We start from the raw sequence: 288,358 nt of genomic DNA, 5'->3' as shown, positions 1-288,358 counted from the left end.
GAAAGGAACAAGAAGGGCTGGCAAAACAGCATCAGGCACAACCTCAGCCTCAATGAATGTTTTGTCAAAGTTCCCAGAGAAGGTGGAGGAGAGAGGAAGGGAAACTACTGGACGTTGGACCCAGCTTTCGAAGATATGTTCGATAAAGGGAATTACAGGAGGAGAAGGAGAGTTAAGCGGCCGTACAGACCATCATCATCTCCATTCCTACCAGGCAAGCCGTGTGTGAATTACTCGGACCCGTTTTACTATCAAACCCCCAAGTACCTGCAGGCGCCCTTTGCCAGCAACTCCTGGTCGGTGGGGCAAGGACAACCCACGGCCTCGATGACCTACCACCAGTCCTGCCAGGCCGCCAGTGGCAACGTCAGCCCCGTCCCCATGAATGGACTCCCCTCGTCTTACGCCCCTTACTCCCGAATGCAGAGCTTGCCTCTTGTCCCGGGAGCCGCTAGCCCCTACGCCGGCATGAGTCAACAGATGAGTCCGGGGACACACGCAGCGAGCAGCGGGTACCAGCTGTCCTGCGCCCGGCAACCCGAGGTGCCAGTGATGCACTGCTCGTACTGGGAGTATGGACCTTTAGCCAGCAGAATGGATATGTAACTTTCCAGGACTTTTAAAGTGCATATCTTCACTGATGGTGGTAAGACGTTTTATTCGCAAGTGCCAAAAAACAAAAAAAGCTTGAATTGTTTTTTTTCTCTGGTTTGCAAAACTTTTAAGTGCGATTACTGGGAAAATGAAATGGACACATCGTATCAAACAAGACAAGAGTTTAGGAAAAGCTGACGTTGAGCCTGGTTTGTGAAAAATGTTGGTACCAGATATGGTCCGGAAACTTGTTACTTTAAGGGGAAAAAATGAACTATTAAAAAGACAAAAAAAACGAGAATTTGTTGTTTGAAATTGTTAATAGGGTTTATTTACTTAAATAATGCTTACGTTGTTTGACCATACGTTGTACTTTCTGAGTTTTGATCTGTTCGTCCTGAAATGTTCTGCAAAAAAAAGTTTTTTTTAAAAAAAGGATCCCGTGTTAAAAACTTTATCGACGTTCTAAGAGATGAAGGTTTTGGACCAATGACCAATGTCAATGCATAGCACTTTTTTGTGTATATTTTTTGTCCAAAATAAATGTTTTTTCAAGAGTCTTAGTGTAATTAACTTTAATGCTACCCGCTATTGGATAAGATACTTCCAACCAAGTGTTGTCACAGGCAATTTACAATCCCGAGTCCAGTTCATTTTCTTGTGTTAAAACAATGTTTCCAGGTAAAAAAAAATCGACAATTTGTTTCGCGGTATCGTGAGTTAACTCATAAACCATATTGTTCACTAACATTAGTTCAGAACACATTTTGTGAATATTTCGTTCACAAGACCCTAGAGTGAAAAAAGTAAACGCGAAAGCGCAGATTTCTGCCATCGGATAATCTGGGGCTAAAAGTAAATTATGATGTTGGAATCTGAAACCAAAAGAGTGAAAATGCTGGAAAATCTCAGCAGGTTTGAGCAGCATCTGTAAGGAGAGGAAAGAGCTGACGTTTCGAGTCCAGGTGACCCTTTGTCAAAGTGATAATCTGGAGCTATATATTTACCCAGAAGGGTATTTCTATCACTATTCGCTCATATTTACAAGTCTTTGTCAATAAATCAGAGACAACATAGTAACTCGGAGAAATCGCAGCGTTAACTTGTTGAAGCTGCAAAAAGACTTGAACAAATGGAATTATTATTTGGTTTTCAATGTTAAGGAAAAGACATGATTAATTCTAACTGACACTAAAACTCAGTAGAGTCGAGGTAACAGTATCTGTACAGGAAGTTCAAGTTGCAAAGAGGGACAGTAAAATGCGATTCTTGTTCGCGGTTATTCCATTGGGGCCAGGCACATTGTGGTTAATGTATTTTGGTAAAGAACGATCCCCTTTTATGACTTACGTTATGAGAAGGTGTTGTTAACGCATAACTGCTTTGTGTTTTTCTGTACTCTTACTTGTTTTATTGGTTTTACAGCAGAATGAAATAACACTTAGTTTTTTATTAGTCACTTAGTATTTAAGATGAGCCTGACCAAGCTGTCAGATATTTGGAAAAAGTGCCTAGTGTACAGTGCCCATAAAATGTTTAAAAACTTAAACGAGTTTTTAAAAATAAAAGGTTTTTGTTTTCAGATAGATAAACATGGGATGGGATACTGGTAAATATAAATTGTGTATCTATTCCTTAGTAATAAATACATGTGTCGGGAAAGCTGGTTGAATGTTAAACTGTTGTTTATGGCGCTAAACACGGGCTAAAAAGCTTTCAACTTAGAGCATCTAAGGGGAGATTTTAAACAGTGATGAGAAATGGAAATATGCTTAAAAAAATACAGAACAGCCGAATCTTTTTTTTGTTAAACCGGAGGTTGTAAATGTGGTACCGACACCACATTCAAAAATCTCAGCCACTTCTCAATGCCAAATTGGGGTGGGTAATAAATATCCCAAACTGTTAAGAGGATACATTACAACTTCAGAAACTCACTTGTCAGTCACCACAATTCAGAATCTAATTCCTCAATTGACAATAACTCACTCTTCTCCCTGTTTATTTTCACCTTGTCACATTCTAAGCAATTTGAAAATGTCTGGACCTGTCGCCCCTCTAAGTTTTTATTCAGAACCTTTTATCCCAGACGGTGTTAACAATCGCTGCACCGAGGATTGTACGTTCTTGCCTTACTAATCAGCCTGGCTGCCTTTCTGATCAATTTTCAATACAGATACAGGTCAGCCGTGATCTAAAAGGTGAAAAAATGTAGAGAGGCAGAGATGCTTAATCCTGTCCCTGGTTCTGTTTGGTCTTTCAGGATCTGTTATGTCTGAAAGCTGCGTACCGGTCTGAAGGGAAAGGGATGTAAGGATCTCGTGTATTCTCCCTCTCTCTCACTCTAGGCATGTTCACATGCATGGAAACATGCGGTCTGCATATCCCACCAACTCAACTCTGTTTTGTTTTGACTGTTTGACCCTTCCGCACCTGTGGCTGGTTATGACTACCAGACAAAACAGACGCTGTCAGACCAGGTGGCTGTACATTGTAACGAAATGCCTAATCCCATTCCAGGCCCAACAGATTGTGAATGTTTATCGCCTAGGTACCCTGCCACTGTACAGTTCAGGTGCGGATTGTAAAACTTAAACCATGATTTATAAATAGTGTACATTTGCAGGGTTTAGCGGTGACAATTCGATTTACAAACTTAACAGTCAAAACTATAAGATATTGTTTCACGCCCCAGCCTTGTTTATAGATACTTTATCGTTTGTTAAAAAGTTTAATTTGTAAATTTGAGTATGTGTTGTACATCACTAGGATTGGTCATTAGAAAACGCTGACCAGAGTACATTGTGGCTATAGCAATTTGTACTTTAAGACACTATTTGACATAGAACACCTTACTCATTAGATACAGGTATTTCGTATTGACTTAAACAGGCGGTAAATCACTAATGCTCTTTCTCGCCCGCTTTGTTTTTCGTCCTCATATTTTTACATACAAAGTCACATAAAGTTTCAAATACACGTGCGGAACGGGAAGAATTAGAGTTGTATATATAATTCATATTTATTTACTATCTGTCTTGTAATCATTCGCATCTGGATTCCGAGTTAGGCACAACTGGCCAAACTATTGGTAAATTCTTCACAGTCCCAGATGACCATAGGGTCCCCTTTGAAGGGAGGTGGGGTGGGGCAAAGGATCTGAGAATCGCCACACCTCAGGTAAAGGGCATGAATGCACTCAGCTTGTACAGGAATCGAACCCGCGATGTTCATCACTGATCCGCGGTCCAGCCGACTGAGCTAGATCTGCCTTCTTGCTGCCCACTTTTCTAACCTGTCTGTAGGCCATAGCGCTCCACTGTGTGTACACTGAGCGCTGGAGAGGATGGGTGAGCGTCCCGATTATAAACATGTTATTAAACCAAAACACCTTGTGTGTCTCAGACTAATTGGTGGATATTGTTCGCCATGATTAGTCAACGACTCCATTATCGTTAACTACCAGAGGGCAAGATCCTGTGGATCTCTGGCTTTTAAAGTATATAAATACTGGCGTGACAGTTTCAGCGGCTTTCCAACTGGTCCACTTGGATCGGGTAATATCTTAGTAAACTGGGAAGGTAACATTCCTGCCACTTATTCCCCGGGGATCTTCACCGAAAGTGAACAACAAATGCAGTTACATTAATTTTTTAAACATTTAAATATTTATTTAAATGAATCTTGAGTGGACATGGAGATTATGGTTTGTGGAAGATTGTCCCATTAATTGTTCTTGGGAAAAGTAATTCCTGTTGGGATAAAATATGCGACTCGAGAACAGCTTCTTCCTTGCTGCATCAGAATTTTGAATGGACCTACTACAGATTAAATTGATCTTTCTCTACACCCTAGCTGTGACTGTAGCACTACATTCTGCACCCTCTCTTTTCCTTCTCTATGAACGGTATGCTTTGTCTGTATTGAGCGCAAGAAACAATTCTTTTCACTGTATATTAATACATGTGACAATAATAAATCAAATCGAAACCTACCTCATATTAAATTGATCTTTCTCTACACCTTCGCTGTGACTGCAACACTACATTCTGCACCCTCTCCTTTCCTTCTCTACGAATGGTATGCTTTATCTGTATAGCGCGCAAGAAACAATTCTTTTCGTTGTACATTAATACATGTGACAATAATAAATCAAATCAAAACCTACCTCATATTAAATTGATCTTTCTCTACACCCTAGCTGTGACTGCAACACTATATTCTGCACCCTCTCCTTTCCTTCTCTACGAATGGTATGCTTTATCTGTGGAGCGCGCAAGAAACAATTCGTTTCGCTGTATATTAATACATGTGACAATAATAAATCAAATCAAATATTCCCAACATCAGAGATAACACTGGAAAAACATTATTCCTTTTCTTGTCTACTGCTTTGGTTTGATTCCAAGTCAGTTTACATTTAAAAAATATAATTCCGTCAAAATTCACTTCCTCTATGTATTAAATGACACAATTTGTAACGTTAAGTTTAAAACCACAAGCAAGATTTTACCCATTTATCAACCTGCCCGTAAATTATGCTTGTTTCCCAATCGGAGAAGTTTTTTAAAATCGTTTTCAATAACGAATATTTTAGGCAAAAGTCCTACCAAAAATAGCGGCTTTTTATTCTTGTGCAGTTAGCATTTAACTTGTGTTTTTTTTTAAATCTTTAACGGGACGGGAGAACCACAAGCATTCACTGCCCTGCCCGCCTCTACTTGCCCTTGAGAAGGAGATGATGAACCGGTGGTTACATCCACAGTGCTTAACGTTAGGGAAGGAACATGTTTCTAATGTTTTGCTAAGCGTTTCTATTTAATAAACGGAATGCGTTTATTAAAGAGATAATTGATAGCGTTTTCCACTAACCGCACAGGTACAAGGCGCGTACCTGCATGGACCTCCCAAACAGATTACTGCCCACTTTTAGTTTAGTTACCTGCTATTTACCTGGGGAATTTACACAATTTGAGGCGAATTCTGCCAAATCTGGCGGGTTCATCGTTCATATTACATTATTAAAATGTAGCATCGTTACATCATTAAAATATAACGTAAGTAATATCGTTGAAATGAAAGGTAGATTTTTTTTCCGCGCAAGTTTAAAGTCTCGATATTAATGAATTATTAACGGCACTAATTTCAAATTGATCAAATTTATGTCCCTGGGAAGACAAAGAAACTCATCTTAGAACAAGAAGATTTCTGCTATCTTTCTTAACTGTGAAAATAGCATCTCGTAAATGTACACCGATAAAAGAGAGTTTAATGAACAGATACAAAGAAGGGCGCATTAGAACCAGGTGTTAGATGAATATAATGTTTGTGTTGACACCGCTATTAATAGACCGAACTCCGTTTCCTTGTCGAACCTGCACTATTTATGTTCGTTTCCTGTTCAGGATCTGTCTCTCTGATTACTGATTTATCTAGCATGTATGTAAATTGCAGCAGTACACGGAGGGTGTGTGGACACGCTTGGGTTGTGGCCGCGAGTTTTGTGTCCAGAATGTAAATTTCACACAAACGGAGAGAAACTCAAATGGCTCATTCAGACAAACCCGGTATTGTCAGACTTCTTATTCATTTTCAGCAGCCTTCAAGATGCACCGACACATGTTGAAATGAATTTACAATAAAACCTGTCGGGAACACTTCCATCCCCACCTCCGACAGAATCATTGGATTACCTCGCATTAAGTTGATTTTTCTCTACACCCCAGCTATGACTGTAACACTACATTCTGCACTCTCTCCTTTCCTTCTCTATGAACGGTATGTTTTGTCTGTATAGCGCGCAAGAAGCAATACTTTTCACGGCATGTTAATACATGTGACAATAATAAATGAAATCAAATCAAAAAGATTTTATAATACAGAAAGAGACCACTCAACCCATCCCTGGGAATGAAATTTGCTTTTATTTTTACATCTTCTTGAACTAAGTTTTAAGTTTAAGTTTTTTTTTAAAGTCTTTTTATTAGTGTCACAAGTAGGCTTCCATTAACAGCGCAACGAAGTTACAGTGAAAAATACCCGCCTTCGTTTTCTTTTGATGTGGAATGGAATTCTAGAATTATTTCTGGCCAATTATCCCACATATAGAGAATTTCTCCCTCCTTACTGATCCAAGCCCTGACCCTTAATATTAATGACATCTCACTGGGCAGGGAAAATAATTTCACCCGTTTACTTAGAACCCTTAGATTCTTAACATACTGTTCTGACTCAGAATCGCCAATGCTGGTTTTTAATCTGTCCCTTCTCCCACCCCGGGACCCACTGTTTTCAATTTTTTTCTGATCTTATTTCAGATTTTCAGCATTGATAACTCTTTTATTTACCCAGGAAAGTTAAGAAAATTATGAGTGAACATGCTAGCCTCAATACATTTGTAGATATCTGGCACTGTGGGTGTACCTACACCACAGGGACAGCTGTGGTTTAAGAAGGCAGCTCATCACCTCCTCCTCAAAGGGATGGGCAATAAATGCTGATCTCGCCAATGATGCCCACAGCCCACAAATGATTTTTTTTTAAAAAGCCAATTACTGCAGATGCTGGAATCTGAAATCAAAAGAGAAAATGCTGGAAAATCTCAGCAGGTTTGGGCAGTATCTGTAAGGAGAGAAAAGAGCTGACGTTTCAAGTCCAGATGACCCTTTGTCAAAGCTAAAAGGCACAGAAAATGGGAGATATCTCTACTGCCGGGGGAGGGAATGAAAGACGAATCATTTGCATTGTTAATCAAGGATAGTTTAACGGCTGCAGAAAGGCATTTCAAGGGGGATCTGCCTACTGAGGTAATATGGGCTGAAGTTAGAAATAGGAAAGTATCGGTCATGTTGTTAGGAGTTTTCCATATGCCCCCAAATAGTAATAGAGATGTGGGGGAGGAAATGGCAAAGCAGATTATGGATAGGTGTGGAGGTCACAGGATAGTTATCATGGGTGACTTTAACTTTCCAAATATTGATTGGAACCTTTATAGGTCGAATAGTTCGGATGGGACACTTTTTGTACAGTGTGTGCAGCAGGGTTTCCTGACACAATATGTAGATAAGCCGACAAGAGGTAGGACTATATTGGACTTGGTACTGGGTAATGAACCGGGCCAAGTGTTAGATTTGTTTGTGGGAGAGCACTTTGAAGATAGTGACCACAATTCGGTGTCCTTCATTATTGCAATGGAGAGGGATAGGGTCACACGATAGAACATAAGAACATAAGAAATAGGAGCAGGAGTAGGCCATCTGGCCCTTCGAGCCTGCCCCGCCATTCAATAAGATCATGGCTGATCTGTCGTGGCTCAGTTCCACTTTCCCGCCCTCTCCCCATAACCCTTAATCCCCTCTCTTATCAAGAACCCATCAACCCGCTTCTTAAAAATATTTAGCGAGGCAGCCTCCACCACTTCAACGGGCAGAGAATTCCAGAGATTCACCACCCTTTGAGTGAAGAAGTTCCTCCTCAACTCTGTTCTAAACCGCCTCCCCTTTATCTTGAGGCTGTGCCCCCTAGTCCTACTGTCTTTTTTGAGCGGGAAGAGTCTCTCCACCTCTATCCTATCCATCCCATTCATCATCTTATACGTCTCAATGAGATCTCCCCTCATTCTTCTAAACTCTAACGAGTACAAGCCTAGTTTATTCAGCCTCTCCTCATAGCTCAATCCCCTCAACTCCGGTATCAGCCTAGTAAACCTCCTCTGCACTCCCTCCAGGGCCAAAATATCCTTGCGCAGGTGCGGCGCCCAAAACTGCACACAGTACTCCAGCTGCGGCCTCACCAATGCCCTATACAGCTGCAGCAAGACCTCCCTACTTTTATATTCAATCCCCCTCGCTATGAAGGCCAGCATCCCATTCGCCTTCCTGACCACCTGCTGCACCTGCAAGCTGGGTTTTTGCGACTCATGCACAAGGACCCCGAGGTCCCTCTGCACCGTCGCCTGCTGCAGTTTTTCGCCACGTAATTAATAGTCCTTCCTACCATTCTTCCTACCAAAGTGGACCACCTCACACTTGCCAACATTAAATTCCATTTGCCATTTCCTGGCCCATTCACCCAGCCTATCTAGATCCTTCTGCAGACTCTCCACACCCTCCGCGCAATTTGCCTTTCCCCCAATCTTGGTGTCATCAGCAAATTTCGACACCCTGCACTCGGTTCCCTCCTCCAGATCATCTATATAAATGGTAAATAGCTGAGGCCCCAGCACCGACCCCTGGGGCACCCCACTAGTCACCAACCGCCAATCCGAATAGCACCCATTGACCCCCACTCTCTGCCTCCTATTTGACAACCAATCCTCTATCCACGCTAACACCCTACCCCCAACTCCATGTCCCCTGACCTTCTGCAATAACCTCTTGTGAGGTACCTGATAGGGCAAGGTTTATAATTGGGGCAGGGGAAATTATGATGCAATTAGGCAAGAAGTAGGGAACATAAGATGGGAACAGAAACTGTCAGGTATAGGCAGATGGAGCTTTTTTAAGGAACAAATACTGCGTGTCATTGATAGGTATGTCCCTGGCAGGTAGGGAGGAAATGGCCGAGTGAGGGAACCATGGTTCACAAAGGAGGTTGAATGTCTTATTAAGAGGAAAAAGGAAGTGTATGTAAGGATGAAAAAACAGGGTTCAGTTGGGTTGCTTGAGGGTTACAAGGTAGCTAGGAATGAGTTAAAGAAAGGGCTTAGGAGAGCTAGGAGGGGGCATGAGAAGTCCTCGGTGGGTCGGATAAAAGAAAACCCCAAGGCTTTTTACTCTTATGTGAGAAATAAAAGAATGACCAGGGTGAGGTTAGGGCCAATCAAGGATAGTAGTGGGAACTTGTGCATGGAGTCCGAAGAGATCGGTGAGGCATTGAATGAATACTTTTCCTCAGTGTTACTAAGGAGAGGGGCCATGTTTTTGAGGATGAGTGTGTGATACAGGCTGATAGGATGGAGGGGGTAGATGTTCTGAGGGAAGATGTATTAGCAATTTTGGAAAACCTGAGGGCCGATAAGTCCCTTGGGCCAGATGGGATACATCCTAGGATACTTTGGGAGGCAAGGGATGAGAGTGTGGAGCTTTGGTCTTTGGGTCCTCACTGTCCACAGGGATAGTACCAGAGGACTAGAGAGTGGCAAATGTTATTCCTCTCTTCTGAAAGGAAATAGGAATGACCCTGGTAATTATAGGCCAGTTAGTCTTATTTCAGTGGTTGGTAAGTTAATGGAAATGGTCCTGAGAGATAGGATTTATGACCATTTGGAAAGGTGCAGCTTAATCCGGGATAGTCAGCACGGTTTCGTGAGGGGTAAGTCCTGCCTCGCAAATTTGATTGAATTCTTTGAGGAGGTAACTAAGTGTGTAGACAAAGGTTGAGCAGTTGATGTCATGTACATGGATTTTAGTAAGGTGTTTGATAAGGTTCCCCATGGTAGGCTCACGAAGAAGGTAAGGAGGTGTGGGATAGAAGGAAATTTGGCCAATTGGATAAGTAACTGGCTGCCTCATAGAAGACAGAGGGTGGTGGTGGAAGGAAAATTTTCAGACTGGAGGCCGGTTACCAGCTGTGTACCACAGGGGTCAGTGCTGGGTCCTCTGCTATTTGTGATTTTTATCAATGACTTGGAAGAGGGGGCTGAAGGGTGGGTTAGTAAATTTGCAGATGACACCAAGATTGGTGGAGTCGTGGATGAGGTGGAGGGCTCTTGCAAGCTGCAAAGAGACATCGATAGGATGCAGAGCTGGGCCGAAAAGTGGCAGATGGAGTTTAACCCTGATAAGTGCGAGGTGATTCATTTTGGTAGGACAAGCTTGAATGCAGATTACAGGGTCAATGGCAGGGTTCTGAGGAATGTGAAGAAACAGAGAGATCTTGGGGGTCATATCCACAGATCTCTGAAGGTTGCCATTCAAATGGACAGAGCCGTGAAGGAGGCTTATGGTGTGTTAGTGTTTATTAACAGGGGGGTTTGAGTTTAAGAGCAGTGGGGTTATGCTGCAACAATATCGGATGTCGGTGAGACCACATTTGGAATATTGTGTTCAGTTCTGGTTCCTCACTATAAGAAGGATGTAGAAGTATTGGAGAGAGTGCAGAGGAGATTTACCAGGATGCTGCCTGGTTTGGAGGGTAGGTCTTATGAAGAAAGGTTGAGGGAGCTGGGGCTTTTCTCTTTAGAGCGGAGGAGGTGACATAATAGAGGTTTATAAGATGATGAGGGTGCTAGATTGAGTGGATGTGCAGAGACTGTTTCCTCAGGTGGATGTAGCTGTTACAAGGGGGCATAACTATAAGGTTCATGGTGGGAGATACAGGAGGGATGTCTGAAGTAGATTCTTCACTGAGAGAGTGGTTGGGGTGTGGAATGCACTGCCTGCTGTGACAGTGGAGTCAGACACTTTAGGAACTTTCAAGCGGTTATTGGATAGGCACATGGAGCTCACCAGAATGATAGGGAGTGGGATAGCTTGATCTTGAGTTTGGATATAGCTCAACACGACATTGAGGGCCGAAGGGCCTGTACTGTGCTGTACTGTTCTATGTTTCTATAGCCACAGAAACAGGGGAAAGGCTGCTAATGGCAGCCCATAGAGAGAATGTGAACGGCCAAATGGCAGAAAAACTGAAATCAGAGGGTAAACTGTGACAGATGAAGGTGTGGGGGGGTGGGGAGATGGGTGGGAGAGAGGTAAAATTGAGAAAAGGTGGGAAGGGGAAGAAAAGGGAAGGGAGATGAAATAGGGAGAAGTAGAGAAATATAGAAAGAAAAATAAAGACAATATAAATAAATGCTTACATTTGCATATTACACCCATGTATCTTGCCAGCATTTTGGGAAACTGAGTGGCTACTTTGGTGAATCATAGAATCCCTGTAGTGCAGAGGAGGCCATTCGGTCTGTTGAATCCATACTGGCTCTCTGACAGAGCATCTTCCCCGCCTTATCCCCACATATTTGCCATGGCCAATCCATCTAACATACACATCTTGGGGTACTAAGGGGCAATTTAGCGTGGCTAATCCACCTAACCTTTGGAATCAAGAAGTAATCAGCTGGGTCATCTAAATTCATGAAATAAATTTGGAATAAAAAACCTAATATCCGTAATCCTGACCAGGAATCTACTGCTGATGGTTTAAAAAACCCATCTGGTTCACTAACGCCCCTTTGGGGAAGGAAATCTGCTGTCCTTACCTGATCTGGCCTACGTATGACTCCAGAGCCACAGCAATGTGATTGATTCTGAACTGCCCTCCAGGGATGGGCAATGAATGCTGATCTTATGGATGACACCCCAAATCCTCTGAATTAATTTAAAAAAAACTTACTTGTGGTCAACAGTGGTTAGCACTGCTGCCCCACAGCACCAGGGATCCAGGTTTGATTCCCAGCTTGGGTCACTCTCCGTGCGGAGTTTGTACCTTTTCTCCCTGTATCTGTGTGGGTCACCTCTGGGTGCTCCAGTTTCCTCCCACAGTCTGAAAGATGTGCGGGTTAGATGGATTGACCATGCTAAATTGCCCCTTAGTTTCAGGGGGGCTAACGAGGGTAAATGCACGGGGTAGTGAGGATAGTGCCTGGGTGGTTGGTGCAGACTCAATAGCCTCCTTCTGCACTGTAGGATTCTATGATTATCTTGCAAAGATAACCAAAGATTTGTTTACTAGCTTCCAGCAAATGTGGCATTTTAGAAGTTGGGTAAAAGCTACGGGGATAGAGAATTTGGCTAGAATCATGTAAAAGTTAAAGAAATTTGTTGGCTTCTGGAATATTTTTCACCAATGAGCAATGGGTTCATTCTGCAGCCCATACAGAATGGATCAATCTTTCTCAGGTGCCCTCACAAGCGAGGTAAAACAGCAAACACACATACTCGCCTGTATAGTTGAGTAAATATGATCCCTAAACATTGACGATATCTGGAGTCTTTCCTGTAAGAGTAAAACCACAAATTAGTGACAGAAGATTATCATTTATGAGCTCAACATATTAATAATTCTATGTGTTAACAACATATAATTTCTATGTCACGGAGTGTGCACACATTATTGTGAGTTTCCACAATCTTTCTTCTACAGCAGAAAACAAGTATTGATGAAACTTAAGGGACTAAAATCTCCAGGATTTGATGGTGAAAATGGGTTCAAAAAGAGGTGGTGTCGGAGACAGCGGGATGCCCGCGTTATGATTTTGAAAAATTCCCTAAATTCCAGAACTGTCCCTACAGATTGGGCAAATACGACATCGCTATTCTCAAATGGAGAGAGAGAGAGAAAACAGGGAACTACAGGCCAGTTAGCCTGACATCAGTCACCAGAACAACGGTACAATCTATTACTCAGGAAGTCTTAACAATGTTTTGGTGTGACCAGACACAGTCAATGTGGATTTACAAAAAGGAATTTGTGTTTGAGAAATTTATTAAACTGTTTTGAGAATCAAGTTAGATAAAGGCAAGTTAGTAGATGTAGCATACCTGGACTTTGTAGCTTGGGACTGATACCAATGGATCGCAACTCTTTAACAATATAAGGAGTGTGTGGGAAGTTACATTTTGAAAAGCTTTGAGTTGCTTATTAATGTGTCATCACCATACTAACCACCTTCAAAGTTTGCTTAACACACGGGTAAAATGCAAAATATTTTATCTATGTTGTGTTCATATGTTCTCAGTTTTGAATTCATTTTCTCCCCCAGGTGACCTTTTGGTGTTCATCTTAAGGAAAATTTGTTACAACTCTGGGAACCATCTCTTACATTTCTACGGTCACAGAGTTAGAGATTTACAGCATGGAAACAGGCCCTTCAGCCCAACTTGCCCATGCTGCCCAGTTTTTAACCACTCACTGGTCCCAATTACTCGCATTTGGTCCATATCCCTCTATACCCGTCCTACCCATGAAACTGTCTAAATGTCTTTTAAAAGACAAAATTGTACCCACGTCTACTATTGCCGCTCATTGTCATTGAATTTTCTCATACCTTTTACATAACAGATGCCTTTTTAAAATAATTTCTATTGAAATGAACTCCCTACATCGTTGGGATAATTCCATTTTGTGTTATTACTGGAATCCCACGGTGAATCCCACAGGGGTGGCACAGTGGTTAGCACTGCTGCCTCACAGTGCCAGGGACCTGGGTTCGATTCCTGGCTTGGGTCACTGTCTGTGTGGAGTCTGCGCTTTCTCCCTGTGTCTGCGTGGGTTTCCTCTCTGTTCTCCGGTTTCCTCCCACAGCCTGAAAGGTGTGCTGGTTAGGGTGCATTGCCTGTGCCAACTTCTCCCTCAATGTACCCAAACGGGCACCGGAGTGTGGCGACTAGGGGATTTTCGGAGTAACTTCATTACAGTGTTAATGTACAATAAACCTGATGAAGGGGCAGTGCTCCGAAAGCTTGTGCTCCTAAGTAAACTTGGTGTTGTGAGACCACTTACTGTGCCTACCCCAGTCAAACGCTGGCAACTCCAAATCAGTGTTAATGTAAGCCTATTTGTGACACTGATAAATAAACTTTGAACTTTTGAATGAAATGTAATTGAAAGAAAATGCTCCCAGCCACTTTGTGAAGATTTTCTCTGCATTTCCTTTTTGATGCGTTTTACAGCTTCACCAAACATAGTGAACACGGTGAATTAGTGACTTGAAAAACTGCTGCAACACATCTCCTGTATTTTAATGCAAACTGTTGCTAGTGCTGTACTGACTGCTATACAACCTGTAGCAAAGTCAGTGACAAATATTATCGTGGCAAAACAAGTGTGTGAAATATAGCCTGTCTAATTACTGTCTGATTCACTCAGGGTCACTCTGACTTAACGAACCTTTGGCAATAAATACAGAAAATGCCGGAAAAAGTCACCAGGTCCGGCAGCATTTATGGAGAGAGAAACTGAGATGACCCTCCTCCGGGAGAAGAATAAATAATGTGATTTTCTTAAAGAAGATTAGATGGTATCCAATTGTATATAAATCAGGCAATGTATAAATTGTATCCTTAAAACAAAATGGGACAGTTGTTTTTCTCCCAAGGTAAAAGCAATATACTGCAGATGCTGGAATCTGTCATAAAAACAGAAAATGCTGAAAGTCTCAGCAGCTCTGACAGCATCCATGGGGAGAGAATCGAGTCAATGTTTCAAGTCCAGATTACCCTTACTCAGAGCGTTACTTTTTCCTTGGTTGGCAAAGCTAAATACGCAAAGTTCTCAATCCACTCTTAAATGCTCCAAGAACAGAAAATGCTGGAAAATCTCAGCAGGTCTGACACCAGCTGTGGAGAGAGAAGAGAGCCAATGTTGACTGAGATTTTCCAGCATCTTCTATTTTGGTTTCATGGTGGCACAGTAGTGAGCACTGCTGCCTCACGGTGCGCCAGGGTCCCTGGTTCGATTCCCTGTCTGTGCAGAGTTTGCACATTCTCCCCGTGTCCGCGTGGGTTTCCTCCGGGTGCTCCGTTTTCCTCCCACACCTCAAGGATGTGACGGTTAGGTGGGTTGGCCATGCTAAATTGTCCCTAGTGTCAGGGGGTTAGTAGGGTAAATGCACGGGGTTACGGGAATAGGCCTGGATGAGATTGTGGCCAGTACAGACTCAATGAGCTGAATTGCCTCCTTCTGTACTGTAGGGATTCTATTTCAGCGTCCATAACATTTTACCTCAATCTTAAACGCAACTGATCTTTACCCAAGAAAGTACATGATGAGGTCACCAGTAAACTGATGGAGGAGGGAGTGGGAATATTCACAATCTGCATCGAATTCCAGTGGGAGGGACATGGGTATCCCTTTCAGCAAACAGGGTTGTAACTAAATTAGGGGCAAGACTGGATTGAGAATCTTGGAGACACTTTGGATTAGGTGATGGACTCCTTACTGAACTTCTTCCTTCTCCACCCCACACCCGTCCATCCAAAATCCACCCTCTAGCACACCTTCACATAAACCCGCAGACTGGACAGCAATTCCCTCCAGCAGAATTTGGGACCCTGGGTCTTAACTTAATCTGTAATAGTATCATTACTGGCGATTGATGTCCCTGTGTTTGGATGATGCTGGTGGAGGGTGTGGGGAGGGAGGGGGGTTCAGAGAATGTCCCCCCTTCCAGGATGAGGAACAGCAGCAAGAAACTGACCACAACCTGAGCAAACTTTCGATGCAAAGTTTGTTTATTTATTAGTCACGAGTAAGCTTATATTAACACTGCAATGAAGTTACTGTGAAAATCCCCTAGTCGCCACACTCCGCCAGCTGTTCAAGTACACTGAGGGAGAATGTAGCACGGCCGATGCACCTTAACCAGCACGTCTTTCAGGCTGTGGGAGGAAACCAGAGCGCTTGGAGGAAACCCACACAGCCACAGGGAGAAATGTGCAAAGTCTGCATAGACAGTGACCCTAGCTGGGAATCGAACCCAGATCCCTGCCTCTGTGAGGCTAACCACTGTGCCACAAGTGAACCCAGAGACTAGAATAATTGATGAAAATAAAAAATACGAATGTACATATTTTGTCCCAACATGGGTCCGATTATGTGTCGTATTCTAATCGAAGGGCTCATTTATTCTCATCTAAGGTAACAAACATCTGTACAGAGTTAGACCTATGTGTCTCTGTCCTTTAAAGTAAGACCTGTTAGTTTCTGCACAACGTCAGCAAGTGATTGGAAAATTCTGGTTAAAAAGCGAGGCAGCAATGCCAGTTCCAAAGTATGGCAATATGGATATCGTGATCATTTCACTGGATTAATTTATTTTGGCTCACGGATTGTTTAAATATTTACACATTGGGGTAGAAGTTGTGTGGTTTAGACTTAGATCTGCTTCGGTAAGTTCCCCAGAAGAGTGAAATAAAGTTGTACCACAACAAAGGCACATGTGTTTACAGTACAAACCGGAAATGGAAAGAAGCATGTGGTTAATTGTAACAACTCCAATGCTGCCCAGGTATCAGCGGTAAACTGTTGTGAAAATACTGTCACTCTAAAGGCTAGAATATTGAAACTAAATACACTGGAGGGTGGTGGAAGCGGATTCACTTGAAACATTCAGAATGGGATTAAACAGTTCAGTAAAAGAGAGTAGGGAGACTGTGTAGGGTCACAGGGGAAAAGGTAGTGGGGGACTGTTTCCACTGCTCATTAGCAGAGCTAATAATTCTGCAATAATCATTTTAATGCTATTTACACTTAGACCAATTGCGTTTGTTTGAAGAAATATTAACTTAAATATTCTTTTCTTTGTAATTGCAATGATCTGGGCAGCACGGTGGCACAGTGGTTAGAACTGTTGCCTCACAATGCTAGGGACCTGGGTTCAATTCCAGCCTTGGGTGACTGTCCGTGTACAGTTTGTACGTTCTACCCCCGTGTCTGCGTGGATTTCCTCCAGGTGCTCCGGTTTCCTCCCACAGTCCCAAGATGTGCAGGTCAGGTGGATTGGCCAGGCTAAATTGCCCCTTAGTGTCCCAAGATGTGCAGGTTAAGTGGATTGGCCAGGCTAAATTGCCCCTTAATGTCCAAAGATGTCCAGGTTAGATGGACTGGCCATGGTAAATTCCTCCTTAGTGTCCAAAGATGTCCAGGTTAGATGGACTGGCCATGGTAAATTCCTCCTTAGTGTCCAAAGATGTGTGGGTGGATTAGTGGGATAAATGTGTGGAGTTGTGGGCATAAGGAGGAGGTGGACCTGGTAAACATGCTCTGTTAGAGAGTCAGTGCAGACTTGTTGGGCTGAATGGCCTCCTTCTGCACTATGATGTGATGCTCCCGGCATGTGTCACAGCTGCTGGGCTTTATCACAGAAGGAAAAACAACATTAATAAAATGAAACAAAAAGGAGAGGCGTCCTCTCTTTGCAGCAAATAAAACCATAACAGACAGCCACTTGAGAGATAGTTCCCTCCATCTCCACTTCACTCAGCAATCTGGGAGATTGTTCATTGCAGTTAGGGTTTGAGTTGGCACGGATGTTAACTCCCCAATCTACCAATAAATCACAAAGTCACAGAATTGTTACAGCACAGCGGGAGGCCATTTGGCCCATTGGGTCTGTACTCGCTCTCCCAAATGAGCATTTCACCTGGAGTCACTCTCTCCCCGAACTGTCTTCCCTTTCAAATCATTTCTGGAATGCTGCGATTGAACCTGCCCCCACCACACTCTGAGGCTGTGCATTTCAGACCCTAACCATCCACTTGGCGATAAACGTCTTTTTGATTTAATTTGATTCGAGAATCAAACTTTTGAATGGACCTACCTTGCATTAAGTTGGTCTTTCTCTACACCCGAGCTATGACTGTTACACTGCATTCTGCACTCTCTCCTTTCCTTCTCTATGAATGACATGTTTTGTCTGTATAGCGTGCAAGAAGCAATACTTTTCACTGTATGTTAGTACATGTGACAATAATAAATCAAATCAAATCAAATTATTAGTACACACCAGAAACAGTCCCAGCAGAGATAGCTGGAGAATTTCACTACAAACCTTCCGCCTGTTTGGAAAACATCCATTAATCATTGCTGTTTCCTGTCACTCGGCCAGTTTTAGCTTCCATGTTGCTACTGACCCCGTTTATTCTTTGAGCTATAACTTTTCTCAGAAGTCTGTTGTGTGGCACTGTATCAAATGCCTTTCGGATGCCCATGCACACCACACCAACCTGAGCTACATCGATCATATTCGGTGAAGGAATTTGATGAAGTTTGCAGCTGTTTTAAGGAAATAAACTTTCACTAAGAGTCACAGTTAATGATAGAAAACATATTTAATAGAACCAACTCCTAGTTATTGTTCAGTGTTCATATGAAGCATTTGGCACAGTATTTATAGTGTGACTGATATGACTCTTTTTTAGAACTTAGAACTGGTTGGACCTGAAACATTTTATTCCTCTTTCTCTCTCCACAGATGCTGCCACGCCTGCTGATTTTCTCCAGCATTTTCTGTTTTAATTTCAGATTTCCTGCAGTATTGATCTTAAATTGTGATGCTTTCTGTCTCAGCTCATCCTCACCTCCAAGACAAACCGGAAAGGACTCCGAATGTTATTGATCTGTGACGGTGCATCTTGTAACAGGAGTTTAGTGTCTTAATAGGAGGTTTCCCTCGATAATAACACTAATGCAAGTAAAGGGGATCTGGATAAACACAGCCAAGAGTTTGGATAGAAGGTTATTGGAATGTCTGAACCATGTCAGGGGATGTGGGTTTTAACAAAAAAAAAGAACATGGTTTGCACAGGTAGACTGGAATTTTACCTCCTCGTCTGCCCCGGGCCGGTGAAGCTCACATGACGGAATTTTCCGTTGCCGCGGATAGGAATTTTATGAGCCTCGTCCAAGTGAGATCATAAAATCCTGCCCCCGGATTCTAACTAACAACAACAGATTTATTCCTGCAGCTCTTGACTGCGCAGAGGACAAACTGAAAGTAAAACATCAGTCTGTGGCAACACCCTAATGACATTGCAATCTAATCATGTGATCAGCTCTTAAAGCAATCTGCAACCCTTTCAAATATATAACAGTTACGCTGAAGGAGTTAGATGGAGAGGGGTAAGACACGGTTCATAAGTGAAGCATAAACACTAGAATTGAACAGTCAGGCCCTTTGGCCTGTTTCTGGGCTGTATATTCTGTGTAATGTATACTGGACTGGGTGTGAATGCTCAGGCTGATTGACTGACTCCAATATAAAAAGGGAGAGTTGTTATTCTGAAAGTTGTTTATGAAGGATAGTTTGTGACCTGTTATTGTTCCCTCCTTTGAGGGAATAGGATTTCTAATGTAACTGGACAGTTGTTACAGTTTGGCCTATTCACTTGCTTCACACTTTAAAATTAGGACAAGGTTTGTGGTGAAGCTTTGCCACTTATCGAAGACTGGGAACCAATTTTGTGCAGGTGACGGGATATTCCAGTTGTGTTCTTGTGCCTTTATCTGGGCGGGATAGCTGATTAAATCTACAAACGTGATCTCAGGTACAAGAGTCTTACAGACTCCTAGGTGTGGGTTTTATCCAGTTGGTAGCATTGCCAAACTGAACTTGCCAGGCCCACTCTGTGCCAATTTTCATTCCAGTGTTGGCCGTGACTCAGTGGCTGGGTCTCTCCCTCTCTGAGTCAGAATGTTGCGGGTTCAATCCCTATTCCAGGGAAGTGGTTACAAACTATTCAATGCAGCATTGTGTGAGCACCGTCCTGTCGAGATGCCATCTCCTGGGTGGGGAGTGTAATTGAATTCCTGTTTGCATCCGCCCCCGCCCCCCCTCCAAAGCTGAAAAATTCCCTGGCAGTATTTAAAAAAAGGAAAGGAGAACTTCCCAGTGTCCCAGACAATATTTATCCCTTAACCAACATCGCAAACACAGATGGTCACATGCTGTCTGTGGCAGCTAGCTGTACGAACATTTCCTGCATTATAACGGGCACACTGCAAAATGTACTTCATCGATGCTTTAGGAATGGCTGAGACTGTGAAAGGTGCTATATAAATGCAAGTCATACTCTTGTGGCTGCTAGTCCTTTGCGAGTCCAACAATGTTACTATGGTGACCCACAGGCTGGGAGTTAACTGCACAAAGGTGGTGTTTGACTAACTATTAATGCATCTTTTGCCAAATAAACGTCACCGCACTCTTAGTCTCATAATCCCTCAAATCCATGCTGATGAAAACGTAATAATTAATTAACATTTAAAAGCCAATCATAAAATACAAAATGAAAATTAACAAAAGAAAACTGGAATCGGGAAGTGTGATTCAGGGAGGAGTGAATGAAGCGGGACACCTCACATCCTTTCCTGGCACACCAGAACATTCAAGGCTTTGGGCCAAGTGCTGGCAAGTGAGATTAGGTGGGCAGGTCACACTTCTTATGCATTGGGACAGACACGATGGGCAGAAGGGCCTCTTCTGTAGTATTCTGTGAGTGAATGCCCTTCTAAGGAGCGTGGCAACGGGCAGAGAATGCCCCTTTGAGGGGTTTGGCCAGGGGAGTGAATGTTCTTTTAAAAATTGTAAGCACAAAACAAAACTGTTGTGAAAAGCCAAATGTTTTGGTTCCTCGAATTCTTTGAGTGCGGTTGCAATTGACAAATTACAGCTTTCTGTATGAAAGGTCCACAATTGTGTTGTTTGGGTTCACCCATTACACTTCGTTCACAGCAGCTTTGTTAATTCTTTTGTTTCAAAACATTATTCACTCGGAAGGTACAAAACAACACAAACCCCAGAGACATTACAGGGCATGAGAGGTGGATTAGGAGGTGTTTCTCACAGACAGAATTTGATGTCTGATGTACCACTCACACTGTCATTAGTCTGGCCAGGCTGAGACAAGCTTCAGTTCCTGGAGTGAACCGTTTACAGAACTTTGAGCAATTCTTCACCTCATCTTCACCAATCAGAACTAGTACGTTAATATAATTCCATTAATGTACCCAACACCAACACCTTCCCGGTGGCACAGTGGTTAGCACTGCTGCCTCACAGTGCCAGGGACATGTGTGTGTTTGTGTGTGCATCTGTACCCTGCTAATAGCACTAACATTTTAGGTCACTAAAGGGTGATTTAGCGTGGCTGATCCGCCTAACCTACACATCTTTGGGCTGGGGGAGGAAACCGGAGGTAACCCACACAGACACGGGGAGAACGTGCAGAATCTGCGCAGACAGTGACCCGAGTCCGGGAGGTTAAGAGTTGATCGGATTCAGGTTTTCGAGATATCAAAGGGAAACTGAAACTGGCTGGGGGAATCTGGGACTCGGGGACAGAATCGGAAAATTAGAGGCAGAAATTTCAGGAGTGAGATTCGGAAATACTGCTTACGAACGGTGGTAACTGATGATGTGTCGATTGTTAATTTAAACCTGGAATTGATAGATTTTTGTTAGCCGCAATTATTCATGGAACAGAGGGAAAGGTGCACTGTAGAGATGAACTCACTGAATGGTGGGATAGGTTAAAGGGGCCAAATGGCCTCCTCCTGTACTCATATTTCTAAACAATTGACACAAGTAAAGGTCAGAGTGCTGTGTGCAGGTAATTAGGGTGCAGAGAGATCTAATGGGTAAAACTGATCCCTAAAAAGTCAATGGGTGCACCTAATGTCCAAAATGATATATTTGCTCATTTACAATTCACTTCTAATAGTTAGAGACTATTTAAATTGTTAAAAATGATTTGAGTTTCCACAATTTTGAGATAAGCAATGCCAGTAGTGTAGAAGAGTAAGAATTCTATTTAAAAAATTGAATGATGGGACAGTTTTGACAGCATGGTTTATGGTACAGGGGTCATTCAGGGTTACGTTTCCTCAGTGCCCTCATTATTTGTAGTGGTCTTGAAGCAGTGTTTGAAGTTATTCACACCTGAAATTCAAACAGCTCCACAAAGACGCTGAGAGTGTTCGATTCAGAGACCTCGGAACGTTATATTCTCTCCCAGAAAACAGGTCCCGATTCCTCAATTATTTCCATATTTCATGGAAAGGAACTTGCTCTGTAAGGGGCAGCACGGTGGCACAGTGGTTAGCACTGCTGCCTCACAGTGCCGGGGACATGTGTGTGTTTGTGTGTGCATCCGTACCCTGCTAATAGCACTAACATTTTAGGTCACTAAAGGGTGATTTAGCATGGCTGATCCGCCTAACCTACACATCTTTGGGCTGGGGGAGGAAACCGGAGGTAACCCACACAGACACAGGGAGAACAGCCCCAGGGACCCGGGTTTGATTTCGTCACTGTCTGCGTGGAGTTTGCACATTCTCCCCATGTCTGCGTGGGTTTCCTCCGGGTGCTCTGGTTTCCTCCCACAGGATGTGCTGGTTAGCTACTTGTGATTATTAAATTCATAAATTTTCTTTTATTGACACATTTTATTGATTATAACTGCCGAACTCCTAACTAAGTTAAAGTTTACTTACTGGTTTAAAGTTAAAGTTTTTGAAAAAGTTAATTTGTTATTGTCACAAGTAGGCTTACATTAACACTGCGATGAAGTTACTGTGAAAATCCCCTAGTCGCCACACTCCAGCGCCTGTTCAGGTACACTGAGGGAGAATTTAGCACGGCCAATGCACCCTAACCAGCACGTCTTTCGGACTGTGGGAGGAAACTGGAGCACTCGGAGGAAACCCATGCAGACACGGGGAGAATGTGCAATCTCCACAGAGATGGTGACTGAACCCAGATCCCTGGTGCTGTGAGACAGCAGTGCTAACCACTGTGCCATCATGCTGCCACCATTGCAATAATGTTTAAATAAAGGTCCACAGCTTGATATATTTTTAAGGGAGCCATCCCTGCCACCTACAGCCCTGTGTATCTGGAGCTGCCTTTCCTTCCATGGAGATAATCCATCACCATTTAGTGTTCACTTAGCGCTAACTAGTGGATACAAGCTGCACTGCAGCCATCTCCATCTCTATGTCACAGTGAGGGGAATTTGTGTAACGGGGCAGCTGATTGGCTACTCCTCTTGGGCCAAAGCCAAAATTGAGTTTCGGCCCATTCCCAATTATTAAAACCATCAGATCTCAAGGTGCAGGAGCACAAGTAGAAATAGCAGAAAGGCGGCATGGTGGTACAGTGGTTAGCACTGCTGCCTCACAGTGCCAGGGAGCTAGGTTTGATTCCTGGCTTGGGTCACTGTCTGTGCAGAGTCTGCACATTCTCCCTGTGTCTGTGTGGGTTTCCTCTGGGTGCTCCGGTTTCCTCCCACACTCCAAAGGTGTGCGGGTTAGGCGGATTGGCCGTGTTAAATTGCCCTTAGTGTCAGGGGGATTAGCAGTGTAAGTATGTGGGGTTACGGGAATAGGGTCTGGGTGGAATTATGGTCAGTGCAGACTCAATGGGCCAAATGGCCTCCTTCCACACTGTAGGGATGCTATCAAACAGGCCATTCAGCCACCGAGTCACATTCAGCCACCCAGTTACAGACAGTAGAGGGAAGTTGTGTGTGGAACCGGAGGAGATTGGAGAGGCGTTGAACCAATATTTCTCTTCGGTGTTCACGCAAGGGGACATGAATGTAGCTGAGGAGGACACTGGGGTGCAGGGGTGTAAAATAGATAGTATTGCAATTGATACGGGGGATGTGCTGGATATTCTAGAGGGTTTGAAAATAGATAAGTCCCCTGGTCCGGATGGGATTTACCCTAGGATTCTCTGGGAGGCAAGAGAGGTGATTGCGGAGCCTCTGGCTCTGATCTTCAGGTCGTCGTTGGTCTCTGGTATAGTACCGGAAGATTGGAGGACAGCAAATGTTGTCCCATTGTTTAAGAAGGGGAGCAGAGACTTCCCTGGGAATTATAGACCGGTGAGTCTTACTTCTGTGGTGGGTAAGGTTTTGGAAAGGATTATTAGAGACAGGATTTATAGTTATTTGGAGAGTAATGAATTGATTAGAGACAGTCAGCATGGTTTTGTAGCGGGTAGGTCGTGCCTTACTAACCTTATCGAGTTCTTTGAGAAAGTGACCAAAGAGGTGGATAGGGGTAAGGCAGTTGACGTGGTGTATATGGATTTTAGTAAGGCGTTTGATAAGGTTCACCATGGTAGGCTTCTGCAGAAAATGCAGATGTATGGGATTGGGGGTGATCTAGGTAATTGGATCAGGAATTGGCTAGCAGATAGGAGACGGAGGGTGGTGGTTGATGGTAAATATTCGTCATGGAGTTCGGTTACGAGTGGTGTGCCTCAGGGATCTGTTTTGGGGCCACTGCTGTTTGTAATTTTTATTAATGATCTGGATGAGGGTATAGTTGGGTGGATTAGTAAGTTTGCTGATGACACCGAAGTCGGAGGTGTGGTAGATTGTGAGGAAGGGTGTCATAGTTTGCAGGGTGACTTAGAAAGGTTGCAGAGCTGGGCTGAGAGGTGGCGGATGGAGTTTAATGTGGAGAAGTGTGAGGTAATTCATTTCGGTAGGAATAACAGATGTGTTGAGTATAGGGCTAACGGGAGGACTTTGAATAGTGTGGAGGAGCAGAGGGATCTAGGTGTATGTGTACATAGATCCCTGAAAGTTGGGAATCAAGTAGATAAGGTTGTTAAGAAGGCATACGATGTCTTGGCGTTTATTGGTAGGGGGATTGAATTTAGGAGTCGCAGCGTCATGATGCAACTGTACACAACTCTGGTGCGGCCGCACTTGGAGTATTGTGTGCAGTTCTGGTCCCCACATTACAGGAAGGATGTAGAGGCTTTGGAGAGGGTGCAGAGGAGGTTTACCAGGATGTTGCCTGGTATGGAGGGGAGATCCTATGAGGAGAGACTGAGAGATTTGGGGTTGTTTTCGCTGGAAAGAAGGCGGCTAAGAGGGGACCTTATTGAAACATATAAGATGATTAGAGGTTTAGACAGGGTGGATAGTGATAGCCTTTTTCCTAGGATGGAGAAAGCTAGCACGAGGGGGCACGGCTTTAAATTAAGGGGGGGTAGTTATAGGACTGATGTCAGGGGTAGGTTCTTTACCCAGAGGGTGGTGAGGGACTGGAATGCCCTGCCAGCTGCAGTTGTAAATGCACCTAGTTTGGGGGCGTTTAAGAGATCTGTGGATAGGTTTATGGACGAAATGGGTTTGGTTTAGATTAGTGGGTTAGTGTTGTTTTTTTTTAAAAGCTGGTCGGCGCAACATCGTGGGCCGAAGGGCCTGTTCTGCGCTGTAATGTTCTATGTTCTATGTTCTATGAGTCTGCTGTGCCATTCAATGAGGCTGATCTGATGGGATAATCCTCAACTCCACTTTCCCGCCTTATCCCTGTAACCCTCGCTTTCCTCACTGATTATAAATCTGTCTATCTCAGCCTCGAACATACTCAGTGACGCAGCTCTCTGCGGGTAAGGAACTCCACAGACTCACTCCCCTCTGAGAGAAGAAGTTCCTCCTTCTTTCTAACAGAAATGGGCGATCGTTTAGTCTGAGGCCCTGCCCTCTGCTCCTAGATTCCCACATGGGGAAACAACTTATAAGTTGTTGTGGGTTTGGAAGCTGCTTCCGGAGGAGCCTTGGTGAATTGCTGCGGCGTGTCTGGTAGAAGGTACACACGGCTGCCACCATTCACCGGCGGAGGGAGTGAATGTTTGTGGATGGATGAGTTGCTTTGTCCTGGACGGTGCCAAGCAGGTTCTCCCCACAAGTTTATTGATTTGATTTATTTACAGTATCTACCCTGTCAAACCCCCAAGAATCCGATATGTTCAATCTTGCTGATGGATTTGATCTTTGCTTAAAGCATGAACGGACACAGCAGGGATGGTATGGAGAGGGTGGTGGGGGGTGGGGGGGGTTGCAAGGGCAGGTGTGGCGGGGTGGGGGGGTGTTGTGCATGACAGGGTGTCACCATGAAGGCAGCCTTTCCATTTCACTGCACTAGCTACCTAATCTCAGCAAGAGTGTTGCTGCCCCTCTGTCGCCACTATTTTCTCAGAAGACTAAGGAAATCTGGCATGTCAGCTACAACTCTCACCAACTTTTACCGATACACCATAGAAAACATTCTTTCTGGTTGTATCGCAGCTTGGTATGGGCTCCTGCTCTGCCCAAGACCACAAGGAACTACAAAAGATTGTGAATGTCGCCCAGTCCATCACACAAACCCATCTCCCATCCATTGACTCTGTCTACACTTCCCGCTGCCTTGAAAAAGCAGCCAGCATAATTAAGGACCCCACACATCCCGGACATTCTCTCTTCCACCTTCTTCCGTTGGGAAAAAGATACAAAAGTCTGAGGTCACGTATCAATGAACTCAAGAACAACTTCTTCCCTGCTGCTGTCAGACTTTTGAATGGACCTACTGCACATTAAGTTGATCTTTCTCTACACCCTAGCTATGACTGTAACACTACATTCTGCACTCTCTCCCTTCCTTCTCAATGAATAGTATGCTTTGTCTGCATAGCATGCAAGAAACAATACTTTTCAGTGTGTGTTAATACATGTGACAATAATAAATCAAATCAAATCAATGAACTTGCGGGGAGAACCTGCTTGGCACCATTCAGGGAAAAGCAACTCATTTGATTGGTGCTCCATTCACAAACGTTCATTCCCTCCACTACGGGTGAACGATGGCAGCCCTGTGTACCTTCCACTAGACGCACTGCAGCAAATCACCAAGGGTCCCCCGGAAGCACTTTCCAAATCTACAACCATGACCATTGGGAAGGACAAGAGCAGCAAGTACATGGGAATGCCACCACCTAGAGGTTCCCCTCCAAGCCACTCACCATCCTGACTTGGAAACATATCGCTGTTCCTTCACTGGGCCAAAATCCTGGGGAGGCAGTGGTGTAGTGATATTGTCACCAGACTAGCAATGCAGAGACCAATGGGTAATGCTCTGGGGACCCGGTTTCTGAATCCCACCATGGCGGATGGTGAAATTTGAATTCAATAAAAATCTGGAATTAAAAATGACTATGAAAATATTGTCATAAAAAAACCCATCTGGTTCACTAATCTCCTTTAGGGAAGGAAATCTGCCGTCCTTATCTGGCCTGGCCTACATGTGACTCCAGGGCCACAGCAATGTGGTTAATTCTGAAATGGCCTCAAGGGCAATAAATACTGGCCTATCTACCATGCCCACAACCCAGAAATGAATTAAAAATAAATTCCCTCCCTGACAGCACTGTGGGTGCACCTACATGTCATGGGCAGTAGTGGTTCAAGGAGGCAGTTCACCAGTTCAAGGGCTATTGGGGATGCCAGCGATTCCCACATCCCATGACTTGAATTTTAAAAATTATCTCTCAAATAAATCAACAACACAAAAAAAAATTTGGTTGGGCAGCACAGTGGCGCAATGGTTAGCACTGCTGCCTCACAGTGCCAGGGCCCTAGGTTCAATTCCTGTCTTGGGTCACTATCTGTGCAGAGTCCATATGTTCTCCCTGTGTATGCGTGAGTTTCCTCTGGATGCTCCTGTCTCCTGCCAGGTTAGGTGCATTGGCCATGCTAAATTGCCTCTTAGTGTTCCAGGATGCGTAGGTTAGAGATGTAACAGGGTAAATATGTGTGGTTACAGGGATAGGGCCTGGTGGGATTGTGGTTGGTGCAGACTCTATGGGCCAAATGGCCTCCTTCTGCACTGTAGGGATTCTATGATTATCACTTAGCAGTTTGTGGGAGCTTGCTATGCACTGATTGATCATTGCGTTTCCTCCATTATAACAATAACTACATCTTCAATCTGGATCATTCATTTCATTATCTGAAAATTTATATTAAAAATCAAAGATTTTAAGTTCCTTTAACTTCCTGATTTGCTGTGGGTGAGAATACTTCAATGTGATTGGCTGCTTACCAGATTGCTGCTTAAGCTGCTGGAAAAGGGAATATCACGCCACAGAGATTGTTATAAATTCAGAAGCAATTTTCCTTGGGGTCAGTGGTGAGCATCCTTGCTTCATTTGATTGCAAACTCTGGGCTGTTGTGTGTAAGTGTCGATATGTTTGATTACCATGTCATCAATCATAGAACCCCCACTACAGTGCAGAAGGAGGCCATTCAGCCCATCATGTCTGCACCAACTCTCTGCCAGAGCATCTTCCTCAGGCCCATCCCCCTGCCCTATCCTCGTAAACCTATGTATTTATCATGGCTAATTCCTCCTAACCCACATCCTGGGACACTAAGGGGCAATTTAGCTTGGCCAATCCACTTAACTTTTGGAGTGTAGGAGGAAACCGGAGCACCCGGAGCAATCCCATGTAGACGCGGGGAGAACGTGCAGACTCCATACTGTTATCCAAGGTGGGAATTGAACCCAAGTCCCTGGCACTGTGAGGCAGCAGCACTAATCACTGCACTACCGTGCTACCCCTCTGTGTTGCCTTTTCCACCACATCTTGGCAAAAAGACAAATGACTAACTTAATAAGACGGATTGGCCATATCAGAGAGTGAAATTCCAGAAAGGATTCCGTTTTCCAGAAAAAATGTTTCATAATTATCCCACTCATATATCCAAAAATTAACACAATCCATCAGCATTCAACATATCTGAAAATACAATCTGATAGAAACATAGAAACTGGAAGCAGAAGGAGGCCATTTGGCCCTTTGAGCCTGCTTCCCCATTCATTTCGATCATGGCTGGCCATTGAATTCAATATCTTGATTCCCCCTTTCCCCTCCATATCCTTTGATCCCTTTAGCCCCAAGAGCTGTATCTAATTTCTTCTTGAAATCAGACAATGTTTTGGCCTCAACAACTTTCTGTGGGAGTGAATTCCACACATTCTCTTTGGGTGAAGAAATTTCTCCTCACCTCTGCTCTAAAATGTTTACCCCTTATCCTCAAACTACGACCCCTGGTTCTGGACTCCCCCACCATTGGGAACATTCTTTCTGAATCTACCCTGTCCAACTTTGTTAGAATTTTAAAAGTTTCAATGAGATCCCCTCTCAGTCTTCTAAACTCCAGCGAATGTAATCTTAACCGACTTAATCTCTCCTCATATGACAGACCTGCCATCCCAGGAATCAGCCTGGTAAACCTTCACTGTACTCCCTCTATAGCAAGGTCATTCTTTCTCAGATAAGGGCACCACAACTGCACACAATACTTAAGGATGCTGGAATCTGAGACCAAGAGAGAAGATGCTGGAAAATCTCAGCAGGTCTGGCAGGATCTGTAAGGAGAGAAAAGAGCTGACATTTCGAGTCCCGATGATCCTTTGTCAAAGCAGCACAATTCCTAAGGTGTGGCCTCACCCATGCCCTATACAATTGCATCCCTATCCCCAAACTCAAATCCTTTCACTACAAAGGCAAACATACCATTTGCCCTCTTAACTACCTGCTGTACCTGTGCGCTTACTTTCAGTGACTGATGCACGAGGACACCAAGATCTCACAGAGTGTCCACCTCTCACAATTTACACCCATTCAAGTAATAATCTGCCTCCCTATAATTGCCACCAAAGTGGATAATCTCACATTTATCCACATTATACTGCACCTACCATGCAGATGCCGAGCCTGTCCATATCACACTGCACCAAAGTGCCACATTGCTACATTATTTACATTGCTTAATTTAATTTATTGGATTTAATTTGTATTTTTTCAGTGCATTCCTTCATTACAAGACCATGCTAAGGCTATTGGTCTTATTGCTAGACTATTAATCCAGAAAGTCAGCTAATGTTCTGGGGACCCGGGTTCGAATCCCAACAGCAGATGGTGGAATTTGAATTCAATAAAAAAAGTTTCTTTTAAGAATCTACTGATGACAGTGGAACCGTCGTCAATTGTCGGAAAAACCCACCTGATTCACTAATGTCCCTTTAGGGAAGGAAATCTGCCATCCTTACCCAGCCTGACCAACTTGTGACTCCAGAACCACAGCTATGTGGTTGACTCTCAACTGCCCTCTGAACAAGGGCAACTAGGGATGGGCAATAAATGCTGGCCAGCCAGTGACGCCCATGTCCCACGAATGAAAAAAAAGGATTTCATTCATTCACTGTAAAGTGCTTTGAGATGCCCAATAGTTTTGAAAGATACACATGAAAGCAAGTCTCTTTTTAAGATCTTTTTAATTATCAGGACCAGAATGTACCATCATGTTGTAATAATTCTGCTGTTTTGTGGGGAATCAAGAATAAAATCCCCTTTAGTTTATGCCAGAATTTAAACTAAAATAGTCACTGGCATTTTTCAGAAATGGGTGCTGAACTGAGTACAGTGCAGTTGTTGAAATGACGTCTCAGATGCTGCACTCACGTGTACTGCTGCTCAAACACACCAGAGGGCAGTAAAGCTCCAGGAAGGACAGATTTTGAGCTTCACTGGGGAGAGCTCAGACAGTCATAGAGGTTTACAGCATGGAAACAGGCCCTTCGGCCCAACCTGTCCATGCCAACCTTTTGTTTAAACCTCTAAGCTAATCCCAGTTGCCTGCATTTGGCCCACATCCCTCTATACACATCGTACCCATGTAACTATCTAAATGCTTTTTAAAAGACAAAATTGTACCTGCCTCCACTACTGCCTCTACCAGCTCGTTCCAGACACTCACCACCTTCTGTGTGAAAAAATTGCCCCTCTGGACCCTTTTGTATCTCTCCCCTCTCACCTTAAACCTGTGCCCTCTAGTTTTAGACTCCCCTACCTTTGGGAAAAGATATTGACTATCTGGCTGATCTATGCCCCTCATTATTTTATGGACCTCTAAAGTCACCCCTCAGCACCCGAGGCTCCTGAGAAAAAGTCCCAGTCCCAGTAACATCCAAGAAAATCTGGTCCTGGCATTGTGGGAATAAACACAATAAGAAGTCTCACAACACCCAGTTAAAGTTCAACAGGTTTATCTGGTAGCAAATAAACAGTTGTCACATTGTCTGTACCTTTAAGACTTGATTACCTGTAAAGACTCGCATTCCAACCATTATTCTGTAAATTGAGTTTGTGTCTTTATATGCTCTCTATGTGAACAGAACTTCCACTTACTTGACGAAGGGGCAGGGCTCCGAAAGCTTGTGGCTTGTGCTACCAAATAAACCTGTTGGACTTTAACCTGGTGTTGTAAGGCTTCTTACTGTGTTTACCCCAGTCCAACGCCGGCATCTCCACACATTGGGGAATAGACACTGCATAGACGATCTGCTAGCGGCTGGGATGGGAAATCCCACACCTTGTTTCTGTGAGCTAAATGAGTTGGAATAAAAGAAATCTTCCAGGACAGCATTTAATTAACTATAGAATCATAGAATCATACAGCGCAGAAGAGGCCCCTCAGCCCATCGAGTCCACCCCGACCCACTAGAAACACCTGAGCTCCCACCTAATCCCATCTGCCAGCACTTGGCCCATAGCCCTGAATGGACAGCCGAGCTTGGGTCTAGTGTAAGGAGGGTAACACATCTAAATTTAATGCTGCAAAGATTAGTGGACCCTGGAGGAGATTGGGAACAGTTTACAAAACCACAAAGGGTGACTCAAAAAGAGAGGGAAAACTGGAGTTTGAGTAAAATCTAGCGAGAGATGTTAAGCCAGATGAAAAAATCTTCTAAATGCATATAAACAGAAAGTGAGTTATTAAATTGAGTGTAGATCCCTCAGAGGGTGTGAGTGGGGAGTTCATAATGGCAAACAACAGAATGGCAGAGACTGTGAACTAATATTTTGTATCTGACCTCAGAGTAGAAGAGACAAAAAGCATCCCGAGAAAAAGTAACGGGCGAAAGGGAGGGAGAATGTAAAACAAGTAAGAATTCAAGAGTAAACAAACTGGGGAAACAAATGAGACAAAAGGCCGAGAGGTTCTCCCCAGGCCTGATGGTCAGCATTCTACAGCCTTCTGGAAAGTGGCTGCAGAGCTGGTGAGGACATTATTTATCCATTTCCAAAATTCTCCAGATTTCGGCAAACTGCAAATGTAAGACCTCCGTTCAAGAAAGCAGGGCGATGGAAAGCTGGGGATTACAGGCCAATCTGGGCGACACGGTGGCACAGTGGGTTAGCACTGCTGCCTCACAGCGCCAGGGACCCGAGTTCGATTCCTGGCTTGGGTCACTGTCTGTGTGGAGTCTGCACGTTCTCCCCGTGTCTGCGTGGGTTTCCTCTGGATGCTCCGGTTTCCTCCCACAGTCCAAAAATCATACAATCCCCACAGTGCAGAAGGAGGCCATTTGGCCCATCGAGTCTGCACTGACCATAATCCCACCCATGCCCTATCCCCATAACCCCACGTATTTATTCCTCTAATCCCCATGACACTAGGGTTAACGTAGCATGGCCAATCTACCTAACCTGCACATACATCTTTGGACTGTGGGAGGAAACCAGAGCATCCGGAGGAAACCCATGCAGACATGAGGAGAACATGCAAATTCCACATAGACAGCGAGACTGGAATTGAACCTAGGTCCCTGGTGCTGTGAGGCAGCAGTGTGAATCACTGTGCCACCATGTAGAGTGAAGGGTTAACTTGAATCATAGCTACTGAGCATGTGCATAGGAAGCTATGTATGTCACTGGCCAATAGCAGATGAGTGAGAGACACCTCAGGAGTTGTAGCTTCACCCACTGTTCTACAATCTTGTAAGTAGTTAGTGATGTATATGGAAGTAATTTGAAGGAAAGGCCATTGCCACCAGCAAAATCTCTTCCAGAAACCGGAAGACTAACGCAATATACTTAACTATAGTTAAGAAAATCCACCAACGCCTCTACTTTCTTAGAAGACTAAGGAAATTTGGCATGTCAGCTACAATTCTCACCAACATTGACAGATGTACCATAGAAAGCATTCTTTCTGGTTGTATCGCAACTTGGTATGATTCCTGTTCTGCCCAAGACTGCAAGAAACTACAAAAGGTTGTGAATGAAGCCCAATCCATCAAACAAACCAGCCTCCCATCCATTGACTCTGTCTACACTTCCCGCTGCCTTGAAAAAGCAGGCAGCATAACCACCCCGGACATTCTCTCTTCCACCTTCTTCCGTCAGGAAAAAGATACAAAAACTGAGATCACGTACCAAACGACTCAAAAATAGCTTCTTCCCTGCTGCTGTCAGACTTTTGAATGGACCTACCTTGCATTAAATTGATCTTTCCCCGCATCCTAACTCTGATTACAACACTACACTCTGCACTCTCTTGTTTCCTTTTCTATGAACGGTATGCTTTGTCTGTATAACGCACACGGAACAATGTTTTTCACTTTTCACAATAATAAATCAAATCAAATCAAGAACAGAAAATGACTAATTCTAAATCAGCAAAATATAATTCATGAATTGCTCTGGCATTGGTGTTGGATCTCCAACTATTTACAATCCATTTCAACAATTTGGATGAAGGGATTGACTGTATTGTAGTCAAATTTGCTGAAGATAGGTTGGAAAAAGCAAGTTGTGAAGAGGTAAGTTACTCTGTCAGAGACTCAGTGCAAACTCGATGGGCCAAATGGTCTTCTTCTGCACTATTAGGATTCTGTTCTACAATCTTTTTCTGTAATGTTGCTTGACGGACCAATATTAATCAGGGATATCACCCTGTGGCTTCAAAATGTCGCCAGGGGATCTTTAATGTTTAAAATTTTTCTTGTCTTTATTCTTTCCTGGGATGTGGGCATCGTTGGCATTTGTTGCCCACCCCTCATTGCCCTTGAACTCAATGGTGTGCTTGGCCATTTCAGAGAGGCAATTAAGTGGCACTGATGTGGCTCTGGAGTCACTCATAGGCCAGCCTGGGTAAGAACAGCAGATTTCCTTCCCCAAAGGATATTAGTGAACTAGAAAATAGTTCCATTATCATCATTTAATGGATTTTAGATGCCTTGGTGGTAATCAAACCCTGGTCCACAGATCATTAACCCATGGATTACTAGTCCAGTGACAATACCAGTACACCCTGCTTCCACGTGAGAAAACAGCACCAGTTAATGTTTATTTATTAGTGTCACATGACATTGACACAGCAATGAAGTTACTGTGAAAATCCAGACAGCGACCCAAGCTGGAAATTGAACCCAGGTCCCTGACACCAGCGCTAACCATCGTGCCACCCTACATCAAACGTCCAGCACTCCCTCCGTCCTGAACCGGAGAGTCAAAACTTTGTTTTGTCCTCTAGTCCTTCGGCTGGGGTTTTGAGGCTGCAACCTTGTGAATCTGGAGAGTGGAGGGGGTGGGGGGGGAATGAGACGGATAATTCACCAATCAAATTAAATGGACAGGGCTGGAAAGTTAATTTTCATTATCAGAAATTACGAGGCACTTACATAAGAACATAACTTTGCTGCATCTCAGATGTTCCTCCTTCCCCTGATTCTTACCCGTGGTTTAAGTGCCCAGCGTTGGTTAATTAGAGCTAGCTGATTAGATCTACATTCTACAGTATGTGGTAAATGATTCATGGTGACTTACAGAACCCAAACATTGCCAGTGAGCTGCTCAGTTTTTAACGATTAAATACACAAAGCAGCACATTCATGACCCATTTCCACATCTACCCGATTATTCCAGCTTTTTCCTAAAGCTGCAAACTGCGACATTTTCAAGTCTGCACCTAAATAGATTGCCTGTGAAAATTACAGCTGAAATTTACCAAGAGTCTGCTGTAGTGAGGATGTTGACTGCTGCTAGCTGATATTAGAACCATGCTACAATATTAGCAGAACATTTTTGTTGAAGGATGCTTCTCCGAGTGAATTTATACTCACCCCAGCTGTGTTATGCAGCTAAATAAAGCTTAAAGTTTATTTATTAGTGCCGCAAGTAGGCTTACGTTAACACTGCAATGAAGTTACTGTAAAAATTCCCTAGTCGCCACACTCTGGCGCCTGTTCAGGTACACTGAGGGGGAATTTAGCACGGCCAATCCACCTAACCAGCACGTCTTTCGGACTGAGGGAGGAAACCAGAGCACCAGAAATACCCACGCAGAGACGGGGAGAATGTGCAAACTCTGCACAGACACTGACCCGAGCCAGGTCCCTGGCACTGCGAGGCACTCCTGATCTGCAGTTAGTATTTTGGCATCCTCTCTTTGAGATTAAAGAGTTAACTTCTCTCTCCCGAACAAGGATGGACTTAACTAGTATCGACCATCAGCATTGGGATACGGTGACAACAACACTGTGCCACTGCCTCCCAGGTGAGAAAGCAAATGGCAGCATCAGCAAACAGTCCAGCACCCCCCCTCTGTCCTGCACAAGAGCCTCAGTCTGAATGGGTATGGCAATCTGTCAGTTGACAGACCTCACTTTACACTGCCTTCCCAGCCAGTATCAATCGTTCCCCCCCCACAATCATCCATTCACATGCTGTTTGATGTTTGGTGGTGTAACGTAAGGGTCTGGCACAAATAGGGTTAAGATGGTACTGAGTACAGTACCGCCCACACAATGATGTAAGAGAGCACATGACCTGTACCGAGAGATTAGTCTAGTGTTGGACAGAGCTGTGCGTACAGGCAAGCATGGAGACAGCTCCGAGCTTGAAACCTTCACTACATTTTTGTACATAGTTCTTGTAATTAGTAAAAACAGAGATTCCACTTAAGTAAGACTAGAAAAGCCAGAATTTTACCAGAATGCTCACCCGAGGCTCGTAAAATCGTGCCCAAAGCCAACAGGGAATGCCGTTCTACAAACCTCACATGCCCCAGTTTCAGGGTGATTGTGCCAGTAAAATGAGGTCCAAAAACTTCATTAAGACTGACCTTATGATATCCACCAAGCAACAACATAGTGGCACAAAAAAATCACGCAAAAATGAAGAGGAAAAATAAAATACAGCAAGATTAAAGAGAAAATTGAAGAAGTATTCTGACCTGAAGAGGAGATTGAGAAACAGGAGTGCAGAGGAAACTTGTTGGGGACAAACTCCAAAGAAAGGCTTGGAAGCTGAAGGCAAAAATTTAACATTCTCCACTGCAGCAAAAGCCTCTTGGAAGTCTAGCTTCAATTCCCAGAATGCTGAGTCAGCAGATTAAGCAAGGGTGAACTAAAACTTTTACATTCCAGGATAAAGCAAGCCCCAAGAATATAGGAGGCATAGTTAGTAAGTTTGTAAATGACATTAAGATGGTGGCGTAGTGGACAGTGAAGAAAGTTATCCCCAATTGCAATGGGATCTTGATCAATTGGGCCAGTGGGCTGATGAATGGCAGATGGAATTTAATTTAGACAATGCAAAGTGATGCATTTTGGTAGATTGAACCAGGGCAGGACTTACTCAGTTAATGGTAGGGCGCTGGGGAGAGTTACAGAACAAAGAGATCTAGGGGTACATGTTCATAGCTCCTTGAAAGTAGAGTCACAGGTGGACAGAGTGGCGAAGAAGGCATTTGGCATACTTGGTTTCATTGGTCAGAACACTGAATACAGGAATTGGAACATCTTGTTGAAGTTATACAAGATATTGGTAAGGCCACACTTGGAATACTGTGTGCAATTCTGGTCACCCTACTATAGAAAGGATATTACTAAACTAGAAATAGTACAGAAAAGATATACTAGGAAGGTACCGAGACTTAATGGATTGAGTTATAAGGAGAGGCTGGATAGACTGGGATTTTTTTCTCTGGAGAGTAGGCAGCCGAGGGGTGATCTTATAGAGGTCTATAAAATAATGAGGGGCACAGATCAGCGAGATAGTCAATATCTTTTCCCAAAGATAGGGGAATCTAAAACTAGAGGGCATAGGTTAAGGTGAAAGGGGAGAGATACAAAAGGGTCCGGGGGGCATTTTTTCACACACATTGTGGTGAGTGTCTGGAACAAACTGCCAGAGGTAGTAGTAGAGGTAGTTACAATTCTGTCTTTTTAAAAGCATTTAGACAGTTACATGGGTAAGATGGGTGGAGAAGGATACAGGCCAAATGCGGGCAATTGGGATTAGCTTAGGGGTTTAAAAAGAAGGCGCATGAACAAGTTGGGCCAAAGGGCCTGTTTCCATGCTGTAACCCTCTATGACTCTATAAGAAACTTTTAAATAGGTCAGTGGTCAGAAATTGTCATTCAAAAACTTTTTTGGATAAGCCAGAACCCTGAGTTGGCGTTTGGACACATGGGGTGTCCAAAGACCCCAAGACCCGGAAAATCCCGCCCGAGGTCCATGGACTTTTCCGTGGTCTGTGTCGAGCCCGCTATAATTCCCAAGAAAATTCCACCCGAGGTGTCTGAGCTCACTCTGAAATAAAAAGCTTAATTCTGAAGAATTGTAACTATAGAATCAGCTTTGAAGACCATGAGAACATAAGAACATAAGAAATAGGAGCAGGAGTAGGCCATCTGGCCCTTCGAGCCTGCCCCGCCATTCAATAAGATCATGGCTGATCTGTCGTGGCTCAGTTCCACATTCCCGCCCTCTCCCCATAACCCTTAATCCCCTCTCTTATCAAAAACCCATCAACCCGCATCTTAAAAATATTTAGCGAGGCAGCCTCCACCACTTCAACGGGCAGAGAATTCCAGAGATTCACCACCCTTTGAGTGAAGAAGTTCCTCCTCAACTCCGTTCTAAACCGCCCCCCCTTTATCTTGAGGCTGTGCCCCCTAGTCCTACTGTCCTTTCTGAGCGGGAAGAGTCTCTCCACCTCTATCCTATCCATCCCATTCATCATCTTATACGTCTCAATGAGATCTCCCCTCATTCTTCTAAACTCTAACGAGTACAAGCCTAGTTTATTCAGCCTCTCCTCATAGCTCAACCCCCTCAACTCCAGTATCAGCCTAGTAAACCTCCTCTGCACTCCCTCCAAGGCCAAAATATCCTTGCGTAAGTACAGCGCCCAAAACTGCACACAGTACTCCAGCTGCGGCCTCACCAATGCCCTATACAGCTGCAGCAAGACCTCCCTACTTTTATATTCAATCCCCCTCGCTATGAAGGCCAGCATCCCATTTGCCTTCCTGACCACCTGCTGCACCTGCAGGCTGGGTTTTTGCGACTCATGCACAAGGACCCCGAGGTCCCTCTGCACTGTCACCTGCTGCAGTTTTTCTCCACGTAAGTAATAGTCCTTCCTACCATTATTCCGACCAAAGTGGACCACCTCTCACTTGCCAACATTAAATTCCATTTGCCAGTTCCTGGCCCATTCGCCCAGCCTATCTAGATCCTTCTGCAGACTCTCCACACCCTCCGCACAATTTGCCTTTCCCCCAATCTTGGTGTCATCAGCAAATTTCGACACCATACACTCGGTTCCCTCCTCCAGATCATCTATATAAATGGTAAATAGCTGAGGCCCCAGCACCGACCCCTGGGGCACCCCACTAGTCACCAACCGCCAATCCGAATAGCACCCATTAACCCCCACTCTCTGCCTCCTATTTGACAACCAATTCTCTATCCACGCTAACACCCTACCCCCAACTCCATGTCCCCTGACCTTCTGCAATAACCTCTTGTGAGGCACCTTGTCAAACGCCTTCTGAAAATCAAGAAAGACCACATCCACCGGCTCTCCTCTATCCACCGCCCTAGACACATCCTCACAGAACTCCAGTAAATTCGTCAGACACGACTTCCCCTTAACGAAACCATGCTGTGTCCGCTCTATCAAGCAATTCCCCTCAAGATGCCTCGCTATTTCCTCCTTGATGATGGATTCTAACATTTTACCCACAACAGACGTTAAATTAGCCGGCCTATAATTCCCCGCCTTCTGCCTGGCACCCTTCTTAAACAACGGCGTAACATTAGCCATTTTCCAATCTTCCGGCACTTCCCCGGAATCCAGCGACGTCTGGAAAATAACCACCAAGGCATCCACTATCACCTCTGCCATTTCTTTCAGAACCCTCGGATGCATTCCATCCGGTCCTGGGGATTTGTCCACAATCAGTCCCTCCAGTCTGTTGAGCACCGCCTCTCTAGTAACAACAATGTCATTGAGACCCTCCAGTCCTACCACCTTTCCATCGCTAACACCCGGCAAATTATTCACGTCCTCCTCCGTGAAGACCGAAACAAAAAAGTTATTCAAGACCTCAGCCATATCCCCATCCCCTATCACTAAGTCCCCCCTCTCATCCTCTAAGGGTCCAATGTTCACCCTAGCCAGCCTCTTCCTTTTTATATATTTATAAAAACTCTTGCTATCCTTTTTTATATTAAGCGCTAGCCCAGCTTCATAGTTTCTCCTTCCCTTCTTTATCAACTTCTTTGTCAATCTTTGTTGACATTTAAACCTCTCCCAATCCTCTTCTCGCCCACTACTCTTAGCTACTCTGAACGCCTCCGCTTTTAGTTTAACACTTTCCTTCACCTCCTTCGTTATCCACGGCTTATTACCTCTCCTCCTACGGTCCTTTTTGACCATCGGAATAAATTTCTGCTGAGCATCAAGAAAGATCTCCTTAAAGATCCTCCACTGCTCCTCAGCAGACCTACCTTCCAACGCACTCCCCCAGTCAACATTCGCCAATTCTTCTCTCATCCTACCGTACTCCCCTCTATTCAAACAAAGGACGCGTGTCCGGGAACCCACTTTCTCCTCCTCCATCTGCACCAGAAACTCTACCATACAATGATCACTCTCCCCAAGAGGATCCTTTACCAAAAGGTCACTAATTCTACCCGCCTCATTACATAACACCAGATCCAAGATAGCTCGCTCCCTCGTCGGCTCCAACACACACTGTTCAAGGAAACTATCCCGGCAGCATTCCAAGAACTCCTCCTCGAGCCCACCGCGTCCAACATGGGTCGACCAATCAATATGCAGATTCAAATCCCCCATAACTACGGCCGTCCCATTCCTGCACGCCGCACTTATTTGCGCGTTAACAGCCCGCCCCACCTCCAGATCATTATTCGGGGGCCTATAGACGACACCCACCAGCGTCTTCCTCCCTTTGCTGTTCCTAATCTCCACCCACAACGATTCCACCCTCTGCTCCTTGGCTCCAATATCATCCCTTGCTACCACCCTGATGCTATCCTTAATCAGCAGAGCTACGCCCCCCCCTTTTCCCTCCTGCCTATCCTTCCTAAACACTTGATACCCCTGGACATTCAGCTCCCAGTCCCTGTCACCCTGCAGCCACGTCTCTGTAATGGCCACCAGATCGTACCCATTTGTGCCGATCTGCGCCACCAGCTCATCCACTTTATTCCGAATGCTTCGTGCATTCAGATAAAGTGCCTTCATCCCAGCCTTCACCTGGACCCTATTTGCCAGAACGCCACCAACCACACTCACACCCCCTACTCCCTTTATTATTGGGACATCCTCGGCCTCTTCCCTTACCTATACCCTCTCCTTAACTTTAGACCCCGTAATGTCACCTACCCTCGCACCCTCCCCCCCCCTAATTAGTTTAAAGCCCTGTCTACAGTCCTCTTTACACGATTCGCCAGGACTCTGGTCCCAGCACGGTTCAGACCAACCCCATCCCACCTGAACAGGTCCCACCTGCCCCAATACTGATGCCAATGCCCCATAAATTCAAACCCATCCCTCCCACACCAATCCCTGAGCCACCCATTCACTTCCTTAATCCTATCAACCCTACGCCCATCTGCTCTCGGTTCAGGCAGTAGCCCAGAGATAACCACCTTGTCGGTTCTACTTTTTAATTCCATTCCCAGCTTTTCATACTCCCTCCCCAGATCCTCAGTTTGCATTTTGCCTATGTCGTTGGCACCCACATGTACCACAACGACCGGATTCTCACCCTCCCACTCCAGGTTCCTCTGCAGCCCAGATGTGACACCCTGGACCCGAGCACCAGGCAGACAACACACCCTTCTGTGCACTTTGTCATTGTGACAGAGGACAGTGTCAATACCCTTAACCCCACTATCCCCAATTACTACTACGTTCCTTTTCACCTTCTCTTTGCCTATGCCCTGCTACATCACTGTACCGTGTGCAGTTTGCTCACCAGCCTCACCTCCCTCGTCCTCATCCACACTGGAAGCAAGAGCCTCAAACCTGTTATGCAGATTGAGAGGCTGAGGCCTCCTCTCCCCGCCCCCCTTCCTCCGCTCCCCACCCTCCTTCCTCCTCTCAGCAACCCCCTCTTGTTCCTGACCCTTAGAGTTAGCCAGTCTAGGGGGGGTGGATGTCACTTGCACCCCATTGACAATGTCACCCTCTCTCCCCCTGATGAGCCTCAGTGTCTGTAGCTCGGAGGCCAGCTCATCTACCTTGAGCTGGAGCTCCTCTAGCAACCTGCACTTACTGCAGACATGGTCACCGGGAAGGACCCTGGGGTCCACCAGCTCCCACATCATACAGAAACAACACATCACATGCGCCTCCATTGTACACAAGTAGTATTGAAAATTTCCACACAAACTTACCTGGCCCTTTTTCTCCTAAGCCCTTTTTGATATTAAGCCCTAGTAGCTCACTCTGCTTCCCTCTCACTCCGCTGCCCGCTCCTACACTGCCCGCTGTCTACACCAGGCCTCCTTTTAAACCTGGCGCTGTTTTAAAGCCTGCTCCCCCACCACTCTGCTCTCCACACCCTTAGAATTCTTAAAGCGGTAAATACAAAAAGCCCACAAAAATGCTTTTAAATGATTTAAACAGTTCTAGAAGGTAAGTTCTTAGTACAAAGTGCTTTAAACTTATTTAAACAGGTTTTTAAACAGGTAATTTCTTATCTGTCCCCCTGCTCCTTCACTCGTCTGCTCCAGCAAACAATCGTCTAAAACATTTTCCAGGCTGAATACTAAATGCCATCGCACCCTCCAAAACTGGCAAAACTGGGCAAACCCTTTATCTTCAACAGAACGGGGGCGCCATCTTAAATCTCAGCAACTGCTTAAAGCTGAACCTTCTCTTAAAATTTTGTAACCATGTATCAAAAATCCAACCTACCAAAGCACTTCAGACTCACCCAAGGGCCAACCTTACGGAAAATTGGGTGTCCTGGAAAATAATTTTTGTATTACTGGGGTAGCGCAGTGGCACAGTGGTTAACACTGCTGCCTTACAGCTCCAAGGACTCCAGGTTCAATTCTAGCCTTGGGCAACTGACTGTCTGTGTGGAGTTTGCATGTTCTCCCCATGACTGCATAGGTTTCCTTCGAATGTCCCAGTTTCCTCCCACAGTCCAAAGATGTGCAGGTTAGGTGGATTGGTCATGATAAATTGCCCCTCAGTGTCCCAAAATGTGTAGGTTAGATGGATTAGCCATAGGAAATGGGAAATGCTCTGTCAGAGAGTTGGTGCAGATCTGATGGGCCAAATGGCCTTTTCTGGACTGTAGGATTCTATGGGTGGGATTTTATGCCTCATTCAAATGAGGCCAGAAATTCCCACCCAAGTTCAATGGACATTTCCGATGACCGCCCCTCACCCACTTTGATTCTCTAGTGGGGGGCCAGTAGAATTCTAATGTATGAGTAGATCAGGTCAAAGTAGAAAGTCAGAAAGAGTCCAGACTAAAACCTTTTTATACTGACTTGATGAACTTACTGATGATACAATCCTTAAGATGAATCCTTAACCAATTTCAATGAAATATTAAGAGCCTCTTACGAATATTTTGATCTTCAAGTTGTGGGATGCATCAAACTTAAAAAGAGGAACTGAAAACCATCAGTAAAGCACTGAAAGAATGAAAGACAATACTCAGGTAAACCACACATGGGTGCCAGAGAGGCTGGGAACTTTCCAGAAATCCCAAACTTATAAGTTTTTGGAAATCCCGTCACATTATTATGTTATTATCTGAACTGCAACAGCAGGTGACAGTGCAGAGTGAGCAGCTGGCTGTGAATGAAGGAAAGCTATCTGATGAAAGCTAAAATAAATAAGTCCTGCCAAAAGAAAAAGATAAATAACTTGAGAAAAAGTTTGTATCAGAACTGAATTGGAAGATTTAGAACTCAAGATTCCAGCTGAGTATATACCTTTGGAAACACATGAGACACTAAAGTCATCAATGAACCAAAATGCACTAGACCTGAAACAAATAAACTTTTCAGGTGTCACAGAGGAACATGAAAGAAGACTACAAAGCCATTGAAAATGGTTGGAAACTCAGAAGAAAACTAAGAAAAACATTACAAAAACAGAAAATGCTGGAAAATTTCAACATGTCTGACAACATCTGTGGAGAGAGAATAGAGCCAACATTTCAAGTTAAGATGACAATGTTATGTTGTAAAACGTTCTGAGAATCTTCACAGGAGTGTGGTCAAACAAAATTTGAGAATGAGCCAAAAAAGGAGATATTAGGACAGGTGCTGGAGGAAAGAAACAGATTTAAAACAGTGTCTTAAAGGGGGAGATCAGAGAAATCCTATCCCTTAATCAGTGGTATAGCAAGGTTTGATTAGTCGCAGATTTCACCAGTCTGAGGTTTGACCGAGGTTTGACCACTCCGAGATTTGACCAGTCCAAGGTCTGACCGGTCCAAGGTTTGACCAATCCGAGGTCTGACCAGTCTGAGGTTTGACTGAGGTCCAAGGATGAAACTTGAGATTTGGCCAACTTGGCAGGAAGGTGTCCAATATGGCAACTTTGAGATGCCAACATACAAAAAGCCAAATTAGGTGTGTAAGGTTAGGCTATTAGTTCTTTCGACGTCATTCCTCTGTTCACAGCTGATCTGATGTGGTCTCAACTCCACATTCCCACATACCCCCAACAATCTTTGACTCCCTTGTTAGCCAAGAATCTATCTACCTCTGCCTTAAAGACATTCACTGACCCTTCCTTCACCACTTTCCGGAGAAGAGAGTGCCGAAGATTCATGACCCTCTCAGAGAAAAGAACTCTTATTCCAACTGAAATCCTACTTTGAAGAACGATTTGGGAGAGCTACACTATTAGCCCCAAGGCGGACACATTGAGGAACAAGGTGGAAGCTAATCCTCTACGCAACATGTTTAGGCAGGTCATGACACTCACATTGGCTCTACTACACTGTCCTTACTGATCAGACCATCCAATCAGAATGGCGAGAAATGGCTGAAGAACACTTAGCAAGGAAGGTGCCAATTTTGGGAGCGCAGACTGTACTGGGAGGCAGACCCGTCAGAAAAGGCAAAATTCTTGGCAATTTTCCACAGCCAAGAAAAACAAATTTTAAGGAAGCGATTTCTTACCCAATGTATTCAAAACGGGAAGTTCAAATGAGGATGTACATCCCAAAGAGGATCTTAAGATAAAAATGTTTTTTAAGGTTCAATTGGTTCCCTAAAAACCTGCCTTGCAGGAAATGGGGAAATAACTTGGCATAACTAAAGCTCTCATAAGCTTTACTGAGGAGGATTAATTGCAACATTAGGTTCTTGGTTAAATTACAGTAAAACAGCTGAAATGAAGGTGCTTCTTTTACGATAAGTAAAACCGCAAGAAAAAGAACAGAACAGTAATCACGGAGGAATGAAATGTTAGTGAACTTCCAACAGTAGCAGACTTCCTCCGTGCAACTGAACTAAAGCAAGCCCTCAAGACAGCAGAATGGGTCTGGGTCACACATGGGAGCCCCAATCTCGTTCCATCCCAACCGCCTCAACCCCATTAAGTTTATTTATTAGTGTCACAAGTCGGCTTACATTAACACTGCAATGAAGTTACCGTGAAAATCCCCTAGTCGCCACACTCCGGCACCTGTTCAGACACACTGAGGGATAATTTAGCACGGCCAAAGCACCTAACCAGCACATCTTTTGGATGGTGGGAGGAAATGGAGCACCCAGAGGAAACACACGCAGACATGGGGAGAATGTGCAAACTCCGCACAGACAGTGACCCAAGCCAAGAATCGAACCTGGGTTCCTGGAGCTGTGTGGTAACCACTGTGCCACCAGGCCACCCTGAAGCTGAATGGTCTACTCTAGCTCCCATCCTGTTTAATGTTCTTTTGCTCAGACATCCCTGGTTTGAAGTATTGTCTGGCAAAGCAATGAATCCCAATGACTTTGGTAAGAGGGGAGAACTGGCATTAAATCAGGTGTATCAGTGTAAACTGCGGGTGTAAAGACTTCTGATTCCCAGGCATCTCCGCAGGCAGCCAGAACCGATACTCACTGATACACGGCAAGTTTGCAAGCAAGCTTAATAGACCATAATATGAGGCAGACTGAAAATCGTACATCACAGAGAACAAAATTGCAAACTTGTCCTCATATCACCTGCACCAATTTACTGAACAAAATAGTGATCTACTTCAACTAAATGTCAGCAACCTGACAACATTAACTCTCTTTCACCCTCCGTCGGTGTTGCCAAGACAGCTGAGTATTTTCCAATATTTTCTGTTTTTTTATTTCTCATTCTTTTCTGAAGCAGCAAAGGAGAAAATGTTTTCTTTCAAGGAGATAAAACCAAATCGCGAGCAAATCTTTGCCGAATTTAGGATGAGCGTTCTCCCACTACACAAACTATGACCGATAGATAATTGCAGTCTGCAACAAAACCTATCATCCTTCTGCACTTCCATTCCTGGTCACTGCCCCTCATACACCCCCACTGGGGGATTCCCACCTATGATTACACTGGGCAGCATTAGCCTGATGCCCACCTTCACTGGGACATCTAAAGCATTGTGTTAAGAGCCCACATGTTTGCTGAGTTCCGGCCTCAGGTCATTGTCTGTGTGGAGTCTGCACGTTCTCCCCATGTCTGTGTGGGTTTCCTTCGGTTTCCTCCCACACTCCAAAGACGTGCTGGTTAGGTGGATTGGCCATGCTAAATTGATCCTTAATGTTCCAAGATATATATAGATTAGGGGGATTGGTGGGATAAATATATGGGGTTATTGGGTCAATGGGTAAGGGTCGGTTCAGACTTGATGGGCCAAATGGCCTCCTTCTGCACTGTAGGGATCCCATGATTATTTGACAGACATGGCTCACAAATAGACTCCTTTCTGGTGATATAGGAGTTGTGTAGAGGTGCCACCAGTCATGGTTCCATTGTTTGACCTATATCTCCCAGCAGACAGTGATCTATCTGGCTTCTCCTTCAATGAGCTCTGTCACATTAGATTGTCTCAGAGTGAAAGCACAGTGAGTACTATCTGAGATGCACACATCGATGTACATGATTTTCTGACAGGAGGTGCAAATCACTTGCACAGAAATGGGACAAGAACTCACATTTATGCATAGCCTTTCTTGACTCCAGGACATTATAAAGTGTCTAGACAATGAATTACTTTGGCAGTGTTGTCCTTGTCGTCATGCGGAGAATCCCTTGTTGCACAGCAGGTTGAGTTGCTAAAGGCTTCAATGGCTATTTGTGCTCAGTTGGTGAGAGCCAATGCCTTTAGGAAGTTAGCAATGTGATCCAATCAGCTGCCTATGTTGCTGATGGTAGCTTCCACTGAGTCCATGGTTTCAATTATCTCTTCAGTAAGCAGTGGACTCCATGTGGCGTCTACTCAAATACCCTACTGGGGGGTCGATAAATTCCAGCCCCAAGTCATGGTGAATTGTATAGCTTGGTAGAGAATCATAGAGATGTACAGCATGGAAACAGGCCCTTCAGCCCAATCCATCCATGCCGACCAGGTTTCCAGAGCTACAGTATCCCTACAGTACAGGAGGAGGCCATTTGGCCCATCGAGTCTGTACCAACCACAATCCCACCCAGGTCCTATTCCCACAACCGCACCCATTGACCCTGCTAATCCCCCTAACACTAGGGTCAATTTAGCATGGCCAATCAACCTAACCCATACATCTTTGGACAGTGGGAGGAAAGTGGAACACCTTGAGACAACCTGGCACAGTGAACCTGGGACCCTGGCACAGTGAGGCAGCAATGCTAACTACTGTGCCACCGTGATACCCCTAAACTGAACTAGTTTCCTAAACCAAACTAGTCCCACTTGCCTGCGTGTGGCCCATATCCCTCTAAATCTTTCCCATCCATGTACCTGTCCAAATGTCTTTACAATGTTGTCATTGTACCCACCTCTACCATCTCCTCTGACAGCTCATCCCATATACACACCATTCTCTGTGTGAAACAGTAGCCTCTCGGGTCTCTTTTAAATCTTTCCCCACTCACCTTAAACCCGTGCCCTCTAGTTTTGGACTCCCCTACACTGGGGAGAAGACTTTGGCTGTTCACCTTAGCTACGCCCCTCATGATTTTATATAACTCTGTAAGGTCATCCTCCCAGCCTCTCCTCATAATTAAAACCTTCCAGTCCAAATATAATTCAGCAAAGGTCAATGGTTGCCAGGGGAGAATCTACCATAAGATTCCGGGATGTGATGTACCTGAAGTGACCATGTTCCACGGACATGTGACTCTCACAGAATTTGGAGATCAAATCCATTTCCTCAGGGGCTATACTTTGAGTTGGATTACCAAATGATCTTCAAGAAATGACTGCTTTTATTCCAAAGTTTACAATACCTTTCTTCTACAGTGCATCATTTATTAAGCATATTTTCTATATTTCTACAATTATTTTTCTTGCTGACCTGCGGATCTCCTGTAACATTGTGATTTCTGTCTTGCAATGCTGATGTTTCTCTATCTTCTCCTTTGGTTCCCTCTGTCTTAAGCTACTGTTCCCCCTCCATGGAAATTGGAGTAGGCGAGGGGTGGACAATGGAAATATCCCTTGATCTCAGATGGGATTTTCCAGTCTCGGGTCGAGCGAGGCTGTAAAATCCTGCCTAATCCAATTTCTGACAGCTTCTCTATATTTTTTCCCAGCTTGTGCCTCTCAATGTTTCCAGTTTGGTTCTGTCGATTCCAGGTCCCTGGAGGTTCTGGTTCAAGCCCCCGTGTATCTGAAATGCAGCAATCCCCCCTGCCCCCACCAACAAGCAGTGTGATCGAGACCAGAAAGCCATGATGTGGGGTTGCCGGCGTTGGACTGGGATGGACACAGTAAGAAATCTCACAACACCAGGTTAAAGCCCAACAGGTTTATTTGGAATCACGAGCTTTCGGAACACCGCTCCTTCATCAGGTGAGTCAGCCAGTTCTCTGTAAAGAAGGATTTGGGGTATATATCCGGCAAACATCTGATGAAGGAACAACACCCTGAAAGCTTGTGATTCCAAATAAACCTGTTGGATTTTAACCTGGTGTTGTGAGACTTCTTACTGAGACCACATAAACAGTCCCTTATCAAATATTTCAATTGTTCTTTGCGAGACATTGAGAAAAGTTAAATTGAATAATTCTGAGCAATATTAGTGAAATAGATTTGGAAGCTGTGAGTGCCATCAGTGGTGGTCTCCTAAGAATATTGTTTGTTCTATGATGTTAAACTGTGTTAAGCGTCACTGGGCTTGGTTTGAGCAGCTCCACTCTGGTATTATAGTCTCTGTCACAGTTGCTGCAGGATTCACTGCCCTCTGATATCTCTCTTCTTGATCAGCTAAACTTTTCGTTTCTGCTCATTGCTTCCAATACCCCTCCCGGCAGTCAGTTTCCAGAGCTCACAGCCATTATAGAATCCCTACAGTGCAGAAAAAGGCCATTCAGCCCATTGGCTCTGCACTGACCTCAATCCTGCCCCTATTCCCATAACCCCACATCTTTACCCTGATAATCCCTCTGACATTCAGGTCAATTTACCATGGCCAATCAACCTAACCTGTAGATCTTTGGACTGTGGGGGAAATCGGAGCACCTGGAGGAAACCCACGCAGACATGGGGAGAATGTGCAAATTCCACAACGAAGCCGGAATTGAACCTAAGTCCCTGGCATTATGCTAACCACTGTGCCGCAGTGCTGCCACCAATGACTGCCTTCAAGCTGTTGTTATCAAGATTGCACCATCAACATGATGGTACAATAATTAGTAGTGCTGCCTCACAGCGCCAGGGACCCAAGTCCATTTCCAGCCTCAGATGACTGTCTGTGTGGAGTTTGCACATTCTCCCCATGTTTGCGTGGGTTTCTTCCGGGTGCTCTGGTTTCCTCCCACACTCCAAAGACGTGCAGGTTAGGAGGATTGAGCGTGCTAAATTGCCCCTTAGTGTCCCAAGGTATGTAGGTTAGTGAGGTTAGTGGGGAAAATATATGGGGTTACAGGGATATGGCGGGGGGTGGGCCCACGCAAGATGCTCTGTCGCAGAGTTGGTGCAGACCCAATGGGCCAAATGGCCTCCTTCTGGATTACAGGGGATTCTATGATTCATATTTTACTTGTGGGTATCTCTAAAGCAGAGATATGAATACCCAGGAGCTCATAGCCCAGTGGCCAATTCCCTGTAAAGAAGGTTTTGAGGTATATACACGTGAACCATCTGATGAACATAGCCCAGCCACACAGATGTTGCTGGCTTTGCAATGAGAGTCTGCTCCAGGACATCTGAGTTGTGACCTTGTCCCACCAAGAGAAGCTATGGATATTCCAGACACAGTGAAGTTGGAGGTTGTTTGGCCTTTTTCCTGCCAGCATATGTTGACCAGGCCTCACCACTTCACCAACACTCTGAATAAAATCCCATAATTTCAACAAAAATAAATGTTGCCATGTGAAAAATATTGGAGAGCGCTTGACAAATGACGAGTTGAAATTAGTGAAATATTATCCATTCTTGTGGATATAGGGTGGCACGGTGGCACAGTGATTAATAACTAAACTTTAAAAATATTGAGCAAAGAGTTAAAGTAACAAGGAAAATATTGACATAATGTTGTTACATGATGTAAACTGTTAGTTAAAAAATCAAATTTGAGTATGTATGTTAATAAATATTGAATATATTAGGGATGATTTTGTAACTCAGAATGACAGCTGTTATTGCTTTGGGGACATTCCAGATCGTATTAAGCTATTTAAATTATGATTGAATAAGTTTATTTATTAGTGTCACAAGTAGGCTTTCGTTAACACTGCAATGAAGTTCTGTGAAAAACCGCGAGTGGCCACACTCCCGTGCCTGTCCGGGTACAGTGAGGGTGAATTTAGCACTGCCAATGCACCCAACCAGCACATCTTTCAGGCTGTGGGAGGAAACCGGAGCACCCGGAGAAAACCCACGCAGACACGGGGAGAATGTGCAGACTCCACCCAGACAGTGACCCAAGCCAGGAATCAAACCCAGGTCCCTGGTGCTGTGAGGCAGCAGCGCTAACCACACCATGAAGTTTTGGTTATTGTCAATCATTTTCCTTCTCTTGCTGACAATAATGTGATGGACACCACCTCAGGCAGAAGGTGGCAGCAAGTAGGTCAGATTTCTTCAGCACAATTGGCGCTGGGATTGATCTGACCATCTGTAACAGGGAAATTTCATTGCAACAAGTGACTTATTGGGAAATTGCACCACGGGACTGTATGAGTGACCCACATTTCATATTTAAAAATGCTTGTATTTATATAGCGCCTTCCACATCCTCAGATGCTAACATATCCTCAAGCGCTTAACACACTTCACATATTTTTGAAGTGTCGTCACTTTGTAATGTAGGACATGGGGCAGTCAATTTGTGCACAGCAAGCTCCCACAAACACCAATATACTAAAGATCAGGTCATCTATTGTTATAATGTTGATTAAATGACAAATGTTGACCAAGGCATGAGGCAAAACTGCTTCACTCGTCTTTGAGATTGTGCCGTTATAAATATGTCATTTCATGATGCATAAAACCATAGAAACAGTGCAGAAGGCGGCCATTTGGCCCATCGAATCTGCACTGACAACAATCCCAGCCAGGCACTATCCCCGTAACCCCGTGTATTTACCCTGCTATCCCCCTTAACACTACAGGGCAATTTAGCATGGTCATTCCAGCTAACCCATACATCTTTTGACTGTGGGAGGAAACCGGAGCACACGGGAAACCCATGTAGACACGAGGAGAACATGCAAACTCCAGACAAACTGTCACCCAAGTCTGGAATTGAACCCGGGTCCCCGGTGCTGTGAGGCAGCAGTGTTAACCACTGTGTCACTGTGACACTCAATGGGTGAAGGCAATTGAAGGTTTTTCCTTTCCTTCAAAGAATTCCTACAGTGAAGAAGGAGGCCATTCAGCCCATTGAGCTTGCACCAACAACAGTCCCACCCAGACACGCTCCCCCATAACCCCATGTACTTACTGTGCTAATCAATTTAGCATGTCCAATCAGCCTAACCTTCATATATTTTAACTGTGGAAACCCACATAGACATGGGGAGAACATGCATCCACACAGACAGTGAACCAAGGCCGGAATTGAACCCAAATGCCTGGGAGCTGTGCCACTGTGCCATCTTATTCATATATTTTAAAAATACAACTTTTTGATTTGGGAACTTAATTTTTCAATGCAAGGTAAGTGGGTAAAACCTGGGTTTGAGAAACTGGTAAACAAAGCCTAGAGGAATTGCAATTTGAGGGATACTCCATATTTACTTAAAAAAGTGTAGAAACAGTAAATAATGGGGAAATCCTTTCTGACTCTTGGTAGAAACAAGATGCCTACAGTTGTAGTCGTAAGAGATTTAAATTATTCATGTGGGTCCAAAAAGTTTGAAAGAAAAAGAAGAATAAGGGGAGATAGTAACGTATCCATATACTTCTCAGATCAAAGGGCCAATTTAAAATTGAAATTAAATCTGAAATAAAAACAGAAAATGCTGGATAAACCTGGTGGGTCTGGCAGCACCTTTAGAAAGAGAAACTCAGTTAACATTTTGAGTCTGTAAAACCTTCCATCTGTTGAAATTTCTATCAGGGACATTCTGTGGACAGAATTTTTTCATCCTGCTCACCACAGGAATTGTAACAGGTGGGACAGGACCATGCAGAGGTCCATTGACCTCAGGTGAGATTTTCCAGTCTTCGGGTGAGCACGGCTGGAAAATCATGCCCCATGAGTGCCATGTTGCCATGGAAACAGATTGCAAATAGGAAGCCTTCTGTGTTGACTTATCTGTATGCTTTCTCATGAAAACAGGAATAGAGAGTGATTGCTAAACAAGTGAAAGCTTGGAAGGCAGCCAGAATAAGGAGCAGAAAGGGGATTTGGAACCAAGGGTGTTCCTAAATTGAAGTCACCAAGCAGAAATTGTGAGTGGAACCCACGCTTAGAATGAAAAATTTAAATTCATGAGGAATTAAAACTGTCAGATCTGCCTGGTAAAGTTAGTGGAAGGAATTGACTGTGGAATCCTCAGAGTTCCTGAAGTTTAAGTGCCAGACCAGTAAAGTGAGAGAGTCAAAGTGAATTGCTGAGAGCTGTGGCATACCTTGATTCGGTCCCAGGGAAGTGAAAAGAAGCCTCGAGATCCTGGAAAATATAGGAAACTTATGTGGAAATAAAAATAGAATGGGAAGTAAAGATTTATGGGCTTTAAGAATAAGGATTTGTGAAATATAGTGTTAAGTTGCATTGTTTAATCTGTGCTCAGTACGAGTTTTTGTATAAGATGTGGCATAACTTTTTCAAATAATAACCTGGAGTCTAAATTTATTTTTGTTAAAGTTAAAGCTCTCTCTTGTCCTGAGATTTTAACAGTGCCAAGAATTATTTATGTCTCTCTGTTCTGGCAGACAGGGCATCAGTTTAACATCGTACCCCTAAGGCAGCATCCATTCAGTACTAGAATATTGTGCTCAAGTCTCTGGTGGAAATTAAACGGCCAAATTTCTGACTCAGGTGAGAGTGTTACCGCCAGAACTGACAGAATGCTTGACTAGCATTGGTATAGGTGGGATGTATGATGTTGAGTCAAAAAGCATTGGATTAAAAGGGAGCACATGAATAGAATTCATTACATAAATTGCCCATTTGACTCCAACTAATTATTGCATTGCTCTCATACCCCTTATTATCTGGTCAGAAAATTGTGTTGTTTGCATGCAAGCTGAATAACAGCATCAGATTGTTAACTGTTTCCTCGCACGTACTCAAAATATCACCCGGAATGGAACAAAAGAGGAAACGCTTTGTTACCTGGTGTTTATTTGTTGCATTTTGGCAGATGTCAACTTTACCATTTGGGAAAATCTATTGGGTGTAGTTGTATGACAAAGGTAGAGGCAGCACGTGGTGGTACAGTGACATAGTGGGTTTCCTCTGGATGCTCTAGTTTCCTCCTATGCTCCAAAGTTGTGCAGGCTAGGTGGATTGACCATGCTACATTGCCACTTAGTGTCCCAAGGTGCTTAGGTTAGGGGGATTATCAGGGTAAATGGGTGAGGTTACGGGGATAGGGTGGGGTGATCGGCTTGGGTAAGATACGCTCTGGAGTTGGTGCGGACCTGATGGGCTGAATGGCCTCCTTCAGCACTGTAAGGATATGTGATTTCGATGTGGCCGACTCTTGTATGCCCTCTGAAATGACCTAGCCAGTGCTACACACATTCTGCGAATAAATTTTTAAAAACATCTCACTGGGTCATATTTTAACTTTGGACTAAGTGGTAAATCAATAGAAATCAAAACCAAGAGTGACATTTAGCAGACGGCTGATCAGATATTGACTTCACACCACCACAGAAAGGCAAAATGAAATTATACTGAGTGCAGTGTTTATTCCTGTGCTGCAATGTGTTTAGTTTATGCGTCTATTACAACAAAAGAGCTGACAGCGTGTGTGAATGTGAGTAAAGTGTCTGATGGTAAGGTGAAGGTAGGAGATTGTGCTTGATAAAGACCGTAAGCCGGAGATTGAAGGAGGTGTGGTGAATGGAGCAGTGTGTGAGGCTAATGGTGCAGTTGGTAGGTCACGGCATCTGAGGATTCATTCACTGACCTTTTTCCCCTGTGTGAAGTTGTTGAACTTCTTTCTGCACCCGGGTTCAGATCCACAGGACTAGACTGCTGCATTGGCACTTTGGCTACCACCACCAACACCTCACCACCAACGCCCCCCGCACCCAACAACCCCCCCCCCCCCCCCCCCCCCCAACATCCCCCATCCCCACTGCCTCCTGGGTATGTGCCTGGAGGGCTTCCTGCTTCCTGGTGGGAAGAGGACCTCTCTCCTTCTGCACAATCCTGCATCAAGGATTCCAGTGTGAGAAACTCAGGGCCTGCTCTCTGGCCTGTTGTACCATTTCTGTACATTCCTCCCAGAACTTTCCCCTGCTTTGAGCCGTGCTGTGTGGTACAGTCACTCTAGTTGTTGTTTGCTTTCTGCGTCATTTTGATTGAGCCTTTGATGATTGCTCATTAACATCCACTATCTAGACTTTCAGGCTTATCCAATTCAATCCTGCCAGTAAACCATTAGGAGTAGAGCTTCAATGAGTTGATTCTGACTGTGGGTGACTGTGTGGAGGGAGACTGTCCGTCTGGAGTCTGTCCGTTCTTCCTGTGTCTGCGTGGGTTTCCTCCACGTGCTCCGGTTTCCTCCCACAATCCAAAGATGTATCAGTTAGGTGGTTTGTTGTTTTTTTTTTATTGTCACATGTATTAGTATACAGTATTGTTTCTTGCGCGCTATATAGATAAAGCATACCATTCACAGAGAAGGAAAGGAGAGAGTGCAGAATGTAGTGTTACAGTCATAGCTAGGGTGTAGAGAAAGATCAACTTATTGTAAGATAAGTCCATTCAAAAGTCTGACAGCAGCAGGGAAGAAGTTTTTCTTGAGTCGGTTTCTCCGTGATCTCAGACTTTTGTATCTTTTCCCGAAGGAAGAAGGTGGAAGAGAGAATGTCCGGGATGTGTGGGGTCCTTAATTATGCTGCCTGCTTTGCCAAGGCAGTGGGAAGTGTAAACAGAGTCAATGGATGGGAAGCTAGTTTACATGATGGATTGGGCTACATTCACAACATTTTGTAGTTCCTTGCAGTCTTGGGCAGGGCAGGAGCCCATACCAAGCTGTGATACAACCAGAAATGGTGCATCTGTAAAAGCTGGTGAGAGTCATGGCTGACATGCCAAATTTCTTTAGTCTGCTGAGAAAGTAGAGGCATTGATGGGCTTTCTTAACTATAGTGTTGGCATGGGGAGGACCAGGACAGGTTGTTGATGATCTGGACATCTAAAATCTTGAAGTTCTCGACCCTTTCTACTTCATCCCCACTGATTTAGACAGGGATATGTTCTCCTTTACGCTTCCTGAAGCTGATAACTATCTCCTTCATTTTGTTGACATTGAGGGAAAGATTATTGTTGCTGCACCAGTTCACCAGATCTCTATCTCATTCCTCTACTCTGTTTCATCATTGTTTGAAATCCGACCCACTATGGTGTCAGCAAACTTGAAAATCAAATTGGAGGGGAATTTGGCCACATAGTTGTAGGTGCATAAGGAATATAGTAAGGGGCTGAGAACACAGCCCTGTGGGACAGCAGTGCTAAGGATGATCGTGGATTAGCCATGCCAAATTGCTCCTTAATGTCAAAAAATGTGTAGGTTAGTTGGATTAGCCTTGGTAAATGAGTGGGGTTTCAAGGATAGGAAGAGGGGTGGGTGTGAGTAAAATACTCCTTTGGAAAGCAGACTCAAAGGGCCAAATGGTCTCTTTCTGCAGTGTAGGAATTCTATGATTCTTTGAATGTTCCATCAAATAGTTACTTAATTCGGCTGCTCAGTAAGTTCACACTCAATGGATTTTGCATCTATAACAAAATGACATTTACTCTGAAATTTTATTCAAGATTTTTTATTAATTTTTGTAAGATATGCCACAGTCACAGTCGCTGAGCACGTTCCTGGCTGTATCCATTCTGACTGTATCCAACAAAACAGGGCAAATATAAATAAAAACTGCTAAATTAGCTCGACACAAATCAGAAAATGCTCTCTCAAGCTGTTAGCATTAGAAAATGAGACATTGCTTTGTGGGGTGAAATTAGTCTTTTTTTAATTCACTTGTGGGGCATGGGCATCGCTGACTGGGCCAGCATTTATTGCCCATCCCTAGTTGCCCTTGTTCAGAGGGCAGTTGAGAGTCAACTACATTGCTGTGGCTCTGGAGTCACATGTAGGCCAGACCAGGTAAGCTTGGCAGATTTCCTTCCCTAAAGGTCATAAGTGAACCCAATGGATTTTTCCGACAATTGGCAATGGTTTCATGGTCATCAGTAGATTCTTAATTCCAGGTATTTTTTATTGAATTCAAATTCCACCATCTGCCGTGGCGGGATTCGAACCCGGGTCTTAAGAGCATTAGTTGAGTTTCTGGATTAATAGTCTAGCGATAATACCACAAGGCCATCGCCTCCCCTCTATATGTATATAAAATATACATAAAATACCATCAAACTGAAACATTAACATGGCTTCTTTCTCCAAAGATACTGCCTGATCTGTAGAGTGTTAACTGCATTTTCTGTGTTTGCTACTCAAGAATTACTCCATGAATAGAATCTAAAGTGGACGCAATGTAAATGGATTTGAGCCAGGTTGATTGGTCTCATGGCATGGATAAATTTCACCCCCAAAATGTAGCATTGCAAGTTGAGTATTATATGTGCAGGTTATCATATTCCCTACTGGTATATAAACCATATCAAGTAATCTGATGGCTTTTTGAAGGGCATGAATAAAGGACAAATCTTTGCATTTTACATTCCATGGATAAAGATAAGTATGATTTAGGTCTGGATAAAGTTGACATGGAGCAGATGCTTCCTCTTCTGGGGCATTCTAGGACGAGACGTCATAGCCTTAGGATAAGGGGTAGCAAATTTAAAACAGAGTTGAAGGGAAACTATTTCTCCCAAAGGGTTGTGAATTTGTGAAATTTGCTACCCCAAAGTGCTGTGGATGCTGGACAGTGGATAAATTTAAGGAGGAGTTAGACAGATTTTTAACTGATAATGGGTTAAAGGATTATGGGGAGAAGGCAGGAAAATTGGGATGAGGAGCATATCAGCCATGATCGAGGCGGAGCGGACCCGATGGGCCGAATGGCCTAATTCATCTCCTATATCTTACAAACTTACAAACTAGGAAATGGTTAGCTATGTGAACTGGTTGCTGCTGCTGAATGTGTGTTCTTTCATTTTCCTTTAAGTTGGGTTGGAGAATGAAAAGTCCACGATTATGAAATTAATTGATGAGCTCTTGAGCTACCAGAAAGTCTCAAACTACTTCCTGTTGAAACGACTGATCCCAGAGTTTGGCAGCCGCAGGTTACCGTCCATTACTGATGAGTGCTGGGGTCACTGGTTGTTCCCAACTTTCTGCTGGGTTTACCAAGTCCCAGTTTCTGTTCACCACTTAGCTCATCTCAGCTCTGACAAAGGGTCATGCAGACACGAAACCTTGGCTCTATTCTCTCTCCGCAGGTGCTGTTTGACCTGCTGAGATTTTCCAGCATTTTTTGCTTTTGTTTCAGTTTCCAGCATTTGCAGTATTTTGCCTTTAAAATCCCAGTCTTTCTGGGATATGTTCACATTAACTGATGCTGCAAGGTGCAATAGGCATCAGTGGAATGATGTTGAGTCTCCCAGTCACTGGGGAGTAATATTGAGTTTCCCAGTCACTGGGGGAGTGATATTGAATGTCACAGTCACTGGGGGAGTGATATTGAGTTATCCCAGTCACTGGGGGAGTGATATTGAGTTATCCCAGTCACTGGGGGGAGCGATATTGAGTTATCCCAAACACTGGGGGAGTGATATTGAGTTATCCCAGTCACTGGGGGAGTGATATTGAGTTTCCCAGTCACTGGTGGAGTGATATTGAGAGTCCCAGTCACTGGGGGAGTGATATTGAGTTATCCCAGTCACTGGGGGAGTGATATTGAGTTATCCCAGTCACTGGGGGAGTGATATTGAGTTATCCCAGTCACTGGGGGAGTGATATTGAGTTTCCCAGTCACTGGTGGAGTGATATTGAGTTATCCCAGTCACTGGGGGAGTGATATTGAGAGTCCCAGTCACTGGTGGAGTGATATTGAGTTTCCCAGTCACTGGTGGAGTGATATTGAGAGTCCCAGTCACTGGGGGAGTGATATTGAGTTATCCCAGTCACTGGGGGAGTGATATTGAGTTATCCCAGTCACTGGGGGAGTGATATTGAGTTATCCCAGTCACTGGGGGAGTGATATTGAGTTTCCCAGTCACTGGGGGAGTGATATTGAGTTATCCCAGTCACTGGGGGAGTGATATTGAGTTATCACAGTCACTGGGGGAGTGATATTGAGTTTCCCAGTCACTGGGGGAGTGATATTGAGTTATCCCAGTCACTGGGGGAGTGATATTGAGTTATCCCAGTCACTGGGGGAGTGATATTGAGTGTCCCAGTCACTGGGGGAGTGATATTGAGTTATCCCAGTCACTGGGGGAGTGATATCGAGAATCTGAGTTACTGGGGGAGTGATATTGAGTTATCCCAGTCACTGGGGGAGTGATATTAAGTCTCCCAGTCACTGGTGGAGTGATATTGAGTTTCCCAGTCACTGGGGGAGTGATATTGAGTTATCCCAGTCACTGGGGGAGTGATATTGAGAATCCCAGTCACTGGGGGAGTGATATTGAGTTATCCCAGTCACTGGGGGAGTGATATTAAGAATCCCAGATACTGGGGGAGTGATATTGAGTTATCCCAGTCACTGGGGGAGTGATATTGAGAATCCCAGTCACTGGGGGAGTGATATTGAGTTATCCCAGTCACTGGGGGAGTGATATCGAGAATCTGAGTTACTGGGGGAGTGATATTAAGTCTCCCAGTCACTGGTGGAGTGATATTGAGTTTCCCAGTCACTGGGGGAGTGATATTGAGAATCCCAGTCACTGGGGGAGTGATATTGAGTGTCCCAGTCACTGGGGGAGTGATATTGAGTTATCCCAGTCACTGGGGGAGTGATATTGAGTCTCCCAGTCACTGGGGGAGTGATATTGAGTTATCCCAGTCACTGGGGGAGTGATATCGAGTATCCCACTCACTGGGGGAGTGATATTGAGTTATCCCAATCACTGGGGGAGTGATATTGAGAATCCCAGTTACTGGGGGAGTGATATCGAGAATCCCAGTTACTGGGGGAGTGATATCGAGAATCCCAGTCACTGGGGGAGTGATATTGAGTTATCCCAATCATTGGGGGAGTGATATTGAGTTATCCCAGTCACTGGGGGAGTGATATTGAGTTATCCCAGTCACTGGGGGAGTGATATCGAGAATCCCAGTCACTGGGGGAGTGATATTGAGTTATCCCAATCACTGGGGGAGTGATATTGAGTTATCCCAGTCACTGGGGGAGTGATATCGAGTTATCCCAGTCACTGGGGGAGTGATATTGAGAATCCCAGTTACTGGGGGAGTGATATCGAGAATCCCAGTCACTGGGGGAGTGATATCGAGAATCCCAGTCACTGGGGGAGTGATATTGAGTTATCCCAATCACTGGGGGAGTGATATTGAGTTATCCCAGTCACTGGGGGAGTGATATTGAGTTATCCCAGTCACTGGGGGAGTGATATCGAGAATCCCAGTCACTGGGGGAGTGATATTGAGTTATCCCAATCACTGGGGGAGTGATATTGAGTTATCCCAATCACTGGGGGAGTGATATTGAGTTATCCCAGTCACTGGGGGAGTGATATCGAGAATCCCAGTCACTGGGGGAGTGATATTGAGTTATCCCAGTCACCGGGGGAGTGATATTGAGTTATCCCAGTCACCGGGGGAGTGAGATTGAGTTATCCCAGTCACCGGGGGAGTGAGATTGAGTTATCCCAGTCACTGGGGGAGTGATATTGAGTTATCCCAGTCACTGGGGGGAGTGATATCGAGTTATCCCAGTCACTGGGGGAGTGATATCGAGTTATCCCAGTCACTGGGGGGAGTGATATTGAGTTATCCCAGTCACTGGGGGGAGTGATATTGAGTTATCCCAGTCACTGGGGGGAGTGATATTGAGTTATCCCAGGCTATTAGAAGACAGCCCAGTGCTGACTCACTCTACAATGCGCTGTGGGCGCTGTCGAGCCTCTCTGATCAATGCACATTTCAGCACTTCCGCCTCTCAAGCCTCGGACCTCCATCTTTTCGCACTTTTTGTTTAGATGTTAATAGAAAAAGCGGCAGCAACGTTGAGGGTGATGGGTTGGTCTGGTTTGCAGTGAGAAGGCGGCGGTAGGGAACGGCTCCCGGAGCGGAGTGGGGACTCAGTGTATCATTGTGAGTGGGAGCTCTCTGTCTGTACAACCACCCGGTACTGTCTGTCTGTCTGTCTGTGTGTGTGTATGGGGGGGCGGGGGATGTATATATTGTGCAAGCTATTGGGGACAAACATGTTTTCTCTCTTTAGCCAAGTGTCAATAATTTATACATTAATTTAAAACAAAACGATCAGTTTATTTCAACCCTCCCTGGCAGAGTTAAACGTTATTTTTTTTTGTTCTGCCTCAAACCCTTTCAATGATTCACTGTCTCTTTCTAAGGCTGACTCAGGAACTGGATGGAGTGAGATGGATTTGGCTGGATTTCGGGAATGACTGAATCATTAGTAAGTAATATTGACCCAGTGAGGATTGTTGTGGTGGCAGACTTTTTTAGTCCCTGGTGTGTCTGTCTGTGCGTTTCAATAAAGGAATTTAAGATTCTGCCTTCAAATTATGCTTCCAAAATGTAACATCAATTTTTAAAAAATCCCATTGCCTTTGAAGTCATTAGTTCACGCGAGAATTTAAATGTTTACAATGTGCTTTGTGCAGTTGACATGTTTGGAAAGAACTCATGGGGAATACTTGCTGAAAACACTTTTATTAAAATACCAGGCGCAATATTTAAAAATGTTACGTTGATTATTTTGCACAGGAATAAATTAATGGGGGGGGGAAGGTGGGGGAACATTTGTTTACCTTTTATAATTGATGGGAAGTGTCACAACTTCATAGAACTGCTACAGTGCAGAGGGAGGCCATTTGGCCCATCGAGCCTGCACCGACAACCATCCCACTCAGGCCCCCTCCCCGTAACTCCATGTATTTATCCTGCTGGCACTAAGGGGCAATTTACCATGGCCAATCTACCTAACCATCACATCTTTGGAGTGTGGAAGGAAACTGGAGCACCTGGAGGAAACCCATGCAGACACGGGGAGAATGTGCAAACTCCACACAGACAGTCACCCAAGCCAGCAGTGAGATGGCAGTGCGAACCTCTGAGAGCAAATAACTGAATGAGATAAAAGTGCAGAGTAATACTCCTTTGTGTTCCCATTATACTGCAGGGAACTGTTGCCAGACAGATATTGTTTATAATCTGGTGTCTGTTATGTTATTCTCTGAAGGATGTCAGGCAGCACATTGGTACACTGGTTAGGACCGAGGCCTTACGGTGCCAGGGACCTGGGTTTGATTCCCGGTTGGGTCACTGCCTATGTGGAGTTTGCACATTCTCCTCGTGTCTGCGTGGGTTTCCTCCAGATGCTCTGGTTTCCTCCCACAATTCAAAGATGTGCAGGTTAGGTTGATTGGCCATACTAAATTGCCCCTTGTTCAGGGGGACTAGCTAAGATGGGGGAAATAGCATGGGGTTATGGAGATAGGGCCTGGGTGAGGTTGTGTTTGGTGCAGACTTGATGGGCCAAATGGCCTCCTTCAGCACTGTAGGATTCTATGTGTAAGGTGGCCACTGTAAAGGGTTACTGCTTTGAAACAAGGGACGGTTGATTTGCTAAGTTAACATTTATACATTTCTGGGATAGATAAAAATGGAAATAGAGCATATATCATCATGTTTACAGTGCTCCGGCTCATGAACGTTAGTGTATGAGTAATCTAGTGTGAGGGAGGAAGTGAAGAGAGGAAATCTGGGGAATGTATCTCAATACTTAGAATATTAAACCTCAAGATTCGACTGCCTTTGGGCTTTGTCACGGCCTCTGGCTGCTCTCTGGCTTTCTCTTTGTAGATGTTACATTTAAGTGAAAGTGCAGGAGTGTCTATTTCTGCGTTAATACTTTATTAAAGAAGTAACTGGGAGCATTTCATTAGGCAGCCCCATGGGGTTACACCATTCTATTTTGCAGTATTCTCACATAATATAAAGCCTATAAATAGTTCAAAATGTCCTGGTTTCCTTTTAATAATGTTAGGATCTCATTGCTGGAGCTGTTTTTCAGAGATGAACTCAGAGATATGATTAATTGTTCTCCTCAAGGTAACAGTGCTTTTCTATTTCCAGGAGGTTGATTACTGAAGAGTTTATTGAGAGAGGAAAAGCAGTTCACATTTCTTTTTTATTCTGTGACACTTTGGGATTTGCACCACTATTATTTCCATTGGTTTAATTTGGCTGAATAAGTTTAACTTCCATTTTTGCTTTTCAGTCATAATAAGATTTTTCTGGGATCTTTCCCTGTGGTTTAAGGTTCTTATCCCGTGAACCTTTCCATGTCAGCCACTATGTCATACTCTTGGAACCTATTATATTTCATATTTTCCTTTCACTAACACCCGGTATTATGTTGATGGCAAAATCATCCTTTTAACCTTCCAATGTCTGGTTGATGTATTTAATGAAATTTTGTCTCCATCCAGCTTTTGTCTGAATGTGGGGAAAATCACATTTAACTCCTTCAGATGAAAACTAATCTTTATTAAATCTGGTGCTATGCAGGATAATATTGTATAGCTCGATTTAAATGGATTAATGAGATAGGAGCCAATTTATTGGACCAATCGTAGAATCTCAACTGTGCAGAGATGGCCATTCAGCCATTAAATCTGTGCTGACTCTCTGACAAAGTGTCTTACCCAGGCCCAATCCCTGCCTTATTCCTGTAACCCTACGTATTTATCCCACTAATCCCCCTAATCTACGCATCTTTGGATACTAAGGATCAATTTAGCATGACCAGTCCACCTAACCTGCACATTTTTCAGACTGAGAGGAAACCCACGCAGACACAGGGAGAACATGCAAACTCCATACAGACAGTGACCCTAACCGGGAATTGAACCCAGGAGCCTGGTGCTGGGAGGCAGCAGTCTAACCACTGTGCCACCATGCCGTGGGAAGTTGCAGGGGATTTAAACCTGTTCAAGTTCAGCCTAGAAATATATAATTTATAATCATTTTTAACTTCCGTGGTGAAATTTTCAGGTAGTTATCACAGCTAATATCACCACTCTGTTTCTTAGGGATTCCTTAGGTAAGAATTTTGACTTGACTGTTAATCTGTTGAGTGATTATTTCCAGAGAGTTAACTGATCACTTTTGGATTGTTTTACTAAGTCTTGGTCCATCCGTAGAGGTTCCAGGAAAATTTGTTGCAGTAAATTACATTTTCCAAAAGTAAACATGATGGGGGTCAGGTTGCAAAAATAATGCAACAATATTCTAAATCTCATATTACTGAACACAAGGGCCTCAAAAGTCTTACATTTTTCAAGCTGCTTCTATAACTTTGGTTATGTGTGTTTCTTGCAGAAATTATGTGAAATATACAGCAGATGGGTTTATATATCTGTGTCGTAGCGTGCAAAGGTCAGTTTACACTTAAGAGGATTACAATGGCACAGCAGTGCAGTGGTTAGCACTGCTGCTTCACAGCGCCAAGGACCTGAGTTCAATTCTGGCCTTGGATGACTGACTGTGTGGAGTTTGCACATTCTCCCCGTTTCTGTGTGGGTTTCCTCCGGGTGCTCCGGCTTCCTCCCACACTCCAAATATGTATAGATTGCTGGGGATCACTGACACTCGTAAAAGGTCCTTCCTCCCTCCACCCACTAGCCTCATCATGCGGGACAGGACTTGCATTTATCTAGCACTTTTCACATCTTCAGCGCATCCCAGAGCACAAACTGCTTTTGAAACACTGTTACAACACCGGCTTTTGCAACAGCTAATTTGTACACAGCAAGCTCCCACAAACAGCAATCACAGAATCCCTACAGTGGAGATGGAGGCCATTCAGCCCGTTGAGTCAGCACTGACTACAATCCTACCCCACCTGTATTCCTGTAACTCCACATACTTACCCTGCTAATCCCCCTGACATTAGGGTCAATTTGTATGGCCAATCAGCCTGTCATGGTGGATTGGCCATGCTAAATTGCCCCTCAGTATTCAAAGGTGTGGAGGTGAGATAAATTGGCCTCATGGGAGATGTGTGAGGTTATAGGGGTAGGGTGGGGGACAGGGCCTGGGTAAGACTCTCTGTTAGAGAGTCGGTGCAGACTTGATGGCATGAATGGCCTCTTCTGCACTGTAGGAATTCTGTGAAATCTGGACCAATAACTCTGTTGATGACCAGGATTCTGTTAAGTGGATGGGGGCCTCACACAGTGGTTGGTGAACTGACGGGCTTCCTGTTAGTTCCTTGGGGAAGACTTTACAGAATCAAGTGTCTTTCAGGCCCTTCAATGGCTACAATCAGGTGTTCCCCGGGGCAGAGGCCCCCTGGTGCGGGGGTCTGCCTGCAGTGTTGCCACAGCGTCAGGAGCAGTGGCAGCTGGCAGCAATGCATCCACCTCAGGCCCAGAATCATCTTGAGATTCTAGACCAAAGGTGAGTGACGACGGGATGAGTATCGAGAGGTGGGAGTCTGAGTCGTAGTTGTAGAATCTTAGAATCCTTCCAGTGCAGAAGGAGGCCAGTTGGTCTAGGGGGTCTGCACTGACTCTCCAACAGACACTCCCAGACCCTATCCCACATATTTACCCACTAATCCTCCTAACGTACACACCTAAGGGGCAATTTGGTATAGCCAGTCCATCTAACCAGCACGTCTTTCAGGCTGTGGGAGGAAACTGGAGCACCCGGAGGAAACCCACGCAGACACGGGGAGAATGTGCAGACTCCTCACAGACAGTGACCCAAGTCGGGAATCGAACCTGGGTCCCTGGTGCTGTGAGGCAGCAGTGCGAACCACTGTGCCAGATCCCAACTTGCAAATGAGATGTAACGATAATTTAACTGTAGAAGGATATGTAACTGGTTAGCTTTTGTTCTCCCCTGGACTGCTAAATGTATTCCTGGAAAGGTTAAGAAAAAGGATACTATTTATAAAGATGTGACAAAGTTCAAAACATTTCAACTTTATTCCGAGTATTTACCCTTCGGATGTTTACAGATGTGTAAGCAGATAAGTTAATAAGCCTTTTCCCATTCCCGCAGCTTCATCATTCTCTTTTATCTTTTCAAGGTATTGATGTCTTTGATTCCTTGGTAATTTAATGTTCCAAAAGCACTGCTAATCTGTCAGTAACTTCACTGAGGTGTTCATGACATAAGAACATAAGAACATAAGAAATAGGAGCAGGAGTAGGCCATCTGGCCCTTCGAGCCTGCCCCGCCATTCAATAAGATCATGGCTGATCTGTCGTGGCTCAGTTCCACATTCCCGCCCTCTCCCCATAACCCTTAATCCCCTCTCTTATCAAAAACCCATCAACCCACGTCTTAAAAATATTTAGCGAGGCAGCCTCCACCACTTCCAACAGGCAGAGAATTCCAGAGATTCACCACCCTTTGAGTGAAGAAGTTCTTCCTCAACTCCGTTCTAAACCGCCCCCCCTTTATCTTGAGGCTGTGCCCCCTAGTCCTACTGTCCTTTCTGAGCGGGAAGAGTCTTTCCACCTCTATCCTATCCATCCCATTCATCATCTTATACATCTCAATGAGATCTCCCCTCATTCTTCTAAACTCTAACGAGTACAAGCCTAGTTTATTCAGCCTCTCCTCATAGCTCAACCCCCTCAACTCTGGCATCAGCCTAGTAAACCTCCTCTGCACTCCCTCCAAGGCCAAAATATCCTTGCGTAAGTATGGCACCCAAAACTGCACACAGTACTCCAGCTGCGGCCTCACCAATGCCCTATATAGCCGCAGCAAGACCTCCGTACTTTTATATTCAATCCCCCTCGCGATGAAGGCCAGCATCCCATTCGCCTTCCTGACCACCTGCTGCACCTGCATGCTGGGTTTTTGCGACTCATGCACAAGGACCCCGAGGTCCCTCTGCACCGTCGCCCGCTGCAGTTTTTCTCCACGTAAGTAATAGTCCTTCCTACCATTATTCCTACCAAAGTGGACCACCTCACACTTGCCAACATTAAATTCCATTTGCCATTTCCTGGCCCATTCGCCCAGCCTATCTAGATCCTTCTGCGGACTCTCCACACCCTCCGCACAATTTGCCGTTCCTCCAATCTTGGTGTCATCAGCAAATTTCGACACCCTACACTCGGTTCCCTCACCACAATACCTGACAGCAAGGAGGCCATTGATCGAACCTAACCTCCCCCCAGGCTGAGATAATGTCACTTGAGATGATTTGGCGTGGCACACTGGCGGTGCTAAATTCTCCCTCAGTGTACCTGAACAGGCACTGGAGTGGGGGATTTTCACAGTAACTTCATTGCAGTGTTAATGTAAGCCTACTTGTGACACATAAATAAACTTGGTAAAATCTGTTACTATAATTGATTATTAAAATGATTTGATTTACCAAGTTGCCAATACATTTCTGACAAAGGGATAGCATCAGATTAAATGAAAGTTGAGGTGGCTTTTTTCCCTTATCAGTAAGCATATAATTTATTTTCTTTTAACTAATGTAAATATTAAACTATCTGCATTTTGGTATCATAGAATCCCTACAGTGCAGAAAGAGGCCATTGAGCCTGCACCTACCCATGCCCTATCTCCATAACCCCACATATTTACCCTGCTAATCCCCTTAACTAAGGGGCAATTTAGCACAGCCAATCCACCTAACCCCTGCTTCTTTTGGACTGTGGGAGGAAAGCGAAGCATGCAGAGGAAACCCATGCAGACACAGGGGGAATGTACAAACTCCACTCAGACAGTTGCCCAAGGTTGGAATTGAACCCGGGTTTGTGGCACTGTGAGGCAGCAGTGCTAACCACTGTGCCACCATGCCTGGTTTAGGTTATATTCTGTACAACACTGATATTCTGATGACAAATCATATTAATATCTATTCAGATCCCGAGATTAGAAAATTTTAAATGCCTGCAATGTATTTATTCCCTACGGGCCAGTCACAGCCTAGAGAGCTAGTGAATAATGGACAGTGCTCTAAAAGATTTAATCCATAAATATGCAATCCTAACATCAGTAGCTGCTGCCAAGTATTCTGACATATGGAGGATACATACAGGAAACAATGACTCAACTTTTGCAGGTAATCAGGTTATGAATGAGTTATAGCAATTTCCTTACAAAGGCAATAAACTGGGTTCTCTGCTTCCTATTATGTTCTGTTTATTGCCAAAAAATTGGAAATTTAAAAATTTTAAGCTTTATTATGAAATGCAGGATGCTTTTAATGCTCCGCATTGTCTCGGTGGAGATAATTTTGGTATCTTTTGCAGTTCTGGTTGTCCCCAGCTGTTTAAAAAATTGTAAATCTGAATTTATATCATACATCATAGAATATCTGCAGTGCAAAGGGAGGCCATTCAGCCCATCGAGTCTGCACTGACTCTCAAACAGTATCGCACCCCGGCCCCATCCCTGAAACCCCATGTATTTTACCCCAATAATCCCCTCAACCTACATATCTTTGGACACTAAGGGGCAACTCTAGCCTGTCCGATCCACCCAATCTGCACACCTTTGGACACTAAGGGGCAATCTAGCATGGCCAATTCACATAACGGTGTGGAGGATTTTGGCTGCATAGTGAAACAGTGGTTAGCACTGCTGCCTCGCAGCACCAAGGACCCAGGTTCGATTCCCAGCTTGGGTCATTGTCTATGTGGAGTTTGCACATTCTCCCCATGTCTGCGTGGGTTCCCTCCAGGTGCTAAGATTTCCTCCCATAATCCAAAGATCTGCAGGTTTGGTGGATTGGCCATGCTAAATTGCCCCTTAGTGTTAGAGGGACGAGCTAAGGTAAATGCATGTGGTTGTGCGCATAGGGCCTGGATGGGATTGTGGCCCTTGATGACATGATGGGCCTAATGGCCTCCTTCTGCACTGTAGGATTCTACGTCTAACCTGTGCATCTTTGGAGTGTGGGAGGGAACCGGAGCACCCGGAGGAAACCAACACAGACATGGGGAGAACGTGCAAACTCCACATAGTCATCCAAGGCTGGAATTGAACCCAGGTTCCTGGTGCTATGAAACAGCAGTGCTAACCACTGCGCTGCCTACCTTCCATTGCCGCTCATGCTGTCGCTTTCGATGGTGTGTTTGGTGATTCAGTTTGGTATCGTGACTCAGGTTTTATTAAAATACGTTCCATGTTGAACTTGGTCACTAATGTGTTGCAATGGGAGTAAGGACAAATGGAAAGTTGAGGTTAGCGTTCTTGGAGACTTTGTAAAACAGTGATGTAATACGATTGGTCATTATTACAGTCCAATATCCTTACCAGCGCAGGGTGGCATGGTGGCACAGTAGTTAGCACTGCTGCTTCACAGCGCTAAGAACCCAGGTTCAATTCCCGGCTTGGGTCACTATCTGTGTGGAGTCTGCACTTTCTCCCTGTGTCCGCATGGGTTTCCTCCGGGTGCTCCGGTTACCTCCCACAGCCCGAAAGATGGGCGGCATGGTAGCACAGTGGTTAGCGCTGCTGCTTCACAGCTCCAGGGTCCTGGGTTCGATTCCCAACTCGGGTCACTGTCTGCGTGGAGTTTGCACATTCTCCTCGTGCCTGCATGGGTTTCCTCTGGGTACTCCGGTTTCCTCCCACAATCCAAAGATGTGCGGGTTAGGTTGATTGACCATGCTAAGAAATTGCCCCTTAGTGTCTAGGGATGCGTAGGTTAGAGGGATTGGTGGGTAAAATGTGTAGGGATATGGGGGTAGGGCCTGGGTGGGATTGTGTTCGGTGCAGACGCAATGGGCCGAAGGGCCTCTTTCTGCATTGCAGGGTTCTATGATTTCTATGATATGATGTGCTGGTTAGGATGCATTGGCCGTGCTAAATTCTCCCTCAGTGTACCCAAACAGGCGCCGGAGTGTGGCAACTAGAGGATTTTCACAGTAACTTAATTGCAGTGTTAGTGTCAGCCTACTTGTGACACTAATAAATAAACTTAAACTTTTTTTTTATTTTGATAAATTCTTAATTGTGGCAAAACGGTTCCTGATCTTGAGCTGTTTTCCCTAATTCCAGCTGCGATGCTCAGTTCAAAAAAAATCATCAACAGGGTGAATGAAATCAAGTAAAAAATAGTAGCTTGTTCAACTTGGACAAAATTCGGAAGGAACTCTGCCTTAAATCACTCAAATGTATCTGCTGCTGGGTTGAGTGAAGAGCAGTGATTGTGATGCCTGCTGTTAGAATGCAGCATTCTCAGAGGGAATGTTACGTGGGTAAGACGGTTACGTGGGTAAGATGGGTAGAGAGGGATATGGGCCAAATGAGGGCAATTGGGACTAACTTTGGGGTTTTACAAAAAAAGGGCAGCATGGACAAGTTGGGCCGAAGGGCCTGTTTCCATGCTGTAAACCTCTATGACTCTAGGTTAAACCAACAGTCCATCTGCCCCTCGGGTGAACAGGAAACTTACGAGGCACTGTTAGCAATAGATCTCAGGAAGTTCTCCTGGTGACCTGGCCAACGTTTACCCCCTCAATCCAATATTACTAAAAGCAGATCCTGGTGTCCTAGCCAATACTCACTGCTCAACTAAATATTAATATAAGCAGCTAGTCTGGTCATTTATCTTTTTGGGGTGGCACGGTGGCACAGTGGTTAGCACTGCTGCCTCACAGCGCCAGAGACTCAGGTTCAATTCCAACCTTGGGTCACTGTCTGCGGGGAGTTTCCACATCCTCTGTGTGGGTTTCCTCCGGGTGCTGTCGTTTCCTCACACAGTCTAAAGATGTGCGGGTTAGGTTGATTGGCCATGCTAAATTGACCCTAATATCAGGGGATTAGCAGGTAAATATGTGGGGTTATGGGAATAGGGCCTGGGTGGGATTGTGGTCAGTACAGACTGGATGGGTTCAATGACCTCCTCCTGCACTGTAGAATTCTATGATTGCTGTTTGTGGGAACTTGCTGTGTGAAAATTGGCTGTTGCAAAAGCTGGTATTACAACATTGTTTCAGAAGTCATTTGTGCTCTGGGATGTTCTGAAGGTGTGAAAGGTGCTAGACAAATGCAAATGCTGTCTTGAATCACGAGGCTTTGTGGATGGAGGGAGGGATGACCTTATGAGCATCAGTGAACCCCAGCAAGCACTCAGTAACTTCTGTTTTTATTTGAGGAAAGCTAAGCATGCAGTTCTACAGCCAGCTGCAAAGGCTGGATCTTCCAGACCCGCCAGAGGTGACACCCCCCCCCCCCCCACATGCTGGGTTTCCAGGCGGTGCGTCCGGAGAGCCACTGACCTCAGTGGGACTGGAAGATCCCACTGGCAGCCAATGGTGAGCTTCCTCTGCTGCTGGAAAACCCACTGCGGCGGGCATGGAAAATCCTGGCTTAACTGTTGATCAAACCGAGAGTAATCGCTACGTTTTTGAGAATTTTCGTGCCTGAGTTTTATTTGGAAGAAGCAATGTGTCCTCTTTTGGACCTTCGCCTGCTGTGGGTACGATCGTTTTGAACTGCGTTTTAGGACGAAAGAATTGAAATACGTTTCACAAACCTTTTAGTGGATTCCAGGAACCTGTGTTTGTCCTCGATGGACGCTGTTTCATTTGTAACTCTTAAAACCAGTTTGCTCTACACTGACAGTTGTATTTATTCAAACCGTCAGCTGAAATTCTCAATTCTATCAGTAATATTTGGAATGAAATATTGCGCCCAGCACAGAATTCTTTTCACTTTTTAAAACAAAACTTGGCTCACTTTCATGTGGAGATGCTGCAGAAATGTTCCAGTCTGTGTTTACTTCCTTTGTGTGATCTTTTGACTGTCCAGAGTGATTTAACACACCTGTATCAGCATCTTTTGCCGAGGGATTTCTTGCTGTGAACTTGCTTTTCTCATTTTACTTCATTTCCTTAGTAAGCAGCTGCAATTAAATTGCAAGTCAAGTTTGTCATCGTTTAGGCTGACTAATGATGTTTCATTCAGACTGGCGCTAAGAGTGTTCTTTCAGTGCTGCCAGTGTCAAAGTGATGTACAATAATGTGCAGGGTTGCAATTAATATTATTGTTGTCACAGATCCCATAATGCAACATATTTTACACTTCCCTATTAACAAAGGCTTTCATTTGTATTGAACATACCGTATAGGAGCAGAATTAGACCATTCGGCCCACTGCGTCTGCTCTGCCACTCGATCATGGCTGATAAGTTTCTCAACTCCATTCTCCCACCCTTTCCCCATAACCTTTGATCCCCTCACCAATCAGGAACCTATCTAGCTCTGTCTTAAAGACACTCAATGACCTGGCCTCCACAACCTTCTGTGGCAACAAATTCCACAGATTCACCACCCTCTGGCTGAAGAAATTCCTCCTCATCTCAACTCGAAAGGGTTATGCCCTTTAGAGTTTAGATGAGGCTATGCCCTCTCCTATTGGAAACAGCTAAGCCAGGACTTTCCGTATTCTGTAAGTATAACACCTTATCATGTTTCACAGTGAAATACTTTTGAATGTGGTGGTTTTGTAACCGTGATGCCACATTAGATCCTGAGATGAGTTTCTAAGCTAATATCCATGCCATCACCAAGACTGCCTATTTTCACATCCGTAACATCACTGCTGTCTCTGTCAAAACCCTTGTATCACACTTCTGGCTGTCTCGCACGTTGTAAACTTGTCATCATCCAGCTGCCTGTGTTTTAACTCACAACAAGTTCTTGTGACCCTGTCACCCCTGTGCTCGGTGACCTACTTTAGGTCCTGGTGAAAGAACTGCTTAATTTTAAAATTCTCATCCTTATTTTCAATTCCCTCCATGGCCTCACTCCTCAATATCTCTGCAGTCCTCTCCAACCCCACAATTCTCCCGAGATAATTACGCTCCTCTAATATTGGCCTCTTTGACATTCCTATTTACAATTGCCTTGGCATTGGTAACCATAATGTTCGACCCTACACCTCTCTGCCTCTCTACTTCACTTTCCTCCTTGAAGAGACTCTTTGACATAGAATCCTACAGAGCGGAATGAGGCCATTTGGCCCATTGAGGCTGCACCTCAACCCCACCCAGGCCCTATCCCCATAACCCCATGTATTTACCCTAGCTAGTCCCCTCACACTAAGGGGCAATTTAGCATGGCCAATCCACCTAACCCGCACATCTTTGGAGTGTGGGAGGAAAACGGAGCACCTCTTTGACTAAAATTTTAGTCGTAGAATCCCTACAGTGTAGAAGGAGGCCATTTGGCCCGTCAACAATCCCACTGAGGCCGTTTCCCTGTAACCCCATGTATTTACCCCACTAATCACCCTGACATTAAGGGACAATTCAGCATGGCCAATCCACTTAACCAGCACATCTTTGGAGTGTGGGAGGAAACTGGAGCACCCGGAGGAAACCCATGCAGACGCTGGAGAACTCCACACAGACAGTCACCCAAGGCAGGAATTGAACCCGGGTCCCTGGCGCTGTGACGCAGCAGTGCTAACCACTGTGCCACCCCAATCTGACCTAATATCACCTTCTGTATCTCAGGGTTTTACCTTGTTTTATAATGCTGCTGTGAGACACCTTGGGATGTTTCATTACAGTAAAGGTGCTATATGAAGATAAGTTGTTGTTGGTGATTGCTATGTAACCACTGCAAGACGATGCCAAGAAGTGTTTGTTTCCCCAGGCCAAGTCGTGATGTTTGACGTGCAAAATGTTACAGGATGTGTTTGTCGTATTTCAGTTAAATCTGGTTTCCTTTAAAAACATACATCTTAAACCTTTTTTGCTCCCGTTGCTTTGATTTAATTTATGATTGACACATGTTTTAGTATAGTGAAAAGTATTGTTTCTTGCGCGCTATACAGGAAAAGCATACTGTTCATAGAGAAGGAAAGGAGAGAGTGCAGAATGTAATGTTACAATCATAACTAGGGTGTAGAGAAAGATCGACTTAGAGCGAGGTAGGTCCATTCAGAAGTCTGCTGGTAGCAGGGAAGAAGCTGCTCTTGAGTCGGTTGGCATGTGACCTCAGGCTTTTGTATCTTTTTCCCAGCGGACGAAGGTGGAAGAGAGAATGTCTGGCGTGAGTGGGGTCCTTAATAATGTTGGCTGCTTTTTTCCGAGGCAGCGGGAAGTGTAGACAGAGTCAATGGATGGCAGGCTGATTTGAGTGAAGGATTGGGTTACACTCACAACTGTTTGTAGTTTCTTGTAGAGCAGGAGCCATACCAAGCTGTGATACAACCAGAAAGAATGCTTTCTAGGGTGCATCTGTATTGCGAGGCCCTTTCCGGTTTTGAATATATTTTGTGATTCTCCTAACTTTTGGAATTATGAGATGAGCATAGAGAAAAACCCACTTGTTATATTCCTCAGAAGAAGACACTAAGGATTGCTGGCACCATCAACTCCTTTGAAACACTGCCAAGCTTGCTCTTAGCAAGGAGCTGGTTTCTATTATTTATGATCTCTTGGCTGAAATGATACATGAACAATTTCCAGCACCGTTATGTCCTAGGTTAACAATTTAGCTTAATCTCAAATATTATCATGGCAGGAATTAGATCATATAAATGCAGTGTAATTATAACATCCTAAGTCTGTACTCTAATGAAAAATAATGTCTGGAGTTTGACTTCTGTGTGTACTAGATTTTTTGGGGAGTTGCTTGCAATAAGCTGGACAATAACAATGTGGATGTTGTGGCAGACACAGTGAGTAGTCAGAACCCCTAATCTCTAGTTCCTGAATAAATTTGCTCATGTTTATTACAAATGGGATTATAGAGGCAGCATTTTGTGTAATCCAGATTGGGACTCTGCCCATTTTTTTTTGGTGCAATTTAAGTGTGTTTTATTTTGCCTGTCTGCTCAAAGAATATGTTTTTACCGTTTGAAAAATCCAGCATTTACAGCAAGGGTCAAAGTGGCCTCAGTTATGGGGACACGATGGAGGTCATGGGGGTCATCAGCAGTGATTGGCGGGAGCGTAGACCGAGCGATGGTGGCCCTCGGACCAGGATGGGTGTTCAGAGATTTAAAACAACTCTTGGATCTTCGAAGGATTCACAGCGTTGGGGGCAGAATTCTGGAAACCAACAGTATTCCCGCAGGATTGTACCTGTAGCATAGATTTTATCATGGGAATTGGAGATTCCGGATCTTGGCAGAGCCAAATGTAAGGAGTGGGGGGGGGGGGAGTCCTAGGGATCCTAGCTAGCTGTGGGGAAGAGGGGGGTGGAAATCTGTAATGTAATTATATTCTTACTATCTTATTGAGCTTTGGTGTCTTAATGTATTCACTAGAAGTGACGTCATAAGTCCCTAGGCAGGGAAATAGGCAGAGAAGCAACAGCCATGTAAGAAAGCACTCAATAAATCTTTAAAGTTTTTAACCTGTGCTACCTGGCATCAACCTCCAACACACAACAGGAAAATTCTGAGTTGGTAGCCATCGGAGATGGTTTTACACAGAGGATGTCTAGAGAAGTGATGCAAAGTAGGTAGACCTAGACAGCATTGAGTAAAGGTTCTGCATTTACTTACTGATGAGGGTTAGGTGGTCCAGAGGGGACATGTTCATGGGCATTGATCTATCTGGGTATCGCTTATCAGTAGGTGGTGCCAACATGCTGGGAACAGGAGCAGGGATGTGTTGTGTTGTAGTTTGTGGAGAAACCTGGAAAACTGGGTTTCTCTGCACCTTGTGGAATGTTAACTCACCAGTGTTTGACCTTCTAGCAAGCCCCACTCCCCTGCCTTATCCCTGTAACCTTGCACATTCTTTCTTTTCAGATTACATTCCAATTTGCTTTTGAATATCTCGATCGAGCCTGCCTCTACTACCCTCTCAGGAAGTTCCTTCCGGAGGCCAACCACCCTCTGGGCGAAAAAAATTTCCTCCCATCACTTCTAATCCTTCAGTTCATTAGTGCCCTCAAGTACGTGGTGCTCCCTTGGGTGAGAACAATTTCTCACTACTCACCCTGTCCATAGCTCTCAGGATCTTGAATAGAATCATAAAATCACTACAGTGCAGATGGAGGCCATCCAGCCCATCTGCATCGAGAATGGGGAGATCGGGGATGGGGTGGTTATGGGGATAGGGCCTGGGTGGGATTGTTGTTGGTGCAGGCCTGATGGGCTGAATGGTTTCCTTCTGCACCGTAGGGATTGTGTGATTCTATACCAAAGTAGATGCTTTACCACTATTTAGTAAGTAGCAATAGGCCTGGGAAGACTATGCAGCCACAATTGAATCTACAAAGTGGGTTAAATCTGATTCTTACAGCCTCTTTAACGTGTATCAAATGCCAACACCTTAGTCCATTCACCCATGTTGAGCAAGCGATGCAAGTTGTGTTGCAAAGATGCATGGGATTTTAAGACAAGCCAACACACAGCAGGCCCCTTTAGCTAATGACAAAGTTGGCTTCCACACATACTCACTTTTATATTCAGCGTATAAGTCAATCCTCACTTATGGAGGGATTTTCTGAGACCCCCACTCCGCCACCTACACTGAAGACATCGAACCAGACTGAGCTTCACAGTAAGAATATCTACTATCCTCTAAATTCAGTTATGTGGGAACTTTTATCATAGAATCCCTGCCGTGCAGAAGGAGGCCATTCAGGCCATCTGGTTTGCACCAATACAATCCCACCCAGGCCCTATCCCATGACTCCACATACTTACCCTACTAATCTTGCTAACTACACGTTTTGGGACACTAAGGGTCAATTTAGCATGGCCCGTCTACTTAACCTGCACATCTTTGGACTGTGGGAGGACACTGGAGCACCTGGTGGAAAGGTTCGTAAACAAAGCCCAACCCATGACACCAACCAGCTTTCTATCCACTGACTCTGTCTACACTTCCCTCAAAAGCAACTAGCATAATTAAGGACCCCACTCACCCTGGACATTCTCTCTTCCTTCAAGTACCAACCGACTCAATAACAGCTTTTTCCCCGCTGCCATCAGACTTTTGAATGGACTTACCTCACTGTAACACTGCATTCTGCACTCCTTTCTTTCTTTCTGCCTTATGTACTCTATGAATGGTATGCTTTGTCTGTCTAGCACGCAAGAAACCTTTCGTTGTATCCCAATGCATGCGACATACATCAAATAAAAACCCACCGCAGATAACGTGCCAACTCCACATACAATCACCCAAGCCAGGAATCGAACCCGGGTCCCTGGTGCTGTGAGGCAACAATGCTAACCACCGTGTCACCGTGCCGCTAACGGTCACAATTAGTAAATATGCGCTCTACAAGCCTCACCCTCTAGCCAGAGGAGGAATCATAGCAAAGGTATTTACATCGCGGATCAGAACAAAACCATCTGTACTTTTGAATTCTTTTAGAGTCATAGAGGCTTACAGCATGGAAACAGGCCCTTCGGCTCAATTTGTCCATGTTGCCCTTTATTTTTTAAACCCTCAAGCTAATCCCAATTGCCCGCATTTGGCCCATATCCCTCTATACCCATCTTACCCATGTAACTGTCCAAATGCTTTTTAAAAGACAAAATTGTACCCGTCTCTACTACTGCCTCTGGCAACTTGTTCCAGACACTCACCACCCTCTGTGTGAAAAAATTGTCCCTCTGAACCCTTTTGTATCTCTCCCCTCTCACCTGAGACCTATGCCCTCTAGTTTTAGACTCCCCTACCTTTGGAAAAAGATATTGACCATCTTACTGAGCTATGCCCCTCGTTATTTTATAGACCTCTATGCGGTCGCCCCTCGTCCTCCTACACTCCAGAGGAAAAAGTCTGAGGAAGAGTTCAAGCCTTTAAAAATAAACTGCAGTTAAATGGTGACTCACCCAGCCTCGTGTGAGTGACCATTGGAAAACAATGGAGGATTAGAACCTCGTGCCCACGTACCAAAGTAACACAAGCAACGCTTCATGTGATTTCATCTATTGTATTTTAATCTGAGAGCGTGCTTGATTTGTGTAATCCCTGACTTGTGTGGGTGTAACTTAATTATGAAGCGTGCAGCCATACTTTAGTGTCACCACCTTACGTGACTTTGTTTACTCTGCCAGTATCGTTTTGGTCTAATTGTAATCACACTGGGTAATCTGATAAATACCCTGATGCATTTTTAAAGCATTTGCAAGAAGTGGCAAAAGTTCTCCAGATTTCTTTGTTATTGTTGAGTGTAGTTTATTTGATTGCAGGCTCTGTGAGTGAAAGCTTGCTTGTAATCCTAAATCAGGCTTTTAAAAACAAATCTCCGCATCAGACTGCACTGTTGGTGTATAGGAATGTCTTTTTGTCAACAAGTGCTACAGGATACAACGGTACCATGGCACAGCGGTTAGCACTGCGGCCTCGCAGCTCCAGGGACCTGGGTTCAGTTTTGATCTTGGGTGACTGTCTGTCTGCGTGGAGTCCTGCACGTTCTCCGCGTGTCGTCCTGCACGTTGTCTGCGTGGTTATTCCAGTTTCCTTCCACAGTCCAAAAGATGTGCTGGTTAGGTGCATTGCCCATGCTAAATTGCCCCTTAGTGTCCCAAGAAGAGTAAATTACGTGGGTTAGCCATGTTAAATGTATGGGGTTATAGGGATAGGGCAAGGTAGTGGGCCTGGGTAAGATATTCTTGTCAGAGTTGATGGGCTGAATGGTTTCCTTCTGCACTGTCAGGATTCTATGATATAGTTGTCTGGAAATTCACCATTGAATGGGTCTCTGTTTCTATAGCTGTGTTGTACTGTCACTTCTGTTTCTGCCCACCACGAGAGTCATTGCGGGTGGGACACGGATTATGCAAATGTCCAGGTGGGATTTTCTGGTGTTGGGATGGGTGTGGCTGGAAATCCTGCCCATTAATACCAAATGCAGCATAATTGAGTTAGTGACCTGGTGCTTATGTGTTTTTGAGATTATTTCTGTGGGCCATGCCTTAAATTGCATACGGATACATGATGACAGAATCCTACAATACAGAAGAGGCCCTTTGGCCCATCGAGTCTGCACCAGCACATGAAAGACCCTGACCTGCCCACCTAATCCCACTTGGCCCATAGCCTTGAATGTGATGGCGGCCAAGTACTCACCCAGGTACTTTTTAAAGGATATGAGGCAACCACCCTCTCGGGCACCCTCCAGACCATCACCACCCTCTGGGTACAAATGTTTTTCCTCAAATCCCCTTCCCAAAACCTCCCACTCCTCATTTCTAACTTGTGTCCCCTTGTAACTGACCCTTCAACTATCCACTCTGTCCACGCCCCTCATAATCTTGAACACCTCCGTCAGATCGCCCCTCAGTCTTCTCTGCTCCAGAGAAAACAACCCAAGCCTAGCTAGCCTCTCTTTGTAACTTAAATGTTCCATCCCAGGCAAGGTCCTGGTGGATCTCCTCTGCACCCCCTCCTGTGCAATCACAATCTTCCTCTAATGTGGTGACCAGAACTGCATAAAGTACTCCAGCTGTGGCCTTACAGCTACAACATGACCTCTCTGCTTTTATACCCTGGTTGATAAAGGCCAGTGTGCCATATGCCTTTTTCACCACCCTATTGACCTGCCTTTCGGTCTTTGGACAAATACGCCAAGGTCCCTTTGTTCTTAGGAACTTCCCAGTGTCAGAACTTCCATAGTGTGTGTAATTTCAGTGCCTGCTCTGAACTTTCAAACGATTGTTTTATTCAATCCTCATGAAGTTAGCAAGAAGTGAGCACTCCCACCCATGTCTAAAATGGAAGTTGGAAGGTTAAATAATGTAGAAACTGAAAGTGCTGCAAATACAGAGGAAGGTCAGTCATCACATTCTAGAGGGAGAAGATGGGTTCATGTTTGAGAGGCGATGCTCTCTTGTTTTCTAAAGAGACATCTGAAGCATAAGCTTGCCCCCCGATCTGTGTGTTCCCATCATAGAAGCCAAACAGTACAGAAAGAGGCCATTCGGCCCATCGAATCTGTACCCAACACAATCCCACCCAGGTCCTATCCCCATAACAACGTGCATTTACCTTACTAATACCACTGACACCAGGGGAAATTTAGCATGGTCAACTAACCTAACCCGCACATCTTTGGTCTGTGGGAGGAAACCGGAGCACCCGGAGCGAACCCACACAGATACAGGGAGAAAGTGCAAACTCCACACAGACAGTGACCCGAGGTCGGAATTGAACCTGGGACCCTGGCGCTGTGAGGCAGCAGTGCTAACCACTGTGCCACCATGCTGCCCTACATGATATTTTCACACGATAATAACTCCAGGAGTCAGCTGTAAAGGAATGGTGCTTTCTTGCACAAAGCAAAATAAAGCACAGATCACAAGCCTGTGGTGAACGTGAACAAGCCCCAATCAAGACAATGCAATAATGGACCCACTCGGGGGCTTGCTTTATACAGGGCTCGATATGCGAGCTCTACCTGGTGAGTTGATTACCAACCCCCAGGGAGCTCATATTCAACTGGTCCTACAGGGAGATAAATTAGTGATTCTCCTTGCAAGTCATGGGTGTTATCACATATAGTTTTCTCCATAATAGCTTAAATACTAGCAACCTGGGGAACTAAACACACATAGCAAATAGAAGCGGGAGTAGGCCATTCAGCCCCTCCATTTTGCTTTGCCATTCAATAAAGTCATGGCTGATCTCCTACCCCAACTGTAGATGCCTGGCCCCTCTCTCAATTCCCTTAGTATCCAGTAATCACCGGGTCTTAGCCTTGTGTGTACTCAGTGGTATTCTATCCGGACATGAGTGGAGCTCCAGTATTGCTGAGCCCAGTGCGGCCTGTGTTAGGGTTAGGTTGCATATTTTGAGTACCCCTTGAAGGTAGAACATTCTACAGTTATCACCAGAGACCAGGTTTGTGCAATAGCTACACCACAGAGGGAGGGAAAGTTTCAAGGCAAGAATATCCCCACCCACAACTTCTGCATTTACCAGGAAATGAGTTGGTTGTTTTCTCAATCAGGTGTGATGCAGGAGGGACATTTCTTTTAGCGTGGAAGAAAATGTCAATAAGTGTTTTGCAGAAAGAAGGATGTGAATCCAATCGAGATTTATGAGGACTAGCTGCCTCTGTACGGCTATTGGTTCCTGGTTAAATTACATCAGGACAGACCTAACTCAAGTAAAATTAGTATCACAAGTAGGCATCCATTAACACTGCAATGACGTCACTGCGAAAACCCTCTCATTGTCACACTCTGGTGCCAGTTCGGGTACACTGGGGGAGAATTTAGCACGGCCAATGCACCTAACCAGCGTGTCTTTTCGGACTGTGGGGAGCGGGGGGGGATACCCACGCAGATTACGGGCAGACTCCGCACAGACAGTGAGCGAAGCTGGGAATCGAGCTCGGGTCCCTGATGCTGTGAGGCAGCAGTGCTAACCACTGTGCCACCATGCCGCCCGCGCCCCCCCCCCCAAGCTGAGAACTGTACCAGCCTCGGCTCCTTTCGGACCATTTTGTCTTTTGTTTCATTTTGATTGGTTAGCCAGCGCTGTCTATTGGTATGAGTCCAGTACAGCTATTAGTCACCTTTCTCATAAATGACTCAATGACTAACAATATTGGTTAAATGTGTCAATACCACATCTGAACATAGTAAGGTGAAAACAGGCCTGCAGACAAGTATGTGGCATTTGGTTTAGGCTGCAGTTACACTTCTATTTACATGGAGAGGAACACTGTGGTTCTGCTTTACAGCTTCGATTGGTATTTTTATCTTGCAGCAGGAATTGTTCAGAGTATTTTACTTTAGAAAAAGCATCACCCACTAATAGCAATGATCCATGCGCTTTTTACCTACTCTATAGTTCGTAGAATCTTAAAATCTCTACTGTGCAAAACAAGGCCATTCAGCCCATCGAGTCTGCACTGACCACAATCCCACCAAGGCGCTATCCCCAAAACCCCACACGTTTACCCTAGCTTAGTATCCCTTGATTTGATTTGTAGTCACGTGTATGAGTATACTGTGAAAAGTATTGTTTGTTGCGAGCTACACAAAGCATACCATTCATAGAAAAGGAAACGAGGGTGCAGAATGTAGTGTTACAGTCACAGCGAGGGTGTAGAGAAAGATCAACTTAATGCAAGGTAGGTCCATTCAGAAGTCTGACAGCAGCAGGGAAGAAGCTGTTCTTGAATGGTTGATACGTGACCTCAGACTTTTGTGTCTTTATTCCGACAGAAGAAGGTGGAAGAGAGAATGTCCAGAGTGCGTGGGGTCCTTAATTATGCTGGCTACTTTGCCAAGGCAGTTGGAAGCGTAGACCGAGTCAATGGATGGGAGACTGGTTTGCTTGATGGATTGGGCTACATTCATGACCTTTTGTAGTTTCTTGCAGTCTTGGGCAGAGCAGGAGCCATACCAAGCTGTGATACAACCAGAAAGAATGCTTGCTATTGTGTATCTGTAAAAGCTGACACTAAGGGGCAATTTAGCACAGCCAATTAACTTAACCTGGCACATCTTTGGACTATGGGAGGAACCGGACCACCTGGGGGAGACCCATGCAGACATGGGGAGGACGCGCAAACTCTGCACAGTGACCCGAGGCCCAAATTGAACCCGGGTCCCTGATGAGGCAGCAGTGCTAACCACAGTGCCACTGTTGAGGAAGGGCCTAATAACTAGTGGGATGTGATCTCTTTGAGGACACACCCTGTTAACATAGATGCAAAGATCCAGTTGTGACCCTTCTGTATCTGATCTGAGATTCATCCCGTTTTGGAATAGTGAAGTATTATTCATGGAGATAGGAGCAAAATTAACACTTTGTTGTCCGTGATTGCAAGAAGCACATGTTCAGGGTGCTTTCACTGAAAATAATCACAGGAAGGGCATAAACTACAACTAGTTAAGAGCAGCTGAGTCAGTCCTGAACAGTATCTTCAGTAGCAACTGCTTGGAAATGGGTTTGAAGATTTTGTTTGAATAAATCACTGGTGGCTGATGAAAGTTTCACATTCTGATTCCATTGCAAAGATCTGTTCCTTTGTCCTACACCCATACTGAGAGTCCAGGGTGGATCCTAGCCCTCGTTAAAATCAGAAATTGTTTCCCCTTCCCCTTTAAGTCATTGCAGAGAATGAATAGGCATTTACCTCACCCGATGAATATGAAACTCAGACGGACGCTCCAGTGTAGCACTGAGGGGGTGCTGCACTGTCCGAGGTGCCATCTGTTGGATGAGGTGAGAAACACAGGCCCTGTCCATCTGCTTGAGTAGATGGGTAGGCCACATCTAGAGTACTGTTACTGTTTTGGTCTCCTTCAGTAGAGGGAGTGCAGAGGACGGGCAATGGAGGGGGTGCAGAGGAGGAACGCTGGAGTGGGTGCAGAGGAGATTCACTAGGTTGATTCCGGAGTTGAGAGGGTTGGTTTATGCGGAGAGACTGAGTAGACTGGGACAATACTCATTGGAATTCAGAAGAATGAGGGGAGATCTTATAGAAACATATAAGATTATGAAGGGAATAGATAAGATAGAAGCAGGGAAGTTGTTTCCACTGGCAGATAAAATAGATCTAGGGGGCATAGCCTCAAAATAAGGGGGAGCAAATTTAGGACTGAGTTGAGGAGGAACTTTTTCACCTAAAAAAGGGTTGTGAATCTGTGGAATTCCCTGCCCAGTGAAGTTGAGGCTACCTCATTGAATGTTTTTAAGGCAAGGATAGATAGATTTTTGAACAGTAAAGGAATTAAGGGTTATGGTGAGCGGGCGGGTAAGTGGAGCTGAGTTGACAAAAAGATCAGCCATGGTCTTATTGAATGGAGGAGCAGGTTTGAGGGGCCAGATGGCCGACTCCTGCTCCTAGTTCTTATGTTCTTACGTTAAAAATCCTAGATGTCGTTATCTTGAGGGAGAGCAGAGGACTTCTCCCTAGTGTCTAAGCCAATGTTAACCCCTCAATCAGCATCACAGGAAAATAGATTATCTGGGCCATTATCACATTTCTCCTTGTGGGAGCTTGCTGTGCATGAATTGGCTGGCTCACTTCCTGTGTTAGAACAGTGACTCCACTTCAGAAATGCTTCATTGACTGTGAAGTACTTTGAACCATCCAGTGAGAAAGTTGAGAAAGGCATTATATCAATGCAAGTCTTCTTTTGTGTATATCTGCTGGGGCTGGTTTTTGAAAGGATACAGAATTGATCCGCTGATCACTGAGCATATCCTCCTTTGGGTGGTGTTTGCACAGAAGCAGGAATGTGACTCGGAATGCTTTCCTCACTGTAGAACACCGAAACCACATCTAAAACAGTGCAAGCCCCGATTTCATATGTTGTTAAGTCAGTTCTAAGTTGGTTGTAATGGAAATGTGAGTTGGTAATGGCACGCAAGGTGGTCAGCCAGTCCATCCGTAACAGCAATAACACCTTCTAATTATATCGTGACTTGAATGACTCAAGGCATTGCACATGTAAAATTATCGAGGGAGGCCTAGTAGTATTATCGCTAGACTGTTGATCCAGAAACTCAGCAAAGGTTCTGGGGACTTGGGTTCGAATCCCAACATGGCAGCTGGTGGAATTTGAATTCAGTAAAAAATATCTGGATTTAAGAATCTATCGACGACCGTGAAACCATTGTCGATTGTCAGAAAAACCCATCTGGTTCACTAATGTCCTTTTAGGGAAGGAAATCTGCCGTCCTTACCCGGTCTGGCCTACATGTAAATCCAGAGTCACAGCAATGTGGTTGACTCTCAACTGCCCTCCCGGGGCAATAGGGACGGGCAATAGTACTGTGTGCAGTTTTGGGCGCCGCACCTGCGCAAAGATATTTTGGCCTTGGAGGGAGTGCAGAGGAGGTTTATTAGGCTGATACCGGAGTTGAGGGGGTTGAGCTATGAGGAGAGGCTGAATAAACTAGGCTTGTACTTGTTAGAGTTTAGAAGAATGAGGGGAGATCTCATTGAGACGTATAAGATGATGAATGGGATGGATAGGATAGAGGTGGAGAGACTCTTCCCGCTCAAAAAAGACAGTAGGACTAGGGGGCACAGCCTCAAGATAAACCTTGGGGGCGGTTTAGAACGGAGTTGAGGAGGAACTTCTTCACTCAAAGGGTGGTGAATCTCTGGAATTCTCTGCCCGTTGAAGTGGTGGAGGCTGCCTCGCTAAATATTTTTAAGATGCGGGTTGATGGGTTTTTGATAAGAGAGGGGATTAAGGGTTATGGGGAGAAAGCGGGAAAGTGGAACTGAGCAGCGACAGATCAGCCATGATCTTATTGAATGGCGGGGCAGGCTCGAAGGGCTAGATGGCCTACTCCTGCTCCTATTTCTTATGTTCTTATGTTCTAAATGCTGGCCAGCCAGTGTCCCACAAATGAATTAAGAAAACAAAGATTATTCAACACCAAGTTACTTGATTTGGTTTATTATTGTCACATGTATTGAGATACAGTGAAAAGTACAGTTTCTTGCACACTATACAGACAGAACACACTGCTGATAGAGTACATGGGGAAGAAGGAAAAGAGAGGTGAAAAATGTAGTGTTACAGTCATAGCTAGGGTGTAGAGAAAGCTACACACAGGAGATGCAATAAGGAGATGTTAGCACAGGAGACCAAAGGTTAAGTTTTAAGGAGTAAGTTAATAGGAGAATGAGGTGAGGAGGTTTGGAGAGATTCCAGAGCTTAGGACCTTGGTAGCTGATGGCATGGCCACCAATGATGGAGCGATTAAAATCAAGAATGAAAAAAACCTCTTTGACGGTTTGTTACAATGCAGTTGTTTTTGCAGCTGCTTGTTTCAACTTCTGGGCGGGTGCGGTTAATTATTTAAAATTTTGATTTCAGTTTCATTTCATGAATTTCTTAGGAAAGGACAGAGCAGAGAAACCCTAACAACTTGGGGAGTTTCACTGGCTGGTGAACTTTGGATCCGGGTTATGTTTTTTTTTGATGTGGAGATGCTGGCGTTGGACTGGGGTAAATACAGTAAGAAGTCTCACAACACCAGGTTAAAGTCCAACCAGTTTATTTGGTAGCAAAAGCCACTAGCTTTCGGAGCGCTGCTCCTTCATCAGGTGAGTGGGATTTCAGTTCACAAACAGAGTACATAAAGACACAAACGCAATTTACAAAATAACGGTTGGAATGTGAGTCTTTACAGGTAATCAAATCTTAAAGGTACAGACAATGTGAGTGGAGAGAGGGTAAAGCATTTGGCTGAAAACAATATTGGAGACGAGGCATATTGGCTGGAGATAATACATATCTCTAACCGATCTGATTTTTTTATTGTCTCGTGTATTGGTACACAAAGAAAAATAATGCTCCTTCCATGAAGGAGCAGTGCTCTGAAAGCTCGTGCTACCAAATAAACCTGTTGGACTTTAACCTGGTGTTGTGAGACTTCTTACAGCTCATGCAATGGGTGAGGATCAGGGAGGAGCGGAGAATCCCACTGGTCAACCCACTGAGAAATAGTACAATCAACATCCACTTTACACTGAAATTGGTTGTATCAACTACTGCTTGCAGTCTGTTTGTCGGTGCAGACGCGATGGGCTGAAGGGTCTCTTCTGCACTGTAGTGTTCTGTGATTCAATGATTCTATATAATGAAAAGTTATATGGAGAGGAACTGGAGAGAATGCAGAGATCTACAAGGATGATACCAGAAATGTCTAGGAATACAATCAGAAAAGGATTGATTGGTGTCTGTTCTCTTGAAAGACCAAGAGTATTCTAGAGATTTTTAAAGTTCTGAAAGGTTTTAATAGGCTGCTTACAGAGAGAATGTCTCCTCTCATGAGCACATCATGGTACTGTGGCACAGTGGTTAGCACTGCTGCCTCACAACGCTAGGGACCTGGGTTTGATTCCAGCCTTGGGTCACTGTGTGGAGTTGGCACGTTCTCCCCGTGTCTGCGTGGGTTTCCTCCAGGTGCTCCGGTTCCTTTCTCACTCCAGAGATGTGCGGATTAGGTTGATTGGCCATGATAAATTGCCCCTTAGTGTCAGGGGGATCAACAGGGTAAATATGAATGGGGTTAGGCACTGGGTGGAATTGTTGTTGGTGCAGACATCAGTATTCACAAAGGAGAGGGACACACTGAGTGTCTTGGAGAGGTGTGTAAACCTTTGAGAACAAGTCATCATTACAAGGGAAGGAAGTCTTTTTGGTGAGCGTGTGGAATTTGCCCCAACAGGGAGTGGTGCAGCAGATTGGGTCACGCGTAGGGGAAGCTAGTCAAATGATTGAAGGGTTACGATGGTAGGTTTCGATGAGGAAAGATATGGGAGGAGGTTCGAGTAGAGCAGAAACAGCAGGGTGGAGTAGTTTGGCAGGTTGATCTATTTCTATGCTATAGATTCTACATAATCCCGTGTAACATCCTCACATCTCCACGTTGAAATTTGGTAACTCTTGTCTTAGGGAAAGATTTGCATTCTCATTGGCTGACAACAGAACAAAGTAGAAGTTGGTTTCTGTGTTTTGTGGTCACACAGAATGGACGATGACTCCTGGAACTCCCTGCGATCTGGCACTGTGTGTGGGGGGACGAGCCGTAGAGAGTGAACTATACTCTTTGGCAATGACAAATCACTGCTTTATGGATATGGCTTGATTGGGGCTGGATTAAATTTCCCACAAGGCTTTTGCTGCAGCCGACAGAATTCTGGCAGCTGAATGGTTGTGCGGGAAATGGAACGGTGATTTTTTTTTGTCAAGGGACACTGTCTGTGCTGAATGCATACAGTTCTTTTCCCTATTGACTTAAGTCAACCTAATCTCATGTCATGTTAATGATGCAGTTAAACCTACAGACTGTGTTTTTGACAAGAGGTATAGAATCCCTACAATGCAGAAGGAGACCATTCGGCCCATCGGGTCTGCACCAACTACAATCCCACCAGGGCCCCATCCCTGTAACCTCTCATATTTACCTTGCTAGTCGCACTAACCTCCGCATCCCGGGACACTAAGGGCAATTTAGAATGGCCAGTCTACCTAACCCATACATCTTTGGACTGTGGAGGAAACAGGAGCACCCGGAGGAAACCCATGCAGACATGGGGAGAATGTGCAAACTCGAACCCAGGTCCCTGACACTGTGAGGCAGCAGTGTTACCCACTGTGTCACCCCAATATGGGGAGGCGATAGCTTAGTGGTATTATTGCTAGACTATTAATCCAGAAACTTAGCTAATGTCCTGGGGATCCAGGTCCAAATGCTGCCATGGGGGTGGAATTTGAATTCAATAAAAAATATCTGGAATTAAGAATCTACTGATGACCATAAAGCCATTGTCAATTGTCGGAAAAAACCATCTGTCCTTTAGGGAAGGAAATCTGCCATCCTTACTTGGTCTGGCCTACATGTGACTCCAAAGCCAACTCTCAACTGTTCTATGAACAAGGGCAACTAGGGATGGGCAATAAATGCTGGCCAGCCAGCGACACACATGTCTCACAAATGAATTTTTAAAAATGTGACTTGCTAGCTTTCCATGCTTTTAGGGGCTCCAGGATCTTTGGGTTTGAGGGCCCTGTGAGAGGCTTTGGAGGCATCAGAGGTAATCAGATGTGGCAGCATTAAGATGATCTGGATATTGGTGATGGGAGGTGCCGGGAGCTTGCAATGGCAGAATCTGGCAGATGCGGTCTGGGAGCATTGTGTCGTGGATCTGATAATATTAGACTCTTCAGTTCTCCAGCCGCGTGCCTGAGCAGTTACTGGAGCAGAAAAAACATCCGCTTTTACACAGAGCAGCATTCCATTTCCTACGCTGCATGTCCTCATGACCTCTTTTTGAATCAGAGAGCCAAAAGTTACTGAACTCTGTGCAGTTTCAGGCTGTGATTTGGCAGTGACTGGAGAATGGGTTGAGGCCCTTCAGTGTCCTCACTTACAGTTAACAGAGATTTCCAACTCATTCAAAATGTAACAATAATGAAGCAAGAAATCTGCTGCACAGAGGGGTGCATATTATCATCAGAGACGTGGGGATGGTGAGGATGTGCAGTGAGATTTTCACCAGCAGTCCTGGTGACAGAGTTCCCAATCGCCGCTGAATTTTCGTGGGGAGATTGCAAAGTAGAGGCCCAACATTTTCCAACAAGAACCCCTAAGCGGATCCCAATTGCCCACATTTGGCCCATATCCCTGTATACCCATCTTACCCATGTAACTGTCTACATGCTTTTTAAAAGACAAAATTGTACACAATTCTACTACTACCTCTGGCAGCTTGTTCCAGACTACCCTATGTGTGAAAAAATTGCCCCTCTGGACCCTTCTGTATCTCTCCCTCTCACCTTAAACCTATGCCCTCTAGTTTTAGACTCCTGTACCTTTGGGAAAAGATATTGACTATCTACTTGATCTATGTTCCTCATTATTTTATAGACCTCTGTAAGAACACCCCTCAACTTTCTACACTTCAGAGAAAAACGTCCCAGTCTATCCAGCTTCTCCTTATAACTCAAACCGTCAAGTCCCAGTAGCATCCTAGTAAATCTCTTCTGCGCTCTTTCTAGTTTAATAATATCCTTTCTATAATAGGGTGACCAGAACTGTACACAGTATTCCAAGTGTGGTCTTACCAATGTCTTGTACAACTTCAACAAGACATCCCAACTCCTGTATTCGGTGTTCTGACCAATGAAACCAAGCATGCTGAATGCCTTCTTCACCACTATGTCCACCTGTGACTCCACTTTCAACGAGGTATGAGCTTGTACCTCGAGATCTCTTTGTTTTGTAACTCGCTTGTGTCTCTGAAGGAGATTTTTTTTAATCGTTCTCCTTTCTTTGGGGAGGCACAGTGGTTGGCACTGCTGCCTCACAGCGCCAGGGACCCAGGTTCAATTCCAGCATTGAGTCACTGTCTGTGTGGAGTTTGTACGTTCTCCCTGTGTCTGTGTGGATTTCCTCCAGGTGCTCTGGTTTCCTCCAAACGTTAGGTGGATTGGCCATGCTAAACTGCCCCATAGTGTCCCAAGCTGTGTAGGTTAGATGGATTAGCCATAGTAAATGTGTGGTGAGGTTATGAGAATGGAGTGGGGGAAAGGATCTAGGCAAGACAGTCAGAGATTCCTGTGTGGATTTGATGGGCCGAATGGCCTCCTGTAGTGATTCTATGATTCTTTCGTAGGGTGTGGGTGTTGTTGGCAAGACCACCATTTGTTAACCATCCTTAAATTCCCTTGCACTAAGTGGCTTGCTTGGCCAATTCAGAGGGCTGTTAAGAGCCACATTGCTGTGGGTCTAGCTTTGCGAGTAGGCCAGACTGAGTAAGGATGGCAGATTTCCTTCCCAAAAGGACATTTGTGAATCAGCTGGGTCTTTACGACCGTCGATGATAGTTTCATGGCTGCCATTACTGAAATGAGATTTTTGCTCCTGATTTATTAAGTGAATTCAAATTCCATCAGCTGCCAAGGTGAGATTTGAACCCGGGTCCTCAGGGCATTTGCCTGAGCCTCTGGATCACTAGTCCAGTTATGTTACCACTACGACACCAGCTCCCTATTATCAGGAGGGGGCGAAGCCTTGAAGGAATTTCAAAACAAGGATGAGAATTTTAAGATTTCCAGTCTTTATCTGGCCCTTTGCACTTCCAGTTGACAGCTGGTCGGAGTGGTTTTGGCGGAGGTTCGAGGAGTAGGTCAACTCCAAACCTTTCCTGAAAGAATGCAGTTTGAACAGGAAATCGGAGCAATGGGGGGGAGAAATAGAAATATTCAGGGCCTCTCCGAGCTTGCTGCCTCGACAACAACCTCAGAACGAATGGGTTAAGATATGTTCAGTTGAACTGCCAGAAAGTATAGCTGACTTTGCTCCTTGTAACTTCTTCTTTAGTTAAAACCTAAACAGTTCTCAACTTGTAAAAAAACAAAATAAAGTTGCTGATGGTTTAGAAAGACAAATTTGAACACATCCTTCCTGATTTTCGGCAGAATTTATGCAGCGTCTTAATCTGACGATAGAATCTCCTTGAGTAGTGGTTTTGCTGTTCAGACCACTTTGATAAAAGCCATAGCAGAGTACGCGATGGCTAGGTGGAGAGGCGAGAGCATGCACAGCAATGCAGGAGGAATATGCTAGCGTATGGGGCTGTCATGTTGATGGGTCTGGGATCCATGTTCCCAATCTGAGCTAAGTTAGAAGTCACAGAATCCCTACATTGCAGAAGGAGGCCATTCAGCCCATTGAGTCTGCACTGACCACAATCACGTGCAGACTCTATCCCCATAACCCTATTTGTTTATCTAATTATTTCAATTAAAAAAATATGGAATAAGAAGCTAGTCCCAGTTATGGTGACCATGAAACTGATTATTTGATTTTGATTTATTGTTGTCACATGTATTAGCATAAAATGAAAAGTATTGTTACTTGCGCGCTATACAGACAAAACATACCATTCATAGAGAAGGAAAGGAGAGAGTGCAGAATGCAGTGTTGCAGTCATAGGTAAGGTGTAGAGAAAGATCAACTTAATGTGAGATAGGTCCATTCAAAAAGGCTGATGGCAGCAGGGAAGAAGCTGTTCTTGAGTCTGTTGGTACGTGACCTCAGATTTTTGTATCTTTCTCGCAACGGAAGAAGGTGGAAGAGAGAATGTCCAGGGTGCGTGGGGTCCTTAATTATGCTGGCTGCTTTGGCGAGGCAGCAGGAAGTGTAGCCAGTGTCAATGGATAGGAGGCTGGTCTGAGTGATGGACTACAGGATTGTTGTAAAGATCCGTCTGGTTCACTCCTGTCCCTGAGGGAAGGGAATCTGCTGTCCTGACCCGATCTGACCTACATGTGACTCCAGACCCAAAACAATGGTGTCAACCCCCTGCTGTGGCCAAGCAAACCACTTGTTTATATTCAAGAAAGTGGTTCATTAGCACCTTCTCGAGAGCAATAAGGGATGGGCAACTTGAGAATGAATATATAAAAATAAGCAAGTTAGTTGTGGCCTAGCACTTTGATGAAGTGGCAGAATTCTTAGACAATTGAATACTTCTGAGTAAAGAATCCAGCAGATGTCTGATGTGAAGTTGGTGAAACATCTCAGTTGCGCAAACATATCACAAGCATTGACTAACAGCTGGTTTGCTTTGTCTTTTTAAGATGTTTTTGTGAGCCGTTGATGGACTTTATTCGGAGAGTAAACAAGCTGCGCACTCAAAAATAAACTTTGCAGAGTTTTGGTTGCCAGTTACCTGCCTTGGGCCAACAATGAGCTGGAGAAATTCAAGGGTTAGGAAAGGACAGAGGAGAAGCTATAGCGCAAGTATTCGAGGCAGTGGGAGTTAAGGGAATTAGTCTTTTATCCAAAGGTTTTTTAATTCTCTCCTCTCTCCCTCCTGACCTCTCGCAGCTGCAGATTTGGGCTCATAACTTCTGCCAATAGTTCTGTACAACCGTGAGAGAGAGAGAGGACTGGAGTGGTTGACAATTTCCTCTCCGACCCCTCCCGCCCCCACATCTCAGACATTCCTGGGTCATAACCGGCCCTTTACTCAATGCCTTCCCGTAACACTGCAGCTTACATAGACCAGAAATGCACCGCAGGGAAGGATCTTGTATCTTGTCCTGGGGAGATTCTTCCAGTTTCACGTCAGCCTGGATTCAGCCACGGAAAATGTGGACTAATTTTGCAATGAGCCCCGGAGGGAGAGGGTCATCGAAACTGATGCCCCTGATTTATTTCTCGCAGACTTGCCTGTCCAGCTTACTTGAATTGTCCTCCAGAATAAAATGCACCTCCAATCCATTCTTGAGGCGTTGACTGTGTGAAGAAATGAGATTCTAGAAATTGTATTTCTCCTCAATTCCAGTTTGAAAATCATTTAGAAATTCTTTATTTTGTCATTTGAGGGAAATGCGTGCATCTAACGCTCGGTATCCGAAACCATCTTGTGAAGTTGTGACTACTCAGACTCTGGAGCAGCCTTATGTAATGGATGCCCTGTAGTTTAAATATTTAGTTAATTCCAAACCTTCCTTGTGACTAATTAACGAAGGAACTGGAAAAGATAACCTTACACGACTCTTTGTATCCCTCTGTCTAAGTGATTTTGATACTGTCTTTTCATGTGACAGAAATACCCACAAACATTTATCAGATCTAAAGAGATGTAAATGCTTCTGTGTTGCTTTGATGGCATCTTATTCATAACATGACCCAAGCTTCTGAAACCAGTCTGTAAAGATTTGAGTCCTGCAGATCAGAGTGAGTTTTTGCATGTTTGAGTCTTTGATCTTTGTTTTTGTCTAGTTTTTTTTCTCGTCAGTAATCTTTTGATGAGTCTTTGCAACAGCAAAGTGACCCACATTGCTCCTAAGCCTCTACCCCTGCTGCCTGGACCCTCGTTGTTAGGGGTCTAAATGTGAATGATGTGAGTTGGCCTGTCTACTAGTGCTTCCCTTGTGGAGAATTGTGTTGTGGCTGGTTTTAAAATGAACAAGGAAAATGCTGAGAATCTTTTAATTTGATTTTATTATTGTCACGTATTAACATACAGTGAAAAGTATTGTTTCTCGTGCACTATACAGACAAAGCATACCATTCATAGAGAAGGAAAGGAGAGAGTGCAGAATGTAGTGTTAACAGTCGTAGCTAGGGTGTAGAGAAAGATCAATGCAGGGTAGGTCCATTCAAAAGTCTGATAGCAGCAGGGAAGAAGCTGTTCTTGTGTAGGTTGGTACGTAACCTCAGGCTTTTGTATCTTTTTCCCAATGCAAGAAGATGGAAGAGAGAATATCTGGGGTGTGTGGGGATCCTTGATTATATTCTGGCTGCTTTCCCGAGGCAGCGGGAAGTGTAGACAGAGTCAATGGATGGGAGGCGTGTTTGCCTGATGGTTTGGGCTGCATTCACGACCTTTTGTAGTTCCTTGCAGCCTTGGGCAGAGCAGGAGCCCAGACCAAGCTGTGATACAACCAGAAAGAATGTTTTCTATGGTGCATCTGTAAAAGTTGGTGAGAGTTGTATAGCTGACATGCAACATGAATCTTGTTCTTTGGTATTTGTGGATATAACTAATCAAACACAGTCAAACTTAGAAAAATGCTGGAAAATCTCAGCAGGTCTGACTAACCCATTCCACCATCACTCCCGACCCTAGTAGTATAAATCTTTGCTGATTCTCTGCTTTCCTCTCAGCTCTGATGGAGGGTCATCCAGACTTGAAACGTGGCTCTATTCTCTCCCTACAGATGCTGTCAGACCTGCTGAGATTTTCCAGCATTTTTCTGGTCTTGTTTCAGATTCCCGCATCCGCAGTTTTGTGCTTTAATATTAATCAAACAGGGTGTTCCGTCATATTTTGGAAAGTAAAGTTGTTGGGGATCACTCGGCTGGGGACACTGGGGCAGGACTCAGTCTTAGGGGAGAATCTGGGACTGAAGAAATGGTCTCAGAACAAAGAGGTGCCCACATTAGACTGAGCTGAGGAAGAATTTCTTCTCTGAGGGTTGCGAGTGTTTGGACTCCAGAGTTGTGGGAGCAGAGTCATTCAGCATATTTAAGGCTGAGATATATTTCTGAGGGAATCCAGGGTTACGGGGAAAGGGCGGGAAAGTGAACGTGAGGATGTTGGATCAGGCGCGATCCTATTGAATGGCAGAACAAGCTCGAGGGGCTGAGTGGTCTATTCCAATTCCTATTTCTCATGATCTTATTAAACCCATGCAGTTGCATCGTGGCTGATCTGTGGAGAAAATAGAAACAGAAGCAGGAGTAGGCCATTCAGCCCATCAAGTCTGCTGCACCATTCATTTTGATCATTTGCTGATCATCAAATTCAATATTCTGATCCTATCCACCAACTCCCCCCCCCGGCCCCATTTATTCCTCGATCTCTTTAGCCCCAAGAGCCACATCTAATTTCTCCTTGAATGTTTTGGCCTCTACTATTTCCTGTGGTAAGGAACTCCCCACGTTCACCGCTAACTCAACTCCATCTACCCAAGTTTATTCCATATCCATTACTGCCCTTTACATCACAGCTATTCACAAAATGCTTGCTTTGACTCTTCACAAAGCTCACTCCTTGTACAAGATTTGAGATGTTTGAAAGGTTTAAAGTAAAAAGTTTATTTATTAGCGTCACAAGTAGGCTTACATTAACACGGCAATGAATTTTACTGTGAATATCCCCTAGCCGCCGCCTGTTCGGGTACACTGAGGGAGAATTTAGCGCGGCCAATGCGTCCTAACCAGCACGTCTTTCAGACCGTGGGAGGAAGCCTGAGCACCCGGAGGAAACCCACGCAGACACGGGGAGAATGTGCAAACTCCGCACAGAAAGTGACCCAATCTGGAAATCGAACCCGGGTCCCTGGTGCTGTGAGGCAGCAGCGCAAACCACTGTACCACCCCAAGGTTTGTTCACCGATTCAAGTTCAGCGGCCATATCCCTTTCAGTTGGAATAATAATTCTACTGAATTAATTGCTTTTTAAACGCTGATCAAGGGCAGTCCCAGTTTACGGTATATCCACGTACAAATTAGAGTCCTTTCTCGGAATTCCTGCTCTATTCCAAGGCAATGCTGCCAGGGAAGGAAATGTTATCTCTCCCAGATATAATTCTGTAGCAAACATCTGTGGAACGAGCAGTGTGATTTAGTAAACAGTCATTTCAGTGGAAGAATGCTAGATATGAAGAATCTGAATGACACAGATTGTGGACAAAAATCTAAACATTTATCTCTCAACCAGTGTCACTAAAGCAAATGGTCACATGACTGCTCGTTGGAGCTGGCTGTGCACAAAATGGCTGCCACATTTCCTCCATTACAACAACGACTACACTTGTAAAACGGTTCATTAGTACTTGCGGATGGCCTTTTGGTTTGATTTATTATTGTCACGTATTACCGTACAGTGAAAAGTATGTTTCTTGTGCGCTATCCAAAGCATACCGTTCATAGAGAAAGAAAGGAGAGGGTGCAGAATGTAGTGTTACTGCCATAGCTAGGGTGTAGAGAAAGATCAACTTAGTGCGAGGTAGGCCCATTCAAAAGTCTGACAGCAGCAGGGAAGAAGCTGTTCTTGAGTCGGTTGGTACGTGACCTCAGGCTTTTGTATCTCTCTCTCGACGGGAGAAGGTGGAAGAGAGAATGTCCGGGGTGAGGTCCTTAATTGTTGCTGCCTGCTTTGCCGAGGCAGTGGGAAGTGTAGACAGAGTTGTTGGATGGCCTGAGGCTGTGAAAAGTATTGCGTCTGTGTCAATCTTTTCTAAACTTTTGAAAATATAATCACTTTGCTTGATTAGTCTACAAATACCAAAGATCGGTGCAGTGCAATAACAGGCCCTTTGGCCCACCAAGCCTGTGCTGACACATGATGCCTTTCTAAAGATCTTTTGTCTCTTTGTGGTCTGTGTCTCTCTATTCGCTGCCTAATCATGTATCTGTCAAGATGCCTCTTAAATGTTGCCATTGTATCTGCTTCTACCACCTCCTCTTGCAGCGCGTTCCAGGCACTTATCATCCTCTGTGTTTAAAAAAAAAACTGGCCCCTCACATCTCCTTTAAATTTTCCCCCTTCCACCTTAAACCCATGTCCCCCAATAATTGACATTTCCACCCCAGGAAAAAGATTCCGACTTTCCAGCCTACCCCGTGTCTTTGTAAACTTCTATCGGGTCGTTCCCTTGGTCTCCGACGTTCAAGAGAAAAACAAGCCACGTTCGTCCGATCGCTCCTCGTTGCTAACACCCCCCAAACCAAGCAGAATGTGAAAAATAAATACAATTCTCAACAAGGGAGGGAGAATGAGCAGATGGAGCGACTTGTATCGTTCACGTGTGGGGCAGGAATTCACAGCCTCGCTCGCGCGAGATCGTAAAATCCCCCCCAAGGCCAGCAGAGATTTCCGTTGGGCCAACCTGGCCTGCCTGGGGATAGAGCTTTAGCCGTAAACCCCAACGACAGTTCCTGGTGGAGCATTTGGGGGTGGGTCTTCGGTCTGGAGATCTCAGCGAAAGATTACCGAGGATTGGAAAAGGATTGGAGAGTTGCTCAGACTTGAGCGGATTAATGTGTCGAGCTGTTGGGAGCGCCTCTTGTTCGCTGGCCTCAGCGACAAGAGTGACGTACGCTTCCAGCGTCGCTATTGTTTGAACTTGCTGATGTCTTTAACTGGGTGGCTTTAAGAGCGAGGAAGAAATTCTCCCAGGTGCGATTAACACCAATAAATCACAAGAACGTTTTGTGCAAAGTTAAATTCGGGGGTCAGAAATGATCAAATGGAGAATGTCAGCTACAGGTGGCACTTTGTAAAGAACTGAAGTGATGCCAGATGCATGTCAATGCTCAGGAATTAAGAGAGTTGGAGCTGATCTTGCCTATTTATCGAAAACCACTAATCCTGCTGACTTTTTTTTTCTCTGTTTGGGCAGTGCACTGATTCTTGAGATGCTTTGTGCTTTTGGAGCCACTTCCCTGTTCCAACAAGTTATTAATTATAATTCATTTCAAAATAATTTCCTGGCAATCCTGAGCTCACCCACACAAACTTTTTCATTATTGCATTGCCGCTGTGTTTTTAAGCCCCAATAGATTTCCTGGTTTTCCTTGTGCTGCTTTATTTATTCCACCCCCACCCACCCCAGCACCTTTATAAACCTGACCCCTACTTGTACTTTGCTCCCCCCTGTTGATGTTGGATGTAGGTAGATGGGCGCAGTAAGAAGTCTCTCAACACCAGGGTAAGGTCCAACAGGTTTATTTTGGTATCACGAGCTTTCGGAGCACTGCTCCTTCATGGGGGTGAGTGGCTCACATCAGCCGATGGAGGAGCAGCACTGCGAAAGCTCGTGATACCAAATAAACCTGCTGCCTCACAGCTCCAGGGACCCAGGTTCGATTCCCGGCTTGGGTCACCGTCTGTGTGGGCTTTGCACGTTCTCCCCGTGCCTGCGGGGGTTTCCTCCGGGTGCTCCGGTTTCCTCCCATAGTCCGAAAGACATGCTGGTTAGGTGCTAACGTCTCCCTTGGTGTACCCGGACAGGCACCGGACTGGGGATTTTCACAGTAACTTCATTACGGTGCAAAGGGTGACACAAATAAATACGGTGAATCTATTACGATCATCAGCACTCGAGTGTCATTTAAAACAGCGAGGAACTTCCCAGTCAAATCAAGATACCCACTGCGTCAACAAATGACTGCCTTCAGAATACACCGTCAGTTTTGTCTAGGAAATATCTCGAAGTAACTTCATTGCAGTGTTAATGTAAACCTGCTTGTGACTAATAAATAAATAAACTTTTTAATTAACATTCCTGCACCCTGGAATTCCCTACATTATTTCTTTCTCCTCCTTTCTTTGTTCGAAAGCTGCTTCACGTGTGAGCGAGCCCCCCGCCCCCCCCCCCCCCCCCCCCCCCCCACCATCCACTTTCCCGTTTGCCACCTGCCTTTGGCACCCAGCGTCTTTGTCAGTACAAAGTCCGATGAGGCACTTCTGGAGTAAAGAGCACTGCGGTCCCGCAGACTATTTTTGGGTGAATTAATTTCGCCCTCGCATGCGTTCTCGGAAGAGAGAAAGCAGTCCAGCAGCCAATGTCCAAGAACCTTTGAACAAGAGTCACAGTGCCGGTGGGGAATCTTGTGCTTGAACCCACATCCTGCCACACTGCAACATAACAAATACCATTTTATGTCTGTTCTCATGGTCAACTTTCTGCGATCTTTTTCTCCCCCGATGGTTATTTCCCCCTATTTTACATTCACGGGTCTGCTTTTTCTCCCCCTGTCAAATTAAGTGGAATATTTTTCCACGTACGGTGTAAAGCCAGGTTCGATGCTGGCCACAGATCAGTGGTATGTAAATATGTTTTACATGTAACCCTCAATGCTCTGGTTGACCCCACTGTGGAGAGACGCTTCTTATTTTTTTTATCTCGGGGACTTGGATACGAATTCAATCAAGATTTATGAGGCTTAACTGTCTCTGGCTATAGGTTCCCGACCAAATTACATCTGCACAGACCTAACTCAAGTAAAATGAGAAGTTTCGCAATTCCAGATCAAAGTCTGACAGGTTTATTTGATGTCTCGAGCTTTCGGTGTGCTGCTCCTTCACTCGCCTGATGAAGGAGCAGTGCTCCAAAAGCTCGTGATACTAAATAAACCTTTTGGACTTTAACTGGTGCTGTGAGACTTCTTACTGTGCCCACCCCAGTCCAATGCCAGCATCTCCACATCAAGTAAAATAAGTGTCACAAACCAGATAGCATAAACACCACAATGGAGTTACTGTGAAAATCCCCTAATCGCCACACTTTGGCCCCTGTTCAGGTACACAGAGGGGCAATTTAGCATGACCAATGCACCTAACCAGCACAGCTTTTGGACTGGGGGGAGGAACCCAGAGCACCTGGACGAAACCCACACAAACACGGGGAGAACATGCAGACTCCGCACAGACAGTGAAGCTGCAAATCAGATCCAGGTCCTTGGCGTTGTGAGACGTTAATGCTAACCACTGTGCCACCATTCCACCCCTGTAGATATTGACTTGTTGCATAAAACTTTGGTAGCAAAATCTCACTCGGGGTGAGGGAATGTTGAGGTATTTGGGTGTCATTTGTGAAGATTGAGGCAAAGGGGATTTACTCTGGGTTGTAGCTGTAATCTGCGTGCTTGTGCCACTCACACTGGTGTTAGTGATATTTCCATTGTCAGGTTGTTGATGAATTCCTGAGAAAGTAGAACATTTCCTTCTCGAGCTCTGGGCAGGTTGACTCAGGGAGGAGACAATATTTAGGAGTAAACTTTTCTGATACTATCTCAAACATTACAACGGTGATTATGGGTGGATGGTGGGGTTGTGATAATGGTATCGTAATCCAGAGGCCCAGACTCTGGAGAAGCGGATTCAAATCCCACCATAATAGTTGGTGGAATTTAAATTCAATTTCAAATCCAAAAATGTGCGGGTTAGGTGGATTGGCCATGCTAAATTTCCCCTTCGTATCCCAGTCTAGATTAGGGGGATTAGTGGGTAAATATGTGGGGTTAGGGTCTGGGTGGGATGTACTATTGGAGAGTAGGTTCAAACTTGATGGGCTGAATGTTTTTGCACTACAGCAACTCTACGATGCTAATGTGCTGACCCAAATATTCAGCGACAGTGTCCTGACACTGAACAAAAATAAAATTAGCAAAAAGATCTAGGCGCCTGAGTAAATGGAGGAAAATAGCAAGTTAAGAAATGACAAAGATACTTTTCTGAGAAAGTCTCAGTTCCCTTTATGTCAATAACTGGAAAAGAAAGGAACTTCTTGTCCCTGTCGTACAAACGAAAGAATGGGAGGTAATTTCTAGAAGGGCCTGGAATTTGCAGTGATGCACATTTGAAATGAGCACTCTTTTATTTTACTTTTAAGCTTTGAATAAATGTAACTTTTTTAATGGTTCTGAGTTATTGGCGAGACTGAAATCTCATGGGAAATTAAAGAGAAGTACGATTATACGTGAGTAGGTTTAAAAAAAAATGTGAATAAACCAGAATTTAATTTCACTTCTGTTTGGCTAAATCCTCTCAACAAAGTTTCCCCATGCATGTAAACAGCTCCGAGAGTGACAAATGTCTGCAATGTTTCCATTCATCGAGTGCTTGTTAATACAGGGCAAAGTCCTGCAAACACTTTGCAAAGATTAAACTCTGCGCAAAAACAAAGAGCTGGAATTCATAAATCCTTTATCACATTTCAGAAATATCCCATGGTACTTCCTATTTGGTGAATGTGCAATTTTTAAACATGTATCCATGGGATATGAGTGTCCCCGGTTGGCCAGCATTTATTGCCCATCCCTAGTTGCCCTTGTTCAGAGGGCAGTTGAGAGTCAACCACATTGCTGTGGCTCTAGAGTCACCTGTAGGCCGGACCGGGTAAGGATGGCAGATTTCCTTCCCATTAGTGAACCAGATGGGTTTTTTTCCAATAATCAGCAATGGTTTTATGGTTATCAGTAGATTCTTAATTCCAACTATGTTTTATTGAATTCAAATTCCACCATTCTGCCATGGTGGGATTTGAACCCAAGTCCCCAGAACCTTAGCTAAATTTCTGGATTAATAGTCCAGCGATGCTAGCACCTGGACATCGCCTCCCCACGTTGATACAGTATGGGTGAATATTTGCAACAAAGACACAGTGACCGACTGTTTAAAGTTTATTTATTAGTCACAAATAGGCTGACATTAACGCTGCAATGAAATTATTGTGAAAATCGCTATTCGCCACGTTGCAGCGATTGTACACTGAGGGAGAATTTAGCATGGCCGATGCACCTAACCAGTAAGTCTTTCTGACTGTGGGAGGAAACCGGAGCACCTGGAGGAACCCCACACAGACAGTGACCCAAGCCAGGAATTGAACCCAGGTCTCTGGCGCTGTGAGGCAGCAGTGCTGATCACCGTGCTGCCCTATTTAACTTGTTTTTGATGCTGTTGGTTGAGGGAGGAATGTTGGTCAGGTCATGGGAGCACATTGATTTGCTCCCCTGCCAATTGTGTCATTAACAGCAAGACTGAACCCCATGAGCTGAGATATGCCAGTTATATCCATGTTTCACATCAGTGGTAATGAACAGACGCACCAAAGGACCAGGCTTTGTCTTGGAGCTGATGGTAGGCTGTTCAAAGTTTCGGCTACCTCGCTGGTTCTCTTAGGGACTGTTTCTTGAGAGGCTGCACGAGTTCCCCTTGCCGATCTGAACACCTTGTCCCTGGGAGCTTTCAGTGCGCAACTCATTAAAACATCCTTCTTCATAAAATAGCTTTACGGGCACCGCTGTTTCACGCTCGAGTCCGATCGCTCGCCCTGATAGCAGCATCACTCTCTTGGTCAGCTCTCGTGAATGTTGACTGAACTCCTATCTCCCCGAAGCTTTCCTGTGCGCTTACCAATATTTCGCACCATCTTTTGCTTCATTGAGTCTTTGAATGTTGTGTTCTTTTGTCAGCTCCCTGGTGTTTAGAAATCAAGCAGGAGGGCTTTCTGCTCAAATCTACAGAGAAATGCACAGTTCTCCATTTCTTTACCCTCCTGCTGTACTTTTTCTCTTCCTGGATCAGGACATCGTGGCCACTTGTGATTGGATGCACCATAGAACGTATCCTCTCTGGATGATTCACAGCTTGGTCCGACTCCTTCTTTGTCCAAGACTGCAAAAAACTACAAAGGGTGGTGAACAAAACGCAGTCCGTCTACTGAAACCAGCCTCCCATCCATTGACACTGTCTACACTTCCTGACAACATTTAGGGCATTTAAATGGTCATTGGATAAACATATGGATGATATTGGAATAATGTAGGTTAGATGGGCCTTAGATTGGTTTCACAGATCAACACAACATCGAGGGCCGAAGGGCCTGTACTGCGCTGTAATGTTCTATGCTGCATCGGCAAAGCAGCCAGTAAAATCAAGGACCCCACACACCCTGGACGTTCTCTCTCCCATCAGGGAAAAAGATACAAAAGTTTGAGGTCGCGTACCAACTGACTCAAGAATGACTCCTTCCCTGCTGCCTTCAGATCTACCACTGTGGCACCGCGGTTTGTACTGCTGCCCCACAGCTCCAGGGTCTCAGGTTCAATTCCCGGATTGGGTGACTGTGCAGACTCCGCACATTCTCCCCGTGTCTGCGTGAATTTCCTCCGGGTGCTCCAGTTTCCTCCCACAGTCCAAAGATCTGCGGGTTAGATGTACTGGTCATGCTGAATTGCCCCTTAGTGTCTGGGGATGTGTGGGCTAGAGGGATTAGCGGAGTAAATATGTAGGATTATGGGGATAAGGCCTAGGTGGGATTGTTGTCAATGCAGACTTGATGGGCCGAATGGCCTCTTTCTGCACTGTAGGGATTCTGTAATTTAGTTGATCTTTTTCTACACCCTAGCTATGACGGTGACACTACATTCTGCACTCTCTCCTTTCCTTCTCCCCTAAGTACTCAATGAACAGTATGTTTTGTCTGTATAGCGCGTAAGGAACAATACTTTTCACTGTATACTGATACATGTGGCAATGATAAATCAAATTGTGGTCAGGGATGAATGACATGAGGTGGTGAATGAATGAAGAAATGAAGATTCTTGGGGAAACAGTCCTGTCTCCCGAAACAGTTCCACGTGTTTTGTTTCTCCACAGAGCGTTAACGTTGCACATTTATGCATCATTGTACCTGGAACTGGTTTCACTGTTGGGTCAATCCCAAATCTGCAAAAGAAAGTGACTCTGTTCAGCGATTGGGTTTAAGCAGCCCAGGTAGCTGGAGTCCAATGTGTGCAGGTGTTGGTCCCTCAGTGAAATGTGTTCTATCGGCTTCCCAAGTGCCTGTGTAAACTAGGTGTTGGATCCCTTTAGATATGGGCTTTATGCATTTGATGAATGGGGTCAGTGTTAGATCTGTCCAGCTCAAGGTTCTTCAGTTGCCCTCTCATTACTTCCCAGAGATCTGGTGGAGCAGGAACGCTCCTCTGACTCTGTAGGATTTGCAATCCCCTTCCCCGTCCCATACTCTCTAATTCCCTGCTCCAACCTCCCCCACCACCTCTCCTGGGACAGTAGTTTCTAAGTGAAGGAAGCTCCTACTCACCCTATACTGGATTTCAGAGGAGCGGTGTAGCACGTCAATGGAGAGGGGTGACAGCAGTAATCGTTATTGAACAGCATTGCCATCACTGAACCTGTCCCTCTATCAGTATCATTGAACCAGAATTGGTCTAGTCATGTAAATACTGTGGCTACAACAGCAGGTCAGAGACTGGGAATACTGCAGTGAGTAACTCGCCAAAGCCTCTCGAAGGCACAAGTTAGGAGTGTGATGGAATAGTCTCCACTTGCCTGGATGGGTGCAACTCCAACAACACTCAAGAAGCTCAACACCGTCCAGGACAAAACAGTGGACTTGGTTGGCACCCTATCCGCAAACATTCACTCCCTCCAGAACGATAGCATCAATCAGAAATTCGGTGCAGAGCCCTTGGGCTGAATGGCCTCTTTCTGCACTGTAGATATTCTATTATGAACCAAAATTTGGTACAGGGCCACATGAGGAGATATTAGGACAGTTGATTAAAAGGTTTGGTCAGAGGTGGATGTTAAGAAGTGTCTTTAACAAAAAAAGAAGAAAGACTTGTATTTAAATAATGTTGTCCAAGACCAAGGGTGCCCAATTTATTTCACAGCCAGTGACAGACATTTTGAAGCGTGGCCACCGTTGAATTGTGGGAAATGCAGCAGCCAATTTATACACAGCAAGACCCAAATAATCCGTTTCAATGATGTTGATTGGGGAATGGACATCAGTCAGGAGGCCAGAGAAGGGGAGGGGTTCAGAGATTTGGTTAACGAAGGGTAGGGTTATCGCTCTGCTGGGACAATTGAATGTCCAAGAGGCCAGAATCGGAGGAGTGCAGATACCTCGGGGTTGTTGTAGGGTTGGAGGAGATGACGGGGGTGGAGGGGGCTAGGCCCGGGGTGGATTTGAATGCGAGAATGAGAATGTTAAAATGGAAGGTTTGTTGGAGTTGGATTTGGAACCAATGTGGAGCAGGGGGCAAGCAGAGGGGGTGATGGGTGAAGAGGATTGGTGAATGTTGGTTCGGGGCAACAGAGTTTGGAGGAGCTAATAGCATTAATCATTGTGGACAATCATATATTCATGGCAGGGAAACAACTGAAGGTGAATACTACAGTGTATGAGGTGGGATAGATAGTCTGGAAATATAGAAGAGGAGGCCATTTGGCCCTTCGAGCCTGCTCCACCATTCATCACGATCATGGCTGATTGTCCAACTCAATACCTAATCCTGCTTTCTCTCCATAACCTTTGCTCCCATTCACTCCAAGTGCTATATCCAACCGCCTCTTGAATACATTCAGTTCTTTAGAGTTTCACTTCCCTTCCTCTGTGTGGTTTCTATGTTTTATTTGAGTCTGTAAAGCTAAGAAATACTATTATTGACTCTGTTGGAAACTGGGAACAGTCATTCACCACCTGCGCGCTGACCTTGCAGCTGTAATTGGAGGAGAACTCTCTTCCTAACAGCAGCGTGGATGTCTCTACTCCAAGTGGACCATAGCGGTTCACAAAGGCAGTTCGCCACCAAGGGCCATGATTTTACAGCTCCTTCCATCCGGTGGGCCATTACAGTCACAGCGATTTTAAATGCTCCCCCACGTCCACTGGGGGTGACTCGCTGTGACGGGGCAGTTAGGAATGAGAAACGAATGCTAAACCTTGCCGGTGACGGCCATAGTCTGGATAAGATGCTCTATCGGAGAGTTGGTGCAGACTCAATGGGCTGAATGGCCTCCTGCACTGTCGGAATTCTGTGTGATGGATCATTGTGGGTCCTACTTTACACAGCCATTCTTTCACTGATTCTGCCCGTTAGTTGCAGAGTCCTCCTGTTATTTCTCACGGCGAGACGGGATTCGGACTGAAGGACAGTAAATTTACAGCCTGAAATGATGGTGGGGAGCAGAATCAACGATAATTGTCAGGGGGCTGAATACTCAGGGGAAAGATAGCTGGACTGTGTGAAAAGGGAAGAGGACTGAGACTGATTGGAAAGCTTTTTCAAGGAGTCGGCGCAGGCACGATGGGCTGAATGGCCTCGTTCTGTGCTGTGCCATTCTTCGAGGCTATTCTATAAGCCTGTCCTATCTGGTTTGGACACATGTTCTTCCTCGTTGCTGGGTTAAAATCGAGGAAACTCTTACCTGTCGCCCTGGTGGGAGTACCTTCACCATGTGGACCAAGGAGTGCTTTGTGCCCCCTTCTCAAGGAGAAATTAGACATTGGTGGTAAATACTAGCCTTGCTACAGACGCCTACACCCAAAGAACATAGTTTAAAAAAAGACACAAGAGATAATACAATTTGCATAATATTGATACAGTGATGTGACTTCACTCCCACAGTTTGAGCTTTGTATGTCTCAGGACACTTTACTAAGTGTGAATTTCTCTCCATGAATTACAACAAGAACCTCTCTGGGTCATTAATTGCCCACTTTCTAAGTTGCACAGTTTTGGTGTGGGTCGCTTTGGCAGTGAGAACCCCACGGTGTTAATTTGTAGCTAGATTTTCCCCAGCTGTACTACGAACACAACACGTTACGGAGGCCATTCAGCCCATCGTACCTCCTGAAGGAGCTAGCCAGAGAGTCCCATTCTCCTGCCCTTTTCCCATTACCCTGTCGCAAAAGTGCGACAGATTGCCCTGACAGGTTTAATTTAGCTGTCTGCGGAATCCAGATCTCAGATTCTCGCACCCCATTCGTGCTAAATATATCCTCGAGCCTCCCACACGTGCAGCTTTGCTTTTTTTAATCGTTAGTGGGTGGGAAGGAAGTGGAAATTGACCACTGCTGCTGGGAACCACACTTGCAGATGGTACTCTGTGCCAGCTGTTTAATATTGATGTCACGTTATGGAACACAGGCGCCAAACTCTGCCGTTAACCATCCCAGCTGGTGGCGGCCATCCCCAAACAGTTCCTCTTTCGTAACCTCCCTAGTGCGTTCCTCTTTTTCATAACCACCCTGGGCAGCAAGGTGGCACAGCGGTTAGCATTGTTGCCGCACAGTGCCAGGGACCCAGGTTCGATTCCCGGCCTCGGGTCACTGCCTGCGTGGAGTTTGCACGTTCTCCCCGTGTCTGTGTGAGTTTCCTCCAGGTGCTCCGGTTTCCTCCCACAGTCCAAAAATATGTGAATTAGGTTGATTGGCCATGCCAATTTGACCCTGGTGTCGTGGGGATTGCAGGGTAAATGTGTGGGGTTGGGGGAATAGGGCCTGGGTGGGATTGTGGTCAGTACAGACTCGATGGGCCGAATGATGGGTGGGCTTTGAGGAGTTAGAAGGTGAGTTACTCATTGCAGTATCCCTAGCCTCTGATCTGCTCTTGTAGCCACTGGGGTTATGTAGCCAGTCCAGCTGAGCTTCAGGTCAGCGGTGACCTCTAGGATGTTGACAGTGGAGAATTCAGTGACGGTAACACCATTGCATGTCAAGGACCGGTGGTTAGAGTGTCTGTTATTGGTGAAGGTCATTGCCTGGCATTTGTGTGGCACCAATGATACTTGTCCCCAACTCAGCAACATGGAGACTCCCATCTCCTTGCATTCTTCTCAGAGGTCTAGCACTGCCAAGTGCAGGATTGTGAACTGCTCCCCTGTGCTCTCTCCCAGTGGATGGTGTTGGAGTAGGCTGGATTCATCAACTCTCCTCCCTCTCTCTCTGATTTCCACTGGGGCAATGGAAGAAGGAATCAAAATCCTGCCAAAAGCCCAGTGATGGACAGATTAATTTAATCCAGATTTCAGTTTGTTTTTTGGGGCACTGGGAGTGGGGGGGGGATAGGGCAGCGGTGTTGTGGTAGATAAGTTCAAGTTCATTTGGACCCAGTGTCACATCCACTGATATTTTCTTTGAGTTTGAGATCAATTTGTTGAGAGTTTCCTCCACGTGCTGTAACAGCAGAAGCCAACAGTTGAGTTTACATAAGTGTGTTCCTTGTTCCTTCTTTATAAATATCTGGCTCGGTAGTATGGAAGTTGAGATTCGCTGAAAAAAGACATGTTGTCGAAGCTTTTCACCTCTGACTCATCAGGACACCTTGCAGGAATACCAAATGTAAAGAGAACAAGAATTTGTACTTGATGATGAGAGAGTGCTGATTGGTTGGCAAGTAGACTCTGATTGCTATAGGTGTTGCTATTGAGAAAGCACTGATTAACTGATGGCTGACAGTTAACTGCCAAGCTTTATTTAAATTCAAACCAGGCAGGTTTACTCTGGTCAAGTCGTTGCCCAAGGGAATGAACCAGGGATGGGTGATAGCCTAGAAAAAGGTTAGCAGTTGACAATTGATGCTCCCTTTACATTTGGTATTCTTGTGGGTTATCCTGATGGGTGCAAGACAAAAGGTTTCCGCAACATATCTTCTTTTTTCAGCAATGCTCGTGTTCATTTTATGTTGCATTTTTAACAGAGAGACATCAGAGCCCAAAAACCAGGAAAGTCTGATCCCATTAACTAAAGGAGAACTCAGTGGAAATACACTGTAGATTAATGGACGGAATCTTGTTTCATCACTAACAGAAACTGATTTATTTCGGGTCAGTGGAGGATCCAACTTCACACTTTTAACTAAGTGACAAATACCCTTTCAGCACTGTGTCTGGAGAATAAGAGGTTTTGCATCCACATAGAATCCCTACAGTGCAGGAGGAGGCCATTTGGCCCCTCAAGTCTGCACCATCTCTCTGACAGAGTATCTTATCCAGGCCTCCACCTCCCCCCATCCCCGTAACCCCACACATTCCCCCTGGCTAATCCGTCTAACCTACGCATCTTGGGACGCTGAAGGGGCAGTTTATCATGGGACAGTCCACCCATCTTTGGGAGGGAACTGGAGCACCTCACAGACACGGGGGAGAAACTCCACACGGATAGTGACCCAAGCTGGGAATCGAAACCAAAAGAGAAAATGCTGGAAAATCTCAGCAGGTCTGGCAGCATGTGTAAGGAGAGAGAAGAGGTGACACTTTGTCAAATCGAACCCGGGACCCTGGCACTGTGGGGCAGCAGTGCTAACCTCGGTGCCACTGTTCCTCACAAATGGTGAGAACCAAGACTGTGGGTATTGCGATTATGGGTAACGTACTTTGGTGGGAGCTTCAGTTATTTTTACCTGCGGGGAATTTAAAAGGGAGTTGTGGCTGCTTGCAGTCGGAGCAGTATGTCTCTCTGAGCACTGTGAAGGTTTAGCTTGAAAGCTGGTGGGTAAAAGCCGTGTGAAGACGAATTTGGTTTTTGCAACGAAGCAGCTCCGAAACCCCCTGGTAAACGATAAGGATGTGATGTATTCTGCTGCTTCTTTTTTTAGACCCTGGCACTTTGAGGACACTTTCCCCAAATGGCTGGTTCGGCAGAGTGGACTTAACTACGGAATAGATGTTGAGAGAAGCCGCAAAGCACGGTAGATGGGTTTGTCCATCTGCTGTGGGTTTGAGTATCGTGTCTCCCCCACCCCTACATTTCCCAGAAACGCTGTCAGAACGGACACCTTGTAGTGAAGGTGTTGTTAAAATAGGCAGCTTCCCCTACAAGGCTGTAATCGAGAATGGGGCTATTGTGAGAAAGTGTTAGTTAGAAGTGGGGGGAGGTAAGGGTGGGTGTGGGGAGAGTGCGGGTTTGGAGTGGGGGGGGGGTGGCAGGGTTGCTGGTGGTTTTTTTCTGAATTGCCGTGCATGTAGTTTCTGTTCTGCAGTTGGACTTCCTGTTATTGTGTTTGTGTGCGTGTGCGTGGACTAATTAAACATATCTCGCTATTGGTTTCTAATCATCCGCTCCATTCTGAGCTGACCACATGGTTAACAGGTTCCACTTGTGTTCACACTGTAATGACAGCTTGCTTTTATCTGGCTCCTTGAACGTAGCAAAATGCCACAAGAGCACAATCGATTAAAAATGCGACTATCTGCATTATTGGATTCCAAGCCAGATGCTGAAGTGTGAAACTAGATGCAAAACCCTTTTCTTTATTTGCAGAATGCAGCATTACATGCATCTGTCTCCCATCTACCATTTCCAACAGTCTCAGCGGTCTCCCTTTATATGTGCCCAAGATACTTAATTAAACAATGCCTTTCGCTTGTGTATCTCAACAATATGATAATCAGACCATTAAGAGACACAGGACATGTAACCAAAAAGGTAGATTTTTAAGGAGAATCTTAAAGAAGATGGATTTAAAAATCTTAAAGAAAGGCAGCACGGTGGTTTGCACTGCTGCCTCTCAGTGCCAGGGACCCAGGTTCAATTCTCGGCTTGGGTCACTGTTTGTGTGGAGTTTGCACATTCTCCCTGTGTCTGCGTGGGTTTCCTGCAGGTGCTCCGGTTTCCTTCCACAGTCCAAAGATGTGCAGGTTAGGTGGATTGGCCAAGCTAAATTGCCCCTTCGTCTCAGGGGGCTAGCTAGGGGAAATGCATGGGGTGATGGGGATAGGGCCTGGGTCGGATTGTGATTGGCGCTGACTCGATGGGCTGAATGGCCTCCTCCTGCACTGTAGGGATTCTGTGATCCTGAGAGAGAGGTTTATGAAGAGAGCTCGGGGCCCAGGCAGCTATAGGCACAGCTGTCAGTGGTGGAGCGGTTAAATCAGGAACGCTCTTAATTATTGTAGATTTTTTTTCTCTTGAGGGATATGGGCAAGGCCGCCATTTGTTACCCATCCCTGATTGCCCTCTGAAATGGCCAAATAAACCAATCAGTTCAAGGGCAGTTAAGAGTCAACCACATTGCTATGGATCTGGAGTCACATGTAGGCCAGACTGGTTAAGGATGGCAGATTTCCTTCCCTAAGGGGGCATTAGCAGGTGATAGGTTTTTACCACAAACAGCGAGACTTTTCCAGTCGCTGTTTCTCTCAATTCCAGATTTTATTCATTGAATTTAAATTCCACCAGCTCCTGTGGTGGGATTTGAACGCACATCCCCAGAGCATAAGCCTGGGCCTCTGGATTACTAGTCCAGTGACATTACCATGACACCACCGTCTCTCCATTCCTAATGCCAGAATCGTAGGTGGAAGATGTCACAAAGGCTGTAAAAGAGTGACAGGGATCGGGAGGGATGGGACCACGGAAGGGTTTGAAGATGAGGAGTTGGGACATTGTCAGACTGAGGCCAGGGTTGCTGAACAGCTCCAGGGCAGAGTTACGGGAGGCAGTAGTGTGGTGGTATTATTACTGGACTAGTAAACCAGAGATCCACAGTAATTCTCCAGCGACCTGGATTCGAATCCCACCAAGGCAGATGGTGAAATTTGAATTCAATAAAAATCTGGAATTAAAAGTCAAACGATGACCATGAAACCGTTGTTGATTGTCATAAAAACCCATCTGGTTCACAAATGCCCTTTAGGGAAGGAAATCTGCTGTCCTTCCTTGGTCTGGCCTACGTGTGACTCCAGACCCAGACGATGGGTAATAAATGTTGACCCAGCCAGCGATGCCCATTTCCTCGGAATGAATAAAAAGAATTGTCTGTCTCTGCTTCTCTCTGTTGCCATGGAGACGGTTGGAAATTATGGTCTGGGAATAAGTTTGTGGATGGGTTTTGTTGTCCCAGTATTTGATTGGAGGAACTTTCCTCTCAGTGTGAGGAATCACAGGCAGTGAGAGTATAACAGAGGTGGAGGTGAGCTGGAGCTGGGATCTTGTTGGTGTGGATATCGAACCTGAAGCTATAGGTTTGGATGCATTCATAAAAACAGAAAATCTCTAAACGTGGCAGGAATATTGATTCAAATGGTTTTACTCTGCATCAATGCTGGAGTTAGGGCCCAGTCTGACCCTGGAGTGAACAACCCCTGGAAGGTCGGTCTCTCTTTCCCATTTCTCTCTCTTCCCCTACTCCACTTACTCATCTCTCTCTCTCTCTCCCCCCTACATCATGCTCTCTTCCCCCCCCCACCAGACCTGCACTCGCGCTCTCCCTCTCTCTCTCCAGTCCCTCTTGCGCTCTCTCTCTCTCTCTGTATGTCTCTCTCCTCTCTTTTTCCAGTCCCACACTCACTCTCTCTCCCCAGTCCAGCTGTCTCTCTCTTCCCAGCTGTGCTCTCTTTGTGTGTGTGTGTGTGTGTGTGTGTGTGTGTGTGTGTGTGTGTGTGTGTGTGTGTGTCTTTTTCTCTCTCTCCAAAAGAGGAAAGACTGGAAAATCTCAGCGGGTCTGGCAGCACTTGCAAGGGGAGAAAAGAGCTGGTGCCTCGAGTCCAGATGACCCCTGGTCAGAGCTGATCTGGAGTCATCTGGACTCACAACGTCAGCTCTTTTCAGATGCTGTCAGACTTGCTAAGATTTTCCAGCGTTTTTTCTTTTGGTTTCAGATTCCCGTATCCGCAGTAATTTGCTTTTATCCACTCTCTTTCTCTTTCTCTTTCCCCAGTCCCACTCTCTCTCTCTCTCTCTCTCTCTCTTTCTCTCCCCAGTCCCACTCTCTCTCTCTCTCTCTCTCTCTCTCCCTGTTCTCTACCCCTTTGGTGTTGCTGCAGAGCCCTATTGGGTGACTATGTGGCGTTGATGCACTGGACTCTGCTGCTCAGAGGGAGCTGAAATAGACTATTTCTGAAGCTTCACGGAATCGTGATGCATGTTTGTGATGGTCACAGCCCTTGGCTGCTTTGTATCTAAATATTCTGCAAATCGTTCTCCTCCTCTTGTTGGGTTTAGCGCTTTGCAGAACATGTTAGTGTTTTGCACACTGTGTGTATTGACAAGGAAGGAAGCTGATTGTAACAGTTATCATGCACATGGTTCAATGAGAGAGCATAAAATAATGTTCTTTAGTCTGGACTTTCTTCAGGACCTAGAGGGACTGTTGTAGACAGGACCTAAAGCTGTTTCTGCACTAGCAGTGGGACTAAAGTATCCAGGGCTTGCTCTGGATTTATCTACATCATCGAATGTGTAGTTTGACTTCTGATATTTCTTTCTTAGAGAACAAAACTTGCGTCTTTGACCAAGCTTTTGTTCCAAAGAGCAGTGCTTAGCACTGCTGCTTCACAGCCCCAGGGACCTGGGTTCGATTCCTGGCTTGGGTCACCGTCTGTGCGGAATCTGCATGTTCTCCCCATGTGTGCGTGGGTTTTCTCCGGGTGCTCCAGTTTCCTCCCACAGTCCAAAAGGCTGGTTAGGTGCATTGGTCTTCCTAAGTTCTCCCTCTGTGTACCCGAACAGACGCCGGAGTGTGGCGCCCAGGAAACTTTCACGGTAACTTCATTGCAGTGTTAATGGAAGCCTACTTGTTAAACTAATAAATAAACTTCAAATCTGTTTCCTTGCACTTTCAACACAGAGTCAATGTGCGCAGAGAAAGGGACCATTAGCTTGAGTAAGTCTGTTCTACACATAGAGTCTAAATGTGTATCTGCAATAATAATGTCTGGAAAATTCATTTCAATCAATGTGTAAAAAATAAACTTTAACAAACAATAAGTATACTTTTGAACAGTAAGATGCTAAAAGGGCTTTGGGAGGCTAATGGTATTATCACTAGTCTATTAATCCAGAAACTCACCTAATGTTCTGGGGACCTGGGTTCGAATCCTGCCACAGCAGGCGGTGGAATTTGAATTCAATAAATGAATCTGGAATTAAGAATCTACTGATGACAATGAAATCATTGCTGATTGTCGGAAAAACCCATCTGGTTCACTAATGTCCTTTAGGGAAGGAAATCTGCCACCCTTACCTGGTCTGGCCTACATGTGACTCCAGAACCACAGCAAACGGGGTTGACTTTCAACTGCCCTCGGGCAACTAGGGATGGGCAATAAATGTTGGCCAGCCAGTGATACCCATGACCCACGAATGAATAAAAAAAATTAACCTTTTGATTTGTTTAAAAAGATCCACCATTTATGTAATGATTACGTTTTCAATTAAGTTCCCGGTTGGTGGCACAACTGCTGCCAGGGTTCGATTCCCGGCTTGGGTCACTGTCTGTGTGGAGACTGCACATTCTCCCCGTGTCTGCGTGGGTTTCCTCCCACAGTCCAAAGATGTGCGGGTTAGGTGGATTGGCCGTGCTAAATTCTCCCTCGGTGTACCCGAACAGGTGCAGGAGTGTGGCGACTAGGGGATTTTTCACAGTAACTTCATTGCAGTGTTACTTGTGACTAATAAATAAACTTTTGGATTTTTGTATTCTATAACTATCTGTAAACAAGGCAGACGATTGCGCAGCCCTTGTTCTGAGGGACAGCCCCATTCGCTTTTCCTAGAATTGAAGTTCTGATTCTGTTAAAAGTTTTGGAAGAGTAACTAGAATACTGTTGCGAAAAAGATACTAACAAATGTTTTGCAGTCTCTCCTAATTCTAGTTTATTTATTATTGAGGCCCGAGCCCCTGGCTCAGCTGTCGCTTGTAGCAAAGCACTTGATATTCCAATAATCTTCCTTATGAAAATATCTTCTCTGACTCCCAACTGAACTTGTAAGTGACTTGCATCCAGGTTTTTCCAAGTACTTCCCAACTAGTAAACTTGGCTCTCAGTAAGTGCCCCAGGATTTACAGGAAAGGCTGGGTCATTTAAACATCACTCCACCCTCACAGCAGATTGTGTTGTGTTTTACAAGTTATAACACATTTATCTTTGTGAAATATTGTGTATTCTCAAGGATGATCCAATGATTTTTGCTCTGTTATGAAAAAAAGCTCTACTTTTCACCGACTTTGTGTAAAAGCTGCCTCTGGCTTATCAGAGGGTCAAAATCCAAACTGTTAAAATCAAAATACAATCCAAGAGGTTTGATTCCATTTTAAATGCTTAAATAATGCTAAAAATGAATACTGGTTTAAAAAAAAGTGCTTAAAACATTTCTATGTTTTAAGTCTTGTTTTTAATATTCAAAGTATTAAACTGATAACCATAGGAACCTTACAGTGCAGAAGGAGGCCATTCAGCCCATCAGATCTGCACTGACTCTCTGAAAGAGCATCTTCCCTTGGCCCATCACCTCTTTCCCCCCCACCCCCCAACACCCCATAACCCCACACATTTACCACAGTTAATCCATCTGACATAGACATCTAGGGACACTAAGGAGGCAATTTAGCATGATCGATCCACCTAACTTTGGACTGAGAGGAAACCCACGCAGGCACAGACAAACTCCACACAGGCAGTGACCCAAGCCAGGAATCGAACCCCAGTCCTCGGCACTGTTAGGCAGCAGTGCTAACCGCTGTGTCGCCAAGGTGGGTTGCAACAGATCGTTGCCATGGCAAATGGTTGAAGCCATCAGTCATGTTGTTATCTCTGTGCAATTGCCATGGTGAGGGCAGCAGAGTTTACTTGACAGGGTGGGGTTTGAGTGTGGAACTCCCTGCCCTCTGTGCACTAAGGTGACCCAGGGATATATTTCTTGTGCAATAAAGGATAGGGAGCGTGGAGATACACTGACAGTACTTTTACATCAAGTCTCGTTTGACTGTCGGAGCTTCACATTAATGTCATTGTTCATTTTTGGGCTTGTCTGTGTGGATACATGCGTAAGCTTATTCCCGGTACAATGTTGAAATCTCCCAGCCTTTTAGCGATTGATATTACAGCTAAGCTGTTAATTCACCATCCAGTTAGTGCCGTCAGACTTGACTTTTCAAGTTCTGTTCCAGGACTTGAACCTTTATCCCGGGCTGACATTTCAGCTTGATTCTCGAGGTGCAGTTCATGTACAAACGGCAGGCAGTTTGCCTGATATCTGCCTTCCTCCTTGGAGCAAAGACACCAGGGAGCAGGCTCAGTTTGTCCCGGGCTCTGCTGTGGATAAACGGGCTGCCACATCTGCCGAAGGAATCAGTCGTCGGTCGAGCGTCTGGAACGTGTCGTGAGGTGTTACTGGCACAAGCCGGTGCTTGGGAAAGGGAATGGGGCTTCCCAGACCAGCTGGGATCCACACCTGCCCTTCCTGCTAAACAAGCCACCCAGCTGGCTGGAGATTGGCTCTCTCTATAAACAGCAACAGGAAATTCTGGAGGGATTTTGAAGAAATTCGACACCATCCAGGACAAAGCTTGATTGCTATCCCTTCCACAAACATTCAATCCCTCTACCACTGACAAACCATTGTCTGTTGACTTGAGAAGCTGAGTTACAGAGAGAGACTGAATAGGTTAGGACTTTATTCCCTGGAGGGTAGAAGAATGAGATTTAATAGAGGTGTGTACGATTTTGATGGGTATAGATAGAGTGAATGCAAGCAGGCTTTTTCCACTAAGGCTAGGGGAGGGAAAAAAACCAGAGGGCATGTGTTAAGGGGAAAAGTTTAAAGGGAATATTAAGGGGGGGGCTTCTTCACGCAGAGAGTGTGGGAGTGTGGAATGAGCTGCCAGAGAAAGTGGTAAATGCGGGGGTCACTTTTAACATTTAAGAAAAACTTGGACGGGTTCATGGATGAGAGGGGTGTGGAAGGATATGGTCCAAGTGCAGGTCAAAGGAATAGACAGAAAAATGGTTCAGCACAGACAAGAAGGGCCAAAAGGCCTGTTTCTGAGCTGTAATTTTCTGTGGTTCTATTAAACGTTGGCATTAGTGTGTACCATCTTCAAGATGCACGGCAGGATCTCACCAAGGCTCCTTAGGCAGCACCTTCTACCATCTAAAAGGACAAGGGCAGCAGATACCTGGGAACACCACCACCTACAAGTTCCCCTCCAAGCCCCACACCATATAACACCGATCCTTCACAGTCGCTGGATCAAAATCCTGGAATTCCCTCCCTAACAGCATTGTGGGTGTACCTACACCATAGGATGGTAGCATTTCAAGAAGGCAGCTCACCACCACCTCTCCAAGGGCAATTAGGGATGGGCAATAAATGTTGGTTTACCCAGCGACGCCCAAAGGCTACAAACAAATTTTTAGAAAAAGGTACACAGCCTCTGAAAAGATTGGTTCATATTTCTGGAATTTGCCCGTGGCAGAATATTCTGTTCGCATCTGAAATGTGGCACAGTGGTTGCCTCACAGTGCCAGGGACACGGGTTCAATTCCAGTCTTGGGTCACTGCCTGTGCGGAGTCCGCACATTCTCCCCGTGTCTGCATGGGTTTCCTTCGGGTGTTCCAGTTTCCTCCCACACTCCAAAGCTGTGCGGGTTAAGTGGATTGGCCATGCTAAATTGCCCCTTAATCTCCCAGGATGTGTAGGTTGGAGGGATTTATGGGGTAAATACATGGTGTCACAGGGATAGGGCTATCAGAGTGCAGACTCAATGGGCCAAATGGCCTCCGTCTGCACTGTCGAGACTCTATGATTTTAAATCATTTTTCCCAACACCCGCAGACTGACTGGGTTTATGATACTTTGCTTTTGATATTTAACTTTTTATAATTTTCTTCCCCCTTTTATTTCTGTCTTTCTGAATTGGAATTTTAATTATGAAGCGAGCAAATTCTAAAGTTCTTTTATGAACAAGTTGGTTAAGTTACAATATTTATATTTACAATCTCCCGGCACAAGGTCCAAGTGAACGGTTGTGAATTAGACCAATGATGTTGCCTGGTTTATCTCGGAGTGGGGCCTGTCTCCTCTCGGTAATACTTCAGGTTTTGCATATCACCACGTTGACCATGTTTTATTTATTTTTTTTAATCCTCAGAAGCGAGTTGGAAAATGCCGGCGCGAGTGTGAAGCTGTTTCAGTGGAAAGTCGGACGGATGGTGATGGAACCGGGAGTTCTGTAACTCGTGTTTACTTCTGATGCAATAAGGTTGGTGCTTGTTTCTGTTACTCGAGCAGTCCTGCTTCACTTGTTCAGTCTCCGTCTGGAGTAGGAACCGGAAGATCCCGCTGGGGGGAGGGTCAGAAAATCCTGATATATAGAAACCAAAAGCAGGAGCAGGCCATTCAGCCCTTCAAGCCTGCTCCACTATTCATTATGATCATGGCTGCTCATCCAACTCAATAGCCTGATTCCCCCCTTCCCTCCCGTATCCCTTGACCTCTTTAGCCCCAAGAGCTAGATCTAATTTCTTCTTCAAATCATTCTGTGGGAGTGAATTCCACACATTCACCACCCTCTGGCTGAAGAAATTTCTCCTCACCTTAGTTCTAAAAGGTTTACCCCATATCCTCAACTATGACCCCTCGTTCTGGACTTCCCCCACCATTGGGAACATTCTTTCTGAATCTACTGTGTCTAACCCTGTTAGAATTTTGTAAGGTTCTATGAGATCCCATCTCATTCTTCTAAACTCCAGTGAATATAATCCTCACTGACTTAGCCTGTCCTTATGTGACAGACCTGCTATCCCAGGGATCAGCCTGGTAAAATTTGTTGTACTCCCTCTATAGCGAGGATATCCTTCCTCAGATAAGGACACCAAAGTGCACACAATACTCCAGGTGTGGCCTAACCAGTGTCCTGTACAATTGCAGCAAATATCCCTATGCTCAAATGATCTCACTATGAAGGTTAACATGCCACTTGCCTTCTTTACTGCCTGCTGTACCTGCCTGCTTACTTTCAGCGACTGATGAAAGGTCTTGTTGAGTGTCCACCTCTTTCAATTTGAACCCATTCAAGTAGTCTTCCTATTATTGCTACCAAAGTGGATAACCTCACATTTATCCACATTATACTGCATATAGGTGTCTCTCTAAAATATTGGCGGCACTGTCGCATAGTGCTTACCAGTGCTGCCTCGCAGCGCCAGGGATCTGGGTTCAATTCTAGCTTTGGGTGACTGTCTGAGTGGACTTTGCATGTTCTCCCCATATCTGCGTGGGTTTCCTCCGGGTGCTCCCGTTTCCTCCCACAGTCCAAAGATGTGCTGGTCAGGTGGATTGGCCGTGCTAAAGTGCCCTTTGGTATCAGGGGCACTAGCAGGGTTATGGGGATAGGCTTGGATGGGATTGTTGCTGGTGCAGGTTTGATGGGCTGAATGGCCTCCTCCTGCACAGTTGGGATTCTATAATTCAATTAAAAAATAACTTGTCATACAATTGGATTTTCTGAGTAACAGTTTCTATTTAATTAATATTCCAATACTTAAACCTGTTGCTTTATGAGTTCTGCTTTTCATTTTTTAATACAGGTATTGAATTGTGTATCTGTTGTAGAATCTGTGGGTGGTTGGTATTGTTCCTCATTACTTCAACTGTGAGAATCTTGTTCTCTCAGAGCTCTGTCTCAGTGTTCCAAGAAGGAAAATGTGTGGGGTTACAGGGATAGGACCTGGATAAGATAATCTCTCTATCAGAGAGTCAGTGCAGGCTTGATGGGCCAAATGGCCTCTCCTGCACTGTAGGAATTGTATGATTCAAGTTTCAGACTCCCTTACCTTTGGGAAAAGATATTGACTATCTAGCTGGTCCATGCCTCTCATTATTTTATAGACCTCAATAAGATCATCCCTCAGTCTCCCGTACTCCAGACAAAAATATCCCAGTCTATCCAGCCTCTCCTTGTAAACCAAACCATCAAATCCCAGTAACATCCTAGCCGTGATCGTATTGAAAGGTGGGAAGAGGCTGAATGGGCTCCTATTTTCTGTTTTTTATGCTTGTATACGAGTGCCGTGAATAGAGTGGGATTGGTCAGTGTCCTTCCTCGTAGCCTGGAGTGACTGAACTCTGATCCCTTTCCTCTGAGAAGCTCTGGTGGTCGAGCAGCAAATTATACTCCGGTGACAGCCACGATGTGATTGGCTGCTGGTGTCAGGAGCTGCTGCAGTCAGTAGCGAGAGGTTTGTGTGAAAAGTGAATGTGACAGTTTAAGCGTGTTGTTATTGACTGAGGGCTGCAGCTGCACAAAACCTGCTGGTTTCCTTTCTTTCATCTGTTGGTTCGTTTTTCCGGCAGGAGCCCAATTCATCCGCAGTTTAAAAAAACACTGCAAAGAGAAAGAACTTGTGCAACAGAAATGGTTGTGAGTCAGCTGTGAGATAGACCAGAATGAATGACCATTCACGTTTACTATTCTCTCTATGGGCTGTCATTAGCAGCCTCCCCCCTTGTTTCTGTGGCTATGACTCATCTTTCATTCTCTCCCCCTGCAGTATAAATATCTCCCGCTTTCTGTGCCTTTTAGCTTTGACAAAGGGTCATCTGGACTCGAAACGTCAGCTCTTTTCTCTCCTTACAGATGCTGCCCAGACCCGCTGAGATTTTCCAGCGTTTTCTCTTTTTGGTTTATTTAGAACAGAATGAATTCCATGTTTCGCTATTGTAAAGCAATCTTGGTTGAATTAGAATTTTGGGTACAGAGGGAGGCAGTGGTATTGTCACTGGGCTACTAATCCCAGGGTGGCACAGTGGTTAGCACTGCTGTCTCACAGTGCCAGGGACCAGGGTTTGATTCCTGGCTTGGGTCACTCTCCTCATGTCTGCGTGGATTTCCTCCGGGTGCTCTGGTTTCCTCCCACAGTCTGAAAGACGTGCTGGTTAGGTGCATTGGCCAGAATAGGCGCCGGACAGTGGCGACTAGGGGAATTTCACAGTAATTTCATTGCAGTGTTAATGTAAGCCTTACTTGTGACTAATTAATTAACTTTAACTTTAATCCTGAGATCTGGGGCACTGCTTCCTTACAACGCCAGGGACCTGGGTTCAACTCCAGCCTCGGGTTACTGTCTGTGCGGAGTATGCACATTCTCCCTGTGTCTGCATGGGTTTCCTCCGGGTGCCCCGGTTTCCTCCCACAAAGATGTACAGGTTAGGTGGCTTGGCCATGCTAAATTAGGCTGTGTGGTAAGGGGGTAAACATATGGGATTATGGGGATAGGGCCTGGGTAGCATGATCTGTTGAAACCACTCATCTTAAGGACAGTTAGGATGGGCAATAAATGCTGGCCCAGCCAGCAACACCCACATCCCCGGAATGAATAATTTTAATATGTGTGTTGTGAGACCAGTATTAGTCCTTTACGCTTGTTCCATTTATCGTTGGCTGACAGGATGACCTCCCTGATCCATTTGTTTCATTCAATCCCTCACTTTTTTGAGTTTGGCTCTATCAACAAAGTTGTGCGTGTCCACTATGGCTCAGGGTAGCACTTGCCGGCTCGGAGTCAGAGAGGCTGTGGGCTCAAAATCCCTCTGAGATCTCCAAAGCCTGTGCCGGTCCTCCAGTGCTGCACTGTCAGAGGTACCAGTTTTTGGGCGAGATGTTGGTCCCAGGTCCTGTCTGGGACTAACGTGGATGCGAAAGATCCCACAGCACTAATTTGAACAAGACCATGAGAGAGATCCCTGGTGCTCTGAGACCAATCCTTCCCCCTTAATCAACAGATTACCTGATCGCTATCACGCTGCGGTTTTTGGGATCTTGCTGTGCACAAATTAGCTGAAGTTTTTTCTACATTGGAACAGTGACTTCAAGAGTACTTCATTAGCCATAAATCTTCAGGTGCTCCGGTTTCCTCCTTCACTCCAAAGATGTGCAGGTTAGGTCGATTGGCCATGCTAAATTGCCCCTTGATGTCGGGGGATTAGCAGAGGAAGGACAGCAAGGAACTGGAGCAGGGTGAGTGGAGGAATGGTCTGGAGGCAACGCAGAGAGCTCTGCACATGGAGAAGAATGTGAACCAGAATCTGCACAAACTCTTCTCTAAGAAGACAGAGCCTCATCTTTGTGACTTCCTGGAGTCTATTCAAATGAAGAAATGAAGATGAGCAAGAGACCTGGAGGTTGCATCACCAACCTGCAGAGACTGGGAGCCCCTGGACAGTTAGCTGTTATACCGTTAAAGGTTCAAAATAGGAGCTTCTCCAAGCTTACTTGCGTCTACAGTTCTGTCCAACTCTAGACTGACCCCTAGATAGAGGTCATGTGTTGTCTTACATCACTGTCCCACATTAACCCTTTATGTGCCAGATCCTAATACTACTCTACGTCAGCCCCACGAGCCTACTCTCTCCTGACTGTGACTTCAGTTCCACTTTCCTGTCTTCCCTCCATAACTCCTCACTCTCTTCAGTCAGAAACCTGCCTTGAGAGAATTCCACAGATCAATGACCCTCATCTCGGTCTCAAATGGGAAACCTCCAATTTCTAAACTGTTTCCTTGAGTGTGGGCTCCCCCACGAGGAGCAACATCTTCTCAGTGTCTGCCTTGTCAGGTTCTCTCAGGATCCCAAGCTTCACTAAGATTATCTCTCATTCTTCTAAATCCCAACACCGCAAGAAACTACAAAGTGTTGTGAATGAAGCCCAACCCATCACACAAACCAGCCTCCCATCCATTGACTCTGTCTACACTTCCCGCTGCCTCAGAAAAGCAGCCAGCATAATTAAGGACTCCGTGCACCCCGGGCATTCTCTCTTCCACCTTCTTTCGTCGGGAAAAGGATTCAAAAGTCTGAGGTGATACGCCAACTGACTCAAGAACAGCTTCTTCCCTGCTGTCATCAGACTTTTGAATGGACTTACCTTGTAGTAAGTTGATCTTTCTCAACACTCTAACTGTGACCTGTAGCATTACATTCTGCACCCTCTCCTTTCCTTCCCTATGAGCAGTATGCTTTGTCTGTATGGTGCCCAAGAAACAATACTTTTTCGCTGTATCAACGTATGTGACAATCGTAAATCTAATCAGTGGGAGTAGGCTCTCGTTGGGCCGAAGGGCCTGTGTCCCGTGCTGGGTTGTTCTCTGAACTGGTTCTAATGCAGTTGTATCCTCTCGTAAGCAAGGAGACCAAAACCATACCATAGGGTGTGGTCTCACTAAGGCCCTGTACCTATGTAGCAACACTTTGTTACTTTTATACTCCCCTTGCCCCTACAATAAACACCAACATTCCTTCCTTCCTAATCACGTGGATCGTACAACCAGTGTCAGGTAATCAGAGGATATGATTTAAGTTTGTATCTTGTTTTTTTTAACCTGCATTTATTGCCCATTCCTGGTTGCCCTTTATCAGAAATCAGTTGAGAGTCAGCCACATTGTTGTGGGTCTGATGTCACACGTAGGCCAGACTGGGTAAGGATGGCTGATTTCCTTTCCTTAATTGCCCTTAGTGAGCCAGATGGTTTTTTTTTTCTGGTTTCATGGTCATCCTTAGACTTTTAACTCCAGATTTTTATTGAATTCGAATGCCACCACCTGCCATGGTGGGATTCGAACCTGTTGGTTAAAAGCAGCTGTCCATTCTGAAACAGCTGTGCATCAGAAGTAAGTAAATTATGATTAATGTACTATTATTAGAGAGTTTACTGACTTGTACAAACTTTTCTCGGGAGCGTAGATGTTTGAGAATGAACACAAAACAGCAACATCTGGTGTAGTAAAGTGGTAATGATATTACTGGACATCTAACCTAATAAAGTCACAGTTTATATCCTCCCCCGAACTTTTCCAATAGCTACAGCGAATAGACAGTGGGGTGGAACTGGTGAGAGGCTGCTGCAGTGAATCAGCACACACACACACACACACACACACACACACAATGCTCCCAGTACTCTCCGTCTGAGCTGTAACCATTCTTTAACTCTGCTTTCTCTGTTCAGTTTAAATAGAATGAAATAATCTAGATATTAAATCATAAACAACAGCAGTAATACTTGACCATGAAGCAATCAGCTTCTCGTGGAAAAAAAAACATTGATTCATTCATGGCTTTTAATCGCCATCACAAAACAGGTTATTTAGTGACTCACTGTTCATCACTTATTATTTACGCGGTTTGTGGGAGCTTGCTGTGCCCGAATCAGATGCCACATTTCCTACATTGCACCATTTCAGAGATTGCTTCATTGGCTGCAAAGAGCTTCAGAAGGTGCTAAAGTTGTGAAAGATTTGATACAGATGATGCTTTTTTTTTTGGACTGGACTCTGACTGTATGGCTGGTCTGTAACTCCCAGTCCTGCAGCAACATGCTCCAGTCCGCACTGCCCTGAGCAAAGCAGTCAGTTGTATCATAATTTCCCCTGGACAGCACGGAGTGGACAATAACTACTGACCCTACCAGTGACACCCACATGCGAGCGAGGGGCATGCCAGCACAGAATATGCACACACTCCAGCACGGAACAAAAGTAGCCCATGGAGCCTGCTCCAAGAATTCAATTTTTTTAAAAAAAGGTGAAACAGGCAAGTTCATGCAAAAGGCTCATACAGTGGTTAGCACTGCTGCTTCACAGCTCCAGGGACCTGGGTTCGATTCCCGGCTCGGGTCACTGTCTGTGTGGAGTTTGCACATTCTCCTCATGTCTGCATGGGTTTCCTCCCACAGTCCAAAGATGTGCGGGTTAGGTTGATTGGCCTTGGTAATAAAATTGCCCCTTTAGTGTCCTGAGATGCGTAGGTTTTGAGGGATTAGTGGGTAAAATACATAGGGATATGGGGGTAGGGCCTGGGTGGGATTGTGGTCGGTGCTGACTCGATGGGCTGAATGGCCTCTTTCTGTACTGTAGGGTTTTTGTGATTTCTATGATTTAAAATACAAAGAAATTCCTTAATCCTCAAAAGTAGCTCAGGGAAAGGTTTTTGAACAGAATTTATTTTAACCGAATTAAGGAGTGATATTCCTATTTTGTCCTCTAGCCCTGAACAGTAAATCACGCTGTTGTGTTTGTTTGCAAGAAGTGGTAATAAAGGATGAAGAGTTGTTACACTGTAATAAGTAACAGACTTTCCTGAAATAAAGTGTTGGTTAGTTGCTTATTTTAAGAAAATGGTACATTTCAATCAGCGAGGGTTCAAAATGCAGTTCCAGAAAGCATTCCGAGTGATTTAATTTGCTTCAAGCTGGTGGTGTCTTGTTGATTTTAGGGTCTTACCATCATGTTTACAGAATTTACTTGGGGACTTTCCATTCTAAATGTTGACATACAGAATGTGACAGCAGATATTTATGGCTTGGAGACAGGAAGTGTGTAGACACAAGATAGTTTGCAGATAGATAAATAGGCATTCAGTGAGCAGCCTAGGTAATCGAAAGGAAGGAGAAAGATTGGCAGGGGATTTACCTTGTCTCATTTTAACAATCCCTGGCGGTGAAACAGCAGAGGTTGGATACAGTTATGACTGTGACATCAAAGTTAACCTAGTTTGAAACACTGGCAACCTAACGTGTGTCTCTAATTGGTTCTTTTTGGGGCGGGGGAGGCGATCAAAGAATCATAAAGCGGTTCCCACTCTGAAGAAGGTCGTTCAGCCCACCAAACCTGTGCTGGCTCTCCGCAGAAGTTAATTTAGTTCATCCCTCTCTGTTACCCTTTCCCTGTCACCCTGCAAATTTCATTTTGTTCTCTGTACGTGTCCAGTTCCCTTTAGAGAGTCACAACTGAATCCGCGTCCACTATGTTTGCTTTAAAAAAAAAACTCCCCAAGTCGCCTCGTGTCAATCATTTGAAAATCTGAGTCCTCTGGTTCTCAACCCTTTTGAAATGGAAACATTGGTGTATGTTCCGTGCTGGCGTGTGTATGTTCCGTGCTGGCGTGTGTGTATGTTCCTTGCTTGCATGTGGGTGTCACTGGTAGGGTCAGCAGTTATTGTCCACTCCGCGCTGTCCAGGGGAAATTATGATACAAGTGACTGCTTTTCTCAGGCAGCGCGGGCTGGAGCATGTCGCTGCAGGGCTGGGAGTTACAGACAAGCCACACAGTCAGGCTCCAATCCAAAAAAAAAGGCATAATCTATATCAAATCTTCCACAACTTTAGAATCTTCTGAAGCTCTTTGCAGCCAATGAGGCAATCTCTGAAATGTTGCATCTGTTGTAATGTAGGAAATGTGGCATCTGATTCTTCCTGTGTACTCTACCCAGACCTCTTGTGTTTTGAACACCTCGATTAAATTTCCCCTTGACTTTCTCTTCTCTTACGGATCAGCAGTGACCCTATTGAATGGCAGAACAGGCTTGAGGAGCCAAACCGCCTATTCCTGTTGCTATTTCTTATGGTCTTAAGCAGAACAATCTCCAAATCTCTGATTTATCCACATTACCAAAGTCTTTGGAACCATTCAAGATTCTATCGTCTTCTCTCATTGAGACTTTTTTGAACCTGTTTAATATTTTCGTCTGCAAGTAGTGTAACTATATCCAAAAATAAAGACTTTGCCAAATGGATATGGAGTCATAGAGGTTTACTGCTTGGAAACAAGTTGGCCCAACTTGCCCATGCTGCCCAGTTTTTAACCACTAAGCCAGTCCCAATTGCCCGCATTTGGTCCATATCCATCTATATTCATCTTACCCATCTAACTGTCTATATGCTTTTTAAAAGACAAAATTATATGGATAAAAAAGACTTTGATGTGACAAGTTGGGGAGAAATTTGATCAGATTGATGATTAAATGGCTAGATTCTGGTAAGATTTCATCTACAGGACAGAACTTGGATATTTCAGACAGGAATCTGTCATTGTGAGGGACAATGCAGCAATGGAAATGAAAGGTTTTGAGAAACTTTCAATAAGAAAGGATTTTTATATACATGCGCACACTAGTGGAGATGTGAAATAGACAATTAGTCAAATTAGCTCATGTCTATTTAATCAAAGAACCCCTACAGCGCAGGATGAGGCCATTTGGCCCATTGAGTCTGTGCAGACTCCTATTCAGGTTTGTCCAGTAACTGGACATATTTACCCCACTAATTCCCCCTAACCTGACTTGGTCATTGAAACCAGAGGGTAGTGGTGGAAGGGTGGTCTGTTCAGAATGGAGATGTGTGGCTAGTGGGGTACAGGGATCAGTGTTAGGGCCTATAAGACTGTAAGACAGAGAGCACAGGTTCAAGGTGAGAGGAGGAAAGTTTAAAGGAGATGTGAGGGGGACGTTTTTCCACGCGGAAAGAGTGGTGGGTGCCTGGAACGTGCTGCCAGAGGAGGTGGTGGAAGGAGGCACATCAGCAATATTTAAGAGGCATCTGGATGGGTACGTGAATAAGGAGGGAATAGGGGGATGCAGACCGAGTAAGGACAGAAGGGTTTTTTTTAGTTTAGTTAGGGCATCATGATTGGCACGGGCTTGGAGAGCCAGTTCCCGTGCTGCACTTCTCTTTGTCCTTAGTTCTATATGTCTTGGGACACCTAAGGGACAATTTAGCATGGCCAATCCACCTGACCGGTACACCTTTGGACTGTGGGAGGAAACCGGAGCACCCGGAGGAAACCCACGCAGACATGGGGAGAATGTGCAAACTCCACACAGACAGCGTGGAGGCTGGAATTGAACCCAGGTCCCTGCTGCTGTGCTAACCACTGGACTACTGTACTGCCCCATTTAAGCTTTGAAACGTGGGGTAGGATAGTTGAGAATTTGTGGAATATAAGGATAATACAAATGTGGAACTGCAACAGTGTGAATTCTCTGCTCAGATTAGTAGCTAGAATCTGGTTTCATCACCAATGGAGAGAAAGGGAGTCCTTTAAACCCTGGTCCCTTCAGGAATTGAAATGGACTCCCGAGAGTCTGTGTTAGGACCATTCGCTTGGGTGGATGGGAAAATTGGCTGTCCTTGTCCTGTATTCCATTCTCAATGTCTGGACTAGTTAGAATGAGGAGGGAGAGAGCCAGGAACCACATTTCATTAATTGACAAGGTGTAAATCTAAATGATGAAGGATACTGACATTTCTCAGGCTAGAAAATAGAGAAGCAAACACATTCACCCAATCAGACGATTCCACTGGGTGATTTCCATTGATTGGTTGGTGGTGTTACTATCAAGTATTCTGATGTGGCGAGCTGAACCACAACACTGGCCTATCCAGGAGGTTATGTTTTTAATGGATATCTCATACCGCTACACCACAATCTCCCACACGGAGACCTAAATGACTAAGCACGGCTGTTTTCTTTAAATCTGCTGGTAGCAGCTCTTGGTCAGGTGGGGATCTGAAGATATGTGTTTAGACATGCACTCTGTATCTAAATATACCAACTCCCCTGTGGCACAGGCAAGGAACTGGCCCACTCCTAGCTGGACGGGTGCGTGACGGCAATCTAGTGGAGGCACCTCTTGCAGACTCTCTGTCCCTCTGCAGCGGCTGAGAGCGGGCTTGAAGTTGTGTCTCTCCAACCCACAGTGCTGAAGTGAACAACTCCAGGTTTCCATCCTTGATCCAACTGCCCTCCTTTCATAGCTCTTGACTGTTTCCGCTAGTAGGAGAGACTAGGATGTGAGGGCACAGCCTCAGAACAAAGAATAAAGCCTTGACAACCAAGATGTGGAGGAATTTCTTCAGTCAGAGAGTGGGGAATCTGTGGAACTCATTGCCACATAAGGATGTAGAGGCCAGTTCACTGCGTGTATCTAACTCAGTGATAGAATCATAGAATCCCTACAGTGCAGGAGGAGGCCATTTGGCCCATCAAGTCTGTACCTACCACAATCCCACCCAGGCCACAACCCCTTAATCCCATGTATTTATCCTGCTAACTCCCCTGACACTATGGGGCAATTTAGCATGGCCAATCAACCTAACCCACACATCTTTGGACTAGATGAGGCCTGTACTCCCTAGAGTTTCGAAAAATGAGAGGAGATCCAATTGCAACATATTCAATTCTTAAGAGGCTTGACAGGGTAAATGCGGAGAAAAAGTTACCGCTGTCTGAGTAATCTAGAACTAAGGGGTCAGCCATTTCTAGCTGAGATGAAGAGAAATTTCTTCATTCAAAGGGTTGTGAATCTTATGGAATGCTCCACCTCAGAGAGGTGTGGAAACTCAGTCATTGCATTAGCCAAGACATAGCTCTTCCTTCTACTAAGGAAATTAAGGAATGTGAGACCTCAAATAGTTATTTGGTCGTACAGAATTTGAGAATTGCTGAAAAAAGATATATTTGGTTGAAGCTTGTCAACCTGCCTGGTTTGAATGTGAACAAAACTTGGCAGTTAACTGTCAATCATTAGTTAATTGGTGCATTCTTCATAGTGACCAATCAGAATCCATTGCCAACCAATCAGCTGTCTATTGTCATGCAGTAGGAATGTTGTTTGCTTCACACTTGATATTTTTGTGAATTTTCCTGATGAGTCAAAGACAAAAAGCTTCGACAACATGTTTTTTTCAGCAATGCTCAAAATGCAATTGTATTGGAAAGGTGGAGTTGAGGCAGAAAGTCAGCCTTGATCTTATTGAACAATGGAGTGAGTCAATAGGCCAAAGGCCTACTCCGGCTCCTATTTCCTATATCCTTGTATCCTGTCAGATGCTTTGGCTGTCAAGCTATCTTTGGCTTCAATGATTTCTGGGGTTGGCAGGGGTATGTTGAGTTGATCTGAGCTAACCAACCCTTTAATGAGAATTGGGGAGGCGATGGCCTAGTGGTATTATTGCTAGACCATTAATCCAGAAACTCAGCTAATGTTCTGGGGACCCGGGTTCGAATCCCACCACAGCAGATGGTGGAATTTGAATTCAATAAAAAAAAATCTGGAATTAAGAATCTACTGATGAGCATGAAACCGTTGTCAATTGTTGGAAAAACCCAACTGATTCACTAATGTCCTTTAGGGAAGGAAACCTGCGTCTTTATCTAATCTGGCCCACATGTGATTCCAGAGCCACAGCAATATGGTTGACTCTCAACTACCCTCTGTAATGGCCTAGTAAGCCACTCTGTTCAAGGGCAACTAGGGATGGGCAATAAATGGTGGCCCAGCCAGTGACACCCAAACCCCATGAATGACTTTCTTTGGTAGCATTCTCTGTATTTAGGAATTAGATTGATGGTCAGGAATTGTGTTTGATGGTCAGCGCAAGTCTGAAACGTTTGTGTACACATTTCAACAAGTCAGATAAATGAACAAATTTGTGCTGGAGGGGATTTTGAAGGAGGATGGTTGCTGCCTTGACAACACCTAAACAGAAAGACTATAATCTGTATAAGTCATTGCTCTGGTTTCATTGCTCAACTTTAGCCAACTAGATTCTGTAAAGAGGAACCGTCCCTGAGTTAAAGATTGCTTTGCACAAATCTACATTTAATGGCCTTGTGCATATTATTGGATAAGGGGGATTTTACCCCCTATGGACAAACGTTTTGGGTGTTCTTTTAATTGTCACTACTTCAAAGAACAAAGAAAATTACAACACAGGAACAGGCCCTTCAGCCCTCCAAGCCTGCACTGACCATGCTGCCCGACTGAACTAAAACTCCCTACCCTTCCGGGGACCATATCCCTCTATTCCCATCCTATTCACGTATTTGTCCAAATGCCTCTTAAAAATCGTATCTGCTTCCACTACCTCCCCTGGCAGCAAATTCAAGGCACCCACCACCCTCTGTGTAAAAAAAAAACCTGCCTCGTACATCTCCTTTAAACCTTGCCCCTCACACCTCAAACCAATGCCCCCCCCCTCCCGGTAATTGACTCTTCCACCCTGGGAAAAAGTTTCTGACTATCCTTCATTTGCTATTTTCAGTTGAGATCCTTTGATCGAATAGCGAGGTAATTGTAAGTAAAGTTTATTCATCAATCACAAGTAGGCTTACGTTAACACTGCAATGAAGTTACTCAGCTAAGGTTCTGGGGACCTGGGTTCGAATTCCGGGTCCCCAGAAAATCCGGTAATTATTGAAGGTCGGAAAACAGTGGTGGGTTAGTCACACGATCTCTGTTGCACGGGGATGTGTGTTATTTTCCTCGCACCACGGCTCAGTTTACCATTCCATCTGCCTCACTTCCTCAAGGAACTCAAAGCTAAAGAATAGAACATAGAACATAGAACATTACAGCGCAGAACAGGCCCTTCGGCCCACGATGTTGCGCCGACCAGTTACAAAAACAATGACCCACTAGCCTATACCAATCCCTTTTCGTCCATAAACCTATCCAGAGATCTCTTAAACGCCCCCAAACTAGACGCATTTACAACTGCAGCAGGCAGGGCATTCCAATCCCTCACCACCCACTGGGTAAAGAACCTACCCCTGACATCCGTCCTGTAGCTACCCCCCCTTAATTTAAAGCCATAAATAGGGAGAGTTGTTTGAAGCATTTGAGGCCTATAAATCCCCTCTGAATAACGTGCTATATTATTTAATGATTTTTTTTACTGAGCTCCTTGAGGCGTTGGGTTGTGTATTATAAATTACCCATTTGCCATTGGGTTTTTATTGTTCACCATTTTCACATTAGAAACAGAGAAAGTAGACACAGGAGCAGGCCCTTCGAGCCTGGGCCAGCATTTATTTTGAGCATGGCTGGTCATCAGATTCAATATCCTGATTACGTCCCCCCACCCCCATAGAAATCAAGTCAGTGTGGACAAGAATTTAGCTTTCAGAGTTATGCAGGCAACACTCAACTCTATCTACCTGCCCCTCATTACAACCCCCTCTGCTGCCTCTACATTATCAAGGCTACTTATATAGAAACTAGAAGCAGGAGATTTTGGCCTTGGAGGGAGTGCAGAGGAGGTTTACTAGGCTGATACCGGAGTTGAGGGGGTTGAGCTATGAGGAGAGGCTGAATAAACTGGGCTTGTACTCGTTAGAGTTTAGAAGAATGAGGGGAGATCTCATTGAGACGTATAAGATGATGAATGGGATGGATAGGATAGAGGTGGAGAGACGCTTCCCGCTCAGAAAGGACAGTAGGACTAGGGGGCACAGCCTCAAGATAAAAGGGGGGCGGTTTAGAACGGAGTTGAGGAGGAACTTCTTCACTCAAAGGGTGGTGAATCTCTGGAATTCTCTGCCCGTTGAAGTGGTGGAGGCTGCCTCGCTAAATATTTTTAAGACGCGGGTTGATGGGTTTTTGATAAGAGAGGGGATTAAGGGTTATGGGGAGAGGGCGGGAAAGTGGAACTGAGCAGCGACAGATCAGCCATGATCTTATTGAATGGCGGGGCAGGCTCGAAGGGCTGGATGGCCTACTCCTGCTCCTATTTCTTATGTACATCATTCAGGCCTTCGAGCTTGCTCCGCCATTCACTATCATCATCAAAATCGATATTCTGATTTCCCCCCTTCTCCCCATTTCCTTTGATCCCTTTAGCCCCAAGAGCTATATCTAATTTCTTATTGAAATCAGATGTTTTGGCCTCAACTATGTTTGGTGTTGGTGAATTCTATACACTCACCACCCCCTGGGTGAAGAAATTTCCCCTCACCTCAGTTCTATAAGGTTTACCTCTTATCCTCAAACTGTGACCCCTAGTTCTGGACTGCCCCACCATCGGGAACGTTCTTTCTGAATCTACCCCGTTTAACCCTGTTAGAATTTTATAAGATTCTGTGAGATCCCCTCTCGCTCTTCTAAACTCCGTATTTAATTGTGTTATAGGACGTGGGGAGAGGGTCTAGTGAGTTCTACAAATGGGATGAATACTTCTTAAAAGTATGATCCTTTTGCTGTGCAGACACATGGATTTGGGCCGGCGTCTGTGGGAGTTTGCGCATTCTCCCCGTGCGTGCGTGGGTTTTCTCCGGGTGCTCCGGTTTCCTCCCACACCCCAAAGATGTGCTATTAGGCTGATTGGAGGTAATAAATTGTCCCTAAATTAGTTTCCCTCAATGTAGATTGCCATAAAGCAATAGATAAGGGTCATGGGTGGAGGCGGGGGGGGGGACTGGTAATATTAAAATGGCGGCGCGGGCTCGTTGGGCCAAAGGGCCTGTTTCCCAGGCTGTTTTTTTTTTGGTTCTTTTAACGGGCTCTGACCTCATTATAGAATATTCCCGTGTTGGTGTTTTCTCTAGGGTCGGTTACCTTTAGTTGCATGGCTCCTTACAGAGACAGACAGACTTTGGTTCAGAGGCTGCTGCAATTGTCCTGCAGCCCACGGGAGGCTGCTTGAGGAACATCCTGATATTGCTGCCATTGATTGCCACACAACTTGGCCTGTTTCCAAGCTGATAGCGAGCAGTCTGCATCTCTCTGCCATGCCCGCCAGTGTTCACAGACTGATTGGACGGGGACCTCATTGAGAAGGCTGGTTTGAATGGACTCAGTTGCTGGACACAGTGTACGAGGGTCCTCTGCCTAATCGTATCAGTGTACCTTCTAATCGGGCAAAACATCTGTCTCCTCGCAGGCCACATGGCGCAACCTTCAACAGCAACAGTTAAAATGACAATGTGGGCCCGACTAGATTAGTGTGTTCTTTCACTTTTTTTTTATTGTTTGTTCACGGGATGTAGGCATTGGTGGCTGGGCCAGCACTTACTGCCCTTTCCTGAGGGCATTTTAAGAGTCAACCACATTACTCTGGAGTCGCATGTAGCCACGACGTGGAGACGCCGGTGTTGGACTGGGGTAAGCACAGTAAGAAGTCTCACAACACCAGGTTAAAGCCCAACAGGTTTATTTGGTAGCACAAGCCGCAAGCTTTCGGAGCCCTGCCCCTTCATCAGCTGAGTGGGATTTCTGCTCACAAACAGGGCATATAAAGACACAAACCCAATTTACAAAATAATGGTTGGAATGCGAGTCTTTATAGGTAATTAAGTCTAGAGACAGTGTGAGTGGAGAGAGGGTCAAGGCTGCTCTCATAGAAACGACAAGCAGGAATAGGCCATTCAGCCCTTCGAGCCTGCTTCACCATTCATTACGATCATGGCTGATCATCAAAATCGATATCCTGGTTCTCCAACCCCCCCCCCCCCCACCCCATAATCCTTTGATCCCTTTAGCCCCAAGAGCTATAGCTATGACAGTGTTAAAGAGATGTGTATTGGGTCCAGCCAGGACAGTTGGTGAGATTTTGCAAGCCCAGGCAAGTCGTGGGGGTTACAGATAGTGTGACATGAGCACAAGATCCTGGTTGTAGGCCAAACCAGATAAGGACAGCAGTTTTCCTTCCCTAAAGGGCATGAGTGACCCAGCTGGGTTTTTCAGACAATGGTCACCGTTGGACTTTTTAATTTTAGATTTTTATTGAACTCAAATCTCTGGAGCTTTTCAAAGCAGTAAGGTTTGTTTGGCTGTTCAAAGCTTGAGTATTGCTGAATCGGGGTGGGGGGGGGGTGATTTTAGTTGTGATTGTTTAAAATTTGGTGCTCTTGCATTTGTCCTGATGAATGACAAGCTGAAAACTTTGACAACAGGGTCTCCCTTGTGGGACAGCCCGGGGAAGTCCACATTCTATGCTACAAGCAGCAAAATGATTGATTTCTCTGGAGAGAGAGTGCGTGTGCTTGTGTATGTGGGCAGCATTTTGATGGTGCAAAGTCAACATGTGGTTTGAAGTTTATAATGAAACCATTTACAAATGATCACAATGGAACAAGGGGGAGAAAGATGTTTGCTGGGATGCATGGCAGTCTGAAACCAGTCATGTTGTTTCAAACGGGGAGCGTGTCCTGGTTTGGCTTGTAACATTCAGTAGTCACTTGGTGCGTTCGCATTTGGCAGTGGTCACCGTGGAGTTGGGGGGGATGTTGTGCTAGTGTGGGGCTGGTAACATAATGCCACAGTGGTTAGCACTGCTGCCTCACAACGTCGGAGACACAGGTTCGATTCCCACTTGGGGGTCACTATCTGGGTGGAGTCTGCACGTTCTCCCCGTGTCTTTCCTCCGGATGCTCCAGTTTCCTCCCACAGTCCGAAAGACGCGCTGGTTAGGTGCATTGGCCATGCTAGATTCTCCTTTAGTGTCCCTGAATAGGCGCCGGAGTGTGGCGACTAGGGGATTTCCACAGTAACTTCGCTGTATGGAAGCCTACTTTGTGACAATAATAAATAAACGTAAAATGCCAGAGTTCCACAGATGGCCAGTCTATACTTTCATCTTAACTGATTAGAATCAGTTGAAATAGAAAGTGAAGATCTTGGAGCTCGAATATCTTAATTAAAATGTGTTGGCAGAATAACCTCATGCTGTGATTAGTGAACTTTATGGGTTCTACCTGGCGTTAAAAATTTTGTTTCATCGTGCACTGAAGTTTGTTTTTGGTGTCTGTGCTTAGGGAGGTGCTAGCTCATGCTGGGAAATGGGGCTTCCAACAGCTACTTGGTAATCCCTATCAACCTACCCCAGATTCACTGAAAAGGCACACCCTCGAAGCCATCCTAATACAGTCAATGTTTTAACCTCACCAGTGTACAATGGCGCAGTGGTTAGCACTGCCTCCTCACAGCGCCAGGGATGCAGGTTCAGTTTCCGGCTCGGGTCACTGTCTGTGCAGAGTCCGCACATTCTCCCCGTCTCTGCATGGGTTTCCCCCGGTACTCCGATTTCTTCCCACAGCCCAAAAGACGTGCTGGTTAGCTGCATTGGCCATGTTAAATTCTCCCCCGTTGTACCCAGATAGGCGCCAGAGTGTGACGACTAGGGGATTTTCACAGTGACTTCATTGCAGTGTTAATGTAAGCCTACTTGTGACACTAATAAATAAATTTACACTTAAATACTTCTTGCCACTCCGCTGTGGAGATTTTCTTTCCCTCCTCAGTTTTCCCTCTCTAATGGCTGTCTCTGCAACAGATTATGAAACCCTGTATCCTGTGAACACTGGCAAAGTGGGGCCTGAGCCAGTTTCCCAAAGGACACTCCCAGAAAGGGAGGTTATTTCCAGGCGAGGGTTTGAACTTGGGGTCCATCTATGGGGAAATGCTGTTGGGTTCATGTTTTCAGGACCATGGGAAAAGTTTAATTGTTGTTGCAGAGGGCTGGCATGGGTGAACGATGGGCTGAATAGCCCCCTCCTGCGCTGTAACCATTCTATGATTCAGAAGCCTGGGAAAATGGCCACTCCGTGGGATTTTTCTCAGAATGGTCAACAGATCAGCAAAAGATGGGATCGTCATCCGGTTCAGAATTCCGGGCAGGCTTTCAGCCGGAAGGCCAAATGGTGGTCTTCTAGTTTGAGAGGAGCAACAGCAGCAGACTAACTACTAGAACTACAGAATAGAAGGAGGCCACTCGGCCCATCGAGTCTGCACCGACCACAATCCCACCCAGGCCAATGTGTTTACACCAGCTAATCCCCCGACACTAAGGGGCCATGTGGTACGACCAATCCGCCTAAACCACACATCCAATAGGGAATAAACTTCTTCACCCAAAGAATGGTGCAGCTGTCTATCACAGGGTGTGGCTGGCATGAATAGTACAGCTGGGTTTCAGGGGAAACTTGTCAAGGGAAAGAGAGAGAGATGGGGATGGATAAAGTCAGACGAGGAAAGATGGGAGTTGGCTTATGAAGGCCAGCAGCGTGGCCAAATGTTGTCTTTCTGTGCTGTAAATCCTGACAACTGTGAGATGAGGAGGAGGTTCTCACTGAGCAGGTGTATTTGATAGCATTGTTAAAACCCATGTACGTGAACCTAGCTGTTTAGAATTCCAGTAGAGAGTGCGGTTTGGCTAAACGGATTCACTTTAACGGAGCAGGAGATGGTGTTCGTGTAATCAGATTGCCGGAGATTTGTCTATTCACAGCACATCAAATTCAGGAGCTGGAGTGTGGAACCAACAGATTTGGATCGAGTTCCCTTGATATTGGAGCTTCAGATGCCAACATTCCCTTTTTAAAATGCTTCATATCTGTAACAGTTGGAAATCAAAGAAAACATGGCCCAGATGTTAATAATTTAATGGTTGCCTGTTTAGTGCACTTCTAATGACACCAGTGTCATTGGAGGCTGCCAGAGATCATAAACTTCCATCCTCGGACTGTCTCAGCAACTCCGGAAGTTCCTAATTCATGGCTGTCTTTACTGCTATGAATCTATCCAAATCCCAGTGGTGGGGGGGGGAGCCCAGAACAAGGGGGTCACAGTTTGAGGATAAACCTTTTAGGACTGAGGTGAGGAGAAATTTCTTCACCCAGAGGGATGGAATTCACTCCAACAGAGTATAGTTGAGGCCAAAATGTGGTGTGATTTCAAGAAGGAATTACATATCGCTCTTGGGGCTAAAGGGATATGGGGGGAATCAGGGTACTGAATTTGATGGTCAGTCATGATCAAAATGTGTCCAATTCTGGTCACCACACGACCAGAAGGATGTGGTGGCTTTGGAGAAAGTACAGAAAAGGTTTACCAGGATGTTGCCCTGGTATGGAGGGTATTAGCCATGAAGAGAGAGATTGAATAAACTGAGATTGTTCTCCCTGGAACGACAGAAGGCAGAGGGGTGACCTGATAGAAGTTTATAAAATTATGAGGGGCGTAGTTAAGGTGAAGCTTCTTCCCCAGGGCAGAAATGACAGTTACAAGGGGGCAAAGTTCAAGATAAGGGGGGAAAGGTTCAGTGGAGGTGCGCGGGGAGAGTTTTTTTACACAGAGGATCTGGAATGCACTGCCAAGTGAGGTGGTGGAGACAGACACATTAGCCACGTTTAAGACTTACCTGGATAGACATAAGAGCAGGCGGGGAATAGAGGGGTACAGGCGGTTGGTCTAGATAAGAAAACGTGATTGACACAGGCTTGGTGGGCCGAAGGGCCTGTTCCTGTGCTGTATTGTTTTTTGTTCTTTGAATAACAGAGCCGGCTCACAGGGCCAAATGGCCTACTCCTGCTTCTGTTTTCTTTGTTTCTACACATTATGTCATTCTTAGCAAGATTATGCAAGTTGACATTCCCATTACCAATAAGATTGTGGATGGCAGTGTGGAGAAAGTCCAGGTTCAATGATTGCAATAACCTGCTGTTACTCTGCAGCTTTCTGTCTACTTGGTGTAGAATCTTATACAGGTAGTTAATGTTCTGTGCTTGGAAATCACATGAGCAAGTTACATAAGACATTCAGGCGCAGTGGTTAGCGCTGTTGCCTCACAGGGCCAAGGACTCGGTTCAATTCCTGGCTTGGGTCACTGTCTGTGCAGAGTCTGCATGTTCTCCCTGTGTCTGTGTGGGTTTCCTCTGGGTGCTCCGGTTTCCTCCCACAGTCTGAAAGACGTGCTGGTTAGGTGGATTGGCCGTGCTAAATTCTCCCTCAGTGTACCCAATCAGGCGCTGGAGTGTGGCGACTAGGGGATTTTCACAGTTACTTCATTGCAGTGTGAATGTAAGCCTACTTGTGACACTAATAAATAAATTTTAAACTTTAAAACAATGAGATAATCCATTCAAGTTCAGCTTGATTACAAACTTGTGAATTGTGACCTCCATACATGCACCTTCCAATCTGAGGCAAAATCTTACAGCGTCAAGTGCAAATCTTGCATTTCTGTAGCACCTTTAACATTGTAAAACATCCCAAGGCATTTCACAGTGGAACAACATTCACCACTGAACCTTGTGAGGCAATATTTGCCATGATGTGGAGATGCCGGCGTTGGACTGGGGTAAGCACCTGAACTATTAGGACAGGTGACCAAAAGCTGGGTCAGATCTTTACGGAGCAGGGGGAGGTCGGGGGTTGACCAGGTTTGAGGAGGGAATTCCAGGGACCAGAGCCTTAGCAACTGAAGGCTTGACTACCAAAGTAGGAAAATTTTCCAACTGAGAATTTGTACCAGTCCAGAATTGGAGGAGCACAAAAGATGTGCAGGTTAGGTGGATTGGCCATGGTAAATTGCCCCCCTTAGTGTTGAAGATGTGCAGGTTGGGGGGGGGGATTAGCGGGGTAAATGAACGGTGTTACAGGGATAGGGCAGGGGGATGGGTGTGGGAGAGATTTCTCCTCCATTTTTAATGTCTCCACTACTTTGTATTTTTTAACACTGGCCTCTATGAAGTGGATGGTTGTTATTGGGTGTGTGGGTATAATCTTGTCCATTATAAACAATAGGGATCGATCCGGGTGAAGTCCCGTTTCTCAAATCCCCCGACTGAGTTTAATCTATGGGTGGCGCGGTGGTTAGCACTGCTGCCTCACAGCGCCAGGGACTCGGGTTCATTTCGCGCTTTGGGTGACCGTCTGTGTGGAGTTTGCACTTTCTCCCCGCATCTGCGTGAGTTTCCTCTGGGTGCTCCAGTTTCCTCCCACAGTCCAAAGATGTGCAGCTTAGATGGATTGGCCATGATATATTTCCCCTTTAGTGTCCCAAGCTGTGTAAATTAGGGGGGAGGAGGGGTATTAGCAGGATAAATATATGGGGTTAAGGGCCTGAGTACAATGCTTTGTTGGAGAGTTAGTGCAGACCCAAAGAACCAAGAAAATTACAGCGCAGGAAAAGGCCCTTCAGCCCTCAAAGCCTGCACCGATCGTGCTGCCCATCTGAATAAAACCCCCTCCCTTTCTAGGGACCCGTAATCCCTCTATTCCCATCCTATTCATGTATTTGTCAAGATGCTCCTTAAAAGTCACTATCGTATCTGGTTCCATTTACTCCCCCAGCAGCGAGTTCCAGGCACCCACCACCTCTGTGTAAAAAAAAAGCTTGCCTTGTACATCTCCTTTAAACCTTGTCCCTCACACCTTAAACCTGTGCCCCCTAGTAATTGACTCTTCCACCCTGGGAAAAAGCTTCTGACTATCCAATTTTGTCCATTGCCTCTCTTAATCTTGTAGACTTCTATCAGGTCACCCCTCAACCTCTGTCATTTCAGTGAGAACAAACCAAGTTTCTCCAACCTCTCCCCATTGCTGATGCCCTCCCGATGGGCCGAATGGTGATATTTGGATATTTGTTGGGTTGGTGGAGATTACAGAGGGCAAGGTTATGGAGGTTTTTGAAAACCAGGATAAGATTCGCGGCATTACCAGATCAGGAGTTAATACAAGTCAGCGAGGGTGGTGAGTAAATGAGATTTGGTAACAGAACGAGGAGGAAGATTTTGTCAGCTGCTGAAAGTCCAAGTTGGAATCAATATTCGGGGATATCCATTGGCTGTGTTACATCTCCAGAGGCTTGGAGAGTCCAGAAGCTTTTCCATTGATACAAAGGACACCGATACATTAATGAGATGGGAGTTCAGCTATTTAAAAATACAGGTGAAATAGAAGCAGATGACAAGGTCAGTAAGTACAGCTGGTGATTAGCAGAGTGGGCAGGGAGGGATCTTGTGTAACTGGCTACGTTGTTGTGGTGTGAGTTTACTGAATAACGAGCAACTTCTGTCACTTTACCGTAACAAAATATGACAAATTGCGTTGGGGTGTGAGTCAGTTCTCTCCAACGCTACACAGAAGCAAACTCTGGTATCTAAGCAACACAAATCAATTGTTACAGATCAGTTCAAAGTCAAAATCAATCAAACCCGGCAGCTGTTTTGCTTTGCACACGTTACACACACAAACAGACAAGCACACAGATGTATGCACACACATCACGCAGCATTCATCCTTTATTGCTATTGTGAAGCATTTTGCTGATGGAACTGAACTGGACAGGGTTAAGAGAAAAGCATCTCTGACCATGCTTATGAAACAGACATAATTCTAAACGGGCTGTTTAATCTCAGTTAGCTGCAGCTTTGAGGGTAACTCTCGACAGTGACTGAAGCTACAACCTGGTGGTTCCTCAACACAAAATTACCCTTTGCAAGTGTGTGTGCATCTCTGAGCGTGTGCATGTTTGCAAGTGTATGTGTTGTGTTCCTGTAAGTCTGTGTGTATCTCTCTTCCTCTCTCTCTCCTGTCCCTCTGCTTCTCTCAATCTCTGTCCCCCTCGCTCTCTGTGTGATCCTCCCTGGCTCTCTCGGTCTGTCCCTCACTCTCACTCTCCCTCTCTCCCTCTCCCCCTCTCCCTCTCCCTCTCCCTCTCCCTCTCCCTCTCCCTCTCCCTCTCCCTCTCCCTCTCCCTCTCCCTCTCCCTCTCCCTCTCCCTCTCCCTCTCCCTCTCCCTCTCCCTCTCCCTCTCCCTCTCTCTCGCCTTGTCCCTCTCCCTCTCTCTCACTCTCACTCTCGCTCTGTCCCTCTCCCTCTCTATCCCTCTCCCTCTCACTGTGTCTATCTGCTCAAGTGTTTCTGTGCATCTACAAATGTACATGATCGTGTGTGTGCCTGTGTATCTTTGTGTGTGTGCATCTTACCTGTGTGTGTGTGTGTGTGTGTGTGCGCGCACACGCATGTCCTTTGTATGTGCTCACATCTGTGTGAGTGCATGTATGTGTTTGTCTGTGAGTGTGTCTGTGCATGTGTCCATATGTGTATCTGTGTCTGTCTGTGTGTACCTGAGAGTGCGTGCATGTGGGAGTTTGCAAGTGTGTGTGCAGAGCAGTCTTAATTTATCAGAAGAATGTTATCCAACTTGATAGGATAGGAAAATATCCTTCAAACCTCAGTAGGAGTGATTTGAGTTTTCCCCTCCCTCCATCTTAATCTCTGGGTGACTGAGTGGTTAAAATCCTCCAGAATGACCTGGGTCCTGTATGTAAACTGGACATGTTCAGACTCCCTGTCAAAGCTTTGAAAATGGTTTTTCCTCTTTGGGGTTGAGATGACCTATTCCTACTCTGATTTATGCTGTGAGTGTGTTTCACTCTCCCTGCTACAGTGAGCAGTTTGCAGGATTCTCACCCCAACAACGCTGACCCATTCCACCAGGTGGAGTGCAGTTTTGTGAATGGCTCTCTGTGCAGATTTCTCCTCCCTTTTTAATTGTCTCCACTACTAGAGAAATAGAGTTATAGAGGTTTACAGCGTGGAAACAGGCCCTTTGGCTAACTTGTCCATCCCACCCTTTTTTAAAACCCCTAAGCTAACCCCAATTGCCCACATTTGGCCCATAACCCTCTTTACCCATCATACGCTTATAACCATCTAAATGCTTCTTAAAAGACAAAATTGTACCTGCCTCTACTACTACCTCTGGCAGCTTATTCCAGAGACTCACCACCCTCTGTGTGAAAAAATTGCCCCTCTGGGTACTTTTATATCTCTCCTCTCTCACCTTTAAACCGATGCCCTCTAGTTTTAGACTCCCCTACCTTTGGGAAAATATGTTGACTATCTAGATGATCTGTGCCCTTCATTATTTTATAGACCTCTATAAGATCACCCCTCAGCCCCCTGCGCTCCAGAGAAAGAAGTCCCAGTCTGTCCAGCCTCTCCTTGTAACTCAATCCATCAAGTCCCAGTATCATCCTCGTAAATTTTTTCTGCGCTATTTCTAGTTTAATAATATCCTTTCTATGATAGGGTGACCAGAATTGCACACAGAATTCCAAGTGTGGCCTTACCAATGTCTTGTACAACTCCAACAAGACGTCCCAACTCCTGTATTCAATGTTCTGACCAATGAAACCAAGCATTCTGTCCACCTGTGACTCCACTTTCAACGAGTTATGAACATGTACCCCTAGATCTCTTTGTTCTGTAACTCTCCCCAACGCCCTACCATTAACTGAGGAAGTTCTGCCCTGGTTCAGTCTACCAAAATGCATCGCCTCGCATTTGTCTAAAACTCTATCTGCCATTCGTCAGCCCACTGGCCCATTTGATCACGATCTCGTTGCAATTGGAGATAATTTTCTTCACTGTCCACTATGCCACCAATCTTGGTGTCATCTGCAAACTTACTAACCATGCCCCCTATGTACTCATCCAAATCATTAATATAAATGACAAATAACTACTCATCACATTTTGATTTTTTTTAACAATATCGGCTATTTGTGGATGGATGTTGTGTGTATAATCTTGCTCATTATAAACAATAGGGACTGAACCGGGTGAAGCCTTGTTTCTCAAATCCCCTCCCGCCCCCCATCGACTTTAATTGAAGGGTGGCAAGGTGGCACAGTGGTTAACATTGCTGCCTCACAGTGCCAGGGACCATGATTTGATTCCAGTCTTGGGTGACTGTACGGAGTTTGCACATTCACCCTGTGTCTGTGTGGGTTTCCTCCGGGTGCTCTGGTTTCCTCCCACACTCCAAAGATTAGGTTGACTGGCCATGCTAAATTGCCTCTTATTGTCCAAAGATGTGTAGGTTACATGGATTGACCATGTTAAATTACCCCTTAGTGTCCAAAGTTTTACAGATTAGAGGAATTAGCGGAGTACATCTGTGGGGTTATGGGAGTAGGGTCTGGGTACAATGCTCTGTTGGAGAATCGGTGCAAATTCAATGGGCTGTTTAGCCCTTCTGCACTGTAAGGATTGTAAGAATACGAGGAAAAATGAGGTAGATCAGAAGTAATTTGGTTTTCATTAAGTTTAGGATTTGTGGGCAATCAAACTTTTATCTGAATGAAACACTGATTTATTTTGTTTTGCGTCTGGAGGGGTATTTGTTCAGCTGAGCAACCTCCAAACATCAGTTGTCCCCAAACATCTGTTTCTGGTTGAGATGTAGACCACATCTGGAGATCAAAGGCCCACCCATGCAGGTATTCCTGGTGAGTTTCTGCACTGTCTGACCAAGGTGCATTACATTGCATCTTCAATGGAACGAACCTTTGGCCAGAGGCTCGCAACTGGCATCAAAACTCAGGAAAAAGTGGGATTCTGTTAGGTAGATTATATTCGCTGTATCACAAATTGCACAATATCTGTCTAAAGTACTGGGATAATGTAAAGGTACTTGTGAAAAAATTAGAAGGTACATTACTCTGAGTTCTCTGATTCCTGTAAGCATTCGATAGCATGGCATAATAATGCTATTTCCATTTTTCTGCACCATCCGATAGAACCCCTACAGAAGAAGGCCATTTGGCCCATAGAGTCTGCACTAACCACCATCCCACACAGGCCCTATTCCCATAATGCCACATATTTACCCTGCTGACACTAAGGGTCAATTTAGCACGGCCAATACACCTAACCCGCACATTTTTGGATTGAGAGGGGAAACTGGAGCACCCGGAGGAAGCCCTCGCAGACACAGGGAGAACGTCTGTGTGGAGTCTGCACAATGACCCAAGCTGGGAATCGAACCTGGGTCCCTGAGGCAGTTACAATGAAAAGAATATCTGAAATTAAAGTTTCTTCAAACAAATGCAATTGGTCTAAGTGTAAATAGCACTAAAATGATTATTGCAGAATTATTAGCTCTGCTAATGAGCAGTGGAAACAATCCCCCACTACCTTTCCCCTGTGACCCAGAACAGTCTCCCTATCTTTTTTATAGAACTGTACAATCCCATTCTGAATGTTTCCAGTGAATCTGCCTCCCCCACACTCCAGTGCGTTTAGTTTCAATTGAGGTTAAGTGCACACAGAGCATTGATTGGATGGTTACTTGAATACCTGTGAAGTGACACTCTCTGCCACAGGAGGTACAAGCCTGCAATGTTTCATCGAGGTAGAGGCAGGAACCCTCAACATTCAAGAAACATTGAGAAGAGCACTTGGAATGCCATAGTGTGCTAGAGCTGGATGATCGGAGTAGAATGGAGTGCTTGAAGGCTAGTGCTGACACAATGGGCTGAAGGGCCTCTCTCTCTCTGTGCTGTAAAACTGGTCCTTGTTTCTTTCTCCACCAACTGGCTATTGAGAGCATAGCACCTGATGCATTCCCTGTCAGCTTGGTGCAAAGGACTGAGTATCACCATGCTTACTACATGAACAAGACACCCATTGAAAAACTTTACGCTTATGTTTATCAACCTGAAATTTGGTCAAAAGGGTGGCACGGTGGTTAGCACTGCCACCTCACAGTACCAGGGACCTGGCTTTGATTCCCGGCTTGGGTCACTGTCCTGCGTGGAGTTTGCACGTTCTCCTCCATGTCTGTGTGGGACACTCCAGAGATGTGCAGACTAGGTGGATTAGCCGTACCAAATTGCCCCTTAGTGTCCCGGGATGCATAGGTTAGAGAGATTAGTGGAGTAAATATGGGGATAGGATGGGATTGTTGTCAGTGCAGATTTGATGGGCTGAATGGCCTCCTGTAGGGATTCTATGAAGGGTCATTGATCTGTTTTTTTTTTCGTTCACTGTTCAGGCAATTCTAAATGGCAGCATTGCATATTGCCCCTTCCTCCCTGCTGCTTATCAGCCCTTTATAAATAATTCATCAGTTACCAGTCCCGTCTCCTTTCATGTTGTATGTTGCCTGGCTGTGCTATTGACTGTGTGATATTTGATGCCCAGTGTCACGCTGCTACAGACGGGGAAGATACTCTGAGCGATAGTCAGCACCTGCTTGTAAACACATACACAACTCGACAGTGTCAACACTCAGGCTTGTGAAAGTTTCATGAGCTATTGGTTCCTGAACACAAGCTGGGTTAGGTGCTGAACTAAACCATTCTCTGTTGTTTAAGTTTGTTAACTGTTAACGTAACAGCCCACTTAGACATAGGAGCAGAACTAGGCCACTCGGCCCATCGAGTCATAAGAACATAAGAAATAGGAGCAGGAGTAGGCCAACTAGCCCTTCGAGCCTGCCCCGCCATTCAATAAGATCATGGCTGATCTGTCGTGGCTCAGTTCCACATTCCCGCCCTCTCCCCATAACCCTTAATCCCCTCTCTTATCAAAAACCCATCAACCCGCGTCTTAAAAATATTTAGCGAGGCAGCCTCCACCACTTCAACGGGCAGAGAATTCCAGAGATTCACCACCCTTTGAGTGAAGAAGTTCCTCCTCAACTCCGTTCTAAACCGCCCCCCCTTTATCTTGAGGCTGTGCCCCCTAGTCCTACTGTCTTTTTTGAGCGGGAAGAGTCTCTCCACCTCTATCCTATCCATCCCATTCATCACCTTATACGTCTCAATGAGATCTCCCCTCATTCTTCTAAACTCTAACGAGTACAAGCCTAGTTTATTCAGCCTCTCCTCATAGCTCAACCCCCTCAACTCCAGTATCAGCCTAGTAAACCTCCTCTGCACTCCCTCCAAGGCCAAAATATCTTTGCGCAGGTGCGGCGCCCAAAACTGCACACAGTACTCCAGCTGCGGCCTCACCAATGCCCTATACAGCTGCAGCAAGACCTCCCTACTTTTATATTCAATCCCCCTTGCTATGAAGGCCAGCATCCCATTCGCCTTCCTGACCACCTGCTGCACCTGCAGGCTGGGTTTTTGCGACTCATGCACAAGGACCCCGAGGTCCCTCTGCACTGTCGCCTGCTGCAGTTTTTCGCCCCGTAAGTAATAGTCCTTCCTACCATTCTTCCTACCAAAGTGGACCACCTCACACTTGCCAACATTAAATTCCATTTGCCATTTCCTGGCCCATTCGCCCAGCCTATCTAGATCCTTCTGCAGACTCTCCACACCCTCCGCACAATTTGCCGTTCCCCCAATCTTGGCGTCATCAGCAAATTTCGACACCCTACACTCAGTTCCCTCCTCCAGATCATCTATATAAATGGTAAATGAGGCCCCAGCACCGACCCCTGGGGCACTCCACTAGTCACCATCCGCCAATCCAAATAGCACCCGTTGACCCCCACTCTCTGCCTCCTATTTGACAATCAATCATCTATCCACGCTAACACCCTACCCCCAACTCCATGTCCCTCGACCTTCTGCAATAACCTCTTGTGAGGTACTTTGTCAAACGCCTTCTGAAAATCTAGAAAGACCACATCCACCGGCTCTCCTCTATCCACTGCCCTAGACACATCCTCATAGAACTCCAGTAAATTTGTCAGACACGACTTCCCTTTAATGAAACCGTGCTGCGTCTGCTCTATCAAGCAATTCCCTTCAAGATGCCTCGCAATTTCCTCCTTAATGACAGATTCTAACATTTTACCTACCGCAGACGTTAAACTAACCGGCCTATAATTCCCCGCCTTTTGCCTGGCACCCTTCTTAAACAACGGCGTAACATTAGCCGTTTTCCAATCATCCGGCACTTCCCCGGAATCCAGCGACGTCTGGAAAATAACCACCAAGGCATCCACTATCACCTCTGCCATTTCTTTCAGAACCCTCGGATGCATTCCATCCGGTCCTGGGGACTTGTCCACAATCAGCCCCTCCAGTCTGTCGAGCACCGCCTCTCTAGTAACAGTAATGTCATGAAGACCCTCCAGTCCTACCACCTTTCCATCGCTAACACCCGGCAAATTATTCACGTCCTCCTCCGTGAAGACAGAAACAAAAAAGTTATTCAATACCTTAGCCATATCCCCATCCCCTACCACTAGGTCCCCTTTCTCATCCTCTAAAGGACCAACGTTCACCCTAGCCAGCCTCTTCCTTTTTATATATTTATAAAAACTCTTGCTATCCTTTTTTATATTAAGCACTAGCCCAGCTTCATAGTTTCTCCTACCCTTCTTTATCAACTTCTTTGTCAATCTTTGTTGACATTTAAACCTCTCCCAATCCTCTTCTCGCCCACTACTCTTAGCTACTCTAAATTCCTCCGCTTTTAATTTAACACTTTCCTTCACCTCCTTCGTTATCCACGGCTTATTACCTCTCCTCCTACGGTCCTTTTTGACCATCGGAATAAATTTCTGCTGAGCACCAAGAAAGATCTCCTTAAAGATCCTCCACTGCTCCTCAGCAGACCCTCCCTCCAACGCGCTCCCCCAGTCCACATTCGCCAATTCTTCTCTCATCCTACCGTACTCCCCTCTATTCAAACAAAGGACGCGTGTCCGGGAACCCACTTTCTCCTCCTCCATCTGCACCAGAAACTCCACCATACAATGATCACTCTCCCCAAGAGGATCCTTCACCGCAAGGTCCCTAATTCTACCCGCCTCATTACATAGCACCAGATCCAAGATAGCTCGCTCCCTCGTCGGCTCCAACACACACTGTTCGAGGAAACTATCCCGGCAGCATTCCAAGAACTCCTCCTCAAGCCCACCGCGTCCAACATGGGTCGACCAATCAATATGTAGATTGAAATCCCCCATAACTACAGCCGTCCCATTCCTGCACGCCGCACTTATTTGCGCGTTAACAGCCCGCCCCACCTCCAGATCATTATTCGGGGGCCTATAGACGACACCTACCAGCGTCTTCCTCCCTTTGCTGTTCCTAATCTCCACCCACAACGATTCCACCCTCTGCTCCTTGGCTCCAATATCATCCCTTGCTACCACCGTGATGCTATCCTTAATCAGCAGAGCTACGCCCCCCTCTTTTCCCTCCTGCCTATCCTTCCTAAACACTTGATAGCCCTGTACATTCAGCTCCCAGTCCCTGTCACCCTGCAGCCACGTCTCTGTAATGGCCACCAGATCGTATCCATTTGTGTCGATCTGCGCCACCAGCTCATCCACTTTATTCCGAATGCTTCGTGCATTCAGATAAAGCGCTTTCATCCCAGCCTTCACCTGGACCCTATTTGCCGTAACGCCACCAACCATACTCACATCCCCTACTCCCTCTATTATTGGGACATCCTCGGCCTCTTCCCTTACCTGTACCCTCTCCTCAACTTTAGACCTCGTAACATCACCTACCCTCGCACCCTCCCCCCCGCTAATTAGTTTAAAGCCCTGTCTACAGTCCTCTTTACTCGATTCGCCAGCACTCTGGTCCCAGCACGGTTCAGACCAACCCCATCCCGCCTGAACAGGTCCCACCTACCCCAATACTGATGCCAATGCCCCATAAATTCGAACCCATTCCTCTCACACCAATCTCTGAGCCACCCATTCACTTCCTTAATCTTATCAACCTTACGCCCGTCTGCACTCGGTTCAGGCAGTAGCCCAGAGATAACCACCTTGTCGGTTCTACTTTTTAATTCCATTCCCAGCTTTTCATACTCCCTCCCCAGATCCTCAGTCCGCATTTTGCCTACGTCGCCGGCACCCACATGTACCACAACGACCGGATTCTCACCCTCCCACTCCAGGTTCCTCTGCAGCCCAGCTGCGACATCCCGGACCCGAGCACCAGGCAGACAAACGAGTCTGCTCTGCCGTTCAATCATGGCTGATATTTTTCTCATCCCCAGTCTCCTGTCTGGTCCCCTTCACCCCGATCTCCTTATTAATCAGGAACCTATCTATCTCTGTCTTAAAGACACTCAGTGACCCGGCCTCCTCTGCGACAGAGTTCCACAGATTCTCCACTCTCTGGCTGAAGAAATTCCTCCTCGACTCTGTTTTAAAGGAGTGTCCCTTTAGCCTGAGGTTGTGCCCTCTGGCTCTAGTTTTTCCTTTTGGTGGAAACATCCTCTCCACTCTATCCAGGCCTTGCAGTATCTTGTAAGTTTCAACAAGATCCACCGCAGCAACCACCCCCCCGCCCCCCCCCGCCCCGCCCCATCCTTCTAAACTCCAACGAGTACAGACCAGAGTCCTCAAACATTCCTCATATGACCTCTTCTTCAGTTCACGTAAACAGGTAAAGTCGCCGTAGTCCCAGAGGCTGCGACTGGTGTTGAGTTAACCTGAGGGTCATCACACCTGAGGTGAGGGGTAAGGTTGAGAAGACTGGGCCTTCATGAATAACCTCAACCCGTACAGGAATTGAACCTACACTGTTGGCATCGCTAACCAGCCATCCAGCCAACTGAACTACCCGACGCCCTTATGCACAATTTGACCCCTGAATCATTTATTTATTATTTGCATCGACCGTCTCCCCTGCAATATTCTCTCATCCTAGAATCGTAGAATCCCGACGGTGCAGAAGGAGACCGTTTGGTCCATCGGGCCTGCACCGACAACAATCCCACCCAGGTCCTATCTCCGTGAACCCACGTATTTGTCCTACTAATCCCCCTGACACTAAGACGTGGCCAATCCACCTAACCCGCACATCTTTGCACTGTGGGAGGAAACAGGAGCACCTGGAGAAAACCCAAGCAGACACGGGGAGAACGTGCAAACTCCACACAGACAGTGACCCAAGCCGGGAATCGAACCCGGGTCCCTGGCGCTGTGAGGCAGCAGTGCTAACCGCCGTGCCACCCATCCTCTACTTGGCTCAGGATCCAGCATCCCTCGGCTATAAAACCCTTCGTGTGACAGTCCCGGGAAGCTGTTCAGTGATAGATTGTGGCCAAGGCTGATCTCGTTCTTGTTATCCACCATACACAAACATTCCAGGAGAGGCAATGGGACAACTCTCACATGCAGGAGTGAACGAAATACAGAGCAAGATGTAACCTCCTGTGTTTAATATCTTCGCTTCTCTTGAAGCTTAAGTACATCTGATTACCTATTTTAGCACATACAAAGTGAGCCCGAAATGTGACGCTTTCCACTTTTCAGATTAATCATTAAAGGGACTGTGTGATTAACGGTGTTCAGTGTTACTGCAGAAGAGGGTTGGCACAGTGGTCAGCACTGTTGCCCCACAACGCCAGGGACCTGAGTTCAAATCCCAGCTTGGGTTACTGTCTGCATGGAGTCTGCCCGTTCTCCCCATGTCTGCGTGGCTTTCCTCCGGATGCTCCAATTTCCTCCCACAGTCTGAATGATGTGCCCTTAGTGTTATCCCTCAGTGTCCAAAGATCATAGAATCATAGAAACCCTACATTGCAGAAAGAGGCCATTCGGCCCATCGAAACTGCACAGACCACAATCCCATCCAAGCCCTACCCCCATATCCCTACATATTTTACCCACTAATCCCTCTAACTACACATCTCAGGACACTAAGGGACAATTTAGCAAGGCCAATGAACCTAACCTGCACATCTTTGGACTGAGAGAGGAAACTAGAGCACCCGGAGAAACCCACGCAGACACGGGGAGAATGTGCAAACTCCACACAGACAGTGACCCAAAGCCGGGAATCGAACCCGGATTCCTGGAGCTTTGAAGCAGCAGTGCTAACCACTGTGCTATGGTGCCGCCCAAGATGTGCAGGTTAGATGGATTGGCCATGCTAAATTATTCCTCAGTGTCCAAAGATGTGCAGTTTAGTTGGCTGTGCTAAATTACCCCTCAGTGTCCAAAGATATGTAGGTTAGATGGATTTGCAATGGTAAATATGTGGGTTACGGGGATAGGGCCTGGATGGGATGCTCTGTTGCAGAGTCGAGTGGACTCCTCTTGCACTGTAGGAATTCTATGATAAGCTTTGTTTTGATTTTTGCCCGTTCTCATCAGGAAGCTGTCAGTTCCGGCTAGTGTAATCGATGATGAGAAATGATGCTTAAAAAAGTATAGATGGTGAGCTATTAATATTGCTGGCGGAGAGGAAAGATTGATTTTAATGTCAGTGACACAAAGTGGGAACTTCAGTTCAAGATCAGAAATTAATCCAGAAAGGCCTGTTTTGGCGGGGGTGGGGGGGGGAGGGGGGAGGTGGTGGTGGTGGTGGTGTGGGTGGTGGGGGGGGCGGAGGTTGGTGGTGTGGGTGGTGGTGGTTGGGGGGGCATAAAAATCAAAAATCCCTGGAAAGAGCCAACCACTGGAGAGGAACTGGGCTGGACAAACATTCTGAGATTTCCGTTGATTCATTAATACATTCTCTTCACCCTTTTTAAAGAATCAACTGAGTAAAGATAAATTGGAGAGTAGAATCTGCTCATAGATCTGACGTATAAATCATATCTTTCCCTCAAAGCTCTCAGCTAACAAGTGTATCACATCCTTCTCGTCCGTCCTCGCTCATGGATTCATCCCAGCTGAATTACGCTGTTGTTATGGGGACTGACTTTCGAGAATCGACACCACGGGCTGGAGTTAGCGCCCAAATCACGTGGAAGTGATTCACTTCAGATCAGCCATGATCTTATTGAAGGGCAGGGCAGGGCAGGCTCGAAGGAGCTGGAGTAGGCCATCGAGCCCTATTTCTTGTGTTGTGTCTGAAGGGATTGAGTCTCGTCTGTAACCACAAAACGCCGAAATCTCCTCGACCTCCTTCAAGCCCTCCATCTGTGAGAATCTCCAATCACACAACTGGCCACACACTTGACATCCCACAGGGAGAATCCTCCAGTTGTGCTCATTCAGAAATGCCCCTTGCATTTTGTGACCAGAATTTGAGACTCCACACCAAATAGAATCATGGAATCCCTACAGTGCAGAAGGAGGCCATTCGGCCCATCGAGTCTGCACTGACAACCCACCCATAATCCCATGCATTTACCCGATCGCCCTGGCACTTGGGGGCAAATTACCATGGCCCGTCCTCCTAACCCGGACATCTTTGGACTGTGGGAGGAAACTGGAGCACCCGGAGGAAACCCATGCTGACACGGGGAGAATGTGCAAACGCCACACAGACTTGAGGACGGAATTGAACCCGGGTCCTTGGAGCTGTGAGGCAGCAGTGCTAACCATTGTGCCACCATGCCAGCCACGGTGCAGAGTGGTTAGCAGGATAGCCATTCTTCTGCTGTGAAGTTTTTGCTATTTTTTAAAATATAATTACTCTTCACTGTGTGTTTTCTGTCTTTTAATGCATTTTCATTGCATCAAAGTTAAGTTGTTATACCTGGACAAGGAATATATGATGTGGCATTGGTGCTTTCCTTGGGTCCCAGTGTTTACGCTGAGTCAAATCCATTTTTAAGTTGGAATATATTTGAATAAAGTTGGGAAGATATTTGGGGGGGGAAACCTTAACAATGGCAGAAAATGGATGCACTCTTGGCCAAATTGTCAGCTTGAACCCACGGAGTCAACTCCCACCCGATAGTCATTGGCTTTCATTTGCGAGTGCGGCATTTGTGAATGAGAGACAGGAGTGTTTATTTTAAGAGCAGTTTTAAGTTTCAGTTTCCAAAAATGAGGAAACGATACCAGGGCTCGGAGCAAAACATTGTCATTCAGTTTCCCTCGCGTTCTCTCGTTTGCGGGCACTGGGCTGCAGACATGTTTACAAGTTTTGGTCTCCTTACTTGAGAAAGGATATCCTGGCACTGGAGGGGGTGCAGAGGAGATTCACTCGGTTGATTTCAGAGTTGAGAGGGGTGGCTTATGCGGAGAGACTGTGTAACCTGGGACAATACTCATTGGAATGTAGAAGAATGAGGGGAGATCTTATAGAAACATATAAGATTATGAAGAGAATAGATAAGATAGAAGCAGAGAGTTGTTTCCACTCACAGGTGAAACTAGAACTAGGGGACATGGCCTCAAAATAAGAGAGTGCAGAATTGGGACTGAGTTGAGGAAGAACTTTTTCATCCAAAGAATTGTGATTCTGTGGAATTCCCTGCCCAGTTCAAGCTACTTCACTGAATGTTTTTAAGGCAAAAATAGATAGATTTAAAGGAATTAAGGGTTATGGTGAGCGGGTGGGTAAGTGGAGCTGAAAAGATCAGCTACGATCTTATTGAATAGCGGAACAGGCTCAAGGGACCAAATGGCCTACTCCTGCTCCTAGTTCTTATGTTCATAAGTCATTAATCTGACAATCAAACAGAGCAGGGTTGTTACCAGATTTCTCATTTAAGGCTTCCTCAGCTCAGTTCCCAACTCCAGTTCCTCTCGACTCCTGATTTCTCCGTTACACCATCAGAATAATGGACATTTTCAAAATCCTAATTCTTTCCAGTCACCATCGTTTGAGGATTTGGGTTTGAGCATCAGAGTCACCTGCATTCCAGAGTTGAGGAATGCTACGTTCCAGTGAAATCATTGGTTATATCTAATCCCATAGACTGTTGGCCGCATTAACACCACCCAAGTGGTGGGCAATGACCACCTCCAGCAAGCAAGAACCGCACCATCTCTGCCTGCCATTCAAAGGCAGTGCCATCGGTGAATTCTCCACTATCGACAGAGTTACTGTTGACCAGAAATAGAAGTGGGCTAGCCGTATAAATACTGTGCTGGCCAAGAGCAGGTCAGAGTTTGGGAATTCTGTGGCGAGCAACTCACCCCCATAAACCACAAGACACAAGTCAGGAGTGTGATGGCGTACTCTGCACTTGCCTGGATGGGTGCACCTCCATTCATTCAAGAGATTCCACACCATCCAGGACAAAGCAGCCCCACTTGAGTGGCACCCCCATCCACCACCTTAAACATTCACTCCCTCCACCAGCAACACACAGCGTGTATTGAAATAACTCCTTACAGGCCAGTGTCCCTTCACCAGATTCCTTTCATTTACAAACTCTATTCCACTCCTAAGAATGTTCCTGTTGCACAATCCAAACCCAGAAAGCCTGACCCTCCCATTTTTAAATGCAGAGGAGGCTCCCTGATTGGGTAGGCAATTATGACTTCAATCAGACAGTCCATTTTTTTCCCAACCAAATAAACAAAATTAACTTCAGGACAACTCAAAAGGGGGCAGCTCCCAAAAAAGGAGAGGAACCACCCAAAACAAATTGGAGAGAAAACTTAAAACATCAAATTAAAATGTGACTAAAGAGGATCAATGGTGCATCCACCTCTCTGCGGTGCCCAGCGGGCATGGAAGGCATCATCTGTGCCCTCGGACACCGCATGCTCCCTTTCCAGGGACACCCGGCTGTAGTAGAGGGGAGTCAGGTTGGGTGGCCCCCCCTTAGTCGCCCGCTGCCTGGACCTATAGGTGGAATGTTTTGCTAGGTGATCTCAAAAGCGGGGGCTCATATTCCAAGAGGCCAATCTCACATGCCTCTTTGACGTAATTACCTGTGCCAGCTACAAGATACAAGAACTCATCAAGCCTCCTTCCACAACACCTTCCAATCCCCTCACCTCAATCACAGAGAACATCACCGTCTGCAAGTTCCTCTCTAAGTCTCACAGTGTCCTGAATGAGAACTATATCACTGTGTCAAAATCCTCCCTAACAGCACTGTGGGTGTACCCACACCATGCAGCTCTTCAAGAAGGCAGTTAACCACTATCATCTTCAAGGCAGTTAGGGATGGGTAACAAATGCTGGCCTTGCCATCAATACTGATATCCCATGGAAGAATTTGAAGGAGTGTTTCTACACCATCACTTCCCATGGTCAGATGGGTAACCAATGGCACTCAGAATCGGGGGTCGCCCTTTGGGGCATTTCAGCTGATCCCATTCTGTTAACATGTGGCACTGTAATGCCCAACAACATGTGAAAGCAGAGTACCCAGAATTGACAGGCTGCTTCTTAGTTCTCACTTGGATGAACCGGTTTTCCAGCTTTTTGTTTGGAATGGGATTAGTAACACAGGAGGACCAGTCATTTAAAACGTAGGCAAACAAGCAACCATTTTCTACATGATGGGCAGGTGTGGGCCCCAAGATGCTCTAACGGTATTTTTATAGAATCCCTACAGTGCAGACAGAGGCCATTCAGCCCATCAAGTCTGCACCGAGTACAGTCCCACCCAGGCCCTTTCCCCGTAACCCTGCGTATTTACCCTAGCTCGTCCCCCTGACACTTGGGTCAATTTAGCATGGGAAATCAACCTAACCTGCACATCTTTACATAGCAGGAGGAAACCGGAGCACCCAGAGGAAACCCATGCAGACATGGGGAGAATGTGCAAACTCCATACATACAGTGACCTGAGGCCAGAATTGAGCCCGGGTCCCGGGTGCTGTGAGGCAGCAGTGCTAACCATTTTATCAGCTTTTATTTTGCCCCCTCCCCTTGCATCTGGTCTGAGGTTTAGTCGCTCTGACAGAAAAGCTGTAGGGAAGTCCCCCATAAACCCAAGTTCACAGAGTAAGTCAGCTGCACTGGAGGTGGACTCAGTCTCACCAGGTTAAAGTCCAACAGGTTTATTTGGTAGCACGAGCTTTCGGAACGCTGCTCCCAAAACCTGTTGGACCTGAACCTGGTGTTGTGAGACTACTTACGGTGCCCACCCCAGTCCAACGCCGACAACTGCACGTCAGTGGAGATGTAGATATTGAATCCAGTCCAGCCAATACCGAGTGAGTTTGGGGCTTATTTTAAATAATCTGGATTGGGTGGGGAAGTGTTGCAGAATTCAAATTCTGACTTGGCAGACAGTGGCGCTCAGTATTACTCCTCGAGAAGATGTTCTTTGGAGATAATTACATTGCTGAAATGTTTCTTCCCAACGTGTAAGCAAGCACAAGGCATTTTTAAGACTGTCAATTAATTCAAAGAAACTTTCTTCTAACAGCAGATAATTGCCCCAGTTTCTTAGCAAATACTTTATGTCGCCACGTTTCGTTTTACTTCCTTGTTGACTTTAATTAACTGGGAGTCGGAACCGATAAGAGTCGGGGATGTATTTGCATATACTTTTCTGTGAATTAGACTTCCTTGAAAGCTAATTTCATTAAACAGCCACTTGGTGCACTGTCAGCGCTGGGATGTTTGATGGCTAGGTGAATATCGGAGAGTAATGGTGAATAAAATTGGGTGCTTTGGGGGTGAGGCCCTGTCACATTTCAGCTTAAAAGATTTGATCGCGTTGAAGATTAAATGCCAGAAATACAACTCAAGAGCCTGGAGGGGTAGGATGTGGGAATTAAACTGTCAGATGGTGTTGAATGGACTCAGACTTTCTGCTGAAGCTTGAGGTGCCTGAATGAAAACAGCTAAACGTACCATTTCTGCTGACTTTCCAGATTAAAATCGTGCAAGGATCAATGTCACAACAAATCTGATTTCCAGCTTACTGCGGATGCTGGAATCTGAAACACAAAGTGCTGGAAAAACTCAGCGGGTCTGACAGCATCTGTGGAGAGAGAATAGAGCCAGCGTTCCAAGTCTGGATGGTAAAGCTCTGAAGCAGGGTCATCCAGACAGGCTCGAGGAGTCGGCTCTATTCTCTCTCCACCAATGCTGTCAGACCCGCTGAGTTTCTCCAGCATTTTATGTTTTAAAATTATTATTCATTCGTGGGATGTGGGCAAATCCCTGCATTCTGAGTGCCATTGGTTACCCATCTGACCATGGGAAGTGATGGTGTAGAAACACTCCTTCAAATTCTTCCATGGGATATCAGTATTGATGGCAAGGCCAGCATTTGTTACCCATCCCTAACTGCCTTGAAGATGATAGTGGTTAACTGCCTTCTTGAAGAGCTGCATGGTGTGGGTACACCCACAGTGCTGTTAGGGAGGATTTTGACACAGTGATATAGTTCTCATTCAGGACACTGTGAGACTTAGAGAGGAACTTGCAGACGGTGATGTTCTCTGTGATTGAGGTGAGGGGATTGGAAGGTGTTGTGGAAGGAGGCTTGATGAGTTCTTGTATCTTGTAGCTGGCACAGATGCTGTCAGACCCGCTGAGTTTTTCCAGCACTTTGTGTTTCAGATTCCAGCATCCGCAGTAAGCTGGAAATCAGATTTGTTGTGACATTGATCCTTGCACGATTTTAATCTGGAAAGTCTGCAGAAACGGTACGTTTAGCTGTTTTCATTCAGGCACCTCAAGCTTCAGCAGAAAGTCTGAGTCCATTCAACACCATCTGACAGTTTAATTCCCACATCCTACCCCTCCAGGCTCTTGAGTTGTATTTCTGGCATTTAATCTTCAACGCGATCAAATCTTTTAAGCTGAAGGTACTTAATTCATAAAATATTAGAAAGGACGTTACAAATGTTCAAAAATGGCCAAAGTGTGATAAAATTCAGATCAAGTTGCACTCTGAGATGCTTCAATGTGATTGTGAGCTATGTAATATTCACTGTGTACGTTCCAGTGCGAGTCACACAACCCCAGGGGGTTCTCTACAATTCCCCTCCCCTCAGTTCACTGCGTTTGAAAGGTCTTAGACAGCGACCGTCACCATTGCACCTCTGTGTCAGCTGCTCTGAGCTTTAGTGTGACCCTCAACACGTATTCCTGGGCTTTGGGACAACTTCTTGCACTGGAAGGTCAGCAGGTTTCAGGCAGACCAAAGCACGTCTTTCACCGAGTTGGTGGCTCTCACAATATCTGATGTTTGTCTCAGTGTGCGTCCCTGGGGACAGCTTGTCGAGTACAGAGTGCTGTGTCCCTGGGAACAACCCGCAGGGAACAGAATCCTGTGTCCCTAGGGGCAGCCCGTCAAGCACAGAGTCCCCGTCCCTGAGAACTACCGGTGGAGCACAAGAGTCCCCATCCTGGGAACGTCCATAGAGCACAGAGTTCTGTGTCCCCGGGAACAGCCCGGAGAGCACAGAGTCCCCATCCCCGGGAACAGCCCATGGAGCGCAGAGTCCCCGTCCCTGGGAACAGCCCGGAGAGCGCAGAGTCCCCGTCCCTGGGAACAGCCCGGAGAGCGCAGAGTCCCCGTCCCTGGGAACAGCCCGGAGAGCGCAGAGTCCCCGTCCCTGGGAACAGCCCGGAGAGCGCAGAGTCCCCGTCCCCGGGAACAGCCCGGAGAGCGCAGAGTCCCCGTCCCCGGGAACAGCCCATGGAGCGCAGAGTCCCCGTCCCTGGGAACAGCCCATAGAGCGCAGAGTCCCCGTCCCTGGGAACAGCCCGGAGAGCGCAGAGTCCCCGTCCCTGGGAACAGCCCGGAGAGCGCAGAGTCCCCGTCCCTGGGAACAGCCCGGAGAGCGCAGAGTCCCCGTCCCTGGGAACAGCCCGGAGAGCGCAGAGTCCCCGTCCCCGGGAACAGCCCGGAGAGCGCAGAGTCCCCGTCCCCGGGAACAGCCCATGGAGCGCAGAGTCCCCGTCCCTGGGAACAGCCCATAGAGCGCAGAGTCCCCGTCCCCGGGAACAGCCCGGAGAGCGCAGAGTCCCCGTCCCTGGGAACAGCCCGGAGAGCGCAGAGTCCCCGTCCCCGGGAACAGCCTGTAAAGCATGGAGTCCTGCATTACGGATGTGTTGGGGATGAACCCCAACCGAAACCACCTCACCTCTCTTCAGACCTTCTTTGCAAAGGCACATTCCACAAGGGGGTGGACGGTTGTCTCTTTCTCCCCTGCCTCAAGGGAAACGTATGGATGGGGTGGGACCCTGGGCGTGTAGGAAGGATCCGATGGGGAACGGCAAGAACATCATTTATTGTTCTTGAGAAGATGGTGGGATGTGAGCCACCTTCTTGAGTAGCTTGCTGGGCCATTTCAGAGGGCAGTTAAGAGTCAACCACATTGCTGGGAGTCTGAACACAGATGTAGGTCAGACTTGGTAAGGACGGCAGATTTCCTCCCCTGAATGATATTATTGAACCAGCTGGGTTTTTATGATAATCTGGTTGTTTCACGCTGAGTATTCTTGACAATAAATTTTATTTAATGAGATTTCAATTCCCCAACTACTGTGGTGAGATTTGAACTCCTGTTAGATTATTACTCCAGATCTCTGGATTACGAGTCCAGTGACATAACCACGGTGTCATCTACCATTACAACTCATGATGCTTTCCACATACGCACATGCACCCTCGCTCTCTCAGTCGCATTGCCATAGTCACATGCATGTTAAGGTGTGGCCAACTGTATCTCTACTGCTAACACTCTGAGTTGGAAAGTCATGGGTTCAAACCCCCACCCCAGGGTCTTGAGCACCTAAATCAAGACTGACACTCCAGTGCAGTGCTGAGGGAGTGCTGCACTGTCAGAGGTTCTATGCAGCATTAAGCCAAGGTCCTGTCTGCCCTCTCAGGTGAACATAGAATCATCGAATCCCTACAGTGCAGGAAGAGGCCATTTGGCCCATCGAATCTGCATTGACGGCAATCCCTCCCAAGTCCTATCCCCTAATCCCGTGCATTTACCCCTTGACACAAACAGGCAAGTTAGCATGGCCAATCAATCTAACACACACATCTTTGGATTGTGGGAGGAAACCGGAGCATCTAGAGGAAACCCAGGCAGACACGGGGAGAATGTGCACACTCCACACGGACAGTGACCTGAGGCCGGAATTGAACCTGGGTCCTTGGTGCTGTGTGGCAGCAGTGCTAACCACTGTGCCACCGTGCTGCCCATAAAAAAAAACTCAATGCACTATTCCGAAGAAGAACATGGTGGTTATTCTTGATGCCCTGGCTGATATTCATCCCTCAATCAACATCCCAGAAAGCAATTATCTGGTTATCATCTTGTTGCTGTTTGTGGGAGCTTGCTGTGTACCAATTGGCTGTTGCCTTGTTACATTACTACAGTGACTATAATGCAAAAATACCTCTTCGTCTATGAGGTTATGAACGGCGCTAGATTAACGCAAGATTTTTTAAACCTGTTGCCATTTTAAAAACGGTGGACATGAATGCCATAGTGTGCTGAGGAAGGTCTGGCATCGCTAAGCGGTCCTGCTGGCCAAACATGTTTGAATTGGCCTCCACGGGAGCAATTGCCTCCTCACATTGTGACTCCGACTGCAGTACAGATTCCAGTAACATTCCCCAATTTGAAGGTGAATCTGTTTTCATGCGTTCAGCAGACATTTTAACACGTTGTGTAGACCTGGTTATAAACAAATGCAGCATTACTTTGCCCTGCTATAAAATTCCAAGCTTGGCACCAGAGGGGGTCAGCTTCTTGCAAGCTGTGCCCAGCATACCTTCTAATTCTATATTTTACTCTCGTTCTGTGCTTCTACAGCCTAGTGATGACTGTAACACTACATTCTGCACTCTCTCTCCTTCTCTATGAACAGCATGTTTGTCTGTATAGTGCGCAGGAAATAATACTTTTCACTGTATGTTAACGCATGTGCCAATAATAAATCAAATCAAATTATGAAGGAGCAAATTGTGCAACTGAAATCAGTATCTGTACCCAGATCCCGGGTTATCCCACCTTCCCTGCATAGTTTTTGGAGCCCAAGACTGACAGGGCTTTGCAATTTGCTCCCTATAACTCATCCGCTAAAAGATTTTACCCACTTTTATTCACATACCCGTTGCCAATAACCTGGTCTTTCCTGATAAACTAGTCTTCATGCCATTGGCAACATCTCCTTTGTAGTCACGCTGGACTCTATGCCCAGATGAACCTCTTGTATGTGAGCTTGAGGGTAATTCTCTACATTGCCTGCATACCAATTGCCTGAGTGTCTACTGTTTGTGTTTACATAAAAATCAGCTTAGCCCAGTCTACGAGCCTGAAAAAGAAGGTTTTTTCAAATTCATTTGTGGGATGCGAGCGTGACTTTTTGCCTATCCCTAATTGCCCCTGGGGAGGTGGTGGTGAGACGTTGCCATGAACCGCAGTAGTGCGTGTGGTAGAAACACTCGTGCGGTGCCGTTAGCGAGGGAACGTCAGCATTTTGACCCAACTCCACTGAAGGAATGGCAATCCGTTTCCAAAACAGATGGTGCGTGTGACTTGTCGGTGACGTTGTTTCCGAGTGATTGCTGCCTTTGTCCTGTGGGGGTGGTGAATTTGGGCAGTTGCTTCCGAGGCAGCCTTGGAGATTAGCTGCACTGAGGGATGGTACACGTTGCTGCCACTGTGCTGGAGGGGGGGAGGGGGGTGAATGTTCAAAGTGGTGAGTTGTCGGATTGGGTACAGGAATGGAGCAGTTCTTTAATCCTCGGATCGCTCCCAGATTTGTTCAAATCAAGAGTTGTTTGTTGGTCTTTCTGTTTGCGTGTTGTTTACCACTCGTCACAGTATATCATCAATGTGGCATTTCAGAGAGCTACACTCTAATATTTACTGAACCCAACCCTTCAGCAATTCCTGTAAATCCAGTGATTGGTGGCAAATTGATGACTTTCCTGCATCAACTTGCGTGACCTCGTTGAAAAAAATATCCAACATGTCCAGTTGAAGATGGTTACTCATTCTGCAGCCACTTTGGTGGCAATTTATAATCAGTTCTCCATTGTTGGTGGGTTTTAGAGTGACCCCCTTCAGTAAATCCTATTCAGATTCGCTGTAAAATGCCATATCAATTCAGCAGAGAGGTTTTGGTAGATCTGTGTTGTACTCGTTGGCGTTTAGAAGGATGAGGGGGGATCTTATAGCGACGTATAAGATAATGAAGGGGATGGATAGGGTAGAGGTAGAGAGATTCTTCCCGCTTAGAAAGGATAGCAAGACTAGGGGACACAGCCTCAAGATAAGGGGGGGACAGTTTAGATTGGAGCTGAGGAGGAACTTCTTCACTCAAAGGGTGGTGAATCTCTGGAATTCTCTGCCTGTTGAAGTGGTGGAGGCTGCCTCGCTAAATATATTTAAGTCACGGGTAGATAGGTTTCTAATAGACATTAAGGGTTCTGGGGAGAAAGCGGGAAAGTGGAACTGATCCGCTTCAGATCAGCCATGATCTTATTGAATGGCAGGGCAGGCTCGAAGGGCTAGATGGCCCTACTCCTGCTCCTATTGCTTATGTTGGATAATTGGATAATCTCACATTTGCTAACAGTCCCATTTGCAGGAATCATCATGGATGAGATGGATAATTTGATCACAGCCAAAGGTCCACTGACTGGGAATTTCTGTGGAGGGGACAACTGGAAAATCCTGCCCTCCGTTTCTCTTTCTATAGATGCTGCCAGACCTGCTGAGCTTTTCCAGCATTTTCTCCTCAATCCACATCTGCGGTATTTGGCTTCTAATATTCAATGTTTTGGCCTTGACAAGGCCAGAGAATTGTGAATGCTTTCATACCGTTCATATCTTTTCTCTACACATGAGGGGGCTTGAACACTGGAGGAGAAATTTGAATCTAGAATCGTTGATGAAGTAAAAAGGAAAGATAATTTCCTTTAGCAATGACCTTTATTTAGCGGACACAAGGAGATCCATCTGGATATCTACCTAGAGCAAACTCTCAGACCTAAATTCTGACCAGATTTGTAAATGTGAAGTTTGATCTTGTCTGAAGAGCCTCTTAGCAGGAAGAACATGCAGCACGGTAGCACAGTGGTTAGCACTGCTGCTTCACAGCTCCAGGGACTGGGTTCGATTCCCGGCTTGGGTCACTGTCTGTGTGGAGTTTGCACATTCTCCTTGTGTCTGCGTGGGTTTTCTCTGGGTATTCCGGTTTCCTCCCACAGTCCAAAGATGTGCGGGTTAGGTTGATTGGCCATGCTAAAAATTGCCTTTAGTGTACTGAGATGTGTAAGTTAGAGGGATTAGTGGGTAAATATGTAGGGATATGGAGGATAGGGCATGGGTGGGATTGTGGTCGGTGTTGGCTTGATGGGCCGAATGGCCCCTTTCTGTACTGTAGGGTTTTTATGATTTCTATAACATTCTGAATAATATCATTCCCACTGTTTTGGCTGGTGGACTGTTGGGGCCCCGTTGACCTATAATGTCAATTGTTGAAAGGTTTTTCAAAGTAATTTCTAGTTTAGTATTAGTTATTCTGTTTTTACATCTACGCAGATATCATCCAACGCAAATATTTCTTGACTACTGGCTCCCTCTATACCCAAAATTTTAATTCAGTTGAGATTGCTGACCTGAGTCGCGAAACTTTTACAGTAGTGACTCTTAAAATTCGTCCAGTTCTGGTTCATTATCTATCGCACCTCCCTGGCACCGTGAGGTAGCAGTGCCAACCACTGTGTCACCTCAACCTGGGCTCGATCCCACGATTCTGAGATTGTGTCACAAACGCTATGGACTGTGCGTGTCCAGCTAGCTCAATGTGAATCAACAGCAAAGGGCGCGCCCGAGATTTGAACCTGGGACCTCTCGCAAGCTCTTGGATTGTAATCCCCAAAGCAAGAATCGTACCCCTAAACCAACGAACTGCTTGTTGTCTTGTTTAAGATTTTTTGAATAAATGTGTCAGATTCATACAGCCTAACTCCCAGCTATATTGTATGTGTTAGAATCATAGAATGATCCTACTGGGGGGAGGCAAAGCCTAGTGTTCTAGTTAGACTATTAATCCAGAAACTTAGCTAATGTTCTGGGGACCCAGGTTCGAATCCCCCACAGCAGTTGGTGGGATTTGAATTCAATAAAAAAAATCTGGAATTAAGGATCTACTGAATGAAACCATTGTTGGAAAAACCTATCTGGGTCACTAATGTCCTTTAGGGAAGGAAATCTGCTGTCCTTACCTGGTCTGGCTTACATGCGAGTCCAGAGCCACAGCAACGTAGTTGACTCTCAACTGTCCTCCAAGACAACTAGAGATGGGCAATAAATGCTGATGTGGAGATGTTGGCGTTGGACTGGGGTAAACACAGTAAGAAGTCTGACAACACCAGGTTTAAGTCCAACCGATTTATTTGATAGTAAACTCACTGTAGGGAGGTCTTGCTGCAGCTGTATAGGGCATTGGTGAGGCCGCAGCTGGAGTACTGTGTGCAGTTTTGGGCGCCGCACCTGCACAAAGATATTTTGGCCTTGGAGGGAGTGCAGAGGAGGTTTACTAGGCTGATACCAGAGTTGAGGGGGTTGAGCTATGAGGAGAGGCTGAATAAACTGGGCTTGTACTCATTAGAGTTTAGAAGAATGAGGGGAGATCTCATTGAGACGTATAAGATGATGAATGGGATGGATAGGATAGAGGTGGAGAGACTCTTCCCGCTCAAAAAAGACAGTAGGACTAGGGGGCACAGCCTCAAGATAAAAGGGGGGCGGTTTAGAACGGAGTTGAGGAGGAACTTCTTCACTCAAAGGGTGGTGAATCTCTGGAATTCTCTGCCCGTTGAAGTGGTGGAGGCTGCCTCGCTAAATATTTTTAAGACGCGGGTTGATGGGTTTTTGATAAGAGAGGGGATTAAGGGTTATGGGGAGAAAGCGGGAAAGTGGAACTGAGCCACGACAGATCAGCCATGATCTTATTGAATGGCGGGGCAGGCTCGAAGGGCTAGATGGCCTACTCCTGCTCCTATTTCTTATGTTCTTATGTTATGTTCTTATGGTGTACTGACAAACTGGTGAGTTTACTATCAAATAAATCGGTTGGACTTAAACCTGGTGTTGTCTGACTTCTTACAATAAATGTTGGCCAGCCAGCGACACCCATGCCCCACGAGTGAATAAAGAAAAGCATTAAGAATCAACTTAGTGGATTTGCTTCTGTTGAGCGGTTTTGTATATGTGAGGTTATCACTAATTACTTCCTTCCTTGCCAGCTTTGTTTTCAACAATAGGTGCTGCAAACCCCAACCTAATTTAGCGTGACCGCTCCCTCTATGCAACAATTCCCCCCTCAACCGTCAGATTGAAACCTTCCTCTTTTAGTTTGAAACATTTACAGTTGTTCGTTCAATATATTTTCAATACAGCGTGGCACAGTGGCACATGGTTAGCACTGCTGCCTCACAACCCTAGGGACCCGGGTTCGATTCCCGGTGTGGGTCACTTCCTGTGCGGAGTCTGCACATTCTCCCCATGTCCACGTGGGTTTCCACCGGGTGCTCCGGTTTCCCCCAACAGTCCAAAGGTGTGCAGGTTAGGTGGATTGGCCATGCCAAATTGCCCCCTAGTGTCCAAAGACGTGCTGGTTAGGTGCACTGGCCATGCTAAGTTCTCCCTCTGTACCAGAACAGGAGTGTGGCAACTAGGGGATTTTCACAGTAATTTCATTGCAGTGTTAATGTAAGCCTACTTGTGACTAATAAACAAACTTAAATTTAATATCTGAGGATAAAAACTTGGAAATTAATCTGCCCAATCTCTCCATCTGCCTCCATGACAGTTATCGGCAATCTTCCAGCTGAACAGCAAGCTTATCCTCACCAACTGTTGGCCTGGAACTCCGCTGTATGTCCCTGATCCAAATCGCAGGACTATCCGATACAACCTCTGCCCACTCGCCACAACGGTAAGTGTGAACATTATGTACTCATTTTAATCAATTTTTAGAATACAACTCTGGTAGAAATATCAGACCCCCATCTGGTGCAAGGGTTTACAGAGTGTCTAGACTGTAACTTCCCAGTGTCCCTCTCCAATTTATTTTCCATAAAGCACATAGTTTACAGCAAAAATATATCTCCCATTGGACAGACCAGCAAGCACTCCTGATTAATTTTAAACTTACTAGGGGGTTCAGTTGGCTGGATGACTGGCCCATGATGCAGACTAACGCCAACAACGTGGGTTCAATTCCCGTATCGGCTAAGCTTAAAAATAAAGGCCGCTTGCTTGATGTGTGGTGACCCTCAGGTTAAATCACCAACAGCCAACTCTCTTCCCTCCCCCTCAAAAGGGGAGAGCAACCTATGGACAAATGGGACTATGATGACTTTACATTTGCATTCTTTGAACAAGGATTTGTGCAAACCGCAACTGGAGGGGAGATGAGGAGGATTGGGTTTTAGACATTGGGGTGTCTAAGGGGGGGGGAACAGGAACGTTCTACCCATGGAGTTCTGATCTTTCCAAGTATTAATTGTGATTATTACCAACATTTGGGAACCAAAAGACAACAAGAACTCAGAAGCTCCCTGGCATTTTTAGGATGGATATAGTAAGAAGTCTCACAACACCAGGTTAAAGTCCAATAGGTTTATTTGGTAGCAAAAGCCACCTGTTGGACTTTAACCTGGTGTTGTGAGACTTCTTGCTGTGTTTACCCCAGTCCATCGCTGGCACCTCCACATCATTTTTAAGTTAGCGCTGCTGCCTCACAGCGCCAGGGACCTGTGTTCAGTTCCGGCCTTGGGCCACTGTCTATGTGGAGTTTGCACGTTCTCCCCGTGTCTGTGTGGGTTTCTCCCCAGGTGCTCCGGTTTCCTCCCACAGTCCAAAGATGTGAGGTTAAGATCATGGGCCATGCTAAATTGCCCATTAGTGTCAGGGGGACTGACTATGGTAAATGCATAAGGTTATGGAGATAGGGCCAGGGTGGGATTGTGGTTGGTGCAGACTCGATGGGCCAAATAGCCTCCTTCTGCACTGTAGAATTCTGTGAAACGGAGTGCACAGTCTGAAAAGGGAATGGAACCAGATTGGATAGTAACTTTCAAAAAGGAATTGGCTGTGGACTTGAAAAGGGAGTATTCACAGGACAGCATGAGTGACTGGATAGCACAGTCATAGAAACAGGATGATGGGCCAAATAGTCTCTTGCTCTGCTGTGGCATTCCGAGTTTATAGAGTTGTAGACTGTTTTTGTCCTCGCTCCACTGTAAGTCATTTACACTAATTACGTTTTCTTTCTCTTCATCTGCGAACTAGTTAACATTTCTTTCAATATTTTATATAATTCCCTTTTAAATATTAAGATTACCAGCCTCAACAGCGCCTTGCTGTACCACAATCCATTGTCGAATAACTCTTTTGACTTGAAATAATTTATTCTGACTGCTGCTGTTGTTATATTACCTGTTAGTATTTGTAAGGGGCTATTTCCTGGGAGTTAACGATCGTGTGTAAGTGTTCCAGGGGCCACGTTTCACGGCTTCAGAACAGAACCAGTTCAAACCTGTCCCCCATGTACGAGGCAGCGTGGCGAGTTAAAGGGCGGGATTTTCCGGCCACGCTCACTCCGAGGTCAATGAACCTTTGCGTGGTCCATTTCCCTCCTGCTACGACTCCCATGGGCAGGCGGAATGGGAAAATTCTGCCCATTGAGTTCTGATCTTTCCAAGTACAAATTATTACCAACATCTGGGAACCGAAGCAACAAGAATTCAGACGGTCCCCTGACATTTTTAGTATCAATCTTCAATTTATGTCCCTTGTGATAAACTAATCAGGGAAATGAGCTTTCACCATTCACCATAAAGAGCACGTCTGCGAGGTCCCAACTCTCCCTACCCTGGTGACTCAAATCCCAGTGTTACAAGTCGCTCCTCAGAACTATAGCCACACTTCCTCAATATTGTCCTGATAAGCTCTCAGTGTTTGTACACGTCCATTGTTCCAGCAACCTTTCTCGGATCTAACGCAATCTCTCGGAAGTATTTTGGTAAGATTCCCGCAATATTCACAGCCCCCAGGGACACAGGAAATAAATTCTCGTCCACTGATACTGCGGTCAACGCACAAACTATTTATTCTGTAATTTGCATTCTTTGAGCGAGGATTTGTGTGAATTGCAGCCAGAGGGGAGATGAGGAGGATTGGGTTTTAGACATTGGGGTTTAGGCGGGCGAAACAGGAATGTTCTACAGGGACGACACAATCTAATTTTCCAGTGCGGAATAATTTTCTGTATGAGTAAGAATTTAACTGATAAGGTGCTGTGTAAACGCTGTTACGTGTGGAAAAATTCAGAACCACAAAAATGTCTATTTGAGAAAGATTAATACTCGCACGGAGTGGAAATGCTAATATTTCCCAGGCAATAAACAAAGTAACCAAATAAGTCTGGAAAGATAAGATGTGGTGAGTCTTTAATCTTGCAACAGAACATCAAACAACCTCAACATGTTCCAGTTTTGCTTTGCATCGCTCTAATGTGTCCATGTGTAACTTGTGGAGGCCACTGCAGTATATTAACTTCAGGACTTAGACACTCCCTGATGAAGGAGCAGTGCTCCGAAAGCTCGTGCTACCAAGTAAACCTGTTGGACTTTAACCTGGGGTTGTGAGACTACTTACCATACAGTGAAAAATATTGTTTCTTGCGCACTGTTCATAGAGAAGGAAAAGAGAGAATAGTTATGTTATAAATACTCAGTGCAGTGAAAGAGTCTGTGTTGGTTGCTGTCTTACCTTCTGTCTTGTCTTAACGAGGTGCTTTTATTCCATTGTGGATTTTTTTGTGTGTATTCTTTTGAAATGTATTCATTCCCGGGGCATGGGCATTGCTGGCAAGGCCAACATTCACTCCACACCCTTCATTGCCCTTGTGAAGGTGCTGGTGAGGCAACGTCTTGAACTGCTGCATTCCCTGTGGTCTGGGCAACACGGTGGCACAGTGGTTAGCACTGCTGCCTCACAGTGCCAGGGACCCGGGTTCGATTCTCGGCGAGGGTCACTGTCTATGTGGAGTTTGCGCATTCTCCTCATGTCTGTGTAGGTTTCCTCCAAGTGCTCCGGTTTCCTCCCAATACTCCAAAGATGTGCTGGTTAGGTGGATTGGCCATGCTAAATTGCCCCTTAATGTCCAAAGGTGAGTAGGTTAGATGGATTAGTGGAGTAAATTTTGGGTTACGGGGATAGAGTGGGGGGTGGTCTTGGGTAAAATGCTCTGTTGATGGGTCGAATGGCCTCTTTCTGCACTGTAGGCGTTCTGGAAAGGGCACCCCTTTTTTAGGCTTCAGAGTGGTTTGGAACACTGAATGGCTTGCTAAACCTTTTCAGAGGATATTCAAGAGTTGACTACACTGAGTGGGTCTGGAATGGTATGTAGGCCAGACCAGGCAAGGAAGGCAGATTTCCTTCCCTAAGGGACATTAAACTAGTGCGACAACAATAATCTCCCCCTCAATGTCATCAAAACGGAGGAGATATTCATCGACTTCAGGAAGTGTAGTGGAAGATGTGCCTCCATCTACACCAAAGAGGATGAAGTAGAAATGGTCAAGAGCTTCAGGTTTTTAGGTGTCCAGATCACCAACCTGTCCTGGTCCCCCCATGCTGACACTGTTGTTCAGAAAGCCCCCCAACATCTCTACTTTCTCAGAAGACTAAGGAAATTTGGCACGTCAGCTACAACTCTCACCAACTTTTACAGATGCACCATAGAAAGCATTCTTTCTGGTTGTATCACAACTTGGTATGGGCTCCTGATCTGCCCAAGACCGCAATGAACTACTAAAGTTTGTGAATGTAGCCCAATCCATCATGCAAACCAGCCTCCCATCCGTTGACTCTGTCTACACTTCCTGCTGCCTCGGAAAAGCAGCCAGCATAATCAAAGACCCCACGCATTCCAGACATTCTCTCTTCCACCTTCTTCTGTCGGATACAAAAGTCTGAGGACATGTACCAACCGATTCAAGAACAGCTTCTTCCCTGCTGCCATCAGACTTTTGAATGGACCGACCTTGCATTAAGTTGATCTTCCTCTACACCCTAGTTATGACAGTAACACTACATTCTGCACTCTGTCCTTTCCTTCTCTATGAGCAGTATGCCTTGTCTATATAACGCGCAAGAAACAATGCTTTTCACTGTATACTAATATATGTGACAATAATAAATCAAATCAAACTAGTGGACCAGATGGGTGTTAACAATAATTGGCAGTGGTTTCTAAAACACCTTTCAATTCCAGATTTACCAATTAAATTAAGATTCCCCAGGCTCTCAGGGTGGGTTAAACCTGTGCTTCCCAGAGTATTTGCCCAGGTTACTGTCATATTAGCCCAATGACAGCCACCCACCTCTCCTGTGTGTCTTTGGGCGTCTTTTTGTACCTAAGACCTAGCGTGGAAATTGCCATGGAATGCATGGAATCAGCCTCCTGAACTCAATTGCCCAATAAATAGGTCTTTTCTTCCTCCTCCAACCTCCTTCCTCTGACAGTTTGAGAGCATTCCACGCAATGGAATGGGTCATATGAGGAATAGTTGGGAATAATGTGCAACTTGATGTAACATGTGCGATGAAGCACTGCCATTCTGTTCTGCTGTGTGCTGAATGCGCACAGAACAAACAGTCTCATAGATAATCACATGTTAGCCGTCTATCGGACACTGATGGCATTAAAAATTCCCCAGGCCTCGGTTATTCTGCCTCAAGTTTATATTGGTCGGAGCAGAATGTACCGAGCTGATCCTTTATACTCCTGAAACATCAGCAACACCACCTCAAAGCTGGGAAAATGTTCACGTCTTTTGCAAAGCGAACCAATGTGGGTGAAGCCATTCAGTGTGAAAGGAATGGGAGTGTTCTGTAATACAAACGACCCAGGCTCCATTAGATAATAGCGTTCTAATATCACTGCCCGTGTGAATGACCCAGTTAATTCCCCAATCATGGTAATTGGATAAATAATTAAGGGGGAGGATTTTGCAGTTCCGTGGGGAATGGGATTAAGCGCGTGGCACTCTTGAAAAGAGAGCAGGGACTCTCTTCTAGCACTCCATCATTCTATAGTGGCAAATCCGACCATCAGAGCAGATAAAACTGATATGCAAACAGCTCAGACTCTTAAGAGCTTGTGTGCACTCACATTTGCATGTAAACAGTTGAGCTTAGGCCACTTGAGCCTGTGCGTACTGTAGGAAAATTTGCTTCCGAGCAGATGAGACCACAAAACTCCACGTACCTTGTTTACACTGGTAAGTCGAGATCGCAGCTTGTGTATGTGGAACATTGTTGAATTCCGTGTTTTGCTTTTGGTAACGGTGTAGGCTGCTGACATTTTAGCTCAGGTTCTGGGAGATCAGTATCTGTATTTGCAGCATGGCCCTTCTGTCCTGGCACTGAGGTCTCTGGTCAAAGTCAGAGCCAGCATTTCATACAATAGTTTCCTATCCCTTCTCCTGCATCTTTGACACAGGCAACCTCTCCTCTCCGCCTCCCGACTCTCTCTTCCGAACCCAATCTTTGGGGAGTTGCTTCCATACAATTATGGAACCCCTGCAATGCAGAAGGAGACCATTTGGCCCATCGGGTCTGCACTAACTCACCAGCAGAGCATCCTACCCAGACCCTCTCCCCGTAACCCCACATATTTACTCCGCTATTCCCCCTAAACTACTTGTTGGGACACTGAGGGGCAATTTAGCATGGCCTAACCCACCTAACCCACATGTCTTTGGAGTGCGAAAGGAAACCGGAGCACCCGGAGGAAACCCACGCAGACACGGGGAGAATGTGTAGACTCCACACACAGACGTCTGAAGCCGGAATTGAACCCGACACTGTGGAGCAGCGGGGCTAACCACTGTGCCACCATGCTGCCCCTTCTAGGCTTTCCTAGAAGCTGCCACTCCGACGTGGTGTCTCCTCAGTGTTCAGTGGGGGTATGTTCTCAGTCGCCTCCTCTGCATTAACCGTGTGTGTGTTATTACCCTGAAGCACGGGGTTCGATTCCAAACGTAGATTGGCAGCAGCGCCCAGCCCTGACCGCTTGCCTCTTCCTGTGACCCAACTCACCTTGACCATGGTTTCGGTATCAGGATCCGGATGAGTTGAAAACCAATAAAAACAGGAAGTGTTGTTGAAACTCGGTGAGTCAGGCAATCCCTGCAGAGATCGGAACAGAGCGATGGGTTTGTGTTTAATATTACTCTTCCTCGGAACTGATTTGCATGTGAACTACTGAGCTGCAGATCCGTGGGGAACAGCCCGGCAGTTAAAGCCGTTCCTGTTCAGTCCTGTCTGCAGCTTTCTGCTTCCCACCATGATTCCCATCAGTCTCTCTGGCAGACCGGCACAAACTCAGCTGAAAACTCCAGCTCCTTGGCTTCCTTCTCGATCCCCAATTATTCCCCCTCAACACTCTACCTCCGTCCTCTCCCCATCCCCCCGTCCTCTCCCCATCCCCCTGTCCTCTCCCCATCCCCCCGTCCTCTCCCCATCCCCCTGTCCTCTCCCCGTCCTCTCCCCATCCCCCCGTCCTCTCCCCGTCCTCTCCCCATCCCCCCGTCCTCTCCCCATCCCCCCGTCCTCTCCCCATCCCCCCGTCCTCTCCCCATCCCCCCGTCCTCTCCCCATCCCCCCGTCCTCTCCCCATCCCCCCGTCCTCTCCCCATCCCCCCGTCCTCTCCCCATCCCCCCGTCCTCTCCCCATCCCCCCGTCCTCTCCCCATCCCCCCGTCCTCTCCCCATCCCCCCGTCCTCTCCCCATCCCCCCGTCCTCTCCCCATCCCGCCGTCCTCTCCCCATCCCCCCCGTCCTTTCCCTGTTATTCCCCCCCCCGTCCTTTCCCCGTTATTCCCCCCCCCGTCCTTTCCCCGTTTCCCCCCCCCCGTCCTTTCCCCGTTTCCCCCCCACGTCCTTTCCCCGTTTCCCCCCCCGTCCTTTCCCCTTTCCCCCCCCGTCCTTTCTCCGTTTCCCCCCCCCCGTCCTTTCCCCGTTTCCCCCCCCCCCGTCCTTTCCCCGTTTCCCCCCCCCGTCCTTTCCCCGTTTCCCCCCCCCGTCCTTTCCCCGTTTCCCCCCCCCGTCCTTTCCCCGTTCCCCCCGTCCTTTCCCCGTTTCCCCCCCCCGTCCTTTCCCCGTTCCCCCCGTCCTTTCCCCGTTTTCCCCCCCCCCGTCCTTTCCCCGTTCCCCCCCCCGTCCTTTCCCCGTTCCCCCCCCGTCCTTTACCCGGTTCCCCCCCCGTCCCCCAGACCCTCCCTGGGTCGGTTACCGAAACTAACTTCTCTACCTCTGCAACATTGCTTGTGCTGACTTCCTGTTGTCCACTCTTAGAACCATGAGAAAGTTACAGCACAGAAGGAGGCCATTTGGCCCATCTTGCCCGTGCAGGCCCAAGGACACCTAAGTCTTGGTGCCAGAATCTCTCTGTCGGCTCAATTCTTTACCCTGGGAAACTGTCCAGAGCCTTTGAACGTTTCTGAGGCCTAGGTCAATAGGCTTTTCATCAGCCGGGGGATAAAGGATTACGGAGATAAGGCAGCAAAATAGACTTAGTGAGTGTTAGATCAGCCATGATCTTATTAAATGGCAGAACAGACTTGAAGGGCTGAATGGCCTCCTTGATTCTATTTCTTATGATCTTATGGTCAATGTTTGTTGACCTCTTGAATATCCTGCCTCAGCCCTCCACTGCTACCTTTGCCCGTCCAGGTGGACCTGTTCTCTCCCTCTCTTACAAAGCAGCTAGCACACCATCATCACAAGCCATCGCCACGGCGTTGTATTCATAGTCCCACGCTTTGAGGATCCAAAAGTTCACATCGGTCCTGGGACAAGAGGGTCAAGAGTTTATCATTTTCTGAGACCTGAATGGTAGAAGCACCTTGAACTTTCCCCTGCATTATTTCCGTGTTGGAAATAATTTGGAACAAAGCAAACACGCTGTGGTTGTAGTCACTCACTCAGCTTCATTCCTGGATTGGTTTTGTCTGCTGTAAACAGATTACGCAATCTGGTTTTGAAAGAAATTGATGTCTGATGTTTTTCACTGGAGTAAATATTCTGAATTGTGTAACGTGTGGGTTTTCCTTTCCACATGGTGTGATTGACTTTGGTGGGTTGTGCCTGTGGGGAGAAACCTTGGCAATTCTTGTAATCTAGCATGGCCAATCCACCCAACCTACACATCTTGGGACACACTAGGCTAAATTGCCCCTTAGTATCCCAAATGTGTAGGTTAGATGGATTGGCCATGTTAAATTGCTCCTTAGTGACCAAAGATGTGTAGGTTAGTTGAATTGGCTGTGTTATCTTGCCCTTAGTGTCCAAAGATGTGTAGGTTAGGCAGATTGGCCATGCTAAATTGCCCCTTAGTGACCAAAAATGTGCAGGTTATGGGGATTAGAGGAGTAAATACATGGAGTTAAGGGAATAGGACCTGGACGATCTGCTCTGTTGAGAGTTAGTGCAGACGTGATGGGCCGAATGGCTTCCTCCTGCACTTTAGGGACTCTATTTTAATCGGCAAGCGTACTCTTGACCTTCCCCACCCACACCATTCCTCTAATGCAAATATTAATCCATCGTAACCAGTGTTGATGATAACTTACCAGAATCTTCTCGATTGAATCTCTTAAGAACTGTTCAAGTTTGTTGGGTTTCTGATTCTTCCAGAGATTGGGTGAGGAGAGTCTCCATCCCAAAGCTCTCTGCCAGCATCTGTTAATCTTTAGGGTGTAAATTACTGAGGCCCAGTTGAAATGGATGCCACACGTGCAGCTTGTACCCTGATGGACAACCCTGAAAATTGGACCCGGAGTTTCCTTATTTGAGAAACGGCTGATGCATGCCATGTCTCCATGTGTACTTCCATCGGTGTGAACGTGGGACCGTGTGCCTCTCTGTCCTGTAAGTACGTCAGAGAGGAGAGAAATAGAAAGGGGATCGCAATCAGAGAGACCCTCCCCTCTCTGTCTCTGTAAACAAAACATAAAATCTATCAGCTGACCAGTATCGTTACTGGTAAGAGCATTGCTCTGAGTGTTCGCTGTTGTGAGTCATGCCCCAATTTGTCCAATGCCGTGGCGATTTATGGATTGGGAAAGTGTTTGCGATTTTGAGCTTTTGTGTTTCTGCTTTACCTGCTGATTTGTGTGGAATGTGTCCCCACATTCATACAACCCCTACAGTGCAGCAGGAAGCCATTTGGCCCATTGTATAAAGTAAAGTTAAAAGTAAGGTTCATTTATTAGTGTCACAAGTACATTAACGTTGCAATGAAGTTACATAAGAAATAGGAGCAGGAGTAGGCCATCTAGCCCTTCGAGCCTGCCCCGCCATTCAATAAGATCATGGCTGATCTGAAGTGGATCAGTTCCACTTTCCCGCTTTCTCCCCATGATCCTTAATTCCCCTGTCTATCAGAAACCTATCTACCCGTGACTTAAAAATATTGAGCGAGGCAGCCTCCACCACTTCAACGGGCAGAGAATTCCAGAGATTCACCACCCTTTGAGTGAAGAAGTTCCTCCTCAACTCCGTTCTGAACTGCCCCCCCCCCCCCTTTATCTTGAGGCTGTGCCCCCTAGTCCTGCTCTCCTTTCTGTGAAAATTCTCTAGTCTCCGCACTCCGGCGCCTGGTCGGATCAATGGACCTGAACCAGCACGTCTTTCAGACTGTGGAAGGAAACAAAAGCACCTGGAGGAAGCCCACGCAGACACAGAGAGAATGTGCAGACTCCACACAGACAATGATCCAAACCGGGAATCAAACCCGAGTCCCTGGCGCTGTGAGGCAGCAGTGCTAACCACGATGCCACCATGCCGCCCGTATACTAATACTTGTGACGATAATAATAAATCAAATGAAATCAATTAAAACATTGAGCCTGTATCGATCCCACCCAGGCCCTTTCCCCGTAACCCCATGTATTTACCCTGCTACACCCCCTGACACTAACAGACAAATTAGCATGGCCAAACCACCTAACCTGCACATCTTTGGACTGAGGGAGGAAACAGGAGCATCCGGAGGAAACCCATGCAGACACGGGGAGAATGTGCATACTCCACACAGTCTTCCAAGGTCGGAATTGAACCCAGGTCCCTGGTGCTGTGATTTTGATTTAATTTGATTTATTATTATTGTCACATGTATACAGGCGGCATAGTGGTTAGCCCTGCTGTCTCACAGATCACTGTCTGTGTGGAGTTTGCACATTCTCCCCGTGTTTGCGTGGGTGCTCTGATTTCCTCCTGCAGTCCAAAAGATATGCTGGTTAGGTGGATTGGCCACGCTAAATTGCCCCTTAGTGTCCGGGGGACTAGCTAGGGTAAATGCATGGGGGCTGCGGGGATGGGATTGTGATGGGTGCTGACTCAATGGGCTGAATGGCTTCTTTCTGCATTGTAATGTTTCTATGAAAAGTATTTGTGAGCTATACAGACAAAACATACTGTTCATAGAGGACATGAGAGAGGGTGCAGAATATCGTGCTGCAGTCATAGCTAGGGAGTAGAGAAGGATTAACCTAATATAAATCTGTTGGATTTTAACCTGGTGTTGTGGGACTTTGTAATATAAATACAGCATTGTTGGAGAGTTTAAAAGAGTTAGAGTTTTAAAAGGATAGAGTGAGCGGGTATGCTGGGCACAGCTTGCAAGACACTGCCAGACTCTGGCACAGTCTAAGACAGCCGTGCTAACCACTGCACCACCCAAATTCTTGAATTATATTTTGAGTGCTCTGAGCTCCTGGAGCTGTTGTGTGGTTTACATGCAGAAGCAGGTTCGTTCCACAACCCACCTTCCTTTAGCTCAGAATGGGTAAATACATGGGGAAGTTGTGGGGATAGGGATCAGGGTGGGATTGTGGTCACTGCATACTCAGTGGCCTCCTTCTGCACTGTAGGGATTCTATGGAATGGAGAAATACCACTTAAGTTTAATGTGCCAGCAATCAAACCCCCAATCTGAGCCAGTCAGATATGTGGCTTTAATGACTCTGTCTCAGTAAGTATTCCTGGCAAACAGACTCATCATTAATGACGCTGGTGTGCAGTAGAAGTGATCCTGTGGTGGAGCCTGCTGTTCTCTGATTAACATAATCTAAGCCTGACCTCCGGTTGGTGGCTGGGCTGGGAAGGATTTACGTTAGGGTTTTTGTGTGTGTGTGTGTGGGTTTCTCTTTTGCTTCTCTCTTTGTTTTCACGAGGCGCCGTGTGGAAATGTTACCGCTCTGTGTTTTGCTAACAGACCCCCAGAGCATCTGATGGGAGATGCAGCCAGGGAAAGGCATTGCAAAGCAGTGGAGAGGTTTAAGAGTGTTTCCTGGCAATGCTTTTCTTTAGGCTGTGATGTTTGCTCCAAGCTCTGATTCAGCTGCCAAACTTTCATTACTGAACTGCTGCAAATACTCGACTTCCCACTTGAACTGTCGCTGGAGTTTACCCCCATTCGGTTGAGACTTTCAGCCAAGGTTTTATAGTTGCGCACAGGATTTCAGGGCGATTTAATTGCTGAACTGTACGGTTGACTTAGAACTCGAGCTTGGTTCATTCAAGGAAGACTTCCTGGTTTAAGTGTGTGTCCTCCACAACAGCAAAGCAACAGGATTGATCATTTTTAATGTATGGGTTTAGTAATCATCTCCACACAGTCATCTCGGGAACTGAGGCAAGTCAGCATTCCTTGTATTAACGTTTCCTTTATGGGGCACAGCTGTATCAGAATTTAAAATAATTTAAGCAAAACCTGGGGTGTAAATTTGTTTCAAGAGTGCCTCTGTCTGGTTACGTACATGGACGATTGTTTAACTTTAAAACTGTTCATGCCATTAAGAGAAAAATGAATCTGTTTTGAGTGTTCTCCTCCACTCAAACTGAGTATCAGATGGTTCCAAATATTTGAGAAATGTAATGATGCTTCTAACGTCTTTAAAATAGCTTCAGTTTTAACTGTGCGGGGCGCTTGACCAGGATGGGGACAGGGCAGAGAGTTTTAATAAAGACAGATTGATATTAGTTTTGAGTGCAGCAGGCAGGCCCTGTAACAGACCAATATTTGTGTTGTTAGCCTGACTAACCTACGTAGTGTCTGGTAGAGTTAGAAATAGCTGTGCGCATTTCTTGTTCATTTTCCCTTCCCCAGTCGATCTGTTTCAGCAGAGTCAAAGCCAGGTCTTTCTCTCTCTCGTTTTGAAACCTTCTTCACTTGCACCTTGGAATGACTTGAATCGATTTGGTTAAAAATTTCTCATGGCAGGCCCAAGACTCGATTGAGTGATTTATTGCATTGTGAAAGTTCAGAATCCTTTTTAATAGATTAAGTATTTAAAGATAGCCTTGGGTTTGCTCAGAGCTGTGGAGGGTCTTGGCACAGCTAAGCAAGCGAGCCTAGTTCATCTTCTTTTCTTTTGAAGTGAGGGGAATTATCGAGTTGTAACCAGGATAGACATCTTGATTTGCCAGTTGTTGTGTAAGGTCCAAAAAGACTTTGATGTTGTAATGCAGAATTCGGGAAGTTGGATTTGCTAATAATTCAAGAGTGCTCTCGCTGTGCTCCTTCAGCAAGCTGCGGTTAACTCTGCATTAGAAGCCCTGTTTACAACAGATGCAGTTCCAGGGAATGAACTGGCCATTGTCCAGGTTCTTACAGGTGAGCAGGTTTGTTGTTCTGTGATATCGTGCCAAACTATTTTTATTGATGCGCAATGAAACTGCAGTTAGAAAGCAAAGCATAGAATCCGAACAGTGAAGGAGGAGGCCACTCGGCCCATCAATCTACACCGACCATTGAGGCCCTATTCCCGTCACTGTACATATGTACCCTGCTAATCCCCTGTCAACTTAGCGTGGCCATTCCATCTAACCCGCACATCTTTAGATTGTGGGGGGGAAACTGGAGGAAACCCACGCAGACATGGGGAGAATGTACAAACTCCACACAGACAGTGACACCAGGCTGGAATTGAACCTGGGTCCCTGGCACTGAGGCAGTGCTAACCACTGTACTACCATGCCACCCCGAGTGTTTTTTCAAGAGTGTTCCAAGAGGCGGGGGAATTGTCTCCGACTCCTAGACAATTTTCATCCAGCGACCAATTATCTGATTGTTTACTCACTATTGTTAGTGGGATCATACTGTGCTAAAATTTATTACTATGTCCCTACTATACTTTATTTTGTTCATTCGTAGGACACGGGCATCCCTGGCTGGCCGGCAGTTACTGCCCATCCCTAGTTGCCCTGGGAGGGCAGTTGAGAGTCAACCACATTGCTGAGGTTCTGGAGTCGCATGTAGGCCAGACCGGGTAAGGACGGCAGATTTCCTTCCCTAAAGGGACATTAGTGAACCAGATGGGTTTTTCCAACAATCGACAATGGTTTCATGGTCATCAGTAGATTCTTAATTCCAGATATTTTTAAAATTGAATTCGTGGGCAGCACAGTGGCACAGTAATTAACCCTGCTGCCTCACAGCGCCATGGTCCCAGATTCATTACCCGGCTCGGGTCACTGTCTGTGTGGAGTTTGCACATTCTCCCTGTGTCTGCGTGGGTTTCCTCTGGGCGCTCAGGTTTACTCCCACAGTCCAAAGATGCGCAGGTTAGGTTGATTGGCCATGCTAAATTGCCCCTTAGTGTCGGGGTGGGGGGGAGGTGAGCTAGGGTTAGTGCACAGGGTTCTAGGGATAGGACCTGGGTGCGATTGTTGTCAGTGCAGACTTGATGGACCGAATGGCCTCCTTCCGTACCGTAGGGATTCTACGATTCAAATTCCACCATCCAAGCCCCAGAAGATTAGTTGGGTTTCTGGATTAATAATCAGTTGCTTTCCCATTCATTTGCGAGCAAAACGCTTAGGCTTGTGCTGAGGTTGTGAAGTGAGCTTTATGAATGCAAGTCAGTGTTTTTTTTTTAAGATTATATCTTTGCAAATGAATAAAAGGGACTGGCTGCATCCTGTGCCCCCACTGCTAGGAGTAAGTGGCTTCCAGCTCCTCTGTCTGTGGCTGGCAGCCAGGTACGGCACCTCCATCTGAGCACTTTTTGTCTTCTCTAATCTTGAAGTTATTTATCTAAGGTTAAACAGTTGCCTGAGAAAGATAAACATTTTGCAATTGCACAGCATTTTATTATCTCGTCAAAATAGCTCAGAGCACCTTCCAGCCATCCGTTGAGCAGAGACACACTGCAGAGGAGATTTGACCATCGAACTGGTTCTGTCTATTGAATGAGGATATGGCTGATCTGTGATCTAACTCCATATAACTGCCTTACCCTGTATCCCTCAATACCTTCAGTTTGAAAAAAAACCTATCAATCTCGAGTCTCTCGAATTAACAATTGATCCAACATCAATTGCTGTCTGTGGTAGGGAAAGCCAAATCTCTCCCACTCCTCTGTGTATAAGTTCTTCCTAATCCTAAACTCAAGGGATGGGGGGGGGAAAGCGGGGATCAAGATATTGAATTTGATGATCAGCAATGATCAAAATGAATGGGAGAGCAGGCTCAAAGGGCCTAATGGCCTGTTTGTGCTCATAGTTTCTACGTTTCTAATCCAACATCGGAAAGGTTTTCTTCCCTGCTGCCATTAGACTTTTGAATGGACCTACCTTGTATTAAGTTGATCTTTCTCTACATCCTAGTTATGGATGTAACATTACAAGGGGCATCTGGACAAAATAAGAAGCCTCACAACACCAGGTTAAAATCCAACAGGTTTATTTGATAGTAAACCCACGAGCTTTCGGAACACCGTTCCTTCGTGAAAGCTTGTGGGTTTACTATCAAATAAACTGGTTGGACTTTAACCTGGTGTTGTGAGACTTCTCACAGTGTTTACCCCAGTCCAACACCGGCATCTCCACATCACGTCTGGACAAATACCTGAATAGGATGGGAATAGAGGGATATGGTCCCCGGAAGGGTAGGGGGTTTTAATTTAGTCAGGCAGCATGGTTGGTGCAGGCTTGGAGGGCCGAAAGGCTTGTTCCTGAGCTGTAATTTTTTTCTTTGTACGTTCTGCACCTTCTCCTTTCCTTCTCTAAGAACGGTATGCTTTGTCTGTATGGCGCATAAGAAACAATACTTTTCACTGTATACCAATACATGTGATAATCATAAATCAAATCAAAATCTGATCAGGTCTGCCTCCAATTTTTACCCCAAGTCCTTGACTACTCATATGGTGAAACTTAGGTCCATCTACCTTAACTCTTACCCTGATCTTCTTGAAAACTTGAATCAAATCACTCTCGAACTTTCGAATGCAGTGTAGCCTGATGCTTAGTGGTAATGGCCAATTTAACATGAAGATTATTGACTTGTTTATGTTCTTTTCCCCCGTCCTTCCCACCCCAACCATCAAATAATACTATCCAATTTGTTATTTTAGTTAGCTAAGTGATATTAGAACGGAATAGCCCAGCATTGCCCCAGGTATTGGTTTCTCTTGGTAGCACAGTGGTTAGCACAGTTGCCTCAGAGTGCCAGGGCCCAGGGTTCATTTCCGGCCTTGGGTGACAGTCTGTCTGTGCAGAGTCTGTACATTCTGTTTGTGTCTGTGTGGGTTTCCTCCAGGTGCTCTGAATTTCCTCCCACAGTATATGCATGTTAGGTGGACTGGCCAGCTAACCCTAATGTGCACAGAATTATAAGGATAGGGCAGAGAGGCGGGTCTGGTGGGACACTCTTTCAGAGAGTCAGTGCGGACGCGATGGGCCGAATGGGCTCTTTCTGCACAGAAGGGACCCTGTGATTCTACCTTTGGACTTTGGGAGAAAACCCATGCAGACATGGTGAGAATGTGCAAACTCCACACAGACAATGACCCGAAGTCGGAATCGAACCAGGCTCCCTGGTGCTGGGAGGCAGCAGTGCTCACCACCACTCGCACTTTAGCATCCCTTTCCAAAAGAGTTCACAGTCCGATCTGTTCAGCCACTCGCTGTTGGCCCGCGTCTATTCTGGTGCATTGAGACGGTGAAGGTGTTTCCGTTTGGCAAACTTTGGTAAACTGACCGAGGGGGGGGAAACTCGAGCACGAACGTCACGTGGAATCGGAAAGCTAAAGCTAGTTTCACAATGAGTTCCCGTCACTATCGGGGCTGCCTCGTGACCTCACAGTGCGGCCCCTCGAAATGTCAACTTCTCACCAGGATCAACTTTCAGCGTTGTTATTAGTCACATCTGAGTCAGGCCCTTTGGTCAGTGCCCAATGCCACTATTATACTGGGTTATCTTCAGTAGTATAAACACCCTGTGGTATAAATGACCTCATCGTTGATGATAGTGCTAACCACCGTGCACTGGTGCCTCACAGTCCCATGGACCTGGGTTCAATTTCCAGTTTGGGTCACTGTCTGTGTGGAGTTTGCACATTCTCCCCGTGTCTGCGTGGGTTTCCTCTGGGTGCTCCGATTTTTCATAGGAGCAGAATTAGGCCACTCGGCCCATCGAGTCTGCTCCGCCATTCAATTATGGTTGATACTTTTCTCATCCCCATTCTCCTGCCTTTTCCCCATAACCCCTGATCCCCTCATTAATCAAGAATCTATCCATCTCTGTCTTAAAGACACTCAATGACCCGGCCTCCACAGCCTGCTGCGGCAAAGAGTTCCACAGATTCACCACTCTCTGGCTGGTTTCCTCCCACGCTCCAAAGATGTGATGAATTGGCCATGCTAAATTGCCCCTTAGTGTCAGGGGGATTAGCAGGGTAAATACATGGGGTTACAGGGATGGGGTCTAGGTGGGATTGTTGCCAGTGCAGACTTGATGGGCTGAATGGCCTCCTTCTTCGCTGTAGAGACTCTATGATTTTTATCAGCCTCCTCTGCTGCCAGTGACGTTATTCCGTGCTGTAAATCTTTCAGTCTTTGTCTACCCTCTCTAAACATTGCAAGGAAGTTACTGAAATATTAATTTTGGCCTGTGTAGCTGTACAGTGAAGATAGCAGAGTCAGTGGAAGCAGGCATATGGCAATCTCACTAACAGCCCAGTCTAGAGTAATTCATTGAGAGGTGAAAACTGCAGCCAGCCCACACGGAAACAGGTTAATGACATCTGTGACCTCTCCACAAACCCCTCTGGAGAAACGATAGGAAGCTGTGTGCCCTTCAGATCAGACACTCTGAATCCTCAAAGTCTTGCAAAGTCAAGGGATTTTGTTCGACAGGTTGTCTTAAAATTCTAAGTTAATCAAATTGTTTGAGCAAATGCTTCAAAAGCCAGTTGTTTAACCAATTTGAAGATCTCACTGCCCTGAATACGACATTTATGTAGCATCTTTACACGATTAAAATGTCCCAGGATGCTCTGCAGGATAATTATGAGACAAAATATGAAACCAGGTGGCATCGGGGATATTAAGCCCAAAAGCTTAGTAAAGTTAGGTGTTCAGGAGTGTATTCAATGTGGAAAGCGAGGTAGAGAGGTTTAGGGAGGGAATTTTGGGGGTTTGGGGCCTTGGCAGCTGGAGGCCTGGCTGCCAATGGTGCAGGAACTAAAACTGGGCATACTAAAGAGGCCAAAATCGAAGGAGTGCTGATAGCTGGGGAAGTTATGGGGCTGGAGGAGGTTACTGAGGGTAAGGAGGGTACGAATGAAAAGGACTGTCTTTAAAACAGAGATAGACAGGTTCTTGATCAATAAGGGGATCGATGATTAGGGAGAAAAGACAGAAGAATGAGGATGAGAATCATATCAGCTGTAGTGGAGAAGTGGCAGATGGACTTCAACGCAAAGAAATGTGTAGTGGTCCATTTTGGCAGGACCAACGGGATGCAGGAGTACAATATCAAGGGTAGGAGTCTTAGCTGGGTTGAAGGGCAGAAGGATCTTGGGGTCCGGGTCCATAGGACTCTTAAATCGGCCTCGCAGGTGGAGGATGTGGTCAAGAAGGCGTATGGTGTACTGGCCTTCATTAATCGAGGGATTGAGTTTAGGAGTCGGGGGGTAATGCTGCAACTTTACAAGACCCTTGTCAGACCCCACTTGGAGTACTGTGCTCAGTTCTGGACGCCTCACTACAGGAAGGATGTGGAAGCTATTGAGAAGGTGCAGAGGAGATTTACAAGGATGTTGCCTGGATTGGGAGGCATGCCTTATGAAGATAGGTTGAGGGAGCTGGGACTCTTCTCCCTGGAGAGACGAAGGTTGAGAGGTGACCTGATAGAGGTTTATAAAATGTTGAGAGGAATAGATAGGGTGGATTCTCGGAGGCTATTTCCCAGGGCTGAAATGGTCGCTATGAGAGGACGCAGGTTTATGGTGCTGGGAAGCAAGTACAGAGGAGATGTTAGGGGAAAGTTTTTCACTCAGAGGGTGGTGAGTGAGTGGAATCAGCTGCCATCGGTGATGGTAGAGGCGAACTCGCTGGGGTCTTTTAAAAGACTTCTGGATGAGTATATGGGATTTAATGGCTTTGGGAGTTACAGATAGTTCTATGGCTTGGTAGGTATAGACATGATCGGCGCAACTTGTGGGCCAAAGGGCCTGTTTGTGCTGTAGTGTTCTATGTAATTGAATGGTGAAGCAAACTCGATGGGCAGAATGGCCTAATTCTAGTCCTATACCTTATGTCTTATGTTTGAATGGTGTCCTTATCCTGGGTATCTACACTGTAGGAAAGCTGCTAGTGTATACGTGCAACTGGCTGTGTCCGCCGACTTGTTTTTGTGAGTTGAAGAAAACTTCTATTTCTGCAAGTGACTATTTGTGGTTGTTGATTTCAAGTTCTGCAGTGTAAATTTCGGCACCATGCATCGTGTGTTATATTGCTATTTACTGTGGCTTTGATAATGGCACCTACTGAATCAGATTAGTGCATCGCCAGTTATGAGGAACTGGCGGTGAGCAAAGGTTTAAGATATTTGGCAAGATTAGGGGAATTGTTTTGACTCAGCGAGTTGTTGTGATCTGGAATGCGCTGCCTTAACTGTGGCAGAGGTGGGGTCATTAGTGACTTAAAAAAGGGAGTGGGATAAATATTGGGAATGGGAGCTAAATTGTGAGGGGAAAGAGCAGGGGTGAGGGATTAATTAGATAGCTCTTTCAAAGGGATACAGACAACTTAGGGGATTAACCCCCCTCTCTCTTCTGATTCTAGGATTGAATTTGTTTGTTCGAATGTTGGAGTCTATGAATCAGCGAGTAAATGAAAAGTGGCTTGGGTTTGCAAAGTGGCAAAAGGAAAAGTCTGCTGTGCGTGGCAGCATCGCGATGCCTGTTACATTTCTATTCCCTCCTGATACACCCCAGATTTCTCATTTCTATACCTAGACTGCGGCAGGGCACTGGGGGAGGGGGGGAGCGTGTGAGCGTGAGGTTTCGGGGGGTTGGGGGGAGAAAACCCACCTCTTCAGAAAATGCCTTGTTTTCATTCTGGAATGTCAAATCGTAAGTAGTTGTTCTTCTGTAAATAATTCATTTGGGGAAAAATCCAGAAACTAAAACAGTCTTGCTTCTAATGAAATAATGTACTTACTCTCCCTTGACAGAAGGGAAATAAATATATATATATTTTTTAATTCATTCGTGGGACGTGGGTGTCGCTGGCTGGGCCAGCGGTTATTGCCCATCCCTAGTTGCAGTTGAGAGTCAACCACATTGCTGTGGTTCTGGAGTCACATGTAGGCCAGACCGGGTAAGGATGGCAGATTTCCTTCCCTAAAGGGACATTAGTGAGCCAGATGGGTTTTTCCAACAATGGTTTCAGCGTCATCAGTCGATTCTTAATTCCAGATATTTATTTATTGAATTCAAATTCCACCATCTGCCGTGGTGGGATTCGAACCCCGGTCCCCAGAACATTAGCTGAGTTTCTGGATCATGCCTGTAGGCGATTTTCTCCCTGCACGTAAATATATTTGTATATGACATACCAATTGCCTAATCAACTGAAAATCATTGGGATGTAAAGCGGACGGAGACATGATGAATGCCTCAAAGGGGGGTAGAAAAGGAATTCTAATTGGCGAAGGGTGCACTTTTAATGCACCCGCACGGCAGTGTGAGTGCTGTTTGTACGTCTGCATCAACTTTCTGTTGAACAGGGGGTCTACTGGAAGTTGTAAACTGCCTGGGATAGCAGGTCTGTCGTTTGAGGAGAGACTTAAGTCGGTTACGATTGTATTCATTGGAGTTTAGAAGAGTGAGAGGGGGTCTTGTAGAAACATATAAAATTCTAACAGGATTAGACGGGGTAGACTCAGAAAGAATGTTCCCGATGGTGGTGGGGGGGGGGACTAGGGGTCATGGTTTGAGGATAAGGGGTAAACCTTTTCGAACTGAGGTGAGGAGAAATTTCTTCACCCAGAGGGTGGGGAATGTGTGGAATTCACTCCCACAGAAAGTAGTTGAGGCCAAAACATTGTGTGATTTCAAGAAGAAATTAGATATAGCTCTTGGGGTTAAAGGGGTCATGGGATGGGGGGGAAGGGGGTTCAGGATATTGAATTTGATGGTCAGCTGTAATGAATGGCAGAGCAGGCTCCTGTTTCTAGGTTCTATGTTTTAAACAAATGTTCACTCGATTTCCCCCTACTTCTTCCTGACACCAGGAATTATTTTTTGTTTATGGGATGTGGTGTTGCTGACTGGGCCAGCATTTATTGCCCATCGCTGACAACATTTAAGAGTCAACCACCTTGCTGTGGATCTGGAGCCACACGTAGGCCACACTCGGTGAGGACGGAGGATTTCCTTGCCTGGAGGACATTAATGAACCAGATGGAATTTTACGACAGTGGTTTTGTGGTCATCATTAGACTTTTAATTCCAAATTTTTATTGAGTTCAAATTTCACCATCTGCCACGGTGGGATTTGAACCCGGGTCCCCAGCACCTTACCCTGGATCTCTGGATTACTTGTCTAGAGAGTGGTGAATGAGTAGATAGTGACGTACTGCAGATTTTTTTTCATCCTTGTGACAACTCATCTGAGATTTTTCTGTAATGTTCCTGGGAAATTTACCATCTCTCTCTAGTTGATTTCTGGATCCATGTAAAATCCCAGATCCGGATCTGAAATCCGTAAACTTAATAGCCATGCCGTTCGCTGATACAGCTTGAATCAATTTCATTCATTTCTGGAGCTAACGCGGGGACCCAGTGACGGCGAAGCAATGTTCTGTCCATGTTTCAAAATCCAATTTATCCCTTTGTGTTTCAGGGGATATTGCAGCTGAAGATTGGCTATCATGCCTCCAGGAATCCATTACCACCAGGACATCTGGAGTGAGGATGAGAGTCCAGATGTGGAGGTTGAATTCCTGTTGCCGACGGGGATTTACTTAAAGTTCCTTGTGCCACGCAGTTCCACAATAAATTGCATCAAAAAGGTAAATCGATAAAACGTTGCCGGTCGCGAGAATGTGCTGTCTTGAAATGTCCAAGAAGAATGTCAAAAACGTCAAAAAGAAACACAGTGAAGGGTGGCACAGTGGTTAGCACCGCTGCCTCACAGCACCTGGGACCCAGGCTCGATTCCGGCCTTGGTCACCATCTGTATGAAGTTTGCACATTCTCACCGTATCTGCGTGGGTTTCCTCCGGGTGCCCCACTTTCCTCCCACAATCCAAAGATATGTGGGTTAGGTTGATTGGCCATGCCAAATGGACCCTAAAGTGGGATTAGCAGGGTAAATGTGTGGGGTTACAGGAATGGGTGAGATTATGGTCAGTACAGACTCGATAGACTGAATGGCCTCCTTCTGCATTGTAGGGATTCTGTGGTTAACGTACATTTTTCCCCTTTGGCCTTTCAATGTTGATCCTGTCCCCTTAGCATTTTCTTGACCTTTCAAAATCATCTTTCACCGTTGTTTTTCTGAATTTTCAACAGCTTATTCCATTTCCTCTTTAATGTTCACTATCTTATTAACCATCAATGTTTTGAGGATTTTTTTTCACAATTTTCTTGTCTTATGCACAGTGTTATAGAGGATGTTGGCTGTAATCTATTCTGAGTCAAAGATAGTGGCGCAGTGCTTAGCATTGCTGCCTCACAGCCCCAGGGAACCCGGGATAGATTCCAGCCTCAGATCATTATCTGTGCGGAGTCTGCATGTTATCCCCATGTCTGTGTGGGTTTCCTCCCACAGTCTGAAAGACATGCTGGTTAGGTACATTGGCCATGCTAAATTCTCCCTCAGTGTACCTGAACAGGAGCCGGAGTGTGGCCACTGGGGGATTTTCACAGTAACTTCAATATAAGCCTACTTGTGATACTAATAAGTAAGTTTTAAATTTAAAATCTTCCTGTGGGAGTGTCCAAAACTGCGCACTAAACTCCCTACCTTGAGCTGACCAATATCTTGTATAGGATGGCACGGTGGCACAGTGGTTAGCACTGCTGCCTCACAGCACCAGGAACCCAGGATCAATCCTAGCCTCGGATTACCGTCTGCATGGGTCTCCTCTGGGTTCTCCGGTTTCCTCCCACAATCCGAAAGACGTGCTGGTTAGGTGAATTGGCCACATTAAATTCTTCCTCAGTGCACCCTCACAAGTGCCGGAATGTGGCAACTAGGGGATTTTCACAGTAGCTTCATTGCAGTCTTAATGTAAGCCTACTTGTGACTAATAAATAAACTGTAAACTGGGGCAGGAGCTCTAATGAAGTAAACAAGAGATAGCCTAATCAGTAGCCGCTCTTAAACCTCAACATTTGCCTAACCTGCCGTTGACCTTTGATGTGCTGCAAATCTGAAGTTGTGGCCTTAGAATAAACACCTTAACCTCATACTGTCTCCAGCACAAGGTAGACTTCAACTGATTTGATACGAGTAACATCATGAGTGATTAGCGTGTAATATTAATAGTCCTCGTACTCACTGTGCTGTCAGTAAAGTTCATACGCATCAGTAGATAATGTCAAATTATTAAATACAAGTAAGCTTTAGCCAGACTATCCTGGCTCATACAGCTGAGCTGATTCCTTCCACAAAGCAAGGATTTCTTTCTCCTGAAGCAATTTCTTATGCTGGGCAGCGAAAGCAGTAAATAACTGGAAGGGGTCAGAGGGAAGTCCAAGCTACAAATACCTGACACTGAAGTCACGGTGGCCAGTGGTTTTCTGAGGCAGCGCGTGCCCCTGTATGGGCAAAGAGGAGGGCAGTGTAACCAATTGGATGACTCCTTCGAAGAGCTAGCACATGCAGAATGGGCTGAATGGTCTGTATCTGTATTGTAAGATCCTCCAAAGGGAAGTTGATTGGTTGCAGGTTTACTGACCGAGATAGCTTTGCTTCATAACTTCTTGCCAGTTATCTCAATGTTTCTCAAACGTTGCAGATATTGCTACATTACTGACTGTAAATGACTTGGATCGAAGTTTCCTTCCTAGCCAATGATTTGGGCCAGGATTTCACACGTTACGTCTGTAAACTCAACAGAATATTGCGTCATTCATCAGAAAGAGAATGTGGCAAAAAGGGGTTAAAAAGAATCTTTGGAAGAAATTGCTAGTCTTCCAAGCTTTTATCGAAGTTTCAGGTTCCAGTGTTTATATGCTTTCTTTTGGTATTAATCCTTCTTTCTAAATCTAAATATATTCATTATTGTCAGAGTAAGTTAGCCGCTGACAGCGTGCTCTTATTACAGGCAGCAGTTATAGCTTTTCCTCAGGGAAAGAACAGATGTTTTTATTTTACTTTCTTCAAAACCCTTCAAAATTTTGCATTTTACAAATGTCCTTCTCAGAATAAAGTCACACAAAGAACGCTCAGCCCTGCTCTCTTGATCCGAAGCAGCACTCTCTAGTTGAGTAGGCAATCTGACCTCTTATCAGTAGGTAATCTGAACACTTTATTTATTTATTAGTCACAAGTAGGCTGACGTTAATACTGCAATGAAGCTACTGAGAAAATCCCCCAGCCGCCACTCTCCGGTGCCTGTTCGGGTACACTGAGGGAGAATTTAGCACGGCCAATGCACCCTAACCGACCACGGGAGGAAACTGGAGCACGCAGAGGAAACCCACGCAAACGAAGGGAGAATTGCGGACTCCGCACAGACAGTGACCTGAACCAGGAATCGAACCCGGGTCTCTGGCACTGTGAAGCAGCACTGCTAATCGCTGTACCACCGTGCTATCCTAAGCTGGTGACAGTTCTGCTAACATATGAATGATCCAGCATTTTCTATAACTCACTGTGAAATATTTGGCGTGGGTTAAATATATCTAATCTTATCCATGGCATCATGGTTAGTGAACGAGCCCGATTTCAATCTTGTGGCCCGCTGAGATGAAGGAGAGCCACTAATGTGGCTCACTCACTAGCCAGGGTCACCCATCACTGCTCTAGCACTCTTTTCATACTAGATTGGAAAGGAATCGGGTCACCAAAATCGTTTGCATCTTAATCGTTTGGCACAGAATGTGGTCATTCAGCCCATCATGCCTCTCGTTTGACAGAGCAATACTATCCCTCTCTCTGTGCCCCCCCACCCCCCACCCCCCACTATCCCTTCAATATATTTCCAATTCCATTTTGAAAGTTCTGATTCAATCTGCTCCCACTACTCTGGCAATTAATGCAATCCAAATCAGAACTTCTCATTAGTGTTTAAGTTTTTAATATTCTCCCCGTCAGTCCTGGTTATTTTGGGCAATTGTCTCAGATCTGTATCCGCTGCTTATCAGCCATCTGACTATCTGATTTTTATCTTGTTGATAAGTCGATCCACAAAACGTACACCGAGTGCAATGAGCAAGAAGGTGCAACATGATAGAGAGTTTTCCCTGTCCTTTAAGAGTCACAACAGTAAATGAATTTTTCATCACAGCATTGTTTGGTAAAAAGTCCTCGGGGGCAGAAGTCCCTTCACCAAAATCCCTTTATTTACAAGTCTGACAACTACATGCAGAGTGCTTTCAGTCTGCAGTCTACACTCAGAGTCCCAGAGGAACTGACACGCCTGGTTAAATACGAAGCAAGAGCTCCCTTATTGGCCCATCAATTTGGCCCTAAATCAGGGATTTCTTTTGTTTATTACAAATACTTTATTACAAAAACTTGCAAATATTCAAAATACAAAAATAAAAGATATATCTCCAATGGCTAACGCCATCCATTTATCAATAACCTTCAATTGCTATCTTCTATTTAGGAAGGGTTCATTGTTGATTATAGTGTTCCAGTGTATTGCCCTCTAAATGCACCTCAATCTACAAACATCAGGGCCCTTAATCAGGGAGTTCATATTCTAAGAGGCACACCTCACTTGCCTGATTAAAGTCATTGCAGCTTCCACTACCAATAGGCTCCTTTTACAGAGGAGCTTTCCGAACAGATGGGAGTTTTCAGGAGAGTTGGTTTGCTCTTGTCACCTCCTCACACAATCTTGTTTTCCCTTACAAGATCTCCACTGAAGTAATGAGTGTCATCTCCTCCATTTGTAGTTGCTTTGGCAGCAAGCTCAACACCAACCCCTTTTCCACACGCTAAATGAACCTGAAGCCTATGTCTTCACCTGCATCAACCACACAGCTGAGCAGGAGGAGCTGGAAGATGAACACCGGCGCCTCTGTGACGTGCGGCCGTTCCTCCGTGTCCTGAAACTAGTGGCGAGGGAAGGAGACCGGGCAGAAAAACTCATTAACTCCCAGATCAGCCTTCTGATTGGAAAAGGTAAGCCCTAAATTCAATTAACGTCCGTGACCCTGTACACGCGCTATAAACTTTCAGCAAGCCTGCACTGACTGTTATTTAAAAATGTCAACAAGTGTAAATGTTTCTCACTAATGCAACAAGCTGACAGTTTAAAACTTCCCTATTTCCTCCCGATGGTGTTTGGGTTTTGATGGATCTGGCTTCCCACAGTTGCCCCTTACCATCTTCTTGGCAGCTAGGCAGACATCGCCACACTTCACATCCATCCGTGTAACCGTAACCTTCGTAAACTATCGCCTCCCATCTTAAAATGGAGACGCAGAGGAATTTGTTGGTGGCTGTTTCCACTGGCGGATGAAACTAGAACTAGTGGGCGTGGCCTCAAAGTAAAGGGGAGCAGATTTAGGACTGAGTTGAAGAGGAACCTCTTCACACAAAGGCTTGTGAATCTGTGGAATTCCCTGCCCAGTGAAGCAGTTGAGGCTACCTCATTGAACGTTTTTAAGGCAAGGATAGATACATTTTTGAACAGTAAAGGGTTATAGTCACAGTTCCGCGGGTAAGTGGAACTGAATCCACAAAAAGATCAGCCGTGATCTTATTGAATAGCGGAGCAGGCTCGAGGGGCCAGATGACCATCTCCTGCTCCTTGTTCTTATGCATTTCCAAGGAGTTGATTAATCTTTGGGATTCTCTTGCGGAGAGAGCATTGGAGGCTGAGTCATTGAATATACTTGAGACTGAGCCAGGCAGATCTTTGATTGTCAAGGGAGTCGGTGTGGGGGTGGGGCAGGGGGGCAAGAACAGGAAATTGGAGTCAAAGCCACAATGAGATTGGCCATGATTTTCTCAAATGGGAGAGCAAACTTGATGGGCTGAATGGCCGAGTCCTGACCCTATTTGTTACGGTTTTATGACATGTTGAGTACATAGACTGAAGGAAAGTTGTCTGTCCTATCCCTATATATCCCTTCGCCTCTCTCTCAAAAGCATCACAGAATCGCACCTGAAAAGGGACAACATCGTCATGTGTGCCTTACTGAATCCCTACAGTGCAGAAGGAGGCCATTCGGCCCATCAGGTCTGCACCAACAGCAATCCCACCCAGGCCCTATCTCCGTAACTCCATGTATTTAACCTGCTAATGCTCCTGACCCAATTTATGGGCAATTTAGCATGGCCAATCAACCTAACCTGAACATCTTTGGACTGTGGGAGGAAACTGGAGCACCCAGAGCAAACCCGCTCAGAATGTGCGAGGTCCACACAGACAGTAACCCAAGCCGGGAATCGAACCCAGATCTCTGGAGCTGTGAGGCAGCAGTGTGAACCACTGTGCCACCCCTTAGGGTGACATGTAGAAAATGTCATTATCGTCAGGCGAACAGCATCATCACAACTCTGGAAGTTCAGGTCTAGTTCTGCCTCAGCCCAGTTAAGGATGTGCACTGAATGTGGCCTTGGCAGCATTGCCCAGACCCCAGGAAGAAAAGAAGTGACCCCCCAGCCCCCCCTCCCGAATCCTGCTACATCCCCAATGAATCACTTCACTGGGCTTACTGTGAAAAGTCTATTCTCACAGATGCCTAATGCTATTCATCGTCAACTGCTTCTGAGAGCCTGTACTCTGTTTGAGGCAACTTGTAACCCAAATACAGCAGTCAGTGGGGAGTTGGTTAGCTCAGATGTTGGAGGGCTAGTAGGTGAAGCAGAGCGATGCCAACAGCGCGAGTTCAATTCCCGTACCGGCTGAGGTTATTCATGGACCTTCTCAACTTACCCGAGATCTTCAAACTAAATCACCACCAGTCAGCTCTCCCCTCTTTGAGGGGAACCTTTGGTCATTTGGGACTGTGACAACTTTGCAACAATCTACCCGCACCTCTTACTCACTTTCAAAGGTTAATGTCAGCAAGTAGGCTTTCATTAACACTGCAATGAAGCTACTGTGAAAATCCCCCAATAATCAGGGAGGATAGTTTTCTGGAAATTATTAAGTGTTTGTGAGTCTGTCGATAGGTTGTGGACACATTTATGAATGTTGCCGTGGGTGTGAATCTAATCGGGTGGCCTCGGGTGATTGGTAAATTGTAATCGGAGGAATTGTGGCTGTGAGTCCACAGTGCTGGGAAGGGGAGTTGTTCAGTCCTTTGTTGTCGATTGCAACACAAAACCAACTGGAATGTTCACTGGTAACTCAGCAGCTGGAATGTGCCGGCGATTAAAACTCGAGGAATTCTCCGTAGAACGGTGAGGAGCGTGGGTGTGATTTTTGTGGGAGAGGGAGGGGTCCCGGTGTTTTGGGTGAGGAGTGTGGGTGTGATTTTTGTGGGAGAGGGAGGGGTCCCGGTGCTTTGGGTGAGGAGCGTGGGTGTGATTTTTGTGGAGAGGGAGGCAGCTTTCTGGGACTTGTTTTTTTTGACATTGAGAGATGGGAAACGCCCCAAGAGAGAAAAAAAACATGCCAGCGAAGCTCTTAACACACAGAAAAATCTTGACCTCAGAAGTCTGGAGATGCGTTGGGACACTGGAGAGGCTGAGATCACTCAATGTATGAATATCATTATCTTCACTCAGCCATATAGGCCAAAGTATTCAGGGAATTAGTGGGAATGTGGCAGAATTCCTGATGCTGGTTCTTAAGGAATAATATAGAATTCCAAAAACAGTACCTTTCAATGGTAATCATTAAGAAATGATTTTACATGTAAAGTTTAAAGTTTTGTTTATCAGTCACAAGTAAGGCTCACATTAACACTGCAATGAAGTTACTGTGAAATTCCCCTAGTCGCCACACTTTGGGTCAATGCACCTAACCAGCACGTCCTTCAGACTGTGGGAGGAAACCGGAGCACCTGGAGGAAACCCAAGCAGACACAGGGGGAATGTGCAAACTCTGCACGGACAGTAACGCAAGCCGGGAATTGAACCCGGGTCCCTGGCGCTGAGAGGCAGCAGTGCTAACCACTGTGCCACCCATTTAAAACATTGTAGGGATCTACTGAACTGAGAAATATATTTTTGAATTTTTTTTAACATTAGCGCAACGTCATAGCACAGTGGTTAGCATTGCTGCGTCACAGCGCCAGGGACCCAGGTTCGATAGCAGCCTTGGGTGACTATCTCTGTAGAGTCTGCACGTTCTCCCCATGTCTGCGTGGGTTTCCTCCGGATGCTCCAGTTTCCTCCCATAGTCCAAAGTTAGATGGATTGGCCATGCTAAATTGCCCCTTATTGTCCAAAGATGTGTAGGTTATGTTTGATTTTGATTTATTATTGTCACATGTGTTAGTATACAGTGAAAAGTATTGTTTCTTGCGCGCCAAACAGACAAAGCATACCATTCATAGAGAAGAAAAGGAGAGTGCAGAATGTAGTGCTAGAGTCATAGCTAGGGTGTCGAGAAAGATCAACTTGGTGCAGATTGGCAGGGTAAATATGTGGGGTTATGGGAATAAGGCCTGGGTGGGATGCTCTGTCAGAGATTCAGTGTGGATCTGATGGGCCGAATGGCCTCCTCTGCACTGTAGGGATTCTAGAGCATCTTAGAAATAATAACACATTAGATTAACTTTTTTGCCAGTTTTGTTAAAAAGCTGGAAATCTGAAAACAGAGAATGCTGGTAATACACGGTTCTTTCTCTGAATGGCCTGGACTGTCCGATTTGGATTGCTGCCTTTTTGGGCTTATTTCCTCCAGCATTGGTATAACTGATAATGGCAGCTGTGGCCCCGTTGGTAGCACTCTTGTTTCTGGAGTCAGAATGTTGTAGGTTCAAGTCCCGCACCAGGCTTGCGGGAATGCTGTATCATTTAGATGCCATGTCTCAGAAGGGATTGAGGTCCTTTTGCCCTTTTGGTGACCTTTCAAGATCCTGTGAGCTGTGAGGTGGCTTTCAGTGGCCTGGCTGATATTTATCCCTCAACCAGACTCTGAAGAAACAGATATTGCGACCATTATTACATTGCTGATTGTGGGAGCTTGCTGTGTACATATTGGCTACCACATTTCCTACTTTACAACAGTGACTACTCTTCAAAAAATAGCATGATGTGGAGATGCCAGTGTTGGACTGAGCTGGGCACAGCCTCAGAACCTGGTATTGTGAGACTTCATACTGTGCAAAAAGTACTTAATTTGGCTCTAATGGGGTTTGAGACATCCAGGAGTTGTGATAAAGCACTGTATAGACGCATTTTTAAAAACTGATTTGTGCAAATGCTCCCAATATTTCCAGTGCAAATTGGCTTCAGGACAACTCAACCAGATCTCTCCATGAGATACTAAACTACTGTACAATATGGTACAAGTAACAGAGAGAGGGCAGACAGGTTTACCGCACTGAACAATGTCCCATGTAGTGACTTCTTGCAAGCTGTGCCCAGCATACCTTCTAATTCTATTTTTTACCCCCGTTCTACGCTTCTAAAACTTCAAAGCAGCCTCCCATCCATTGATTCCTGCTGCCTCGGCAAAGCAGCCAGCATAATTAAGGACCCCACGCACCCCGGACATTCTCTCTTCCACCTTCTTCCTTCGGGAAAAAGATACAAAAGTCTGAGGTCATGTGCCGACCGACTCAAGAACAGCTTCTTCCCTGCTGCTGTCAGACTTTTGAATGGACCTACCACACATTAAGCTGATCTTTCTCTCCACCCTCGCTATGACTGCGACACTACATTCTACACTCTGTCCTTTCCTTCTCTATGAATGGTATGCTTTAACTGTATAGCGCACAAGAAACAATACTGTTCATTGTTTGTTAATGCATGTGACAATAATAAATCAAATCAAAAAGGTTACACAATGTTTTGTCCTGTTTTTAAAAATCAGGCTCCACCCACAGAACTGACGACACACCCAGGGTCAATTAACCCCCAATGGGAGGGTTTCGCTAATTGCGTTCATTTGGAGGTTTATGATAATTGCATTTTGAAATGTTTTGGAGCTTCAGGGTCTGGTGCATAAAGGGTTAATGTGGGACTGAGCACAGCACTGCCCACATGGTGATGTAAGAGAAGACATAACCCACTCCGAGGAATCAGTGTAGTGTTAGACAGAGCCATGTGTAGAAGCAAGCATGGAGACAGCTCGTAGCGCCGACCTTTGCTGTTCCCATGTATACGCTTTCTAGGAGTTAATGTATACTTATCGTTGGACAGGTAGTGGAGGCCAGAAATCTTGCGACAATTAAGAAGTATTCAGATGAGCACTAGAAGCATCACAGCATTTAAGAATACGGAACAGGGCTGGAAAATGAGATTAGTGAAACTTAAGTGATAGTCATTGTCAGTGCAGACTCGATGGGCAGAAGGGTCTTTTCTGAGCTGTATAACAGTATCCAAGACTATGAACACCTTAATAAGACCCACTCAACTGTGCACACACCTTACAACTTCTAAAAATTTGCTAAGGAGATCATGGCTGCACCTTAATTTATCTAGAAAATAGATTTTAGTGTTTTCTTTTAGAAGTAATTTTTATAAAGTTAAAATTGGGTGACACACAGGTTGACATTGTGATATTAAGATGCTGTTTTGTGATAAATCCATTTGCAGATGTACTAAGCAAACTTTACGTTAACATTTCTGGATATATCGAGGAATATATGTTAAAACAATTTAAAAAAAACTAGTTTTTAAAGCACTGCGCAGTTCATGATAGTGATGTCCTGTGGGTATGGAGTCACATGTAGGCCAGACTGGGTAAGGACAGGAGGTTTCCTTCCCTATTAGTGAACGAGATGGATTTTTATGACAATCAGTGATAGTTGTTATGTTCGCCATTACTGAGACCGGTTTGATACTTGTGTGCATAATTTATGTACAACTGTTTAAATCTTACTGCCGTTCACACTGGTGGGATCTTACCGTCTTGCCGACGATACACCCCTGCCGTGGGTTTCCCAGCCATGGCGGGGGGGGAGGGGGATGCGTTCAGTGGGAAGTCCCATTATCAGTGGTAGGACCAGAAGATTCCACCAGTGCTCTGCCTGTCACCACCCAAAATATATATGCGTATATTCACACAACTGAAAGACCTTCCGTCACACCCTCGGACAACAGAACGGCAAATACCTCTCGGTTTCCAGAGGGTTTGGAGGAAGCAATTTGAGACAAACAATGTGCTCTTCATTTCAGGTCTCCATGAGTTTGACAGCGTTCCCGATTCCGAGGTGAACGAGTTTCGAGGGAGCTTGCGGCAGTTTTGCGAGGAGAAGGCGGAAGAGAGGCAACGATTGTCATGGCGACAGTGGATGGAATACAGCTTTCCGCGGAATCTGGAGCCAGTCCCAGAAATATCGGATAACAGCATTACCAGGAAGCAGAGTCATCGGAACATTGTCATAAATGTGAAATTTCAGTACACTGAAGTGAGTACACCATGCTTCCTTCCTAATAGAAACTTAGAAAATTCTAACAGGGTTAGACAGGGTAGGTTCAGGAAGAATGTTCCCAATGGTTGGGGGGGTGGGGTTCATAGTTTGAGGGTAAGGGGTAAACCTTTTAGAACTGAGGTGAGGAGAAATATCTTCACCCAGGGGACGGTGAATGTGTGGAATTCACGACCACACTAAGGAGTTGAGGTCATAGACGTTGGGCAGGATTTTCAGCTGCACTCGCGCCAAGACAGGTAAATCCTGTCCGAGGTCAATGGACCCTCGCACGATCCGTGTCCCGTCCACAACGATTCCTGTGGCAGGCGGGATGAGAAAATTCCACCCATTGTGCAATTTCAAGAAGAAATTAGATTTGGGGTTAAAGGGATCAAAGGAAATGGGGAGGGGTGGGGATGGGGGGTGGAAATCAGGATATTGAATTCGAGGATCAGCCATGATCAAAATGAATGGTGGAACAGGCTCAAAGGGCCAAATGGCCTCCTCCTGCTTCTAGTTTCTACATTTATTGGTTCTCCCAGTCTGCATTGAAGAAACTGCAAAAAGTCAAATTTCCAAGCTTTAGGAATAGTGAAAAGCCCCCATGCCTCAGCCAGCTCAGTCCCAGAGGAGTGCCCGTTTGGAGTGTAGCTGATAGCACCAGGGAGCCAGGTTCGATACTGGCCTCGGGTGACTGTATGGAGTTTGCACAGTCTCCCCGTGTCTGCGTGGGTTTCCTCCGGGTGCTCCCCTCTCAATCCAACAATGTGCAGCTTAGGTTGATTGACCGTGATAAATTGTTAGACTGTAATAAAACATGAGGAAGAAGGTAGCACTAAGAACATCTGCAGGATAGTTAAATAATTCACGTCAAGCAAGCCATTTTATTCCAAGAATACATCCAAAAGCGAAAAAGCAGATGCTGGAAATCTACACGTCTTGGGACAATAAGAGGCGATTTAGCATGGCCCAGTCAACCTAACCTGCACATCTTTGGAGTGTGGGAGGAAACCCACGCAGACATGGGGAAAATGTGTGAAACACAGACAGTCACCCACGATCAGTATTGAACCTGGGTCCCTGGTGCTATCAGGCAGCAGGGTGAACCACTATGCCACCATGGCACCCACAGAATTTTTGATTTGATTTGACTTATTATTGTCACATGTATTGTTTCTTGTGCGCTATACAGACAAAACATACTGTTCATAGGGAAGGAAAGGAGAGTGCAGAATGTAGTGTTACAGTCATAGCTAAGGTGTAGAGAAAGGTCAACTTAATGCAAGGTAAGTCCATTCAAAAGCCTGACAGCAGCAGGGAAGAAGCTGTTCTTGAGTCAGTTGGTATGTGACCTCAGACTTTTGCACCTTTCTCCCAATGGAAGAAGGTGGATTGGGCTACATTCACTTTTGTAGTTCCTTGCGGTCTTGGGCAGAGCAGGAGCCATACCAAGCTGTGATACAACCAGAAAGGATACTTTCTATGGTACATCTGTAAAAGTTGGTGAGACCTGTAACTGACATACCAAATTTCCTTAGTCTTCTGAGAAAGTAGAGGCGTTGGTGGGGCTTTCTTAACTATAGTGTCGGCATGGGGAGTCCAGGACAGGTTGTTGGTGACACCTAAAAACTTGAAGCTTTCAACCCTTTCTACTTGGTCCCTATTGATGTAGTCAGAGGCATGTTCTCCGTTACACTTCCTGAAGTCAATGACAATCTCCTTTGTTTTGTTGACATTGAGGGATAGATTATTGTTGCTGCACCAGTTCACCAGATTCTCTATCTCATTCCTGTACTCTGTCTCGTCATTGTTTGAGATCCGACCCATTACGGTGGTGTCGTCAGCAAACTTGAAAATCAAGTTGGAAGGTTGCCAAAGAAAGGGTCAAAGCAAGGACCATTGCACACTTTGAGGGTGATGGGGATAAGTATTTGAAGTGAAGGAGAATAGAAGGCTCGAGGGGAAGATTAAGGCTATCGGATTAATTTTGGCAGTGCAGGAAATTGTGGCTACAAATCCCATTCCAGAAACACGAGCACGAACTCTAGGCTGATACTCCCTCCAGTGTAGCACTGAGGGAGTGCTGCAATGTTGGAGATGCCTTTTTTTTTCAGATGAGACATTAAACAGAAATTTTCTTGGGCAGATGTGAAAGATCCTACAGAAAGATCTGCCAGAGGAGCAGTGTGATATCTCCTGATGTCCTGCTCCAATGTTTGTCTCTGAAGTGCCTCAAACAGATTCACTGGACATAATAACATTGCTGTTAGCGGTACCTCGCCTTTCTGCAAATTGGTTGTCACATTTCCTACATTCCTACAGTAACTGCATTTCAAAACTACTTTACCAGCTGTGAAATACTTTGGGATTTCTTTTTATTACTTGTTCATGGGACGTGGGAGCTGCTGGCTGGGCCAACATTTATTGCCCATCCCTAGTTGCCCTTGGAAAGCAGTTGAGAGTCAACCACATTGCTGAGGCTCTGGAGTCACATGTAGGCCAGACCGGATAAGGATGGCAGATTTCCTTCCCTAAAGGACATTAGTGAACCAGATGGATTTTTCCAACAATGGTTTCGTGGTCAGCAGTAGATTCTTAATTCCAGATATTTTTTATTGAATTCAAATTCCACCATCTGCCGTGGTGGGATTTGAACCCTGATCCCCAAAACATTTGCTAAATTTCTGGATTAATAGTAGTCTAGTGATAATACCACTAGGCCGATGCCTGCCCTGTTCTGAGGGTGTGATGGGTGCTATGTAAATGCAGTTTCCTTAATATGGCAAGAGGCTATTGAAAAATATGATGGGTTGAGTGGTGTTTGTCAACATCCCTCTGTCTACATCAACGGGGGCAAAGTAGAAAGGGTCAAGAGCTTCAAGTTTTTACGTGTCCAGATCACCAGCAACCTGCCCTGGTCCCCCCATGCTTACACTATAGTTAAGAAAGCCCACCCAACACCTCTACTTTCTCAGAGACCAAGGAAATTTGACATGTCAGCTACAACTCTCACCAACTTTTACGGATGCACCCCAGAAAGCATTCTTTCTGGTTGTATCACAGCTTGGTATGGGCTCCTGCTCTGCCGAAGACCATAAGGAACTACGAAAGGTCGTGAATGTAGCCCAATCCATCGCGCAAACCAGCCTCCCATCCATTGACTTTGTCTACACTTCCCGCTGCCTTGCCAAAGCAGCCAACGTAATTAAGGACCCCACGCACCCCGGACATTCTCTCTTCCACCTTCTTCCGTCAGGAAAAAGATACAGAAGTCTGAGGTCACGTACCAACCAACTCAAGTTTCTTCCCTGCTGCTGTCAGACTTTTGAATGGACCTAACTTGCATTAAGCTGATCTTTCTCTACACCCTAGCTCTGACCGTAACACTACATTCTGCACTCTCTCGAATCCTTCTCTATGAACGGTATGCTTTGTCTGTATAGCGCGCAAGAAACAATACTTTTCACTGTCTGTTAATACACGTGACAATAATAAATCAAATCAAATGGAGTTTTTGTTGCTGTTATAATTCCTGATTGTTATCCTGTGAGCTCTGTGGTAAAGTGTGCATCTGGGATCGAAACCTAACAGCAGAACTGGATGGCTCTCTGTCCCGTCTGACTGTGTGAACAGTTGGCACTCGTCCTTTGAGATCACGTGGAGGCCATTCGAGCGCAATTGGTTCTCGCTGCACGAGCCAAACTCGAAAGGCGGTCGGTTGGAAAATGGCAGAATCGAGGCTGGTGTACCGCAGTCTCTAACCCTGCGGATCTCCCTTTGAAATCAGCTTTCACACTGAAAGCCCTGCCCTGACCCCGTGTAGGATGCTCGCTCGGGAGATGTACCGGAAAGAGTTCGGAGCCCCTGGACCCACTCCAGGCAGAGTCAGCAGGTTCAGGAAGTGGCAGATAGGGAGAAAATGGACTCATGGCGAAAACACACTTCTGTCCAGCTGTGGGAATGCTGCCTTTGGGGATAACAGCAGCTCGCAGAAGGGGGGTAAAAACAAGCTGTGTGAGGCCTTAACTCTTTAAGTCCCACACTGCAATCTAACTGAACACTCTTGTCTTTCAAAGGGAAATTATTTTCTTTTACTCAAAGCTCACTTCAGTGAGCACCAGCTGTGCAAGAGAGATCGGGTGGGTGGGGGGAGACTTGTCACAAATGAAGCGTGGGACATTATATAATCCGACTTCTTTATACAATGAGACCTTTGAACGATCGAAGTTAAGGCCCCCCCCACTTGCTTTGGTGAGTGGGTGATTTCTCCCAGCCCTGTAATGGACAAATCTGGAGTTGAATTTAGCCTGGGGCAGTTTGTGAGGCCTGAACTGTCTGTAATTCAGTTATTACCTGTTCCCCCCAGGAAGGAAGGAAAGGTAAAGCCGCCATTGTCCCCAAATGACCCACAGGCTGTTCTCCCCTTCGAGGGGGGGAGTGCTACCTGGAGGTGATTTAACCTGAACATCTCAGGCCTGGGTGGGGTCTTCACGAACAAGCTCAGCCGGTGCAGGAATTGAACCCACGCTGTTGGTGTCGCTCCGCATCACTAACCAACCGTCCAGCCAGCTGAGCTAACACACCAACAACAAAACCAAACTCATGAGCCACAGATATACACAGTGGGGAGATTCTGTCCTAACCTCTCTGTATCCCCACCCCCGATTCCATTCAGACCTGCCTTTAGCATCCTTTATGCTCCGTAGACCTGGAATTCAGAACAGTGAACACTTTTAATAGATCCACTCTACTGAACCTTCCAGCAGCATCAGGTCCACTTAAACAGATAGCAGAGAGAGGAGAAGGGAGATTGAGTTTGTGGCAATCTGTTCTGGTTGTACCATTGGGCTAGTTGAAACTAAGCCCTCAATATCTTGTCAATTTACTGCAACTTACAATTGGATATTCCTGAAAGCCAGATGGTGAAGGCCAGGAACAAAATACTGTCAATACTCGTCATCTGTGGAGAGAAAGAAAGCTGACATTTCAGGCTGATAACCTTGATAAAACAAGTCACGTACCATCCTGACCAGGAACCACAATGGTGTTCCTTCACCACCGCTGTGGCAATATCTTGGAACTCCCTTCCCTAACAGCACAGTGGGTCTACCTACTGCGGGTGGACTGCAGCAGTTCAAGAGACCTTCTCAGGGGCCACTAAGGAGTTATATTCACCCCACATGTTTACCCTGCTAATCCCCCTGATACTAAGAGTCAATTTAGCGTGGCCAAACAATCTCTGGGCTGTGGGAGGAAACCGGAGCACCCGGAGGAAACCCACGCAGACACGGGGAGAACACGGAAACTCCACACGGACAGTGATCCGAGGCCAGAATTCAATCTGGGACCCTGGCACTGTGAGACAATAGTACTAACCACTGTGTCACTGTGTCCCAAGGTAGATGGGATTAACCATGAGAAATGTATGGGATTACAGGAATGGGGTGGGGGGGGGAGAGGGCCGGGGTAAGATATTCTGGCAGAGAGTTGGCGCTCACTCAATGGGCTGAATGGCCTCTTCTACACTGTGGGGATCCTCTGATTCTAACTGGTGTTTTTTGTTCAACAACAGGAGAGTTTCAGCTTCCAGATTTCGTCCCAAGCACCTCCTGCACTCCTAATGAAATTGGCCGTCAAGAAAAAGGCTACCGTTTTCCGACATAAAGTAATCGAAGACCCAGAAGACTACACTCTCCAAGTTAATGGGACAGAAGAGTATATCTATGGGAATTACCCCCTCAGCCGCTTTAAGGTAAGCTGCTTCAGCTTTTGGTCTGTTTTTGGACGTTATGCACCATCCTCTATAATTGGTTGTCATGTGCTGTTCCCAGTGCCAGTGTGTTCTCCAGTGGGTTCTGGGCATTTGTTCAGCCCTCACTGGGACAGAGCACAGTCTTATCAGTGGAGGCCCTTGGCTTCATGGAGCTCCAGTCCTGAACGTTGGCTCCCAGCAGTTGACTATTAATGTTGCAAAATAAAGGCATCTTAGTGGAGCGTATCGAATAGTGAGGAGCTTGACATTGTTCGATACTGGGAAGATGTTTCCTCTTGTGGGGGAAGGCCAGAACCTCGGGGGGGGGGGGTGGCGGAGAGATGATATTTCATGTCTTAAAACTTAGTATGATGGGAGTTACATAATTTTCACAGTAACTTCATTGCAATGTTAATGTAAGCCCACTTGTGACTAATAAATTAACTTTAAAATATGTCTGTGGTTAGCATGGTGGTACAGTGGTTAGCACTGCTGCCTCACAGTGCCAGGGACCCGGGTTCAATTCCGGCCTCGGGTCCCTGTCTGTGTGGAGTTTGCATGTTCTCCCCGTGTCTGCGTAGGTCTCCCCCCCCCCCCCCCCCCCCGCCCCCCCCGGTGCTCTGGTTTCCTCTCACAATCCAAAGATGCATGGGTAAGGTTGATTGGCCGTGCTAAATTGTCCCTTCGTGTACAGGGGGATTAACAGAGTAAATATGTGGGGTTACGGGGGATAGGGCCGGGAGGGATTATTGTCAGTGCAGACTCGATGGGCTGAATGGCCTCCTACTGCACTGTAGGGATTCTATGCGCTTGTTTATGACTTATGCAGCCACGTAGCTCAAACAGGAATACTCAACCCAGTTAGATTTTGGGAAAAGAAACTCGCCACATTCCAGTTTCATCCATTCCAATCTGAGCCCTTAATTCATACTGTCTTGTTTTGCCATTCCACCTCCCCCTCTCCCCGGGATGCACCATTCTGTTCCCCCTCTGGGATACGCCATTCCATTCCCCCCCTCCGGGATGCGCCGCTCCATCCCCCCCAGGAGGAGCCATTCTACCCCCGTGATAGTGGTTTGAGACATTCCTGAGTGCTCATGCTACAGGGAATGCTGTATGGGTCTGTGTGATGTCGATCACACAACTATAGACCATCACCTAGAAGATAAAAATCACAAACCTCTCGTAACAGTGGAAGGAATGGCGAGCTGAAATGGTGAGGAATGAAGACCTACGATATCAACTCTTAAGATGATTACTACTGCACTGTTTGGATTTGTGACCTTATAGAGGTTTACAGCGTGGAAACAGGCCCTTCGGCCCAACTCGTCCATGCCAACCCGTTATTTTTTTAAACCCCTAAGATGGTCCTAACTGCTCACATTTGGCCCATATCCCTCTATACTCATCTTACCCATGTAACAGTCTAAACACTTTTAAAAGACAAAATTGTACCCGCCTCTACTACTACCTCTGGCAGCTTGTTCCAGACACTCACCACCCTCTGTGTGAAAAAATTGCCCCTCTGGACCCTTTTATGTCTCTCCCCTCTCATCTTAAACCTATGCCCTCGAGTTTTAGACTCCCCTACCTTTGGGAAAAGATATTGACTATCTAGCTGGTCTGTGCCCCTCATTATTTTAGACCTCTATAATATCACCCCTCAGCCTCCTACCCTCCAGAGAAAAAAGTCCCAGTCTATACAGCCTCTCCTCATAATTCAAACCATCAAGTCCCGGTAGCATCCTAGTAAATCCTTTTTGCACTCTTTCTAGTTTAATAATATCCTTCCTATAATAGGGTGACCAGAACTGTACACAATATTCCAACTGTGGCCATACCAATGTCTTGAAGACTCCTGTATTCAATGATGTTTATCTTAAGTGATCGTAGGGACAGGCTGCATCAAGATGTTTAACTGTGATGTACTTTAACAAGTTACCGGCATTAATGTGCCCTGAATTTTACCTCCTCCAGTATATCTGCAACTGTATGTCCAGTAACCTAACTCCACACTTGACGATGGTCCATCATTCTACAATCAAGTCCTACCAAGAGGAACAGTCCAATAGCATGGGACAAATCACAAAGAGCCGTTCTCACTCCAAACCTCCACCACTACCAGTTAAAAAGGTAAGGAACTCGGGCTGACAGGGCCTGTCTCAGTGGCTGGGGACGAATTAGATTCCTCAGCACAATTAGATTCAAACATACATCCCACAAGATAAATGATACTTGGTGAAATGTCTCGTCAGTAACCCAATTACTTATTTTTATGTGCAGTTCATAACTAGATCAGATTTTAACGTTATCCCCGACGTTTAGGTAATTTTATTGACAGCGCGGGGAGCCAGTGAGACTCGAATGTGGCTCGCTACAAGGTCAATGCAGGGTAAATACATGGGGTTACAGGGGATAGGGCCTGGGTGGGAGTGTTATCGGTGCAGCCTCAATGGGCCAAATTGGCCTCTTTCAGGATTCTATAATTCGCACCTTTTATCCATTTGAAAAAAAAGATGAAATAAAGTCAAGATTTAATTTGAGTTGAGGTTGCGTTGTTCTGCAAAACTTGACCGATTGACACAGGAAATCCATATCTCTTGCGGGATTATACATTGAAAGGCAGCTTTAAACAAGGGATTCAGCCCAGACTGTCTTGCCCCTCCACAGCTACCCAATTGGCTTGGAATATCGGCACTGCGTATTCATTGGCTATCCATTCAATATTTCTGTTATTGTTTAAATGTATAAACTTGATTCATTCAAACTGAGCAAAGATCTCTGCACTGGAACAACGAATATCAATCTAATAGTATCAAGTCACACCAACCAACCAACCCACTTCTGTTTTTTGACTGGTTTGATCCAATGGTGTCGACCACGAGGTGGAGATGTTGGCATTGGACTGTGGTGAGTACGGTAAGAAGTCTCACAACTCCAGGTTAAAGTCCAACAGGTTTATTTGGTAGCACAAGCTTTTGGGTGCTGCCCCTTTATCAGATGAGCGACTCACCTGATGAAGGACAGTGCTCTGAAAGCTCATGATTCCAACAGACCTGTTGGATTCTAACCTGGTGTTGTGAGACTTCTTACTGTGTCCACCACAGTCCAGTTTGCTTAGAATATGCATTCCAATCTTTTTCTGGAATTACTGCTGCCTCACAGCACCGGGGACCCGGGTTCGATTCCCAGTTTGGGTCACTGTCTGTGCAGAGCCTGCACATTCTCCCCATGTCTGCATGGGTTTCCTCCAAGTGCTCCTGTTTCCTCCCACAGTCCGAAAGACATGCTGGCTAGGTGCATTGGGCCGTGCTAGATTCTCCCTCAGTGTACCCAAACGGGCTCCGGAAAGTGGCAAATAGGGGATTTTCACGGTAATGTCATTGCAGTGTTAATGTAAGCCGACTTGTGACACTGATAAGTAAACATAAGGTGCAAGTTCAGGCATTTAAAATGCTGTAAATGGGCTGCTTTGATCAGTAATATCTAATCAGGTCACAAAGGGAAAGCAGAAGATTAGATTGCAGCGTTGTAAATTTTTGAATAACCTTATAAAACATGAGAAAAGTTGCATTGTAGCAAGCAAGGCGTGATTGCAGGAAATAGCTTGTAGTGACCACAGTCACCTGGAGTTCAAGGTACAGCTCTGTGCTTTTGGGACTATTTGACACTGTACTGCATCAATACATGACACAGAAACCTTGTTGTAGTCTAACATTCGCAGTTATAAATAGACCGCGGTAAGTGTTTTCAATGCACCCTGTGTGGTTAATAGTGTTCAAGATACTCATCAGAAATACAATGATAGAAACAAATCCGACATGTAAGAATACTGGAGTGTATTACATTTAAACAGAACCTGCTACTTCGGTGAATACAACTTACATTTATGGGCAGCATTGTTTTTTTTCTTAAGATAGTGCTGTGTTGAAAGAGGTTACCAAGAACATTGGTTCTTGTGACAATAGGCTTAGCACGTTCTATAATTCCCAGCAGCAAAGCCACCCGTTAAATCTGATGCTGTGTCATCCTTTTCCAGCTGGCTTCAGACTAACCCTCCTTTACTGAAAGCTGTCAACACTTTTCCTTTAAAATAGAATCCTAGAATTCCCTACAGTGCAGCAGGAGGCCATTCGGCCCATCAAGCCTGCTGCCGTGACAATCCCACCCAGGCCCTATCGCCGTAATCCCAGTATTTACCCTGCTCGTTCCCCTGACTCTAGCACGGTCAACCTACTTAACCCGCACATTTTTGCATTGTGGGACAAAACCGGAGCCACCCGGAGGAAACCCATGCAGACACGGGGAGAATGTGCAAACTGCACACAGACAGTGACCCAAGACAGGAATTAAACCTAGGCCCCTAGTGCTGTGAGGCAGCAGTGCTAACCACTGTGCCATTGTGTCTACCCCATAAAATATAAGATGTGCCATCTGCATTCGGCTCCTTTTCTGCGTGAAGTTAGTTTATATCAGCTTGGACTAGGGAAGAGAGTTACCACCTTTACTGTCCCCACGAAACACAATGTTACCACACTTTCACATCCCCTGCTGTTGGTTGGTGCCCTTACTGATCATTGACGCCTGCGTTTGTGGGTGTTATTCAGGGACCTAGCTGGGCTGTGCTGCAATGTTTCCAGAAACTGAATCCCATTAATCTTCACGCTTGTACATTGGCCCAAAGAGCAAGCACTGGGCAGGAATACTTCAGGTGATGCTGCTTCCCAGCAAGGGGTAAGCCCCTTCAGGAGAGGGGACTAGCAGAAAGGAACTTTCTTTATTGTCCGTGCCTTATTGCCCTCGAGAAGGTGGTGGTGAGCAGGATTCGTGAATCTCTGCAGTCTGTGTGATGTAGGTTCACCCACCATGCTGTTAGGAAGGTGAGTCCAGGATTTTGATCCAGCGATAGTGAAAGAACACCGATATATTTCCAAATCAGGATAGTGAGTGACTTGGAAGGGAACTTCCAAGTGGTGGTGTTCCCAGGTATCTACTGCCCTTGTCCTTCTAGATGGCAGTGGCTGTGGTTTGGAAGGTGCTGCCTCAGGAGCCTTGGTGACACATTGCAATGCATCTTGTAGGTGGTACACACAGCTACCACTGTGTGTAGTGAGTGAATGTTGAATATGGGGAAGTAGATAAATATAAACAGATAAAAATGGTGAAGCATTTGGGATGTCTTTGTTGGCGGTTTAATATTGGAAACAATTTTCTCTCCTTTCTCGCCCTCTACTCTTCCTGGGTTCGATTCCCGGCTTGAGTCACTCTCTGTGCGGAGTCTGCACATTCTCCCCGTGTGTGCGTGGGTTTCCTCCGGGTGCTCAAGTTTCCTCCCACAGTCCAAAATTCTTCCTCGGTGTACCCAAACAGGCGCCGGCGTGGAAATTTTCACAGTAATTTCATTGCTGTGTTATGTAAGCCTACTTGTAACACTAATAAATAAACTCCAAACTTTGGAGTGAGTGTGTGAGAGCTACAGGCACAGACAAGCTTCAGGAAGCAGGGATGAGAACAATTCAGATTTGATTTTCCTTTTGCCCTTTCAGGAATTTTTGCTTTAATGCTGTTTCCTTTGTGCTTTCTTTACTTTTTTGAAAGAATTCAGCACTACAATATTACTATTATATACAGGCCTTAATATCAGCTGGGAGGACAACAAGGCTCTGCTGTTGGAGCTGCTCACAGTTTGACAAAACTCTGAGTGAAGATATCACATGCTGTGTACTCACTGACCTTCCAGATAGATTGGAGGGATGTGAGCGTTGCTGGCAAGCAAACGTTTGTTACTCATCCCCGGTCGCCCTTGAGAAGGTGGCGCAGAGCATGTGATACATTCCCTGGTGAAGAGAGCGAGAAAAGGGAGTTTCATTTTGTGTCTGAGCAGAGCTAAGCCTGAATGTTTTTACTCATATCCTGTCTCCACCTGGTCTGCCTCACTGTGCCACCTTCACGCTGAGAGTGATGGGTCTTCCGGACAGCCTGCCCAGTGTAAGCAAATACACACACCCAGAACCTTCAAAATGGGATGAATCTTATCCTTTCTCAATCGCTTCAATGTCAGAAAGATTATGATGACGGGAAGAGGAAAGCAATCAAATAGGAAGGAGACAAGTCCCAGGAACTCACAAAGATTAATTAATAAGGAACCAGAGTTCTCATGGTGTAGTGGGTTAATGTCCCTGTCTCTGAGCCAGGAGCTCTGGGTCAGAATCATCACAGAAGAGGCCATTCAGCCCATCTAGCCTGCACCGACTCTCTGATAGAGCATCTTAACCCCGCACGTTTCCCGCGGCTAATCCATCTAAATTACACGTCTGCAAACTCCACACGGTCGCCCAAGGCCTGAATCGAACCCAGGTCCCTGGCACAGTGAGGCAACAGTGCTAACCCCTACACCACAAAGATGATGGCCCAAGCGGGTTGATAATCAACTATCGATCCTTCTAAACTCCATCAAGTACCAACCCAGAGTCCACAAATGCTCCTCAAGCCTATCATACCCGGGATTATTCTTGTGAACCTCCTCTGGACCCCCTCTCATTATGGGCTCGGATTCTTTCTGAAAAGTTGAAGTATTTTCCACTGATTTAAGTAAAAGTAAAGTTTATTTATTAGTCACAAGTTGGCTTACATTAACACTGCAATGAAGTTACTGTGAAAATCCCCGAATCACCACGCTCCGGTGCCTATTCGGGTACACTGAGGGAGAATTTAGCACGGCCAATCCATTGAACCAGCATGACTTTCAGACTGTGGGAGGAAACCCACACAGATACGGGGAGAACATGCAGACTCCACACAGACAGTGAACCAACCCAGGAATCGAACCACTGCCACCATTACCAACACCCCACCCCTCCCCCCACTCCTTTATGGACTTAACAAGTCCGCAGTGGAATGGCAGATTCTTTAAAATATCCAGGGATGAAATTAAACTTAGGAAGCGCCTGATTGGGGCAGCTAATGGATGGAGAATCTGGCCATGATTCTCCATTGTCCTGAAGTGGGATCTTACGAGTCTCAGATGGGTGAGGTGGTAAAATTCCAGCATCTGTGTCACAAATGTGCTGAACTTCACCATGAGGGAGGAAACCGCAATAATTTTAAAATATTTATTTGAAATCGGGGGAACAAAAAGAGACCAGACTTTTGAACATTTTATAATTGAAAGCGATTTGCGTATTTATCAAAAATGTAACTTTAGACCCCGATTATCAAGCATCTTATACAGTGAAAATATTCTTGTTTTACGATTTATTACAAGTGTTGCATTGTTAGTCGTTTTCTTTAAATGAATTAGAATGTGTTCAGCACAAACAACACAAATGCAAAGGCGATCCAGTTACCCATTCACATTCATCCACTCTGTCCGAGCAACTTTTAAATTAAAAGAATTCATTCAGTAACAACAAGAAAGGGTTTGTTCTTTGAGTGATTAGCATTTGTTTCGATACATTAAATATTGGTAGAAAAAGATTGATTTCATTTAAGCAAATTGGAAGCAATTTTGCACCTTACGTTTTAAATATAAAATTTAAATTAAAACAATCAAACGCAAATCTGACACAATAGGGGGATTGGCTGTACATTTATTTCGAAATCGCCTTTGGTGAGATGTTTTTAAGTGTTTATCCTTCGACAGTTTCTATGATTCCAGCAGCTTTTGCTCAATGTGGAACTACGATGTGGAGTCTCTGAGACGCATCTTTCAGAATTAATATTCCGCGGAGCTGTGGGCTTGAGGACAAGCTCCTCGGGATGGGGGAGACGGGAGGGGAGGCCGACGGATATCGGGACCACAGCTGCTGCCTTCTCTGCCCACAGCCTCTTTTTTTTTTTGGCTAATGGAGTCTTGCTCTGCCACCGCAACACCACCCCCCCCCCCCCGCCCCTTGCTGCCCACTACATCTCCCCCACACACCCCCACTGTCCACTATCCCCACTCCCTATCCTACAACCTCCACTCCCTCTCCAGCACGGAATCTGTTTCTGTTTAGCTGGAGATTTCTCCACATGGGAGCAGAATTTCATTATAAAATGTTCCTCCACAACCCCCCTCCCCATTAGGGCATTTACTGATGTAAATCTTTTTATCTGCTCAGGCTGCTGGTAAACTGAAGCCAATGGAGACACCATTTAGAGCTATCAGACCCTTACTTTCAGTAATCCTGGAGAAGTGGTGCGCGCACGTGCGCGTGTGTTGGTGCGTGCGCGTGTGTTGGTGTGCGCGCGTGTTGGTATGTTTGCTGTGTGTGTGTTTGCTGCGTGTGTGTTTGGTGTGGAAGTGTGCTGAATAAATATTTCTTCCTATCTGTCTCTTAGCGGTACACCTTGCTGGTTCTGTTCACCAAAACCGAACGATTAGCCCCTTGACAATTGCACATTCAATGTTGATGTCACGTTTCTCTTCCTATTTCAGCAATCCGGTTCCAGTCTCTGGAATTTGGAAAAGCCGTTTACAGTCAGACTCATCTCGGGAAGCAAAGTCAACGCGGACGAAGGGATGAAGGTCGGTGCCACATTTCCCCCCCTTGTTATGAACACCCTGAATAATTTACCCCGGCTAAATGATTAATATATATAGATTCCTCATCATACGATCACAACCACAAATGCACATTTGTGTTGTACGTTCATTTGCAAAATACAGATAAAAGTGCAGGAAGTGGAGAGGGTTTGGGTTCAGCCCTCCTGAAGCAAGCGATTGCTTCTTAGAATCACAATTTCTCGGTAGTAATTTTTCAGAGTTTTTGTGGTTGCAAACAGCAAGGGGAAGTTTAGTCTTGCATGAGTGAAACGTGGTGGTGGTGGTGGTGAGGGGGAAGGTGGGGGTGGGGATTGGTAATGAGGGGTGGTGGGGAGTCAGCCATGCCTATGTCCCATTTTGCAGGCAGCCGGTTCGCCATGGCGTGTTGTTTTTCAGAGATCGGAAAGCGATCGCTAACTGTCAGGGCGTTGTTTTGAAAAGAAAAATCAAAGCATTTCGGGAAAAAAAAAGTCTTACAACTTGACCTCAGGATAAGGTGAAGACTGGCGGAGTGAAATAACTTACTCTTCAGTGAAATGTTGCAGCTCCATTACCCTGGACATGGTTTGGGTTGTCAGCTCTGTTTCAACATATTTCTGATGTGACATCACATTACCTTCCTCCTTCCAACCCCCTTACCCCTCTTGCTATTGCTCATAGAGCTTTACAGCACGGAAACAGGCCCTTCAGCCCAACTTGTCCATGCCGCCTTTTTTTTAAACTTCTAAGCCAGTCCCAATTGCCCACATTTGGCCCATATCCCTCTCTACCCATCTTATCCATCTAACTGTCTAAACCCTTTTTAAAAGACAAAATTGTACCCGTCTCTACTACCACCTCTGGCAGCTTGTTCCAGCCATTCATCACACTCTGTGTGAAAACATTGCCCCTCTGTTACTTTTGTATCTCTCCCCTCTCACCTTAAACCTGTGCCCTCTAGTTTTAGATTCCCCTACCTTTGGGAAAAGATATTGACTATCTAGCTGATCTGTGCTCCTCACTATTTTATAGACCTCTATATGATCACCCCTCAGCCTCCTATGGCCCAGAGAAAAAAGCCCCTGTCTATCCAGCCTCTCATTATAAGTCAATCCATCAAGTCCCAGTAGCATCCTAGTAAATCTTTTTTGCAGTCTTTCTAGTTTAATAATATCCTTTCCATAGTAGGGTGACCAGAACTGTACACAGTATTCCAACTGTGGCCTTACCAATGTCTTGTACAACTTCAACAAGACGGCCCAACTCCTGTATTCAATGTTCTGACCAATAAAACCAAGCATGCTGAATGCCTGCTTCATTGCGCTGTCCACCTGTGACTCCAGTTTCAGGGAGCTATGAACCTGTACCCCGAGATAGAACATAGAACATAGAACATAGAACATTACAGCGCAGAACAGGCCCTTCGGCCCACGATGTTGTGCCGACCAGTTACAAAAACAATGACCCACTAGCCTATACCAATCCCTTTTCGTCCATAAACCTATCCAGAGATCTCTTAAACGCCCCCAAACTAGACGCATCTACAACTGCAGCAGGCAGGGCATTCCAATCCCTCACCACCCGCTGGGTAAAGAACCTACCCCTGACATCCGTCCTGTAGCTACCCCCCCTTAATTTAAAGTCATGCCCCCTCGTGCTAGCTTTCTCCATCCGAGGAAAAAGGCTATCACTATCCACCCTATCTAAACCCCTAATCATCTTATATGTTTCAATAAGATCCCCTCTTAGCCGCCTTCTTCCCAACGAAAACAACCCTAGATCCCTCAGTCTCTCCTCATAGGACCTCCCCACCATACCAGGCAACATCCTAGTAAACCTCCTCTGCACCCTCTCCAACGCCTCCACATCCTTCTTGTAATGCGGGGACCAGAACTGCACACAGTACTCCAAGTGCGGCCGCACTAGAGTAGTGTACAGTTGCAACATTACACTGCGACTCCTAAATTCAATCCCCCTACCAATAAACGCCAAGACACCGTACGCCTTCTTGACAACCTTATCTACTTGATTCCCAACTTTCAGGGATCTATGTACACACACACCTAGATCCCTCTGTTCATCCACACTATTCAAAGTCCTCCCGTTAGCCCTATACTCGACACATCTGTTGCTCCTACCAAAGTGAATTACCTCACACTTCTCCGCATTAAATTCCATCCGCCACCTCTCGGCCCAGCTCTGCAACCTATCTAAGTCTCCCTGCAGACTATGACACCCTTCCTCACAATCTACCACACCTCCAACTTTGGTGTCATCAGCAAATTTACTAATCCACCCAACTATACCCTCATCCAGATCATTAATAAAAATTACAAACAACAGTGGCCCCAAAACAGATCCCTGAGGCACACCACTCGTAACTGATCTCTTTGTTCTGTAACTTTCCCCAGTGCCCTACCATTAACTGAGTAAGCCCTGCCTTGCTTCAGTCTGCCAAAATGCATCACCTCGCATTTATCTAAATTAAACTCCATCTGCCATTCATCAGCCCACTGGCCCAATTGATCAAGATCCTGTTGCAATCCGAGATAACCTTCTTCACTGTCCACTATGCCACCAATTTTGGTGTTGTCTGCAAACTTGCTAACCATGCCTCCTATATTCTCATCCAAATCACTAATATAAATGATTTGGTCACCCAACATAGGGCTGTAAGACATAGGAGCAGAATTAGTCCGTTCGGCCCATCGACTCTGCTGTGCCATTCAATCATGGCTGATATTTTTCTCATTCTCCTGCCTTTTCCCAATAACCTTTTATCCCCTTACCCATCAAGAACCTATCTACCTCTGTCTCGATGACCCAGCCTCCACAACCTTCCCTGGTAATGAATTCCATAGATTCACCATTAATTGAGAGGGTTAAGTGCTCTATTTCCAATCCTGGGCTACTCTAGAATGTAAACCATAGTGGGAGCACGGAATGAAATACAAAATTGCCCGCAATGTGCAAATGGTGTTTTAAGTTTGATGAAAATTTCAGTGCCAGGGTGACACTGCGCATGCAAGTTGTACGTCCCAGTGACTGGCGAATTGTATCAAATCCACTCAGCTGTACACAGGAGGCCAAATACTGATCTTACTCACCCAACCCACACTTGCAAACTCAATGTAGTATCAAAAGTTAGCGGTGCTTTTGTGATTGAGCAACACTCGCTCAACAATCCAGAGTGTGGTGACCAGGAGATTTTCACAGTAACTCCATTGCAGTGTTAATGTAAACCTACCTGTAACAATAATAATTAGACTTTAAACCTAATAACCAATTTGAGGTAATCAATTGGGCTCAAAATCTAGCTCGCTTAGCTTGCCAGAAGTTACATATGTCCATATGCAGGAACTTCCCTGTGCAAGCAAAAGGAATACGTCCAGGCATTGTACCCTTTCTGAGTAAGTTACAAGCAAGTGTAGGAAATATGAAAGATGGTTGTTGTTTTAATGAACTAAAAATCTGCACCTTGCCTATTTTGTGAAATGTAGAAACATAGAAGCAGGAGGAGGCTACTCTGCCATTCAGTACGATCAAGGCTGACCATCCATCTCAATAACCTAATCCTATTTTCTCCCCATAACCTTTGATCCCATTTGCCTCAAGTGCTATATCCAGCCAACTCTTGAAAACATTCAATGTTTTGCCATCAACTACTTCCTGGAGTAATGAATTCCACAGGCTCACCACCCTTTGGGGAAAGAAATGCCTCCTGACCTCCGTCCTAAATGGTCTACCCAGAACCGTCAGACTGTGAACCCCCTGGTTCTGGATCTGTACCCCATCTGCTTTAAGATGGTGATGAAGTTTGTAAAATTTCAGAAAAATTATTTTAGAAAACACCCATGTGAACTTCACAGTTTTTTTTTAACGTTGAGTTTTCAAAAAATATATTGGACCAGGTTTTCCACTTGAATATTTGAGCCGGGAGGCCTTGCCCGAGTGGGGTGTACAAAGGGAAATCAGGCAGGATATGTTACAGACGTGCACTCACCTCCACCCAAGTTGCCTCTGCCTGGTCTGTGCTTTGCACAACAGCAGTGCCGAAGGAAGCCTGTTCTACATCAACCTCACAAAAATTGCAGAGAGATGTGTGTTCAGAACACCTCCCCCCACTGCCACTCCACAATCTCAACTCCCAATAAAATACTTGGTTTTATATTTTATGTATTTATTAGTGTCACAAGTAGGCTCACATTAACACTGCAATGAAGTTACTGTGAAGATCCCCTAGTCACCACACTCTGGCGCCTGTTCAGGGAGAATTTAGCATGGCCAATACACCTAACCAGCACATCTTTGGGGATGTGGAAGGAAATCGGAGCACCAAGGAGGAAACCCCTGCAGGCATGGGGGGGATGTGCAGACTCTGCACAGCGAATGACCCAAGCTGGGAATCGAACCCACATCCCTGGCACTGTGAGACAGCAGTGCTAACCGCTGTGCCACCCTTTGGGTCTGATTCACAGCGATGTGGATTCACTGTGTGTTCTTGTCTGTCCATCAAGACCCACTTGTCCACTGCTCCCTCTCTCTTCGCCCATTGAGTTTCTCCAGTTTTTTTGGGAAGTGGGTTGGAGATTGAGGAGGCGGAGACTGATAGGCCCTGCCCCCAAAATTCCATTGGTGAAAGGGAGCAGATATCCATCATGTTCAAAGTTATAAAATCTTTCTGACGTACAGACTTTTCAATTTACAATCGGATGAATGTGATCTCATATTTAGCATTCGCTAAATAAATCTGTACAAGGTTTAAGGCACAGTTTTTAGTTAAAAGGAACGAACATAACTCAAAGACTGAGGTAACGTGTTAGATCATAGAAACCCTACAGTGCAGAAAGAGGCCATTTGGCCCATCGAGTCTGCACCGACCACAATCCCACCCAGCCCCTATCCCCATAGCCACTCTCCCACTAATCCCACTAATCCACGCATCTCAGGACACTAAGGGGCAATTTTAGCATGGCCAGTCAACCTAACCTGCACATCGTTGGACTGTGGGAGGAAACCAGACGAAACCCACACAGACACGAGGAGAACGTGCAATCTCTACACAGGCAGTGACCCGAGCCGGGAATTGAACCTAGATCTCTGGAGCTGTGAAGCAGCAGTGCTAACCACTCTGCTACCGCGCCGCCCCTAAAACAGAAAAGTTTCTTCAGCTGACGATTGCCAAAAGGGTTCTCTGTGTTGAGGTCCCCTGTGGCAGCTGTTTTCTGATCACACTCGAAGATCGGGTCTCGTGAAATTGGGACGTCTTGCCCCCAGCCACATTGCTGACCCTGGCTTCAAGAGACGCTGAATCAAGGACCTTCAGTGCAGTGTCCCCTCATCCTGTGGGCATTCCAGTGGGAGGAATGTGGAGCAAGCTGGCTTCCCAAGCAGGCTGGGATTATTGACAGAGGAAGCAGGTGGGAGGGTTTCGGAATGTACGGGGGTGGGCTAGAATGACTGGAATGAAAACTAGATTTGCTGGGAAAATCATTCTTCTCCCGGTCTATTGTAACACCAGGAGTCAGCTGTAAAGGAACGGTGCTTTATTGCACAAGATAAAGTAAAGCAAACACCATGAGCCTGTGGTGAACACAAACAGGTCCCAACTGGGACAATGCAATAATGGACCCACTCGGGGGCCTGCTTTATACAGGGCTCGGGATACCAGCTCCACCTGGTTAGTTAATTACCAATCACCAGGGAGCTCATATTCAATGAGTCCTACAGGGAAGTCAATCAGAGGTCAACCATGCAAGTCCTGGGGGCTATCACAAGGTCGTATTTCAAAAAGTTTCTTCATTGTAAAATTTGGAAAATGGTAGGAATGCACAGACTATTGGCTTCATTTTGGTTTTTCATCCTCTTGAGTTTCGAAGAGAGGAAGAGGGGTGAAGTCAGAACAGTAAACCAAGGAATGGATGCTATAATAGTCCCAGATTGTACAAAATAAACATGTGTGTAATGACCTTACGTGGCTTATATCTTGTTAAAAGCAAATAGGACGGGAATAGGTCCCTGGAAGGGTGGGGGGTTTTAGTTAAATTGGGCAGCATTGTCTGTACAGACTTGGAGGGCCGAAGGGCCTGTTCCTGTGCTGTAATTTTCTTTGTCCTTTGACCTCTGCGACCTTGGTCTGTTGGATCAGATGGGTGGGATAACTGCTTCTCGCAGCGTGGGGTAATGAGCAACTTATTGCATTGGTCGGGGTTTATACGGCTGGGAAAGTCAGTGTCACAGTCTGAGCCCCCGTGTGTTTACTCATGTCCTGTCTGGATGGGGAACGAGGTACAGAGGAGATTTTCAGGATGTAATTGTTGCTTTGCAAAAAAAAAATCCCAGCAGGTTCCCACTTAAAACTTGACCCAGTCCCGTCCTTACTCTCCCCTTCATCTGCTGTGGGAACCGTCTGGAATGTCAGCCTTTTGTGGAGGAGGATGCAAAAAATATACCAGGATGCAAAAACGATTAACCGGGTAACTCAAAATAGGGTGGATTATGTTTTGAGAGTGGAGATGTCCTGAGCAGTTCACACAGACTCCCACTGTTCAAAGAAATGACTGAGTATCCTGTCCTCGTTTTTTTTAATACATTATTCATTTGTGGAATGTGAACATTGCTGAAAAAGATCAGTATTTATTGTCCAAAGCAAATCCCTCTTCAGAAGGTTGGGGGTTGGGGGGGGGAGCTGCTTTCTAGAATCGCTACAGTCCCTGAGGTGTAGGTACACCCACAGTGCTGTTAGTTAGGGAATTCCAGGATTTTGACCCAGTGACAGTGAAGGAAATATATTCCCAATCAGGATAGTGAATGGCTTAAAGTTTATTTCTTAGTATCACAAGTAGGCTTACGTTAACACTGCAGTGGAGTTACTGTGAAAAACCTGTAGTCGCCACGCTCTAGCGCATGTTTGGGTACACTGAGAGAGAGATCCAGCCTCCCATCCATTGACTCTGTCTACACTTCCTGCTGCCTCGGCAAAGCAGCCAACATAGTTAAGGACCCCACGCACCCTGGACATTCTCTCTTCCACTTTTTTCCTTCAGGAAAAAGATACAGATGTCTGAGGTCCCATACCAACTGACTCAAGAACTGTTTCCCTGCTGCTGTCAGACTTTTGAATAGACTTACCTTGCATTAAGTTAATCTTTCTCTACACCTTAGCTATGACTGTAACACTACATCCTGCACTCTCATTTCCTTCTCTATGAACAGTATGCTTTGTCTGTGTAGCACACAAGAAACAATATTTTTCACTGTATGATAATAAATCAAATCAAATAAACCAAAATCCATTTAACACGGCCAATCCACCTCACCAGCACTTCTTTTGAACTGTGGGAGGAAACCGGAGCACCCAGAGGAAACCCACGCAGACACGGGGAGAATGTGCAAACTCCACACAGACAGTGACCCCCAGCCAGGAATCGAACCTGGATCCCTGGCGCTGTGAGGCAGCAGTGCCGCCAACTTGGAGGGACACTTGCAGTTGGTTGTGTTCTCATGTGTCTGCTGCTCTTGTCCTTTTAGGTGATAATAGTAGGGCTGTGGAGAAGGGGTGCAGACAGCAGCAGACGTTAGGGTCTGAGGAGGAGTGGGGGGCTGACCTTAGCGTTGTCAATGGTGTCTGACTAACACCAAAGCCTGTCTTTCAGGTCAGTTTTACTGCTGCTGACTCTGACCTACGGACAGCTTTGTAGTTCCAATTTTCTGTTGAAATGCCCACCAGAAAATCGCAGAGTTGTCCAAAGTTCAGGGGCAGCGGGGCCACAGGGTGAGGGGAGTACCTCGATTAAATATTGGCTGGAGGAACATTAAGCCCCTGGGAGGATGGAGTTTGGGGTGGTGGGTGTTTGAGGTGTGGGGTGAGGTGTTCGGGGAGCTCAGGAGCAGGAATGTGGTAGGTGAGGTGAGAGAGGCGGAGGCATGGGGTGGGTGAGGTGAGGGAGGTGGAGGCGTGGGGTGGGTGAGGTGAGGGAGGTGGAGGCATGGGGTGGGGGATGGGTGAGTTGGCAGGACTAAAGGATTGGAGGTGGGGCTTCAGGTGAGGGGGGTTGAGAGGGTTTTTTTAAGGTTTAAGATAAAACACTACATTTCTCAAAGTTCTCTTTTGAATTTAAACATAAATTGCAGTGGAATCGTTATTCCTTAAAACAGACACAATTCTGATGATATATTGTGTTGATGTACCAGAGGTTTGAGAATCTTGGGCCGCATCAGAATAAGTGTAAGCAAATAAATTTAGTATTTTATGTGGTAGTCACTGGTGTAATGTTATCAAATGGCAGAGCAGGCTGGAGGGGCGGAATGGCCTACTGTGCTCCTGATACATATATTCATATGTCATTTGGATGGAAGAGATCATAGAAACTCTACAGTGCAGAAGGAGGCCATTTGGCCCATTGAGTCTGCACTGACAACAATCCCACCCCAGGCCCTAACCCCCACAAATTTACTCCACTAATCCCTCTAACCTCCGCATCCTGGGACAATAGTATGGCCAATCAACCTAAAACGCACAGCTTTGGACTGTGGGAGGAAACTAGAGCACCTAGACAAAACCCACAGAGACATGGGGAGAATGTGCAGACTCCACACAGACAGTGGCCCAAGCTGGGAATCAAACCCGGGTCCCTGGAGCTGTGAGGCAGCAGTGCTGACCACTGTACCACCGTGCTGTGGTGAGATAGATGTGGTGAGTTTGATGGCCTTTTCTCACCCATAGTTACCTGGTGAACAGAGGGTGGAATGATGGCTGGGGTTCTGTTTAGTTGATTGCTGATGAAGGTTTGTGGGGTGAAATTGCCAGGACAGGAGGGTGTAATAGGCTCCTCATGAATTTACACTGCACATCGTTCTCAAGAGTCTTTTCCATTGACTTCAATTGTGTTGTTTTGTCTGCTTACCTGTTATCTCACTCTTATCTTGATGCTTTTATGAGTTTTTGGATGTATTGAAATGTCATTGTATAGTTATGTTCCATAATAGATATTGAAGACATACTCTAGTGGAAAGAAACAATAACCAGAACCTTCAGACTTGCTGAGCAAGAAAACACAGATATAATTCTGAACCAGGGTGGCATAGTAGTTAGCATTGCTACCTCACAGTGGCAGGGACCCAGGTTCGACTCCTAGTTTGGGTCACTGTGCGGAGTTTGCGCCATTCTCCCTGTGTCTGCGTGAATTTCTTCCGGTTTCCTCCTACAGTCCAAAAGATGTGCTGGTTAGGTGCGTTGGCCATGTTAAATTCTACCTCAGTGTACCTGAACAGGCACCAGAGTGTGGCAACAAGGGGATTTTCACAGTAACTTGTGTAACGCTGCAGTGTTAACGTAAGCCCATTTGTGACACTAACAAATAAATTTTAAAACTTTTAGTTCCCTGGTCTTGTAAAATAGTGTTGCACAGAGACACCTGAGGGCTCCAGTGCTTCTCGCTGACAGGGAAAAACTATGCAGTTCAGTCATTCCACCTTGTTGCTCAGGAGTCATTTTATCTTTCTACCCTGTGAGACTATGATCAAGTTGCATCCCTCCTGTGAAATAATTATATTGAATGATATCATGCACCCAGCTAGGAGAAAATCTTCTAATTATTCTAAGAGTGGAAAAGGTATTCTGCAGGTTACCTGGGTTACAAGTATTGCTGAATATCTGAAGATAGGAGCAGAGTAAAGTTTCTCTCGCCCATGCAGTCCTTAGAATTTACAATCTATCACTTCTGAAGATCTCGCTGTTCAATAAACCCGCCTCATGAACAAATCCCGATAAAACGGGAACGCGATTCCGGGTGTCGATCTGTTACAAAGTAATGGACACAATTGACAAGGAAATGAAAATGTAACGTCCCTTCGGCCTGTAGTTTACCCTCCCAGCAGCAAGTAGGGAAGTTCAAGGAGATGTGATTGGACTGCTCACCAACATTCTTCTGTTTACTGTTTGTTCTTTATAATTTTACTCATTTGTGGGACATGGGCATCGCTGGCTGGCCAGCATTTATTGCCCATCCCCAGTTGCCCCTTGAGAAGGTGGTGGTGAGCTGCCTTCTTGAATCGCTGCAGTCCACGTGCTGTGGGTTGACCCACAATGCTGTTAGGGAGGGAATTCCGGGATTTTGACTGCAAAGAACAGCAATATATTTCCATGTCAGGATAGTGAGTGGCTTGGAGGGGAACTTGCAGCTGGTGGTGTTCCCAGGTATCTGCTGCCCTTGTCCTTCTAGATGGATGTGGTTGTGGGTTTGGAAGGTGCTGTCTCAGGATCTTTGGTGAGTTGCTGCATTGCATTTTGTAGATAGTACTCACGGCTGCTACTGAGTGTCGGAGGTGGAGGGAGTGAATGTTTGTGGATGGGGTGCCAATCGAGGGGGGGGTTGCTTTGTTCTGGATGGTATCGCATTTTGAGTGTTGTTGGAGCTGCACCCATCCAGGGGTCTAACACGCTCCTGACTTACGCCTTGTAGCTGGTGGATAGGCTTTGGGAAGTTCGGGGATGAGTCACTCACTGCAGTATTCCTAGCCTCTTGTACTCACTGTGTTTATGTGGTGAGTCCAGCTAAGCATCGCCTCTTCATCAGGTGAAAATCCCCTAGTCGCCTGATAAAGGAGCAGCGCTCCGAAACTTCGGGCTACCAAATAAACCTGTTGGACTTTAACCTGATGTTGTGGGACTACTTACTTTACATATAAATCAGTTGAATATTCTGAGTGCTTTTCTGCGTTCAGTTTCCATCTTCTTTATTACATCGGACAGGCTGGTGTGTGTGGAGAGGGTAGAGACTGGTCTTTATCTCTTGAGAATTGGCGTTAAATCTCACTCGGACCGAGTTCTGCATCATCTGCTGCCCACAGGAATCCTCCACCAAATGGGTTTGGGTGGCTACAATCGAGTTAGCGATGGCTGTGGGCACAGAGTGCGGAACGGCAGCAAAATTGGCGCCAGATGGCTGTGGGAAAATGTGGGTGATATGGGGTGACTTGTGCTTCTGAGAGTGGGATGTAGCAAGGGGGGGGTGGTGGGTGGGCATTATTTGCATCCAGCTGTGCAGTACCTGAGACTGGGGCGTGACAAACTCCATTCACAAAAAGAAAGGGTGTTTCTAAGGAGAACTTGTCAGTGGCGAGAGTCGACTGAGTTTCATCACATGGACTCAGAAGAGGGCAAATACTTGGAGGTAATTTTGGTTCATGCATTCTCAGACAGATATAAATAACCGCTACAGATGAAACCTCAGGTTCTGAGGCTCTTTTTTTTTGAGAGAAGGAGTGTTTCTTCGAAACAGTAAACACATTCATTCAGCTTTCGGACTCGTGTTCCGAAGAGTCATTGTTTTTGATTTTCAAGCTGCTTTTCACCAATGATAAAAACATTATCAGTAAGGTGACCTTTTCAGAGATCGTGCGTCATCAGCTGTGAATTTGGCATTCCAAGTCAGAAATTCTTGCTGAGAAATCATGTCCAATTTGTGTTATCAAGGATAACGAAGAGTTTGACCTCAAGCTGGGTTTGGGACTTCCATTGCACACCCACTCTTGATCATGTTCATGATATTTTTTACTCTCCTTCCCACTCTCTGTCACCATTGAGAGAGGCACAGTAGCAGAGGGGTTAGCGCAGCTGTCTCACAGCGCCAGGGACCCAGTTTCAGTCCCTGGCTTTGCTCACTGTCTGTGCAGAGTCTGCATGTTCTCCCCATGCCTGCGTGGGTTTCCTCCGGCCGCTCTGGTTTCCTCCCACACTCCAAAGCATCTGCTAGTTAGGCGCACTGGCCACGCCAAATTCTCCATCAGTGTACCTGAGCGGCGTAGTGGTTAGCACTGCTGCCTCACCAGGGACCTGGGTTCGATTCCCGGCTTGGGTCACTGCCGATGTGGAGTCTGCACATTCTCCCTGTGTCTGTGTGGGTTTCCTCCGGGCGCTCTGGTTTCCTCCCACAGTCTGAAAGATGTGCAGGTTGGGGTGCACTGGGCATGCTAAATTCTCCCTCAGCGTTCCCCTGAGGTGGGCGACTAGGGGATTTTCACAGTAACTTCATTGCAGTGTTAATCTAAACCTACTGCAACACTAATAAACTTTAAACCTAAATTTAACTCAACTAAACAATCTCCACCCAGATTCCTGTCAGTGATAACCTTTCACTATTTGCTAAGAGTCTACCACAACAGGCCGAACCATTGGTTTTATTCTCCTGCTTTGCCGCACCCCTGATTTTGGGATAACTGCCCTGAGCTCGGCTCAGCACGTTGCCAAGGCGTCACCAGACAAGGTGAAAATTATCCCATGTGGGATCGTGGGTAAAACCCACATCCTTCCTCTCCAATTACAACATTGAGCAGTTTCCCCTTCCTCTACCCCCCAATATCATTGCTGTGGTGATGGCATATGGCATTGATCTATCTCTGCAACCTCCTCCAGCTCTGCAACCTTCTACGATCTCTACACTGGACTAATTCTGACTGTTTGAGCATCCTGCATTATAAATGCTCCACCACTGGTGGCCATGCCTTCAGCTGCCAGTGGCTCGACTGTGGAATTCCCTCCCTAAACCTGTCTACCTCTTTCTCCTTTTAAAATACTCCTTAAAATATCTCTCTTTGACCCAGCACCTTGCCATCACGTGTGGCTCTGTGATGGAACGCCCTCCTCTGAGTCGGATGGTCACGTGTTCAAATTCTACTCCAGAACACAAAAAGGTGGGCTGGTACTCCTGTGCAGTACCGAGGGAGTGCTGCACTGGTGGGAGTGCTGCACTGGTAGAAGTGCTGTCTTTCGGATGAGGTGTGTAACCCTGTCTTTGTTGTCAAAAGGAAGTTAAAAGATCCCAAAAAGCTATTTCAGAGGAGAGCGATAGGGTGGGGTGGGTGGGGGGGTAGGTCTTCCCTAATATCCAGGCCAATACTTGCCCTCAATCACAGAGACAGATCGTCTGGTTAGAAGGCACTGCAGTGGCATAGTGGTTAGCACAGCTGCCCTGGAGCGCCAGGAACCTGGGTTCGATTCCCAGTTTGGGTCGCTGTCTGTGCGGAGTCTACACGTTCTCCCCGTGTCTGCGTGGGTTTCCTCCGGGTGCTCCAGTTTCCTCCCACAGTCCAAAAGACGTGCTGGTTAGCGTGCAGTGGCAGTGCTAAATTCTCCCTGGGTGTACCTGACTAGGCACCGGAGTGTGCTGACTATAGGATTTTCACAGTAACTTCATTGCATTGTTAATGTAAGCCTACTTGTGACACTAATAAATAAGCTTTAAATTACAACAATAACCCCACCTCATTGGCTGTAAAATGCTTTGAGATGACCAGAACGGTGCTGTCAAAATGCAAGTCTGTCTTTCAAACTACTCTCTTACTTCCCCATGTGCTTTGGGTCCAAATTGTGCCGTTTGATGCTCTATGAAGCACCTTGGGACTTTCCCCTTACATTTAAGGTGCTATGTAAATGTAAGTTGTTGTTGTACTGAGCTGTTTTCCGCTGTTAAAACCACCCACGTGGCAATATTGCGCCTTCAATGCTGAAAAGCTGATTTGTTATGAGCTGTTATCGACAATGATAGAATCGTAGAATCCCTACGGGAGGCCATTCGGCCCATCGAGCCTGCACTGACAACAATCCCACCCAGGCCCTGTCCCATGACACTAGGCTCAATTTAGCACGGCCAACCCACCTAACCCGCGCATCTTTGGACTGAGGGAGGAAACCGGAGCACCTGGAGGAAACCCATGCAGGGACGGGGAGAATGTGCAAACCCCACACAGACAGTGACCTGAGGCTGGGAATTGAACCTGGATCCCTGGCACTGTCAGGCAGCAGTGCTAACTAACTACTGTGCCACCCAAATAATGCATCCTTGAAATACTGGTCACTGCTTTTATCAGATAGCACAATAATGAGTAAGACAAGCTGATGGTAACAGTCCATACTGAGTGTGTTGATTTTCATGAGGTATGTAGGTGTGATCCTCTGTACAAATACTACTTCACCCTGCCAACTCATATCGACATGTAAGTTATTCTAGTGGGTCCTCTTGAAGTCTTTGACATCAAGTAGCAATATCACCATAGCAACAGGCCCTTTATTTTTAAGCATTCTGAGATAAGTTGCATTATTTCTTTTTTGGTTATAAATGGAAAAATAACTCAGCAGTTAACCTATTCAAATAAAACTCAACCTGTAAGCGATTCATGGAGAAAGTGACCAGAATCAGGTGATGGGCACTGAGGAAATAAGACAAGTCTATTTTTACGTCATTAGTTGATGATTTATTTGAATGAAGAGGAAGGTTTTGTGGTTACACACTTTTCCGCAGCTCTATTAAAGCAGCAAGTGAAATGAGGCAGGAAAATGGATGGGTTTGAGGCTACTACAAGCAAAGGTCAGCCTCGGGGGTGAATTTTGGAGGAATTTGCTCGAGTGAGCCACTCTATCTTGAGGGTCTTTTTTACTTGTCTTAACTGCTCGATCTTGTGAGAGCGTCTGCCTACACACTGCCTGATGACAATTCCAGAGTTCAATCGCTTGTCTGCATCGAGTTGGCTGACGTCAACCAGAGTGGGAATGCAAGCGACGTCAGTCTAGAGGGGCAATCCGCCGGGGCCCCCAGCGCTGGTAATTTTCGGGTGACTCCTGCAAACCCTACAGTGCAGCAAGAGGCCATTTGTCCCAGTGAATCTGCACCGACCACAATCCCACCCATTCCCTACCCCCTTATCCCTACGTATTTACCTGCTAATCCCTCTAACCTACGCATCTCAGAACACTCGGGGCCTATTTTAGCATGGCCAATCAACCTAACCCGCGCATCTTTGGACTGTGGGAGGAAACCCAGAGGAAACCCACGCAGACACGAGGAGAATGTGCAAACTCCACACAGACAGTGACCCAAGCCGGGAATCGAACCCAGGTCCCTGAAGGTGTGAAACAGCAGTGTAAACCACTGTGCTACCATGCCGCCCCTGTTTGATTGTGGGTGCGTGGAGTGGGGGGGGGAGGTGGTGTTGAGTTTGGGTTCAGCTGTGTTGGTCACAAGGGGGCCAGTTAAATAGCCTGTACTGTCCAGATGGCATGCCGTGAGTGGGATACAGTATTGAAGGCTGTTAATGCTGCTTCCAGAGTGAGAATTGGGACCTCTGGACAGAGAAAATTTCAGGAGATACTGCATCTTAGAGTGAAATGATCTGAAGGTTGATAATTAAGGGGGGTACTTAGAAGAATATAAATGTACCTAGGCTGGAGAGAATAGACTCTCGAGGGCTGGATGTGCTTGAAACAGCAAGGAGTGGACGTGGATGCTTTAGTGTAGTTTTTGTAGCACATCAGACGGTTCTGAGTTTAAACCCCACTCCAGAAACATTAAAGGCTGACACTCCAGTGCAGTGCTGAGGGAGTGCCGCACTGTCAGAGGTGCCAGCTTTCAACTGAGACTTTAAAATAGAGGTGGTGTTTATCCTCAGGAAAGATCCTCCGGTGCTGTTTTGAAGAAGGGCCGATGTCCTGGGCACTATTCTACCCGTCACTGACACAGATCGCCTGCTTATTATCACGTTGCTGTTTCCTACAGCGACTGCACTACAAAAATACCGCCTTGTAAATGGAACTGATGACCATTAATCCCTTTTATACAAACAGAACTAGGAGCAGAGGAGGCCATTCAGCCCCTCGAGTCTGCTACACCATTCAGTAAGGTCATGTCTGGTCTGATCTGATCGTAACCTTAACCCCACATTTCCACCTACCCCCAATAATCTTTCACCCCCTTGCTTAGCAAGAATCTATTTGGCTCCGCCTTAAAAATATTCAAAGACTTTGAATCACAGAATCCCTACAGTGCAGAAGGAGGCCATTCGGCCCATTGAATCTGCATTGACCACGATCCCACCCAGGTCCTCTTCCCATAACCCTACATATTTACCCTGCTGATCTCCCAGACACTAAGGGTTAATTTAGCATGTCCAATTAATCTAACCCGCACATCTTTGAATGAGGGGGGGCAACTGGAGCACCCAGAGGAAACCCACGCCGACGGGGAAGAACGTGCAGACTCCACACAGACTGTGACCTGAGGCCAGAATTGAACCGGGGTCCCTGGTGCTGTGAGGCAGCAGTGCTAACCACTGAGCCGCCCCACAGCCTTTTGAGGAAGAGAGTTCTAAAGATTCATGACCCTCTCAGAGAAAAAAAACTTCTGATTTCAACAGGTGACCCCTAATTTTTAAACAATGGGCCCTCGATTTAGATTCACCCACAAGAGGAAACATCTTCTCCACATCCATCCTGTCGATACCCCTCAGAATCTGCTATGTTTCTGTCAAGTCGCCTCTCGTTCTTCTACTCTCCAGCAGATATGATCATGGTGTATTTTGCATGATTTTTTACTGTCTGTTCCTTCCTCTGTCCCAGCTCGTTGTTCAGGCTGGCCTGTTTCACGGGAACGAGATGCTGTGCAAGACAGTCTCCAGTCATGAAGTCAATGTGTGCTCCGAGCCTCTGTGGAACCAGAATTTGGAATTTGACATCAACTTCTGCGACCTTCCGCGGATGACCCGACTCTGCTTCGCTTTGTATGCTGTCATCGAGAAAGCCAAAAAGGCTCGATCCACCAAGAAGAAATCGAAGAAAGCGGTAAGTTCGGAATCTGCTTTGGTTCACTCTTGTCATCAGTACAGTGTTCACTTTATAGTGAGTGGCTCTGATGTGAATTATTCCGGTTGAGTGATCCATTACTGAGGGGTGGCATGGTGGCACGGTGGTTAGCACTGCTGCCCCGCAGCGCCAGGGACCCAAGTTCGATTCCTGGCTCGGATCACTGTCTGTATGGAGTTTGCATGTTCTCCCCATGTCTGCGTGGGTTTCCTCCCACAGTCTAAAGATGTGAAGATTAGGTGCATTGGCCGTGCTAAATTGCACCTTAGTGTCGGGGAAATGTTTATTTCTTTATCAGTCACAAGGCTTACATTAACGCTGCAATGAAGTTACTGTGAAATTCCACTAGTTGCTACAGTCCGCCGCCTGTTTGGGTCAATGCACCCTAACCAGCATGTCTTTCAGACTGTGGGAGGAAACCGGAGCACCCGGAGGGAAACCCACACAGACATGGGGAGAACGTGCAGACTCCATACAGACAGTGACCCAAGCCGGGAATCGAATGGGTCCCTGGCGCTGTGAAGCAGCAGTGCCAACCACTGTGCCACCGTTCTGCCCTGAGGCAGACTAGCTAGGGTAAATGCATGGGGTTATGGGGATAGGGCCTGGGTGGGATTGTGGTCAGTGCAGACTCGATGGGCCAAATGTCCACCTTGCCCTGTTGGGATACTATGATTGTGATTCTAAGTTTAAATTTGTGACCTGGGATGCTTTACTATGTTGAGGGTGTTATATAAATGTCAGTTTCTCAGCAGTCCCAGCCCCTCCTCCATGAACTGCTGCTGTGAACCACAGATACATTATATTCACCACTATCTGGAAGTAACCTCGTGGAGGCTACAGGCTCAGTAGGATTGCAGTTGGTCACACATTGGATATTGTTACGTAGACAAATGGCAGAAACCTCATTCTGAGAAACGTACCGAGCCCAAAATGTCATTTCGTTTTATTTTTCAAACCTCGTGTTGATGCAGAGATAAGGCACCAGAGTGTTGACCAGCACTGCATTGTCACATAATGTTCAGATAAACAAGTGTGTGAAAGGACGCTCAACGTGTGGGTCCCGCTTGTTCATGTTGGGAAATGTGTGATGTCGTATTCGTAGAATCATCACAGCACAGAAGGAAGCCATTCGGCCCACCCAGTCTGTACTGACCACAATCCCACCCAGGCCCTATTCCCGTAACCTTAATTTACCCTGTTAATTCCCCTGACATTAAGGGGCAATTTAGCATAGCCAATCAACCTAATCCGCTCATCTTTGGGCTGTGAGAGGAAACCCGAGCACCCAGAGGAAACCCACGCAGACACAGGGAGAACGTGCAGACTCCACACAGACAGTGACCCAAGCCAGGAATCAAAGGGTCCCTGGCACTGTGCTAACCACTGTGCCACCGTACTGCCCAAACCCAACTATGCTTCAGGATAAAGAGTTCATGAGAAATAAATTAACAAAAAAATCGGATACCTGTGAAGTACTGTAGGGAGTACACGAGAGGTATTTTTGTTCGTGAGTTTTATTGACTATTTCCATATCAACCAGTTTGATTCTCTCGTCAAAGCTGAAACAAGATTGGCAATTTGATGCCTTAACAAACTTGTAGTTTGTCAGCGTGGTAAATCATTCTACCGAACTTCACGGCAAGGTAATCTAACCAAATGAGATTTTCGACGAAATGAGGACAGTTGATGTGAAGCTTGGTCAAAGAGTTAGGGTTTAATGAGTTCTGTAGAAAGTTGTGGGTTCCTCAAACCACCAACACCAAGGACTTCCAACCAAGATAACTTATTCCTCAGCTCAACAGCTACACACAGGACTTGCATTCCACCCGAGATCCCGGGGATGGCTCCACACCACGTGACCAGCTATGTAGCCGTGTCATCACGTGACCACTCGGTCCACTAGTTCCCTGAAGTGGGAAAGAGAGATTTTGGGATGTTAGAGGGCCATGAAACCAGTGGTGGAGCAGTAAAACCAGGGAAGCTCAAGAGGCCGACATTGGTGGAACACAGATATCATGGGAGGTTGGAGGGGATGATCGACAGAGGAAGGGGGAACCCATGGAGCAACCTGTAAACCAGGATCAGGACTGTAAAACTGAGAGATTGTTGTACCAGGCGGCGGTGCAGCCTGGAGTGATGGGCGAATGGACTCGAGCAGCAGAGGTTTGGATGATCCCAAGTTTATATTGGATAAAAGGTGGTTTGCCAATGAGAGTGCATTGAAATATGACTCACCTGATGAGGGAGAAGAGCTCCAAAAGCTCGTGATTCGCAATAAACCTTTTGGACTTTGGACTGGTGTTGTGAGACATCCTACTGTGCATTGAAATAGGCACCTCCAGGGTTAACAAAGACATCAGTGAGAGTTTTAGCAGCAGATGGAAGTCTTACTGGGGCCAGTAAGTCTCTGGGTTCCGAGACGGGCAGCATATCTTAACATTCTTTCCACCTCCAGGAATTAACAGCTACTTAATAAAACAAACACACAAAATGCTGGAAAATCTCAGCAGGTCCGACAGCATCTGTGGAGAGAGAATGGAGCCAATGTTTTGAGTCTGCGTGACCCTTCGTCAGAGTGTAATAATGTTTGTCTTGTATCCCATTTATCTATTTCAATTTGAGATATGAGGGCAAATTATTCCATTCTACCCACCGCGGGAATCGTAGCAGGCGGTGGAAAGATTTGTTGACCTTGGATGGGATTTTTCAGTTTTGGAGCGAGCGTGGCTGGAAAATTCTACTTGTAAGGTTCAGATATTCGATATTAGGCAGGAATGTACATTTTCTAACTCTCTGACTGAGGCTGCTTTGCTCTGTTTTGTTTTAGGAATTTTTATTACGTCCCTGATTTTGATGTTCTTGAAAATAGAAAGATCTTATCCCCCAGCAGAGAAGTTGTTTTGACATCAGATCTATAAATGATTGTGAATACACAAAATTGGAAACCAGTACCAGATCAGGGTGTTTGTACAGTTTACCAACAGAGACCCAACTCTCTCAAATTGGCCAACAGTTGGGCAACACGGTGGCACAGTGGTTAGCACTGCTGTCTCACAGCGCCAGGGACCCGGGTTCAATTCTCAGCTTGGGTCACTGTGCGGAGTTTGCACATCCTCCCCATGTCTGCATGGGTTTCATAGACTCCCTACAGTGCAATAGAGGCTATTCAGTCCATCGAATCTGTACCACCAACAATCCCACCCAGGCCCTATCCCTGTAACCCCATGTATTTACCCTTGCTAACTCCCCTGACACTAAGGGTCAATTTAGCATGGTCAATCCACCTAATCTGCATGTTTTTGGAGCGTGGGAGGAAACCAGAGCGCACACAGGAAATCCACGCAGACACAGGGAGAAAGTGCAAACTCCACACATAAAGTGACTTGAGGCCAGAATTGAACCCGGGTCCCTGGTGCTGTGAGGCAGTCAATGCTAACCACTGTGCCACCGTGCCATCTATAGTCCGAAAGATGTGCTGGTTAGGTGCATTGGCCATGCTAAATTCTCCCTCAGTGTACCCGAACAGGTGCTGGAGTGTGGCGACCAGGGGATTTTCACAGTAACTTCATTGCAATGTTAATGTAAGCCTACTTGTGATTAGTAAATAAACTTTAACAGTTGGCTGCTTGCCTGAGAGTTGGACTTCAGCAAACGCCAGATTATAACCACCTGCTAGCAACCGTTCTCCAAATGAGAACCTCTTAAATAACTTGTTGCCTAGTCATGAATTTCTGAGAACTCCAATTCTGGATGAGTAGTAAGAATGAGGAAGTAAAAGTTCTCAGTAAACTGTGTGTTTATGTGTGTGTGCGGGGGGGTGTGTCACCAATCTGAGGCCTCTGAGGCAAAGTTGCTGCCTCACTGTTTCGCCCGCCAATATCAACTGACTTTCCAACGATGAGGAGCGATCTCGCAGCATTCCCGCCTGTACCTCCTGGTGGGAAGCTTGTTGGCATTCCAATCCATTAGCAACTCCTTTCCCTTCCAGGCAGTCGTGGGTTTGGAAGGTGCTGTCCCAGTAACAAGTCTGTAGAGAAGCCAGGAAACGATCACTTCTAAAACCTAAACTAAGTGTCCAGAATGGCCATTTATATTTGACATTGTAGTTTAATCAGTTGTACTGGGGTTACTCTTCACACACTCGGTTCTCATCACAAGTGTAGTTGCACCAGAAAGGAGAGTAAGTGCAGAATTGGAGAGATATTTTCCCGTCCACAATGAGAGAACAAATTAGTCGTTAACATTCCAACTTAGCTTCTAGTGGCTGGAATAAAGACACATTGACAGAAGCCAGACGGTGGATAGTCTGACCTGTGCTGTATGTATTGGCACTTTTTGCCTTGAACACAAACAAGATGCTGAAAAGAAAAGGAACAAGCTAATAGCAGCGAATGAACTCACTGTTTGATTAACAGCCAATATTCACAGTGGAGAGACAACCTTCTCAGGGCAGCTAAGGACAGGTAATAAATAGAAAAGGAAAGAATGATTCAATGTCTGAAAATGCTTTCGAGCCAATAAAATATCTTTGAAATGTAGAAAATGTAGCCTTTGAAATCATAGACTCCCTACAGTGCAAAAGGAGGTCATTCGGCCCATCAAGTCTGCATCGACCACAGTCCCACCCAGGCCCCGTTCCTATAACCCCACATATTTACCCTGCAAATCCCCCCGACACAAGGGTCAATTTAACATGGCTAAGTGTAGTTCTGATGAAGGGTCATCCAGCCTCGAAATATTGGCTCTATTCTCTCTCCACAGATGCTGTCGGACCTGCTGAGATTTTCCAGCATTTTCTGTTTTAGTTGTTGTATCTGAAATGTAGATTCTGTTGTCACGTCGGAAGCGAGGCACCCAATTTGCACACAGCAACCTCCCATCAATAGCAATGTGATAATGACCCCAGTGACTTGGATAGGGAAGCTGATTGAAGGATGGATATTGGCCGGGACACCAGGGATAACTCCCGTGCTCTTAGTTCATTAGATGTAGGAGGAGAATTAGGCCATTCGGTCCATCAAATCCACTGCACCATTCGTTCACGGCTGATATACTCCTCATCCCCACTTTCCTCCCCATAACCCTTCAATCCATTACCAATTTAAAAACCTATCTAACTCCTCCTTAAATATACTCACTGTCCCAACATCCACTGCACTTTGAGGTAACGAAATCCACAGATTCACAACTCTTTGGGAGAAGTAGTTCAACTTGTTTTAAATTTGCTGCCCCTTATCCTCAGACTGTGACCTCTCGTCCTAGAATGTCCCACAAGAGGAAGTATCCGCTCCACGTCTACTTTATCCATACCTTTTATCATCTTGTATATCTCAATTTAATCTCCCCTCATTCTTCTAAATTCCAGAGAGTGTCGGCCTAAACTGTTCAATCTCTCTTCATACGACAAACCCCTCATCTCGGGAATCAATCTAGTGAACCTCCTCTGAGCTGCCTCCAGTGCCCCTACATCTTTCCTCAAATACGGGGGCAGAATACTCACCCATGCCTTGTACAGTTGCAACAATTCTTTGAAAGAGTATCTTGGGATCTTTTGCATCAACCTGAGGGAGAGCAGATGAGGCCTTGATTTCATGCTTCACCTGAAAGACAGCGCAGCAGTACCTCAAGTGGAATGTCGGCCTTGATTTTTGCGCTGGAATGTCTGGAAGGGGACCTTGAATGGACAAGGTTCTCAATGAGGGTCCAGAAGGTTACAAACTGAGCCAGCCTTGTCCCCAATACCCACATTCCAAGGTTGACGTTGTTTAAGAAGTGCTGTCTATTGGATGGGCTCCCATCTTCCCTGTAGGAGATGGATGCAGTAAGAAGTCTCATAACATCAGGTTAAAATCCAACAGGTTTATTTGATAGCACAAGCCACAAGCTTTCTCACTAACTGTCCTGGCTGGAGACAATACACATCTCTTTAACTTGCGCTTAACCCTCTCTCCACTCACATTGTCTGTACCTTTAAGACTTGATTACCTGTAAAGACTCACATTCCAATCATTATTTTGTAAATTGCGTTTTTATATGCCCTGTTTGTGAACCAAACTCCCACACACCTGATGAAGGGGCAGTGCTCCGAAAGCTTGTGGCTTGTGCTACCAAATAATCCTGTTGGACTTTAACCTGGTGTTGTGAGACTTTTTACTGTGCTTACCCCAGTCCAACACCGGCATCTCCACATCAGGGATGATTGCAACAGATTTCACAGCGTACATTCTTTACTCAATGAACATCACCAAAAGAGTCTTTAATTGAATTTGATGCAACTTGAGATGGCCTAAAGATGAACCTCATGTAAATATGAATTCATTACATGAATATATAGATGAGATGCAGTATTGCTATATTGAAAAAATGTATTTCCATTTGACTAGTGCTAATTAATTTAAGAAACGTATCTGCTGATTTTCAGTCAGTCCCTTTTACTGTTTCTGATTGCTTTCCAGGACTGTCCAATCGCTTGGGTAAACACCATGGTGTTTGACTATAAGGACCAGCTGAAAACTGGCGATACCTGGTTGTACACATGGCCCTCAGTGCCCGGTAAGACACTATCTGCTCCATTATTCAGTCCAGGAACACTTGTTTCTGATAGACAAGGGAATTAAGGGTTATGGGGAGAAAGCGGGAAAGTGGAACTGATCCACTTCAGATCAGCCATGATCTAATTGAATGGCGGGGCAGGCTCGAAGGGCTGGATGGCCTACTCCTACTCCTATTTCTTATGTTCTTATGTTCAACGCTGCCTCCTGCAGTTCCCAACAGGAGGCCAGTACGCCTTTCATGTTCAGCGTAACCTCATAGGCCGAAGGGCCTGTTCCTGTGCTGCACTGTTCTGTGCTCTAATCAAGAGTTTTCTAAAGCCGGATATGATCAGGGCTGGTTGGGTGATGGAGTCCCAGCAGAACTGCCTCTCCCTTCTAGACTCTGCCTGAAACAGAACTCACCACAACAATTTTATCAGAACATAAGAACATAAGAAATAGGAGCAGGAGTAGGCCATCTAGCCCCTCGAGCCTGCCCCGCCATTCAATAAGGTCATGGCTGATCAGCTTCCTTAACTACACATGTGTCAAATACAGGAGTACCTGTTGGTTTTCAGATACTGTCAGCTGAGGGCGGTGTGAATTAAATAGACAACGCCACAGAAATCCAATGCCATTGGTTTAGGAAGAGAGCCAGATTGCCAATAGCAACGTCTTGCATACATTGTGAGCAAAAAGCAAATTGTAATTTGTTTTAAATTCAAAGCAGCAACACAAAGTGAATATATTTGAAACTCAGTTTTGGTCTACTGTGCACACATAGAATCCCTACAATGCAGAAGGCCATTCGGCCCACCAACTCTGCATCTCAGCCAGACCCACACATCTCCCCCTCCCCCGCCTGCCTGAAACCTGTAACCCCTAATACCATAACCTGCACAATTTTGGACACTAAGGCTGGAATTTTACTGCCCCGCCCACCACGGGAATCGGAGCAGATGAGGGGCGAACAATGGAAAGGTCTTTTGACTTCAGGTGGGATTTTTTCAGGATGAGCGAGGCCATAGAATCCCATCCTAAGGGGCAATTCAGCATGACCAACCAACTTAAACTTCACATCTCTGGACTGTGAGAGGAATCGATGTGGGTATGCCGGCGTTGGACTGGCGTAAACACAGTAAAAAGTCTGACAACACCAGGTTTACTAAAACCTGGTGTTGTCAGACTTTTTACTGTGAGAGGAAACCAGAGCAGCTGGAGGAAACCCACGCAGACACAGGGAGAACGTGCAAATTCCGCACAAACAGTGACCCAAGACCGGAATTGAACCTGGGTCTCTGGTGCTGTGAGGCAGCACTGTGCCACCGTGGGAAAATGGGGCCAAGCAGACTCAATGGCACAGTGGTTAGCACTGCTTCCTCTCAGCGCCAGGGACCCGGCTTGGGTCATTGTCTGTGTGGAGTTTGCACATTCTCCCCATGTCTACATGGGTTTCATCTGGGTGCTCTGTTTTCCTCCCACCTCCAAAGATGTGCGGGTTAGGTAGATTGGCCAGGGTAAATTGCCTTTAGTGTCGGGGGACTAGCCAGGGTAAATAGGGGTTATGGGGGTAGGATCGGGCTGGGATTGTGGTCAATGCAGAACTGATGGGCCAAAAGGCCTCTTCTGCACTGTATTGTTCTATGAAAATCGGTGTGAAAGGGAGGAATAGCAAGGCTGCGCCGTGCTCGTGGGAGGGAAGGGCTTTGTGGAACAACCTGCTAACCTGGGACTCTCTGGCCTGCCAGATGCATCTTGCAGACTTCCAAGAGAGTTAAAGTACTTAGTATGAGACCATAAACCTCTAAACAATTCCTTCAGATGCATTGTGGCAACGGGCCAATAGGGCAAGAAGCCAGAGATTTAAAAGGCAAATTTAGGACAGACATCAGGAAGTATTTTTCCACATGGAGTATGTTCAACAGCTGGAAAAAGTTGCTCGCAGGGTGACAGAGGCCAGGAAACTGGACTCTTTAGGAAACAATTAGGTTCTATAATGGGGAGATGTGAGAGTTGACATTCTGGAAGGATGAAATCAAATGGCCTGAGGAGTTTTCATTCAAAAATCTTTCCATTTTAATATTACTCTTAATCTGTGTGACTCACAGAGAGTTGATTGAGAAATGGATTTCAAAACTTTTTGTTTTAAATTGATATTGTGCTTTTTGAGAATGGACCCAGAGTCCAGGCGGTGTATTAATAGAATGTTGAGGAGTTGAGCTGATGAATTTGAGATGTTCTTGGAATATGGACCAGGATAAGGAAGGACATTGCTTCGGAATCTCATTGTCATTCACAAATAAAACAGCATTTGCACCAGAGAGATGGCTGTGCTCCGACCATTACCGTCCTACAGCCCTTGGAATATGGACGGATGGGGGGGGTTTCAGTAATTGAAGAATTTGGTTTCAGACTTTGTGACAGCGCTGCTTTTGTCTTGTTTCAACAGATGAAAAGGGAGAACTGCTCAATCCAATGGGAACAGTGCAGAGCAACCCGAACACGGACAGCACTGCGGCATTACATATCCATTTCCACAGCATCGTATCCCATCCCATCTACTACCCATCCTTCGAGAAGGTACGTGGAGGGTCACCCCGGGGAGAGTTTGATCACATATGAAGGTGTTTCACTCTGCAAGACTGACACTGGAAGATACTGTTAAAAGCTGGGGCAGGTTCTTCCGAGGAATGGGAGTCATGGTGTGGAGTTGGACTGGGGTGGGCACAATAAGAAGTTTCGCAACACCAGGTTAAAGTCCAACAGGTTTATTTGGAATCACAGACTTTTGGAGCGCTGCTCCTTCATTAGGAGAGTGACAGTATCTGTGGAGAGAAAATAGAGTCAACGTTTCCTGCTCCGATGAAGGAACAGCGCTCCGATGAAGGAACAGCACTCCGAAAGCTCGTGATTCCAAATAAACCTGTTGGACTCTAACCTGGTGTTGTGAGACGGCTTACTGTGCCCACCCCAGTCCAACGCCGGCATCTCCACATCATGGCTCCCATTCCTAGGAAGGTTTTGTGGGACTTCTTCCTGGGAATGGGAAAGCAATGATCCAGACAAATTTGTACATGATGTTTGGACTGTTCACTCGGAGTTTGCCAGCCAGTGATCCCACCTGAGGTTGACGTGATACCTAGAACAGAAATAGGAAAGAGTGAATTTAAGATTCGGTTGTGGGGGGTGCGGTGTGGTGGGTGGGGGCAGAAGGATACCATTCAGCCCATCGAGTCTGCACCGACTCTCTGACAGGATATCTTACCCAGGCTCTATCCCCATAACCCCCATACATTTACTCTGTTAATCCCATTAGCCTATGCATCCTGTGCAGAAGGAGGCTCTTCGGCCCATCGAGCCTGCACTGACGACAATTCCATCCAGGCACTATCCCTGTAACCCCACATATTTAACACTAAGGGGCAATTTAGCCTGGACAATCACTCTAACCCACACATCTTTGGACTGTGGGAGGAAACCGAAGCACCCGGAGAAAACCCATGCAGACGCGGGGAGAATGTGCAGTCTCCACTAAGACAGTCGCCGAAGGCTGGAATTGAACCCTGGTGCTGAGGCAGCGGTGCTAACCACCACACCAGCCCCACAACGGCGAGACTGGGTGATACCACCACCAGCGAGTGGCAGGCTGCTTCCCACCACTCTGAAACGTACTGCGCAGGGGAGAGGAAATGTTAGCTCTGTCCTCGCTCTCTGCAGATACTGTCAGAGCTGCTGAGATTTTCCAGCATTTTCTGCTTTTGAAGTAGGAGCCCTGTTGGATGTCACTTCCCAACTGTAATAACTCCAGAGGCGAAAGTTCTGTCACCAAGTTTTTTTTACACCACACATCTGTACACAGCCAGCTCTCCAGTGGCTCCCTGCAGGCTGGGAGTCTGACACACCTGCTTTAAATAGGGAGATGCAGCTCCCTGATTTAACCATCATTTAAGACTCATCAGGTAGTTTATACCCTGGTAAGCCAACCTCATTAGCCTAGCTGAAGTCATCACACCAACCCAATCCTGACAATCTGCTGGTGGGTTTTACATCTGTACTTCTGGCTGGAGATGAACTGACTTGTTATAGACCAGGCAGTGCTCTCACTGTCTCACTTATTAACTGACTGGAGGTACCAAGGAGCCCAGAAAGTCTAAACCTAATTCCTGATTTACACCCTCAATATCAGAACAGCAATCTAAAGTTTCTGAAATATAACTGAGACATACGTATTACATTGTCTTGTAATTTGACTGTGAAGTTTTGTTTTTTAAGATATAAATTTGCTCATGTATTTTCCTCTCACTTAGATTCTCGAGTTGGGCAAGAATGGGGAGCGTGTGAAGGCATCACCGTCTGAGGTAAATCTCCAGTAATGTTTGCAGAGAGTGGTAATGCCCAGGCTCATGAACACTGTGCATTATTCCAGTGTCAGATTCACCCACTGAGCTATTTCCCCAATTCATTAAGTGTATTTGTTATTCCCCCGTGACGTGAAGGTGGTGTTATTCATAGAATCATAAAATCCCTACAGTGCAAAAGGAGGCCATTCGGCCCATCGAGCCAGCACCAACAACAATCCCACCCAGGCCCTATCCCAGTAACCCCACACATTTACCCACCTAATCCCCCTGACATTAAGGGGCAATTTAACATGGCCAATCAACCTCACCCACACATCTCTGGAGAAAACCAAAGCACCTGGAGGGAACCCACGCAGACATGGGGAGAATGTGCAGAGTCCACACAGACAGTCACCCAAGACCAGAATTGAACCCAGGTCCCTGGCTCTGTGAGGCAGTAGTGCTAACCACTGTGCCACCGTGCTGCCATTAGTCCCCACTAATGTGCAATGTTCACTTGATTGTCATGTGCAAACTGAATTGCTCCCAAAAGATTATCTATATTGCTCTCCACAAACATAGTCCCTGTTTTCACAATGGTGTGATGAGTTCTGTGCATCACTCTGTGATGTACATACTCACCAATAATCTGCCTGCAATGTCTAATTCTGGCCTTTTGATTGGTCTACCCCACTGGCAGCCATGCCTTCAATGATCTTAGTCCTAAGGTCTGGAATTCCCTCTCTAAATTCTCGCATTCTTCCTTGAAGACATTCTTTCAAACCAACCTATTTGGCTAAGCTTTTGGTTGCTTGCCCTAATATTACCTGCGTAACTCACTGCCTAATTTTGTTTACCTGTTAGTACCCCTGACACTAAGACGCAATTTAGCACGGCCAATCAACCTAACCCACTCCTCTTTGGAGGAAACCAGAGCACCCCGAGGAAACCCACGCAGGCATGGGGAGAACATGCAAACTCCACACACACAGATACCCAAGTCTGGAATTGAACCCAGGTCCCTGACACTGTGAGGCAGCAGCGCTAACCACTGTGCCACCCAACTACTGCGCCGATTTATTAATCCTCCTATGAATCACTTTGAGAAGATTTATTATATTGAAGGCATTAACTAAGTATGTGTTGCTGTGACGTATATTAATCCTTTCTCCTGATCTTTGTACTTTGAGTTAGTCTCCCACAATGTTTACACTAAAACTCTGTTATGATGCATGAACTCTTTATCAGAAATGGGGGAGTTGCTTTAGGTTGTTGGCTGGATGGTTGGTTCATGATGCTGAGTGACGCCAACAGGGCAGGTTCAATTCCCATACCCGCTGAGGTTATTCATGAAGGCCCCGTCCTCTCAACACCTCGCCTGAGCTGGGGTGATCCTCGGGTTAAAATCACCACCTGTCACCTCTGCCCCTCAGAAAGCGGGGAGCAGCCTTTGGGCATGTGGGACAATGGCAAATTTACTCACTGCTGACATGCTAATGAGCAGCAGAATGTTTTTGTAATTTTATATACAGAAGCTGGGGGAATTAGCGGGGTAAATGTGTGGGATTACAGGCAGGGGTGTGAGCCAAATGTATGAGCCTGTCAGAGCGTCAATGCAGGCTTGATGGGCCGAATGGCCGCCTTCTGCACTATCGGGGTTCTATGACCAATCCCATTACTTTGCAGCTTAACTCAGAAATCACTAACCAATACTCCCCGTCTTTGTAAAGAAAGATAGAAGCGATTGCTGGAATCTGAAACCAAAGGAAAAAGTACTGGAAAATCTCAGCCCATATGGACTGCCATTAGCAGCCTTTCCCCTTGTTTCTGCACTATGACTCATCTTTCATTCCCTCACCCTGCAGTATAAACATCACACAATTTCTGTGCCTTTTAGCTTCAATAAAGAGTCATCTGGACTCAAAATGTCAGCTGTCTTCTTACAGATGCTGCCCAGACCTGCTGAGGTACTGAGCTCCATCCTCAGAGTTTAGAGGAACCCTCTTGAGCCAGAGGAGCTGAAACTAGAAGCCATATTATTGAATGTTTGGAATGCTTTCCTCGGCACTATTCCCAGTGAATCCAGCTCATGAGCAATGGATTCTTAGGAAGGAGTGGCAGCACAGACTTTTCACAAGGCCTGTCCTTCCCGAAGAAGTTGTGTGATGTGTTTTGAATGCAGCAACACTACAAATATATTAGGACGCGCGATAGTCTTTTGATTGGAGCAAGAGAGAATATGTCTCTTGAGAAAGGTGTTAATGATTTTTTTCTCTGAAACAGCAACAGCAATTGAAGGAAATAATGGAACGCAAGACGTGCACGGAATTCTTTGAGGATGAGAAGGATTTGGTTTGGAAGCTCCGATATGAAGTTCGTGACCACTTCCCCGATGCCCTCGCCAAGCTGCTGTCGATAACAAAGTGGAATAAGCATGAAGATGTTGCCCAGGTAAGAAGCAAACCTCTCACTGAAGTAGCAAGAGGCTCCAATACTGCAAACACAGACTGACCCGCCGAGGGTTTGGGGTGGGAATGGTGCTGTATTGTGACATGTATGTTACATATCTGTTAAACAGCTTTGCTACTTTTCATAGAGTCTTAGAGGATTACAGCATGGAAACAGGCCCTTCGGCCCAACTTGTCCATGCCTCCCTTTTTCTTCAACCCCTAAGCTAGTCCCAGTTGCCCACATTTGATCCCTCTATACCCATCTTACCCATGTAAATATCTAAATGCTTTTTAAAAGACAAAATTGTACCCGCCTCTACTACTACCTCTGGCAGCTCGTTCCAGACACTCACCATCCTCTGTGTGAAAACATTACCCCTCTGGACCCTTTTGTATCTCTCTCCCCTCTCAGCTTAAACCAATGCCCTCTAGTTTTAGACTCGCCTACCTTTGGGAAAAGATATTGACTATCTAGCTGATCTGTGCCCCTCATTATTTTATAGACCTCTATAAGGTCACCCCTAAGCCTCCCACGCTCTAGGGAAGAAGTCCCAGTCTATCCAGCCTCTCCTTATAACTCAAACCATCAAGTCCCGGTAGCATCCTAGTAAATCGTTTCTGCACTCTTTCTAGTTTAATAATATCCTTTCTATAATAGGGTGAGCAGAACTGTACACAGTATTCCAGGTGTGGCCGTACCAATGTCTTGTACAACTTCAACAAGGCGTCCCAATTCCTGTATTCAATGTTCTTTAAAACTACTTGTGATGGCTTTGTACCTGTGTTAAAAACACTGAACAAATGGGATTCTTGGCAATGTATTTAACCGTGAAGCATTAAATAAGGGCAGCAGAGTGGCACAGTGGTTAGCACTGCTACCTCTTAGTGCCAGGGACCTGTGTTTGCTTCCGGCTTCGGGTCACTGTCTGTGTGGGATTTGCATGTTCTCCCTGTGTCTGCGTGGGTTTCCTCCGGGTGCTCCGGCTTCCTCCCACAGTCTGTAAGATGTGCTGGTTAGATGCATTGGCCATGCTAAAATTGCCTCTTAGTGCCATTTGACAGTGGAATTGGTTTAGATTGTTGGATGGGCAGCTGGGTCAGTGATGCAGGATGACACCAACAGCGCGGGTTCAATTCCTGTACCGGCTGACTTATTCACAAAGCCCCGCCTTCCCAATATCTCGAAATAGGTTTGATGATCCTCAGGTTAAATTTACCACCAGTTAGCCCTGCCCCTCAGAAGGGGAAAGTGGCCTCTGGGACAATGGCAAATTTACTTACTGCTGACAGGCACTGTAATCTACTGAGCAACAGAATGTTTTTGTGATTTTATGCACAGTAGTGAGGGGAATAGGTGGGATTACAGGATAGGGCTATGTGGGATTGTTGACAGCACAGACTCGATGGGCTGAATGGCCTCTTTCTGCACTGTAGAGATTCTATGAAATCTAGCATCAATATCGCCTGATCTGAGTTCAGCCCATTAAAAATCAATGGGACGTGTGGACAGCGACTCCTTCAATATCCCAATGTCAGTCCAGTCTTGTTCCTGAACAGACATTTTAAACTGGAACTGCTCTGTACTTCTCCCCTTTAGAAATCTGCGGGGTGTGATAAAGCACGGCTGAATGTGTGCTGTACTGTTAACGTGCTGAATCCACCTTGGGAGATGGTTCCACACGGCACCGACAGTCCCATAGTTTGCTCTCCCATCAGGGATAAAAAAAAGGTGTTGTATCTCTCCCCTTTCACCTTAAACCAATGCCCTTTAGTGTGGGCAGTCATTATGGGGGTGGGGAAGGGAGCATTCATTGTGGGTGGGGTTGGGGGGGTGGGAGTATTCACCGTGGGGGGTGGCAGGGAGCAGTCCCTGTGCTTACCCCTTCTCTAAGTTGAGAGTCTGTGCAAAACTGCCTATCCATGTGTGATTCTAATGGGAGTGGATCTGATGGGATTTGGTTAATGGTCCGGTACTCGAGTGGTTATGGTCCGGATTATATAAATCTGGGTGTTTGTGAGCAGGTCCCAAAATATTCCGCCTTAAAACCCAACTGCAGGAATGGGATCCTATCCCAACACGTGGCACCATTTTCATTGAATCTTAACAGGAATGAGAGACAAAAGACTGAGAATTAAAAAGGAATGAGAAAAGAGGCTCCAGTCTTAAAAGGGAACTTGTGTTACAATCCTGGGCATTTGCTCTTTTCCACCCACATTAAATATGTGTGTTCCTGCTGCCAGATTGCATAGGAAAGATTGGAAATGGTGGTGATTGGATGTTATTCCCTCGAATATCTTGACTTTAACAAAATAATTTGTTTAATAAAATCCTTCCAGGTACAATGCAGTTGAAGAAGGTCAGCGTGTTGTCATCTGGATAGTGAGACCTGGACAGATAAAAGCACTTAAGGGGTGAGGGTGGGAAGCCAGATCCCCACATCTAGCAGCTGTGGGTGTGGCAGAGACCCCCCCGCCCCGGTAATGCCCCCTACATTTCCACTAGGTAGCTTCCCAAGGGGCTTAAATCCCACGGGAAGATGTAACAGAGAGCCCCAAGTGGACTCACCCAGTGGAAACGTAGGGGGCATTGCAGTGCGACACTGCTTCGGAAAGCAGTCCTGTTTAATGTGGTGCGTAACACCGCCTGTCACCAGAGAATTCCACTGTACCACGGTGGGGTGACACGGTAGCACAGTGGTTAACACTGCTGCCCTACTGCACAGGGACCTGGGTTCGATTCCCGACTCGGGTTACTGTCTGTGTGGAGTTTGCACATTCTCCCTGTGTCTGCGTGTGGGTTTCCTCTGGATGCTCCGATTTCCTCCCACAGTCTGAAAGACGTGCTGGTTAGGTGCATTGACTGTGCTAAATTTCTCCCTCAGTGTACCCAAACAGGCGCTGGAGTGTGGCGAGTAGGGGATTTTCACAGTAACTTCATTACAGTGTTAATGTAAGCCTACACTAAGGATTTGTTGTGAGTGGAGGCTCAGTCCTTGATGAGTTGTGTAATTGGCTGTGTTAATTCCTCATGCCAGTTCTGGGAAGGGCAGATGCAATGCGTCCGCAAACAGCCAATCCTCGGTCCAGAACATAACGAGCTGGGACTGGCTCAGATTTCTCACTGACTATCCGCACCGGAATTGCATTCTATCTGGGAAAGAGATCCAGCTGCCTCGGCAGGAGGCCAGCAGAATATACTTCAGTCCTGTTTGCAGTTAAGGGAAGGACGCTTGCACTGATCAGAATTGATTAATGTCTCACCATGAACAGTTACTGCCTCTGACACTAGGTTTTTTTTTAAAGAATAATTATCTCAGCAGTGAATCATACTGGCTCACAGCTTGCAGCTCTCCTCCACCCGACCCGTCCAGTTCTGAGACAAGAATCTGGATCGTAATTAACTTATCACAACGAGAGCCACTGGCTAGTGACCCCAGCCTCTTGAGTGTAGCAAGGTTTGTTGGATAGAGAGACGAAACGTTGAATGATTTCACTCACCCGCTTCCCCCTCCCTTAATGGTCCACGGGACCAGTTGGCGGTCCCCGAATTCTGTCCCGGCTAAGATCAGTTTGTCCAGCAGCCGGGGTCAGGGATGGATCTGTTGACTGTGTAATCCGAGGAGATTAGCTGTACCCTGCCAGCTGTCCTCAGTAACCTGGCTGTGGGGACAGTGACAAGATCTGTGGAGCTGGGTATCCATTCTGTAGGGCGACACAGTGGTTAGCACTGCCGCCTCACCACGCCAGGGACCCGGGTTCATTTCCAGCCTCAGGTGACTGTGTGGAGTTTGCACGTTCTCCCCTCGTAGACGTGGGTTTCCTCCCACAGTCCAAAGATGTGCAGGTTAGGTTAACTGGCCATGCTAAATTGTGTCAGGGGGATTAGCAGGGTAAATACAAGGGGTTATAGGGATAGGACCTGGGTGGGATTGTTGTCGGGACAGGCTGGATGGGCCTTCTGCACTGTAGGGATTCTACGATTGGACAGACTGAACATGCAGTTATCTGGTTGGGTGACCTCCTTAGGTAGTTTATTTTCAGCTGGAGCTAGAAGATCCTCCAGTGTCACCCCTGGAATGTTTCCTATACAGCAGCCCCTCCCTCCTGCCCTCCCACAGGCGATGAATGAAGCCATTCGTTATAAATACAAATTGTTGGAGATGTTTTCAGAGTTAAAAGTTCACAGACCCCAGTTGCAGATATGGAGCATTGTGCGGTCCAGAATAAACAGGAGAATTGCACAACTCTGCCTGAGATACAACTCAAGTTTCCAAGAAAACATTGTCTTCTCCTTGCTCCGGTATTTTCACCTAACCTCCTCAAGACATATTTTCCTCTTAGTCACAAGTTATTGGCAGATGTTACTTGCTGCGTTCTAATGAAGTGCATTATGTACTAGGCTGTTTTCCCAGAATGTGATTTACACGATTACAGGAGGACAGGAGCGATTGCTTTGTGATTTCGGAATTTTCCCCTCAACTGTCAGAGAAGAAAAGAGGAATGAGCTTGTTTATTTTGCTGGAAAAATTGATGAGGGGAAGATGACCAATATCGGTTGTGGGGTGGGGAAGGGGGGGAGGGGGGTGGGTGGGGGGGGGGGGAGGCGGTGGTGTGGGGTGCAGGGCAGCCTTTAGCTCGGTGCTGGCATTTTCACTTCTGAATCCAGGCTGCTAGTATAGATTATAAGAACAGAGGCCGGACTGAACTGTACAAAAACACTGACTGGGTCTCAGCTGGAATACTGAACAAAGATCAGTAGAGCAGAGGAACAGGCCCTTCAGCCCACTAAGTCTACACTGATCATGTTGTCCTATCCCTCTGTTCCCTGCATGTTCATGTGTCTATCCAGATAAGTATTAACGGTGACTAATGTACCTACTTCAAGCACCTCACTTGGCAACACATTCCAGGCCCCACCACACTCTGTGTAAAAAAAAAAGCTTCCCCCGCACATCTCCACTGAACCTCTCCCTCCTTATCTTGAACTTAGAGTCAAAGAGGTTTACAGCATGGAAACAGGCCCTTTGGCCCAACTTGTCAATGCTGCCCTTTTTTTAAACCCCTAAGCTAGTCCCAGTTGCCTGCATTTGGCCCATATCCCCCTCTCCCCATGTAACTGTCTAAATGCTGTTTAAAAGACAAGATTATATCCGCCTTTACTACTACCTCCGGCAGCTTGTTCCAGACACTCACCACCCTCTGTGTGAAAACATTACCTCTCTCACCTTAAACCTATGCCCTCTAGTTTTAGACTGAAACTAGTGCCTCCTTGAGATTGTCATTTCTGCCCTGGGAAAAAGCTTCCGACTGTAGTGTGTGTAATTCTATAGGAAAGGTGTGATTGCACTCGAGAGGGTACAGATGCACCATAGCCAACCCACCTAACCCCTGCACATCTTTGGAGTGTGGAAGCAAACTGGAGCACCTGGAGGGAACCCATGCAGACACGGGGAGAATGTGCAAACTCCACACAGACAGTCACCTGAGGCCGGAATCGAATCCGGGTCCCTTCTCGCCATGAGGCAGCCGTGCTGTACAAATTTTGGATGAGAAAGTTGCCCCTTCCCATTTGAGACGTGTATGTGACAGGGAGATGACTGAGGGACAGTTGGCACAAATGGGATTTTGTGCCAAGTGATCTCTGGTTTTTTTTTGTTAACAAATTGGCTTCCAGCCTAAATCTCTGCCTTTCATTTCCTGTCAGTGGATATCAGTTGGGGGAAAAAAAATGACTGTTTTTCTTTCCTCTGGCTTGGAGAGGCTCAAACTGTTTTAATTGATTCCTAGAATGTGGGTGTCGCTGGTTAAGCCAGCATGTATTGCATTTTTAACATCACTCTGCTGCACCACTGACCAGTTATTGAACCTGTGTCCTCTGTACTTAGACAGCTGGATCAACGGCACAATGTCTGTGTGCGCCTGGAACAAACAGGCACCAGATTGCAACGACTAGGCGTTTTTCAGTGTAACTTCATCGCAGTGTTAATGTAAGCCTAGTTGTGACACTAATAAATAAACTTAATGAAACAAGCATAGGAGGCTTAGGGTGATCTTATAGAGGTCTATAAAATAATGAGGAGCACAGATCAGCTAGATAGTCAATATCCTTTCCCAAGGGTAGGGGTGTCTAAAACTAGAGGGCATAGATTTAAGGTGAGAGGGGAGAGACACAATATGGTCCAGAGGGGCAATTTTTTAATGCAGAAGGTGGTGAGAACCAGAGATAGTAGTAGAGGCGGGTACAATTTTGTCTTTTAAAAGCATTTAGACAGTTACATGGGTAAGATGGGTATAGAGGGATAAGGGCCAAATGTGGGCAATTGGGACCAGCTTAGTTGTTTTAAAAAGAAGGGTGGCATGGACAAGTTGGGCCGAAGGGCCTGTTTCCATGCTGTAAACCTCTATGACTATATTTTAAAGAGCAGAGATGGAACAGTCAGAAAGCAGCACAATGCCAATAAAAAACAACTTCTTAGGAAATTCTATTCTTTCTAAAGATGGAATTGTTAATCCTCTTAAACCCAATAGAGAGAGAGAGATCTGCATTTGTACAGCATCTTTTATGATCTTTAGACGTCTCAAAAGTTTTTTTTGCAGCCATTGGAATATTTCTGAAGTGCAGTCACTGCTGTAATATAGAACTAGTGGCAGCCAAATAGTGCACAGCAAGCTCCCACAAACAACAATGTGATAATGACGTAATAATCTGTGCCTGTGATGTTGATCGAGGGATAAGTATTGGCCAGACAGCGGGCAGAACACCCCTCTGAAACAATGGGGAGGCAGTGGCATAGTCACTAAACTAGTAATCCCACCAATTCCTCTACTTTCTCAGGAGACCAGGCAAATTTGACATGTCCACTACAACTCCCACTAACTTTTACAGATGCGCCATAGAAAGCATTCTTTCTGGTTGTATCACGGCTTGGTATGGGCTCCTGCTCTGCCAAGACCGTAAGAAATTACAAAGGATCATGAATGTAGCCCAGTCCATCACACAAACCAGCCTCCCATCCATTGACACCAAGTACACTTCCCGCTGCCTCGGGAAAGCAGCCAGCATAATCAAGGACCCCAGACATTCTCTCTTCTGCCTTTTTCCGTGAGGAGTCTGAGATCACTAACCAACCAGCTCAAAAATGGCTTGTGCTTTTCACAGAGATGTTTTGTTGCAATTGTAGAGGGCATTGGTGAGGCCACACCTGGAGTATTGTGTGCAATTTTGGTTTCCTTATCTGAGGAAGGATGTCCTTGCAATAGAAGGAGTTCAGCGAAGGTTTACCAAGCTGATTCCTGGGATGGCAGATCTATCATATGAAGAGAGACTAAGTTGGTTAGGATCATATTCACTGGAATTTAGAAGAGTGAGGGGGGATCTCAAAGAAACTTACAAAATTCTAACAGGGTAGATTGAGAAAGAATGTTCCCCTAATGATGGGGGAGTCTAGAGCTAGGGGTCATAGTTTGAGGATAAGGGGTAAACCTTTTAGAACTGAGGTGAGGAGAAATTTCTTCACCCAGAGGGTGATGAATGTGTGGAATTCACTCCCACAGAATGGAGTTGAGGCCAAAATGTTTCATGAAGAAATTAGATATAGCTCTTGGGGCTAAAGAGATCAAGGGATATGGGAGAAGGGGGGATCAGGATATTGAATTCGATGATCATAATGGCGGAGCAAGCTCGAACGGCCAAATGGCCTACTCCTGCTTCTAGTTTCTATGTTGCTATCTGTCTTTCAGTTTGTTTACAGAATTTGGAAGAGTGGCAATGTGTGATTACACTCTCTGACATTGAGTTTAAACCTCTGCAGTCCTTTGCAAAAGGAAATAAAATGTTCCTTTGCACCTTAATATTCATTTGACACCTTGTTTGGATGTTGAAAATTATTTCAAAAAGATTATTATTAAAACTACAGGGTAAACTTTTGAGGTGAGCGATTTTAGTGTGGAGGCTCGCTCATGGGGTGATAGATTGAGGGCAGACAGGAGGTTTATCAATAATAAATTAAACACCTATTGTTAATATTTCATTCAACAGGCATTGATCTTTCACTCACTGGATGCAAGTCTTTCTCTGCTTTTTGTATGTTTGTCTGCCTCCTGCTCGCTTAACGTGTTACACTCTTGTTCTGTCATTTTCCCTGTCTCTTTGTGTAAGAGAAGAAGAATTGATGGATATAGGCTCGACTGTAGAGGGATGCCTGAACCCAGGATTATGAGAGACTGGAGTTCAGATACTGGAACTGTGCCCAACACAGCATCAACGACAATTAGTTTCACCTGTATTTTTGATCTAGGTAACAGAAACTAGGACGCCTGCCCAAGGCAGAACTTCCGGTTCTCTCATTCCCAATAAACTTGCGTCAGGACCAATTAATCCTTTGTTAGCTGCCTGATCCTTGATAAAGCAGATAAAGGAGATAATTAGTCATCGACTTCAGGAAGCATGGTGGAGGATAAACCTGTGTCTACATCAGTGGAGATGAAATGGAAATGGTCAACAGCGTCAAGTTTTTTGGTGTCCAGATCGCCAACAACCTGTCCTGCTCCCTCCACCCAGAAGCGATAGTTACGAAAGCCCACCAAAGCCTCTACTTTCTCAAGAAATTTGGCATGTCTGCTATGACTCTCACCAACTCCTACAGATGTACCACAGAAAGCATTCTTTCTGGTTGTATCACAGCTTGGTATGGGCTCCTGCTCTGCCCAAGACAACAAGAAACTACAAAAGGTCATGAACGAAGCCCAGTCCATCACGCAAACCAGCCTCCCATCCATTGACTTGGACTACACTTCCCGCTGCCTCGGAAAAGCAGCCAGCATAATCATGGACCGTAAGCACCCTGGACATTCTCTCTTCCACCTTCTTCCATTGGGAAAAAGATATAAAAATCTGAGGTCACATACCACCAACTCAAGAACAGCTTCTTCCCTGCTGCCATCAGACTTTTGAATGGACCTAACTCACATTACGTTGAACTTTCTCTACACCCTAACTATAACTGTAACACTATATTCTGCACTCTCTTGTTTCCTTTTCTATGAACGGCATGCTTTGTCTGCATAGTGCGCAAGAAACAATACTAATACACGTAACAATAATAAATCAAATCAAAAGCACTCTGTTGCAGCGGCAATTCTTAATCACGGGTGGAAATTTGTTGCAAGTTACCGCTTGAATATTTAAAAGGAAATAGTTACAATAGATATTGTGCAAAACAAATTTTATAATTTCCCATGCGCAGGAGATTATTAACTCTTGTTAGCAATGTAGGTGACTGTCAGATGCACTGTTCAATGTGCCATGTAGCAAAACCTCTTTATTTAAAGTTTATTATAGTTACACATAGGCTTATATAAACACTGCAATGAAGTTACTGTGAAAATCCCCTAGTGGCTACACTCGGGCACCTGTTGATACACTATTGAGAGCAAATGAACAATGATTTTGCACGGTGTAAAAATGTACAAGGGTTTGAGCAATTCTCTGTGTGATTACAGCCAGAGTTGATTTTCTTTTGCAGATGATATACCTTCTGCAGTCGTGGAAGGAACTGCCTGCACTAAACGCACTGGAGCTTCTCGATTACAGTTTCCCCAGTCGCTACGTTCGTTCGTTGGCAATAAACTGTTTGAAAAAGCTGAGGTAGGTCACAACTGGGGAAGCGTCACCTTGAACCCTCGTGAGCAGAAAGTGAATTCCTTTGAGTTTAAAACTTGGCAAGTCATGTTGCAGCTTTACAGAATCTTAAGTCGCACTTGGAATATAGTGTTCAATTCTGGTGGCCACACTACCAGAAGGCTGTGGAGGCTTTGGAGAGGGTACCGAAAGGATTTACCAGGATGTTGCCTGGTATGGAGGGCAATAGCTATGAGGAGAGGTTGGAGAAAGTTGGTTTGTTCTCACTGGAATGACAGAGGTTGAAGGACAAGCTGATAGAAGCCTACAAGATTATGAGGGGCACGGACAAAGTGGATAGTCAGAAACCTTTTCCCAGGGTGGAAGAGTCAATTACTAGGGAGCACAGGTTTAAGGTGTGAGGGGCAACATTTAAAGGAGATGTACGAGGCAAGTTTTTTACACAGAAGTGTGGTGGGTGCCTGGGGAGGTAGCGGAAGCAGAAACGATAGTGACTTTTAAGGAGCATCTTGACAAATATATGAATAGGATGGGAATGGAGGGATATGGTCCCCAGAAGGGTAGGGGGCTTTAGTTCAGTCAGGTAACATGGTCGGTGCAGGTTTGGATGGGCCGAAGGGCCTGTTCCTGTGCTGTAATTTTCTTTGTTCTTTCTTCCAAAAAGAAAAGCAAAATGCTGCAGATGCAGGAATCTGAAACAAAAACAGAAAATGCTGGAAAATCTCAGCAAGTTTGTGGAAGGAGAACCCTTGGGTCATCCTGACTCGAAATGTTGGCTCTCTCTCCACAGACCCGCTGAGATTTTTCAGCAGTTTCTGTTTTTGTTCCTTACTTCCAAAGATATTTCCAGTCAGATATGTTTCAGATAAACTGCCTCATTAATTTTACAAGAATTTGACTTCAGAGTTTTCATGAATTCATGAATTTGAGTTCATGGTGATTTCCAATGATTTTAGGTTTGATTTGATATGTTTAGCTGAACGATCCTTTCTTGTGTTGCTGTTTTCCCCACTCAGTGAGGAAGAACTTTCCCAGTATCTACTCCAGTTGGTGCAAGTGCTGAAATATGAGCCTTATCTGGATGCTGAACTAACCAAGTTCCTGTTGGACAGAGCATTGAGCAACAAACAAATAGGACACTTCCTGTTCTGGCACCTCAGGTAAAGGACCCAATGTCCATAAGGTATAGGAGAAGAATTAGGCCATTCGGCCCATTGAGTCTGCTCCACTATTCGATCTTGTGAGCTGTCCCCAGCGTACCCTTCAGTTCTATCTTTTACTTTGGTTCTATGCTTTTAAAACTCCATCTCTGATAAACTCTCTAATAATGTCCTTCTCTACACCCTAGCTGTGACTGCAACATTACATTCTGCATCCTCTCCTATCCTTCTCCACTGTGTATCATAGAATCTGTGGCATGAAGACGGGCCCTTTGACGCAAAATGGACCATGCTGACCAAAAAGCCCAACTAAGCTAACCCCATTTGCCCATATCTCTCTAAATCTTTCCTATCTATGTATCTGTCCAAATGCCTTTTAAATGTTGTCAGTATCTGTTTGTCAGTGTTCATGTACTGTATGAACGGTGTCTGTATAGCGCGCAAGAAACTATACTTTTCACTGTATCCCAATACATGAGACAACAATAAATAAATCAAACCATGGCTGATCTGTTTCCGTAACCCATGGCGAAGACTATTTGATCCCCATCTTGTTAATGTAGGCAGTTGTGAGGGATACACCATAAGGCCACTCATCCTTCTAATGATGACTCCTGTTTTGTGTCTATTCTTCAGGTCAGAAATGCATTTTCCAGCTGTGTCTCTGCGCTTTGGATTAATTTTGGAGGCATATTGTCGGGGGACTAACCACCACATGAAGTCCTTGTTGAAACAGGTGAGTGTAGTGGGGCCAGTGATCCAGACTGTCAACTGGTTGGGAATGAGTTGTTTTCTTGCTGAGATTCATTGCCGTTGTTGGGTGGTTATTCCCAAGTGTCCATAACTCATAAGTGCCAAGCCCCAACTTAACGTTGTGGTTTTGTGAAAGTGATATTGCAATGGGCCAGCTGTTTTCTGACTTAGTCTATTGCTGTATTCTCCTGCAGTGTGAAGCCCTGAAGAAAATGAAGGCCCTAAATGACTTTGTGAAGTCCAGCTCCCAGAAGACAACCAAACCAAAAACTAAAGAAGCCATGCATCTGTTTATGAGGCAGGATACCTACATGGAAGCTCTTTCTAACTTCTATTCTCCCCTGAATCCTTGTATACTCCTCACCGAACTCTGGTACGTAGCAGTAACTCGATAGTTAGGCAGAAGATATCCCCAGATTCTCCTGAACTTGTGTCTAATATAAACAAGATGTTCAACTGCAATAAATGTCAGAGTTTATAATGGATGTTGGGGTATTCTCTGGGAAATGGTTTCATTGCGATAAGAAATGTTATCGACCGGCAGTTCCCAATAATGTGGAAATAAAGATACCATTGCTAAGCTTTTGAGATTTGGAACATCTTGTTATTAACGCGTTTTTGTATTGATTGATCAAGAAGAGTAAGACCTCTCAAATGTCACCGTCATGCTTTTGAATTAGAGATGGCACAGTGGTTAGCACTGCTGTCTCGCAACGCCAAGGACCCAGGTTTGATTCCCAGCTTGGGTCACTGTCTGTACAGAGGTTAGGGGGATTAGCAGAATAATTTTTTTTATTAATTTGTGGGCATCACTGGCTGGGCCAGCATTTATTGCCCATCCCTAGTTGGCCGAGGGCAGTTGAGAGTCAACCATATTGCTGTGGATCTGGAGTCACATGTAGGCCAGACCGGGTAAGGACAGCAGATTTCCTTCCCTAAAGAATATTAGTGAACCAGATGGGTTTTGTCAACAATGGTTTCATGGTCATCAGTAGGTTCTTAATTCCAGATATTTTTTATTGAATTCAAATTCCACCATCTGTCATGGGGGGATTCGAATCCAGATACCCAGAACTTTATCTGAGTTTCTGGATTAATAGTCCAGCGATAATACCACTAGGCCATTGCCTCCTGCTTGTGGGGTTACGGGGATAAGGTGTGGGGACTGGATCTGGGTTAGATGCTCTATTGGAGAGCCAGTACGGGTGCGATGGGCCAAATGGCCTCCTTCTGCACTGTAGGAATTCTGTGATTCTAAAATGAGACAAGGTTCCCACAACTTACCTGGCAAAGCTCACCTAAAATGTAAATCTGTGGTGCTTGGGCGAGGATGCATGAACCCTCACAATCTGTCAGCTCACCTACACTCTCAACACTGAAGTTGGGTATTGGGGAAAGATGCTGAACACAGTTGGGTGCCTTCGCGAGGTCAAGTGAATAAGTGTAGATCCTGGCAGCAAAGCTAAAGCAATCTGCAATTGTCATGGATTAGAAATCAGAGAGGATTTTTCATTTGCAAAGGTAGCTGAGGGTCAGAGATAAGTTTTGTGGTTGATTTTGTTTTATGTCCAATGCTGTGAGATTTACTCATGTCATTAACTCTGATTTGCCAGAATGAAATTGAGGATCTTTTTCCTCTTGTCTCTTTCAGGGTGGAGAAATGCAAGTTTATGGATTCCAAAATGAAACCACTGTGGATTGTTCATAAAAACCAAAGGTACGATGGGAATCCCATGGGCCTTATATTCAAGAATGGAGATGGTAAGAAAATCTTTACGTTTCAGAGTTATGGAATACATTAGAGTGGATATAATCAGAAGCATATTATAAATGTGAGCTAATTCCACAATCCCGTACTGCGTTTCAAAGATGGTCTCAGAGATCAGCAACAATACTCGATCCCCGTCTACCGACACAGCTCAAAGTGCAGGACAAGCTACATGTGTGTACAATAACGTGAAATCAAATCATTTATACAGGTTACAAGACTAAAAATAACATGTGAATGTATGCTACGTGTGAAATTATGAAGATTAGAAGCAGAAAAAGGGTGTTGGCTATGAGGAGAAGTTGAATAAACTAGAATTGTTTTCATTGGAAAGCTGGAGGCTGAGGGGTGACCTGATAAAGGTCTACAGAATTATGAGAAGCATAGACAGGGTGGATGGTCAGAGGCTTTCTCCCAGGGTTGGAGCGTCAATTACAAGGGGTGCACAGGCTCAAGGCGAGTGGGGGAATGTTTAAGAGAGATGTGCGGGGGATGTTTTTCACGCAGAGTGGTGGGTGCCTAGAACGTGCTGCCAGAGGAGGTACCATACCATGCAGAAGAAGGCCATTCAGCCCATTGGGCCTGCACTCTCAACAATCCCACACAGGCCGTATCCCCCATGACCACATGTATTTATCCTGTTAATCCCCTTGACACCAAGGGGCAATTTATCACGGCCAATCAACCTAACCCGCACATCTTTGAATTGTGGGAAGAAACCGGAGCACCCGGAGGAAACCCACAGACACGGGGAGAACATGCAAGCTCCGCACAGACAGTAACCCAAGGCTGGAATTGAACCCGGATCTCTGTCCATGAGACACTAGTGCGAACCACTATGCCACCGTGCTGCTCTGGTGGTGGAAGCAGGCATACTAGCAACATTTAACAGGCATCTGAATGAGCTTATAAGTAGAGAGGGAATAGAGAGATATGGACCGAGTAAGGGCAGACCTTATTCTAATTCTTTTTCTTACTGTAGATCTACGGCAGGACATGTTGACAATCCAGATGATTCAGCTAATGGATGTTCTGTGGAAAAAGCAGGGTCTGGACTACAGGTAAAAAAATAATGCTCTTTGTCCTGAACAATTTGCACGTGACTTCAACTGATCCCATTTAGAAGTGAGAACCTGGAGACGGGCTACTGTAACCTGGTGAAGGGGAATGGTAGCATTGTGGTGGCCTTACTGGACTAGTGATCCAGAGACGTGGTTTCACATCCCAGCACAGCACTTGGGAAATTTAAATCCAGTTAATTGCAATAATTCACCGCAAGCCAGAAAATCCTGTCCGAGGGCAATGGACCTTTGCATGTTCTGTCCTGCCCACTACAACTCCCTTGGCGGGAGGGAGCGGGAAATTACTCCCTTTGTCTGACAATGATTTAATCATAAAAAGATTCTTCCTTTGCTTCAGAACTATCAAAATGAAAAGTTTAACTGGATGAGGAATGCCGTGACTCGAGAATGTTGCTGTATAATTAATCCTCAGCGTCCATTACAATCACACGTAATTATACCTGAAAACATTTATCAATGGGTGGATTTTTACCAAGTGTTTCATTCTTTTGTTTGCAGATTGAAACTTTTAGTGCACAGAGAAACAGTCCAGTGTTTGTTACTTGGAACACAAATCCATTTATTTTATAACATGCCACTCGTTGGAATATTTACTCAATTGCTTTAACTAAAAATAATATTTTAGCAGCATCTCAATCCGGTGAGAATTTGAAATCTGTGGTGGGAAGTTGCGTAAAACTACTGCATAAATCTTCATTCTACAAGCGCAGAGCTACAGGCTGATGAGACAGAACTTTCTCCATATGTGAAGTAGTGTGTGGGAGTAGCAAAGGGGCTGAGAATATTTATCATTGTGAAACAATGCTGGTTCAAAGAGTGTGTTTGAACAGCCTCTGAGGTGTTATTTACAGCGCGATTTAAACTCTTCAAAACACCTTGTTATTGGAAAATCTGAAGCATGTCAGTTACTAACCATAAAAATTCTCAAACTAACCTTTCAGTTCTCAGACAAAAGCAACTACATGTAAAACTGACAGCCTCTCAGGCTGAAATTATTAGCGTTGTCATTATTTGGCCTGGTGTTCGATCCCAAAATGTGCTCCTGTCCACATCATCACTAAAACCACCTACTTCCACCTTTTGTTACATACATTCCCTACAGTACAGAAGGAGGCCATTCAGCCCAATGAGTCTGTACCAACCACAATCCCACTCAGGCCCTATTCCCGTAACCCTGCTAACCCCCGCCCCTAACACCAAGATCAATTTAGCATGGTCAATCAACCTAATTCACATCTTTAGACTGTGGGAGGAAACTGGAGTGCCCAGAGGAAATCCACGCAGACATGGGGGGAACGTGCAGATTCCGCGTAGATAGCGACCCAAGCTATGAATCGAACCTGGGAACCCTGGCACTGTGAGGTGGCAGTGCCAACCACTGTGCCTCCCCAGATCACCTGACTCTACCCCAGGTTCTGCTCACCCTCATCATAGATTCCCTACAGTGCAGAAAGAGGCCATTTGGCCCATCGAGCGTCCACTCTCCAAAAGAGCATCCCACCCAGCCCCTCCTCATCCACCCTATCCCCGAAACCTCATGCATTTCATGTGGCTAATCCCCCTAAACAGCACTTCTTTGGATACTGAGGGTAATTCAGCTTGGCTAATCCACCTAACCTACACATCTTCGAGCAGTGGGAGGAAACCAGAGCACCCGGAGGAAACCCATGCAGACAAGGAGCGAACATGCAAACTTAGCACAGACAGTGACCCGAGGCCGGAATTGAACCTGGGTCCCTTGAGCCATGAGGCAGCAGTGCTAGCCATTGTGCCACTGTGCTGTCCTTATCCCATCCCTAATTGCCCTTGAACTGAATGGCTTGCTAGGTCCTTTCAGTGGCAGGTGAGAGACAATCACATTGCTGTGGGCCTGGAGTCACGTGTACTGGGTAAGGATGGCTGATTTTCTTCCCTAAAGGGGCATTAGTGAACCAGATTTTCTTCACAGCAATTGATGATGATCATGATCACAGTTACTGAGACTAGCTTTATATTCCAGAATTTTATTAATTAAATTCTAATTCCACGAGCGGCCATAGTGGGATTTGAACACCCTTCTCCAGAGCATTAGCCTGGGCCCCTGAATTCTGAGTGACATTGCCACTACACCGCCATCTCCCAAGAGAGCTGTTATTGAAATCTACCTTTAAATGTCCACAAAATGTTGTCCAGTGATTGAAAATGTAACTTGCCGAAGATGTTTATAAGGTGTACAATTTTTTGCTTTTAGAATGATTCCTTATGCCTGTCTTTCCACTGGAGACAAGACTGGACTGATCGAGGTGGTCTCGCACGCGGAAACAATTGCAAATATCCAGCTCAATAAAAGCAACATGGCAGCTACTGCAGCTTTTAACAAGGACGCCCTACTAAACTGGTTAAAATCCAAGAACCCTGGGTAAGAAATGAAGGGAAATGCCCATCATCAATTCAAACGTTTAGGAATCCTCAGAGTGAATTGAAAGGCCAGAAATACACATCACGGTCAGTCAGTAGCTAAAAGAGAAGACACTAACTTTGATTTATTATTGTCACATGTACTGGGATACAATGAAGACTGGGTGGGATAGTGGTCAGTGCAGACTTGATGGGCTGAATGTCCACCTTTTGCACTGTAGGATTCTATGATTGTATTGTTTCTTTTGCACGATACGCACAATACATACCATTCATAGAGTACATAGAGAAGGAAAGAGTGCAGAATGTAGCGTTACAGTAATGGCTAGGGTGTAGAGAAAGATCAGCTTAATATAAGATAGGTCCATTCAGAAGTCTGACAGCAGCAGGGAAGAAGCTGTTCTTGAGTCGGTTGGTTCGTGACCTCAGACTTTTGTACCTTTTTCCCGGTGGAAGAAGGTGGAAGAGAGAATGTCTGGGGTGTGTGGGGTCCTTCATCATGCTGGCTGTTTTGCTGAGGCAGCAGGAAGTGTAGACAGAGTCAATGGATGGGAGGCTGGCTTGCGTGATGGATTGAGCTTCATTCACAATCCTGTGTAGTTTCTTGTGGTCTTGGGCAGAGCAGCTTAAGTTGCTGAGGGACAGCATCCTGCACACTTCAGATAAAAGGTGCTGCCTAAAATGTAAATCACTTCTCTCTCTTTTTTTGCTCTTTATACTTGCAGCAGTTTTTGTTCTGTTAATCTCTCTTGGCAAACTTGTAAACTTTAAAGTTATCTAAAACTTTACCACGCATATCTGAATTCACACCAAGTCCCATTCACCACCCCCTCCCCCCCCCCCCCCCCCACCCCCAACTCTCCTTGTTCATCCATGATTTTAATCACCCCAGCTCTGGCCTTGAACATCCTCTCCACCCCTCCCTGGGGAATCTCCTTCAAACCTACCTCTTTGACCAGCCTTTTGGCCATCTGACTTAATGGGTGCGATTCTCCAGCCTCCCAGCCATGTGTTTCCCGCCAGCGGGAGGTGGCGCGTTGTTTGCTAGCGGCCGGATTCTCCAGTTCCGCTGCTGTCTATGGGAATCCCCATTGACATCACTCCACGCTGTCGGGAAACCCGTGGGTGGGGCTGCACTGCCGACGGGACTGGAGAATCCCACCAGCGTGAACTGCTGGAGAATTCCAGCCAACGTCTCATTGCTTATTCCAGTGACCTCAGGTCTTGTTTTGTGCCTCGTGTTTTACAATGTTCCTGTGCTGCTCCTCGGGACATTTCGTGATATTTAAGACGCTATATGAATATAAATTGTTGACACACTGCAGACTTATTGACGAGGCTGAGACAAGAGTTTGTACTGTGTTAACACTGAGCGTCCATTGACGATGTTTTAGTGCAATAAACCCCGTGCAAAGAAACAGTTTATGTTAATGAAACACGCGTCAGATGAATAATGCCTTGAATGCAACCGTCAAACTGGTCCTCATTTGCCTTTCGGTGAATTCTTGCAGAGATTCAGCACCCGGTCAGAACAAAACTTTGATTGTTCCTCCAGCTTCTTGGAATATTTAGAATTCTTGGCAGTTTAGTCTCAGTGATTTGCGGGAAGGCTTTATCAGTTTGTTTTTTCAAAGCACCAGGACGTTAATCTCTCTCTCTCTCTCGTGTGGTGGAGGCATTTCTGCGGCTGCAGTCCTGTGACATTTGGCTGACATTTCCCTCCCATTGACAGTTTCTCGGGCAGGATGCAAACCACGAGTCCCAGTGACGTACCTCGATGAGTTTGATATCAGATGGCACCAATTTCGTACACGCACAGTGTGGGCTCGTGTTGTGCTGCTGTTTTCCATTGACACAGTTGTAGTGAATTTCCAAGCGGTGCTGTTTTATTTTCAGTGTGGTTTAACTGTTGTGAGGAAATGATATTGGGCCTTGCAGAGCCCAGGAACCAGAGAGCGCTTCTTTTCTCCGAGAAGGTTCGAAACGGTTTACTCTTCATCCCATGCCACTTTCTCCCCCACCCCGCCCCTCCCCTCCCTCACCACTTGTGTTTCTTTTAAACAGACCGAATCATCCTTTGAACTCGATGAAATTGTAATTTTATTTCTGCCGTGGTGAGTGTGGGGTTTGGAAAGGGGACGGTTTGAACATTAATGTTCTGGTTTAGCCAAAAGGTGGGCTTGATATTGTCTTTGTCACCCGATATTTGTGAGGACTGTCATGTCATAAGAAGAAGGAAAATTACAGCACAGGAACAGGCCCTCCAAGCCTGCGCTGACCACGCTGCCCGTCTGAACTAAAACCTCCTACCCTTCCGGGGGGCCATATCTCTCTATTCCCACCCTACTCATGTATTTGTCAAGACGTCCCTTAAACATCACTATCGTATCTGCTTCCACTATCTTTCCCCAGCAGCGAGTTCCAGGTACCTACCACCCTCTGTGTAAAAAAAACACTTGCCTCATACATCTCCTGTGGTAACCCTCAGGATTTGCTTGGGGTATCACTGATTGACTTCCCTGTAGGACTCATTGAAGATGAGTGAGGATTGGTTATTAACTCACCAGGTGGAGCTGGTATACCGAGGCCTGTATAAAGCAGGCTCCTGAGTGGGTCCATTATTCCATTGCCCCAGTTGGGACCTGTTGTGTTCACCACAGGCTTGTGGTTTTGCTTTACTTTGTGCGGTAAAACAGTGTTCCTTTACAGCCGAGTAATTGTAATACCTAACACAGTTTTTCATAGAATCCTTGAATAATACAGTGCCGCAAGTCATTCAGCCCATCGAGTCTGTCTTTTGAAAAACCATGAGTTAGTCCCACTCCCTCTCTCTTTTCCCCCAATCCTCTGCAATTTATTTCCATCAATTTGTCCAATTCCCTTTTAAAGCTTACCAATTAATCTATTTCCGCTTCCCTGATATGCCATGCGTTCCAAATCCTAACCATTCCTTGTATAAAGATGGTTTTCCTCATGTTGCCTTTAATTTTTCTACTAATCATGGCACAGTGGTTAGCACAGCTGCCTCTCAGCACCAGGGACCCAGGTTCGATTCCTGGCTTGGGTCACTGTCTGTGTGGCATTTGCACATTCTCCCTGTGTCTGCGTGGGTTTCCTCCAGGTGCTCCAGTTTCCTCCTACACTCCAAAGATGTACTGTTAGGCTGATTGGTGTAACAAATTGTCCCTAAATTAGTTTCCCCTCAATCTGGTTTCCAATGTGGAGTGCCATAAGCATAGACAAGGGTCATGGGTGGAAGAGGGAACTCACAATGTTAAAATGTGGGCTCGTCGGGCCAAAGGGCCTGTTTCCCGTGCTGTGTCGTTCTTTGTTCTTTGAACAGGCACCTGAGTGTGGCGACTAGGGGATTTTCACAGTAACTTCATTGCAGTGTTAATGCAAGCCTCCTTGTGACTAACAAATAAACTTTACTTACTTTACTTTAATCACCATACCTTGAAAACCTTGGGAATCATTAACATTCACCCATACTGATGTGACTTTGGACTCACGTAGAGGTCAGATCAGCAGATTTCATTCCCTAAAGGGCATTAGTGAACCAGATGGGTTTTTAACTACAATCTGATACTTCCACAGCCACTGTTGCTTCTTATTTCAGGCTTACTTACAGAATTAATTTAAATTCTCGAGCTGTCATGAATTTATGCCTCCTGGATCATTATTGGTCTGGATTGCTAGTCCAGTAACATCTGCCACCCCCACTAACATCTGTCATCAGATAATAAATATTTACGAGTTGCACAGAAGGGTTTTGGTGGGGGGAAAGCAGTCAATCCAGGATTTCTTTTTCCCCACAGTTCACACTTTGCACTTTCCCTGAAGAGCCTAACCTTTACCTGACCTTGAACCACCGGTTTCAATTGTGTGAGTGATAGTTTAAAATCTGTCAGAATCTATCCTTCCGCTACCTGTTTTCATCAGTGTCTGAGACGGTACAGTGACACAAGTGGTTGGCCCTGCTGCCTCATGTCAGGGACGCGGCTTCGGGTCACTGTCTGTGTGGAGTGTGCACGTTCTTCCCATGTCTGCGTGGGTTTCCTCCAGGTGCTCCGGTTTCATCACATCATCAGATATGCAGGTCAAGTGGATTGGCCATGTTAAATTGCCCCTTTAGTATCAGGGGGACTAGCTGGGTAAATTTGTGGCGTTACGGGGAGAGGGTCTGGGTGGGATTGTAGTCGGTGGAGACTCAATGGGCTGAATGGCCTCCTTCTACACTTATAGGGATTCTATGATTTTTTTTTAAGAAATTCATTTCCGGGATATGGGCTTTGCAGCTAGGCCGGCACCCAATGCCCATCCCTAACTGCCTTCGGGATGTTTTCTTTCCTCGCTGTTCCTGCGGTCCACTTCACTTGGAGGCCGTGATGCAGGACGTCATGTGGGGAATACTGGGGAGTGCTGCAGTGTCAGGGGTACTTACTTTCAGATGAAACTTTAAACTAGGTGTTGGGATGTCTTGTTGAAGTTGTACAAGACATTGGTAAGACCACACTTAGAATACTGTGTACTGTTCTGATCACCCTATTATAGAAAGGATATTACTAAACTAGAAAGAGTGCAGAAAAGATTTACTAGGATGCTACCGGGACTTAATGGATTGAGTAATAAGAAGAGGCTGGATAGACTGGAACTTGTTTCCCTGGAGTGTAGGAGGCTGAGGGGTGATCTTATAGAGATCTATAAAATAATGAGGGGCACAGATCAGCTAGATAGTCAATATCTTTTCCCAAAGGAAGGGGAGTCTAAAACTATAGGGCATAGGTTTAAGGTGAGAGGGGAGAGATACAAAAGGGTCCGGGGGGCAGTTTTTTCACACAGAGGGTGGTGAGTGTCTGGAACAAGCTGCCAGAGGCAGTAGTAGAGGCGGGTACAATTTTATCTTTTAAAAAACATTTAGACAGTTATGTGGATAAAATGGGTATAGAGGGATATGGGCCAAATGCGGGCAATTGGGTCTAGCTTTAAAAAAAGGGTGGCATGGACAAGTTGGGCCGAAGGGCCTGTTTCCCTGCTATAAACTTCTATGACTCTACGTAATGTGGAGCAGGGCGTTCTCTTGGCAGCTTAGCCACTGGGGCTAGATTTAAATCTGTAACTCCTTCCTTCCATGTGGTTCCTGTCAGTATGTTTTCATCAGCTGGCGCCTTGCATCAGAAATCTGAATTTTCACTCACTGTTTTGCTTCCTTCACGAAGTACGAGCGATCCGTCGCAAGGTGATTGTTAGCGTAAAAATGCCCGTTTGCAGGTTAAAGGTATGCAGAGGCTGACAGCCTCATACCTGCAACTGCTCCCAAGACGACTGTAAGTACAGAGGGCCACAGTTACCAGGGTGACACCACCACTACCATATCCACCCCCACACGCATATCCCCCCTCCCCCCCCCGCCACAATGCTGCTCCACGAGTCGTAGGACCCTTACTCTGCAGATCATCCTTAATGGGACAATCACCACAGTTACACAGCCAGGGCACTCTCCCTGTCCTTTCCTTCTCTATGTACTGTATGCTTCGTCTAATCTAAAACCCTACGGGGCAGAAGGAGGCCATTCGAATAGCCCTTCGAGCCTGCACCGACGACAATCCCTCCCAGGCCCTATCCCTGTAACTCCACATATTTACTCCGCTAATCCCCTCTAACCTACACATCCCGGGACACTAAGGGGCAACTTAGCATGGCCAGAGCACCTGACCCACACATCTTTGGACTATGGGAGGAAGTCAGAGCACCCAGAGGAAACACTGCAGACACGTGGGGAGTATTGTGCACAAGAAACAATACTTTTCACTTTTTTAATTCTTATTTTTATTATTTATTAGTCACAAGTAGGCTTACGTTAACACTGCAATGAAGTTACTGTGAAAATCCCCTAGTCACCACAATCCAGTGCCTGTTTGGGTACACTGAGGGAGAATTTGGCATGGCCAATCACCTAACCAGCACGTCTTTCAGACCATGGGAGGAAACCAGAGCACCCAGAGGAAACCTACGCAGACATGGGGAGAATGTACGGATTCCACAAGCTGGGAATCGAACCCGGGTCTCTGGCGCTATGAGGCAGCAGCGCTAACCACTGTGCCACTGTGCTGCCCAATATATGTGACAATAATAAACCAAATCTAAAAATTATTTGTTTGGAATCTGTAGCCTCAGGGAATTGCGAAATGATTTCCAGCGATGTATAAAATTGCTTTTCTCTTGCAGGGAAGCACTAGACCAAGCTATTGAGGAGTTCACCCTCTCGTGCGCCGGCTACTGTGTAGCTACCTATGTGCTGGGAATCGGAGATCGACACAGTGATAACATTATGATCAGAGAAAATGGACAGGTACGGGAAAAATCTGATTACAAAATAGTGCACAGTGTGAAATTCCCAGTTGGGGTTGGGAAGTGGTGGCCAGCTTTCCTTTTTGTCCCATCCCAGGAATGGTGGATCTGTTGGAATGGTCCATGCATCCACTCTGTCTGAAAACTCCCCAAAGCCTCGACCAGAGCACAGCGCGATATATGTTGTATTCAGGCATTCACACCTGCTGCAAAAATGTGAAAATAAACTTCCTTTCCTAGAATAAGCATGACAGTTTTTGTTTAGAAGTTGAGAGAAGGAAAAGATCATGATGTCACCCCATTTCCCTTCTCTCATTCTCTCCCTTGCTACACTCTTCCCTCCCCTAGCTGCTGAGTTAACTGTCAAACGGATCGAGGGTCGGTCCGTGACTCTGTTGACGTCATTCTTACACAGATTGTGGATGAATCTGTCCTCTCATGGCCTGAGCACATAATCTCGGTTGATGCCACAGTGTAACACCGTGGGAGTGCTGCATTGTCAGAGGTGCTGTTTTTCAGATGACACCTTAAAACAGATTAAGGAGCACGAGAGGCGATATAAAGGCCCCAGGGACCATGTGTTGAGAACAGGAAGTTCTCCTGATCTCTGTCCATCACCGTCCAAACAGATGTGCGGACCTTTGACCACACTTTGCTTCTTTTGGGAGCTCTTGTTGCACCAATTGGCTGCATGGTTTGCCCACGAGAAAGCATTGACTTCCCTTTGCTTGTGAGGATGAGAAAGATGCTATACAAATGCACATTTCCTCACCTGGGTGGTGGAACAGTGCAACATGTTGAGTTTTAACAGGAAGGCAGCTGCTGAGGGCAGAGGATGCAGCGAAATGGGGTCTAGAATTTGATAGGGATACAGATGGGCAGGTTTAAAAGGCTGGACTAGATGGATCTCCTACCTAAAGCCTCGATGGGCTGAATGGCCTCCTTCTGCAGTTAGCAAATGAAGGAAAGGACCCTTCCTGGTCTACACTCAAACTGAATCAGATATCTGAACTGACCTCACCCTATCCCGTAGTCTGAGCAATTCTGAATTGCAAATAATCCCCTCATAATCACCACCTTCTCACTAGATGATTTCTAAAAAAGTAAAGTTTATTAATTAATGTCACAAGCTTACATTAACACTGCAATGAAGTTACTGTGAAAATTCCCGAGTCACCACACTCCAGTGCCTGTTTGGGTCAATGCACCCTAACCAGCCTGTCTTTCAGAGTGTGGAAGGAAACCGGAGCAGGCGGAGGAAACCCAATCAGACACGGGGAGAATGTGTAAACTCCGGACAGACAGTAATCCAAGCCGGGAATCGAACCCGGGTCCCTGGCACCTTGAGGCAGCAGTGCTAACCACCGTGCCGCCCCAGGTTCCTGTAATCAGTTGTGAGCCATCAGTATCTGTGAGTTTTATTCCCGGAGATCGGTCTGATGTAAAAAGGCTTCATTCTCCGTCCTTTGTCTCCCGCAGCTCTTCCACATCGATTTTGGACACTTTCTCGGGAACTTCAAGAGCAAGTTTGGGATCAACAGAGAGCGGGTACCGTTCATTCTAACCCATGACTTTGTTCACGTGATACAACAAGGAAAGACCAACAACAGTGAGAAGTTTGAAAGGTAAACAATGCCAAGCTTCCTGTCACTGTTACATTAGCCTGTGTGAAGGGACAGCAAGCAGAGAGCTAAAACCCTGAGTTCCTGACTTGGGAAGGCAGGCAGTGAGGCTCCTGACCAGGATCATAAACCCTGCCAGCTGGAGGAGGTTGAGGAACATTTTTGCTCGGAAAACAGCAAATGTTTTGAGTTCCTTTTGAACTGCATTAATTTGGATCTATTTATTGAAGGAGCTCCAGGCTGTGGAGGATCTAGAACTGTCTGGTTCAGTAGAATGGGTCCCAGTAGCTGGTGGGATAATGGATTCGCAATAGTCAGAGAATATCTTGTTATTCTGAGAATCATAAAATTCCTACAGTGCAGAAGGAGGCCATTCAGCCCATTGAGCCTGCACTGAGAACAATCCCATCCAGGCCCTATCCCCGCAACCCCACACGTAGAACCTACCAATCCCCCCAACTTCCCCCTAACACTAAGGGGCAATTTAGCATGGCTGATCCACCCAACCTAATCCACCACATTTTGGACTATCCATGATGTGGAGATGCCGGCGTTGGACTGGGGTGAGCACAGTAAGAAGTCTCGCATCACCAGGTTAAAGTCCAACAGGTTTATTTGGAATCACGAGCTTTCGGGGCGCTGCTGTTTCATCAAGTGAGTGGCCTGATGGTGTGAGACTTCTTATGTGCCCATCTTTGGAGTGTGGGAGGAAACCGGAGCAGCCAGAGAAAACTCACGCAGACATGGGGAGAACGTGCAAACTGCACACAGTTACCCAAGCTGGGGAACATCATGGGATTTTCAGCTGTGCCAAGACTTATTATGATTTCCATCCAATCGCCACCCACTCAACTTGTGTCCTCTCCCCAGGTTTGGGTAAGAGGCCACTTCCTTTTTGGTTTCTTAAAACCAGCTTCTTTCCCTGGTGTCTGGACTGTTCCACCATGAACAGCTAAATAGCCCCTATACCTGGATATATCTGAGGGGACATTCCACTCCTTCTGTTTCAAACCAACTGATCTGTGACAGAGAATATGGAGTACCTTACAGTCGACCCAGATAGTCATGACAGGAGTTGGTATAAGAACATAAGAGCATCTTTCGGCAGTCGTAGTGGACCAGCAAGGGTGCAAATGGAAACCTCAGTTGCTTTCAACCTAAGTTCCATTGGGTTGGAACGAGAGGCTGATTGGACTTTCCCTAAAGCTAAGGATTCTTGTGTCTTACCACGTAAAGTTTTATGTGGATAATTTATTCTGTCATGGGATGTGAACATAAGAACTAGGAGCAGGAGTCGGCCATCTGGTCCCTCGAGCCTGCTCCGCCATTCAATAAGATCGTGGCTGATCTTTCTGTGGACTCAGCTCCACTTGCCCGCCCGCTCACTATAACCCTTAATTCCTTTACTGTTCAAAAATTTATCTATCCTTGTCTTAAAAACAGCCAATGAGGTAGCCTCAACTGCTTCACTGGGCAGGGAATTCCACAGATTCACAACCCTTTGTGTGAAGAAGTTCCTCCTCAGTCCTAAATCTGCTTCCCTTTATTTTGAGGATATGCCCCCTCGTTCTAGTTTCACCTGTCAGTGGAAACATCCACTGAACATCTCTGGCAAGGCCAGAATTTGTTGCCCATCCTTTGAACTGAATGGTTTGTGAGGCATTTCTGTGAGAAACGGTCAGATACTCACTTTTATGATCCCCCCCCTTGAATCAAAGACACGGATGAGTTCAGCTAACTGTCGGTTTATTCGATCTTGCAAGAAAGGGTGCCGTCCCGTGGGTACTCACACCTTGCTTTACACAATCATAGTTTATATACATTTTTCTAGATAACAATAGGACAGCCCTCCTTTCTTCATTGGTTACCACTTCCTAATCTCTTTACCGAGTGAGCTCCTCCCTTGTTGACATCCCATTAACTCTAATCCAATCACCCCCTTTAAGGCTTAAATCGTTTTACCTCTCATTAATTCAGCTAACTCTTTTTCATTGTCCTGTAAATTACTAACACATTTATTTTATATGGTGTAAATTAGTTTGTTTTCCTATCTCTTTTAAGCTATGCTGAAGACCCCGGGCGCCTGCCAGTCTCATGTTTTTTTTCTTCTTTTTCTATGTGTTTCATCATCTGCTGGTCTTAGTGTTTAACCCCTTAGGTTACAATAACGGTTCTGTCATGGTTTCTGCCCCAGATGGTTTGACTCAAAAATTACACTACCATCCCTTACATTTCAGAGGACAGTTTAGAGACTGTTCTGTGAGTCTGGAATCACTTGTAGGCCAGGCCAGGTTAACTCTGTTTCTCCCCTCTCTGATCACAGAAATCATAGAATTCCTACACTGCAGAAGGAGGCCATTCAGCCCATCGAGTCTGCACCAACCACAATCCCACCCTGGTCCAGTCCCACATATTTATCCTGCTAATTCTCCTGACACTAGGATCAATTTAGCATAGTCAATCCACCTAATCTGTACATCCTTGTCGCATGGGAGGAAAACGGAGCACCCAGAGGAAACCCATACAGACAGTGACCCGAGGCTGGAAATGAACCCAGGTCCCTGGCACTGTGAGGCAGCAGTGCTAACCACTGTGCCACTCCTAAAACAGCAGATTTCCTTCCCTAAATGACATCAGGGAGCCAGCTGAGATTTTACAAGCAGTGATAATTGCCATTAGTGAGACTAGCTTTCAATTCCAGATTATCTTACCTGAATTTAAATTCCACCAGCTGCCGTAGTGGGATTTGAACCACTGCCTTGGCCTCTGGATTACCAGGCCAACAACATTGCCACCTCCCCTCTTGTTGTAAATAAACTATCCAGATGTGGAAATCCTTGGTTTCCGTTAACGGTTTGGTCATCACTACATTAGACTCCTTGCAATAATAAGATGTAAGATCAGTGACGGTTATGTGGCGAGGACTGTGGGACAATCCAAGACTTGGGGTCACCACTTCCAAATAAGGAATTGCCCATTTAAAAACAGAGATAAGAAGAAATGTTCTGTCCTGGAGGGTGGTGAATCTCTGGAACTCTCTTCCTCAAATGACAGCGGAAGAGTCTTTGAATATTTTTAACTCACTCGTGTCCACTCACCTGCTGAAGGAGCAGTGCTCCGAAAGCTCGTGATTCCAAATAAACCAAAAGAGAAAAGGTTGGAAAATCTCAGCAGGTCTGGGCAGCACCTGTAAGGAGAGAAAAGAGTTGATGTTTCAAGTCCAGATGACCCTTTGTCAAAGCTAAAAGGCATAGAAATTGGGAGATATTTAAGCTGCAGGATGAGGGAATGAAAGATGAGTCATAGACACAGAAACCAGGGGAAAGGCTGCTAATGGCAGCCCATTGAGAGAATAGAAGATGCGAACGGCCAAACGGCAGAGAAGCTGAAATCGGAGGGTAAACTGTGACAGATGAAGATATGGGGGTGAGGGGGGAGATGGGTGGGAGAGAGGTAAAATTGAGAAAGGGGGGGATAAAATAGGGGGAAAGAGTGGGAGGGGGAACTGATGGGCTTTAACCTGATGTTGCGAGACTTCTTACTGTGCCCACTCCAGCCAGTATCTCCACATCATGAATATCTTTAAGGCCGAACGAGATAGATTTTTGATAAACGAGGGAGGGTGAAAGGTTATTGGGGGTAAGCAAGAATGTGGGGTTGAATTTACAGTTGAATGGAGCAGGCTCAAGGGGCCATGTGGACCAACTCCGGCTCCTAATGTGCATGTTCAGATACTAACAATAACTTCAGCTTATTCTATCGCAAAGTTCTAAAAAGAACATTTTTATTCCTCGTGTTAGATTCCAACATTGATAAGTTAATAGTTCTGTTCCATGCGTTACAAATCCAATATTAATCATTGAAATCGATGTTAAGGCAGCACCATCAGTTTAAAAATTCATTCTAGAAAATATGTTTTTGCAGTAAGTGGATTTGTTGAGTTTGTGTTGTCAGCACTGGTAAAATCATTGTAATTCCTAAAGCGTGTTTTTCTTCTGTTTCCATTCCCACCCTGTCGCCGTCATGAGAAGGTTCCGGAAATGTTGTGAACAAGCCTACATGATCCTCCGAAAGCACTGCCCTCTCTTCATTAACCTCTTCGCACTGATGCAAGCAGCTGGACTCCCGGAGCTCAGCTGTTCCAAAGATATCCAGTATCTCAAGGTGAGCAATGTCCGCCTGGGCTCTGACGCGATACTGGGGCAGGGGATGAGAAGTAGGGGGGAAATTACAACCCTGAAATACAACCAGAATCTCCCAGCAGATTGGTGCAAGTGGAAACCTGCAATCAGCTTCTGGCTATATTCCCTGACATCAACAGCACTCCAGATTGCAACCCATTTAATTAGCCTGATTTGACTGCAGATATAAATAATTTGATCAGATTGGACACTCTAATTGAGAGTTATTTGAGTTACCTTGCCTGTCAGTATGGGACATGGTAGCATAGTCGCAGTGTTACTGGATTAAGATTAAAGTTTATTTATTAGTGTCACAAGTAGGCTTACATTAACACTGCAATGAAGTTACTGTGAAAATCCCCTAGTCGCCACGTTCCAGCGCCTGTTCGGGTACACTGAGGGAGAATTTAGCACCTAACCAGCACATCTTTCGGACTGTGGGAGGAAACCAGAGCACCCGGAGGAAACCCATGCAGACACGGGGAGAACGTGCAAACTCCACACAGACAGTGACCCGAGGCTGGAATTGAACCTGGGTCCCTGGCACTGAGAGGCAGCAGTGATAACCACTGTGCCACTGGTTTAACAGTCTAGAAATGTGGGAGTTTAAATCCCACTGTGATTGTCTGAAAGTTCGTATAGCAACATTCTTGAGTTTCTGCCAAAAAAAGCTCTTGTACAATCTCGAATTTTCTAAATTCTCCACAGCCCTTCATTAGATTGGAGCAGCTCGAGGGGCTAAATGGCCTACTTCTGTTCCTATAACATATGAACAAAGCTATGTTCGTTCTATACATTCAGCCCCTTCATGAGCTGATTGTAACTGGGCACTTGTTCACAGCTGCTGGTGGCCCTCTGATGCCTCGCCTTGGCTGCAGGAGTCATTGCGATGCAGAAGGAGACCATTCGGCCCATCTAGTACAAGTCCCACACTGCGCAGCAATCCATCAATTTCCATTCCGCAGCTCAGCAAGTTCCTTTCCCTCAAGCGACCATCAAATCTCCTTCTGAAATCATTCACCATCTCCACTTCCACCATCCTCACAGTAAGAAGTCTCACAACACCAGGTTAAAGTTTATTTGGAATCACGAGCTCTCGGAGCACTGCTCCTTCATCAGGCGAGTAGAGGTAGGTTCACAACAGGGCATATATAGGCAAAGACAGATTTGCAAGATGATTACAGGTTGGAATTGGAAGAATGGTTGGAATGCGAGTTTTTACAGGTGCAGACAGTGCGAGTGGAGAGAGGGTTAAGCACAGGTTAAAGAGGTGTGAATTGTCTCAAACCAGGACAGTTAGTAGGATTTTGCAAACCCAGGCAGTATGGTGGGGGTTACAGATAGTGTGACATGTACCCAAGATCCTGGTTGAGGCCGTATGTTGAAGGAACAGTGCTCCGAAAGCTTGTGATTCCAAATAAAGCCCTGTTGGATTTTTATCTGGTGTTGCGAGACTTCTTACTGTGCCCACCCCAGTCCAACGCTGGCAACTCCACATCACGGCCACGCTCACAGGCAGTGTTCTAGCTCATTACCATTTGCTGCCTGACATAATTCATCTGCACATCACCACCTCCCCCCTCTCGTCTCTTGCCCAAAACATTAAATGTGTGCCACCCCCCCATACCTCACTCCAGCCCCTCGTCTTTGTATCAACAGCTGATAGAAACAACACCTGAAGCTGCCTGAACCTCGTGTGGAATTTATTGACAGAGGGGGAATCGTTTCTTTCCTTGGGCGGGGAGACCAAAACCAGACACAGTTCTCCCAGTTCAGCCTCACCAATGCCCTGCCACAGTTGTAGGAAGTTTCTCTTGCAGTTGTGAGGTGATGAGGTCCATCAATGAACAGTTCCCCTTTAAATCAGTGTATTTTTTATTCATTTGTGGGACTTGGGCGTCACTGGCTGGCCAGCGTTTATTGCCCATCCCTACTTTCCCGTAGGGATTCCCGTACATCCACATTGCTGCGGCTCTGGGAGTTGCATGTAGGCCAGACCAGTTCCCTAAAGGACATTAGTGAACCAGATGGGTTTTTCCGACAATCGATAACGTTTTCATGATTATCAGTAGATTCTTAATTCCCAATATTTTTTATTAAATTCAAATTCCATCATCTGCTGTGGTGGGATTTGAACCTGCGTCCCCAGAACATTATAGCTGAGTTTCTGGATTAATAGTGCAGGCTTGGAGGGTCGAAGGGCCTGTTCCTGTGCTGTAATTTTCTTTGTTCTTTGACCTGCTCTCCTTATTGCAGCGTTACCGATGTTCACTCGTGGATTTTTCTTTTGACAGGATTCACTCGCTTTAGGAAAATCAGAAGACGAGGCCCTGAAACACTTCAAAATGAAATTTGATGAAGCTCTGCGAGAAAGCTGGAAAACCAAAGTGAATTGGATGGCTCACAATGTAGCCAAAGATAATCGGTCGTAGCTGAACCTTTTTCTCTAAAGCCTTTAACTAAAAGAACAGAAATACAAGGCGGCTAAGCGACTGATACCACAGCGACGATGAAGTCAATAAGTTATTGCCGAGCCAATGTGACTATGAAGAATATGAAGCTTTCTCAACATGTTATGAACCTTGAAAGATGTTTACATGTGCAATGTAGTTAGTTGCACTGTCTGCAACCACTTCCCTTTGATTCCGGACTCTTAGGTACAGAACTGGCACTGAAAATGCATTTTAATTACCCAGGTACAGGGGCCTCCTGCCCCCTTGTCTGCAGGCCTGTTGCACTCTGAAACCTCTCTTATTTTCTCAGAGTTTGCCTTCTAGCTCAGCTCTTGATAGACTCGCAAAGACTGGGCAACAGGTCGGCAGCCACTAACTTGAATAGGGAAAAGTGCAAGTAAAGGTCAATTAGCTAATTGTTTATTCTGAAAATAATGTAGATGCTATCTTTCCCTGTGACGGCAGCAAGTCAGATCTCAATCAGGGCTCTGCCCCCAGTCCCGCTCAGCAGAAGCGCAGATCTGAATTTCCAAAACTTCAAGCACCAATGTCTTCCTGCACACTGTCCTTCCTCGTCTTGGGCTGAAGTCGGATGCCTGTGCCCTGGCCAGCCTCTTCTCACCTCCCCTACACCCCTGAAATGAGGCACTCTGCTTCTGTGAAGCATCTCAAAACTCCCGTCTTGTACGAACTTGAGCCTCGATCAAAGGGACATCTTAATAGTTAGTGAGCGCTGGCTGGCCGGACAATTCTCGCCCTGTTGGCTCATTAGATTGTCCAGTGACGGTAGGGATAAAGCATCCAGTGCGTTTCACTGCTCTGATCTTCAATGAAGAGCTAATTGTTCTCACCCCATGCGTATCTCCAACCAAGATTGAGTGAGAGGGCACCTTACCGAGAATATTGATTTATTTTTCTCCAACATGGGCAGAACCTGCTTCCAGAATCATTTTTTTTAATCACAAAAGAGGAGAATGTGGTTATATTTATAAGTGTTTGAAAATTTACCTGAAAGGCACTAATTTAATGAGCTTTGTTGTTGACGGATGCCTCATCGTCAACGGACATTTTGTAAACCTCAAGCCTTCCCCCTTTCCGCCAGAGAGCAGTACTGCGATGCAGAAATGTCAGGGGGGCAATTTTCTTCTCAATGCTGCAAAGCCGTATTTAACAGCAGCTTTGTTTAATAGCTTCAGCGTAGAGCAATTCCTATAGGTACAGAGTATTTTCAAAGCTCGAGAGCACTGATGGTTTTGGAAAAGGGGGTGGGCGGTGGAGCGAGGAAGGAGAACGAGGGGAAGACTACATTCACCGTGTTAGACATTGGAGTTTCCGTTGATGAACAGCAGAAAATGGTCTTGAGGAGACGATTGGAGGGATAAGAAGGATCGTCGCATAGCCAACACGTGTTGGTGAGGGGACCAATGTCAGATGACTGGTTTCAGAATCTGTTCCGAAGCAGTTTTTGGGGGACGCCTTTCCAAAGATCTTCCAAGACCACCTGTGGATATGGAACATTTTGAGACTGGCTCTGCTTTCCACCAAAATAGACTCTTATGGGTTGCACTTATTTGATTAGATGCAAGGATAATACAAATGCACCTTGGTGAAGTTGATGTGCCTTTGTTTTGCTTCTTATGCAAATTTATTTGTGTAAATCGAGCTTATTTAATATTTGCATATTTAAAAATAAGTTTGAATGTTTTTGTTTGATTTGAAGCACGGTTTGTGCAGTACAAAATCTTGAGCAATTGCTCTTAAAGGAATATGTTTACAACATTAATACCCCAGGACTTCTGAAATGCTTTGTATAGACTAACTTTGTTGGATTTTTTTTTTCCAATTTTAAAAACTTTAAAACTTGGCACATATTGTTAAAAAAAACGGTGTCAAAGGTACTTGTACAACCTCTTTACACCCCAAAATACATGGACAAATCATCAGGTGTGAATAGATACATTCGCACAACCCCACTCAGTGGGGGGAGTAATTGGAGCCTAAAGTGGGCAGTGAGTTGCCATAGCAATTAGCCGGTGTGCCAGCCTGAGGCCTGGTCCAAGTTTCAGCGAGTAGTCGCCGTGGCCACCAAACATGTGCCCATTTGAGGCCTCACATGTTGCAGTTGAGTTTTGGTGCCAGACGAAGTGTGTAAGTCCTCAGGGAACCGGAAGGGTGTGTACCCAGCGCTGGACCACACTCCTCTGGTGTGGAACCATGAAGAATGTGTTCCGCCCAAAAATGTAACACCCTGGACAAAAGCTTGCCTCTCTCATTTGGGGCCATCTCAAGGAGGAGCGGTGATTAAATTGTTCACATCTTGGCACAATGAGGTGGATCGCCAAGCAACACCTGTTCATACCCAAACTTCACAACCAGGTTCTCCATCAAGCATATGACCCACTCCCTTCCTCAGCCTGGTGGGCTCACCAATTTCCCAGCACCACCACCTCCTCGGCCCCCCGAGATTATGGCTTCACCTTGGGTGGCATTTGAGGAGATGTTGAGTAGAAGTTCCTCCTCCCCCTCAATGTGCAACCACAGGCATCACCTTTCATCGAATCTCTACAGTGCAGAAGGAGGCCATTCACCCCATCGAGCCTGCACCAATTCTCTCTGACAGCGTATCTTTCCCAGGCCCTCTTCCCCCACCCTATCCCTATAACCCCACACAATGTCCATGGCTAATCCCCCTAACCTGCATATCTTGGGACATTAAGGGGCAATTTAGCATGGCCAATCCACCTAACTTGCACATCTTTGGACTTTGGACTGGGGGAACATGTAAACTCCACACAGACAGTCATCCAAGGCCGGAATTGAACCCAAGTTCCTGGTGCTGTGAGGCAGCATTGCTAACCATTGTGCCACCATGCTGCCCTTTGTTGGGCATGATTTGAATATGTCTTGCTCAATATTCAGATCTACATTTCCCAAGTATATGAGCTGCCATGCATTACTTAGAGGCAAAAAGCAAAAGCAGGCTCCTTTATGCTTCCATTTCTTGCTTTGTGACCATGTGTGTGTGTGTATGTGTGTGTCAGTGTATGTGTGTGTCATCGATGCTCACCACAGTACAGCACAGCTTAAGCTGCAGTCTCTTTGCAATCCCACTGTTTGGGGGCTGTTTGGAATGACCATGGGAAACAAGCAATAGGAAATCAGTAGCTTAGTGAAAACTGGGGGACGGTGTAAGATGGGCTGCCAATGTGCCATCACCTGTCCTTCTCTCACACATTGGAAAGATCCACCCTGCAACATAGGATTTTCGCAGAGTCAGAAGGACTGTTCAGCTTCCGTCTTGTCCCTCGGCCCCCTTTCCCGGAATATTGAGGGCTTGTCACGAGCTTCACGTTTGAGGTTATGTTTCACCATCTGCACAGATTCAATAGAGCCCATAGATTTGTGAAGTATCTGAATCAGTAAACGAGACGGTTTTGGTGATGTCTGCACGTCAAAATGCTCTAAACTGTAAAATGAATCAGAAAGGGGTGATTGGCTGGCTACTGCACAACACTCTCTCCTCCCTCTCTCTCTCTCCAACCACCATCTGCTCTCCATTCCTCCTTCCCTTCCTCCCTCCCTCCTTCCCTCCCTCCCTCCTTCCCTCGCTCCCTCCCTCCTTCCCTCGCTCTGTACTCCAAACCTACCGCAAGAGGCCATCAAAGTCACTAAGAAGGGGAGATTTTATAGACGCATGAAAGATTATGAAGGGAATGGATAAGATAGAAGCAAGGAGATTGTTTCCCTCGGCAGGTGAAACTAGAACTAGGGGGGCATGGCGTCAAAATAAAGGGGAGCAGATTTAGGACTGAGTTGAGGAGGAACTTCTTCACCCAAAGGGTTGTGAATCTGTGGAATTCCCTGCCCAGTGAAGCAGTTGAGGCTACCTCATTGAATGATTTTAAGGCAAGAATAGATAAATTTTTGAACAGTAAAGGAATTAAGGCTTATCCTTAAGATCAGCCACGATCTTATTGAATGGTGGAGCAGGATTGAAGGGCCAGATGGCCCACTCCTGCTCCCAGTTCTTAAGAACTCAAATTGTGAATTCAAGGAATGTTCCTTTACTCAGAGTGGTGCGAATGTGGAGCTCACTCACAGTGAGTGGTAATCGATGCACCGGGAAAAGCGAGATGAGGATATGAGGGAGATGGGAATTGAGGGAGGAGGCTCGATATTTAGGGAGCAGAAACACCAGCAATGGGCCGAATAGCCTTGCCTGTGCTGTAAAGACTTTATAACATGATAGGCCGTGGCTGCAACGTCAATACTTCTTAAAAATAAACTCAACCTTCTATTAAAAGACAAAGATTTCACGAAGCTTTTTAAATCTCTGTTGGCTTTACAAGCAGTTGCTGATGTGGTAACTTATTTAAATTATTAGCTTCGCCTTCAGGTTAACTGCTTCTTGTGGTTTGGCATCTGACGGTGGTTATTGTTGACTGGCAGCCAAGGTTTGAGAAGGCAAGCAGGGTGAGAACTAAACTGGCAGGGCCATGAGTTTAAATATTATCCTCACAAGATAAAGGCAAAATACTGCGGGTGCTGGAATCTGAAACAAAAACAGAAAACGCTGGAAAAATCTCAGCAGGTCTGACAGCATCTGTGGAGAGAGAATAGAGCTAATGTAAGGCATTTGATAAGGTTCCCCATGGTCAGCTCATGAAGAAAGTAAGGAGGTGTGGGATAGAAGGAAATTTGGCCAATTGGATAAGTAACTGGCTGTCTTGTAGAAGACAAAGGGTGGTGGAGGAGGGAAAATTTTCAGACTGGAGGCCAGTTACCAGCGGTGTACTACAGAGGTCAGTGCTGGGTCCTCTGCTATTTGTGATTTTTTTATCAATGACTTGGAGGAGAGGGTTGAAGGGTGGGTTAGTAAATTTGCTGATGATACCAAGATTGGTGGAGTAGTGGATGAGGTGGAGGGCTGTTGTAAGCTGCAAAGAGACATTGATAGGATGTAGAGCTGGGCCAAAGATAGCAGATGGAGTTTAACCCTGATAAGTGCTAGGTGATTCATTTTGGTAGGACAAACTTGAATGCGGATTACAGGGTCAACAACAGGGTTCTGAGGAATGTGGAGGAACAGAGAGATCTTGGGGTTCATATCCACAGATCTCTGAAGGTTGCCATTCAAATGGATAGCACCGTGAAGAAGGCCTATAGTATGTTAGCGTTTATTAACAGTGGGTTAGCGTTTAAGAGCCATGGGGTTATGCTGCAACTGTACAGGACCTTGGTGAGACCACATTTGGAATATTGTATGCAATTCTGGTCACCTCACTATAAGGATATGGAAGCATTGGAGAGAGTGCAGAGGTGATTTACCAGGATGCTGCCTGGTTTGGAGGATAGGTCTTGTGAAGAAAGGTTGAGGGAACAGGGACTTTTCTCTTTAGAGCGGAGGAGGATGAAAGTTGACTTAAGAGAGATCTATAAGATGATGAGGGGGATAGATGGAGTTGACATTCAGAGACTATTTCCTCAGGTGGATGTAGCTGTTACTAGGGGGCATAACTATAAGGTTCATGGTGGGAGATATAGGAGGGATGTCCGAGGTAGGTTCTTTACTCAGGGAGTGGTTGGGGTGTGGAATAGACTGCCTGCTGTGATAGTGGAGTCAGACACTTTAGGAACTTTCAAGCGGTTATTGGATAGGCACGTGGAGCACACCAGAATGATAGGGAGTAGGATAAATTGATCTTGGTTTTGGACAAAGCTCGGCACAACATCAAGGGCCGAAGGGCCTGTACTGTGCTGTTCTGTCCTATGTTCTATGTTTCGAGTCTGGATGACCCTTTGTCAAATGTTATTCTGCCCTGCCCTTGACATTGATCTGTTCCCATCTCTGCCACCAGATGGAGACACCTCTGGGAGACAAGGTGATGGGAGGGACAGAAAGAAATACAATGGGCCTGATTTTACCTGATACCCACCTGGGGCCTGGGGCAATTTGAAACAGATTTGCATTTACCATAAAGGTTGCGTGAGCTTACAACTATTTTTAAGATGGGTTCTCCTTCAGAAAACCAGAGCCCCACTGAACCATTGACCTAATAAATGACTCTACTCTTTAAAATTGACCAAGTGGATCCAGAGAGAATGTTTCATCTTGTGGAGAAGCAGATAACAAGAGGCGGTCAATATAAAATCTGACAGGGGATTTAAAAGAAAATTTTTCACCCAGAGAGCGGTGAGAAGGTGGAACTCAGTCCCACGGGGAGTCAAGTTGACCATCCATCCTGGATCCATGTTTTTGAGTAGCCATCCCATTCAGGATGCTGTTTATCCCGTATTTCCAGGCAATTTGATGTCTTATCTTGCTCAGTACACATCTGCCCGTGTGCACAATTCTCTCTCGCTCCCCTGCTACCTCTGACTCACCAACTCTCCCCCCATCCCCAACTCAGACAGACTCACCAACCCCCCCCCAACCCCAACTCAGACAGGTTTACCAACACCCACCCTCACCCCCTACTCGAATAGCTGTGATTTTGTCCCTGAGAGTTTGTCACTCTGCAGGGAGTAGTTGAGGTAAATAACTAAGGAGAGGGGAGGTGGGGTAATGGGAGGGAATAGACATCACTGATGTTGAGGAAAGATGGGAAGAAGTCGAGAGCAGCATTAACATCAGAATGGACTGGTTGGGTCAAACAGCCTGACTCGGTGCAGAGTATTCAATGTAACTAGGGTCCATTCATTCCTCAGGATAAAAGTAGATAGCACTGATACAAGATTGGACTTTGATTGAATCAAACTTATAATTAATATTACAGAGAGTGAAAAAAGGATTACTTGAGAGAGAGAAGAGAGACTTGCAAAAACCAGTACTGAGCTGGTCAAAGAACCCAAAACATACTCTGGATTGAACTAATTAAACCTAGGCCTGTGACTCCAATATAAGTTAATACTTGTCTGTGTTATTGAAATTATTGGTACAAACTGTGTCTCTAACTTTGCTAAACAATTTGCAGCTGTGGCCATGAAAAGTTTCATACTGGCCTATGAGAAAGCCTAGCTTGCATTGCATTTTCGAAGAACATCAATTTCTAAGCTTGTCTCAGCATCCCAGCTGAGTTTGAAAATATGGCTAAGTTAGCTTCAAAGCTTAACCACACACATCATCCACAACACTACTGTTCAATGTTTCTGTTGTCAGGAGGGAGAGAATGTGTGGGTTTCCATTATCCTGTTGCCATAATGACTTGCGAATAACCACATATTGATTTGAGCTTCTATTCCGTCACACATTATCCAATAAGCAATGAACTTGTTTTTGCAATTTTCGAGAGACCAATCACTAAAAGCTGACTTCTCTAAGTAAAAGGCAGGGATCCTGGCCTGACCTCAGCACTGAGATTTGTAGCCCCGTACCCCCCAATCCCACCCCCGCCCTCCTCCCCACCATCCCCCAGTTCCACCCCCACTCTGGTCAATCACCCATCCAATACAAGAAGGCAATAGATTTCTGCTCAGGAACCTCAAGGTCATCAACAGTCAAATAAACGCCCTGGGAAGGGGAGTGGCTGGGATGTGTGGCAGGGGGTAGGTTGAGAGCAGCTGGTTTTGGGAGAGGACTGGAGGACTAACCATTCCCTGGGGGGAGCTAGCAGGAGCACTGCTGCTCATCCTGGCCCGACAGAGGAAGATTTGAAAACAAAAAGAAAGTTAACAAAAATGCCTACTGCCTCTGGACCTGCCTCTCCCCATCAGCTCTGATTAAACTAGCTCTGGTTAAACTGGCAACCAGCCTGAACAATATGAATCTGGCCGTTCAAAATAGAAACCTGCCTGCTTCAGGTGGGCATCTTTTGCCCCCTGCTTGGATGAACCGGTTAAATGTTGATGCCAGTGGGATATGGGTTAAGCCAATCTAGCGATTTTAACACTTGTCTACTTGGTTTCCAACAAGAATTGGAGGTTAAAATCGTGGCTGATCCTGATGGTCTGCTAACTACGGCACTGATTGTAACTTTGCCAATGTCTCTGTCTTTGGGGGGGCGGTGTGTGAGACAGGAGAGAGAGAGGAATGAGGGGATGAAGATCAGAGAAAACGCTATTTCTACACGCATGTAGAACTTTAAAAAAAGTTGTGTTAAGTCATTTACTCCCTTGATTTAAATCTCACATCATAAGCATTAACTAGAGACTGCAGTAGATGCTTGTCATTACTGCTGGTGAGGAGGCTTGGCTATACATCCTTGTTGTTCTCACAAAATTTACAGTGTATTCTTTCTCAAAGGAAACGGGATATTTGTGGAGTTAAACCTCGCTTCAAATAACAATGCTTCTGTAATTAAACAGGTTGTGCAATGAGGACAACTTCATTATATTTGATGTGTAGAATGTGTAAACCACGATAGGCTGCAGAGATTGCCAGCTTGTGGCATGTAGCTTATTGCTGCCTTTATAATGCAAGCGTTCCATCTTCCTGGTTAATCAATCTGCAATCATTCAAACCCTGTCTGGAAACAACAACTGAGCTACCAGTGGCATTGTAAGATGCAGCCTGTATTACTGAGAAATGTACACTTGAGAAATCCCAGTGTGTTTGCAGAAGAAAAGTTGGAATTAAAAATGAATGAGCATCACCTGTTATGTGGTTATTAAAATACCGTGCTCTCTTTTAAACAAAAAATTTCTTGGAATGTCCGAACAAGGTCAGAGGAGTATGGGTTTTAAATAGAAAGAAAAAGATATGGCTCGCGCACACACACAGGATGGAATTTTCCCATCCTGCCTGCCACAAGAATCGTAGTGGGCAGGAAGAACCATGCTAAGGTCCGTTGACCTTAGGCAGGATTATCCAATCTTGGGGTGAGTGCGGCTGGAAAAACCCCCCCTGTAAATTCAAAATAACAACAACAGATTTACCATCGATGTTGCCCGTGCAAAATAGAAAATGAAACCAAGCACGAGCATGTGAACCACCCCTCCAACCCATGATGACCTCACCATCAAATTATGTGACCGATTCTAAAAGCAATCATGCAACCACTTAAATATATAATATCCCTCCCCCCCCCCTTTACCTCTGTGGTCATGGCAACAAATTACTATGAAGTTATACATAGGATCAATTGTATTCTAGACACAGCACAATGTACATTAATCATGATACACAGTCAATAAGAAAGTCAAATAGGAGCATGTCTATTCATCCGTGGCTGTATACCACATTCTGGAATTTTGTTGTCCTTGACCCTGAAAGTATGATTGGGAACTTCCGTAGACACATTTTCTCTAGGAATTAATTCTGCAACATTCTCTTGCGATATAGTAACTAAGACACAATCACCAAGCAATTCAGGTTCAACAAAGTCTTCCACAGTAGTATTGACAACACTAGGGACTGAAGAAGTTGGTAGTTTCAAAGATGATTTGGAGAAATTATTTCGACAATTAGTCAGAACATCCCACCCAGGCTCTCCCTTTACCTTTTCCCCACAACCTCATGCATTTACAATGGCAAATCCATCTTACCTACAAGTCTTTGTATTCTAAGGGGCAATTTATTATGGCCATTGCACCTAACCTGCACATCTCTGAACTGTGGGAGGAAATTGGAGCACTAAGAGGAAACGCACAGAGACACGGGAAAAACGTGCAAACTCCACATAGACTGTTACCCAAGGCTGGAATTGAACCCGGGTCCCAGGCACTGTGAGGCAGCAGTGCCACCCTAATCATCAACCCCTAACTTCTATTTTTGGTCTGTATAAAGGCACATCTTCATTAGCTGCTGACCAATTGCAAAGATGGTCACTGATTTTGTCTGCACACTCCTATGATATCAAATGGCACCACCAAGTTAGTTCATCTTCAGTTGGAACTGTGTAGGAAATTGGACCTGTTATTTTTGGTAAAACTGGCTGGTATCTATTCCTCTCTGAGTATAATTTCATACTAACACTCAACCTCCTTCTTGAAATGATTGGCCTCACTTCTGGTCCAGCAACTTGAGATCATTGTTGATGCTCTACTATTTCTGGAGTTTTGGAGGGTAACAACAAATCAAACATACTGCACAACTTTCTCTTTCCAAGCAGCAATGCAAGTGAACATTGGGTACTCACATGAATAGTATTTTTAGCAAATACAAAAAGCTATTCAGATGACACAATAATAAATCTTGCTCTGTTGAAGCTTTTAAAGAATGTCTCAAGGATTGTATGAATCTTTCAGCTAATCCATTGGCTGATGGATGATAAGGTGTGGCTATTGTATGCTGAATACTATTTACTTTGAGATAATCCTCAAACTCTTGTGAACTGTGAACCATTATCGCTAACAACCAGTTAGTTGCAAAGGTTTGCTCAAGTTTTCCAGTGGTTTGTTTGATCGCATGATAACTTCTGGCCACTTTGAGTGTGTATCAATTATGAATAAAAACATGAAATCCACAAACAGACCAAAAAGATCTACTGCAATCATTGCCATTGTATCTTAGGCTAATCCCCAATGTGTAAAGGAGACAATGGTGAAGTATTTCTGATTTGTGCCCAGTATTGACTTTGCCCCACTTTCTCTTCAATCTGAATACCCAGATCTAGACAACTAAAAATATCCCTGCAACCTCATGCATTTCCCATGGCTAATCATGTAACCTGCACACCTTTGGTCTGTGGGAGGAAACCGGAACTCTGGAAGAAAACCCGCAGACACATGGGGAGAATGTGCAAACTCCACACAGTCACCCAAGGCCGGAATTGAACCCGGGTCCCTGGTATTGAGAGGTATCAGTGCTAACCACTGTGCCATTTGATATATAGGAGTGTGCAGACAAGATCAGTGACCATCTTTGCAATCAGCTAATGAATGTATGCCCTTATACAGCCCAAAAATAGAAGATAAGGGTTGATGATTAGGGTGGCACTGCTGCCTCATAATGCCAAGGACCTGGGTTCGATTCCAGCCTTGGGTGACTGTCTATGGGAGTTTGCACGTTCTCCCCTTGTCTCCATGTGTTTTCTCTGGGTGCTCCAGTTTCCTCCCACAGTCCAAATACGTGCAGATTAGATGCATTGGCCATCTAAATTGCCCCTCAGAATCCAAAGATGTGTAGGTAAGATGGATTAGCCATTGTAAATACATGAGGTCATGGGGACAGGGTGAAGGGAGAGCCTGGGTGGGATGTTCTTTCAAGAGCCACTGCAAACTCGATGGGCCAAATGGTCTCTGTTTGCCCTGTAAGGATTCCGTGATTCTCTCATTGGTCAATAATGTGAAATGGTGACCATATAAATAATGATGTCACCTTCGTACACCATGTATTGTATGCAATGCTTCTTCTAGCTGAGCATAGTTAGATTCAGCACCAGTCAAAGTACGCAAAGCAAAAGCTGTTGGTCTTTCTTCTCCTAAAGGCATAATATGTGAAACTATTGCCTCACTCCATAAGGTGAAGCATTGCAAGTAAGCAGTAATGACTTAGATAAAAATGAACCAATACTTCAGACTTCTGCAAAGCTTCTTTGACATCCTTGTATGCTTTCACATTTTCTGTTGTCCAGTCCCAGGACTGTTTCACACATAGTGAGTCATGCAATGGCTTCAATAATGAAGCTAAATTAGAAACAAATTTGCCATAATAATTCATTAATCTTAGAAAAATATCAATTGCATCACAATAAAAGTAAAATGCCGCAGATGCTGGAATCTGAAACAAAAACAGAAAATGCTGGAAAATCTTAGCAAGTCTGACAGCGTCTGTGTGGAGAGAATAGAGCCAATGTTTCGAGTCTGAGAGCAAAAGGAATCAGCAGAGATTTATACTATGGAGGGGCGGCGGTGGAGCGTGTAGAATGGAGACAAAGGGAATGTGAATGAGGATACGAAAGACTGAGAAGGTGCTAAAAGTGTCCATTAGGTGATCAGAATGCGTGAATGGCAGAATAGAGGTACAGATTGTTAAAGGATGTCTGAGGAACTTGCCCCAAAAAGTGGAGGGGGGGGGCAAGAAGGAAGCTGGAATGGAGAAGTGGAAAAATGGAGGTGAGAAAGGAGATAAAATCAATTGCATCACATTCATCGGACATGGTGCTTTCAATCTTTAAGCCTGTTGTTGATTTGCCCCAGCTATCTAATATTTGAAGCATAAAAGGCCCACAATGCTTTTTGTCCTACCTTAGAATCTTCTCTTGCTGTTCTTGACAAGACAAAATCCTGATTTATCGCCATTTTATTTCTCTAAGGTCCTCACCATGTTAGCGGTTGTGGGTTTTAAATAAAAAGAAAAAGATGTGGCTTGCACACGTAGATTCAAAATAACAACAACAGGTTTATTGTGGGAGCTGTTGCCTGTATAAAATAGAAAATGGAACTAAGCAGCAGCCTGTGAAACATCCCAATGAGAGCACCATCGAGTCATGTGACTGACTCTTAAAGCAGTAATGCTACCACTTAAATATATAGCCATTCCAAAGCACTGTAAAATGTCTCACAACATCAGGTTAAAGTCTAACAGGTTTATTTGGAATCATGAGCTTTCAGAGTACTGCTCCTTCATCAGATGAGTGAGGAATTCTCCTCAATGTCCTGACTAATATTCATCCCTCAGTCAATATCACACAGAAAAAATATCTGGTTGACTCACCTGATGAAGGAGCAGTGCTCCAAAAGCTTGTGATTCCTGTTGGACTTTGACCTGGCATTGTGAGACTTCTTATCGTGCCCACCCCAATCCAACACCATTCCAAAACACTATGTAACCCAGTGTAGGCACTGCTGTAATGTAGGAAACATGGTGGCCTATGTTGTGTAGTGACTCCCACAAACACAGATGTGATGAGGACCAGAGAATATTTCTGTGTGATATTGACCGAGGGATGAATATTGGTCAGGGCACTGGAGGAGAATTCGCCAGTGAGGGTAAATGAGCCCTGGGTTTAACATCTCATTCAAAAAGTTCATGCAATTCCATTGCTGAGAAGATCGTCCAGCAGTGCAGCCACTGAAGGAGACAGTAACCAGTTGTACAGATTCATCGAATCCCTCCAGTGCAGAGGGAGGCCATTCTGCCCATCGGGTCTGCACCAGCCACAATCCCACCCAGGCCCTATCTCCATAACCCCACACATTTACCCTAGCTAGTCCCCCTGACACTAGGGGCAATTTAGCATGACCAATCCACCTAACCCACACATCTTTGGATTGTGGGAGGAAACCGGAGCACCCGGAGGAAACCCACACAGACACAGAGAGAATGTGCAAACTACACACAGACAGTGACCCGAGGCTGAAATCGAATCCTGGTCACTGGCGCTGTGAGGCAGCAGTGCTAACCACTGTGCCACCATGCCACTGCCAACCAAAACAGAATCTCTGGCTAATTTCCAGAGATGTGATCTCTATTGTATTCACTGACAGTTGCCATGCCAGGTGCAGACAGAGTACAGTTACATCTCTGATCTTCTGGATACTGAGGTGGGTGGAAACAGCCACAGTTCATGATTCTCATCTCTGCCCAGCAATTGTGTGTGTGTGTGTGCGTGGGGGGAGATGACAGGATTATGTTCCCTCAGTCAGATGAACCTCTTGCTGCACAGGCTGAACCAGGAGGAGGACCCAAAATAGCAGAGAGGCACCCAGAAAACTGCTGGGTTGTGTTCAGTGAGACAGCCATTAACAAAGTGAGTTATTTTGCACAGATTATTTATTTATGGGATGTGGGTGTCACTGATTGGATCAGTATTTATTGCCCATCCCTAAGGGCATTTAAGGGTCAACCATATGACTGTGGGCCTGGAGTCACATGTAGACCAGACCGGGTAAGAACAGCAGATTTCCTTCCCTAAAGGGCATTAGTGAACCAGGTGGGTTTTTGTTTTAATGACAATTGATTCATGGTCATCAGTACATTCTTAATTCCAGATTTTTATTGAATTCAAATTTCACCATCTGCTGTGATGGGATTCGAAACCGGGTCCCTAGAATATTACCCTGGACTGCTAATCCAGTGACAATTCCACTATACCACTGCCTCCCCATTATAATGGCAGGGTTTCTGCAACACCATAACAATTAACAGCAAGACTGGCAGAATGAGGCTGAGCATTGAGGTGAGGGGGACGAGTTACAGACTCCACTGGACGGATCCTGTTCCGATTCCAGCAAAGAGGCAGATTTATACCCATGTGTTGTGATAATCCAGACGGTGGTGCCACCTGGTACACCGGGCAAAGTTAATGGAACCTGGAGAGGAAAGCAGTGGGACTGAAACTGAAATGTTACCAAAAAGGGCGTTATACACTTTACAAAGCAATGCAAGAGGATCCTGTATGCAAATTAACTACAAACTGATCCACACACAAGGAAATTCTGACTATTCTTGCGGTCTGACTGTATCTAATCACAGTCGGTGTTTCCCAGTATCAGTCCGAGTGATATCAGATGTGAGAAGGTAGTGGGTGGTGGAAAATAAACAGTTGAGTATTCAAGGCCCAGAAACTCGCTGGGGTCTGGCCCGTTGGAGCATTTTCCATTGTTGAAGATGAAATCATCTTTTTTTTTCAGTTTTTCTTTCAAACTCTTCCTGTTTTTTTAATATATGGGAGTGGGGGCAGCTGACAATAGTCTGCTGGATCAGTGCAGTATTACGCATCATTTCTGTGGCCCACATTGGCCAAATGCATCAAACTCAACACCAAGAGCAGGGGACAGTTAGATTATCCTAATCGACACTATGGAGAAAGATTAACTGCACAAGACAGAACAGGCAACAATACCTGGAGGAATGTGGCTGATTATTAACTTTGTGGAGGGCTAGTTAGGTGTGGAGTTCATGTGTACAGAATCAGCGATGATAGATGCCTTACAACAACTTGCGTTGCTACAGTGCCTCAAATGCATTAAAATGCCCCAGAGTGCTTCACAGGAGAGGACTAGGTGTTGCCTCACAGCACCAGGGTCCCAGGTTCAATTCCGCCCTCAGATGACTGTCTGTGTGGAGTTTGCATATTCTCCCCGTGGTTTGCTCCGGGCTCCTCTGACAGCCCAACGATGTGTGGGTTAGGTGGATTGGCCGTGCTAAATTGGTGTTAGGGGAACTAGTTAGGGTCAATACATGGGGTTATGGGGACAGGGCATGGATGGGATTGTGGTTGGTGCAGGATCGATGGGTCGAATGACCTCCTTCTGTACAAGAGGAATTCTATGAAATTTAACAATGAGACACAGAAGGAGGTATGAGGACAGATGACCACAAGCTTGGTCAAAGAGGTAGATTTTAAGGAGTATGTTTCAAGAGGATTACTAGAATGTCAATTACTAGGGAACATAGGCTGAAGATAAAAAGGGAAAAGTTTAAAGGATATGTGAGAGGCAAGTTTTGTACACAGAGGTTTATTTATTAGTGTCACAAGTAGGCTCACATTAACACTGCAGTGAAATTACTGTGAAAATCCCCTAGTTGCCACAGTCCGGCATCTGTTTGGGTACACTGAGGGAGAATTTAACATGGCCAATGCACCTAACCAGCACATCTTTCAGGCTGTGGGAGCAAACCAGAGCACCCGGAGGAAACCCATGCAGACATGGGGAGAACATGAAGATTCTGCAAAGACAGTGACCCAAGCCAGGAATCGAACCCGGGTCCCTGGCGCTGTGAGGCAGCAGTGCGAACCACTGTGCTGCTGTGCTGTGCCTGGAACACGTTGCCAGGGGAGATGGTAGAAGCAGATACATCAGCAACGTTTAAGAAGCATCGTGACAGATACATGTCTAGACAGCAAATAGAGAGATATGGACTACACTTTGTTCTTTGGATGGGTGGATAAGATCTCATAGAGGGTACTTTGTGGAACTTTTGGGTTAATTTAGATCACTGGGTTCTCAGCTTGAGCCTAACCCAGAGTGAATGGGTTGGAAGTCCTTCCCTGTTCAAGGACCTTACACACAATGTACTCTCAATTCACCAGGTGGCTTCTTGTTCATTGTCAGCGTGGCAGCTGTGGGCAGTGGGAACATTTACAGTGGGTATGGTAATGGCTGTCCTGCTGCAGCTGGGTAAGGCACATTGTTGCAATGGGATAAAGAGAATGGGACCCGGTATTTGATCAGGTTGAGAACTTTAAGTTTCTAGGTGTCCAGATCACTAACAACCGGTCCTGGTCCCCCCATGCCAACACTATAGTTAAGAAAGCCCACCAACACCACCACTTTCTCAGAAGACGAAGGAAATTTGGCATGTCCACTATGACTCTCACCAACGTTTACAGATGCACCATAGAAAGCATTCTTTCTGGTTGTATAACAGCTTGGAATGGCTCCTGTTCTGCCCAAGGCCGCAAGGAACTACAAAAGGTTGTGAATGTAGCCCAGTCCATCATGCAAACCAGCCTCCCATCCATTGACACTGTCTACACGTCCAGCTGCATCAGTAAAACAGCCAGCACAATTAAGGACCCCACACTCCCCAGACATTCTCTCTTCCGCCTTCTTCCTTCTGGAAAAAGATACAAAAGTCTGAAAACATGTACCAACCGACTCAAGAGCTGTTTCTTCATTGCTGCCATCAGACTTTCGAATGGACCCACCTTATATTAAGCTGATCTTTATCCACACCCTATCTATGACTGTAACACTGCAATCTGCACTCTTTCCTTCTCCCCATGTACTCTACGAAATCAGTATAGCGTACAAGAAACAATACTTTTCACTGTATCATAATACATGTGACAATAATAAATCAAATCAAAATCAAAGATGAAAAAATGATGTTAGATGGCAAATTTGAAATGAAACATAAGTTACCAAAAATAACCTTGAAAACATTTGAAATGTGAATAATAGAATTTGAAAAATATACGTTGTTTTTGTTTTTTAACTTGTTATCAATGTGTCTTTGAGACTTTAAAATAAAATTAATGCTTTGCAATGCTTAGTTCCATGCAATAAAGGAAATCATTTTAATATTGAATGCAACACTGATTTATTTACTCAGTGATGCACAGAAAGTATATTTTTTGGAACAACCTTGCAATGTCATTTCAGATTGAAATCCTTTTAGTCTCCACCAGATGGAGACACGACTATTTGGTTAACTTGTCGTTGGTCTATAGCAAGTCACCGTGAACAGAGATCTCCAAGGATTCAATGTTCACCCTGCAGGTGACAA

The 288,358-nt window shown here is 45.6% G+C and overlaps 2 protein-coding genes across 10 annotated transcripts in view; both read left to right on the top strand.

Moving 5' to 3' along the window:
• Positions 1-1,348, top strand: part of foxl2l (forkhead box L2-like) — a 1,678-nt gene extending 330 nt beyond the window's left edge. Inside the window, exon 1 of the mRNA XM_080215473.1 lies at positions 1-1,348. This exon is cut by the window's left edge and continues 330 nt beyond it. Within this exon, the coding sequence (XP_080071599.1) occupies positions 1-606 (606 nt within the window). The 3' untranslated portion in view covers positions 607-1,348.
• Positions 1,349-59,859: 58,511 nt separating this feature from the next.
• On the top strand, positions 59,860-274,804 carry pik3cd (phosphatidylinositol-4,5-bisphosphate 3-kinase, catalytic subunit delta). Of its 9 annotated transcripts, XM_080215124.1 has the most exons (28): positions 59,860-60,036; positions 60,300-60,364; positions 116,028-116,138; positions 133,731-133,853; positions 163,395-163,520; positions 176,817-176,931; positions 184,799-184,967; positions 189,031-189,259; positions 195,383-195,615; positions 201,191-201,370; positions 203,348-203,503; positions 209,790-209,879; positions 226,267-226,488; positions 232,968-233,064; positions 235,495-235,625; positions 237,353-237,403; positions 239,669-239,836; positions 249,360-249,481; positions 250,492-250,635; positions 251,272-251,371; positions 251,583-251,761; positions 253,040-253,149; positions 254,139-254,217; positions 256,469-256,636; positions 262,864-262,987; positions 264,466-264,611; positions 268,640-268,772; positions 271,084-274,804. In XM_080215124.1, the coding sequence occupies exons 7-28, from the start codon at positions 184,827-184,829 to the stop codon at positions 271,219-271,221; spliced, it is 3,141 nt and encodes a 1,046-aa protein (XP_080071250.1). In that variant the 5' UTR covers positions 59,860-60,036; positions 60,300-60,364; positions 116,028-116,138; positions 133,731-133,853; positions 163,395-163,520; positions 176,817-176,931; positions 184,799-184,826; the 3' UTR covers positions 271,222-274,804. The 9 variants fall into 9 exon arrangements, with proteins under 9 accessions (XP_080071250.1, XP_080071247.1, XP_080071249.1 ...); XM_080215121.1 differs by lacking the exon at positions 176,817-176,931; XM_080215123.1 differs by lacking the exons at positions 133,731-133,853; positions 176,817-176,931.
• The last annotated feature ends 13,554 nt before the right edge of the window (positions 274,805-288,358 follow it).

The sequence above is a fragment of the Carcharhinus amblyrhynchos genome, chromosome 30 (genome assembly GCF_965287045.1).
Source record: "Carcharhinus amblyrhynchos chromosome 30, sCarAmb.v2.hapA, whole genome shotgun sequence".
NCBI lineage: Eukaryota > Metazoa > Chordata > Chondrichthyes > Carcharhiniformes > Carcharhinidae > Carcharhinus > Carcharhinus amblyrhynchos.
This window is presented reverse-complemented; position numbering and strand designations above follow the sequence as displayed.

What these genes read in the sequence shown, in the direction of transcription:
- pik3cd (XM_080215123.1), top strand. Translation starts at nt 184,827, where the DNA reads ATGCCTCCAGGAATCCATTACCACCAGGACATCTGGAGTGAGGATGAG. An exon ending in ACTACCCATCCTTCGAGAAG is followed by an intron (nt 235,626 to 237,352) that starts GTACGTGGAGGG and finishes CCTCTCACTTAG; the next exon opens with ATTCTCGAGTTGGGCAAGAA. An exon ending in TTAAAATCCAAGAACCCTGG is followed by an intron (nt 256,637 to 262,863) that starts GTAAGAAATGAA and finishes TTTCTCTTGCAG; the next exon opens with GGAAGCACTAGACCAAGCTA.